The sequence below is a fragment of the Panthera pardus genome, unplaced genomic scaffold, assembly GCF_024362965.1.
Source record: "Panthera pardus isolate Hobbes unplaced genomic scaffold, ASM2436296v1 HiC_scaffold_1, whole genome shotgun sequence".
Lineage (NCBI taxonomy): Eukaryota > Metazoa > Chordata > Mammalia > Carnivora > Felidae > Panthera > Panthera pardus.
In genome coordinates, this window is record NW_026526654.1 from 22,581,899 (window position 1) to 22,870,256 (window position 288,358).

General features: G+C 42.0%; 1 protein-coding gene and 2 long non-coding RNA genes across 10 annotated transcripts; 1 reads left to right on the forward strand and 2 right to left on the reverse strand.

Annotated features, from left to right (window-relative positions):
- Window positions 1–41,244: 41,244 nt before the first annotated feature.
- Window positions 41,245–199,367, reverse strand: MBNL2 (muscleblind like splicing regulator 2). 8 transcript variants are annotated; one of them, XM_019444051.2, is made up of 10 exons: window positions 199,192–199,367; window positions 149,815–150,589; window positions 97,355–97,519; window positions 86,823–87,023; window positions 83,824–84,087; window positions 76,527–76,580; window positions 75,690–75,843; window positions 68,514–68,549; window positions 67,126–67,220; window positions 43,905–44,038 (listed from the first exon to the last, which is right to left on the reverse strand). In XM_019444051.2, the coding sequence occupies exons 2-10, from the start codon at window positions 149,986–149,988 to the stop codon at window positions 44,024–44,026; spliced, it is 1,158 nt and encodes a 385-aa protein (XP_019299596.1). In that variant the 5' UTR covers window positions 149,989–150,589; window positions 199,192–199,367; the 3' UTR covers window positions 43,905–44,023. The 8 variants fall into 8 exon arrangements, with proteins under 8 accessions (XP_019299594.2, XP_019299597.2, XP_019299600.2 ...); XM_019444049.2 differs by lacking the exon at window positions 67,126–67,220 and having other exon boundaries at window positions 41,245–44,038; XM_019444054.2 differs by lacking the exon at window positions 68,514–68,549 and having other exon boundaries at window positions 199,192–199,366.
- LOC109264144 (uncharacterized) lies at window positions 64,786–164,733 on the forward strand. The gene is made up of 4 exons (XR_002078604.2): window positions 64,786–64,914; window positions 153,956–154,049; window positions 163,814–163,957; window positions 164,422–164,733. It is a non-coding gene; the product is annotated as an uncharacterized LOC109264144 (long non-coding RNA).
- On the reverse strand, window positions 132,419–137,376 carry LOC109264143 (uncharacterized). The gene is made up of 2 exons (XR_008419090.1): window positions 134,663–137,376; window positions 132,419–134,424 (listed from the first exon to the last, which is right to left on the reverse strand). It is a non-coding gene; the product is annotated as an uncharacterized LOC109264143 (long non-coding RNA).
- Window positions 199,368–288,358: the final 88,991 nt, after the last annotated feature.

Here is a 288,358-nt window from a genome sequence, read left to right on the forward strand (position 1 = left end):
TCTTTCTCTTTCTTTTTCTTTCTTTCTTTCTTTCTTTCTTTCTTTCTTTCTTTCTTTCTCTTTCTTTCTCTCTCTCCTTCCTTCCTTCCTTCCTTCCTTCCTTCCTTCCTATTATTTTTTTAGAAATTTCCATTGGGATTGTGGATCAAGAATGTAATCTTAAGCAGTTTTTTCACTTCCCAGGTCACGAGAAGTTGAGAAGCTCTGGACTGTTGTGCATCTGATAGAAGTTGTCACACACAAAAAATAGTGAGTGGGCTCTCTAGCCACTCCACTTAGCATAATAAAGAATAGGAGAGCTTTTTGACATTTTTCAGGCTGTTTTCCCTGACCTTTCATTACTGCTGACTTTTCTTGATAAGGAGAGGTATACAGAATGCAGCCTCATTTATATTTCTCACGTTGATGTTCGATATTCATTCTTGATGAATCATATTCATTTGATATTCATTCTCGATATTTATTCTCAATGTTGCCTTAAAGGTGGGTTTTTGACCACTAAGAGGCAAAAGAAACATGATAAGTAGGGCATATTTCCTTTTCTATTCTGCCTTATATGTGGTGGTACTTACCTAATTTGAGGCCGTATGTGAAATACTAGCTGAAGGATTAGCTGCCATAGGAAAGGATGTCAGAACGTGTAGAGAATTTTGAAGATCTGGTTTGGAGATGGGTATCTGTCTCCTGATTCGTTAATCGTGTTCATTTTTATGCCAGCATGAACTATCCTGACAGTGATTTTGGAAATAAAAACTTATGTCTCCATTCATTTGTTTGTGGGAAAGACAAAATAGAAATGAGATACAATGAAATTGAATTTTCTCCAAGAGCTATAAATCTGTATGATCGTGAAAACACTGTATACTGACACTTTAGGGTCTCTTTAGCTTCAGAAGGACATTGCTGGGAGAGAAAAAAAAAAGGAAAGCTTCATTTCTCCCCACTAAATCTGAGAGTTATCTCACCTATGCCCAGATAGCCTCAACTGTCACACTTGTGTTACCATGGAAACCTAGCTCCTTCCTTGGCTTCTGTGAAAGATGTTGGAAAAGGTGGGATGAGGTGGGAAATACACCGTGTTCTGGGACTTTCTAACTAGAGCAAGAAGCAAGTATGCAAAGAATTTGATGTAAACAAGTTGGAAGAGGACGTTTGCAATAATAGCAGTGCTTACCCCGATGCTTATTGCTTCCTATTAAAGCCTGCATATATGTGATTAACCATAAAGGGGAAGGACAAGTCAAGTCTATTTTGCACCTATGAAATGCAGGCTGGCAGTTATAAAGAGAGCAGAAGACATTTTCATGGCCTCTGAGGCTCCTAATACAGTTGAGAAACAGAAATATATATATAAACAGTGGAAAGGAAGGAGCAAAAAAAAAATGTTTCTTTTTTAAAAATGTGATGTGTTTTAGTGGTTTTGAAAAGAAAGAACTGAAGGCAGAAATTAAATGAGGATGTAAACAAGTCAATGAAAAAACCTTCTGGTCGAGATAGTGTTGCTGAAGGAAATGGCTTAATGATTAAGATATAGGAAATAAAAAGAAAAAGCTCGGAGAATCCTAAAAGCTTGAATGTTTGGAGGAAAATAGAGCTTCAGTGTGGTGTACTTAACACGGCCAAAGAGGAAACATGGTGTTGCTTGCATCCCCAGCAGTTTCCCTTTCTTTTGGCTGAAAAACATGGGATGAAACAGGATTGATCGTTAATGGCAGTCCTTTCCTCTCTGCCCCATAGTTAGTCCACAAGTAGGCACATGACTTGGTTCTCATTAGAACGGGAAGAAGTCATTAGAATGGGAAGAGCTGGGGGATTCCTGGGATTCTGACAAGAATGAACAGACATCCCCATTGTTTTGATGTCACTCCCCCTTGCTTCCTGCCTTGTGCGTTGAAATAAGAGACTGTGGCCGCCGTCTTTGGGCAATGATGCCTTATGGCTGAGGTTGAAACCCAGCAAGCTTTGGATGGTGAGGAAGGTGGGGAAGAATCCAGGCCCTGGAAGACAACACTGAACTGTCATACCAATGCTGGAAATGCCCACCTTTGAACTTGTTAACTAAGTACACAGCCAGCATCCTTTGGTTTAAGTGTGTGTTAAAGTCTGTTATGTTTTCTCCATCTTGGAGTCAAATATGTCCCAACTCTTACAGAAAGTGTGAGAGTTTCGAGACAAAATGTATTTAAAAAAATCAGCAAGCACTTGTGAGCACTTTCATTCTATGTATATCCTGAATGGTATTTCAAAGACATTAGGGCATTAATTGAGCACTTACTATGTATATTTTGTAGGTTCTGGGAACACAAAAATAGACAATTATCCAAAAGAGCTCGTAGTTATAGACATCATAAACAGAAGAGACTGATGTTGAACAACTGATCGCACACTTACATTACATAATAAGAGCTTACAATTCATGCTAATAAGAAAAAATTAGAGATTGCAAGGATGCAATAATAATATAAATAATAAAATATCACAAAATATATAACCACATAACTGAATAAAATTATAAAAACATACACTTTCAAGGACATGATAATTATGTGTAGCTTATATATATGAATTCTTAGAGGCCAAGAGAAAGAGGAATCAACTGAAGTGGGTTTTAATTATGGAAATCTGTCTGAAGGAAATGAATTTGGAGCCAGGCTTTGATGGAACTAGCCACAGAATAGACAAGACTGGGCAGAAGGGAGCACTCTAGGTGCAAGGAGCCGTGAGGAAAGGAAGAAAGCAGAATGATGTAGGAGCAAAATAAGGTAAATACAGAATCACCGGATTCTTTAATTCTCTATAGCAATGCCATTCTAGGGACAACTATCAGGGGGGAAGAATCAGAAGCTAGAAGTCTCAAGGCAAGATTACAAAAGGTATAAAAATAATGCAGGAAAAAATAATGCAGAAGAAAAAGTAGAAAGTACAGAGGTAGGTTTCAAGAAGTTAAGGCATTATTCAAAATGATGAATAATTTATACTGTGGGCATCATGAAATAAATGTCATAAGAGTAATTACGGACTTGAGGGCATCAAAAAGGTGGAATTCAAACTTTCACAAATAGTAGAAGGAAAAATGAGGAGTAGCAAAAAATGAAGACAGCAACACAGTTTTTGCTTATGGGTATTTTTTCATGTAGCTGTTACTGGCGTGCTTTATGTAAAAATGAATGGAGTTTGATTGAAAAGAGAAATTTCAATGGGCCAGTAATATATAAAGATAGTCTTTTAGGTAAATAATGTAATTTAAAATGTTTTTCCTGGAGTGCCTTTTTGTACCTTACCATAGAAAAGTCTTTTCACTAAAGAAGCTGTAAGGAATAGGGGCGCCTGGGTGGCTCAGTCGGTTAACTGAGCCAACTTCAGCTCAGGTCATGATCTTGCCGTCCGTGAGTTCAAGCCCCGTGTTGGGCTCTGTGCTGACAGCTCGGAGCCTGGAGCCTGCTCCAGATTCCGTGTCTTGCTGTCTCTGCCCTTCCCCTGCTCGTTCTCTCTCTCTCTCTCTCTCTCTCTCTCTCTCTCTCTCTCTCTCTCAAAAATAAACATCAAAAAAAGAAAGAAGCTGTAAGGAATAATAAGTTACAGATTAGTGACGCATTTTGGAAATTAAAAAAAAAACACATTGATGTGCCAAATATAATACTATAGCAACAATAATAAATACTTGTAACAAAAATCAGAAGCTTGCCAGATTTTCTGTGGTTTCTGGTCAATATGGTTGTAGCAATTTTTCTAATGCTATTTTCTGTACAAATATAAGAATATTTCTTAAAAATTAGGCTACAATAGGTGTATGAACATTTCTCGATATTGTTTATAATAATGCAGTGAATAATTATTGTGCTTTGCCATTGCCAGAGCATGTCCTACATGTCCAAGAAGCTTTTCATTTTTTAATAAAGAGTGTAAAAATGATTAGGAGCCATCATACAAATTATGTGACTCCACGATGCTGAACTAACATTATTACTGCTCCTTCCTGCAAAGTCATGGAAGCAATATAGAGGGTACAAGACCCTCAAGTGAAGAAAACGAAGAGAAAAGCCTAGTGATGAGAGGATTTGAGGGAGCTGTTTGGTCAGGGGACTGGGAGAAGAGGGTGGTGGTTCAGGCCCCAGTAATGAGCAGCCAGCCACCCCACGGGAGAATCAAATAGGAAAAGAACCATTACACATGTGCTTGTGCTTCTCACTCACTGGGAAAATCAGTGCCTGCCCCAACACGTGTGGTGACCCAGAGCTCTGGCCCAAACGGACTCAAGGGGAAAATCAGGGCCACACAGAAGCCCTCTGCTTGTCAGGAGCCAAGAAACTCTTAGGTCCTAACCAACTTGGAGCATTTGCCGGCCCACACCTTGTGCTCTTCCTTCCCGGGACTTGTGAACTGTACCCTCAGGACTGTTCCCTCTCTCCTCTCAGGGGAAGCAGAAGATGATCTCTAGACCTAAAGAGCGATCGGCTGTGATTTGCTTGGACTTGGGGTTCTCTGCTCTAGAGTCCATTTATTAAGTGACTCAGAATGGGTTCTGGAAAGGTGATCAACCATTTGGTTTACCTGGGATGGTCCTAGTTTTAGTCCAGCAGCCTGCAAAACCTCCCTGAACCCTAGTGGGTCACCCTATGTCTGTCCTCATATGCTTTTGCAGAGGAAAATGAATGCCCATGACAAGGTATTTTGAGAAGTACAACTATTTCAAAAGAGAAAAAGATTATAGATGCCATCAGAAGCACAAACATTAAAATGGACTGTTTAGCACAAACATGCTAAAAAAGATAAGGGATAATGGGAGACTTATGAAAACAAAGACACATAAAAGGAACCAAGTGGACATACTACAAATGGAATATATAATCGTTGAAATAAAGAGCAAGAGAGAGAGGATAAGGTGGCAGAAGGGACACCATTAAGGAACACATGAATGAACTGGAAAACCAGATTGAGGTCATCTCACAGAAGGAGAAACAGAAGTTCAAAGAAATAGAAAAAAGAATAACCGAGAGATGGAAAACAGAAGTGGCAGCATACAGATAATAGGAATTCTCCCAAAAAATGACTTGTTAGAGAAATGATAATGTGAAATTTCCCATGAATGAATGGATGGATAAACAGATAAAACACCTCAGGTTGAAGTTTCAACCTGGAGTTTCAAAGGAAAGTGATCTGGAAAACCTACACCTACACATATTATAGTGAAATTTGGGATATCCAAGACAGAAAATGTGTAGAATTTTAACAGTATGAAAGATTAACATCAGATTAAACATCAGGCTTCTGAATAGCAGCATTAGAAGCAAGAAGAACAGTGGAGTAAGGTTTTTAAAATATTGAACAGAGAAGAGATTTAGAAACCGAAGTGTAATATTCAGCCAAAGTGACATTCAGGTGTGAGAATAAGGTACAAATGTTCATAGGCATAGAAGGCCTCAGAATCTCAGAATATTGCCACACAGAGGCCCATGTTGAAAACAGTGGATAAACCCCTCTTACAGTGCATCTTTCTCTCTCAATTACTGATAAGTCAAGCAGACAAAAACTACAGGGATACCAAAGGTTTGAATTAATAAAATTGAACTAGCAGACATATACAGAAAAATGTAATCTATGATTAGAGCATACATATTTGTTTCCAAGCACCTACAGAACATTTGCAAAAATTGATCATATGCTGGATCATAAGAAAATCTTAATACATTTATAAGAATAGATATCATTCAGAGGCACCTGGGTGGCACAGTCGGTTAAGCATCCGACTTTGGTGTAGGTCATGATCTCTCAGTTCGTGAGTCTGAGCCCCGCGTCGGGCTCTGTGCTGACAGCTCAGAGCCTGAAGCCTGCCTCAAATTCTCTCTGTCCCTCCCCCTGCTCTCACTCTCTCTCTCTCAAAAATAAATAAACATTAAAAAGGTATATTTTAAAAAAGGTATCATTCAGTCTCTGAATTCATAATTAAATTAGAACTTTAAAAATAAGACAGACGAAGAACCGTATATTCAGAAATTTAAAAACTCATAATCCTAAGTAACTCATGGGTTAAAAAAGAAATTTAAAAACACTTGGAACCTAGTGATAATGAAAATACCATCTATCAGAACTTGTGAGATACAACAAAGTGGTTCTTTGATGGAAATTTAGAGCTTTAATGTGTATACTAGAAAAGAAGATATAGGAAATTCCTGAACTTAACCACCTCTCATGGACATGCTGAGTCTATAGCGACATGCGGAAAAATCCTCTCTTAAAAAAACCTAAAGGCTGGCCGAGTGATGACTACAAATTGGGCAAATGAGAAGAAAACCACACTGAAATGAGTAGGAGAGGCTGGAACACAATCTCTCTAATAAGCCCCGTACCTGGCACAGTGTCCCACAAGTAGGAGGGAACTCAAAATCCAGAGCTTTTTCCTAAGTGGGGTTCAAACCCCACATCAGAAAATTAAAACACTAACTCAAAAAGATATCTGAATTCCCATGTTCATTGTAGCATTATTTATAGTAGCCAAGACATGGGTACAAGTGTCTATCAATGGATGAATGGATTAAAAAAAATGTAGCATATATCTGCAATGGAATATTATCCACCCATCAAAAAGGATAAAATCTGGCCTTTGTGACAACATGGATGGACTTTGAGGGTATTATGCTAAGTGAAATAAGTCCGAGAAAGACAAATACCATAGGATCTCTCCTATATGTGGAATTAAAACAAAACTTAAAAAAAAAAAAAACAAGCTCACAGATGCAAAGAACAGATTGGTGGGTGCCAGAAGTGGTGAGTTGGGAGGTAGGAGAACTGGGTGAACTGTTTTTGTTTTAGTTTAAATAAATTGAATTTTTTATTTCATTTATTTTATTATTTAAGTTTACTTATTTTGGGGGAGAGAGAGAGAGAGAGAGAGAGAGAGCAAGTGAGCACGTGCAAGTGGGAGGGAGAAGAAAGAGAGCATCCCAAGCAGGTTCCACACCACCAGCACAAGCCAGATGCAGGGCTCAAGCTAACAAACCATGACCTGATCTGAAATCAAGAGTTGAATGCCCAACTCACTGAGCCACCCAGATGCCCTGAAATAAACGGAATTTTTTAAAAAAGAGAGGCATCCTACAATTTAACTGACCAGTGCTTCTTAAAAATAAGAAAAGCCTGAAAAACTCTCACAGCCAAGATGAACCTAAAGAGACATGAAAACTAAATGTAACATAACATCCTGGATTGGGATTCTGGAACAAAACAAGGACTTTAGATAAAAACGAAGGTAATCTAAATAAATTATGAACTTTAATTATTGACATTGTATGACAAAAAAGAAAACCCTTGGGTTTTTAAAAATTAAATTCCAAAATAAAATACAACGGATAGCAAAAAAGTCAAAATAAAATTAATATTTAAAGTGTATTTTGCTTAATCCGATATATTATATTATTATTTCAATGTATAATCAGGACAAAATTATTAAGATACTTTACCTTTTTTTCATACAAAACCTTTAAAATCTGGTGTGTGTTTTAGGCCTACAGCATCCTTACTGGACACATTTTAGATGATCAATAGTCCTATGTTGCTACTACATTGGTGATAGATGGTGAATTGTTCAGGGCAGCAATGGAGATAAGATTTGAGAATCTGTTTTCTAGATATTGACAGGACTAGATGATGGTTTGGATGAAGAGGTAATGGGAAAGAAGAGAACTCAAGGAAAACTTTCAGATCTTTGGCCTGAACATACTAGTCTGTGTGTGGTCTCTGTGGTTGGGTCAGATTTTTAGAGGGGCTTTGCTTGGGATTCTCCAGACTTTTATTTCACTGGTTCCTTCCTATTTCCCAGGTTTCTCTTCAGATATCATCTCTTTGGAAAGACCTTCCTGAACCACACAATCTGGAGTAATCCCTATTTCAGGACACTGTGTTATATTACTGCTTTTTATACATTCATCATCACTCTCTGAAATTACCATTTAGATTATTTCTTCATCGTCTGTATACCCCACTAGAATGTAAAGTCTTGGTCTCTCTTGTTCCTTTTAATCCTCAGTACCTAGGTCAGTGCCTTGTACAAAGCAAATGCTTAATACATATCTCTTGAATGACTGAAAGGAATTTAGGTAAACAAATTACAATTCTTGCCAAAAACTTAGAAGATCAAATATTTGAATATCAATACTTCAAAAGTCAAAAGAGAATTAAAAAGATACCTGTGTTGGGGCACCTGGGTGGCTCAGTCAGTTAAGCATTGAACTCTTGATTTCAGCTCAGGTCATGATCTCATGGTCATGATCTCACAGTCGTGATATTGCACCCTGAGTCTGGCTCCATGCTGGGTGTGAAACCTGCTTAATATTCCCTTTACCCCTCCCCTTGTGCATCCGTGTTCTCTCTCCCTCTCTCTCTCTTTCTCTCTCTCTCTCTCTCTCTCTCTCTCTCAAAAAAAAAAAAAGATACTTCTTACAAAAATGTACATTCTTACAACTCACATTATGCTATTTAGTTTGTAACATTAGCATTCAAGGGATAATTCTAGACGACTAACTATGTGCAAGGCATTATGCTAGGAATAAAAGGTGATTTTCTCCTATCAGATAGATAGATGGATGGATGGATGGATGGATGGATGGATAGATAGGTAGGTAGATAGATAGATAACCAAGCATAATGTTAAAGACTAGATTTCACTTTGAAAAAGTGGCTTACAGAAGTGTAGGTGCAACATTATTTAGGATACATCTCTATGTATATATGGCCTATTCTCTAATTTTTTTTTCTGGTTTATGTTTAGGTTGTAAGTTTCACAATCCTTAGCATACTTTTGTGGTTAACCTAACAACTTTGATTGAGAACATAATTTTCCAAAAGTACTTTTCCCATTTGAAGTAAGGGCAAGTGCTAGTTTCTTGCGGGGTTTATACTCTTCTTTTTTACACAGTGGGAGTAATGTCTTCTTTTTAGCTCGTATAGTTGTGTATACTGGAGATAGAATTTACTGCTTATTTCTTGTGACCCCTGCTGTAACCCTGAGCCGACTTCTGTCTTAACATCAATGGCACATTGCCATGCTGTCTTCTCTACTCACTGAAGATAGGAACAGTATTCTGTTCATTTGGGTTTTAGCAGCACCTGGCACATTGTGTAAAACATTGTGGGAACTCATAAAATGTCTGTAAATAAATGAACGATTGAATGGACTTATAACTTTGCTTCTAAAGATCCTGTAACATCGAGGAGATGAAAACAAGGGAAGAGAATGGGGAGTTTCTCAATATCAAGGAGAAAGAGATATAAATATTTCTCTAAAACTGGCTTTATATCCCCCAAAGAAACTTCTAGCTCAGAAATATGTCTGCAGTAGGCAAGGTAGGTGGCCGTTTTTGGGCTTTAGAAGTGCCAGGAATGATTTGGAAAGTCAGCTTTTCTATTAACTGACTGCTGCCTGAATTTTTATACCTATGGTTTTGTTTTTTTGATGTGAAAGCTTTTTTTTTTTTCCAGCTAAAATGTAAGTGGGAGCTAGGCAGTTAAATTGTACTATCTTTCTATAAACTCTGGGGGCATTCAGCTGTGCTTACCGGTCAAGAAGAGAAAACAAGGAAAATAAAATAGAAGAAAAGTAGTTAAATGGCACAAGTGTGTGTCGAAAGTGACCATGAGCAGGTCGTGGGGACCCATTATATTTTGTGCCATATAGTAATTTTTTTTAATAAGATTAATCTCCTCGCACGGTATAACATGACCAGTAACAACCTTCTCAGTTACTGGATTCTTAGATGTGATTCAAATAGTATCTTTTTTCTAGTGATTACAAGAATTTTCCAGGCCTTGGAACTGTATCCCTCATCTGTTTCCATCCATTTCTTCTGCTTCTCACACTATTACATTCAACAGTGATTTGGGGAGCCCTGGGGAAGACAGAGCAGTCACAGCTGAAGGCCTATCTGATTGTTCTTCTCAGCAGCCAGCCAGCTATTTTGTCAAGGAGAGTTATCCATCCTTCTTTCCAGGGTGATCTCCTCAAAACTCAGCTTCTGGCTCTTAACAGAACAGTACCTCCTCTTTTATTATTGTCTAGTTAATGCTTCTCACACAGCTTCACAAAATATTAGCACTTAATGAGTAATTAACCACATGGAAATGGCGGCACTAGCGGAGAAGGAGAAATCTTGTTTACTTAATCAAAGCACTACCTCTGTGCAAATGGCACTGATGGCAAAATTGATTCCAGTTTACATCTGAATGAGAGAAGCTGAGGGAGACATTTCAGGGATACTTAGCCTTTTTATTTTCCTTGGCATGCCAGGTAGTTGAACAGGGTTAAACTATCCCATCATGCAAGTTGCCTTGACTTCATTCTGTGGGAGACTGGTCTCTGGGATTTTTTTTTTTTTTTTTTTTAATGAAGACTTTGGTTATTTCCCATGCAAACTACTGTTGTTTCCAGTGGAAAGATGCCACAACATATGTAAGTTATCTAAAAAAATATTAATCTGTGAACTTAATTAAGTTATATGAGCAGTCACCTCCAAGACTAAAACCGAACATGTCCGTTTTGCACCAGATACTGACAAAGGAGCGAAAATAGGCAGCTTGCGGTGTGCTAAGGTTATGGTCATGGCACTCAAAAAAAAGCAATCCAAGTAGAATTATTGAGAAAGGAGATCAATCAACAGCATATGTTACTGAGGTTTTACACGGAAAATGCAAAGCTCGAGGGGCTCAATGCTGCCTGTATTAGGGCTGTACATTGTCTGAAGCTGGAGCTGTTCTACCTGGATCTGTGACTAACGGAGTCAGGGAAGGGCTGAGACTCAGTAAGATGTTTAACTATGGCTGGGTGAATTACCTGTGCATAGGATTGGGCCTGTTTTCAGTATTCCTCAAATCCTGGCTCTCCAAAAGCAGAAATAAAGAGCACTAATTCATTCAGGTCACTAGCTATCCATCCAGATACCTATCATCAACTTATTTTTATTTATTTATGTATTTTTACTCTACAAGTTTCCAGAAAGGACTAAAGTACGTTTCATGAATACATCTAAGATAACCTTAAATAAAAATTAACTATAATGATACATTTTATAATTTTAAGAGTTAAATCAGATCTTTCCAAGAAACTTGAACAGTTATCTGTCCAAAAAAAGTATTTATAGAAACTATTTCACATTGAAGTTCATGTTAAAGCTTTCACCATGGCATTCACACTTTGTCTCACTTTGTGTGTGTGTGTGTGTGTGTGTGTGTGTGTGTGTGTGTGAGTGTGTGTGAGTCCCACTAGTTAAGAATATGGGGGACACAGGAGGGGGCTTATGTTTTTTGAGAATTGCATATTTGACAAAATACTAGATGATTCTGACACACCTCTGTGTTGAATATCAATGTGCCATACTAATTTTGTATTTTCTGGGGTAAAAATCATGCTTAGAGTAAGTGATGATCTTGAAAATTACTACTGAGGATATTGAATAACCAGATTACATACCTCAAGTCCAGAACCTAGTTAAAATTCCCTTTCCTCGTGTGTCCCTCAAATTAGAATTAATCTCTCTCTCTCTCTTCGCATTCCCCAAATACTTCATACTTCTCATATTTACTGCATTTTCTCTTGTATTTTGTTTATTTTACCTCCATCTGTTATGTGGACTCATGGATTTTGGGGCCAGTGGGGGAGAAGGATGGAGAAGGTACATTCCCCCCCCCCCACCCCATCTCTTAATCTCTGTAATGCTTTGGCCAGTCAATAGTATGTATTCAATACATGGTGACTGGATTAAACATGAAATGATATTAAAATTATGATCAAGTCCCAAATTACTGAATTATTGTATTGCCCTCTCTATTAAAAGGTGTTATTTCTACTTTCATAGTACTTAAAATCAGTGATGTTTTAAAAATGAGTGAAGCCAACTAAAATTATAACAGAATATGTCTTCAAAAAGAGTAACTTTGGCTTAATTCACAAGAACGACAACTAAGTCACATCCTTTAGGTAATTATTTGTTAATTTTCAAGCCAAATCTTACATTAAAACACAAACTCTGGATTTGACAAAATAGTGGAAAATACAGAAAAGCGCCCATTTGCTATCTCCCTGTATATACATTCATTCTTAAAAGGAATCAATCACATCATGCTCTACTTCAGTACAAATCACCAATAAGACAATTATAATCAGGTAAAAACACAATTATAAAACAAGTCACAAAGGCAAATGAGCTTTAAATGATATGAGTCTTCAAGTTTAAAAAATTAGGTAAATTTATAAAAACTCAAGCCTTTGGTATACTTTTTTGTCTGTGTCCCCTTAAAATTTCAGGAGCTTTTCATGTTGGTTGGAAATCGAGGATTTATGAATGGCAAGACTAGAAAAGCTGCCTAACAATATATCTATTATGTCTTAAACCCTTTATCAAAAAGGCCCTCTCTTCCCTTCCAGCCTAAGGTCTGGGGTAAACAGGATAGGAAAACTTGGAGATGGTGGGAGGCCCAGGAGTTTCATGGGGGCTCAGGCAAGAATAGCCAGATGACGACAGAGTAAGGAGTAATGAACACCACTGGCCTCCTCACTGTGAGTCCACAATGGGTGCCTTGGATGGCGTTCCTTGTATTGACTCTCACGAATTACATGATCTGATCTTCTGTACGGACGTTTCAGAGCATAGTTGAGTGTGCTAAAATGGCATTACTTTCTACTCAGAACCTGATGTTTTTCTGTGCCTGTTTATGGCCAACTTATTTCCAAATGCATTTTGGAAAAATAAAAAATAGGCTTCCTTGGGACTAGAGAAGTACAGTTAAAATGCACACAACCATTTTATACCCATTTGTAGGTTCCTTTGGGAATGTTTGCTCAAATCAGGCTCCTGAGGACCCATGTTTGTATTTATTTATTTAAGTTCTCTTTGGTCGTAGCTCACTGGTACATCATGCCCAGCTCATGGGCCAGTCAGATTTGCTTCCTCCTGGGAATTTAGAATTGTAATCTAAAGGCTGGGTGTTTGAACAAGGAAATGACAGAAAGCTACAATGAGGATGCCTTTTGGGGGGCTCTGTATACAAAGAAATCAGCAGAGAATGCTAATATACAGAAGAAAGCCATAGAATGAAGCAGATTTATGTAGAAAGGTAGAGAGAAGCAGTGGTGACCCACTTTATTCCAGAGGTCATAGCTCACTTAGTTACTGAGGGCTTTCTGCCTCATGAGGAGATCTGATCACATTTTCCACCATTGATGTGTCTGATGCCTCTCCCACTCCAACCCTATACTAAATTTTTCTTTAAGCTAACATCAGTGGATTTTTATTACAACCGGAATATTCCTGACAAAGACAAGCTTATTCCATTAGGATGTGTTCCGCTAAACCTCTGGTAGGCTTACGCTGGAAATGAACAGCATTCTGCTGTCAGTGTGTCAGCATGAATTATATGTAATAGCCCGAGCGTTGTTCAGAACCTAACTATGTTCATGACAGGGACTTTAGGAGCTGCTGCCTGATGGTTAGTTAGAGGGCCCTGCTATATTCTCTGGAGGATATCCTGCGTCCTTTCTGTAATGATGGAAATATTGTCCCTCACGTGTGTTACTATTTGCATTAATAACAAAATGCACCACAGAAGCTCCAGGCAAAAGCCAAGTCGTGCATTGTGAGGCCTGGGATGCGGCTTATCTCACAGACCCAGGCAGCCGGGCCTCCAAGAGTGGACAGTCCAGGAGGGTTTGAGTGTTTCCTGCAGCTATTCACATAGAAGGAGGTGTTTTGCTTCAACTTAGCATGTCTGTTGTTATGTAAGTAGTGTTTTGTCTTCTGGAAAGACTAAAAGTTCATCTGAAATCGTCTAGTTCCTCTGTAAGACAGCACATGGCTTACCCGGAACACAATTGGAGTTTTCTCCTGTGAACACAGGGAGCGCCTGCTGTCCTATCTGCAGGGCATGGAGGCTTCTAGATTGTAGCCTATATCGCATGTGTAAATTTGCCATCATCTCTAAAATAGCTTTATATTTAAATTTTTAATCAATTTTAAAATGAACTGCTTAGACCATACGTTCATCCATCCAAATTGGGACACTTTCGAGAGTAAAATGGATGGTATTGATAATAAAGCTACGTCACCAAGCGCAAATTGGGGCCACCCCAGGCAAACTGGATAGTATTGTCACCCTACCCTAGGCTTTTTTATTCACTTTCTGAGTACTCATGTATTGCGAAGCCCAAAGTTTCTTGGCATAATTTTTTTTTTAATTTATGAAACATTTCAATTATATGTTCATTCGAAACCAGACAAGAACTTATATAGTAGGTGAATACATGTGATTGTGCCTAGATAAATCATGTAGTGAGTGAAGAATGCTGTTGTTGTGCAGTGAACACAAAGACCACGTGTGTATGGATATAAGGTTGACCAATGTGGTGGGGCCATTAGATTCAGTCCCCTAATTTTAATATAGTCATGTTGTTAACAATGATAATAATAACCTAGCTAACATTATGCTACACATAGTGCTATTTGTTTTGTTTATTTTATCTTCACAATTGGTATGGCTTTTCACCAAATCACATTTTAGCTGTCATTTGGAAAACTGTTCACGATCTCACCACGAGTCAGTGGCCATATAAATTGGAACTTCTCTGGGGTATCACTTTCCTCATCATTAAGATTAAGTGGGTTGTGGGGCACCTGGGTGGCTCAGTTGGTTAAGCGTCCAACTTGGGCTCAGGTCATCATCTCACAGTTCGTGAGTTCCAGCCCCATTTTGGGCTCTGTGCTGACAGCTCAGAGCCTGGAACCTGCTTTGGGTTCTGTGCCTCCCTCTCTCTCTGCCCCTATTCTGCTTGTGCTCTGTTTCTCTCTCTCAAAAATAAACATTAAAAAAAATTTTTAAAAAGATTAAGTGGGTTGTACTCTATAAGCCCTAACGTCTCTTTCAGCTTTTAACTGTCTATATTCAGTGATAGATACTTTCAAGATTTTATTTTTTTGTGGGGGGGGGGGGAGTTTTGATTATTTTGATTCTTGTCCCTAATACAAAATAGAAAATATACATGTTGATGAAAGAATATATTATAAATATGTTTTGCACACAAATACTTAGTATGAAAGCAACCTTAATGATGCATTTATAAAGTCACACTGGCGGTATGGTATAGCATCAAGCACCTGGACTAGAATTCAACTACTTACTTTCTCTGTGATTTTGCTAAAGTTACCCAGCCATCCTAAGCCTGAATGACTTCAACTGTAAAATGAGAATAAGAATAGAATCTTCTCAGGGCGCCTGGGTAGCTCAGTCGGTTAAGCGGCCGACTTCACCCCAGGTCATGATCTCGCGGTCCGTGAGTTCGAGCCCCGCGTCGGGCTCTGTGCTGATGGCTCAGAGCCTGGAGCCTGCTTCCGATTCTGTGTCTCCCTCTCTCTGACCCTCCCCCATTCATGCTCTGTCTCTCTCTGTCTCAAAAATAAATAAACATTAAAAAAAAATTAAAAAAAAAGAATAGAATCTTCTCAGTGATATTATGTGGATTAAGCAGTATGTAGTATGTGAAGTGTCTGCTATATACCAGATAAATAGATGTATCCAATCAAGAAATACTTTTTTCCTATCGGAATGATAGCATCATTACCGAATATTTATATCATAAATGTATACTACATCTTCTTATAATTAAACTAAATATTGCCAATGGGCATCTCTATTGTCAATATTGACTTTTACTGTTAGAGGCAGTAATTACACTGGATACAAGCATATCCATGATAATATACATTATCAGGGTCCAACATACCTGGACCCAAATGCTTTTCTCACCTTCCCAAAATGACCTTGGGAAGGTTGCATAGTCTGTTTCCTCATTTGAAAGCAATGAATGAGTACTGTATATAAATTACATGTTGCAAGTCCTTGTTTACAGTCAATAATATGCACTATCATTACAGGTAAGATAAAATCGGGGGTGCCTGGGTGACGCAGTTGGTTAAGCATCTGATTCTTGATTTCAGCTCGGGTCATGATCTCATGGTTTGTGAGTTTGAGCCCTGTGTCAGTCTCTGCACTGACAGAGGGGAGCCTGCTTGGGATCCACTTTCTTCGTCTCTCTGCCCCTTCCCTGCTCTCTCTCTCTCTCTCTCTCAAAATAAGTAAATAAACATTAAAAAAAAATAGCGGAGAACAAAGTCAAGCTAAACAGAGATGTTTCCCTAAGAAGAGCTTTATATGGTGCATGTACACTACCAAAGTGTCTGTAAGTGAAGAATGGTGTTTGAGAGAAGGAACCCACGGGCACTCCATCAGCACTGTGTTGTTGCCACAGAGCAGAATCTCATTCCCGGTCATTGTTGAACCATCTGTCATGGACGGGCCGTGATGCTGCGACTCCGAAGAATCCCAGCCGCTTGAGATTTACAGTAGGGTTGAAGTTACGTTTCTCCACACAGGGCACCTGACAGTGAAATCAAAGGCCTGATCAATGAACTCTGTAAACAGTGCTAAGCTGCCCTTAATCATTTTATTGATGAAGCAGAACAATTTGATTAATAATAAGCCAATCTTGCCTGAGCCCTACTTGCTTCTCTTATGAATGTACTTTTGGGGGAATTCATTTCTATGGCTTGTTGATAAGAAATCTCTGTGCAGTTTTGATGATCATGTTTAGAGAATTATAACAGATATTAATTAGGACAGATAATGTGGATGATGATGGTGATTCATTTCATGTGCATAAGAAACAATTAACAAGTGTGCCTGGGTGGCTCAGTCGGTTAAGCATCTGACTCTTGATCTCAGCTCAGGTCATGATCTCACAGTTTGTGAGTTTGAGCCCCACGTCAGGCTCTGTGCTGACAGCTCAGAGCCTGGAGCCTGCTTTGGATTCTTTGTCTCCGTTTCTCTCTGCCCCTTTTCCGTGCATGGTCTCTCATTCTCTCCCTCAAAAATAAATAAGCATTTTTTAAAAATAAAAAAAAAAAACACAATTAACAACTTGAGTTTACCTGCACTGTCTCAATTAGTACTTATTTTTAAAAAAATGACTTCAACAAGGGTCAAATGTATCACTGTTTCATAAGGATCTTGAATTTTCTGGCCTTTTCCCCAGGCCTTTTCAACCGAGTCTTAAGTTTGCTGTCCAATTCTTCTTGAGGAGGAGGATCTAGACTTAGTATATTTTTGGTCAACTTCTGGTACCTACCTCATGAATTTGGCAGATGCCTTTGGGTTCTTCGCTGAGGTGGAAACTATGGAAACCAGATGGATGCTAAAAGCCCAACCTGGGGGCGCCTGGGTGGCTCAGTCGGTTAATCGTCCAACTCTTGATTTTGGCTCACACAGTTCAAGGATCGAGCCTTGTGTCAGGCTGTGCACCCTGACAGCAGGGAACCTGCATGGGATTCTCTCCATCCTTTTCTCTCTGTCCCTCCCCCACTCACACACTTGGTCTCTCCCTCTCAAAATAAGTAAATAAACTTTAAACCCCCAACCTGCTGGGGCACCTGGGTGGCTCAGTCGGCTAAGCATCCGACTTCAGCTCAGGTCATGATCACACAGCTCATGGGTTCAAGCCCCACACCGGGCTCTGTGCTGACAGCTCAGAGCCTGGAACCTGCTTCAGATTCTGTGTCTCCTTCTCTGCCCCTCCCTTGCTCATGTTCTGTCTCTCTCTCTTTCAAAAATAAATAAACATTAAAAAAATTTCAGACAAACAAACAAAAGCTCAACCTGCCCTCCATTCTCCAGGAGAACTTGTATCAGGCTGCCTGGTGGACAGGCTAAGCCTCAATTCCTCCTTTCCATGCTAGGTTTGAATTTCTTCTCTGTTTCTGTATCCAGTGGTTTCCTATTCCATTTTCTAGTTTGGACATTGACGTAATTATATTTTATGTATTTTATCCAACGTATATATGTTTGTAATGGGACCAGAGGCCCATCAGTTCCGTATTCAGTTTCAGCATAAGTGAGGATTTGACTTCTCCTCATCTTCACATCTCCCGGAATACTGTGTCTACCTTGTTGCCATGAACAGAATTGGCACAAAGAAACCAGAGCCAATACCTAAAATCACAGAGTCCATCACCACATGATAGGTTGTTTGGGAAGACAAAAGAAAGCAAAACAGTCTTCTTTCTACCCTAGAATATTTAATATCTGAAATAAAAGTCATAAACTTTAAACTTTGATGGCAGTGAGACTGCAAATTTTGACCTTTGGCAGGGAGTAACTGGGATTATTTGCTCTACTAGAGATAAGCACAAAAGGTCAGATAGTATTTGTGGAGTGTTCACTTTTGAGTAGGAGTCTCGTGGTCACCCCGGGAAGATACGCCAAAATCAATGCAGCGCTCTTGGAATGCAGAGTGCATTTGGGATAGAGATGTATGCCTAGCCTTGTAGCGTCAGGGTTCGTCAGGGTTCCTACCCACTGTCACACTGTTCTCCATTTCTCAAGTTCTGCAATCTTTACCCCTTTTTTGTTTGGTACCCTTAATTATACTACTTAGTACCTTAACTGCCTTCTAGAGAAATGTAAATCTCTGCAGAAGCCTCTTGTTTTCCTTAAACACTAGTGTTCACATGTACACAGGGTTTTCCTTGTGTGTGTTTTCCCCGCAGGTTGAGCTGGCCGGCTTTTCTAGGCTCGGTGACAGTACTGGGCAGTCTGAGCAGGGCTGAGCTCTGACAGGGACAGATGAGACCTGGAGCAACAGAGATGTGCACAGACTAACAATATTCCGTTCTTTTTTTCCTTTCTGGTGTTTAAAAAGCATCAGATTGCGTTCTGAGTAAATCCATAGTGGAAGGTTGTTAAAGTGAGTGGGCACCGCTTTGCCAACTACGTAAATTCACAGGCTTCCCAGAGGAAAGCTGGCCGAAGGTCGTTTCGGGATGCCGGCACCTGCCTCCCCAGAGTCGGGTCTGTCTGTGTTCTGGTGCCTCTGATAGAACTGAGAGAAGGACTAAGTGAGGTTTTCCTGCACTTCCACTGACCCCTCTCCTCTCCAGCCTCAGCACTCCCTTGTGAAAAAGGCAAGTTAGGAAACAACGGAAGTGTCCTTCAACAGACAGCAGTTGTGGCCTAGCCATACACTGGAATATTCCACAGCCATGAAAAGGAAGGAAATCCTGACATATGCTACAACATGGACAAGCTTTGAGAAGATCAAGCTCAGTAAAGTAAGCCAGACACAAAAGAAATGTTGTGATGCCACTTACACGAAATATCTAGAATTGGAAAATTCATAGACGTAGAAACTAGACCAGAGGTTCCACGGGCAGCGGCTGAGGGAAGGAGGGGCTGGGGAGTCATTGAGGTTCTGTTTGAGGCATGAAAACAGTTTGGAGACGGATACTGGCGGTGATCATACAACATTGTGAGTATCATCAGTGCCCCTGAAGTGTCATGTAGAAGTGATTAACTTGGCAAGTGTGATATACATTTTACATTTTAACACACACACACACACACACACACACACACCACACACACACACAGGGGCAAGTTAAGGGGACTATAACCTCTGGAAAGATGGAGTAGAATGCTTTTTCTATTTCTCCCACCAAGTACAGTAAAAACTCTAGGTAGGACATATCAAACTAAGAAGACTGAAAGGTAGAGAGAAGGCCAACCTGCCAGGGGCCTTGAGACCCAAGGAATGACCCAGTTGTGAGTTCTTGGGTTTTCTTTCTGCTTCCATATACCCCACAATGGATTCTGGAGAAGTCAGCAGCCTGTAAACACCAACAGTTGTGGGCAAAAATATTCTTTTTAAGCCCTAAGAAAAGTCAGGTTGGCTTTGAAGGTGCCAAATTTGATGGGGGCGGGGCAGGCTGGGGCTGACAACAGGATGACTGTCTGTAGGCCTAGAGAGCAGCCCCCTGGGTTGTTGTGGCTACAAAACCTGCCGAAAGAGTCTTCAGAGATACCTATTCACTCCCCCAACACCCCCTTTGACTCAGACAGTGCAAACCCTGTGCTTTTTTTTTTTTTAATTTTTTTTTCTTAATGTTTTTTATTTATTTTGAGACAGAGAGAGACAGAGCATGAACAGGGGAGGGGCAGAGAAAGAGAGGGAGACACAGAATCCGAAGCAGGCTCCAGGCTCTGAGCCATCAGCACAGAGCCCAATGCGGGGCTTGAAGCCACAGACTGTGAGATCATGACCTGAGCCGACGTTGGACGCTCAACCGAATGAGCCATTCAGGCGCCCCTGTGCTTTCATGTAAATTCTCACTCTTTTCTAATTGTCCCAGAAAATTTTCAAAGACCAGTTTAGTGCTATATGCAGTGAGGGACTTCTTGGTTATTATAGCTGAATACAATGCCTGTAGAGACCGAGCAATCTGCTATGTCCAAAGTAAGTAGAGTAAATGTGGTTACTGGGGAGAATTTATACCCAGAGACATCAGTATTGTGGCGCTTTTATTTATTTATTTTTTTTAATTTTTTTTTTTCAACCTTTTTTTATTTATTTTTGGGACAGAGAGAGACAGAGCATGAACGGGGGAGGGGCAGAGAGAGAGGGAGACACAGAATCGGAAATAGGCTCCAGGCTCCGAGCCATCAGCCCAGAGCCTGACGCGGGGCTCGAACTCACGGACCGCGAGATCGTGACCTGGCTGAAGTCGGACGCTTAACCGACTGCGCCACCCAGGCGCCCCAGTATTGTGGCGCTTTTAAACAAGAACCCAGGAATTCCTAAAATTCAAGCCATCATCTCTGGTAAAGATTAGTTAACTTTTAATCCTATGAGAAGAACAAAGTTTAACAACTTAAAGGACCCCCAGATGTAGTCTCTGCTTCTCCATAAAGAAATAGAATAGAGACTGAGGTAAAGGCTAGAGGTTGAATTTCATTGTCCCTCACCGTCTTTGCTGCATTGGACAAATCACTAAACTCTCCTCTCTGTGCTTTTGTTTTCTAATCTATAAAATGGGAATGATAGTCACAGTAAAGATTCTTCTAAAGGTGAAAAAAAGATAGGATTAGTTGCTTACAAGTCCATTATAAACAATTCTTCTAAATGCTTGGAAAGTAGAGACTCTCTTCATTTTTAGAATATTCCAGAAAAACCTAATCTTCTGCCTTGTAGACGCTCAGGGAGGACTTCACCAACCCAAACAGAGTCCAATGTTGTGCACTGAGTACCACCACTCAAGCACTCTCTGAACTGCTGAGGACCTCCCAGGACTCATCTGTTCATCCCTGGGGCCCAGAGGTCCACACTGCCTGGTCACAGATCCTGCTCTTGTTGTTTTAGCAGCCTAACCACTCTTTAATTTCAGGCTGGAATATTCCCGTGGCAGGGCCAATGGGCACAGTTCTTCACTAAAGGCCCTAGAAAACAATCACATCATCCTTTATTTATATATCTCCCTGGGAGGATCTCAGGATTATCCTGACTTCCTCAAATCCAAATAAACCATGAAACCACCCTATGGAATGGACTTCTTATCCCTATCTTGCAAATAATGAAAGCTGAGGGGTTAAGTGATTATGCTGATAAATTTCAAGCATGGGAGGGTATAAACCAAGTTCATCACTTACTCCCTATTTTATTCACTGGGTCCTACTCTCCTGGTTCCGAAGGAGAAGAATTTTTTTTTTTTTATTTTTTTTTACATTTATTTATTTTTGAGAAACAGAGTGAGACAAAGTGTGAGCGTGGGAGGGGCAGAAAGAGAAGGAGGCACAGAATCCGAAGCAGGCTCCAGGCTCTGAGCTGTCAGCACAGAGCCCAACGCGGGGCTCAAACTCACGAGCCATGAGATCATGACCGGAACCGAAGTCAGACACTCAACCAACTGAGCCACCCAGGCGCCCCAATAATTCTTTTTTTTTTTTTTTAAATGTTTTATTTATTTTTGAGACAGAGAGAGACAGAGCATGAACGGGGGAGGGTCAGAGAGAGGGAGACACAGAATCTGAAACAGGCTCCAGGCTCTGAGCTGTCAGCACAGAGCCCGACACGGGGCTCGAACTCACGGACCGTGAGATCATGACCTGAGCCGAAGTCGGCCACTTAACCGACTGAGCCACCCAGGCGCCCCGCCCCAATAATTCTTAACACATATCCTTTTGCTTGTTTTTTTTTTTTTCCTTCTCTAGTTATGAGAGACTTTTAACTCCTGAAATCACAAGGTAGTAGTTCGACTCCAGTGTAAAAACAACCGTAGTCACAGTGATTCCTTTCTGAGGGGTCTAGATACCAAGAAAACCTCTAGATAAGGACAGATAACAGAATTTCCTTGATCTCTACACCAGTTTCTATTAGACAGTGGTTCATTAAAATGTATTTATAGGACATCCTGAGTCAAGAGTTAATGAAATTTGTCATTTATTTCATCTGCTGTTGAAGGATAACCACACAACTTTATTCTTGGGTATCTTCTCTTGGTTATTTGCATGAATTATTTATCTTACGTCTGGAAATTTAATACATGTCATAGAGCTGCAAATTACGCAATCCATCTTAGGTTTTGTCGTTTGTTGTCTAAATGGGTCATCCATCTCCGCTATTAGTTTTATTTATTAAACCCAGCTCAAGAAGTAGAGGTCTGACCCCATTTTGCATTATGCTAAAAACATAGATATGGTTAGCTGAGATGTTGGCTGCAGTGAAGGTAAGAAAGCAAACCAATTTAAGTGAGAGGTGAATTAGTGCTGTGCCAATCCTGCACAGCAGGACTCAATATTTGTTGCAGGGCTGTGGGAAGAGATTAATGTTATTGCGGGTGCCAGGGCACGAATCAAAATACGCTGGCCAGGGGCACCTGGGTGGCGCAGTCGGTTAAGCGTCCGACTTCAGCCAGGTCACGATCTCGCGGTCCGTGAGTTCGAGCCCCGCGTCAGGCTCTGGGCTGATGGCTCGGAGCCTGGAGCCTATTTCCGATTCTGTGTCTCCCTCTCTCTCTGCCCCTCCCCCGTTCATGCTCTGTCTCTCTCTGTCCCAAAAATAAATAAAAAACGTTGAAAAAAAAAATTAAAAAAAAAAAAAAAAAAAAAAAAAAAAACACGCTGGCCAGTAGGTACAAACATTGGATGAAATAACAGTTTCAAGTCGTTCTGCATCAGTGAAACAAACTGGAAACGTCAAGAAATGTGCAGAATGGACCCGCTACTTTTTATCTGATTTTTTTTTTTTTTTTGGTCTGCTCTTTTCCATCACGGGATCTCCAGCAGAATGTACCAGAATACTACAATAGCCTCGCTGGTAGGTCCAGTGACAGACTGCCCAGAGAAACGAGTCATGAAATCCTTTCTGAGTTGGCTTGTGCATGGCTGCCTTTCATTTGAAAGAAAAAGTACAGAATAAAGGAAAGGAAGATTTTGACCCTGTGACTGTGCATCTGAGCTCAGGGAGGAAGTGGAGGAAGTGGGGAGGAGTTTCAGAAACAGAAACAGAATTTAAAAAATTCAGGACACACTCAGGTGTTGACATCTCTTTTTTTCCCTCCCTCCCTCCCTCCCTCCCTCATATTAGGACTTAGGTTTATCACTCAACTTCTTCAAACAGTCTGCAGTTTTAAGCTCTCCAAACTGCTAAGTAATTGACTTTTATTAAATAGAATAGTGTGAAGGATCCCAGGAACTTGGCCGCTGAAGATCTTGCAGACAGAGAAAGGAGAGGGTTCTGTGGTCACAATCATTGGCTTTTAAAGCTGTTTTTTCTTCAGTGTTCATAAATAGCTTTTCTCAAGGAGCGGAGCCTTTGTGTACATTACTTTCTCCAACATCCCTCTCCTCACCCTCCCTGCAGTCTGCTGGTTTAACTTGGAATCAACCTTCAAATGTCAGGGGATGTGTCTTTTCTCAGAAGGATTTCTAGTTCTCAGACTAACTCAAATTCCTTTGTTGCAGAGTCTCCTATACTTTCTTTCCATAAGACCTTCTTTCATAACCATTATATTTATGTGTGTCCAGGATTTTTTTTTTTTTTTTTTTTTTTTTTTTTGGTATCTGCCTCTCCCAACGTCAAGTAAACTCCATGCAGTCAGGGGCCACGCCTGCTTTTTCTCATCATTTTGTCTCCAGCTCTTAGCACCGTGCTTATAGGGTAACAAGAACTCAATATTTGTTAAATAAATGGCTGAAAAGCAAGAGCAATTTTGCTTTTGAATTTTGTGGGAAGAGGAATGTAAAACACAAACTTTTGTGCCTTTCATTACAGAAGCAGTGTTCTCGTGACCAACACAAGAGTTCTCCGTAGTGTTTCAGCTCTGGGATGACCATGTAAATGAGCAGCACCTTCATGATAAGAATATCTGGCTAGTTTGGAAATAACTAAGAAAGGTGTTTACATGGTTGTTTCATTATTGTGCAACAAATACATAACTGGCTTTAAAACTCATGGCAATTTTCTATCATTTGGTGGAAAGAAGAGGCAGGAGAAAATTGAAATGGACCCATTGGGCACCTTGGTTACTTATAATTGTATCATTCCTGCTTTTTCCACCGTCATAACATCTGCTGACCTCCCATGACATATTTTATTGCTCTACTGAACGGAAGAGGTCAGCAACTGGACTGTCTTGTGGAGATTACAGTATGAGACTTCCTTTGTTCCATGACCTCCCCCTCCATCCCCCCTGTGACCCCTAATTCCTCTTTCCTTTGTCAGGGAAGGTGTCGTCTATGCGTTTCTTCTTCCAAACTGCAAAGGAACTTCATAATTTTGTTCCTTTCCAGCTTGCTGCTTGGCTCAGTGACAAAACCCAGCTATTATTTTAAAGATAAATATAAAGTCGAATGGTAAAAGTTGAGAAGAGTAAGAGGCTCTTTCTGGTTCCTTTTCATCTTCAATTAAGTCAATACATGTTTGTTGTATGTCTTTGATACAGAAGGCACTACGGTATGTGTTGGCTAATAAAAAGACACATGCTAATGGAGACATACAGTGTAGCAATATAAGGCAGATGGTGATAAGTATTAAAATAGACAAAATATTATAGGAGCACAGGGGAAGGGAAGATTAATTCCAATTTAAGGATTTTGAAGGACTTTGTGAGGGGTTTGGACCTTGAATGTGGGTTTTTAATAATGGGGAAGATTTCAGTGAGCTTAAAAAGGAAGAGAGCCTTCTAGGCAGAAGGAACAAGAGAAACTTGGACAAGAAGATAGGAGAACACAGGAAATACTTTAGATATATATATAATAATACAGTGTAACCGGAGTTCCCAATGTTTGGAGATAAAATGAGAGACGAGAGGGGCGCCTGGATGGCTCAGTCGGTAAAGATCTAACTCCTGATTTGAGCTCAGGTCATGATCCCATGGTTTGTGACATCAAGCACCGCATTGGGCTCTGTGCTGACAGTGTGGAGCCTACTTGGGATTCTGTCTCTCCCTCTCTCTCTCTGCCCCCTCCCACCCTCTAAATAAATAAATATTAAAAAATTAAAAAATTGAAAAAACTTCTAAGATAAAGCAGAAACAATAAAAAAGCTATAAGAGGCAAGACACAGTATGTATAAAGGAACAAATCAAATCAGCAGTTGACTTCTCATGTGTGATCTCTGAGTTCATAGATAACAGCAGACAGTGAAATATCTTTAAAATGCTGTAGGACAATTATGTTGTGTATCCACGCATAGGTCATTCAAGAAAAAGCAAATATTCTCATACATTTCTAAGGAAGATTACCACTCACTGACTCTTCTAGTGGCTGCTAAGGGATTCACCTCAACTGAAAGGAAGCCGAAACTGAACCCAGAAGGATGGGTTAGGAAGCCAATATGTGTAGAAAATTGTTGATGTCTGAGCGGACCCTGCAGACCAGTGGGTAAAAGATACATGGCTCACGAAATAGTGTGGAGCAGTCCATTATTCTCAAGGGAAAAACAAAATGAAATTGGGTACCTGCTTTACTCTAAATACAAAAATCAGTTCTCAGTGGAATAATTTGAAAGGCAAAATTATTACCGATGAAAATGTAGGAAGATATCTTTATGATCTTAGAGTAAGGAAGAATTTATTAAACTGTAAAGAAAAGGCTTGATAAATCTGACGATATTAAAAACTCCCCCCTCAAAAAAAAAAAAGATTAGCATGTAGAATAATTTTCAGAAAACTCAAATGGCCAGGAACTTATAGGAAAGAGGCTTAATGGTACTAGTAATTGGAGAAATGCAAATTAAATCACAATGGGATAGCAGACTGGCAAAACATATACATTGGCAATATCAAAAGTTGGAGAGGATTTAGTTCAAAAACTGGAAACAACTAATGCCCATTCATAGTAGTAAATGAATACGGTATTTACTAATCAGGACATAAGTTATAATATATTCACACAGTGGAATGCTATACAGCAGTGAAAACTAATGAACATCAACTATACGTGCATGGGTAATTCTCATACATAATGCTGAGTGAGTAAAGCAAAAGGCGGGAGAATACATATTGTATGACATTTACATGAAGTTAAAAATTCAAAACAGTATTGCATGTGGTTTGAGGATACGTACATGATAAAATTATGATGAGGTGCATGGGGTTGGTGTAGTTCAAATTTGGGAGGAAGAGGTATGCAATCTACCAGCGTTCACAGGAGTTTCCCCTGCCTGTACATATGTACATATGTAACATGTGTACATATGTTCCCCTGCCTGTACTTATGTTATTTATTAGGCTGAGAGGTAGGTACATGGACATTTGTTGCTTTATTCTGTATACCTTTTTAAGTCTTCAATATCGCATAATGCTTTTCTAAAACAAAAAGTAAATCAGACATGAGGGAATGGAGGTGGCAAGTGAGGACTGTTTGTTCCACCGTTTTTTATACTGAGAAGGGAAGAAGAGAAGAGAATGTGTTTCTGTTTTTTGACATGAAATGATTTGGAAGGATTTGAAACTTTGTGCAGTTGTGTAGATAAATGGACACATGACGCTGCAAAATTATGAGCTCATACCCGATCTATTCAACTTTGTGAAGTACTTTTTGTTATTTGGATAGTGCTAGGTACAAGGTCTGAATTGTGAGACACTCAACTTGGAATTATGTTGAGTTGTTAGGAAACAGAGTTGTACATGATTTATTCCTTTTTATTCCTTCTTAATCTCTGAGTAACCTGGCTTTTTGAGAAGAACCAATAGGACACATATAGAAAGAGGACCAAAATTCAACATACTGAAAAAAAAAGTCAACATATTGAATCATTGAAGATGTTTATAAAATATATTCTTCCAAAGAAGCTGAAATTTGATGATAGGAAGGTCTTAAAATCTGTCATCCAAATGTAGATTGTTTGTGGTTGAATTGTTTTGTTTATTGTTTTCAATTCCATACACTGAACTGGGTATCTTTATACATTTTGTTTCATTTATTGGCCACAAAACTTTCAAAAATGAAAGAACTCACCAACAGCATCCATATCTCTTTGGTAGGTTTGGGGTAGATATTTTTAAATGTGTGTTGAAAATTATATGCTTTAATTGCCTCCCCTTTAAAACTAAATCATTTTCTGAGTAGGGTACAGTGTGTTCTGTACCAAAAGAAAACCCCTGCTTGGAACAAAGGTGTTGCTGAATAGCTCTGCCAGAGACCTCTATTTCAAAGGCAGAATTTTATTTCACAGGAAATGTGAATCTGAAAGTATTTTACTAGTAATTAGCTTTTAAAATAGCAGAGACTTCATATTCTTCATTTATGCTTGGAAGCTGCACATGGAAAATGTGGGGATTTTTCCTGACTTGCATAAAATTGTTAGGAACATGCTCTATTCTAGCTTGGAAACCAAAATATACCACACTTGGCCTTCACTTGAGACAGCAAATTGAGGGTGGTCTTGGGGAGGCAGCAAACCCAGAAGATAAGTAAGCTCTGGGTGTCCTCAGCAGGTGCTGTCCCAATCCAGGCCACCCCAAACCCCTTACACTTTCATCCTCATCTCCAGTGAAATTTTAAAAGAATTAGTAATCATAATAGCATTTATTAAATGTTCAGTCTTACTGTCCCCTTTTAGAGATGGTAAAACTGAGGCACAGAGAAGCTAAGGGTCTTGCAAAGGCCCACAGCTAGTAAGTGGCCAGAGTCAGGTTTAAACTCAGGCAGTATGATTTCAAAACCACTCACTTAACCACCAGGCTATGCCTCTTGCCATATTTGAAGACATTAAACCACAGCACTGGTGTGAGTTACTGGTATTAAGTAAGTTCTATAGCAGTTTCGTTATCACTCCTGGCTGCTGTTATCACAGGTAAATTGGGGCTTCGATCTTCACTCCCAGCCCTTGACCCAAGCGATATGCTACTAGGTAGTAATGCTAAATAGTTTTGTAGAACAATGATACCAGTTTAAAGTCTGAACAACACTGTACGAGAGTATGCCTTGTTCCACATTTAAAGTTTTTACTGATCTGATGGGTGTGAAATGTTATCTCATTGTGGTTTTAAATTGCATTTCCTTGATTACTGATGCAGTGGAAAATTTTTCACATGTTTTTGGCCCATGCATACTTCCTCTTCTATGAAATATCTGATCATGTCTTTTGCCCATTTTTACACTGAGTTGTTTTGTCTTTTTTCATATTGATGTGTAGGAGATTTTTACATATGCCAGATGCTAATCTTTTATCTTTACATATGTATCAAATATCTTTTCTTATTTGGGTCTTCTTGTCTTCCTTTAGATCGTCTTGATAAATAGAAGTTCTTAATTTTAAAGGCTTTAAATGTATCAGTCTTTTTCCTTTATGATTTAGAGCTTGAAAAAAAAATTTAATGTATCTTACCCTCCCCCCAAGATGGTGAAGATATTCTTATGTATTATCTTTTCAAAAATTTATGGTTCTGACCTCCCTTATTTAAGCCTTGAATCTAATTGGCACTGATGATTCTCATGTATGGTGAGGGGTAGGGATCCAATCAAAAAAATTTTTTTTATCCCTCATGGAGCCAAATATCCAAGTACCATTTATCACATCGTTTCCCTGTTTCCACTGATTTTCAGGGTCTCTGTCATTCCGTCATGACTGAATCTTTCTGATAAGGACAGATTATTTTTGGCCTTTTGTTCCATAGGTCTGCTTGTCTAACACCTTATCAGTTCCACATTGTCTTACTTACTATAGTTTTATAATTAGTTCAGCTGTGGGCTAAGGAAGTCCTTTACCATATTCTCCTGTGGGGGTTTTGGCATTCTTAGTGTTTTGCTTTTCCATATACATTTTGGAATTAGTTTGTCAGGTACCATAAACAACTTTGTTAGTATTTTTATTTGATTGCACGGAAGTTATCAGTTAATAAGGGAAGAGGTGATATCTTAATGACACTGTTTTATTTCTCATTTGTGCACATGGGGTATCCCTCTGTTTATTAAGGTTTTTCCAAAAAGTTGAAAACCTTTCTCAAAAAGGTCTTGTACATCTTTTGTTAGAGAAATTCCTAGGTACTTTATACTTTTGTTGCTATTATCACTGATAATCTTGTTGAAAAATTAATTTTTAAACTGCCTTTGGGTACACTTCTACAATTTTTATTTATTATGTGGCAGAAACAACCTTGCTTTTCACCCGAAGTGTTTCCCTTTCTTCAAGGACACACATTTTTTTCTCCCTGGCCATCCTTTCAATCAGGTTTGGTGTGGCCATATGACCTTGGCTGACCAATGGAATGTGGGCAGCTATGATGTATACTTAGTTGAGGTCTGAGCCATGAAAACCTCCTCTACAGGGGCTCCTGGGTGGCTCATCTGACTTGGGCTCAGGTCATGATCTTACGGTTCTTGAGTTCGAGCTTCGCATTGGGTTTGCTGCTGTCAGCGAGAGCCTGCTTCTGATCTTCTGTCCCCCCCTCACTCTCTGCCCCTCCCCCGTTCTCTCTCTCTCTCTCTCTCTCTCTGTATCTCTCTCAAAATTGAATAAACATTTAAAAAAATCTCTATAGCTCCCACTCCTTTTTGTATGTTGTTGGATGTTAATGCCAGGAAGGCTTTGGAAGCCACATATTGAATAGGGTGGCATCTCTATCAGCTGGGTCCCTAAGAGACTGGGTGGAGCAGAACACTATTTCTCATCTGCTCCCACCGAATTAGCTTTACATGATGAGAAATGCATTGTTATTTTGTGAAGCTGCTGAGGTATATCTATTACAACAGCAAGATTATCTTAATTAATGCATATTAATTTTAATCCCAACAATTCTATAAGCACACCTATTAATCTACATATCTGTTGATTCTTTGGTGTTTTCTGCAAAAAAAAAAAAATCACGCCATCTATAAGTAAGGAGTTTTGTTTGTTTTCTTTCTTAGTTTTTCAGGCTTTATTTTTTTTCTTGTGCTACAGTACTAGCTAAGACCTCCTGTACAGTGTTGGACAAAAGCAACAATGGTTTGCAAGTTACCTTGTTCCTGGTAGTAAAGGGCAACTTTGAACATTTTATCATTAATTGTTATTTCAGGTGTAATTTTATGTCCTTTATCAAGGTATTGAAATTCCCCCTTTTATTTTTAAGTTTATTTATTTTGAGGGAGAAGAAGAGAGAGAGAGAGAGAGAGAGAGAGAGAGAGAGAGAGTGAGTGCCCGCACGTGCACATATGAATAACTGGGGGAGGGGCAGAGAGAGAGGGAGAGAGAGAAACCCAAGCAGGCTCTTTACTGTGAGTGCAGAGCCCCTTGTGGGGATTGAACTCACGAACAGTAAGATCATGACCTAAGCTGAAATCAAGAGTCAGATACTTAACTGATTGAGCCACCCAGGTGCACCTGGAATCCCCTTTTTATTACTAATTTGTCAAGTGATTTTTCATCACAAATGGATGTTATCTTATTTAATGATACATTTGCATCTTTCAGAAAATCGTGGTTTTTTTCTCCATGAAACTGATAATGTGCTGATAGATCTGTTTTCAGGGGTGACATTCCCCATAATTTGAACTGTCTTTTACTGTCCTTTCCTGATTTTCTCATTGTTTTGGTATTAACATGAATTGGGGCATGCTTCTATTTTTCTCTCATTACAAAAAAATTTGTTTAACATTGGATCTTCGGTTTCCTGAATATTTGGTAAAAATTACATATAAAGTTGGCTGTGCCTAATGATGTGTGTGCATGGGTGTGTATGAGTAATTGGCTTTTTTTTTTTTTTAACACTGACTCAATTATTTTGATTGACCAGTAGATTATAGAATCTACTTTTATTTTCCATTTCTTTTTGGAGGAATTTTGGTAATTTGTGCTTTCCAGGGATTGTATTGGCATAAACTGTGTGTGTGATCTGTTTACTATCCTGTTAGCCTGCACTGTGATTTCATTTATGCCATTTCACCATTATATTCTTTATTTATGCCTTCTCTCTCTGTTTGCTTGACTAATAATTTCAAAGGTTTGTCTGTTGAATTATTCTTTTCTGGTAGCTGCATATTTGATTTCCTGATTCTCAATATTATAGCTTTTTTTTTCTATTTTAGAGAAAATTTGTCTTATATTTATTATTCTCTTCTTTATGTGTTTTAGGGACTTTCATTGCTTTTTTTTTCTAACTTCTTAATTCGGATGTTGATTTATAAACCTGGGGCCTTTCTTTCATAACATAACTATTTAAGGGTATACATTTTCCTTTATCATTTTATTTGTACCTTTAAAGTGTGTGTTTATTTCATTATTGTTCTGCTCAGTGTTTTCTAATTTCCATTTATGCTTTCGCTTAGAGGACTACTTTTATATTTCTAAGCAAATAGAATTTCTCATTATTTTATCATTAATTTCTAACAGCTGCATTTTTTTTATCAGAAAAAATGTGATTGGATGCACAACACTTGTGATTTATTACTGAGACCTGCATTAATAGCCTGGCACAGAGTGAGTTTCTGTAAATATTTCCTACGTGCAAGAAGATAATTCATATTACTTAATTTTTGAGTTCTGTGTTTATTAGAACAAGCATATTGATAGTGTTATTTAGATATTTCAGATATTTCCTCATGTACTTGATCTTGCTTGATCAGTTAATTACTAAGCAGATATATTAAATTTCCTACCATGATGAGATCTTTCATAGTTCTATCAATTTTTGCTTATATAGTTTGCATTCATGTTTTTATGTGCATACTGGTATAGAACCGATTTTTCTGGTGAATTGATCCTTTGATCATTAGAAAGTGACATTTTAAAATCTCTAGTATTGCTTTGGCTTTAAATTTTATTTTATCTGATATCGATGTAGTTATACCAGTGTTCTTTTGGTTCCTTTTTCCTAACACCTGCTCTTTCATTTTTTGATTTTCCAACTTTCTGTGTGTTTATGTTTTTGATATGTTTATTGTAAAAATCATACCTAGATTTAAAAATAATCCAGTCTGGCAATAATAATATATACTAATAACATATTAATAAGTTATATTTATTATCATTAATGACATATTTATTTCTATTATCATATTTTGTGACTTCTATGTATTTTCTTTTTATAGCTTCTCTCTTTTTATTTCTTTCTCACCTTCTTATGGATTGCTTAATTTTATTTTTCTCAACTTTTTTTTCCATTTGAAAGTTATACTTGCCATGGTTACTCTTAGTAGTTACCCTAGAATACTGTCTTTCAAACTGTGGGTGGTAAAATCAATTCCCACGGGTATTGATCAGGACTTTCAAAAAATTCTATAGAAGAAAATAGTAAACAGAGAACAGTAAATAGAATAGTAAATGTATAATAGGGAAAATCTTGTTTTCATGACAATGTTCCTTCTCTCTGTATCTTAGAACAGAACTTACTGCCTCCTAAGTCCATTGATTATATTTTCAATCATTCAAACAATCACTCAAACACAGCCAGATTGCAGTTCCCTGTAGAGCCCTTCTTGGAGCCTGAAGCAAAAGGAAGAATGTGTGCAATTTTCAAAATATCCTCTCATATTCTATATATATGCAATATATTTAATATATATATATGTATATTAAAATAGCCTCTCACATTGTGGACCAAGGGAAAAAAGTTAATGAAAGTTCAACAATCGAAAAACATGACTACATATAGAGCCCATGTGGCCCAATCTGATGTCAGGCCAGCGACTACCTTCACAAACCCACTTTGGGGTTGGGGGTTAGGGGACCGGCGCCGGGTTAGAAAGGGCAGTTTCCCCTGCACAGTGACACTGGGCAGCAAGTCAAACAAATAGCAACAGTCTTTGTTCATGGTTTTGCTATTTTGTTCATCATGGGCTTTTTCCATTGTTTGGATTTTTAAAGATATTACATTAACAATTTTATTTAAAACATTTTTTTAATGTTTTATTTATTTTTGAGAGAGAGAGAGAGAGAGAGAACACACACTGGGGGGGGGGGGAGGGGCAGAGAGAGGAAAGGAGACACAGAATTGGAAGCAGGTTCCAGGTTCTGAGCTGTCAGCACAGAGCCCAATGTGGGGCTCAAACCCATGAACTGAGAGATCATGACCTGAGCCAAAGTCAGATACTTAGCATACTGAGCCACTCGGTGCCCCTACATTAACAATATTCTTTACCTTGCTTACTGGTTTCTCTGGTGCCCGAGGCAGGTGAGAGAACATTAATCCAGCTCCAAAGGTAGGCCCTGGGGCTCTGGCTTCTGCCCACTCTCTGACAGAACAGGTCCAGCCTTGCTTTTGGTCTCCTGGGCCACGTGGAGATGCCAGTTCACTGGAGTTTGGGCACGTGCCACCAGGCAAAGGGTAGATTTGGTGCTAGCTCACAGGAAAGTCGTCCCTTTTTTTTTTTTTTATTTGCCTTTCAGCATTTCTTACTTTCTTGATAGCTCCATAGTGCAAAGAGATGTTTTTAATATTTTATTTCTCTGTCTTTGTTATTTTCCACCAGGGACTCATTCATTGTATTTATTCTGTTGTGCCCCCAGAAATGCAAGTCTCTGGAAGCTTCATTACTGTGAGATATAAAATAAGAGGAGCTGTCCACTGAGCTCAGCCAGTGTCCGATGACCGGCCACGCTGGTTTACCTCATTCCGCTGGGAGGCAACCGCGCTCTCCCAGTCAGTTTGCCAGGAGCACCAGGGAGAGACTGTCTTGCTGGAGAAATGCTACACATAGAGAGAGGCTCCTTTCAGTTGGCTGACTTTTTCAAGTTTGATTTGGTTTTCAAAGCTAACTAGTGCTTTTAGGTTCCAGGCGCACCTCTAGGAGTTTTGTGTATATTAACTCACCTGCTTCTCATTGTCCCCTTATGTGCTCGATACTCCTGTTATCAGCTCCTTTTCAAGGACAAGGAAGACAGAATGAGGAGTTCACGCCCTCACTGAGGGTCACACAGACGGAAAGTGGAGAGCCAGGATTTGAACACAGCTTGCTGGGCTACCAACGCCACGCTCTTACCCACAGTGCTATGCTGCCTTTTAATGTCACAGGATGAAGTGTGGTTAGTGTTAGTCCCGACCAATGCTCAGCAAAGGGCTACCACACTGACCCAATTTCCTGTCTCCCGCCATGGCTCCTGTGAGTAGAATATAGGAAAGTTAAAGTCCCCATGTTTTTAGCTAGTCAGGCACTAAATATATCAACTCATCTCTGTAAAGATATTTGCCAGAGCAAACCCACCAAATACGTGGTTTTTACTTGAAATGTGTTGATGACTTTTGGAGGAGTTGGGATAATCTCAATATTGATTATGTGTATATGCTTTCTTAATTACTCCTTGCTGTCTCAGTGGAGATTTTCATCATCAATAGTGCATATCAACTATTAATTCCCAAGTGTGACCCACTTCAACTTGCAAATGCTATGAATGATATAGAAGAGTCACTTCCATTAGCTTTGAAATGGCTTTGATGGGTTGAGCAGGCCACATTCTGGAGTTTTATGTTCTTTACGTTTTATAGCTGAATCTGGCTCTAGGATTGTAGTTGTCAAATGCAAACTTAGCACGCTTTGTTTTAACCTTATATGAAGATGCTTGGCTTTCATAAGAACTAATTGGATCATTTTTCTGGTTTCTTTTCAAACAAGAATTGACATATAAAAGGAATATAAAAGATTAAGAGTAAAAATTTGGACCAAGTTAAACCTGACTTTCACTGGTGTCTTTTTAATATAAAAGCTGTATTTCCCCTTACAGTATGTGAAATTTTATCGTGTTTTGGAATACATACTAGAAAATACTTCAGTTTTCACTTCTTTCTTATCATTCTCCTTTTTCTTCTATGATTAATTTGGTACTCTCTCAGGCAAGACACTTTTATAAGCAAATAATTTGTCAAAAATAATCAAATCGTGACTTTAGATATATTTCTGGCCTCAGTTTAAAAGGAAATCAAATGCTTGCATAATGGAACTAATCAATGGTAGATTTGTTTCAGTATCAAAGTTTGGGTTCCCTGAGAAGCAGACTATGAGGTGGAGAGTCCAACCCCATGTGGAGGGGAAGGGAGCAGGATTGAGCAGAGGAAGAAGTTGGGCTGTGAGACAGTCTCAACAAAGGCCTCAGCCCGCCCCATGGGCAGCAGGGGGTGAGCCTTCACTGCTGACTCAGTTGGGCAAAGTTGGGCCTGTGAACTCCATCAATAAACTGGACAAAGGCCATGCTGGGGAAGGGGGCAGATATTGGCCAAGGCAGCTCTTGTTAGTTCATGAAATTCCAGTTGGTCAATGATTCTGTCATGTCCAGAGGGAGAAGACAAACATTTCCGGCAAAGGAGCAGGAATTCAGGAGGCAGAAAGCTTCCAGAACTGGGAGAGAACACATTTCTGTTGTACGCGGCTCTCTGTGGTGTTTGTTTTGTTAGCCCTGGGAAACTAATCCAGTGTGCTGCATCCTTCCTCTGCTGCTCACAGGTTTATTTTTCCCCTTCCGCCACACGGGAAGCTTCTTGAGGGTAGGGATGGGACTTTGCTTATGTTCACATCCCTTGAACAGCTTAACAGTGCTTAGTCAGGGCTCAGTGAGCATTTGTTGAATGGAAGTAATTGTAGGCTTCCACAGAAATAATGCGGTTCATTATTTGTTATTATAAATTCTCTATAATTTGCCTGTCAGCTCTTGACATTAATTGTCATCGACGAAATAGCAGAGGTGCCTCTTAGTTGCCAAGAGTTGTTTGGATAGGGCGAGGAAATAAATATTTACGGGGAAACACAAGAGCCTATTTTAATATTATTTTAAGAACAGTCACTAACATTCACTGAAGAGTCCGCTACGTGACAGGCTCTGTTCTGCGGTCAGTGTGTATTCTTTTATTTAATCCTTACAATGTCCTGGTGAGGTAGACCCTATTGTCAGCCCCAGTGTACTGATGAAAAACACTGAAGCTTAGAGGATGTAAGGAAGCAGAGTTAAGAGTCCACCTTGGGCAACATGACTGGAAACTTTGCTCTTAACCTAAGAGTCTTAATTTCGACTCTTAGGAAGCACAGAGCCTGATCTTCCCTTTGTGCAGAACTGAAACATCCTCAACTTTGTGTTTATGGATAACAAGTGTTTAGTTTGTTCTCCATATAAATGTGTGTGTGTGTGTGTGTGTGTGTGTGTGAGAGAGAGAGAGAGAGAGAGAGAGAGAGAGAGAGAGAGAGTTGAATGTATATCTAATCTGTAGCGTGTTTGTTCTTTCTGTATATATCCTATCAGTTTGCTCAGACATCTTTAGAGCCTGGGAGGCAGGTCTCCTAAGCTGTCGTGCTGATGTACTTCTCTCCCTGTCTAAAACGACAGGTTTTCTAGTTAAGTGAGTGAGTCTCCAGCTCTGCACTGCCAAGTTGACCAGAAGCCGCAGCTCAGCAGGGGAGAGCCCCTCGCAATTAGAGCACGTCACTCCTGTCTTGCCCTAGAACTTCTGTGGGGGAACGTTTTGTTTGAAGGAAGGCTTCTCTAGCAAAGGAAGAGTTAGACTTCCCTAATTTAGATCATCTTAGTTTACACATGAGGCCTGGTAAATAAACTTCTTCCTCTGTTTATATAAACCAAAGTCCTGGGGAAACCCTAGTAAAGTTACCAGAGAGAGGAACACCACCAAAACCTAACTCCTCAGACTGTCTGGACTCAGGTTGGATTTTAGGGCTATGTGACCTCTGTGTGACCTTTGTCCAGAAATTCGTTCTTTCCAGGGGCTGCCCCATCATGATTTAATGACATGTCTTTTTTTTTTTTTTAACGTTTATTTATTTTTTTGAGACAGAGAGAGACAGAGCATGAATGGGGGAGGGGCAGAGAGAGAGGGAGACACAGAATTGGAAGCAGGCTCCAGGCTCTGAGCCATCAGCCCAGACCCCGATGCGGGGCTCGAACTCACAGACCGTGAGATCGTGACCTGAGCTGAAGTCAGATGCTAAACCGACTGAGCCACCCAGGCGCCCCTAATGACATGTCTTTATTGAGAAAATGAGCAATGGCTTTCATTATTTTTGATTTCAAGAGAAACGTATGGAAGCTTGATGAAAAAAGGAGGGGGGAGTGGGGAATAACACTGGAGAGGTGGTACAATGTAACATTCCTCCCAGGAGCCTCTGTTCCTAACATTGCCTTTTTTATGTTTATTTATTTTTGAGAGAGAGAGAGAGAGAGAGAGAGAGAGAGACAGAGCATGAGCGGGGGAGGGGCAGAGAGACAGGGAGACACAGAAGCCCAAGCAGGCTCCAGGCTCCAGGCTCCGAGCTGTCAGCACAGAGCCCAACATGGGGTTGGAACTCACGAACCATGAGATCATGACCTGAGCCGAAGTTGGACACTTAATCGACTGAGCCACCCAGGCACCTCTGTTCTTTTCTTTATTTATGTCTCTTAAAACAAAAAGGGGAAGAACGAAAAAAAGAAAACCCCATAACCTTCTATGCTTTTGCTGTTGTTTTTTTTTTAATTTTTTTAAACATTTATTTATTATTGAGAGAGAGAGGGACAGAGTGTGAGCGGGGGAGGGGCAGAGAGAGAGGGAGACACAGAATCAGAAGCAGGCTCCAGACTCTGAGCTGTCAGCAGGGAGCCCCACGTGGGGCTCGAACCCACGGACCGCTAGATCATGACCTGAGCCAAAGTCGGATGCTCAACCGACTGAGCCACCCAGGCGCCTCACCTCTGGTCCTAATCAAGAATGAGGCTCCATCCCAAATCTACAATAGTACTGTGCAGCCATCGCTTCAAAATATTTCATAAATCATATTCTTGTGACAGGAAAGAAAACTAGTTTATATAACCTAGTAAAGGGTTCTTATTATAGTTTTACCTTAAGCCTGGATGGAGGCTTTAGTCTGATTCTTTTATGAAATTTTGACCGGAAGGGTGCTCCAAATAAACCTCATGTCAACCTGACTGTGGAGTCAGGACGAGCCAGGGTTTCAGAGTTCTGCTGCTCTGAGTCACCTCAAAAGAGTTACTTAATTTTTATGAGTCTTGATTTCTTGTCTACTTGACGGGTATAATAGCTCCTTCCTAATGCTAAGGAGTGTGTAAAGCATATGTGAACAAGGCAGAGTTACTGCCTGGTTATACCTTATTTCATGAAAACGGTTAGATGGGTTTTCACCAAATGTGGAGGAGATACCTGAATGGTTTGATGAAACTACAGGCCCAGTAGCACATGTGACATTTACACTGGGGGAGGGGGTGGATAGCGGGGCGCCTCAAAAGGGGGGGGCAGTTACTTTTCAAAATAGCTGAATGAGAGGGAGACACCCAGGCCACACGCCATTGAAATGACCCAAGCCGAAGTTTTTGGCCGAGCTGTAGATCTAGTCAAACTAGATCGCACAGACGCCAAAAAGCAGTGTTGATCCAGAGTGAAGCTACTCTCACAGCAGAATCTTCTGTACACCTTGAGTAGGAATCTTTGTAAGTAGTCGGAATTTACATATCAGTTATTAGTAGTTCTGTTCAATGGCACAGGGTGGGCTTGTTAGAAACCTATATAGACCGCTTAGCTTAGGACTTAGCACATAAATAGGTCCCTAGTGAACGTTCTCAATTCCACCCATTCTCCATTCCTGCCACCCACCTCCTCCACCAGGAGCATGTAGGGAAGCTTTAATCATGTTCCGTTTTGTATAAATCGTACTTAGTCATAGTGACTCAGTCATTTCTGTGGAGACAGACTGGTCCAACAACAATAATAGCCTAATATGGCAGACACACTAGGATGTTTTGGGGGAAGAAGAAATCATTTTTTTTAGCAAGCTAGTATCTTTATTCCCACAAATATTAGAATATTGAACTACATTTTGGTTTGCCCGGCTGCCCCTAAAGTGTTGAAAGTGCTGTGAAAGAAGTTGAATTAATAACAAAAGAGCTGGGGCATCTGGGTGGCTCAGTCGGTTGAGCGGCCGACTTTGGCTCAGGTCATGAGCTCTTGGCTTGTTCGAGCCCCGTGTCGGGCTCTGTGCTGACAGCTCAGAGCCTGGAGCCCACTTCGGATTCTGTCTTCTTATCTCTCTGCCCCTCTCCCGCTCACACTCTGTCTCTCCCTCAAGAATAAATAAACATTAAAAAAAAAAAGACTTAAAAAAAATAAGAGAGTATATTTTTGTGTTTGAAGCATTATTTTTAATTTGCCCCCACCCCAAACTGAAATGACGCTTTTTCTATTGGCAGATAAGTATAGAATAACGGATATTTTTATATTGAAATATTTTCTATGCGGAGGAGATGAACTAGCCTTGCTCTCTCCCATTTAAGTTTCACTTTTGATTTTGATGCGGTACCATAAAAAGTCAGTCTACTGATGGAAATGACACTTTATAAACCCAGGTGTGAAAATTTTAAGTACAACTTGTCTTAGATCTTTCCTTTAAAATAACTTGTTCTCTAAAGTCGATACCTTGAACTTAACTGTTAACCGAGAATGTTTTCTTGTAATGCGTGACTGATATGATAGCAGCTTTTTTCTGCATTACAGTGAAAACATTGCTCGTCCAGACAGGTAGCCAGTTTTTCCAACATCCACAAAGGTGTGAAAGTATTTTTTACCCATGGAAATCCCGATGGCACAGTTTAAAAATACAGGTGATTTTATTTTGCATCTGCCTGATGTGCTGCTGATTGTTTCCTCCTCTTCCCTGTTAGGGCTTTCGTAACCACTCAGAGGGCTGAGGCTTCAAACCTGCTGTGGAGCAAACGTTCTTGTCTTCCCCCCGTTCCTGCCCTGGCACATAGAGGAGGTGATTTCTGCCAAACTCAGCGTGACAATGACTGTTTCAACCCAACAGCTAATACCCCCCTCCTTGAGAAATACTGTGGGCCCCAAAGGGCTGAGGAAGGAGAAATGGGAGAAGGTACCCACCACCTCTTGGGGGAACTCTCTTTGTTGAACACCTGCCCTCAGGTGTCATGCTAAGTTTCTGTCCTCTCCTTAGCCCACCTGGCCAGGATGTCCATATGGAACAGGACTCACCATTGTGCCTCTGCAGCCACGGGGCTGAGCCTGTTGTCCAGTCAGGCTCTCACCAGAAGCCTGTCTTGTGGATTAATGGGCACTTCCTTGTCTTAATGAAACTGATATTTTGTTCCCATTTGGTGGCTGCGCTTCTCTTCATTATCAGGCAGAATCCTGAAGAAGAGGGCTGAGTGGTGGGATTTATTGTTTATTTTATTATTTTTTAATTTTTTAATATGAAATGTATTGTCAAATTGGTTTCCACACAACACCCAGTGCTCCTCCCAACAGGTGCCCTCCTCAATACCCATCACCCACCCTCCCCACTCTCCCACCCCCCATCAGCCCTCAGTTTGTTCTCAGTTTTTAAGAGTCTCTTATGGTTTGACTCCCTCCCTCTCTAACTTTTTTCCCCCCTTCCCCTCCCCCATGGTCTTCTGTTAAGTTTCTCAGGATCCACATAAGAGTGAAAACATATGGTATCTGTCTTTCTCTGTATGACTTATTTCACTTAGCATAACACTCTCCAGTTCCATCCACGTTGCTACAAAAGGCCAGATTTCATTCTTTCTCATTGGCAAGTAGTATTCCATTGTGTATATAAACCACAACTTCTTTATCCATTTGTCAGTTCATGGACAGTTCGGCTCTTTCCATAATTTGGCTATTGTTGAAAGTGCTGCTCTAAACATTGGGGGTACAGGTGCCTGTATGCATCAGCACTCCTGTATCCCTTGGGTAAAATAAACAATAAATAGCACTGCTGGGAATTTACTGTTTATTTTAGTTTCAAGGAATACTAAAAGAGCTTCCAAAGTGATCCCTTTAAATTGCTTTCCTTACGGTTAAAAAACCAAAGTTAAAAGCAAAACCTGTCAGTCTCCCATCTGAAGACCAGAGCTTGCTCTTCTTTGAAGTCCCCAAATGTTTTCTGTGCGATTGTGGAGACTGTTTTGTTTGGCTAATTACCAGTCTGTCTCCACACAAAAAGGAGCAAGACTAGAAATGCTTTTAAATGCTTCTTTTATTTCATTGGTTGTACATTGGGTGAGTGAACTGAATATTACAACCAAAACATAGAGTTGATACAAATTAGACTCCTGTTTACACTGTAAGGTAATGAATGAGGGAATTCTTTAAGTGGTACAGAAAGATTTAGTAGAAATGTTACCAGTGGTATGGCTGAAAGAATATTTCGGTGAAGTGCTGTTATATCCTGAAAACCAAGAGTGAAATGTAGTTCCCATACAAGTGGTGAGTTCGTCTCTTAACTATAGTATTTGTTGAGTTGCTATCTTCGTGTCTTGGACATTGGTGATTTTATTTTTGTAATTAAACAAAGCATTTAAGATTTATTCATCATAGTCAGACTTCTGAATATAAACAAACTTTTGGCAAATAATATTTATACAGAAAAATAGTTTTAGATCCTCTCAAATCCCGGAATTATTCTATAAAATTACATTATAAATAAATAAAAAGCAAAATCTGTTGTACATATATTTGTACATCTATGCATTTGCCTTGCCTCCTCCTTATTGTAAATGGCATATTTATGACTCTTTGCATATTATAATCACAATTCTGGAAAATGGATATCATAGTAAAAATACAGTCTTCTATATTCATTTGGGGATACAGGTGATGTTTTTGATGCTGCATTATTAAAGGGCTGAAAATAGCTGTGTGCTAATAATTTTAAAAATCAAAATCATGAAACAAAAGAAAGAAAGACAATGTTACAACAATTAGTCTACAAAAATATTTCAGTGATTCCTGTAATTGACCTTTTAGTAACGCATACTATGCTTTCAATGAGTTTAAGTGAAGTAACAAAGAAAAAAAAAGAAATGAAAAATGAAACAAGTTTGAATGTTTCAGGCAAGTTGTAGCATAACTACATTGTTATAGTTGAGAAAATTACAAATATCGATAATACATAAAGATGAAACTACCAAAGAAATACAAGTTAGATACAATACTTTCCCACAAATTAAAACAAATGCAACGATACAAGCACTATGTAAGATTACACTTAGAATGTGATTTTCTTTTGATGGGGTTATCAAATCTACAATAGAAAGAGAGTCATTAGACTTTGACCAACATTAAGTAAAATGGCGGATTTCTTTTTGCTCAAATGAAAATGATATGGTTGGTGCATCCAGTTCTCAGAACAGGCAGTGATGCCAAAATTTAAAATATTTTACATTCAATCTCAAAAGTCAAAATACTTCAATCACTAATATGTTCACAAAGAAAATGGATGTTTTAAACAATTACACATAATATTCATTTATAACAGCTGTTTTGTTTTTTAAACAATAATTTAAAAACTATGTAGGTACTGTATAGGCTATGTGCAACATATAAAATGTGAAATATGAAATATTTGGTACGATAGTGCTTAAAATAAACTTTAAAACAAACTTTCTGAACAAAATTTAATTGTATCGCTATTACCTTGAAGATCAACCAAGTATTTAAAAAAGTAAACAACATTAAAATATGTTTCATCCATATATAGTATATATATGTATGTGTATATATAATATGTATGTACTTGTATTAAAGTTTTTTATACTTTTGAGACATAAAATATGCTTTAAGGTGAAAGAATTAAAAGAACTATTTTTTTTCCATGCTGTAGTCAGTTACAACCCTTTAATCCAACTTTTGAAATGCAAAACAGTAATGGATTTTTTAAAAAGTGAAACTATCTACTTTTTGTTTACATAGTAATTTAGATTAAAGTCACAGTCAAATTTTCAGTGACTAAACTCAAACTTACTTAAATTAGAATATTATACAGATCTCCTCACCTACAGCTTCGTTGTTTGACTAGGTGTTTAGTTTAGAAGTTATTCTGTAACAGGCAACTGGATGGTGAGTTTGAAAAACTAATCCCTTCGATTAGACTGTTGGCATGGGCCTCTCATTCTGGTCAAGCTGGATGAAGTCTGGCAAAATCTAGGCACTTCTACAAAGTCTCTCTTATAAAACAACTTTAAAAATATACTTGTAAAATAATACCTTCAAGACTTTGTTTGGTGGGGTATGAAGCTCATACCGTGCAAAGTTTCTTTTTTCAATCTAGTTAATGTTATTCTAGAATCACATGATTCAATGCGGCATCTCCAGGCAAACCAAACAACCACACTTTGATGTGTCCCCCGTACTTGTGCTTGAACTTCCATTCAAATTTTAGACCTGCGGGACAGGCGTCCGTTTTACTTCACTTCCCACCTTTGCTGCAGCATTCATGTTGTGAAGAAGCGAAACATACTCTTTGATCCAGCGGGTAAATGAAATGACAGTAATTGGCGTTAGAATCAAACCTGCCCTCGGAATAGATTTTTTTTTTTTTTTAACTAATGCTAATCGCTTATTGCTAACTTGGAAGTATTCTCAATCGAAATGAGTACATTGGTTGGACTTTCTGCATCAGCTATAGTTATGGAGATAAGACAATATTCCTAGGACAGAAACTATGTTTAGAAACCCTTGAAAAGTAAACTTTACTCTTTATGTCTTTAAACGTCACAGCTGGTCTCAGGTAGTTAACTATCTTAGGTTGGAATATACTAAGCATACCATATTTAATACTCATATATGATATAGCAGCACTAGCTTCTTACAGTTGTGGTCTGTCCAGAAGAACTAAATCTTTATTTAGCATGCAGTTTGTGGCAATTCTATTGAGGAGGAAACAGGATAGTATGTACAGTAACAATGTTTAGTTATTCTCAATGCGGATTCTTGGCATTCCATTCCGTTTCTGCTGATTATTTCAGAATTATCTGTTAAAGAAAAAGACAAGCATGCTTTAGACATCCTGCTGGGAGGGAACATAACGAGTTTCAGTTTTTTACTCTTTGAAAATAGGAATTTTCTTCAATTTCTCATTTTGATATATTGTGATCTTTTGATGCAATCGTCATCTTCAACGATCCCCACCCTCCATGCTGAAAATTTTTATACTTAGGCGCTGCTGCTATGTGACCGCTGTAAACAGCAGTGAGGCAAATGCACAGAATTTTATTTTCTGTAAAACTCTGATAGCGGATATGTGGGCATGCAGTGTGTTTAGACCCCGATCTCCTTTTTAGTCTTTGCCTCATATCTCTTTCTTGTATGTTCACATATTCATTCAATTAGTATTTGCTAAGGTGATCAGGGAGTCTAATCAGAGAATTCATTTGTACATGAAAAGTTGTGGGAAACGTTTAAATATAAACATTTTTAAATGTATAACAAATTAAGTTTATCTATTATTTGCGCGCGTGTAAAATTCAGAGGTGTGTTCCCATCCAAAGTAATTTCGTTCCCAAGATATAATAACCAGTAGAGAATGTATGAACGTCCCAAATGAAAGAGAAAAAGGGACAATGTTCTAATAAAGCAGTTAAAACATTCTTAATAAATCCAAAAGCACAGATAAAGCTAAACTATCAGATGCAAATCGTGGTCCCAGGAGTCTGATTTCCAAGCTCATTTCCAACTTCATACCTTTGCAAAAGACAGGGAGTTTGCCTTGGGTGACCCAGTCCTCTAAAGGTCAAGCATTTAAAAAGCCAAGCTTTTAACACGTTCTAACAAAAGTATTTATTCTTTGTGCAATACTTCAACCAAACTTTGTGCAATGAATGATTTATTTATCAAACTGCTAAGAGTGTTTAGGAAAAAGCCAGTAAAAATTCTTTATGGCCAAGCTAATATTCCTGCACACTGGGATGCAACTCCCAATTAAAGCCTTATTTCTACAAGCATAATTTCTTATCCTATTATGTTAGAATTCACACGTGGATATTTTTTCCTTTTAAGTGGGTGCTCCTGCAGTTTACATAAAACAGTTTTAGTATATACGCAAATAGTACAAACTCAAATTAATTCCTCCCATGAAATAAACCATATCCTTTAATTTACTGGAACATACAGATGTGTATGGAATTGATAAAAATAGAGGAAGAACTCATTTATATTAAATATTTATACTAAATGTAAACTCAAAACTTCTCAGATATGTTCATTCTTTGTTTGTTTTCTTTTAAGTTCCTAGGAATTTAAAATTAACTGGGAAAAATAGCATTCCTTGTCTTGTATACTTATATACTGATGTCCTGGCACACTGATACACAAATAAAAATGAGATGTAATGATTTTATATGTAAATATTATCACAGTATCCTTGAAGAGCCCGTTGCAAGTTGCTAATACCAAATTCAGCTGGTCGTATTGTAACTTCACTTTTGGATTTAGAGACTTGACTATTAAATAGAAATTATTCTATTTAATCCCTCAGCTTCAGTCCTGTCTATAAGGCTTCCAAATAAGAATGTGCCCCAGGACATCAAATCATGTCCTTTTTCTCTTTATTCTTTTACTTCAGCAAGTCTCCCTAAAATATTTATGGGACAAAATTTTGCAATTTCTTAAACTGATACATAAATAATACATATTTTAGAATATATTTACATTCTTGCTTACTGACACTATAGTGCCACATAGAGTGATATTCTGAACTGCCTGGAAAGGAAGGTATCCTACAGAAAGCCTAACAAAGGGGAAATTTGTATGGCAGAAATTAGTCGCAGCAACGCTTTGGACTTACATTTGACAAAGAGACATGTACAACCACTCGGGTTTAAAGGAATTGTAAATTAACCTTGAAGTTAACTGAGAGAGTTAACTGGACTCACCCAGCTTGCCTGGACCCTCCGCCTCAGTTTACATAGAATTCATTATATGGATAAAGACATAAACAAGAATGGCCGATGCTACTATCTGTCAGCTGTTACTGCCACCTGGCCTCTACACCGGGAAACTCTGGCCATGTCTTTGCCTAACTTGTGGACTATCGTATGTGGTATAAAAAAATGAATAACTCTCCTGGCAGCCATGAGCTTCAAGAAGTCCAAGAGATTTGATTTTAGAAGGTAAGAAAGCTTTGAGTGTTTCGTTTTTTTTGGATGGTAGCATTTTTCTTGAAAATGTAATTTGATTATTACTTTTTCTCCCCCCTGAGAAATACAGCTTGCTGGTACAATCTGAATTAAGTGTACTCTAGGGTGAAATACAGTCTGGGGATGCAGACAGGAGTCCAGATGAGGAACAGTTACCAATTGAGTGCCTCTGATACAGCTACCGCCCATTTGACTGCTACTTCTGATGGTATAGGATGTGGGACACGACAGGCCATGGGGCCCACGGAGGGGACAGAACAAATTCCAGCTGGAGGGAGACCCCTGGAGGGAAGAGAAGAGCCAAGTGTGTGTGGGCGGGGGGGGGGGGGGGGGGGGGGGGGGGGGCGGGTAGGTAGTATAGAGGGTAGGGTGTGGGGAAGCCATTTGGAAGTAGTAAAGAGGGCTCTTCTGTCTAGTTTTAAATCTGGTTTTTCTTTAGTCAGATTATATTTTTAATTCACAGCAAAGAAACATAATTTTAAAATAAAGACAAATAGGTACATTTTGTATGCTTCCCTGCTGCGTCTTCTCAGAGATTTTCTTTCTTACTAATTCTATATGGACATATAAAATTTGTTCTACACATAAAGACTTCTTCAATCTCCACTGTAATTTTAATGGCCAGCAGGATCAAAACCTTCCGTGGGTGTCTGAATATTTCAATTTAGGTACAAAATGTGCATTCTTAAAAGAACAGATTTATACGTGGCCCTGAAACATGGGCTATGAATCGGATTTTGACAAGTCCTAATCCTCAGCCTGTCCATTTTAAAGAACAGTTAATTAAATCACAGTGCACCAAAGTGACCTCGATAGACTGGCTGTCAGTGGCACCCTTCTTGTCCTGCACTTGCCCAAACTGAGACTGATCTCCAAAGTTCCTTCCTCAACCTCCTGTGTTTTCTTGGAAGGGGCAATCGAAAATTCCCCTGGCCCCTGGGTCTGCCAGAATATATATATATATATATATATATATATATATATATATATACACACACACACACACACACACACACACACACACACGTCAGAGAGCTGGCTACCACACTGGATTCCCCAGAAATCTCCTCTCTGAAACATCATTGTTGTTTTGGTGTAATTTGAATAGATGCCTCCTTGATTTTCTGGGAGGCTCTGAGCGATTTTTACCAGAGCCCTAAGAGCTAGGTCAGTATTGCCAGTCATATTTTGCAGACACACAGGAAAAGCAGCACAAATGGTTTTAACCGGCTTGCACGACGTACAAAGTGCTTGTGCAAACCAGCATGAGTTAGAGTTGTTAGCTCATTCTGTCTGCTGGCACGGGAGTCCCCTCCAGGGTATAGTGACAGTCTGCGATGACCGGGGAAAACAGTGATTCCAAAGGACGTGTCTATACCTCTCATGGGGCCAGTGGAGATCAGTGCTCAGAAGAAGCCCTGTGGGAGCCTGGGAACCAGGGAAAGGCGGGGCCGTGGGCTAGTGTCTAGAGCAAACAGCATGGAGCCCTGTGTTGGAGGCAGCAGTGACTGTCCGCAGGAGCCATGTGGGGAGAAATTGCTGAGGGACCCTGGGGCTGCTTGGTCCTTGCCCGGGGGTGGGGGTGGGGCAACCACATCCTACCCAGGGCTCCTCCCAGTGGCTGCTGCACACGTGTCTGCTCACAGCAGTGGAAGCCCCTCCTCCCAGTCACAGGTCCACTGCTTCAGCCTCAGGGGACCCCAGTATGGTATGTGATGGGAAAGAAATCAAATACACTGAACAGGATGTACTTCTGTTCATCTCTCTGATAGACCAGTCTCTCAAATTTAAGTCTTTTCTCATAGAAGGAGAACCATGATGAAGAAGGGTCTAAAATAAGATTTAAGCAATCTTGTATGGTAAATCAATATTTTGAACTTTTAAAAGTATTATTTTTAATTCCTTTTTCCACTAAAGGAGAACACACAAAAATGAGACTAGCTGATGTCCACAATATTGGGCAATTTAAAACATTTTAAAACTATTTTTAAAATAAAGACACACTCGATTTCAAATTATGAGCTCAGGGATAACTCTTTGGTGGACCCTCTAGTTGTAACAAGAGTATTGGTGATGCAAAAAATATTACTTGGCTGCAGTGGAGTCTACTTTTTAATTAGCATTTCCTTCAGGTGGTCAGATTTGAGAATCTGATGATTCTGCTTAATCCATAGCCTTAAATTATTCCCATATGAGCCCAGTATATACTTAGTCTAATACATATTTGCTGAAGACAAAGCATGAATGGCCCCAAAGAATATCAAATGGGTTGTTTTCCCCTCAAATGTGTTATGAGCAGCCATTTAATAATCTCTGCATCCTCCAGGAAGTGCGTATACCATTTGCTTCATAGTGCAACAGCAGTCAAATTTATTAAAAAGAAGACAGGGTCCCTGCATATTAAGCTGACTGACTACGGGGCCCAGGCAGGAAATGCACATGAGTGAGTGGGTCAGGTAAGGAGTGTGGCAGATGGGAGGGCCCGTGCCTGGAAGGAATGGCAGAGCAGCTAGTCAGCTCCAGCCAATGGCTACCTGCAGAAACCTGGGCTCCACATTGCTTGGCCTTTCTGTTTTCCAAAAGAGGATGGGAATTCAGCAACTACTTGACATTATAGAAGACAACTCTGTGGGTCAAATATATCTTTGGGCTGAATGCTGGTTTGTGCCTTACTTACTGGGAGGAGATATCCATTAAGCCTGGATTGCTAGCTTCCTGAGCCAGGTAACAGTCAATGCTGTAGGCAACACTGGGGAGTTAATCCTGCAACTTGCAGACATTTGACTTTCACCCAAAGGAATAGGGTACTTGACCAACAGGCACCCTCTAAGAAAAAAATACTGTCCCTCCCTTTACTGATTCACCAGATAGGAAATATCCACATTGCCTTCTCTCTTCCAAGATGATGTTAGATTTTGGCTGAGCCAACCATATGCTCTTACCCTTGGCGGACACTTGAAAACCAGCTGGCCAGAGTAAGAAATGCACTTGGTTGAAAGCAAAATAGTCCATGCAGAGGCTGAAACACTGAACTTGAGTGCATCGGCATCATCCACTCAACCACTGAACTAACTAGCCCTGGTTAGCTATTTAGCCAAAGAAGACAGATCAGCATAGGATTTCTCCAGGCTTCAGAGGCACCAAGTACTAACACTTTCTGAGTTTTCTGCCTCGTGGTGGCTAGCCAGGAACTGAACATATGAATACCCTAGGTTATGGTGAGCTTCCAGATGACTTCCAGAAATATTCATACTTGTTATATAAATGTGTTCATGACAAAGATTCACAGGATGCCAGATGAATTATCTTTCAAAATGTTAGCTCAATATTAAAGTCAGTAAGAACTCTTACTGCTTGGCTTAATTGATATGAAAAACATTTCAATGAAAAGACCAACTGTTCCTACAGATCCAAACCACAAAATAATTAGAAGAGAAGAACAATGTTTTACTTAAATCTTCCTGTGAATAGCCATCCAACAGTGTCTTTGGAGTGTTGAGTTTGATGATGTAGATAAAACATGCCTCATACTATGTTTGTATGGTTTTGCTGAAATCTGAAGGAATCTCAGTGCATCTGAATACTACTAGCATGGGATCTCTAATGCACATTTCTGAGTAAGGCTGTTGCATTAACTGGGTCCACAGCAAAGTTTTTAAGAATGAGGCCATGTTTCATTCATCTTTACATCTCTAGTGTCTAGGGAGGCACGTATTAACTGTTGGGTGCATGGAACGCTGAAAAAGTATTTACTGAGGACACGATCCCACAAAGCTGTCATCAGTAGCATACCAACAGACCACTCACAAGTGCGATATAGTAATGGGGGCAGGAAAAGAACCCTTTGTGCAATATATATCTCTGTAGTCTTTCAGGGAATTTCAGAATTAGGGAATATTTGAGAAAAATAAACCATTCCCCTACTCCCTGTTCTATATCGATAAGGGAAAAATATTCCAGGCTGGGGAAGAATCACTCACAAAGACGGAAACAAGGCGGATAAAAAAAAGAGCCACTTGAAGAAAACTTCTAGACTTGGTTGATTCCTTAGACACTCTGTTTCATGGTTACAAGGCCCTGTTTCCTTGGAAGGTAATTTTTAAAAGGATGTTTTGCTATCTTTTTAAACAGAACTTATTATTAATTAAAAAATTGAAAACCGAATGGCATTTCCTGCAACTATGGCCAAGCTAGGGAAGCTTGCTTGTTGCTCACCAGGCTAATATTTTTTGTATTTACAGGGTTTTTTTTTTCTTTCTATTCTGTCATGCATGTTTCTCTTCACTACTATCTACTGGCATCCCTCCCTCCTTCAGTCTGTCTACTGTTTAATATTCTCTCCGTCTTTTCTCTAGTACTTCTCATGTCAGTCACGACTGTCTGAAATTCCCTAATTTTGTCTGAGAGGCCAAACTTGTGAAGTATTTTGGTTGAGGCGAAATGTACAAAGGCAGAGGCCCATGGGTCCATTTTTGGCTGCAAACTCATTCTGTACTTAATCACAGAATGGATTACTAAAGTCAAAAGCAAATGTCTTTGGTCTCAGTGACCATAGCCTTATCAGAGCAGTTCTAATGATACGGGTTAATAAATGAACATTTGTAAGCACTCTGGCCTACTTCAAGACTATGTGTAAACTTGAACCACACAGACAAGTCAAAGATAATTAGTGGTATATGAAAACACACTTTGGAAAATAGTCTCAGTCATCATTTGGGGGAATACTGTTCTGAGAGAAGGCAACATCTTGTGCCACATTTGACTTGATTTCAAAATGGGCTTGCATGTATGTAGGAAGGCTAGGCACACGTGCGGGTTGTGGAAGAAAGTTCTCAAATATGGCAATGAGTTTCACACTCAAAAAGAGCAACCCAAGGCAGCCGGAATGCCCACAGTATTTAGCAGACCGTAAAGAGTAGTTTAGTCAGATGATTGTTTTGTCCTCTGTTCTTCACAGAAAGTTTACATCCAAAGTTCTAATTCCTTTGTTTTCAATGACATATCATTTTGCTGAGGACTCATTTCTAAAATTTTCTATCCTATAATATTTGAACAGAAAGATTCTTCAGATATACTTTCTAATACATAAAAATTGATCATTTAAAAATATTAATAATTGAGGTTTTGCATGAAAGTCAATAACCCTGGTCTCACTGAAGATTACTGACCAGGGTCCACACTGACAATTTGTATTATCTGGATTTATCTGGATAAAATACATACATGGAAGTTCTTGATTTGAGTAAGACTGCACTTCTCACATGATTCCATGTCACATGTGGAAAAATCTAGATTCTTGTAAGTATGGGGTGAGGCTCTGCTCATGATCCCCTTATCTATCCCACACCTAGCCTCAACCAATCCAAGTCCCTTGAGGGGATGCTGAGGATCATTTCTGTTGGTTTTACAGTGAGACAGGAATCTAGCCCTCGTGTCGCCTAAAAATCCATAGATCATCCAAGGATGACTCTTTCTCCTGTAGGATATAAATGAGAAAGAAGGAAAAGGCCTATGAGAGACTTTTTCGTTCCTCATGCTTCCCTGTAATACTACAGAAGTGTTCAGGGGTGTCGGGTGCTCGTTCTGGAACAGAGGAGCCATAACACCATGTTTGCTCTGCAAGTGCCAGAAGAAGTCAAGACAAAACGAAAATGAAACCAGACCCTAGACTGGAGGGGCCACACGAAAGCCAGGAAAAAAAAGAAGTGGGTGGATCAGGCCGTGGCAACCAAGGAAAATGGGAAGGAGGGTGGATGCATGCATCTGGTGGTCGGGTAGGGACAAGTCCCAGGTTTTCTCTTCCTATTCATGCCTGACACTTCTGTCTTCCCACACCGTGCATTGCATCCCTACCCCACCGACCTTCCCCAGCAAACATCCTAGCCAAGGAATTCACCGTGGGTGATGGTTCCTCTACTCCCAGCGGGTAGAGAAAGCGAAGGACTTTTCTATCACACAGCTGTCTGGGGCTTTGAGTTAGGCATATGCTCTTGGCATCTCTCTTGAGTCTCAAAGATACAGAAACGTCCATGCACATGGTATTTGGCCTGTCCCATGCTGTTAGTACAGTATTATCCTTGAGCAATGTCATGAGCTAAGTAAACTATGATAGGTCAACCTGGAGACCTTACCATCAAGTTCCTCACTGTCTCTATGGAAACATTATTTGAGTCTCAAACCAAGTGACAAAGGGAATTGTGAACAAACACTTTTAAAATTAAGGACTTTCTATATACGAAAGAAGGCTAAATTCCTCTACTATATCAGACACAGTATACAAGATTTGTACCACACTATTTGAGAAAATACTCTGGGGTGCCTGGGTGGCTCAGTTGGTTAAGCTTCCAACTCTTGATTTCGGCTCAGCTCATGATCTCACAGTTCGTGGGTTTGAGCCCCACGTCAGGCTCTGCCCTGACAGTGCAGAGCCTGCTTGGGATTCTCTCTCTCTCTCCCTCTCTCTCTCTCTCTCTGCCCCTCCCCCACTTGCACATGTGCGTGTTCTCTCTCTCTCTCAAAATAAATGAACTTAAAAAATATTCTAAAACATTATAGGGAAAAATTAGAAAATATTTTTCTAAATATGATATTTCATATTTAGAATATTTTCAGTGAGATGTATAGCAAGTGAGGCTACCAGGGATGAAATAGGCTGCCCACCTCGGAGGCTATTTCACGGAAGGTGACCCCTGGACATGAAGGTGGAATCCAAGAAAACTTTTTTTATGCCTTTAAAAATCAGTTTATGCAGCAATGGAAAAGAGATTTCCAGAGCAGTCATTTATACCTGCTCTTTTCAATATGGGGTTTTGCTTCCAGTAATAAATTGAAGATTTGGGCCAAGAAAAAATCACAGAAACAAGATCCTGTTGGATTCAACATAAAGTCCTCAATCCTGCTCAATACTCTGCTTTTATATCCACCTCCATTATGTTGGACTTAGAATCCTGAGCACATTTTGGCTGTGGTGTTCATTTTAACAGTGGAGCAGAATGTATAATCCAGCCTGCTAAGAACTGGCTTTTAGGACACTTAAAGGCAGAAAAGTAACCAAATGCTAAGATTCGGTAAAAGGAATGGTAAGATTAATGTTGCATGCAAGCCATGAAATGTGTCTCGTACTCATCTTGCACATTTCTGGAATTGGTGGGATGACCCTGCCATCTAACAAAATTTCCAGCAAAATTAGTATTTTTTTTTCCTATTTTAGTTCTTTGCCTGTGTGTCTGAATATGTGAGTCAGAGAGAGAGAGAGAGAGAAGGTGGTGAACAAAACTACTTAATTGTGTGTAAAATCATGGCGCAAAGGAAAAATCAGAGTCCTGGACTGGAATTTCAGGAGCCTTATCTGTGCCATCAGCAAGCTTCCTGACCTTCTGAGCCTGGCTTTCTCACTCTGCTTGCGCAATGTTGGTACCTCTGCAGGCTGGTGGGTAGCTAAACCAGGTTACCATCTGTCTTCCCTAATAACTCCCAGGGGGAGTCAAAATACCAAAAATGGAGACCGAAAAAAGAAAATATATAAAGAAAGCTCCTCTATATTCTCTTTTATTTCTTTATGGCTGTCCTCTGTCAAAACTCAGTGGCTAGGACCATTCTTTGAGCATTTCTACTTTTTGAGATGATCCTTATTATATGAGAAGTGCTTGGACTGTCACTGTTTGCATGTGGGTTTACTGCCTGGCACCCTCATTAGGTAAGATTCATGAGAACAGGGACTGTTTTGTTCAATACTGTATTCCCAGGAGTGCCTGGATGGCTCTGTCGGTTAAGCGGCTGACTCTTGATTTTGGCTCGGGGCCTGGTCTCATGGTTCGTGAGTCTGAGCCCCACATCGGGCTCTGCACTGACAGTGTGGAGCCTGCTTGGATTCTCTCTCTGCTCCTCCCTGCCTCTCTCTCTTTCAAAATAAATAAATGAACTTTGAAATTTTTTTGTAAATGCTGTATTCCCAGAAATGTCGATTTTACACGAAACATACTAGGTTCTTAGTAAATGTCTGTTGAGAAAAGGTATGAAGGTGCATTGCCACCGAGTGAACACTGGGCTGTTGTTACGGCCTCACATCTCAGCATAGACCCCGCTTCCAGCGAGGATGGCTCACTGAGGACAAATCTGCTTGTGTACGCAGCTGCCTGCTTTACGAAAACAGAACTCTTAAAAGACAACACAGCCACAAAAAATAATTTGTCATGTAAAAATAACTTTATGCGATGGACCTAATAAAAGTACAATCACATGTCTTCTTTCCAATCCTAATCCCTGCTTTGTTGGAGAAATGTCTTTTCAGATCCTTTTTCCAATTCAGAAAATTGTGGCAAATAGGCATAGCTTAAAATTTGCCATGTTGACCATTTTTAAAATGTACAGTTCAATGGCGTAAGTACACTCACTGCTGAGTAACCATCAGCACCATCCATCTTCGGGCCTCTTCATCATTCCAAAATGGAACTCTATGCCCATTAAAGAATAACTCCTTACACCCCCTTTCCCCCCAAATACTTATTTCCTTCTTCCTTTTTCCTTCTCTTCTCCCCATTTTTGGCTTTAAAATGGGATCCCTGGCTCTCTGTTTCATACCTGAATTGTCATCAGCTTCCTAGGCTCACTTTCTAATTCAGCTCCCTGGCTTGCTTACAACCAGACAGCCTCCTAGTGGCTCCTTTGAGTTGCCTCCTCCAAGCCACCCCAAACGTTTATTCCCAAGTAGTGATGTTCAATTCACCTGAGACAGGTGTGAAGGTAAGGTTCTATGGAGACTGGGAAGAAAAACAGTGTCTCTCCTTTTAAATTATCGTTGTTTAGGAGTGCCCGGGGGTTAAGCGTCCAACTCTTGATTTTGGCTCAGGTCATGATCTCATGGTTTGTGGGTTTCAGCTCCACGTTGGGTTCTGTGCTGATGGTGCCAAGCCTGCTTGGGATTCTCAACCCTGTCCCTCTCTCTCTCTCTCTGCCCCTCCCCTGCTTGTGCTCTTTCTCTTGCTCTCAAAATAAATAAACTTAAAAATTTTAAAATTATCATTGTTTGAAAAATTAAAAAAATGAAAAGCCCTGGATGAGAGGACTCCTCTTGGTAGACTCTTTCCAGCCAGAAGTTATTTGCCAGTTTACCATCCTGGGAAGGGTGAAATGGTGACCTTGTCCATCTGCTTTCTAGCTGTTGTTTTCTGGACTAAAATTTGAATTTCCTTATGGTTTCATCAACCAACAGTATTTTCAGACTATTTCTGATACTGAACTTGGATTTCAAGAGGTTTGTTTCTATTAGAACTTCCTTCTTAAATGGTTACAACTTTAAAAACTAATAGTTAAACTCAATAGTTAGACGTTTTAAAGGGAACCATATAAAGAGATTCATCCCAGTCCTACAGTGACCATAAACTCCAATCTCATTCTATGGTGGAGACCCAAGAGAACAGGATTTGGAGGCAGGTAAACCTGAATTCTAAAACTGTCCAGTCACTTCCTACCTGCTTGAATCTTAAACAATTTATTCTTTAATGTTTGCTCTCCTCTGGAAAATGTATAAGACACTTCACAGAGTTCTGTTGAATAGTAAATGAAACAATGTATAGTAAGTATCTGGTTTTGTTAAGTGTTGGTTCCCTTTTCTTAAAAGGGAAGGGAATAAATAAAATTTCGTTTCAGTTTCTATTTAAAATGGACATTCAAATAATAATATTGTGCATTTAAGTATTATATGATCTGTATTGCCCTCCATCTATGTTGTTAATAAATCTGATTTTGATGATATTAACATACTAAAAATGTCAAATATAGTTACTCTCCTTTCTATATTTGTGTATCCTGACCTGTCACTGACAACTAAATAAATATAAGCTGGATTTCTCTGTTTATTCATGAAAGTCTTGACTGTCACTCATACTGATCATTTTTCAAACTAAAATCTTTGATTATAAAAGCATCAAGAGTCATCAGTGTATGATGATCAGCGTCCACTGTAGTAGAAAGTTAATATCCAATGACAGGCAGGATTCTTTTGAGTTAGATCCTGTCCAAGCCTGTTCTAGGCCCATTGGATGTGTTATACGGGCAAGTGATTCAACACTTATCATTCTTAGTGTTCCTCATTTCTACAGTGTGGATCAAACATTGTCCCTAACTCATGAGTTGTGTGGATTAGATGATGTATTTAATGAGTGCCTAGTGGTAGGAAGCACGTGCGACCACTGTTATTTGGTAATATTTCACCTAAGTTAGCTTCCTAGGCCAGGCCACAAAACATGAATACTTTGACAAGGTATAGACAGCATTTACTAATAATGTGTGTATCGCTCTGCTTAGAGCAAACCACGATTTATGGACACTTCTGCACACCAGTCTCGTCTAACACACATCCATGCTTCTGTCTTCAAACCTTCACCTGTCCTGTCCTGGGGTCCCCTATATACCTGTCCTGTCCTAAGCTCCACATACACTTGTCTTTTCCTGGGCCTCACATACACCGCAGACAGGGGACTTATGTTATGACCTTATGTTAAAAAAAAAAAAAAAAAAGCAACACTTAAACACCTTTTTTTTTTCCAAGGCAAAGGAGTACAATGGGGTTTTCTTCTCATTCTTGACATATTCCTTAGCTTTCCCTTTTTAAACTTCTCTCCTTGTTCAAGGCCATCCTTCACATTGCAAGGGCCAGAGAAGAGCAAAGAAAAGGTGAACAATAGGAATAGATTCAAGTAATTCCTTTTCTCCCGAATTCTCATAACTAAGGTGGTTCTCTGGCCCTTTCAAACATTTCAGTGTAACAATGACAAATATTGAAAGAATGACTCATGCAAGAGCTATGAAATTATTATTGGAAAATATATTTGGAGAAAAAGAAGGAATCAAGTTTAACATCCCTGGGTATCTTTTTGATTCCTCAAAAACTTTTCTAAGTTCTAAGAAGGAAGCAAAGCTATTGATTGTTCAAAAACAAATGTGTAGCTCACATGTTCTTGCTGTGTTGTGGTTTGACAGTGGGGTAAGTGCAGTGTTAGGAGGCAAGTTTCGAACCCTCATGTAACCTTGAGCAAGTCACTTAACCATTCTAGGTCTTTCTCACTGTGCAATGGAAGGTTAGGGGCTTGGAAAAGTTCTGAATCTGGTTTTGCCACTTGACCGATGATCTCGGACAAGCCTCTCGGCTTCTTGAAACTAGTTTCCTCATTTGCATAATGGGGATAAGACTAGTCCCTTACCGGGCCATTTTGGGTTTTAATAATTCATATAAAAGGCTTATTAGCACAACGTCTGGTTCTTGGAAAGTCCTCCATAAAGGAGAACTGTTGAGTTGTCTGTGTGTTTTCTCTGCGCTCTCTACTTTGTGGCTGGGGGAATGATCAGTTAAAGCACGTTCTCAGGAGGGCAGTGTGGTGAAAGAGAAAAAGCAGTACTCTCAGAAGGACACAGATAATTGGGTTCCAGCCCTGGCTCTGTCAATATCTGTGTGACTTGGATAAGTTGTCCTGCTCACCTGGGCTCCTGTTCCAATTTGCAACTTGCATTTTAGTTTCCTTTTTTATATTACTGTGGGAGTATGGCAGGACTGCAGTAAATTTCTCTTATGGTGTACTGTCTTTCATGACTGTGAAGAGTTGATGCAGGTCTGCAGTCAGACCTGCAATGCCTGATATAACCATGACTATGGAAAAATGGGTGACATTTACAACGACCAGCTTAATGACGCTGCTTCCAGACTGTGGTGAACAGTGAAGAGTGTCTGCATTTGATGACAGGAAGCTCATCGACATAAGCTCTGAGGACCTTTGAAAACGCCAGAGCGAAGGCAATGATAGAAAGAATAATATGATTTGATCACTGAAAGTAAAACAGACCAAAAGCTCCAGCAGATTAGATTCTAAATGCCACACTTTTTCATGAACCAACGTCAGAGAATAGTGGTCAACAAACTGGTCCTTCATAGTACAAATACAAGTGAAGATGTGTCAACAAGAACTGTTCTTCTTATGTGAGTCATTGCAGAGATGTCTTAGAGAAGGCTGGTGTGGCAGGGAGGAGGAAGTTGGTGAAATCCAGATACGATAGAAGCGGGAGAAGACCCTTGGGAGGCCAAAGGATCAAAACGCGCCTTTGAACTTTCCTGATTCTTAATTATCTATCCCTCCCCATATTTCCTCTTTTCTCTCCATCCCAAGTTCATCTTTTCATTGATGAGGTAGCTTCCTCCTTAGTGAACCTTCCCTCAGCCTGTCCCAGCTAGTTCCCACCCACTCACTTGTGGTAGATTAGCGTTTCCTAGTCTCTGATTTAACTCGTCACTGCCCTGCTCCCATCCTGTCCTCCTAAGCCCTCAGTAACTAATCCCTTCTCACCTCCACAACTGAACTTTCCGGCCCTGCCCAAACGCACCCTCTCCTCTTTCTCCCACTCACTATGGCCTAGAGCTCTTTGTTTTGCCCATGTGAGCCAGGGTCCACCCGCCTCCTTTAGATCTGATAAAGTAATAGCTGTTCCATCTGCCTCTGTTGTGGGATAAAGTCCAGGACTGATTCTAAAACTCTTGTGTGAACCACATAGGCTACTGAGGAAGAATGCGGGGCAAGGGGGAGGCATAGACTTCAGGGTCAGATGGACTTGGGGTCAAATGCAGGCTCTACTACTGATGGCACATGTGGCCAATCTAAGCCTTGATTTCACCACATGTAATAGAAGAATAGGGCCCATCTGACAGGGTTAAATATGAGGACACACGTAAAGCAGAATGGTGGTACGTTCATATGGGTTGTCCCCTTTCCCCCTCACCCCATGCCCATCTCCGCCCCTTATGCTTCACAGTGGTCTTTATCTGTCAAATTCCTACATACCCCTCCAGACCTACTCCCCAGCCCTTTTAGGGATAAGGCCCTGCCACGGAGCTTACCGCCCACGTAGTAACGTTTGAGTATCCGACTATTTCGTTTGCTGGCATTCTCCCATTGCTCCGTGTTTCTCTGACTAGGCAGTAAACTCCCGGTATCTAGCCCCTGTCCACAGTGGCAGCCTCCAGAATGATCAGCAGACTCAGCCAGGTCTGACCTTGGAGTCGTCACCCCCAGCGATGTGGCCCAGAGGGAATGCTAGCAGGGGCTGAGAGGCCAGACCAACTGGCAACTGTCTGTGACACGTGGTGGCGTCAGATCCAGTAAGTGAAGGAACAGTCGGGTCAGCTGGCTGTCCCTCCCCCCTCATCAGGAAGCGGTGGGGATGTCTCCTCTCCATCTGCCCACACAGAAAGGCTGCCAACACCCCAATCATGCTGGTAAGAAGTGCAGGAAGGCGGGCGGCAGCGGTAGAACTTGGGGAGCTAAATGCCTATAAATCAAAATTGTACTCTGTTCCTAACAACTTTTATTAAGAATGAGACCCCATTCATCTTTCAGCCCTTGAAAATGGATTTGAATTCCTGCGTGGTAGCTAGTCTCTTTCCGTGCAGGTCTACAGCTGAAATAAACACACATACAGGATGAACAGTATATTCACTCTGCTCAAAAGCGGAAACCTCAAATTAGGAAAGTTGAGCATGATTTTATTACCATCAACAGAAGCCAAAATACTACTGGGAAAAGAACTTCTCAATCTAAAAAGATTCCCCCCAAATTCCATCAAAATGCAAAAGAGGATGGGATTTGAGTCATAATAAGTAGGACAATCCACCAGGCAGTAAAGTCCCACATAAGGACCCTTGACATTTTCTCTTCAGCTGCACAAAATTGGAGCTGATATGTCTTTAGGTGCTCCATAGAAAAGAATTCTACCCAAGTTTCTCACCATGAGGTGTAAATTATTCATGAAAAATGAAAATGCACTAGATTACGACACTTACATAACTTAGCCTTTCCTTTGAGAATCTGCAGACACATTTATGAACTGAACCTCAGGGTCGTTTGGCCTGCAAAGCAGCTGCCTCTGAGGCAGAAAGCTAAAAGATCTATTGTCTTCTTATTTTCTGATTTCTTGAAGAGCAAAAACAATCTGCTTCTGTACGGCTGTCCTAGATCCAAGACCCACCCCTCACCCAAAAGTGTTCTGACCCGGATGGTTCCCTCTGGATCCTGATGCCTGAGCTGCACTGCGCCATGGAATTTACACTTAAATTGCCAAGCAGCTTTAGCCAATAGCATTAACTGAATGCAAGTCCTGCAGTTTCAAAAACATTTAGCTTTTTTTTTTTTTTTTTTTTTTTTTTACTTAGAGCTATAGCAGGCTCCAATCTCACCCCCCCCCCCCACGCTTACTCACTGCTGCCTCTTTCCACAAAATATTTAATATGGCAGTTCTGCCTCATTTGAAGCAACCCGATCCATTACTGAAACGGAACCCCCTTCTATTGTTAGGACATGAGCAAAACGTGCAAGGTGGCTAAGGAGCTTTAGTGGTGGGAAGTCAAATGCTGAGATGGATGTTCTCCACCTGAGTACTATTCACAAGGGCTTGATTTTGACACTTGCCCTCTGGGCCTCTCTGGAGCACAACATAGTTGGGTCCCAGCTGCTTTCTACAGTCTGTTCCCAGGAATGAGCAAATGGTGAGAAAGGAATTCGAGCATCCGTACTTGGAGGCCAGTTACCACCGTGTGTTTTGGCAGAGGTGTCTCCCAGGAACCCACTTCCCCCACACCAATGCTTTACAGAACCAAGATTTTTCTTGTGGGGGAAAAAAAAAACAGGCTCCAAATGGGTCAAATGGTGAATAGTGGGGAGTGTTTAATGCCTCCTACATTTATCTGAATATAGTCCTGGCAGATGGCTTTGCATAATAGATGTTTTATAAAACTCTTTGAGATGAGAGTTTAAGTAAAACATGACCTTACCTTTCTAGATTTCTTCATTAGTACAGGCTAACTTACATATCCAAAAATCTTTATACAAATAGCTTTGAGGTTGTGTTCACATTTATTTGTGAGAAGTAAAATTTGATGCTTTTAATCTTTATTCTTCCCTCTCAAGTAATTTGTAGCAGGCCAGATAAAGCATACTATTATGAATCTGGTTGCGTGTAATTTTTTTTTGGTACGATATTATTGAAGTTGATTATCAGATACAGTAAATTTATAACTGGCATGTATAGAAAATGGGATTTTTCTGACTTAGATATGTTCTCATAAATAGAGAATTATATGTGTATATTACTAATTTTCAATAAACTCCTCCTAAGGTCAACTTTTTGTTAAATGGATTTAATCTTTGGAGAGTGTTTAGAAGATGTGACAAGACTTTGAGGTCATAATTTTAAACCTGAGTCATCACTTTTTGTAGATATGATTGAGAGATTTTTAACATATTGCCAGAAATATAATTTGTTTTCCCTAGCTTTAAAGGTACTGGTTGGGGGGTGGGCACCTGGGTGGCTCAGTCATGATCTCACTCTTGATTTTGGCTCAGGTCATGATCTCGCAGTTCAGTGGGTTTGAGCCCTGCATGGGGCTCTGTGCTGAAAGTGCAGAGCCTGCTTGGGATTCTCTCTCTCCCTCTCTCTGCCCTTTCCCCCTCCCTCTCTGAAAATAAGTAAATAAACTTAAAAAAAAAGTTACTGGTGGGGTGCTCTATAAAAAGCTTCCTAATATCCAAGTTCAAGAACTTTTTCTTCCTAGCACAGTCTCATTTCCCAGAATGAATTAGATGGATAATCGCCCTCACTGCCCACGTAGCTCTCACTGTGGAAACATGGGCGGTGTGTATTCATTCCAAATCTGGAGGGGCTCTTTCTTTCGAGCAAAGGCTTGGGAGGTCTTTGAGCTTCTGTGGTTCTGAAGTCTCATTTAGGAAGAAGCGGAAAGGCACATGTTAGGAGTAAGCACGCTGGAGACATGGGACCAGTGAGTCCACTCAACTGCTGTCCCTGAAGGGACTTAATTCAGGTCCTAGGGAGCGACTTCCTATGGCTAATCTTCCACCTCAGCCCAAATTTCTTTTTGTGCCATAGGACCTTAATATTTGGATGCGTTTGCCATGGGATGAGTTTTTATGTTTCTCTTTGGTTAAAAGTAACTCTCCCCATGTAAGTGGCAAAGGCAAGACAAAGTATGCCACTTGCCAGTGGCCACCGTCTCAGTTAAAACCTTTCAATGGTCTCCATAGACTCTCCAGCCTCAAATCTATCTGTTCACTCTCCCCAGACTTCTGTTCTGTCAACTATCCTGTTTAAAGACCTCTATTGGCCAAATCAGGCAAAACCCTTTGCCTTGGTCCTGTAAGGTCAGAATCAAACCCAACTGCAGTCACCACCACCCCTCCCACCGGAAACTAAGGCTCTGACCAATCAGATTGCCTCCTCCCCGGATGCCTGCCTGTGCGCATGTGCGCTTGCCATTCCTTCTTTCCAGCGATGCTCCGAGGAGCGTGCAGGTAGAGTCCTTTCAGAACTCAGAGGCTAGAAAAAGCACTTCTAGCTGCCGGGATGAAGGGAAAGACTCTCAGTATAAACTGTATTTTAACTGGGTCTTCAAGGATGTTATTAGGTAAACTGAATGAACTCTGTATATAAATGAAGAAACTAAAACTTGAAGTGTATTTGTTCGGAAACTATTTTCTCTCCTCTTGAAACAGAATGTAGGTTTGAAATAAAACATAACAAAGCAATGACAGCATAGAGTCCTATAATAATTCAAGTTATAAGAATTTCAATCTGTACTCTTGTTAAATGAAATTTCTTGCATATGAAAAAAACTAGGCAATCCATATACTAAGCTGTATACCTCTACGTCTTTTAATGTGTACTCTGAGATCAAATATTTCCCAATATAGGCATCTATAGATTGATACATTCTATCTGTTGGGCTGAAACAGACCGCTTTATATGGTATTTTCATTTTCATGTCTGACCTTCCTTGTTACCAGGCCATTTGTTAGTTGATGGGCAGAAGTAAGAGTCAAGTCTGGGCAAGGGTTTCACCCAAAAGAAGCCCGTGAGCCTGCTTCACTAGGACTAAGGACGAATTCTTTTTGACTTTTTATCTTCTTACTTCTTATCTTACTTGTATAAATCCTGTTTGTAATTTTCACTCGACTCACTGTTATAATATTATGCAGAATATTCATATGTGGTTATATATTGCAATAGTGTGTATCAGCTATATGGTTTCCAAACACGACCTGGCAATTACATAACTAGCTCAAAGCTCAAGTTCAGGCCATCTCCCACCCCCCACCCCCACCCCCCTTAGGATTCACCATAGTTTGAGCTGCACGAGCAAGGCTTCTTCATTTCCTCCTGTAGCAACAGAGTGTGTTGCTATTGGGTCTCACTTGAAAGATAGTTTTATTTGGGGAGGGAACTGACTTTTGTGTATTTATAATTATGAGAAAGGTGGTGTAGCACGGTGGTTAAGAGCAAGGCTTCTAGAGTCAGATTGCCCGGGATTCAGTTCCAGCAAGACCCTTCATTCGCTGTTGAACTTTGGCTAAGGTAGTTAGTTAACCTCTGTTTCAGTCTTACCATCTGTGAAACAGAGATGCCCAAAGCTGTGCTCATAAGACTGTGATTAAGGCTTACATGAGTATATCTATACATACGTTCCCTTTCTCATATAATATAAAATATATGGCATGATATATAATGTAACATATATGAGAGAGAAACCATTTAGAATAGTATCTTGTGCAAAATAAGTAGTTGGTAAATAATAATCTTATTAGGTAATGATTATGTAATGTAATTTCTATAGTAAGGCCCAAAGACCTTAGCTGAAAGAGGAAATAGCTGCTAATAAATTTGTTCATTGCATCTTTGTTTATAAAGCTATGCCCAGAGTCAAACAACCAAAAGGATTATTTTATATTTCCCTCCAAATATTTGGATTTTGTCTTCACTGCATTTCAAACTACAAGTCTAAGTTCATTGAAAACTTTCATTGCTGGCCCCTTGATTCAGCCCTGAGAACATAATTTCGAGGTTTGTACCTGTTCATCTTGGCTCACCACGGGCTCACGTGTAAAGGAAGCCTGGACCAGAGGGTCTGTCATGGGATGTTTTGGTCTATCTTCTTTCTTCTATGAATGACTTGTCTCTAATTACAAATGCCTGTGAGGTTTGAACTGTTTGAACTGCCGGTATAAATTGATCAAATGCACTGAAAGACTGTCAAAACCCTAGCGCATTTTTTGTTAAAGACAGATCACTCCATGAAGGAAAAAGAAGGCAAGATGCTTATTGTGCCCTGAACTCTGAAATCGTTAGCACTATTTGCCATTCCGCTAGTGTCTAGCTTCATACATCTGATACTTTGGGTCCAGCATAGCAGCGAAGGGACCACAGGTTTTCTGGATCTTAGGGCTGGAAGGGACTTTGGGGTGATCTAATGCTGGGCTCCCTCTCCCAAATGAGGAAACTGAGACTTACTATGTTTAAAGGACACATCATTCACATGGATATGATTCCATTTGAGTTTAAAGGGTGAGATTAACAAGACAATGACTTGTCATTTAAAGGCCATCAGCATCCTCTGAATTCTGGATTCTGGGGCACTGGAAGACATTCCAAGTTCTTGTTTGGCTGCTTCGCTCTTTGAAACTTGTTGAAAATACATAAAAAATATTCTATCTGAAAAATTTATATTTACGACTGTTTCTTTTTCTGTGGTTTTCTTGAGCAAGCTGACCTTCCTGAAGAGCTGCTAAAGGATTTCTCTTCTTCATCACTGAAGTGGAGCCCAGCAACTAGTATATCTGATAAACTGCAAGACACAGATTTAGGATTCTCGAAGCTACTGTCAGGTACTCCTTTAATAATATCTCTTTAAATGTAGCTGGAGTTAAACTTGTCAGTTCCCTTGCCAATCACAGTCTGGTGTAAAATGATATATCTTAGCCTTTGCATATCCCATGCTTCCTACCCCTGCCACCCTCCCACGTACAGAAACCCACACACGGGTGTGCAGTCTCTCAAAGTTTTTCCCAGGAAAGGGAGCCAAAAAAAAAAAAAAAAAAAATCACCAGGCTGGAAAAAATATTTATGATATGTGATTAAGTATTTACCATATGAATGGAATTTATGCCCGAACTCCACAGTGTTTCTTTATCTTGACTTCCTTTCCATTCTTAGGAAAGATCTCTCAGCATTAAAAGCACTTAGCTTGGGTGCCCGAGTGGCTCAGTCGGTTGGTTAAGCGTCCGACTTCAGGTCATGATCTCACTGTTGGTGGGTTCAAGCCCTGCGTCTGGCTCTGTGCTGACAGCTCCAACGGAGCCTGGATCCTGCTTCGGATTCTGTGTCTCCCTCTGTCTCTGCCCCTCCCCAACTTGCTCTACGTCTCTCAAAAATAAGTAAAATGTTAAAAAAAATTAAAAAAAAAAAAGTGCTTAACTTGCCATAAAGTATAGTAAAATTCCATCATAATGAATGCCAGTATATGATACTTCAAACTTGTTTTTTTAGGAGAGGACTTTCTCACAAAAATTCTGTCAACAACCACAAAAACATGGTTCAAGAAGGCAGGACTCAGACCTAAATATCCAAACATCCAGCTTCCTTATTACGAACGAGCAAATGAAAGGGAACCTAGTTATAGCAGGGATGAAAATTGTCTCTCCCTCTTCCAGCCCATCCTTTCTTTTGAATCTTCTTCCCAGCTAAGAAACTTACTTGCTATTCTTTATCATATCTGTCTGGAAGCTGAGTTGGCTTTCCTTAGAGGTAATGTGGCATTTTTGAGGTGGTGAGGGAGAGCTGAAGCGTTATCGCTAGTTTATATCTGCCTCTGAGAGCACGTGTGCCCCCCCCCCCCCCATCCCTGTCCCGCTTCATCACCTTTCAGAGGACACAGTCGGACCTATCACGGGATTTTACTTTTATTCCTTCATTCAAGTGCACTCACACTTGTCGCTTCCGTGATGGGACGCATAGCACTGGAATCACTTACGCACTTGAACATAGAAAGAAAGTGTGAATCGGCCCTTCTCACCTGCAAAATGCAGTCTGGAATCTGCATTTATGACCTGACGTGATTTCTCCCAGTTTCTCCCATTAGCTCAGACCTTCCTTCCGGCCTACTCCTATATCTATTTTTATCTTTTATCAGTACGGTCGATTTTACTTTAAAAAAAAAAATTAAGCTAAAAAGCAGAACCAAAACCATTGCTCTTCTATGAAGGGAGGGCATGCGCAGTAACGTGTTTTTCTAGGCAAGGTTAAGAGTTTACGCTCACCAGTCCTCATGTGCCTCTCCCGTGCGGGAGCACATGTTTGCAAGTCGGTTGGCTGGGGTTAGGGTGACGGTCAGCCTGTGATTACAGAGTGGGAAACAGCCAACTGGTTCTCACTGAGAAATAGGACATCCATGGTCTTTCCGGCACATGCGTTAAACCAACAGAGTTAAACACCCCTAATTAGTTATATCCAGCCTTTGTGAACTCAGTGCCTAGTATTTCTCTTCCACTACGCTCTGGTTCTTAGGCCAATATCTACACAAATTGTGAAGTGGGGACCAGTGAGTTTGGGAGCACATACGACCAAGGCGAGATGTGGACAAGAATCATTCAGACCTCAAATTTGACATGAAGGAAAAAGGGGAGACTTTTCTCAGAGGAGAACTTTTTTCCTCCCCGGCGGGTGATAGGGTCTGAATGAACCGAATCGAAATATAGCCAGTTTTCCGGCTCAGCTTTTACAGTTTCTCTGTGGCAATTCACAAACCACTGGATACGTAATGCTGTACTAAAAGGAATTTAAGCCTGTCAGGTTAATTACACAATATTAGGTACGAAAACAAACAGTGCAACACAAAACATAGCTACATCATTATTTGCAGTAAATGTTAACTCTAAATAAGTGCAACCTGTCCATAAATGCTGGCTATAAACTAATTAAAAAAATAAAATTTGATGGATAAACATGAAAAAAAAATTCTCACTGAGAATTTTTTTTTTAAATATCAGCACTCATTTAGAGTTTGGGATTTGTGAAAGAAAGCTTTAAAAGGAGCAAACCTGATTGGCTGTGGCTGTTGCTGCGAAGGGGACACTTGTTGCAGGAGTTGTTGCTGCAGAGACAGTGGCTGACGTAGCGCTGTGCATCATGGGTACTTTCAGGAGGGGTACCATGGGAGCAATGAACAGGAGGGTGTAGCATTATGGTAATAGAAGTGGTATTTTGGCATGGTGAATATCAGAGCAGCAAGCCATCATGGGTTAAACCAGCAGATGGCATGCAATCACAATGCAAAGCAAGGAAGCATGGGAGAGAAATAAAAAAGGGAAAATAGCTTATTACAAGTACAATTAAAGGAAGTTTTAAAACATAATCAGTGATTCCCAGAAAGGCCAAAGCGGATCACTTTGGTTGATGTATTCATAAACATTTTACTTCTAACAATAGATCATTCCCAATCCGGCGTCTGCGGTTGTTACGTACTAACGGTCTCCTCTAAAAAAGTGACATGTAACGTCCAATGAAGTAAGGGTATACGATATTCATGTTTGTCATTCTAAAACATCCAAGGCTCAACGTGTAGGCCCAGTTTGGGGTAGGACCTCCTTTGGAGCTCATTGTGGTGGGACGGAAAATTTTTGTCAATTTGGGGCTGCTTTTTTGAACTGAAATTGCTGGAGGCTGTGGGGTTTTTTGGGTTAATAAATGGTAGAGCAAAAACTCGAGGCCTTGGTGTTAATTCTAACACAGTTACTGTGAAACAGCCCAGCAAATTTGGCCAATGTTTATTTCTCTTTATTCTAAATGGGACGAATCCGCGTGTCCTAAAGACGGACTTTTGTACCAAGGCACAGGATGTGTAGGGATAACGATGGATTATTAAAATTTAACATCTAAGGGAGTGCTAAGGTACAAATCATCATCACAAATAAGTCAACACTTAAAATTAAAAAACCGATCATAAAGCAAAGCAGTTCAGACATTGGTTTTCAAAATACATCCATTCATAATTTTTAAAAATAAATACTTCTGGGAAACTCTGATAACTCTAACACACAGCAAAGAGGAGATAAAGGCACACCACTATGAAACTTTAAAACACTGATGAAATTAGCCTGCCTTTCTGATAAAGTAAGCTTTTCTTTTTCTTATGCTAAACCATATAAACTATAAAGAGAAACAGAATACAGATCATTAAAAAAGCAATACTTGTGGTTTTATGTTTTGTAAGTGGTTGCTCTGCTGTTCTGGTCACATTGAAATGGTCATTTTCTTCAAGTTACAAGTACATTTAAAAAAAAAAAACCCTATACATTAACTCTAAAGCCAAATAAGCCTTCAGATCTACCATTTCCTCAAGCATTTCTACCATCTTGGAAATAAATTTCAAGCAAGTGAAGGTACTGTACACAATATAAAAGACACATAAAAAAAGGTTGAAACCTACCAATACTGGTAGCGGGTGTCATGCACAAAACTGACCCTGCATGTCATGCAATGGCAGGTGGAAAAAGTGAATAAAGGGAAAGAAACAGGTTAGCGGTTTAGAGTTAACATTCAAAGTGAGATTGAAGCACAACCAGAAATCAGTAGGGTTAGTTAACACAGTCTCTTAGAGTTACTCACATTTTTAGTACAGACACAAATATATCTGACTTATTGGAAGCCAATATTACTCAAAGCTCACTCTTTACTTTTCACACTTCTTATTCACATCCATCGAAATGATTCTTATAAGAATGACATGTGACAACGCTACAGTGTCCTTCCTCTAAGACCTCAAGGTATTTTACAGACAGTATCAAGGTCATCCTCTAAGGTAGGAAGTAGGTATTTTACAGATGAAAAATCTGAGGCATAGTAACTACTCCAAGGTCATGCATAGTGTGAGTCAAGGGTAAGGCTCAAAATAGAATTCTATTCCTAAATCCAGGTCAGGTTTTGTATTTACTAGATTACGCTGACCTTACTGCATTAAAACTGTGCTTGTTTCGTGTCAAAAACAATGTGAAAATACAAGCAGTAATTAAGATTCCATATCCTCCAAATCAAATGCTCGCAGGTCATGTGAACTTGGGATTATTGCTCCTAAGCCCTACAGTTTAGGAAGGCTGACATTCTTGTGACAGAATGACCTCGATGCATATGTGATCTGTTTTCTGCTACGAGATTCATCATTATAAAGAAGTGGTGCTGGCAACAAAGCTTGAATATCTTAGAGGCAAAATAGTGCAGAACTGGGGCTGCGTTAGGACCAGGGCTAGCGATTTTGTCATGGCTACTAGTCAGTGATCTCTGAGGGAGACCTTTGGCAAAACTAGGAAATCAGGTTGGCCTCCAGGTGGAGGGAGGGAGGGAAGATTTCATTCCTTCCAGGGGAATAGCTGCCTTCTCTGGGGGTTGTCTTATTAATGTGCTTGAATCAGAAAACTCTGACCATGAAGAGAAATGTGTGTTGTAGAGTACTGAAAAAAATGAATGACCTACTTCCGGTTCAGTTCCTTAGACTAAAAATCAAGGTAATATAATATAAGATACCTGAAGGTTGGGGTCATGTAGGTGACAGAACATTTGTTTGTAATGAATAAAGGAAAACTCTTTTTAACGAATGGATGTACACACTTAGGGTTTTAGAACTGTTTTCTGAGATACTAGGCGAAGAATCTGAGATGTGAAGGCCTTTATTCTCTCTGCCAAACTGTTCACACCTGACGGGTACTTTCTGCGTGATGTACATTTTGGTCAGGCTAACATTAACTAGTCAGGAAAAGAAGCTATTTAACTGGGCTTTTAATGGAGTCTTCAGCAAACACGTGCTAATATGTCTGATTTAGCACACACACATACACACACACGCACATCTCAAAATCCTGTTGACGACAGGATTCTTTCTCCTTCTCTTTCTCTCACCCTATCTCTCTAATCTTCATAACCGAACTTCTGAAAAGTTACCTGCACAATAATTTTCACTTCCTCGACCCCACATATTCTTCAATCTTTTCCACTTTGGCTTTCATTTTCACGTCTTCCCTCCAACTGCTAATGTCACCAAGAACTCCGTATTTGTGCAATCAGTAGGAACTCTTCCACTTTCATCTAACTTCCTGAGTCTTGGTAACATTTGGCACTCAGCCCCTCCCTCCGTAATAAACTAGTCTTTTCCCTTGGATTTTCTGATAACCCAGACACACACGTGCACGCACACACACACACACATACTCCATATCTCTATATGCTGGAGTTTTTCAGGACTCACTTCTGGCTCCTTCTCACCTACTCTGTGCTTTTTCCGGGCATCATTCAATTCATGATACCATTCAACCCAGGATTTAAATACTATCTATGAGCTCAAGGCTTCCACATTTATGCATCCGCCTTCCCTCTTGAAATTCCCTGCTCCGGCTCACCCAAAAGCCAAAGCAATCCTGCTTCTAAAATGCATCTTGCATTTGTCCGTCTGTGCGTCTCTCCTGCCACTTCTCCGGTCCTGATCGCCATTGTCTCCAGGCTTGGCCCTGTAATAATGTCCTAACTGGTCTTCCTGCTTGCCTTCCTGTCTCCTGCCTAATCCAGTCTCCACTCTGCTGTCAGAGTAAACCTTTCTAAATACAGGTCTGTTCGCTTCTCCGCTGGAAACAATTCACTGCCTTCTCATTGCTTTTAGGATAAAGGTCCCCTAGGGTCCAGTGTCTATCTCCCTGGCTTGTTCTATACCCCTCTCTGGAGGCTGGCACTGTGACCCGGGCAGATTAGTCTATCATTTCTTTGAACCGAACACATCGCACTTTTGTCCTACTTTTGGGCTTCCCACAAGCTGTCCCCTCTGCCTGGAATTATCTTCGCCCTACTCTTTTCATCTTCCGGGTCTCAAGGCACATATCACTTCTTTAGAAAACTGTTCAATTGCTCTTTTACCTACCTCCACATGCCATTTAAATCAGTTTTCTATTTTCAAGCGTATTGAACTCTACTTTTTCATTCATAGGATTTATAAAACATTTAAGTTACATATTTATATGGGCATTTCTTGAACATCCATCTCTCCTCTTCTGCTGTTAACTCTGGGAGGGCAGCGTTCATTGTCTGTCTAGGTCTTTGGGGCACACAGTAGGTGGACAGTCGGTTGAATGGGTGTTCTCTGCCATTAGTGAGTGCAGTGGGATCAATCTTTTCCTAAAATTTATGTACCCACTTTGTAAATGATTTCATTTCAGAGTGAACCATGGCTGGATTCAAAGTTAGGCCCATAAAAATTCTGTTGCATTCCCATGTGGAGGGGTTTTCTTGGAGGGCTTTCTTGTGTCACGGATGCGAATGTCACTGGGTTGAAAACCATCTACAGCAGCTCCAGCAGCCACACTGAGCCGGGATCGAATGTGTCACTTCAGCTTCAGTTCAGGATGTGGTTGAAATGTTCAACCAAATTAATTTCATGAGCCTCTCTTTCTCTCTGTGTGCTCTACAAACGATACGAATATTGGAAACAAATAGCTTATGCTCTGCGTGGCTGTCTTACTCAGTGCCAGATTCTGGTTCTCATCTTCTTTTCCGCCCTTGCGCCCTCCTCCTGCCCCTTAAATACTTTATGCTGCAGCTAAAACGGATAACTTGCTCTTCCTCGAATATGCTCTCCCCAACCTAGGCTGTCTCCCCTGCCTGGGATGCTCTTCCTCCGCTGGGAAAACGTTCCTTTCAAAGTCCTAAGCAAATTTCTTCTCCTTTGGAGAGTTCTTTCCTTCTCAGGATCCTTTGTCACCACCACCCACTGCACATGCTGATGGCCCTAAATGCATTGCCTCTTGCTGCCCTCTCAAATAGCTTTGCTCATGCCCCAAGGGGCCCTTAACGCTCTGCATTGTATTGATTTTTGCCTCTTCCTGGTATTCTCATTACTGGATCTGGAACCCAGAAGTTACTATGTGTTCAAGAACTGTTTGCTGAATTAAGTGGGACAAATAGATTCTGCTGTGGTGGTACAGATACAGTTTCCACTGAATGCTGACAAATCTTTCACCAAGGTGTGTGATAACCTTACATAACATTATGGTTTCTGATCATTAGACAATGTTTGTGCTAACACTTTTCCTTGTTCTGGTTATTCTGTACATCCAGTACAATGAAATATATCAAGGAAAGAGTCGGTGGGTCATTTTGTTCTGACCGGCTGAGACATTTCACTAAGGCACTAACTCTCTCAACAAAGACTTCTCAACTATTCTCTGCTTTGGTTGCAGAAATATTCCAACTCTAGAATCTGTGAGTTAGGGTTCTCTGGATATTTCCATTAATTATATTTTCCACTTTGCAGCATAGACACAGCCTCGGTTTTTCCATCTGCAAAATGCCAATAATTACGCCTGCCGCTGCCAGAATGATCTTGAAGAATAATGAGAAAATGCCTATAAGAACACTTAGAGTAACTCAGAATAAACCTGTCAGAGAAATGCCAAGAATTATTACCCTGCTATTTTTGTAAGTGTGTGTGGTTTTTGCTGCTTTCCTAACATAGCAAAGAAAAAGTATAACTCCTAGATTAAAATAATCCCTATCAAAAAAAAAAAAAAAAGGGAGAAAAGGAAAAGTCCTACCCACCACAAACGTGCTAGGGCACCAACCAAGGTGATAATTATGTTAGCATGGTTTGGGAGAGGAATCCCATATTTTGCATGATATTTTACATTACTATCTCCACAGTCTGGAGGCAGAATTCCTAAAATCCAAATTCATACTGTGTCATTGGGAGAGTTCTAGTAACATATCAAAAACTTCACTATGGGTGACAGATGGTAGGTAGACATACTGTGGTGATCATTTCACAGTGTATACAAATATCAGATCATTATGTTGTACACCTGAAACTGATATAGTGTTCCATGTCAATGACACCTCAGTGGGGGGAAAAAAAAGAAATAAAAGTTAGGGATCTTAAAAAAAACAACCCCCAAAATTCCACTATGAATGACTTTTCGGTAAAGGGTGGCCTCCAGGAGAACACGAAATGCTTTTTGTTTCATATAGGATAGATATTAATATAAAGTATTTATAGAAAAATCAAAATCTGTCATGTTAAAAATAATGGGCCCACCCATCTGCCAAGTTACAAAACTTATTTTTGAACATCATCACTTAATTTGCAGACGTTTAAGACAACAGTGATTAACAATGATCATTATCATTACCATTTTAAAATTAAGTTGAAAATGTGGTTTATGAGAAAGAAAGCCTGAAATAAAAGCTAGAGCCAAGATAAACACTAAAATTTCTGTTCTGGGTTTAAGTGGGGGAAAGATTACACTAACTGCCTTTTGAGAAAATTATTTTCTCTTTCATCATTTAAGAAAAACATGTGAAAACTTCTTAGAAGTTGATATACCATTTCAGAGCACGAGAGCCACATGGTTGTTCACTATGATATTGATATCATGTTACAGATGGAAACACTTGTAATTCACAGAATTAAGTGGGCTAGGACCCACTTTTCGGCTCCCAAAGTGCACACAATTGAGGGTTGCCGGACACACGGACAGTTTTTAAACAATCCAGCAGGGGGCAGAAGTACTCAAGCACAGCAACCAGTACAGCCTATCGCTCCTCGATACAATCATTCCATCAGCAATAATCAGGTCACTGCATCAAGGATGTTATCCATTCTTGCTTTGGAAGTCTTTAAATGGTTTCCAGGTGAAACATTTTTAAGTGAGGGTTCTTTCAGTGATTTAATAGAGCAGTCATTATTGGATTGAAGTGTTAAATACGAGTTAAGAGGCCTTCACATTTTTACACGACTAAGTTCCAGGGTTTCAAAGGCATTCTCAGGAAATTGTTCTGAAATTATTACCCAGTCTCCAGAAACAGACTTGTCCTTTTATGTTTTACCCCTCTGTACATTCTTCCCTGATTTTTTTCTCTTCAAATATCTAGTGACGAGGTCTATAAAATAAGACGCTTCTAGAAATCCTACGAGACCTCGAGGTAAGTTTACCTACTAGTTATTATTTTACAAACATGTTATATCTAGTGGCTTACAATGACAAGTCCTGCTGTGCTATCCCTGCACTGAAATGTCACTAGTTAAGGTTGTGATAGAACCTTAAGTACAATAAGTCCCAGTAAGTACTGATATAGAAACTCACTCCACAGGTCTATGAATCTACTTAAGAGAAAAGCGGAAGTAAAATAGGAAAACTAAACACTAAGAACGATTTTCCTCACATAACTTATATCTTTACTGTAATAAATATTGTTAAAAGGTTGACAATTCATTTCAAAGTATAACTTTTACACAAAGAATACCACAGAAATAGCGATTCTACTCCCTCCCACGTTAATTCCTGATATGCTACAGGATTTAAAGAAATGGAAAAGAAACCCAAAAAGTCCAATCATGTGGATTAGGACCAACAAGCTCTTTTGGACAAAACTGTTGTTCATCGATATTTGCCTTCCAGTCACTATCATGGGATGCAAATTTTGACTTCCGAACTAAGAACTCAGTGGACCGTCTTCTCACAAAAGCCTGTTCCTCTCTGATTCTTCTTCTTCGCTTTTTTTTTAAACAGTGGGAGGAGACTTTATTTATTTTGAGGACATTATCCCTGCTTCTAACACAGACTAAAAAGTCAATACCATGGTCAATATATGATGACTTTGTGTTCGTATATGGTGTGTGTAGGTCTGGGGTCAGGGAGGTGGGTACAAAAAGGAGGAGGGTTGGCATGCTTTGCACTTCTGCTTCTTCGCTTTTATCTGATGTTTTATGACTGCCGAGCTGTAAGGGAGAACTCTGTGACTCCACATACGGAAGCCGCGTGGTGTCATGTCCCGGTACGTCGGACCGGTCACGGGGAAACTAGGTGCTGGGTCCTTGTCTCATTAGCTGTGCCACCTTGGGAAGTCACCTCACATTTAGGGGGCCTCAGTTTTCTCATCTGTAAAACGATCGACTGGATGAGGAGATCACTAAGAATCCTTTAAACTTCGAGATTCTGTGATTAATAGAATTCATCTTTTAGTGGAATGATACAGTTAATGGACCTGAGCAGCTAACACTATCAGGCATTGGCTCAGAAACTGCGAGTAAGAGCCCTATCTATTTGTGCACTTGGTGAAGCTGAGAATGATGGAGAAAGAGAGAGAATGGATGTAAAACATGAGAAGAAGATCGCTTTAATTTGAACAGCCTTGGTTTTTTGTTTAGTGCTCTGAATAGGAATAGGGAAAAAAAAGGTTAGTATTTACTGGAATTGCTATTTTTAGGTCATTCAGGGTTAATGACAAATCTGAACTGTCACACATAAAAAGGCCCTACTGACATAAACAATTTTACACAGCATGTGCAGATACAAGAAACCAAGAGGCCTAACTGACCACTCTTTGCGTCTCACGGGTTCAGTCTGTCACTCAACTCTCTAAAATATTTGGCTTTAGAAACCTGACAGTCTTTCGCTATCATCCAAGCAAAGTAAATGTATCTAGCTAGCTAGGACAATGATGAGTTTCAGGCTGTATTGACTGTACCTTTACAAGCAAACTAGATGCCACCGAACAGCTTTGAGGGATGAGGAGAAAGCACATGACCGGAAGGGCACACGGACACGGGACTTGGAGCTGTCAGGGCACGTACCTGTTGGAATAAATGCCGTGTGTTGCTGCAGCTGGGCGCTGGTGAGAGCCTGCTGGTAGTGCAGCACGCTGGGATTGAACACCGTGCTGGCACCGTTGTTTTTTTCAAGTGCTTGTCTCTTTGGTAAAGGATGAAGAGCACCGGGGGGAAAGGCCTATGAGGAAAGAATCGGATAGGACATGTATAACTCAAAGTAACCACACCTTCCGTGTCCACAGAGATCATCAAGTCCAACATTCTCTTTCAAAATGACAGCTAAGGAGATGCCTCTGCCATGCACCTTAATTTAAACAGCGGCAATGTCGAATGAGTGAGAATTTGTTATTGAGAGCGGAAGCATGATTTCTGTAACCCAAAACGGTAGCATCTCAACTAAGGAAAAGAAAAACTATCAAGCAACACCAAAATAAATAAATAAATAAATAAATAAATAAATAAATAAATAAAAATAATAAAAAAATAAAAAATGACTTCAGCTTTTAAAATGAGTTAAACTATTCTAAGGGGGGAAAGAAGCATTTGTGTTATTATTAATACCTATTCTCTTCATTAACTAAACGGCAATTTCTTGGATTTAAAGGTTAATAAGAATTATAATGCGCATTTTTCCGAGGCAAGTAATTTAAATTTGCTTCACTCTTTTGGAAAACGTATTAAAATTGGTTAGGATTAATTTATTTCACATATTACGTATGAAAATGAGATGGCTAAACACCTTATTTTTTTCCCATTAATTAATAATAATGATCATTTGCAACCAATTTTTACAAGTAATACAAATCTCAGATGGTTCTCTGAAAAGCTACATGCAAAGCGAAAGGTGAAAGGTCAAAGTACCAGGTCTACAGATGCTTCGAGAGGTCGCTTCATTGCTTTGGCAGTCGACTGAGTCTTTTAATAACAGGCAGCGAGCACATGATGGCAGTGGGCCAATGGGATTCAAGCGAATTAACATACAGGTAAACAGCAAGCAGAGGTGCATCATGGGAACGGCATTGCATTGTGGATAGGTGAGAAGGAAAAAAATATTCTGAATGCAATATACAACGTACAAAACACTAGGCATGCACAACAACAAAAATGTTCTCTAAAGAAATGAATATTACACCTTAAATTAGTATTGAAGCAAAAATGCATCTACTATACCTTAGTTAAAAGCATATAAGAGAGTAAAATATAGATGTTTGAAATTCAGGAAAGTTAATTAAAACAGCAGCTTGCATACACACCATAAGCATTTTTTATATTGCTTCAGAAAAAAAATGCAAAACTTTCAAGGGCCATAGGATTGATGAACTTCTGATAAGTTAGTTTTCAAACGTAAAATAACGAATGTACTAAGTGGAAGATCCAAGTGAAAAAAAGATATTATCTTTAACGTTCAGAAAAATAATTGTTAATGAAGATCTAGCCTAACAAAATGAAGTGGCAAACTGAGACAAAAAATTCAGGCAAAAAAATATTCAAACACAAGATTATTTGGGCAAAACTGTTTGGGTTTGGATCTTAATTTTTTGTCTGAATCATGTGGATAATTGTCTCAATTCTTCTCTTCACTCTGCTAGCATGGATCTGGCAACACGGAATAAGGTTCCAAACTTAACAAGTTTTGAATTTGAATAGTAAGTTTCTCAAATTTCCCACTCTCATCCCGTTGTACTGTTTCTAATGACTAACTTATCATCCATTCTGTGTTTTCCACTACATTTGAAATTATAATTCAATTTATCTCAAACAACTTACCGGATTATGCTAAGAAAATACCCTTTAAAAAGGTATTTAGTGTTCTCAGGTATCAGAATAATCTCTATTTAATAATTCTATTTGTAATTTCAGCTATAATCAGTGACCAACCCAGTTAATGAGAAGTGGAACTCGTGGCTAGAACAAGTTACAACAGCTAAAAAGAGCAAACAGCTAAAAAAAATAGCCAAGGACTGCTTGAAATATTAGATGTAAAATAATATTTTTAGCTTATAACCATATTTGGGGGCAGACTGTCTCATTTAAGCAGCTGAAATAATAACAAATATCGATTTAGACCACGGTGAAAAAATGTTCCTATTCCTGGATCATTGCTGTAAAAAATGGAAAATTCTATGATGGAATTCTGTGAAAATAAAAATAAAAGGAGTAGCTCCAATGCAAATAAAAAATGAAATACCCCTTTTTCAATGGGTAGCACAATAGGTAAATCCCTAAGGTTTGTGTAACCAATACAAAACGTGATATTCTAAAGTTCTGAGCTGGAACCATGGCATTTGCAATAATATGAGGTACTACTAAACTCTCAAAATGGGAAACAGTTAATGATATTTTCCTCTGCAGACAGAGCTCTTTTCATCATCATTTGATGATTCGAGATCAAAAGTATAGAGGTGCCAGGAGGTAAAGACGGGCAAGGTAGGCAGAAAGAAAGTGGGTGAGGAAAGGATTGAAGGCAGAGAAGAGATTTAGAATGTCCAACAGAGAAATGTTTGGGAAGGCAGTCTTAATAGAGGCCATCAAATAATATAAAATGAGTGTTCTGGAAGTAGAATTACAACATTTTTAAAACCCAGAGAGCCTCACAATAAGAAAGCTTCTTTGTACTGGATATTCTTTCTTCAGACGTAAGTTCCCCATTATGTAACTTCCATGACACCACATTATTTAAGATCTTCGGTTGCTGCAGAGTCTCGACACTGCTTGATAATGCGTTTCTTTAAGCTTAAATTCGTCTGTGCTAACTGTATAAGGCTGCACAGCCCGTTCTCACAAAGTGCACCGAGAACACAAACTCAGAATCAGTTTGGTCTCAACGTTCTGGACTCAGTTCTTCTCTTCCCTTTTCCAGTCCTTGGGAGTTCCAAAGCAGGTCTACTGTTGGGTTGATTTTGTCTGCTATGCTAACTGGAAGAGTGATTATGTCTCCAAAGGATGGCATTTATGAATGAAATTTTGATTGAACAAAGCATCATTCAATGACGTCTCCAAGTAGAAGAAGAAATAGCAAACATGTCTCCCTAGGATCCTCACCTGGAAGGTTAATGCTCTTTTTTTTCTGATCTTAGATTGATGAAAGTTCATGTCCACAGAAATCAGAAGAACCTAGCAATGTGAGGACACTGAGAGCTCTAAACTGAGCTGGTCAGCATCTCCTTTTCTCCCACTGCATACTGTGAGTTATCTTTCCTAGACACAAATATCTTAGAAAAATATCCTAGAAAAAAATCTTTTCCTTTTTTTTTAAGTTTATATTTATTTATAAATAAATAAAACATCTCCCAGGCAGGCTCTACACTGTCAGCGCAGAGCCCGATGTGGGGTTCCAACTCACGAACCGTGAGACCGTGACCTGAGCCAAAGTCAAAAGTCGGAAACTTAACCGACTGAGCCACCCGGCGCCCCATATCATGTCTTGTCAAGGAAACAGTAAGTTTTCAAAGGTTGGGCATACATATTAGTATCTTGCACACCTCATGCTTTGAAGCACATGCGTAGAATAAAGCTTAAAAAATCTGTATGGATTAATAACCACGTTATAGTATGGCTTTGTAACACAGAGATACTCTGTGGTAGAAGAATGACTTGACTGCTGTCATATGTTTACCTACATTGAAAGGTCTTCAGGCTTAGACTAGACTTTAGAGATCACCAAGCATGGCTGGTCTTAGAAGCTTCGTTAGGTACCTAAGCAGAGAAAGAAGTTCTTTATTTGGGCCTCGACTATGTGCCGGACACTTGGCATCCATTCCTGCTGGCCTCAACAACGTTTTGGACCCTCTGCCCTTTCTGGACCACCTGCAGGTTTGTGTACATCCAGCCAGATATTTCCTTCTCTGGCTCAAAGAACAACTCAACCGCGAGTCAAGGCACGCAAACCAAGGGCCCGTGCCAGGCATTGTGGGCGAAGACCAACTCTGAGGAGTCAGAAAACCCCGGTGACAATAATCAGAGCTGCTGCCTTCTTGTGGAAGAAAGGGATGTAGACAAATAGGATGGAATTCAAAGTTCCTGTACATGTTTTCTTGAATGGTTGAAGCTTATCTAGCTGACGGCAGCTGGCCCCGTTTCCTTTCACAAAACAGGACTCTCCCATGTAGCCCCATGTTGTAGGATTGTGAAGAAAGACGGCTTGCTTAAAGATCACATACCCTTTGTGTGAAAATTACCAGAGAGACGCTCTGTCTGCCTTGTTTTCACATTTAAAAAAATTCTGGTGAGGATGAGGCCCACGTTTTAAGACGTATTATGAAAGAATAAGGCTCTAAAGGAAATAAATGTCTCCTTTTCTGGAATCAAAGCTTTAAATGTGTTTCAGGGTCCAATTAATCAAAAGAAGGGGAAATCCCTGGACAATAATACAAATTGCATTACAGAAATTCTTTGTGTTCAGACATGGAGCCCAGGTGAATGGAATATTAAGATCTTCTGACTGCAATCATCACTCTCATTTGTTCTTTTAAGTAAGGAAATAAAATAAGAGGGTTTTTTTTCCGTGTGTTGGGCAATCTTGCTCCTAGAGTAAGAATACTTTGACTTTACCCAACTGCATCTCAGTGGGTTCACATGAGCCTCTCACTTCAACTAAAAAGACATGACAGACTCAATAATTTTCATGTCATTGTCAGAAAGAAGCTGGCTTTTCTCCTGAAACTACATTCCTTTGGCTTGTCTTTGACGATGTTGCAAGATCCCCTGAAATATCAGAACTCCAAATTTGGGTACAGTATAACTATCTGGGAAAATACGGTAACTACATCCACTGACATCCACTGCAATACCTCTATGCATCTTGGTAAGTGTGATGTGAAAATGCGCAGAAGGGCACGCAGAAGCACACACAGAGAAGGAGTCTTGACTTTAAAATACCAAGCTGAGGAAGGACGTGTTTGTGTAAATGCCTATGTCTTCTCTTATCCCCACCAACCCAAGTCACCTACCATTGACATAGAGGGGCTGCATTGTTCCTTCAGTGACTGAAGGATAGATAGATAGATAGATAGATAGTGGACATTACAATTGCTACTTCTAATAAACAGCCAGATACAATCAAGGCTCAGATAAATTCAGGGCTTAGCCCTAAGGTCACTATTACTACCAGTGGCTTGTTGTATCAACAGGTATTTGAGATAGAGGGACTAATTTTTTCATATTCCCAGAACCTCGTCGCCTACCCCAGTGGCCAGAGACGGCTGTCGTGACCCAGGCTGAGCCAATCATAGCACGCTCGTACTCTGACCATGAAGACAGCCCCCAAAATGACCTTTAATTGCTTTTTTAGTTTTTCTAATTAGAACTGCTGTAGTAGATACTGTTTTCTCTCTTGTCGAAAGACATAAGAATGTATCCCTATAGGGGTCTGGAGCCGTGGTCAATGTTGCATTGGAGAACTTGGTCTTAGAAAACAGAGTTGATATACCAAGAGAGGCAGAAAAGAGAAAAAAAGAGAGACCTACTGGTTTTCTAGTTTCTGGATGCAGGCATCCTGATCTCTGTTTTACTTCTACTCCCTTTGGAGGGCACCGCACGAAGTCCAAAGTTTTTATTTCAGCTACTTCGGTTGGGTTTTTGTCTCCTGCAACCGCAGTCCTCAGAGGAAAAAATGTGTTCTTTGGGCCTAACTGTCAATACACCAGTTAGGATAAATTGGGGCTGGCCTAAAACAATGATTGCAATGAAAAAACAGTTTTACTTCGTTTTTGTTTTTTTTTAAGTTTTTTAAATTTATTTTTGAGAGACAGGAGGGGGCAGAAAGAGAGAGATTGGGAGAGAGAGAATCCCAGGCAGGCTCCACACTGCCATCCCAAGCCCGAAGTGGGGCTTGATCCCACAAACCATGAGGTCATGACCTGAGCTGAAATCAAGAGTCAGATGCTTAACCGTCTGAGCCACCCAGGCTTTCACTTCTATAGGATGAGATCTTCACTAAGAGGATGGGAAGACAGATTCCACATAGGAGAAAGGTAGAAAAGACCTCACTTGCTCACTAGAAGAGTTCCTTTTCCATCAGCATTAAGTAACCAATTTACTCTCCTCCCCACGCCCACCCCCGTTCGGTTCCCAATTACAATCAGTTTTGCAAACTGCTCTTTTACTAGAACAAAAGAGAGGGAGAATTTCTCTATATTGTACGACAGACTCTCTCTCTTGTGGTTGCGTACACCTGTGCATGTATATAGAAACTCACACATTCAGAAAAATCACTGTTCTGTCCGGGGACATAAGACTAAGAAGATGTGAGGCAACAGCACCAAAGCCTCAGAGACTCTGAGGAGAAACCATGGGAGACGGAGGGCCAGTGCTCAAGCCTCTTGGGAACAGGATCCGATCGGAAGGGTGTGTGTGACCACATACCGCTCCCAACGCGGTCATCACGTGAGGGCAGGCTCTGTGCTCTTCTCTCTGTATCCCCGGCACTCACAGGGCCAGGCCTTTAAAAACATTTGTGGGAAGAATGTTGAATAATAGGAGCTTTTTACGTGTAACAGCTACGCTTGCATTTTGATCAGTTATCCAAGTGTGGGGTGGCAGTCGCTAGTTAGAATACTGTTTTATTAAAGTACACCTTTCATCTCTGAAGCCCCGTCTGTCTCTTCCGAGGGAGCATTGGCCACCGAGTCTTTCGTTCCCCGCTGGGACCCATTATGCATTTCCATCATCCCTGAGCAGCAGTGTTGCTCTCACTAAACTCCAAGCTCCTTGAGGGTAAGGAAGCCCTCTTAATGTGTGTATGTTCCCAGCAAGTGTCTGCTGCATGGCAGGTCTCATTAAATGTTTTGGGGGCGCCTGGGTGGCTCAGTTGGTTAAGCGTCGGACTTTGGCTCAGGTCACGATCTCGCGGTTCATGGACCTCGGGCTCTGTCTGTGCTGACAGCTCAGAGCCTGGAGCCTGCTTCTGTGTCTCCCTCTCTCTTTCTCTGTCCCTCCTCTGCCTGTGCTCTGTCTCTCTCTCTCAAAAATAAATAAACATTAAAAAAAACTTAAATGTTTTCAATGAATGAGTGAATGCGCAGTGTCTATCATATATTAAAGTGAGCTTCTGATAAGCCAGAGACCTCATGTTAAAACAAATTAACTAGAAATTTCTACAGCCTAGTGTGATGGTTCTCATGCTGCACGGGAGAATCCCATGAGAGTTTCCAAAAAAACGGCCACCGCCCAGGCCACACCCAGACAAATTAAATAAGAAACTTTGGGGGAAAGGACCGGTGTTGAAATCTTTTAAGACCCCTCAGGTAATTCGAAAACATAGCCACGTTTGAGAACCAGTGTTCCAGGCAGGTGCTTGTCAACTGTTAATGTGGATACAACCCCTCCTGAGCATATTTTAGAATTAGAATTCTGATCCCAAAGGTCTGGGGTGGGGCCTGAGAGTCTGGCGCTGTAACAGCTCCCCAGCCATGATGATGATGATGATGATGATGATGGTGAGGAGGAAGAGTGGAGAGGAGGAGCAGGAGGAGGTGGCAGAGACAGCTGGTCTCTAAGGGACAGTACAGTGACTCAGGGACTCCAGGCTGTGTTACCCGCCCCCCCCCCCTCCCCCTTTTAAAGCACCAGTCAGTGCAGCTCCATTTTCATCTGTTTCGTGACTGGATGTTCTGCAGACAATTGCATTTACGGGGGGGGGGGGGGGGGGGGATAGTTTGAAGGACGGGGTGGGGCGGGGGGAGCAGGAGTAGGAAGAGCCCGTCACTGGTCACCTGTTGCTAGCCTCCCCGCCCCCAGGGCCGCGCAGCGCTCAGCCGCATTTCCCTCCGCTAAGCTCTGGAGCCCACCTTCCCGCCGGCGCCGGCCACGGAGCCCGCTCCCAGGAGGAGTCCAGGCCAGCGCAGGCCCGACTCACAGCAGGACGGGCCCCGGGGCGGGGCGCTGACGCCTCGCCGGGGTTCCCTGCGCCCGAGGGATTTACTTATTGTGCTGAAGGAGGGAAGGAGGGGGAAACAAAACAAAACAAAACAAAACAAAACAAAACAAAACAAAACGGGGGGGAAACAACAACAGAACTTAGGCAGCGGAGCAGCAGGAATAGCAGCCTTCCCTAGGTCCCGATCGTTTGGGAGAGCGTCTGAATCCCGCGGGGAAAGCGCCGCCCGGCGCCCAGGGCTCCCGGGCGGAGGAAGGTGCGCGGCGGGCGCGCCTCACTTACCATGACTGTGGCCGCGGCCGCGGCTGCCTGGGCGGCCACCGCCGCTTGGTTGGCTTGGTGCTGCGCAGCTTTGATTTTGGCCTGCAAGTGTGCAGGAGGGTGAAAATATTTGCATTTCTCCCTCATGCAACGCCCCTTTATGTAATCCATACAAACGGTTACGGTGTTGTCGTTTGTGTCGATCATGGTGCTGTCTGCGGGGTGTGCAAAGCGGCAGTCGGTCTCTCCCCGGGCACAGTTTCCTCGCTGGAACTCCCTGCATACCTAGGACACAGGGGGGAGAAGCAGACGATGCAGAAGAGAGGCTGATGGCCGCCGGGAACTACCTCTGCGAGCGCAGCCATTTAGGTTGAAAAAAACAAAAAAGGAATAAATGCTTTTCCTTTCTTTTAATGGGGGCTTTCGTGCCGTTTCACTAGAAATTTGCTGTGCAGAGCTCAAGTAACCAGAGTCCCTGACAAACTAATTTGACTTTTGCTTGGCCCTCTTTGCTGGGGTGGGACTCTGTTGAGAAAATAAGTCAAAACGCGCAGTTTTCGCTAAAATAACAAAAATCAACAAAGCCTCCATTTGTCCCTGGGCTAGTGTATATACATCTCTAATAATTAGGACATAATATATGTATTTAACGACATATAGTATATAATTTGGACACCTGTAAGCACATCCAAATCTTTTCCTACTCTGACAACCCTGGGATGCCATAGTTTTTTGGTTGTTTGTTTGTTTGTTTGTTTGTTTTGCACGGAGGGATAGTTTCCTCACAGGTCAAGCCACCAGGTCACAGCTGTACAACTCCAGAAGGGATTGGGGGAAACAAGCTTGTTCCTTCTCCGAGGATGGCAAGTGGGTGGGGTGAATCTGAATACTCCTGTTTTCCCCTAGGACTCCCGGGCTCTAAAAAGATAACTTACGCTTATAATCATAAGTCAGAACAATCGAGGCTGAGACGTTGAAACTTGCATTTAAGATCACTCTATTATTATTTTTGATGGCACCGGAAGAAGATAAAAAAACAAAGAAAAGACAAAAAGGAGAGAAATATGGGAAGAAGGGGAAAGAAATAAGTGGAGGGAAGGAGGAATAGAGTTCCAAGTACTCATGTGTTGTTGCTATTGCTTTTTTAGTCCTTAATCCTTAGTTACCCTAAATGCTCCATCACCTAAGAATTCCGATGCATCAAGAGTTTATTGTATAAAGAAAATTTTCTTTAGAATTTAAAGCGCATTCTTGATTCTGCCCTGAATATCGATAATATAAGATGACATGACTGACCTATAGACATAACACTTAGGTTTATAAATATCATTAGCAGGACAGAACTATGAGTAAAACTGTAAGTTATTTTCCTTTTAGGCTCTAATTCCAAAGCCAGTAAGCGGTGGTTGGCATCTCGGCCATCAGTGACGTTATATGAAGGGTCACTGATGTGACAGTCAAGCTTTGTGACAGTCAAACTTACTTGGGAAACACAGTTTCACCGACCAGTGGCCAAGAGGGTTTGAAGGGTAACACAGAAGTCGCAAGATTGCTCATCATTTCCTCCTGCTTTGGATATAAGCCAATATTCCGATCTTTAGTTCATAAAATGTACAAATAAAAACAACTAAGATGTTCCCATCAATTCCGAGTAAGCCTTCCTCTCTAAATGGAATCCTCCAGTCTGAGACCACATCAGAGGTACAGACCAGCTGTCAAGCATTTACCAAGGGTCGCCGTGTGCAGGACAAGCCGGCTTCATTCCTGGCTTGAAATGAACTGCATGAAGGCCTGCTAAAGTCATTGTAAATTATTTTTCTATGTTTTTGTCTACCAGTCCTGTTGGGGAGGACAATTTGTTCCCAACTCGGCTGATTTAATTTGTTTTCTAAACCACACAGTCACGAACTGAACACTCCATGGGTCCAGCAGGTGGAGCCCCAAACACTTTTCTAGACCATGAAAGGTCTGTTCTATATTCACAGGGGCAGGCTAGATCAAAACAGCAGTGTTAGGGTCTTTAGTCTTTTCGTTTTGGGATTCATATGCTCCAGACTGAAGCTGATACCAGGCAGCAACACTGTATTGCCCTCAAGATTTATTGGGTAAATATTTAAGCAAATGCACATTGAAAGAACATCTTCCAATGATCCAATGTAAAGCACCGTGTACATCCTAACCATACACATATCACCTAACAACTTAAATAGGTAATGGAATTAAAGGAGCTCTTTAAAAAATCTATCAGAATCTCTACACTACTGCATAAAGTGCTCTATTAAATATCACAGGATATAGTAGCTAAGATAAATCCTCTTACTCTGATTAAAGAGAAAGTTTACCCAGTAACGGTTGGCTTGACTTATGACTTAAGAATCATCTTCTATAATTATACGAACGTGTTTTCTTGACTTTTACCGAACACTTGAACTTAAAGAAAATATCTCAATGAATACTTAATACGCCCAGCTTCCAGTTCCCCTGTTTACCAACAGTACAACCAGGGCTGATATTCTGGAACGTTCCAATATAACCATATTAGCTCTTAAAATATTGAAATGTGATCATACCAAATGGTCAATAGTCATAGTTCCACTTACCCCTACCCCTGTCCCCAGGTGTTTCAAATTCTTCTGATTTGGCCATTCTCAGACCTTTCCAGGAGCCATGAAAGGTTAATGCCAGCACAGCTGGAGGCCTTCAGGAGCCATCTCTATGGCCTACACAGTGATTGATTCAGTGTTCCACTGGTTGTTAAATATTTTGCCCCTGAACACACATTCCAAACAGCTGAATTTTGTTTGTGCTAAACTAATTCTTTCCCTACAGACTAATTTCCTTTATAACTCTGCCTTAAATTGAAACCACAGAATTACGAATGCATGGCTTTTAGATGAATGTGTGTGTGTGCGTGCGCATGGCTGTTTTGCAAGACTGAATTAATATCTTATAAGCATTCACTTACACAGAAGTACACCTCTACCCCAGATGCATCTCAAACCACAAATATAATGAAGTACCTCCAGTTTGTCAGTCCTGAGAAGTTTCTGAGTTGCAGTTGAGCCCGGGACAGTGACGGGTGGACTTCCGGGAACAATAACGGGTGTGGTGGGTAGAATTTCCGTTGGGACTAACCCAACTCCAGGGGTTACAGGTGCTAAGTAAGGAGCAAAGCTAATCGCCGTATTTGTCCCTATTGCGGGACCTACAGGAAAAGTGGGCTGTTAAAGGAAGACAACACAGGACAAAGATTTCTTTAGAATAAAACTTTAAAAAATCACCAGTAAGTGTCATTTGAGCAGAACTTACTCACCATACACAAGACCCTTTGTGTTACTTGCGTAAATCGATGCTGGCCTGTGAAAGTTCATTAGATTGCCTGTTTTGTTTTGCTTAAAAAAAATAATATCCACGTATATCCTCTCTTCCTAAAACCATACAAAAACATGCGAGCACATTATAGAAACCTAATTACAGGGAACGGATTAAATTTTTATTCCTATGAAAGTTTTCTCAAGAAAAAACAATAATTCTCACTGTCATTGCTCATCATTCCAAACAGTGAATGTTATAACAGGAAGGGGGTAAACGTATGGAAAACTGACTCCTAATCTTTGATTTCTCCTCCTTGCATCTCAAAAAAGGACAGGAGGAAAGAAAAACCTTGATTAGAGCCTGATTTTCAAGTTGATCGAGTACATACATTCTCAAAAATTGGGGATTATCTGGGACTGTATTTGCTCTGATTCAGCAGCATGTTCCCACGTTCCGTCACTAGCCTGTATGTAGTGTTCATATGGACCTGCTGTTTCTCGGTCCAGTTCAACTGTGTCTAGATCTAACCTTCCCTGCCTAAAAGGTTGGATGAGAGAACATGAACTTTTTAATTGGCCAATTTTTCAACTGGCCACTAAAAGTTGGTTTGGTTTCCTAGGTTAAAATCAATGCAGCAGTGATAAAGGCATACCGTACTTCATTTAAACTTCTCGATCGCTACACTCCTTGTCCAGAGATAAGAAAGAACTGCGCTAGGGGGTTGATGGGATAATAATTTTTAAAAGCCCCACCTAAAAATATGCTTTCCAGAAAGGAAATAATGTAAGAGAACAATAAAGTTTGCTTCACTTTTCTAGAACCAATGTTAAAAGTGTAAGACGCTAAAGATTTTTCTTAGAATGAATTTTACACTAAATTGTACCTGTATGGTTTTATTGGTTGGTTGGCTTTTTAGCTAGTTGGTGACTTTTACCCTCTTTATTTTTAGGAGCAGTTTGCAGATATTTGCAATCACGTGTTAATGCAATTTTCTAATAACCAAACCGTGCTCTCGGCCATGTCACGCTACCCCTCTATTTATATATTGTGAGTAACATTCTTGTTTTCTATTTACGGCTCTGAATGAGTTGTTGAACATATGGGAAAAATAACAATCTATGTTTATTATTAAACAAATTTTTTGTTGACAGCAATAACGGAAAAATACCTCTTATGGATGCTCATGTTAGAAAACAGTGAATTACTGATAGTTTGTTCAAGGAGTTCTCAGAGGTTCTGGAGGTCTTTAGCGAAGTGGCTGGGGGCTGTGAGAGGTGATTCTAATGGCCTGCGAGCGCTGTTATAGCCCTCCCACGAGGAGCTCTTAGATCTTTATGGCTCAGACATCAAATTCACTTTGGGACAGGGTTGCAACATGAGGTCTCAACATGGGAAATAGATGGCAGTTAGGATTTTTTTTCTCCCAAATTTTATATGTGTATGTTTTCCATTTTCAACCCATTGAGCCATAATTACAGAAAGTTGCGGTTTTCAGTAACTATAGTTTTTATGAGTTAGCGCCATTGAAAAAAAGCCAAGTGATTTAAATAGTATGACTATCTAATGTTAGAATTAAAAAAAAATCAACTCTGAAAGGTCATAAATCACAACAGATCAGGGATTCAAAGAACCAGCTAAATCAGAAATGCCTGAGGGGAATTTCATAAATAGAAATATCGCCAGACTCGATAGGTCTAGGCAGGGACCTTGAAATTTGCATTTAAAAAAACTTACTATGTGATCTGATGTGTGGCCCAGTTTGGGGACCACTGTCATAGATGGAGAGTGAAAATAGGTATTAAAACACTTGTACTGAATGTGTAATTTAACACAGAGACCAATTATCAAAGTAAACATTTAAAGAAAACAGCTCTCCCCCACAGGCCCGTTTTTGATTTTCTGCAGCAGCAAATTCCCAACCCTCCCTCTTGTGGATCATTTGAAGCCAGGGTCAGTGTGGTGACATAAATACAGGTTGTACCTTGACTGTCGGTGGGATGTCAGAACCTCAAAACTCATTTCCTGAAACCTTTTTTGGATATCAATAAATCTATTAAAATCAGAAAAATTTTGCTTTCCAAAATGTAAATTACTTGTTCATCTAATTTAATGATCTAAAATGAACATTGCAGGGGAGCCTGGGTGGCAGTCGGTTAAGCATCCGACTTCGGCTCAGGTCGTGATCTCACAGTTTGTGGGTTCAGGCCCTGCGTCGGGCTCTGTACTAACAGCTCAGGCCTGGAGCCTGCTTCAGATTCTGTGTCTCCCTCTCTCTCTGCCCCTCCCCTGCTCATGCTCTGTCTGTCTCTCTCTCTCTCTCTGTCTCAAAAATAAACATTAAAAAAAAAAAAAACACCTTAAAATGAATGTTGCAGTTTACTGATGATAGCTGTCACATAGCTCAGAGAGAGTATTATTTCAAAAGAAAAACACAAATTTTAGACCGAGAGTGATCTGGATTCAAATCCCGAGCTCTGCCAGTGAACTGTTATCCTAGGCAGTGAATTAACCTCTCTGAGCTTTAGTTCTCAAGGAAGTAAAACCAGTTGACTTGAAAAGTTGGGCTGAACAAAGTGCTACCTCTTCCCCACTTCCCATGGTCAGAACTCAGCGAATTGCAGGTGTCACGGGTAGTGTAAAAATTGGTATTAATAAAGTTTTCCCCCCAAAATCATCCACTGATTCTATAACAGGCATATAATCAGCATGGTGATATAATAATAGAGGTATAAACTCTTATTTAATGATAGCAAATGTTTTCTCCTTTTTGAAATATGGGCTGGGGAAAATACCTATTTTCTTTCATGTGAAGCTGACAGTTAAAAGTTGATAGGCCTCATGAAGACAGATTCAATGAGATATTTTCTCTTTTTTTAATACAGTGTTTTTGATTGAAGGCGATTAGTAAAAAAAAAAAATAGTTATAGTCATTCTCAGAGACGGGCACTCCATTATTATTGTTGACAGTGCTGCCTTACGCGTACATAGGAGCCGCTGTTTCCAAAGCACTGTCACACACACTGTCTTCTTTAACCTTCTCGTTATCCGTGAGGAGCAAGTGTGGCATCACAGTAGGTGGAAGCAGGTCGGACTATAGACTCAATAGATCACCCAAGGTCAATGCTGCTGAGGCAAAGCACTCAGGACTCCTGACTCCCAGGCTGGGGCTATTTCCATTCCTCTGCACTCCCTAGATTTTTGTTTGTTTGTTTGTTTGTAATTTCTTAAAACAGAAAAGGGGAGAAAAAAACCCCAGCCGCCCTGATGTGTTTGAGTGTAGAGCCAGAGCCTTGGCAGGGAGCCCTGTCCCACAGTCAGCGGGTGCCTTCTCCAGACGGGAGGGTGAGGCTGCTCTGAACAGCAGTGCCGCTGCCCTGGAAGAGTGGATCTCAGATCCCGGATTCAAATGAAAACTCCCCAGGTAGAGTCCGGGCTGACACCGCGTCCTCGCGTCTGAATTCAGTGCTTCGCTGCAGCTGAGAAAAGAGAGAGGTGGCATCTCCAGATGATTCCGTTCTGCACACCACCAGCTAGAGCCCCGGGGAAGTCGGCCCCGTGCTCTGTGCAGAACAGCTGCTGCCAGGCTGTCTGAGATGGGATCCATTTGGTCCCCGGCATTGCTCAGAACGAACGGCCGCCAGAGAGGCCAGAAGACCAGAGCTACAGAGTCTCGTGGGAGAAAATGGCTTCTGAAATGCTGGCCTTGCTGTTTCTAACCTCTGTTCTTTACTTCATGCTCCTGTGTTTCTCTCTCCTTAGCGTTTCACACGCTGGTCTTCTTGTTCAGTGCACTCTACCAGTAGATCCAGGTTCCAAGATCCTCTCTCTCTCTCTCTCTCTCTCTCTCTCTCCCACACACACACACACACACACACACACACACACACACATTCAGCACGCGTTCTTTGATATTTTGTAGTGGCAAGGAAGGATCAGTGCTGAGCAGTAATGACTAAGTGGCCTGGGGTGTTTTACGGTTCTAAAATTTAGTCAATTGACTTTTTAAAACAGGAGCGTGAGAGTTCATACATTTAGAAAGCTTTCACTTCAAAGGTAGGTATTTGGCACTCGAACTGAAAGGCTTAAAACATGGCATCCCTTAAGCCTCCTCTCTTTACTTCCAGAAGCATCTCTGGAGGGCAGAATACTCAATGCAAGACCTTGTCCCCAAGGACTGGGTTGTATAGGCTTTTAAATCTCTATCCTCCCCCACCCCCACTTCTTTTTCTTTTCTTTTTTTTTTAAATTGAGGTAATACCGACATACAACATTCTATTAGTTTAGGGTACACAACACAATGATTTGATATTTGTATATATTGTGAAATGATCGCCACAGTAAGTCATTAATATCCATCGCCATATGTAGCTGCAGAATTTTTTTCTTGTGATGCGAACGTTTAAGATTTGTTCTCTTAGCAACTTTCAACTATGTCTACATAGTTGAATACTACAGTATTCTTAGCTGTAGTCCCCGTGCTGAATAGCACGTCCTCACGAATTTCTTTCTTTTCTAATAACTGGAAGTTTGTACTTTTGACCCCCTTTACCCATTTTGCCAGTTCCTCTCCTCTGCCTCTGGCAACCAGCAATCTATCTGTATCTATGAGCTTGTTTTTTGTTTTGTTTTGTTTTGTTTTTTAGATTCTATGTACAAGTGAAGTCATATAGTATTTCTTTTCTCCGTCTGACTTATTTTGCTTAACATAATATAGTGCCCTTGTGGTCCACTCATGTTGTTGCAAATGGCAAGATTTCATTCTTTCTTATGCCTGAATAATATTTCATTGTTTATATATATCACATTTCCATTATCCATTCATCTGTTGATGGACACTTGAGTTGCTTCCATATCTTGGCTGCAATGAACATAGGCGTGCAGATATCTTTCCAAGTTAGTGTTTTCATTTTCTCTGGATAAATACCCAGAAGTGGAATTGATGGACCATGTGGTAATTCTATTTTTTAAATTTATGAGGAACCTCCATACTGTTTTCCATAGTGACTGTGCCATTTCACATTCCCAATGCAATGGATTTCCTTTTCTCCACATCCTGGCCAAACTTGGTACCTCTTATCTTTTTGATAATACCAGTTTAATAGATGTGAGGTAATATAGTGTTTTTCATTTGTAAGTCTCTGATGATTAGTGATATTGAGCACCTTTTCATGTACCTGTTGGCCACCTGCATATCTTCTTTGGAAAAATGTCTATTCAGATCTTCTGCCCATTTCTTAAATGGGCATAGGATTTTGTGTGCTTGTTTGATATCGTGTTGTATGAGTTCTCTATATAGTTTGGATATTAACCCTTTATTGGATCTATGATTTGCAAATTGTTTTTCCAATTCCATTGATGCCTTTTCATTCTGTGGCTGGTTTCTTTTACAGTGCAGAAGCTTTTTAGTTTGAAGTAGTCCCACTTGTTTATTTTTGCTTTTGTTGTCTTTGCTTTCGTTATCAAGTCCAGAAAATCATCACCAAGACTGATGTCACCACTTATATTTTCTTTTAGGAAAGGAGCTTAATGGTTTCAGACTTTACACTCAGGTCTTTAATCCATTTTCAGTTAATTTTTGTGTGTGGTGTAAGAAAGCGGTCCAGTTTCATTCTTTTCCATGTGGCTGTCCAGTTTTCCCAACACCATTTATTGAAGAGACTTTTCCCATTGTATATTCTTGGCTCCTTTATTGCAAATTAGTTGACCCTATGTGAGTGAGTTTGTTTCTGGGCTCTCTATTCTGTTATATTGATCTATGTATCTGTTTTTATGCCAATACTATACAGTTTTGATTACTATAGCTTTGTGACGTAGTTTGAAGTCAGAGAGCATGATACCTCCAGCTTTGTTCTTCTTTCCCAAGATGTCTTTGGCTATTCAGTCTCTTTGACTCTATATAAATTTTAGGAATATTTGTTCTAGTTCTGTGAAAAATGCCATTGGAATTTTGATAGGGACTATTTGAATCGGTAGATCCCTTTGGGTAGAATGGACATTTTAACAATACCAATTCTTCCAATCCATGAGCATGGGCTATCTTCCTACTTATTTGTGCCTTCTTCAATTTCTTTCATCAATCTTGCGTTGGTGGTATAGTGGTTAGCATAGCTGCCTTCCAATTTCTTTCATCAATCTCATATAGTTTTCAGTGTACAGGTCTCTTATCTTCTGGGTTAAATTTATTCCTAGGTATCTTATTCTTTTTGATGCAGTTGGAAAGGAGACATTTTTCTTATTTTTTCTGAGAGTTCATTATTAGTGCATAGAAAGATGACAGATTTCTGTGTATTGATTTTGTATCCTACAATATTAGTGAACTCATTTTTTAGTTCCAACCACCAACTTCTTTATCTTGAGTGTACATATGAAGGTTGTGTGTTGGGGGAGGTGCAGCGTGTGAGGAAGGAAAGGAAAAGAATTACTCCCATTAGGAACTGGGGAGAGAAAAACTGCCAGGAGGAAAAATTTAAGGGGACTTTCAAAATACAGTGAATTGGAGACATAAAAGGAAAGAATGGTTTGTGTTTTCATTCGGTAAGTATTTAATGGTTTAAACATTGTACAAGGACACTGTGTGCACATTTACTGAACTTAAACCCTAATGGGAAAGAACAAACAAATAAAATTACAATTTATTTTTATGGATAAGCAGAAATGAGAAGGCCTTACTCATAGTGATGGAGATTGGTGGTAGGTCACAGGGGATAGATTTGGAGTCCTTATGCATAAGATGAAGTTAACATGTGAAGAGCAGTAGGATAGATACTTCCAGCAAGATCAAAGGCCATGAGGCAAGCAAGAGCTTTGTGTATGTGTGGAGCTGAAAGTTCGGTTTTAGTGAACACAGAAAGAGTGGCCCATGATGAGTTGGTGAGCTGATGGGACCAGACCACAGATGACATTATAGATCATAGTCATGGTTACATATTTGGCTTCGTCTCTAATGAAATGGGAAGGCACTGCAGGGTTTTAAGTAAGGGAGTGGTATGATGCATTTATGTGTTAAAAATATTCCTCTGGTTACCATATGCAGAATACACTGGAATAAAGCAAGAATGGAAATTGAGAGATTAGAAAGGAAATGCTTCCAAGGTATTTTGAATGAAAGATTGATGGTGGCTCAGATGGGAGTTTGGGGAGTTCGAGAAGGGAATAGACTTGAAAGCAGATATGACAGGACTTGCTGATGAACTCGATGTGAGAGAATCTGCTTAATTTTGGTTTTGAAGCTGCTGGTTGCATTTACTGAAACGGGAACTTAGTCAAATAAAGAATTTGGAATTAACCATGTCAAGTTCCAGGGAGAAATTTAAAGGTGAGTCCAGTAGGAAGTTAGATATGCGAGCCTGGGGCTCAGAGGAGAGGTCTGGAAACATATTTGGGAGTTCTCAGCCTGCAGATGATTTACAGCCATAGGAATGGATGCAACCATGAAGGAGAGGGTCAATAAAAGAAATGTCCAGTGCTGGGAACCTCAATGTAGAGCAAAGGAACATAATGGGCAACATCTCCAGCCTTTTCCAGAAGAGGAATACAGATTAAAGAAGAAGGAGCATTCCACAAAGGAGAGGTTGATTACATATGTTGCATATGGCTAAGCGGTCAAATGAACACAATGAAGGCAAAAGTGACCACTGGTTTAGTAATATGGCGGGCGGTGGTGAGATAGTCAATGGATTAGGTCTAGGGTGGACGGAAGTCAGAGGGAGTGGAAAAAATATCCACCGTTTGTTTTTTTTTTTAAGAGAAATTTAGCTTAGAAGGAAACCTAAAAATGGCGTGGTTCTTCTACTCCATGTTTATCAGTTTATTTGTCTTAAGCAATTCCTGCATGTATTAGTTTCTTGTAGCTGGTCTGAGAAATTTCCACAAACTTGGCAACTTAAAACAACACAAAATTATCCTTTGATTGTTCTGAGGGCCAGAAGTCTGAAGTCAGTTTCACTGGGCCCAAATCAAGGTATTGGCATTTCATGCTCCCTCTGGAGACTCCAGGGAAGAATCTATTCCTTGTCTCTTCTATCTTCAGGTGGCAGCTGGCATTCTTTGGTTTGTGGCCTCGACACTTGTCTCTGCCTCTATGGGCACATTGCTGTTCTCCTCTTCTCTATGTGTCAACTCTCCTTCTGCCTCTTTCTCATAAGGATACTTGTGATTGCATTTATTTCAAGAGGATTGCCCCATCTCAAGATGCCTAACTTAATCATATCTGCAAAGACGACTTGGTTTCCTTAGGGGTGACATGTACAGGTTCCACGTACCTTTCAGGGCCATTATTTGGCTTACTATACTGTATGATGTCACTAACGCATTCCTGAGATTCTGAAGTCATTTGTAGAGTTGATGATTTTTAAGTTTATCACACTTTTTATTCTGAGATTTCTTGTGATTTAGAAGCCTCTGCTAAAATATTTAAATGTAATATGAAATGTAATATAAATATTAAATGTAATATTAAATGTCTTTTTCATAGACAAATCATGATTATTAACTTCTAATTAATACTTGAGACAATACATAAACATAACTTTCAAAAATGATTTCAACTAACAGCTAACAACGGGAATGGGCTTTTCTTATTAACATTGCCACTGTTGGGGGGGTCAATCTTTATGAATTCTAAATAAATAAGAAGTGAATGATTAAAGTGAGTGAGACAGACACAAAATACCGTGTGACTGTGTTGATCTCGTTGGTTCCAAATTTATTCCTACAGACATTATTCAAGACGAAAAACTAAATTATTTTAGCTTTAGGTAATTTAATAAATAATTTATGTGCGAACATCAATAGAGAACCATAAATTATACATGTGTGTGTGGTTTTAAACAGATCCACTTAAATGCCTATATTTGGTGTTAAATGTATGCAGAACTCTATGTTGTCCTTACATTTAGGCTCCCAACTACTCATCCTTTGGGATACAGTTATTTGGGATTTTCTCCAAGCAGTATTTCTTGCCTCATTCAAAATCATAATTCCCTGTGCCTGAATCTTACCTCGCCCTTCTCATGACTCTGTCTACCCCCCCAAAGACTGTATCTTATTATTGCTGGATCCCCATGCACCTGGACTCCCCCCCCCCCCCCCCCCCCCCACTCCGGGCAGAGCTGGGTCCTGGCTACTTTGTCCTGTCCACCATTCTTGAGCAGAAGCACCAGCAGAGCTAAGGATCTGCCCAGATTCTCCCTTCACCAGGGCCTTCCCACCCTCCCCACCTCATTCCGCAGACACTCAAGAAAGTACATCTCAGCTGCAGTGTCCTTTTTAATTTGGCAGCCTTTAATCACACGGACTTTTCACACAATAAAGACTAATTTTTAAACAATAGTCTTTTGTGTATGTACTGCTTTAAAAAAGCAAGTATCTCTCACTTTACTGGCTTTGTTGTGTGTGTGTTTTTTTTTAAATTAGCTTGTTTTTGACAAATAATTCACAGATGTAAATGAATTCCACTGAAGCCCAATGCGCTCCTTTCCCCCAGGGCCTCATTCCTAAAACAATTTCCAGACCTTTAAGGAAATACTTTCAAACACTGAAATCAGGGAGAAAATATGGCACAATACATATTCTAAGCCTGAACTCCCTTGAGCATTTACTCTTGGGGCCCTGGCCACAGCGCCACACCCTTCCCAGGCCTCTGAGAGGCAGCGGAGTGTGGGTGGCTAAGGCAGCCTCCTCTCTGGCTGCTGTGGGGCTTCAGGCCTAGCACACTGCAGACAGCGCCCTGCTCCCAATGTCTGAGCCCCAGTGCCCGACCCACAGCGTATTAGCTGCGAGACATCGGGTAAATGGTTCAGCCTCTCGGGTTTCTCCCTTGGCTCATCCTTAAAACGACGCCATTGAACGGAAGAGTCCACCTGCTAGATTGCTAACAACGTGCTAGGCATCGAAACCTGCTCTTCACATAGATCATCACTTCGTACTCTAAATGAAAACGTCGAACTCTTTCTGTTCTAAGATGGTTCAAAGGTGGAGTTTACCGGTGAGCCCGAGTTGGGAGGGACACAGATTTCCCAGACACTGCTTAGAAACTGTCTTTGCCTACTGTTTCCACACACACTTTTTCCATTTAAATAATTTCAAAAACCCTATTTTCAGAAACCATTTAGCTTCAAAGCTATTTGCTTTAATTGTAGCCAGAGACAAAGTAGAGCGAGGCCGTTTTAGGTCAATGTGGCGCTGCCCGTACCAACACTTTAATCATCAAGCCCATCATTAGATGAGATGTACTCACCACTGGATGGAGTGGGGTTCCTGGAAACATAAATTGCATCTGCTGGGCAAGCATCGCTGCAGCAGTTTTTTGCTGGATCAAATTGTTCCTCCCATTAATTTCTAGTTGAGTTTTTAAATGTGTTGGAGGATGAAGATACTTGCAGTTTTCTCGTGAACAACGGCCCTGTAAAACGAATGTTTTGGTTTTAGGACTGTTAGGAGTAGTTTTCATCTACTGTCAACCATTTCACAATCGCTCCATGTATACAAAGGCAAGGAACCCGTGTGTGAGTGTGGGTGTGTGCGCGTGTGCGCATGCACGCACCCTCCCGTTGGAACATACAACAGACTTGGAACATACGAGGAGTGAATCAGGCATTAGGTGATTATCAATGTTGCTGAAACCTGTTCAGCAGAGAAGCTTCCTGAGATTTTTTTTTCTGTTGTTCTTTCTAGCGGATTCCCACTCTGACAACAGACTCTAAAGGAATGTGAGGGCTAGGAGGAAAGGCAGACCCTTAGCCTAGGCAGTGTGGAAGGCAAACAGAGGAACATATTTATCAGGACTTACCAAAAGGAGTCTTTGAACTTGCTCTGCATTGGTTTGTGCATGACCAAATATGAATAATCATGTACTGAGTGTGTGCAGTGGGGACAGTAATACTAATTCCTTGAAATGTGTGTTCCACATTGGCTGAAGATATCCCTAATTCAAATCATTAAAGGAGACGCAATGGAAGTATAGGAGTGGACATTTCTTAGGAATCGATGCATTAATGAAATCTCCAGGCATAAACTCAGATCATTACCTGCGGCTAATTCGTTTGGTACACAAAAGTGGTTACCCCATGGCCCTGCCCTGCTCCCATGACGACTGTATCAAATGTAGTGTCCGAAGAGTGGTTATGGCTAAAGTAACATTTGGATGTTAAAGTTGGCCCAACAACAACAACAAAAAATAATAATTGGGTGGCAGGTGTGCATAAAACCCGTCTTGGAGAGTAATCGCTGATGCAGGGTTCATACTGAGTTCCCAAGTTTCCAGAAGTACCGATCGAGACAATCATGTTAACGTGTGACTCATGCAATTTCTGGAGAAAGAAGGGCAAATACTCTTTTCTTCTTTACAAGAGCCACCTGGTATGAGTATTATCATTCCCTAAAGAATTAGTCTATTTGCAACCAAGAGAATATGGCTTTGTTTACCAGATATAAAAATAATTTTAAACAGCAAGCTTGGTGGATCTGGAGAAACAAATTTGTTTATAGTCATCCTAATTCTAAACATCTGGAGTTCTCACTCTGTCTCCCACTAATTCCGGCTGCACTTTTGGCTGTGTTGGCTCCCTCTCCAGTCTGAGCCTTTCCCCACCGCAGTGGAGAGGGGGCAGATGTCGGTCGTGGGCTCAGTCCTAGTGGTCTGTGGTCATCAACCAATGCTGTCCTCAGGCTCTACTATTAGCAGCATTAAAGGTCGTGTCACCCACTGAGTGTAGGACATAGTCAGGTACTGGGGACATCAGAGGGAATTGGTCACATTTCTGCCAATAAAATTCTATAACAATGGTTATATGTCAGTGTGTCCCTTTGGTCTCAGGCTCATATTGTGAATGTTGTCATGCAGCTTCCTATGTGTGAAATTGCCATCCCCGGTCAACTATTGGAAGGTCTATTGTGAAGACAGATAGACTGAAACCACAATGAAAGAGAATGTAAATCAAAGTGGTCTAGGAATCCCTTTCTTTCTCTCTCCATCTCCTTTTGTTTGCAATTCTGGGGGATAGTTTTTATCCTCACTTCACTCCACTTTTTGTTTTGTGATGTCCCAGGGTCCCTCCAGCCCTACCAACTTGCTTTAGGTTTCTCTTTGTTTATTTCCCTTTCTGTCCTCCTTGACAACTGCCTGCAAGTTTCTGTTTGCTAAAATCCAGTCCCGAAGAGGCATTCGTATCGGGCCAGCTCCTACAACACAGACGTGTGGCCAGTCTCTGGATTGGCTGCCTCTCTGCCAAGTGCCCACATACACTCCTATCATCTGTGATGGGAGGTGGTTCATGGGATACAGGACGTAGCTGCTGCCCATCGGCAGGGGTGGAGGCGGATTAAACAGAATGATATTTCTCGTACAGAAGATAACGCACCTCAGGCTCCTCTGCGACAACCTCAATCCACACTCTTTCAGCACAATCATTTGACCTGGAGGCTGACCCCAGCAAGGCTCAGGTATACAGAGTACCTTTACAGCCCTGTGTGCACAGACATACGGCTGGGCCCAATGCGGGGGATTCGGGAAAGTAGAGTTCCATGGAATGGTGAAAGAATTTGTGACATGTCTACACTTCTACCAATTTGGCTCTTCGGTGTTGCTCATTCATCTAATTGTCCATTTGATCCACTGGTCTTCTAATGTAATCCTTTGTAGCTACATGTAAAAATTTCGATTAGGCTAGAAAAATATGGTTTTCTTGTAAATGCTATTATCTTTTGATACAGCCGGGACACTTAATGAATGGTATAAACCATTTTCAGCCAAGAGAACATGATTTACAACATCAAATTAGTAATTTATTGATGGGACCTTCTTTTTCATGAGAATTAATGTAATTTCCTAGTGTTCTCATTTACACATTCGGAATAAGGCGTATTATTGATCACCCACGTGCCAGGCAATTTATACACGGTTATCTCATTTTCCCCTTACAACAGCTATCATGATCCCCATCTTACAAAATAACAAAGGGGTTCAGAAATAATTAAGGAACTTTCCCAAGGTCATCTAATGGATAAGTGGTAGAGCTGGATTCTAAATTCAGGTCTTCCTGACTCAATTACATCACTATACCAAGCTAGTTATTGGCAATAGTTAAAATCTAGGAAAGATTAAAATCTAGTGTTATCCTTGATAAAATAACATGGGCACATATATATAATATAACAGTAAGAATGCATAACACAATTTAACATATAGTAAAATATACATGAGAATTTGGGAATAGAAAAGATTATTTGCCTTGGTCTATTCCTTGATAGTGGTCTGTCCTTCGGTAGGGGGATAAAGAAATGGTTAAGCTCACAGGCTCTGGAGGCAGACTCCTGGGCACATAACTTGGTTCTGTCCCTCCTCACTGCGTAACTTTGAGCAAATTACTTGAATTTCTTGTGCATCAGTTTTTTTTAAGCTGTACAATAAAAACTATTGTGTTTTCCTCTAAGGGCTGTTGTGGGATTAAATAAATTAATATATGCACAAGGTTTAGAGGTACATCTTCCTAGTACATGGTAAGCGTTGAGTAAATGTTGTTAATATTACCAAAAAAGAGAAAATATTTACATATGGCATTTTATTTACAATAAGTAAATAAGTACATTTAATTGTACTGGCTTTTTGGTTCTTCCGTAGAATAGAGTTTTACTTAAAAACTTGATGAAAGCTACTTAATTATGCTTATTCAAGTATTTTATATTTAAAATTATTTTCAGTTCTACAGGGTATTTCTGCAAGTACCCATACTTAAAGACACACCCCTGCACTGTAGTTCAATCTAGCGTAAATATTTTGAAGCGTGTTGCACCATGGATGTTTGGGGCATACTAACTCAAGAACTGGGAAAATCCAGGCAGAATCTTAGTAAAGGATCCTACAGGACTCTAAAATCCTAAAGGAAAAGCTACTGTCAAAACATAACGAGCTATTTGACACAGTAAACAATTTGTAAGGAAGTTTTTGTTAAGGCATACGATTCGTGGGATACGCATCATCGCACAAAAACTGTTGATTATCACAGCAAGTTGTCATAACCGAATGGGAGAGGGCAGCGTGCAGAAATGTAAAGTGTCTTTGTTTGTCATTGTGAAACACAACAGAAGTGTCAAAAGTAATGTCTCCTGATTTTAATCCAAGAAATAAAGATAAAAATGTCTTGGAAAAGTCTTCCTGTGGCCGCTAGGATGTTTTTTTTGTTTGTTTTGTTTTATTTCAACTCTTCCTCCTTTTTAGTTCTTGGTTAAACACTGTTTCTGGGGAAATGAGAGAGGTAGGGTGCAGCCTCTAGAGAAGGGGGACCGTTTGGCTTCTGTGGGATGGAGATCCGAGGATGCCATTGCAGAGTCTGTGTGAAGAGTCTTAGGGAAATAAACCGCAGGAGCCCAGGCAAAGGCAGGCAGATGGGCCCATAGGAGGGGCTGATGTGGGGATCAAAGCTCCTGAGACATTAGCTTCAGGTCGTATGGAAACCATAAGTGGTCTGGATCACATTCACCATTGTTCTTTGTGTACTTTCAAGCTTGGGTCTCATTCATTCATTCAACAAATATTCATTGAGATCCTACTATGGGTGTGCCAGACATTGTGGTAAGCACAAAACCCTGCCTACCTTCCTAACGCCTGCAGTCTAGGGGTGAACAGGGGTACTAACCAAATAACGACACCCATAAATGTATAACTACAGATTGTGATACGTGTTCTGAGGAGAACGCTGAGACAGGATAGTGGGAGATGGTCAAAATTGAGACAGGTGGGTAAGGGAAGGACGCTGAAGAAGTGACATTTACACTGAGACCCAAAGGATTTGAGAAGGAATGAGGCAAAGGAGTGAGTGGTGCCTGGTGTGTGTGCGTGCGTGTGCGTATGTGTGTGTGTGTGTGTGTGTGTGTGTGTGTGTGTGTGTGTTGAGGGGAGAGAATACAAAAGGAGAACCAGAGGAAGAGAATGTGCGAGATGAATGCACATGGGGTGGGTGGGTGGGGGGAAGGGCTTGCGTGGTTTCCCGAGGCTGGAGTACAGGAGCGGGTGTGGGTTGGAGCAGGAGTGAGAACCTTTACAAAACAGGCAGCAAATGGAGCCACGTTAAGGGGTCTGAACTTCATTGCCCCGGAGTTTTTAAGCAGAAGAGTAGCACGGTTTTATACTAGCTACATGCAGAATCTCACCGTGATTATTGCATTTTATACTTTTTGTTTACTACTTTCTTTAATTTTATTATAGTTTGCATTGTCTGGAGACAGCTTATTTTAAAAGAATAGCAGATTCTGACAGAGTCTACGTAGGGTTTGTGCAGTTTATTTTACCTTCACAATAATCTCTATTCCAGGAATATTTAGATTAGGGAGTCGCGAGTAAAAATTTCAAGCCGAATTAAGTTTATTAAAGTAAGTGACCGTGGAAGATTCTAATACAGAGTATCTGTGTTGATTCTCAGCAAAATGGGGAAAGATGCTAAATAACTATAATCTGTAATTTGGCAGAACAACAGATTGGAGCCATCAGAATTACACGGCCATTACATTACATGGCGTGGGATCGAATAAATGCAGGCTTGGCTAAGAAAAGATTTCAGAATCAGGTCGTTGTGGGGGGGGGGGAGAATGTGTAACTGGAAAATGAGATTTTCTAAATGCTTATTTTAAAACAAGTAATTTTTAGAATCTTTTTCTAATATGCTCCTAATTGAAAAAGTCAATTAAAATATGGAAGCCAAAAAGAAAACAGATTAATTAGGAGATTGTTAAAGGGATTAACAATAGGAGTTTTTGCCCACAGGAATAGCTCACAGAACATGTCCCATTAGTTTTCCATGGGAAAGCTATGGATTTTATATATAACAATTCAAACAGTTACTAGGTTCCCTACTGTACATATCACTTGGGGATAACTGGAATCGTGTCTTGGTGTGGGCTGAGCCACGGATCCGCAGACTCTAAAAAGATCCTTTTCGGGGGGAATCATTCCAGGGGAGGTTCAGGAAACACAGTCTGACCCTACTGAATTCTGCCTCTTCCAGTTGGGTCCTGGCCACGCCCTGCTTTCAGCACATGGTGGTATTTTCCAGTGAGCGGCCAGCTGTAGAATGGCAAGGGCTGACTCTAACCATCGAGGGGAGACGGCATGTGCTCTGAGACTGGCCTGCGGGGATACTCTGAGTCCAGGGGTCTGCCTTGGACCCCAAGGCTGGCCGTGAGAGAGGCTCTCGGATTCCCTTGCATTCCACACGCGTGAGGCTAGCTTAACGGAACCCTGATGTGACGACAGATGCTCGTCCTGGAGTGACACTCCTGAGACCCGTTCTGTCTCGGAACCCTTTTGGAGGAGCCGTTTGAACCAGTGGTAAAGGGAACAGACTCTTTCCTGAACTACTTTGGCCCCAAATCCAGCTTTGCTCTTCTTGCCACGGGGCTTGGTGGCCTCCAGTCGCCACATCCGCAAAACAGACATAACAATAGTTCTACCTCTAGACTTTCAGTAAAGATTATGAGTTGATGCCTGTAAAGTGTGTGAACAGTTTCTGGCACCTAGTAAGCCCTCCATAAGTTTTTGATATGATTACTCTTATTATTTTCAGCCTCATCCTCACCCTTATCATTACTATTACTGTTAACACCGTCATTGCACAGTAGATAAAGATAAATGGAATTAAAAACAACTTCGCTAATCCTACTTTCGTCTCTCCATCCCTTGCTTCTCTCTGGCCTGTCTCCCAAGCTCTTTAACCCTTTGTTATTCTTGTTGTCACAGAACAATGGCCAGCACAGGCCATTTCTGTCTTCAGAAGAGCCTCAGATCTGTTTTTCTTTGGTATTTTTCCTGCTGAAACTTGCCAGGGCTGATTGACATGGCATGACTAATCTAGAATCAAAAGCAAATATGCATTATAGTGGGAAAATCCTGACATTCTGGTTGTGGCTTCATCCCCAAATGGCTATACTAACTTTTACAAATCATCATAATGGTCTGTGTCTCCATTTTTTCATCTGTTCAAATGGGGGCCATCATATTCCCATATCTCAACCCCTTCTGATGGTTGTGACAGCTGGAGAGATAGCAGAAGTTGCTCTGGAAACATCGTACTTTTCTATGCATTGTCTATTCCACATCTATTTCCTCGCAAATGTCCCTAATCTAGTGAAAGGGGAAAACTACGTACAGCAACAGTTACAGTAAAGAGTGACACCAGGGACTTCTGTTGGCAACAGCTCCAACGTGTTCGAGAATAGTTGAGAAGTCTATGTGACAGACAAGGCATGAGATGCGCCAACAGAAGTGGCAAATTAAGTCAAGCTGATTAAGTCTAGGAGGATTTATTAAGTACCTACAGTGGTACACAGCTTGAAAGTGAGAAATTCAGTCAGACCACTGTTTGGTTCTTGTGCATAGAAGATGTCCAGCAGACGTTTCCAAGTGACTGAACTGGCCTGACGACCCACCCGCCACCTCCGTTTCCCTACAATTTCAGACCCTCTCAAGGTTTTTTTCAAAGTGGGGAAAAATAAAGGTCTTCATTGATATTTATATTGGGCCATCATTTTTATGGGTCTCTGTCAGGTGGCAAGAGGCTGAGTTTAACATTTGGCCTAAACCTTTTCTTCCTTCTGCAGCACATTTCCGGAAGGATATGGGCAAGTAAAAGTGTAGGGGAATAAAACGGTTATTCACATCAGGGCCTAATTTATAACGTTAACTATGCGGCTGAAATAGCTGTACTCTAAGGCAAGTGACAGATTAGGCTTTTAAGCTTCTTTTGAATTTAAATAAACTAATTGAACCACATGAGCTCCTTGTATTATTAGTTCCAACTACATAATAGAGCAAATAAAATACAACCACATAAGTACTTTGGAATTAGAGGAAACTGAATTCAGGGAATCGCTACAAGCAAATGATAACCAGAACTTCCATCAAAATGAGCAGTTGCCCAGATCATCAATATTATGAATGAATTTAAAATAAGTACTTTCTGTTTATTAGTGATTTATTTCAATTTGTATTACAATCTACCTTTTATGGTCCATATATGCAATTCTCTTTTGGTAAAGAGCATAAAACATTGCCCTTATTAAAGACAGATTAAAAAGGGAATATTTATGATCTGATCTTCTCTTTTCTAGGGAGTGTTCCTTTATCTCTCGCTCCCACAGTATGGAGGAAACGTGTGGGAAGATAGAAGGAAGGCTGGAGAAAGTAGCCAGATGGGGAAACGAGGGAAAATCACAAATGCTGATAGGCAGCTACCAACACCTCCAATTTTACCCGCCTTTGCACAGCTACGAGCTGGGAGGAGGAGGGGGAATGAGGAAGCCTGAATCTCACTGGGTAGATGGCTGGCCCAAGTAAAGGTGGTGATGGTAGCATTTTCTTTCCAGAAACTGGCATTGCCTGTCATTCCACTGCTGCACCCGTGGGGTGATATTCAGAGCTCTCCCCCAGTGCTAATGCTTTTTACCTTCCTTAGAGAGTGCTTCAAATGCTTCTGAGTCTTCCCATCTTTAGATATGCATTTAGGACCTTTTATTATGAATAGAGGGCTGGGAAGACCTTAGGGCCATCCCCAGTGTCTCGTAAATAGATTTGTGACTCAGGCTCCATTATGCCAGTGCAACTGCCCTGTTCTTTGTTTGCATTTTTAATTTTTCAATGGAAGTATAATTAACATACAGTGTTATATTACTTTCAGGTGGACACTGTAGTGATTCAACAATTTGATACATACTTAGTGCTCTTAATCCCCCTTATCTATTTCACCCATCACCCCACTCACCTCCCCTCTGGCAATCACCAGTCTGTTCTCTGTATTCAAGAATCTGTTTTTTGTTTGTCGCTTTTTTTCTTTCTGCCTTTGTTTTGTTTCTTGACTTCCACATATCGGTGAAATCATACCCTATTTGTTTTCCTCTGACTTATTTTACATGGCATTTTTCCCTCTCAGTACATCCATGTTGTTGCAAATGGCAAGATGTCATTCTTTTTTTACGGCTCAGTAATATTCCATTACACATAGACACATCTTCTTCAGCCATTCATCTATGGATGGACACTTGGGCTGCTTCCGTATCTTGGCTACTATAAATAATGCTGCAACGAACACAGGGGTGCATTTATCTTTTTGAATTCATGTATTTGCTTCCTTTGGGCAAAAACCCAGTAGTAGAATTATTGGATCATATGGTAATTCTATTTTTAATTTTGGGGGGGAACCTCCATACAGTTTTCCACAGTGGCTGTTCCAGTTTGCATTCTCACCAACAGTATAAGAGGGTTCCTTTTCTCCACATCCTAACCGACACCTGTTGTTTCTTGTGCTTTTGATTTTAGCTATTCTGACAGGTGTGAGGTGATAGTTCATTGTTGTTTTGATTTGTACTTCCCTGATGATGACTGATGTTGAGCATCTTTTCGTGTCTGTTGGCCATCTGGATGTCTTCTACAGAAAAAATACCTATTCAGGTCCTCTGCTCATTTCTTAAATTGGATGATGATGATGATGATGATAATGATTATTATTATTTTGGTGTTGAGTTCTGTAAGTTCCTTATATATTTTGGATATTAACTCCTTATTGGATGTATCATTATTTACAAATATCTTGTCCCATTAAGTAGGTTGCTTTTTTTGTTTTGTTGATGGTTTCCTTCATTGTGACAACTGCCTTATTCCTTCAAGCACTATTGGTAAGTGCCATTAAAGCCTAATTTTGTGGGGCACCTGGGTGGCTCGGTCAGTTAAGCATCCGACTTCAGCTCAGGTCATGATCTCATGGCCCATGAGTTCCAGCCCTGCTTTGGGCTCTGTGCTGACAGCTCAGAGCCTGGAGCCTACTTCGGATTCTATGTCTCCCTCTTTCTCTGCCCTTCCCCTGCTTGCTCTCTCTCTATCTCTCTTTCTCTCTCAGATAAACAAACATTAAAAAAAAAAGTCAGAAAAGACCTAATTTTGTAACCATTTTAAGTAGGCAAAACATAAAAAGTGATGAACGAGGAAGAGAGACAAAGAGGGTTATTTGTTTGTAGCTTGCCATTTCAAAGCACGTTGAAATTTTTATTTTCTTAAATGGATTGTAGTTGCCTGTGCAGCTTTAGTTTTCTGGTACCATTTTTGTCATGTATTTGGAAACAGCTGTTTGTCAGTTTTAATTAAGGAGCCACACCCTGTTTTTACTGGTCTTTTCAGTTCATGTGCTAACTGAAAATGTGCCAATTAAGAGACATCAATGAGACTAAAAACTGCCCCCGTGTTCTTGAGAGATTTAAGGAAACTAATATCTGGGCATCAGATGCCTTATTTGAAAATTATTTTGTTTAATTGGAAGATAACTGTCTTTTGTCACAGAGGTACATTGGTTAGTGTGAACTGTGATAAAATAACATAACACAAAACCAGTCTAGTGGTTGTTTAATTCCATGGTGTTTAGATAGGCTAACGTGTATTACCATGGCCATGGGTGAAACAGAAGCTGTATGAAATATTAATATCACAGCAGTAGCATTTTTCCTGTGGGGAAGGGCACACCTTTCTAGTCTATTTATTATACCTCTCCTGCAAATATCTGCAGTACAGGGACTCTTAGAGAGAGTGCACGTTGTCCAATGATTGCCCTTTCTTCTTTTTGATAAATCTTCTCGAGCCCCTTCTATGTGCCAAGCCCTGTGATACGAAATGGGCGACTAACACAAGAGTGACCCATGCCCTGACAGAAGGAATTCAGGGGTGCTGTGTGGACATACTGTAGGGAGCCCCAACTAGTTTAGGGCCCAGGGATCGCTCTAAAGGAAGGGACATTTCACATCTAAACTAAGATCTTTATCAGATTCTCTAGTTGGATGTATGTGGAAGGGGCAAATTAAAACAAGCCAGACTAATTCACAACCACTCTGTGGGAGTTACATTCCTGAGGCCTTAGAAAGGCCTTCGAGCAGCACCTGGAGCAAAGTAAATGCTCAGTAAACACTGGCTGCCATTTTTATCAGCAATTCCAGAAGCTGGCCATTTTTTAAAAATAAGTGACATCTATCCAAAGGCATAAAACGTTATTATACATCTTCATTTTCCTACAGACTTTTCCAGTCTGATTTGTAAAGTGAGTAGTGAATCACCTACCCCCTCGGAGGCCTTCCTGGAATTCAGACACAAAGAGACCATCAGCCCTAATGGCTGATGTTTAGGGGGTATGCTCCTGTATAGCTGTGCTATTTATCAAAATGCTGGAAGTACTTCTGTCCCAGTTTAAAAACCAGCTGCTGTCCCACTGCTGTTCACTCCTCTGGTCACTCCAGCCACCCCCCGCCCCAATCCTAGCACCTCCCCCCACCACCCCCGCCCCCCATCCCAGCAATGGAAGTGTTAAATCCTGCACAGCAGGGGGCCTCCCTGAGCCAGCTCTGGTGCCACTGACTGGTGGCTACCCACCTGGGAGGTATTTATTTTAAAATATCGCGCATATCACACCTGATTATAAATATACTTGTGACAAAGCTGGAGTGCCCTGGTTGCTGGTATTCGGGCCGGGAGGGCTGCCAGGAGGAGGTGGGGGCGGGGTGGGTCTGAGCCTAGGGAAGCGGTGGGCAGCAAGGGAAGATGAGAAAAGACAGCAGGGGAAAGAGGAAGACTGGGGGAAGAAGCCGTGGAAGAAGATGGGAAAGCTAGGGGGCCCTTTCAAGAGTGCGTTCGTTTTTAGCAACACAAGCAGAGAACACTTCTCTCGGGCTGGTCTGCGTTACTTGGTGGCGGGGGACTGGCCTGCGAGCCAAACTGCAGCAGAAGGAAGCGGCACTTTGTTCAGAAAAAAAAAAAACAAAACCGCCTGGGCAGGTGTAGGCATAGCGGCTTGTCCACAGGTGTGGGGCTTATCCAGGCTGTGCCCTGCGGGCAGAGCCACATGCCTCCGTTCCTTTATTCACTCGACAAACATTTTGTAGAGCATCTGCTCTATGCCAGAAGCTGGGCTGGAATTACACACAGGGTACTAAGACGTGGTCCCACCCTCCATAAAAATAGCTGAGGCTTATATAACAGCGCGCGCGCGTATCATACACTAGGCAGCTTTTCATAGATTACATTCTAATCTTCAATACAAGATCTGAACAGAGGTGCTGTTCATGTTCTTGTCTTCTGGGATGAAAGGGAGGTCCAGAGGGGTAAATAACTTCCCAAGGTCACACTGGGAGTAATGGCAGAGCTGGGTGACCAAGGCCGCTCTCTGCAGAGCCACTATTAGGAAACTTGAAGTCCAATAGAAACATTTGTATCACACCTTCAAAAAGCATTCTTGAGACCCAGTAGCTTCTTACAGCTTCATAACATTCTTGTGATCTGGCCCCCTAATTTAAAGGTAAGGAAAATAAAGGAGGCTCAGAAGGTTTGAAGGTGCTATCCAACGCCGGGTCAGAGTCAGCCAGGACTAAATTCTGGTCCCAAGTTACTAAAAAGTGTGCCCTCTCCACTGTCCCTGGAGGTCAGTGGAAGAACTACGGTTAACAGTTTTTTGGCCCAACATACGAGAGCTGTGTTTAGGACAGAATTAGCAGCCTCGTGTGGCAACGGACATCAGGGAGGTGACACTGGATGATCAATGTTACAGGGTGCATTGTGTCATCCCAGAAGGGTACATTGGTGTCTTAAGCCCCTGTACCTAGAATGTGACTTTATTTGCAGATAGGGTCTTTACAGAGGTAATTAGGTTACGATGAGGTCATCAGGGTGGGCTGTACCCCACTTAGACTAGCGTCCTTATGAGAAGGAGGAATTCAGACACAGAGAGACACATGTACAGGGGGAAGATGATGCAGACACAGGGAGAAGCCGGCCATCTCTAAGCCAAGGAGCATCTGAAATGACCAGAAGCTGGGAGAGAGACCTGGAATAGATCCTTCCCTAGTTCTTCAGAGGAAGCATGGCCCTGCCACGCATCAAGGACATGCTCCTCGATTTCAGACTTGTAGCCTCCAAAACTGTGACAGAATACATCTCTGTTATTCTAAGCCACCTATTTGGGGTACTTGGTTGAGCGGTCTGAGCAAACTAATACAGTCACCCCTAAGAAATGCTAGATTATGTAGTGTGTCATGAGACCGGAGCCTTTACCAGCAAAACACCCTGCTATCTCCTAACACAAAGATTTGGGTCTGTGAATGTGTCTTCTAACTTTTTTTCATGAACTCGGCTAACAAGATCCCCTTGCCTGATCAAAAACAAACTGTAACAACTCCTAAATCCTTCCCAAGCACAATGATTTTCTACAAGTCAACCTAGCCAGCTTAAATGCTATCAGATTTTTCACATGGAAGATTTAATAGGAGAGATTTATTTTAGTAAAAGACAAAATGTTTCACTAAAGAACTCATTAGTAATGCATAAAGGCCTACTGAGTCTCTGAAGATCCATTTTCAAAGAGAAATGTTGGGATAATTTTTATATCCTGATTACAGAGAAAGACTTGATAAAAATTGTCCTTGATATTAAAATTGCATGGAGTGGGGGTGGTGGGGGGAGAGTCATTCAGTGAAGCAGGAGGGAAGTCAAAGAAAATGTGTAAATTTGGCCGGCATTTTGAAGTTGCTTTTACAAAGGTCGATATGCATTTCTGTGGTCTCAGGAGGTGAGGCCACCTTCACAGGCAGTTTGATGCACCGAGGATAGATGGTAGAGAAGAGGGTACAAAGGAGAGGCCTGCTGTGTTCAGCTCAGGTTTCCTGTTATTCCCGCCCTTCTGAGCTCCTGACCTGTTCATTCTTTCCCAGGTTCCTAAAACAAATCCTGAACTGAGACTAGGTCTTTGCCCTGGCTGATAACGACTCAGCCTTCCCAGTTTTGATGGCAGCATGGCTGTTCTGGCCCAAGTTCCAACTTTCTGCCTTCCTTTCGACCTGGTTCACTCACTGGGCGACCTCGCTCTCTCATGCTAGATAGGGTAACACAGGCTTTCTCCCTTCACCTCCCGGTTCCAGGCCTGAGAACCTGCCTCCATTCAGGCTCCTTCCCTGACCGGAGCTTTGCTTGGCCTCTGCATCTGGAAAACTCTGCTCCCAGTTTGGGGCCTGTGGTCCACTAGGGACAGCGGCTCCCCATCCACAGACCCACCAAGGATCATTTTCCTGATTTACCCTCACTGTAACCCAGCCTCAGTAGACAGACACCCTGCTAATTTTTCTCAAGCTCCCTGCTGCTCAATGTTTCTCCAAAATGTACGGAGGAGGGTAGAATCTTTGAGACAGAACTCTTGGGTTCATGGGAAGCATCTCTTCGATCCAATGGGCAGAACTGTCTTCAGAGCCTGGGATCCCTTCCGGTCAGATCTAGCCAAACATTGAGATACGACATTACTCCCTCTCCCTCCTGGGTCCTCCCCATACCCAGTTTATGGAAGAAGTATTTTCTCTCAGCAAACCCCAAATGTTCCCCGTCTTTTGCTACTGGTTGGATACTTAAGCTTCTGATAGTCCAGAAACTGCTGGTCAGATTTATGTATAAACTGAATCAATTTATTATTTGAGAGCCTAATGTTTTTTTTTTTTTTAAAAGATAAATACTTTCATGATAATAATACTTGGAAACATTTAGTGAATGTAGATATATACTATTATTATCATTATTATTATTACTATAATAGTTATCATAATATAAATGTACATAATAAAGTTATTATATCCATGCTAGGCACTGTGCTAAGTGCTTACACGCATTGTCTCAGACAGATCTATGAGACATGGAAGTACTGGTAATACCTCCTTGTGACAGATGGGACAACTGAGTCCTGGGGAGATTAATGACCTTGTCATGGGCCGTCTAAGTAGCAAGAGGTAGAACCAGGAGTTCAACCCAGGCAGCGTGACCCTTGAGCCACTGCTCTCAATCACTGAGCTAATCTCACATGTTCATATAATCATGAAAATTATGTTTAGCGGATGTTTATGACATGCCAAGCATGGTGTTAAGCGCTCTGTATGAATGATCTTGTTCATGCTCATAGTAAGCCTCTGCAGTAGGTCTCATTTTTATCCCCATTTTGCAAGTGCGGAAACTAAGGCTCGGAAAGGTTAAGTTATTTGCCCCAGGTCACACAGTTGGGGAAGATCCAAGATTTGAATCTACTTAGCCTGATGCCAAAACTGCCATGCCCTAGGAATATAAATTATTGATTTCTACCATATGCCTGGTATGATGATGCTAGGTCCAAGTGAATACAGAGATGAAAAATGAATTGTTCCTATCTTTGAGAAACTCTAGACATAGAGATTTGCAATGCATATACATATGAAGCGAAGAAAGGAAAGAAATCACAGTAATAAGTAATAGTTAAGCCCAGTATTAGCCGGAAGGATCTATGTGATGTTTCATAAATCATACATTCTCACAAATCCAATTAAAGTGACTGAGTACATTTTATAAATATGGTTGAATTTTAATACATCAAACTAATAATTGAAGGGAATAACCAAAGTAGGCCACTCTCAGCACCTCTCCATGTATTAGAACAGCATGATGACCACTCCCAGCCCCAGGAGCTATCCTGTTAGGAGGAGATTGCAAGCTTTCAAAATCAGTAGGTGAGGCCCTTGGATTTCAGGGAGATAAATGGATGATACATGTATCAAGCTATAGTTTAAGAATTATGGAAGGGGGCACCTGGGTGGCTCAGTTGGTTGGGCATCCGACTCTTTATTTCGGCTCAGTTCATGATCTCCTGGTTCGTGACTTCGAGTCCTGCATGGACTCCTGCCTACAGCTCGGTTCCTGCTTGGGATTCTCTCTCTCTGCCCATGCCCTGCTGGTGGTCTCTCTCAAAATAAATAAATAAACTTAAAAAAAAGAATTATGCACGTATGTTTTAGGCACATATCTATGCTTTGCTTATAGGAAAGGCCGAAAGCCCCAGGGGAGGGCAGTTTCCCCAGGAAGTTTCTACCTCCCTTGGATGACCCCAGTATGATACTTCTGCCAGTACAGGGCACAGAGCTGTTTTTATAGGGCCAGTATTTTCTTCATTTTCATCTACTCAGTTTCACCTAGTTGCTTCCGTGATCAATAAATAAGGACAGTTTCTGGCTCTAGAGCACAGTGAATTTTACAGGACTGTGTGGCATGGATCCTGTGACTGGTTCTTCATCTACTACAAAGCCCCACGTCTCCCACATGGGGTTATCTGGCCCTGGATACATGGCCACTAGGTCTCCTGCATCATGGCTCACTTTTCATTCCCACTGTCACCTTCAGGCTGGTGCAAGCCATTGAATGTGGCCCGATGCTGACAACAGACCCTCATCCACCTCCCCTCCAGCAGTGCTCTTTCACCCAAAACTCACAAATACCCCCGTCTTCATGGAACGTGGCTTCTATTTGGGACAGACAGGCAATAAGCAGTGAGTATTAGAAGTAAGTACATTATAGAGTAGAATATGCCAAGTTCTGAGGTTTGGGGGGGGGGGCGGGGAAGTGAGGTCAGCGGTGGGCATGCTGTAGTGGGGTGGGAAGCCTTTTTTAAGTTCTTTTTAAATGAGAAAGTAATTTTGCAGCAAATACCCAAAGGGAGTGGACAGCTGGGCATGGCCTGTGTCTGGGAGAGGCACGTTCTAGGCAGAGAACAACCAGTACCAATGCCCCAAGGAGGAAGCATGTTTGGCATGTCTATGGCCAGGGAACCTGGAAGTGTACCAGTACCTGGAGTACGCTGAACCAGGGCACAGCCAAAAAAGACGTTGGAGAAGTAACAGAGGTTTGGTCACGGAGGGCCTTGTAGGCCACTGGAAAGACTTTGCTGACTTTGAAGGGATGGAGATTTTGAGCAGAGGAGTGACATGATCTAAGTGACATTTTTGGGAATAGACAGGGGAGCCAGAGTAGTCACAGAGACCAGCTATGCTGTGGCAGTCATTCTGAAGAGGGACCATGATGGTCTAGACTAGGCTGGTGGCAGTGGTGTGAGAAGTGGTGGGTTTCGGTGATGTCTCGAAGGAAGACCCAACAGGATTTCCAACACGCTGGATACGGAGCGTGAAAGAGATCAGTGAGAGGACAGTGAGGGTTTGGTCCTGAGCCACTGGAAGGGTAGAACTGACATCGACTGAGATGCAAAAGGCATTGTTCAAGCAGGTTTGGAGAAACTGCAGGAGTCGTGTTTTGGAGATGTTGAGGTTGGGATGCCCGTAGCTTACTGAAGTCGGGGTTTCAAGCAAGCAGGAATCTCAAGTTCAAGAGAGAGGTGTGGTCTGGAGATGCACGTTTGGAAGGCCAGGGCATGTGAAAGGTACTGACCGCCATGAATGAACCTCCTGAGTTATGACCCTGGGCGCATTTTCCTCCCCCTCAGAACCTCACAGAAACTCCATTCCTTCCTGAATCGTGTCCAGATGTCCTTATCTGTGGTCAAGGCCTCCACACTGTCAGACAGCAAGCTTCCTTTCCAGGCTCACATCTGCTAGATCCACACATCCTAGACCCAACCCCAGTTGAAGCTGGGAAACCTAAGGCCTGATGACTTCCTGCCTCCTCTATGGCCATGTTCAAGCTGTTTCCATTCCTAAGTCTCCTTCCCCATGTCAAACTGTCCAATTCTACTTCCCTTCCAAGGCCCAGTCTAACCGGCCTTCCTCCATGTGAACCATTCTCCAGCCTCTCCCCAGCCACCCTTGAGAAAGTATTTTTGCCTTCCCTGCACTTCTGGAACAATCTGCACTTCTTGGGCAGCACCTAACACCCAATGCCTGCTCTTATCATTAGGACTCAGTCTCAGGGCTTTATTGCTAGTTGTTCCTGAGGGGAAGCTCTCCCACTTGCCTCAGAAAAGTCAGTCACGGAGAGCACAGTGCCTGGTGGAGAACGTGTATGCCATCAATGTTTAACAAATGAATCTTTGGAACACACGGATTTTGCAAGTCCAGACCCTTGTAAACCTTGTGAGATGACATTTGGAGGTGGGGGAACTGATATAACTGGAAGATAATCTTCACTGCTTAAGGGACCATTTCTTCCTATTTAAGGATCCTTAAGTAGTACCAATCCACACTGGAATGAAATACAAGTGTATATAGGAGACTTTTTTTTCCTATAAGGACAAAAATACTATTGCAAGGAGTTTTAAAATAGACTCAATGTATTCCCTAAAATGAAAATGCCAACAAGCATGTGAATTTCTACTTTTACCAATAATGCAAACAGCTACAGATTAATACAAATGATGGACATGTATGAGAATAGCTTTCACTTTCATGAAGGCTTGCTATACACCTGCTGTCTTAAGGACATTGGCCCTGATTCTCACAACAACCCTGGACTTTTGAATCATCATCTTTCTTTCACATATTGATTAAATTGAGAGAAACCAGTCACCTATGTCAAACAGCTTGCTAGTGGTCACAGAGCTAGTGGGAGGTAGAGTTAGGATTCTAACAAGTCTCTTGACAGCCAAGGGCAAAGCTTCTTGCACCTTGTCCCCTGGCCTCCCCCCCTCCACTTGGAAGCCTCCACACCTAGTGTTGTTGACCTCGGTGCCTAAGCTGCTGATTTTCTCAGTAGAGGAGAGCTGTCATAGCAAGATGCTTCCAATCGTTATGTCCCCGGACTACCATCTCCAGTCATTCATTCACTCAGTGCATATTTCAAACTTCCTTTGTAGCAGGCAAGCCTCTCAGCATTTGAGAAAGAGTGATGAGCAAAAGAGGCAAAAGTCCCTAAGCTCAGGGAGCTTCCATTTTAATGGGACAGGACAGACCTTGAACAAAGTCAGCAAGTGAATTACAGAGTGGGTATGATGCTGATAAGTGCTAGAAAAAAAAATATATCTAAGGGGGAGAGGAAGTGGGTGGGTGGGTAACTTTGCAGTTTTTGTTAGGCTGTCTGAAGGAGGTCTTGAGGAGGACTTTTCAGGTAAGGGAATAAGCCTGGTAAGAGGAGACAGGAAGTACAATGATCCTGAGGTGGGACTTTGCCTAGAGTATTCTAGAATGGCAACCAGAACAGTGTGGCTGGAGCAGAGCAAGGGAAAGAGTGGTAACCAAGACTGGAGAGGTGAGGGGAGGGAGGTGCAGACAGGGCGGGGGGTGGGGGGGTGGGGGGAGAACCTCACGGGTCATCAGAAGTACTTTGGCTTTTACTCTGATTGAGATGCAAAATCAATGGAGGGTTAATGCACTGGACGATATTACCCCGAGGTTTCCATGTTCTTCACAGATTTTTCAAATGTATTGCAACTTTAATAAATTATGAGAAAGTGCATTATGTCAGCCTCCCAATCACTAAATATTGCTGATCTCATACAGATCTCCATTTAGCACTGCTCTTGTGATCAGGCAGCAGGCTGGAGGCCAGGAGAGCACGAAGAGCTTAAATACCAGAAACGGGGGCCACCATATGCCCGGCCAGCCCCCAGACCCTTCCCGCTCTCCTCCTTGAAAGGACGTGGGTGGCTCTTCTGCAGCCTCCACCTGGGCCTTAAGACCCAAACAGCCTATCAGGCCATCGGCACCATCCATCACGGGCTGCTTAAGCAACAGGCTGCAGGCACTCCTCTAACAACAGCAAGAGGAGAAAAGATCTTTTCAACAGAGCACGGAAAAGTCCCGGTCAAACTCTGCCAACCCCATTTACACCTTACAATGTAAAAGAATCCTCAAACCTCATTGCCCCCAGTTTTTCCTTCTGTTCAAGAGGATCCTTCTCTTTTGGAATTTGATGAGTATCCCACAAAGAGAACATTGACTCTTTAGAACATGGGTTTCTCCGTTTGTGCAGGGGCCTGACACGGTGTGGTGAGAGGGCAGGCATGGAGCTGGATGTGTGGAAAAGAAGGAAAAAGCAGAGAAAAGCACCGAAAATTTGCCTCAGAATAATCAACTTGACAGCTCAGTTTCCATTTTCAGGATTTAAAGTGAACATATTGGACCTACCTTTAGCTTGGCAAATGTTAGGATGCTGAGAGACATTAGACCTTTAGAACTTAGGGTGTACCACTGAGAGCCTCCATTTGCAAGTTCATAGCCCTGAGGTAGTGGGTCATTGACTTCTTTTCAATATAGGTACATGCAATTCCTTCTAAGAATTTTTTGGAACTCACTTGACTTTGAAATGATCAGTGGAGGGGAGTTTTTGTCAGGGGAACACGGATGCATGTATCACCAAACACTGCTGGAGAGTGAATAAAGAGTGTCCTGCGAATACTATGTATTAACAGCCTCGGAGGTTATAAAATGCTGTTTTGGGGGATAAAATGAAGATTCAAACACACGGTAGTTTGTATTCACAGCAACCTTCGTAAGGTGTGTTCTCAACATACAGATAATAAAAACATAATTGGGAGTATAGGGACTCTGAGAAAAATGTTCAGTGTTAGAAAAGGAGTTTGAATTCTTCAAAAATGTGTACGTCATAAGTGATAAATAATAAATGAATGTAAGTTGGGGGCTACTGACATTTCAATTCTAAACTCAGTGGCTGTTGCTGGAGTAAACTAGGAGTTAGTAAGACAATGGAAAGAAGCAACATTCTGCTTTCCTGGGTCTGAGCCTCACCATGATAGACTCATTTCTGGGGGTATCTCCCACTCTTTTTGGTCCAGGCCTTTTAATGAAAATGACACTGAAATTATTAAAACTTCAGTGTGAAGTAATTTCATAATCACTTTGCTCAGGTAAAGGAGAATAATAGACATTGTGGGAAAAAAAAACGTGAAATTGGGAAAAGAATCTAGAAAAGAGAGATGAGGAGGGAAAAATACTACTCACAGAAGAGGAGCTTACCTCTTTTTATCACGAGAGGTGCTGGATTTTTTCAAGTGCTTTTTCTGCATCAATTGAAATAATGTAGATCCCCCCTCCTTCATTCTATTCATGTGGTTTATTACATCGATTGTTTTTTGTGCGTTTGAAGGCGCTTTGCCAGAGGCCTGGCGGGTCTGCGATACATGCACCTATACTCTTCTTCTAACCAACATTCCAAGTTATCGCCTAGGCTGGCTCATTTCTAGACTGTTCTCACATGCCACGGGGATTTGAAAATTAAAACATTTTCAATGTTCCAACTCAACGTGAAGAAATAGTCCTTGGTCATAATTCGTTGGTTTCAGTCAGACGAATACCAGGGGTAGAAGCTCTTTCCCTTTCTTCAAAGAAATAACAAGAGGGAGAGGAGGGGTACAGAGGATTAGTATCTGTCATGAGCAATGGAGCAGACTAAGCAGAAGGAGGAATAATGGCGGCTGGGTCACTAGAAGTGATTTAACCAAGGGGTGGAGGCCTGGAGGGTGCCGCGCACAGACGACCAATAGACCTAACCCATCACCAGCCCCTGACTAGGGGACGTGAGCTTCGTTCAGCCGGCTGCAGTCACCTGGAAGCAAACAAGGAAGGCTTCTGCATGACTGTCAGGGCCCACTCACGTTTAAAAAAAAATCATTTCTGAAAACCAAAAGCTAGTTCAAGAAATTAACAACTTTTTCCAAATAATACAATTTCAGTTTGTTGTGTTCGCGTTTTTGAAATCTTTTCCTTTCCTTTTAGCTGCGCAACAACAAATGTAATCCCATAAAGCACAACATATGTGAGTGGCTCGTTCTTTTCAATTTAATTGTAAACATTATTAAAAATTTGGGATATATGAAGGGGTGATCACTCTTCAGAGTTAGTATTATTGCTGTGTTTGAGGACTCCCTTTGATGTTTTCCATATCTTTATGTAGTTATAATCTTGGTGAAGAAATCATTTTATCTCTTGATTATTCTCATGGAGGCTATCATCAGCCAGTTCCACTCAACAGCTGGGGAGTCTTGTTTACGATGCCTATATTATACCGCCTGCTTGGATGCATCACAATTAAGTTAAACTATTTCTCCTGTTTTGGTGTTTTACAGTTTTACACATTCACAAATAATTTTGTGACAAGCGTTTTCTCCCACATGGCCCCTCCCTCCTTTTATTTCCTCAGTGTAAGTGGAATTATTGGATTAAGAAGTATAGATTTTTTTTTCCGTGATGCTTAATGTATCTTGAATCGGTGTATTTTTAAATGTAATCTTATCTGAGCACTCAGCATGTTTTTCTCAAGAACTAATCAAATTACATGGGTTTTTATCAGACAATGAGCACATGCTTTTTCTTTGCCTTCACTGCCAGGAAACTCAGAGTTAAAGTTCAAATACAATACTGTAGTGAGTTCACCTTAGATGACCGTAATAAGTTTCTCATTTCCTTCGGATTGATTTTCTACTTTGTTGTCCGTTTTAAAAACAATGATGCTGAATTCTGAAAGTTCCCTCAAATTGCTCCTAGAAACACGTTGGAGCTCACTCTCCCTCACACACACTCACACTCATACACACACACACACACGCACGCGTATTTATCGTATCTAACATAAAACTCATGTAATTAGCATTGTAAAATCAAGACGTTCTTGCATGTGGAGTTTACGATGATCTGGTGCAATCCCCTCCCTCTACGATGGGCACACTGGGCCAGAGAGAGGGTGGGACCAGCTTGGGATCAGAGCCTGGACCAACTAGGACCCTGGCCTTTTCATGCCTAGTCTGAATGGTGAACAAAGAACCAGGAGCCCATTATTTGCTGTACCTGACACCTTGACATTTCTGCCAGCAGCCTGATCAGGAAGCGCCTCTCTCTGCGACACTGTCATGGCTCTTTCGCCTCTGATTTCCCATCACCACCATCCTGTGAGGCCACATCTTTCATTCCTAGAGCACACATTCTCTAGCCCACGTCACAGACAGTCGCTGCATGAGTCTGCTGGGGCTGCCTAACACAGTACCGCAGCCTGAGTGGCTTTAACAACAGAACGTGTTATCCCACAGTTTGGGAGGCTTGAAGTTCAAGACCAAGGTGTTGGCAGGACCACCCTCCCTCTGAAGGCTCTGGGGAAGTGTCTGTTCCAGGCCTGTCTCTGGCTTGTAGATGGCCATCTTCTTCTTGTGTCTCTTTGCATTTTCTTCTCTCTGTCCGTATCTCTGTGTCCACATTTCCCTTTTTAGGGAGAACACCAGTCCCACTGGATCAGGGCCCACCCTAATGACTTTGCTTTAACGTGATCACCTCTGTGAGGGCCTATCTCCAAATAAGGCCATTTTCTGAGATATCCAGAGTTTGGACTTCAACATAAGAATCTGGTGAGGTGATGGAATTCAACCTCTAACAGTCACGAAGGTCATTTCTCTAAGTTTTCATCTCCCTGTTCAAAATCTTTCATTGTCCTGTCTTACCAGCTTAAGTCCAAATTCCTCACTTTGGTGTTCAGGCTCCCCCACAACCCTGTTTCAACATATCATTATTATTTTATCTCCCTACATGCCCTATATTCTTCTATGCTGCAGTCCACCTGGACTGCTCTCAAATTCCAAACATCCCACACTTTCCTGTCTCCACCCCCACGCTCATGAGGCCCTTTCTGCCTAAAATGCCCTCTTCCTCCACATCTACTGGCCCATCTCAGGCACCCTCTCCTCCACTACACCTTCCTTGTCCCACTCAGGCATGTCTTCCCCTCCCACAGGGCATTTTCTTGTGTACCTGGCTGACAGGGAAGGAATTGATCAGTGTATTACAACCAGTTTGTGTCCCCTCCAGCTGGCCTCTATCCTCCGTAAGAGTCAGGACTTACCCACCATCTCATCCCTCCCAGTACCTTTTCTTTTCTAACTTAGTTAGAAAACATACAACATAGTTGCTGCTGCCTTTCATGAACACACGGGAAGTAAAAGAGATATTCTGCTATAGAGATCAAGAATATCACATAAAGGGTCATCAGAGGCAACTCTCGTCATAGTAGTATGCCGATTAAGCATCATGTATGTTAACAGTGGAATAAATAAGGATCGGATGTATCATTTAAGATTGTTGGTTTGTGGGCATGGCCAGTGTTGAATGGGTGACAGATATTTTTACTAAGAGATTCCCTTTGTCCTCACCATTTTCCCCTCTTGACAGAAAATTCCATGAAGTTCATTTATAAAGAAAAGTAAATATCCAGATGGCCAGAGGAATGACCTTTCTCTAATGGAGGGGATGAATTTGTTATCCAGCCAAATGTTTGAAATTCTTCTACCAGCATGCATAATTGAGAGAGATGTGTTAATTACCCTTAAGTGACAGCTGGTAGGACTTCCTAGACAACTCGGAAAGGTATTGATCTGGAATCATTGTAAGTGACTGTCCTGTGGTGATATACAGGTAAGGCCCTCGCAACAATTTTTGCATGGGCAGGTCAATGCACAGTTCTCTGTGAACCGGGGCCTGCAGGCACTATGGCAGCTGGCCAATGCTGGTCCGGCAACAAAAGCACCAGTGTAGCTCTTTGTATGACATTTTGATGAGTGACATAGGGAAAACCCCAAAGATGTAATCCCTATTGTTATAAGAGCTCTTCTCTGGGTCAAAATGGGCTGATACCAAAGAGAAAGGCAATTCCAGAAAGTGAGGCTGAAATCTTCTTTCTGCCCCCCTATAGCCGTGACTGTAGCAATGATCCACATCATTGATTATTACTTAAAGGAACTGAGTGCACATCTCTTGACTCAGCACTGTGGACATTTTGAAGAGGAAGCAAAAAATACAATCCTTGTCCTAAAGGAGTCACCATCTTGGCATTGGGTGGAAAATAATTTAGCTCTCTAAGGTCTTTTCCAGATCCAAGATTTCATGACTCTATGATCATGACAGGAGAACTGTTTTGTCTTTAAACAGCAAAAATGTCACGATTATTCTTTTGTCTTCAAAGTAACATACTCCTTGACTAATATAATTTGCCATATTGCTTCTACATTAAATTGTTCAGTTTTTATATCACAAATCTGAACAAGAGAGCTTGTGGATTTACTTTTCCTTTTCCTGTTGCTGACTAAATATCTTTTCTTTCACCTGGAGTCATATGAAATATGAAAGTACCTGACCTCTCTGAAATCCAATATAATGGCATGTCAGCTGCTAAAGTAACCACTTTGTTGTTTATTCATACATTTCTGGAGAAACTATCTGGTTTTGGTTTAGTCTAGGGAAAACACATTCAAGTTTTTCCCCCTTAAAATGTGTAGAAGAAAAATATACATCTCTTTTAAACAACTGGAATCAATTTAAGGCTTTGGCACGCACAATGGAAAAATCAATGGAAGTTAAAAGTTGAAAGGTAAAGCTTGCTTCTACAAGTGTCACTAAATTTGGGCCCACTAAGAAAAATAAAAGGAAGGTCTTTGACGACAAAGTAGAAAGGTAGATCAGATAATCAATCAATCAATTAATATGGTTTTATTGACGATATGCTGAATGCTGGGAGGTAGGACTCAGAAGACTTAGGCATCCTTTCTGTCCCTCAAAAGAGTTTTCAATTTAACTAGGACAGAACAGGAACATGCACAAAACAATACTGAATAAGACACTATGTCGACAACAAGAATCAAGATTCTGAAGGGCTAGGCATGCTAGAGAACTCATGAACACTGAGTGATCTAAACCAAGGTTGAGCCTCCCTATAAATTTCAGAAATCTCGTTTGAGAACCCATCCAAATATGCTTCCCAGCTAGAAGGGAACTTAAAGTCCTTGAGCCTTGTTCTTGTTGCTTGGCAACCAACATCAGTCTATACTGAGTCCCAGGAGACCAATGTCCAAAGGCTCCCTACTTCCCATGAATGTTTTTTCCATATGGAAAATGAACTAATAAGTAGGACACCTATTTTTCTCCCTCCCTTTCTGGTATTGGGAATCCCTTCAGGTTTTTCTAAAAGCATTTGCTGCTTTGTCCCTTGCTCAGAGGGGGCAAGTTAAATGAGGATCACCACAGGGTGAGCTTTCCATTTGTGTCCCAGGCATTTACACTGGTGGCCCAAGGCCAGCTTCCCAATAGTGCCAACAAATCATTGCAGTACCGTGTAATATGTGTCATATAAGTTACAGTGATGGCAAGAAGAAGCCATCACCAGTTTGGTCTCAGATGGTAATTAAAGGCTCCACAAATAGAATTCTTGAAGGAAAGGAAAACAAAGAGAGGGTAAGGCGTGGACAAACTGGTACCGGGTAAGAAAGTGAAAGTGCCCAACACTGTCAAATACTGCTGAGAGGTCAAGTAAAATTAAAAGTTGCAAAAGTGATCACCGGATATGGCGTTTAAATAGTTGTCAGTGATCTCATCAAGGTTAATTCTGGTGGAACGCTGGGAACAAAAATCAGGTTGCGGTGCAGTAAAGAAGGGTTGGGGAGTGGCTATAGAAATGTTCTCTGTTACTCTCCCTTCCTCTGTGTAAGGAGACAAATGGAATATGTGCACACCAGCAGTGGGAGCCGCTCAGCCGGCTGCCCCCACGCTTGAGGCAGAGAGAGCCCCATTGGAATTCTGCTCTGTTGTGTTTTCCCTTAAGCAGTGTATGTGTGCATGCGTGTGTGGGTGCACGCATGCCTGAGAGCATGCGCGCGTGTGTGCGTGTGTATGTGTATGTGTGGGAGAGAGAAAGCGGGAATGAATGCATTCATTCTATTCCTTTCCTGTGCCTTCTTCACCTCCTCCTCTGCTTAGTCCCTCTTAGGAATGTTAATGACTGATGGAGGAACTTTGTGTCAAATGTCTTGAACTCTTCATGAGAAACCTACTATAAGAATCTGAGAAAAAATAGAGATGGCTTGCAGATACATGATTTGAAATTTTGAAGTAACAATTTAGGCTTTTAAGCAGTTAATCTAAGATCATATCAACCCAATATTAGCTGAGCACTGGGGACTGATCAGTTTCATGATTTGCTCATTTTGTCTGATATATGTGTAAGTCTAAGATTTCACTCTTATTTCCAAGTAATAGATTGTAATTAGCTACAAAGGAATTCTCTTATTATAATAATTTCTTAATTATGCATAGGGATCGAAAGAAAATTAGAGAATAATAGTAATTCATCTAAAAACACACTTTAACCATTAGTTTTAAATTCACCCCAGGAATTTAACTAGAATTCCTGATAAGAAGTCAAGGAAGGAAACTAACTGGAATTTTACCTTTTTAGAATTTCTATAAAGGTGATAATGAGCAGTTACTTGTTTAAGGTTGGGCTGGCAATTAAAGAAAGAAGAATGTGGGCAGCAAGCCAAATAGAACACAGAAGAGTGATTTTCAACCTCTTTTCTCTTCTTTTCTTTTCTTCTTTTCTTTCCTTTCCTTTTCTTTCACTTTTTTTTTTTTAGCAGCAACTTTCCAATGAAGCCTTAAGCAGAAAACCAACATATAAATCATATAGAAAGTAGAAAAGTCAAACAGAGCTCTGTCTATATTAAGCAGAGTTAGAATCCCTCTCACTTCTCCCCTTGGGGACTGTTCTAGAGGAAACAACATAGAGCTTCTTATTTTAATTCTATATGTAATGCATTTATTTGTAAGCACTTAATAGTTCTCAAAGCACTATCATTTTCAACACATCATTTGATGCTTCCGAAATTTCTATGAGCTAACAAGCAGACTAGATATTAGCATTGTTATCATTTGTTTGCAAATAACCTGCTTAACGTCAGCTATCTTATTAATGATAGATATGGGATCCAAACAAAGCCAGGTCTTCAAAGATCTTATATTTTTAATACTATAAAATCCTTCATTTGTCTTATCATTACACTCCCGGTCCAGGATACATGAGAGAATTTGGACAACATACCAAAGGACAATAGCAAATATCATTACATCAAAAATTAAAGGTAAACAAATCTGTGTTTATATGTTTGCCCAATGTAAAAAGGTACACAAAAATTTTAATATAAAATTTTGACTTATCATTGGTATAAGCAATGATCAAATAAACACCTCTCTACTTAGCCCAACTAGGTCAATCCCTACAAAGTTTAGGTAGATAAAATATGTGACAAAGCTTTCCTCTCTGAAAAACATAGAACAGTGTTTTCTAAATTTGACTTTCCAAGAGAATGAATCGGAGAACTTTTTAAAAATGCAAATCCTTGCCCCCACAATTGAAAATATAAATCAATAGGTCTAAATTGGAGCCATTTTTCAGATGTAGGGATTAGGATGGCAAAACACATATAAAATCATAGAGTAGACTCAATTTCCCCAGTTACTGGCAGAGAGTGAGCTAGAAGTTTTGGGAGAGAGCTTTTCAGGCCACAACAGTATCATTTATTCAATTATAGCATTAAATTTATCCCAGTGACCCGAAAGAATCGGTGCATATCCAATTATGCCTAATTTATACCCTGGGATGTGCTGGTCTGGCTCAATGTAAAATCCTGGTAGAATCGCAATTTAACAAGCTTGACAGGACATCAAATTGCTATGTTGTTTCCAAACCTCATTCAATGGGAGCCTACACTTTCCTATAATGTTCAGAGGGAATATACACTATTATTATTTTTCTATTTGTTTATGTAAGGCAAATGTTCAGCAAATACTTTATTGGAAAACCAGTTAGAGGCATATTTTCTGAAAACGGCATTTAGCACCCAAAGTAGTGGGTGCCCAAGAAAGTAAATACTTCATTGTCCTTTGTGATTACAGCGTGTAACGGAATGTAATATATTCTTTATGAATTTGACATGATTCAAAACATCACAGTAGCAGCCTGGGCTGGCTGGAGTGAACTGACAGCTGGCTGGCTGAGACACGCTTGGATTCAGAACTTTTTGGACATAGCCTCCGTGTTGGGAGTCTCTGATCATGGCACCCTCGTATTTTCCCCTCTGGTGCTATCTCCATCTCTTTTGCTGGTGCCTATGGGTTTTCCTGGCCTCTACTTGTGGGCAACCTTGCTGCCCACCCCCAAGTGCCCTCCTCTTCTGACTCTACTTGTTTTTCCCTGAGGGGCTGGTGTCGACCTCATGACTTCTGCTGTCAAATTGCAACTCCAGTCCCCAGATACCGAAGACATTTCTACCCAGACTCCTGCCACCTCACCCTCAAAAACGTTATCGTGCCCATGCCTACTCACATGTTTTTCTCCCTGAGGATTTCCCCACTTCTGGGAATAGTATTGTGATTCCCAGCCCCCCCAACCCCCATCCCCAGGGCTCGAGCTGGAAGCCATACTGGAAGCAGCGCAGTAAGGCGCCACAGACACCAGATTGGGAGGCACACAGGGCACAATTCAAGTCCCTGCTCTGCTACTCGGGAGACGTAGAGTTATCTCAAATCTCTAAACCCATCTCCTCAACCACAAAACGGGCAAATAAGATCTTTTCCACAAAGTTATTGTGGAGATTGAGGACGTGACCACGACATGTGTCTGGGTGCTCACTAAGTGTCTTCTCCCTCTGTTCCTTGTCTTCCTTTTTGCTCTCAGTCTGCCAGTCTTTCCTGTGAATTCCCCCTCCCTTCCTTTCTGTTCTGTTCCTGGAGCCAACAGAATCTGGAGTCTCATACGTATGGACTTCACACCAGTCTCCTGGGAGTTTCTGTGTCTTCACTCTACGGACATATTTGTGCCTGTTGCATTTGTATTGAAATCCTTGAAATCCTTGTGTGGGTCTGCCATAGGAAAATCGAAGTTCTCTAAGCTTCAGTTGCTATAGGCACAAAATGGGCACAAACTTCATAAGGTTGGTGGTGAGGATTCGGTGAAATAATGTTTTTCAAGAGCCTGGCATAGTGCTGGGCATATATTAATACTGGTAATCGTGGTGAGACACAGTCTCTTTTTCACTTGAAATTAATCCTACATGCTGTTACCAGCCTGCACATTGTAAACTTCAATTTTATCCCTTTGTCGTCCTTCTCAGGGACCCCTAAGGTTTCTCCAAGACCCCGGTAACACCCCAAACTAAAATAGCTTTAGGAAAAAGTGTGAACTATGCTATTTAGCATTCTGGTCTTCCGTAATACAGGATACTCCTGCCATGTCTTTCTAATTTTTTAAATAATTTTTTAAAAGTTGATTTAATTTTGAGAGAGACAGAGACAGTGTGAGTGGGGGCGGGGCAGAGAGGAGGAGAGAGGGAATCCCAAGCAAGCTCTGAGCTGCCAGCACAGAGCCCGATGCAGGGCTTGAACTTACAAACCCGTGAGATCATGAGTTGAGCCAAAACCAGGAGTTGGATGCCACCCTGGCACCCCCATATCTTTCTAATTTATTGGGATTCTTTTCTCCCATTTGACCAATCAGAATAGTGAGACTAGTTCTAGAGAAAAGCTCTTCAAACAGCATTTGGGACTTGTTTATGTATGGTGTGGGTCAGAGAATGAAAGAAAGGGACATAGCGAAGGAAGAGAACTTTTGCTTAGGCTTTCCGGATGAGAGGGGCTTCATGACGAAGAGGCAAGTGAAGATGTCTGCAGTACCAGGGAGAGACAGACGAGCAATCTCCAAGGCCGAGGATGTGCTAAAGAATGGCTACAGAAATCCGGAGGTGTTTCAGAGGGGATATTCTCTGGGAAGACACTGCAATACTGTCACCGTATGAAGAACTGAGAAAGAGTCCAACCGGAAGAAATGGGACAGGAGTAAGTGGAGCTTGCTCTCGATCCCACATAGGTCTGGGACACGAAGACCCTGCCTGCTCTCGTTTCTGGTGACCACAAGTAACCTGGTGCAATGCAGGGCTCTCATCACCATTTGCTATTGGTGAGCTAATATAGGGGGTGTTTTCTGTAAACTAAACCCCTTTTCTAAACTGATTAAACTGTTCAATTGGGCCAGTGGAGCTGGACTGACTCGTAGGGCTTCTTCTTCCCAGGGCTGGGGGAGAATTCAATGGCAAGCAAAGGATGAGACAGCATTTCCTTCAAGTAACTCAATCTTCTTGTACCTGAGCATGCAGACAGCAGGGTGACCTCAGCCCCAAAGCATATGTAATGACATTCTGCTGCTCAGCGAGGTCTCTTACCTGTGCCTCAACAGACCAGGCTCAGCTCCTTCCCATCACATTGCCCCAGCTTTTCCTCATGCCTGAAAGGCTCTGAGACACAAAGAGGTCATCAGAAAAAAGACAAGTCTAGATCTATCCAGAAAATATTACTGTAACATGTATGGTATAGCATGTTATATAATATATAATATTTACATGTGATTTATTTTACATAATCATATGTAATATTGATAAATAATATATTATTTAAATATATAACATGTATTTATATGTTATATATGTATTACATATATAATATATGATATATATATTACATGATATATATTACATATATTATATGTATTACATATATAATATATATTACATATATAATATATATTGCACATATATATTACATATATAATAGGTACATTATATATGTACCTATAGAAATCTATCTTTTGGAATGTAAAGTTTTTAAATGTTTTATTTTTGAGAGAACACAAGTAGGAAAGGGGCAGAGAGAGGGGGACAGGGGATCTAAAGCGGGCACTGACAGCAGTGAGCTGGACGCAGGGCTCGAACTCGCAAACCTCAGTATCACAACCTGAGCCGAAGTGAGATGCTCAACTGACTGAGCCACCCAGGTGCCCCTGGAATGTATTTTAAATGCAAACAGCTAATAGTGAACAGAATACTGCAACTAGCTCTTTTTTGCTACTAAATAATATGCTTTGGAGCTTTTGCCAAGTCAGATGTGGATGTGTTTGATATAGATGTTAGAGTAATTCCCCTCAGTTTTTAAGTGTCACGTGTATTTCAGAGTATCAGTTATCCAAAGCTTATTTAACCCGTCCTGGATGACCTCAGTGATTAGTTTTGTGATCGTTTTTCACTCTTATTAATACTGCTGACATGAACACACTAGTACATGCCTTTTTATATGCATATGTAAGTATTTCTTTAGCATAAATATCTAGAAATGGAATTGCTGACTTGAATGCTATCAACATTTAAGAATATAATTTATATTTCCACATTGTCCTCCAATAAGTGTAAGCTGTTTTAGACTTCCATAGCATATGAGAGTGCATAATTCTCTATAACACTGCCAGTATTAGGGACCTTTAATTTTGTCCAACTGATGGGGAAAAATAGAAAAGAATATTAGAAAAAGAACCAGAAAAATCTAGGTCTAGAGAGATGAAGGTAGCTGCAATCTAGTTTGATAAACTCCCCAAAGCCTCAGTGATCACACTTTGTAAAACTGAGTCACTTAGACTCTTCTGATGATCACAGCAGACTGCTGCCTTTCTCCCAAAGCAGCCAGGCTCATGACAAGTTAGGCACCTCGTTTCACTCTTGTGCTCGAAGATCAGTCTGCCCACACGTGCCAGGTCACCATAATGATCTTAATGATGAGGATGAGTCGTGACACACCAGTGAGTCTTTACATTTTAATAATGCAAATAAGTCCTGATGAGGAGACTAAGCTGCATTGTCCCAATAGTCCAAGGCTCGCTGTGGCTGTAGGGGACAGGCAGCCCATTCTGTGTATTCCCCCGTTCTTCCAGCACAAGCAGGAGGAATAAAACTTCCCATTTCTGGGGCGCTTGGGTGGCTCAGTCGGTTAGGTGTCCAACTTCAGCTCAGGTCATGATCTTGTGGTCCATGAGTTCGAGGCTCCCTGTCGGGTTCTGTGCTGACAGCTCGGAGCCTGGAGCCTACTTGGATCCTGTGTCTCCCTCTCTCTCTACCCCTCCCCCACTCATACTCTGTCTCTCTCTCTCAAAAGTAAATAAACATTAAAAAATTAAAAAAATTAAAAAAAAACCCTTTCCCATTCATGTTCCCCTCACCCCCCATATTATTTTTTGGGAAAGTTGATAATTGCCATTACTAATAGGTATGTGCTAAATATTCACCAATATATGCTATTGTGCTAAGTCTTTTCAACGAAACTATCCTAGTGAATTATAGAGAGCCGAGTATCTCTGAAACTTGAGCAGGCCTGAGATAATGAGAGTATGTACAGAAGGAAAGGCTTGACTGGTGTGATGTAAAGGGAGGAAGAACACAGGTTGAGCTGGGATCAAGTCCTACATGGTCTCGGTTTATGTGTGATTTTGCATAAAATACTGAATTGTGCTGAGTCTCTGTTTCCTTGTCTTTTAGAGGCGGCACAGCATTGAGTGCCTGCCATGTGCCAGCCTCATTCTACGTGCTTGGCATATGGAAGAAAGCAAAATGAAGTGCTTGCCCTCAAGGAATTTTATTTTCTAGGGGGTGAAGCAGGTGAGAGACAGCCAACAAGCACACAGAAGCATTTATATCTTCATTCATTCAGGAAATAGTTACTGAGCTCATAGTTTGTGCCCAAGACCGTTCGAGGACTTGTTTTAAGAATCCTGTGGGGCGCCTGGGTGGCTCAATCGGTTGGGCGTCCGACTTCGGCTCAGGTCACGATCTCGCAGTCTGTGGGTTTGAGCCCCGCGTCGGGCTCTGGGCTGATGGCTCAGACCCTGGAGCCTGCTTCCGGTTCTGTGTCTCCCTTTCTCTCTGCCCCTCCCCCGTTCATGCTCTGTCTCTCTCTGTCCCAAAAATAAAATAAACGTTAAATAAATAAATAAATAAATAAATAAAAAAGAATCCCGCCTTCCAGGATTGTTTTCAGAATTACATGCAATACCCGAACAATGGCTGGTACAGTTGACAATGTGTAGATATGCTTACTAAATGGTGGCCATGATGGTGATGATTATTTTCTTTCATTTCTCTCTTCTCCTTTCAAGAAACATTTTGTTTATCCACTTTAAAAAACTTCTTGAATGTGTGCATATATTTATTGCTGCTCTCTCTATAAGTTAGCCTTTTGTCTTTAATTCTTGTTTTAGGCAGTTATTTCTTCTTTGGAGAGGTGAGCGGAGCCACAGTTAGGATTTCACGTGTACTTGTGTACAGACCTCTTGGAATCACTGGGAGAAGGAAGAGTCAGACTCCTTTCTCAACCTGCAGCCTCCTTCCACCTGCAGCAAGGCCTTTACACAGAGCTTATTCGTCATTGTCCTGTAATAGTTTGACGGATGGCCCTCAGAGGGGCTGCTCTAAAACAAATAATGGTCCAGTAGGGAGACACGGAAGATGGGAGTCGTGTGAAACCAGGCAAAAGGACCGAGATGGGGTGACTAAGAACACAGGTGGCCTCATGGAGTCAGAGAAGGAAGACAGAGACGGCGTGTTCTACCCTCTTACCCACTAACGCCACCTCCATTTTCCTACTTAAGTCCGATGAGAAGTTTCCCTCACCTCCTTAAGCCCCAGTCTGAATTGGCTAGCCCCTAGTATGCTTCCAGAGTACATACCCCGGAACTTCCCATGCTCTAGGGCACACAGATACCCTCCTAGTACTTATTATACTGCATTCTAGATGCCCGATACTCATTTCTGACCCCACCTCACCCCAACCCCCAACCATTAAACTATCACCGACTTGAAGTCACGATGATGTCTTCACTGCTGTATTCTCTGTACCAAAGACAGAACCTGGGATATATCAGGCTTCGGTAAATTTTCTGATGAATGAATTAGGCAAAGACAGAGAGAGAAAGTAGAAAAGTTAACAGGTCGGGGCACCTGGGTGGCTCGGTCAGTTAAGAATCCGACTTCAGCTCAGGTCATGGTCTCGTGGTTTGTGAGTTCGAGCCCCGCATCGGGCTCTGGGCTGACAGCTCAGAGCCTGGAGCCTGCTTCGGATTCTGTCTCCCTCACTCTTTTCCCCTCCCCCGCTCATGCTCTGTCTCTCTCTCTCTTAAAAATAAACATGAAAAAAAAAAAACAACAATTAAAAACAAGAAAAGTTCACAGGTCAAAGGCTTAGAGGGAAGGCCCAGGTACTAACTGAATCTTCACAATGAGTAAAAAGTAACACAGGCCTTCAAATAGTGACTCTTATCCCACAGTTCTGGATAGACAGAAAAAGCCGAGAGAAGCTCAGAAAAAGGGCTACAGAGAAGACCTCCAGGGTGGGAAGACTTCCCATCAGAGAAGGTGAAATTGGACTCTTGCCTTCTGAAATCCACTTATCTGTGTTTGCATCCAGTCTGTGTTCAGCCATTTAAATGGCCCTGCTGTTTAAATAGCAGTGATGAAGGTTCACACCATGCTTTATCTATAAAGCCTTTTTGAGTTACATGGAGTCAGACTGGATATTTGGGGCCAAAGATCTAGAGATCTTCTGCGGGTCGTGCCCTCTTCATTTTCTTGTACGTATAGTGAGATAAATAGACCTTCTCACCTAATAATAGCCTTTTTCCCTCTTTTCAGTACTGTTTGCAACTACCTGCAAATTTAAGTGCTAAAGAAAAATGGACGGCATCCTCTTTGCTATCTTATTAAACCATACTTCTATGTTCACTAAGGTGACAAGAATAGATACACTGAAAACTTCTATAGCATATTAATGTGTTAAGCATCATACCATACTTAGTTCCTGATATAATTTTGAGTTTCCTCTGGGGGAAAAAAACAGTTCCTCTGGATTCTTTTTATAAAAAAAAAAAAAAAAAAAAAAAAAAACACCTTGAAAAAGCTTTCAGATACTCAAAGACATGAATCTTGCTCTATTCCCTTGTGTATATCTGATTTAAAGGTTAATAAGTAATTAGGAAGAACACTCATCCAAAAATTACCAATTAATATACCATCATTTTCATTAAAAATGCTATTAATTATATTGTTTTACAAATGTCCTAGACTGGCTAATAAAAAGTTACCTAAAGCAATTCTAAGCCTTTTGTGGGGGGTGGGGTGGGGAAGAGAAATGAATCAAAATCAATCACTTTTTAAAATTATGATTTGGGTTTAAGAGGTCAAACAAAAGAGGGTGTTAAAATAAAAAAAATCAGAGGCCAGCCTTGAAAATTTCCTGAGCATACACAACCAGTTTAGCCATACAGACAAAGCTTAATTTATCTTATTTTGCAAGGTTAACTTGACCTGGATCACTTCTGGCTTATGACTCTGAACATCGTAAGCAAAACTGGGAACTATTTCCCGAGGTTGATATGAGGTCACCACTGACCAGTTCCCTATCCTTTGAGAAAATTCTAGTATTGTGTCCAGTCACTGTGAAGAATAAACTCTCTCACTATATAAGCTGCTTTACAACAATGCACCCTGGAGCCTCATTCCCTGTTTTGGGCTGAGTGCTCCCAGTTTGCAAAGTGTCTTCTTGGTTGTGCGCACAGTAAACTTATACTGATTACTCCTTCAGCGATTGGCCGGTTTTACTTCTGTTATTTATGATCTTTTGACAAGGGGAAGCGAATGTCTCCGGTATTTAGTATGGATAGAATCTGATGGGGTTCCATGATTTATTTTATGTACCCAGTCATTATCACTAAGAAAACCTGCCTAAGAAGATATCCTGGCAGATGTTTAATGTGGAAGCTTGACAAACAGCTGTTCTTTGGTTCTTATAATGTAAAGCAGTCCTTTATAAATGAGACCAAACTTTTAACCCATCCACATATGTTTTTGTCAGTTTTCTAGGAGACTGTGATTAGAAAGTTATGATTGCAGTATCTTACACATTTTGTTCTACACCTTAAACTTTGCTCTATACCATAAATGCTATTAGTCATTTGTTAGAAATGCACACAAGTCCGAGGTTGGAGAGTTCATGATTAAACCTGTACCGTGACACTTAGGGTTCCACCAGATTTCATTTGAACCGTTGTACATATCTCCAAAAGTATTGTGCTCTCACCGTCTTATCCTGTCGCCTCCTGTATGGACCAAACATCTATTACTGTTGTGTGCCTTTGGGCTCGGCGAGGCAGCTGGCTAGTGTTCGGCAAAGATCGAAACTGTGTAAAGCTGCAGCTCAGCACCATTTTGATATGTAACAGACTATAACAGGAATACTTATCATCAATGAAATGAACCAAGTGTGGTATTAGGAACTATACAATCAACCCAGACGCAAACTAAGGATTTTCCATTGCATCATAGATATTTACGGGTTGCTAGGCAACTAAATATTCCACCACTGACACTAGGGAAAATTTCTCTTGCTAAGCTAGGATTGGCCGTTTTAGTAATTAGTTCTGCATGAGACTGCCTCTTAATATCCCCGGCATAGAACATTTTAAAGGACACAATACAAATCCCAAGCTTGCATTATTTGAGCAGTTCCCTAGATGGAAACTCTTATCCCTCCGGGCATGTTCAGATATTTTTTTACTCATATTGAACAAATACCTGTCTTCATCCTTTCCACAGAGCAACTTTACCTCTTCTTCGCCATTCCAACTCTGAGTATTTGGCAATAGCTGCCATGTTTTCTCTGAATCTGTCTTTCTTCAGAGTAAACATACCCAGATCATTTGCTGATTCATTCCCATTGCTTCCCATCCTGGTTGCTCTCCCCTCCCGGTGGCACCAATGGCAATGACTGGGATTGGCGGCTGTTGTTTTATGGTGCACGGTTACGGGTAATGACTTGTAGTCTGTTGTGTTGTTGGATATTTCAACTAAAGTGGACACAGGAATAAGAAGTCAAAGGCTATGGAACAGGGGGCTGACTTTTTTTTTTTTCAACGTTTTTTTTTTTTTTTTTATTTATTTTTGGGACAGAGAGAGACAGAGCATGAACGGGGGAGGGGCAGAGAGAGAGGGAGACACAGAATCGGAAACAGGCTCCAGGCTCCGAGCCATCAGCCCAGAGCCTGACGCGGGGCTCGAACTCACAGACCGCGAGATCGTGACCTGGCTGAAGTCGGACGCTTAACCGACTGCGCCACCCAGGCGCCCCGGGGCTGACCTTTTTTATCCTGACTTGGAAAATGCTACCTGTGAGACACCATACTTTTGTGCCGTCTTGGAACCTGGGGAGACAAGTGGAAACTTTAAGTAAGACTTTCAGGGATGCTTACTAGGTTTATGCGGTGTTGAGAACAAGCAGTTTCAGTGCATGATGAGATCGTTTGGAGCAAAATTTCGAAAATGGGCATATGAATCACTGGACAGCTTCTAAAAATACAGATTCCTGGGATCCATGTACTCAGTCTTACTGAATAGGTGCCTCCAGAAGTCCCCAAGGGAAAAACGGGTAGAAGCCACAGTTATAGGGTATCCAACGTGAAGGTCAGCCATTTCTTTCAGCTGACGTCTACATAGCCTGTGAGGCTCTTTTCCATGACATGCTCTGGCTCCCTTTTGCAGTCCATCCTTCTCTTTTCTCAAAAGGTCTTTTTCCAATAACTAGTACCAAACAGTTTAGGATTTAGTTGTTAATTTTGCATGGCTCTTTGTCTCCTCGGCTATTTTAGAAACCCCGTCAGAGCATGAACTCCGTCTGATACGTCCATGTCTCTCAAGGAATATGGCACAATATTGAACAGCCATTGATGGATGGCGAGGGGTTTTGGAGGCTGTGGAAAAAGAAGTTAAAAGACAAAAGGGAGCAAGATGCAGGAGGCCAGCTAGAAAAGTTTAAGATTACAGAGATTAAAGAAGTCTTTCTTGTGAAAGAAGTTTCTTTTTTTTTTAATTTTGTTTTAATGTTTATTTATTTTTGAGAAAGAGAGAGAAAGATAGCATGAGTGGGAAAGGGGCAGAGAGAGAGGGAGACACAGAATCTGAAACAGACTCCAGGCTCCAAGCTGTTAGCACAGAGACCGACTTGGGGCTCAAACTCATGAAATGTGAGATCATGACCTGAGCCAAAGTGGGACCCTCAGCCAACTGAGCCACCCAGGCACCCCTGAAAGAAGTTTCTTCTGAATTGCACTTGTGGCCTGTTATTAAGTGATAGGGTTCATGCAGGGTATTGGTCTCTCCCCATCAAACCTGATCTTTGGAGACATCAGGCAGTAATTCACAAGACTATGTTATATAAATCTGGCCAGGAGATCTAGAATTTCCTGCATTCCTTGCCCATCTGAAACACCAGAGGTAAATGAATTATCTCTCTTCTGGTGCAATTCCATCATCTGACAAAGCCTACAGCAAGGATACCGTGGGCCACTGATAAAAGTTCCAAAATAAGCATAAAGGGGTCCCTTAGGCAGTTACGTAGGCTTTTTAAAAAATATCAAAGACACATAAGATTTCAAAATTGCTTCAGTCTGGACGATGGAAAGACTCTCCAATGATGTCATGGCCTGGCCTCCTTCTGCAATTCCTTCTCCAGGCAGAGTGGCCTTCTCCTGAGGCAAACGGGAACGTGTCAACCTCTTGTGGAAATCTTAGTATTGAGCATAAAACTCAGACTCTTACATGGTTTCTCTCTTATTCATGGTCTCAGGCTTCTGTCCCCCTGACCAATGGATTGTGCTGTAGTTGCCCTGCCTCGTTTCTAGAAAGAGGGAAGTACTTTTATCCCAAGGCTTTGGAGCTCCCTTTCCCCCACGCCTGGGGAAGGTCTTCTCTCCATCTGGCTGCCTCCTCCTCCGTGTCCTTCAGATCTCTGCTCAGAAAGTAACTCCTTGAAGACAGCATCCCAGGTCACATTTTCTATTTAAATTCTTCCTCGATCACATTGGCTTCTATCCAAGTTTATTTCCTATTTAGCATTTCTCACAACTTGAAAATAACTAATTTTTTTAGGATGGGGGGGGTGCTGTTTCTAGCCATTTGATTTCTGTCTACTCTCATTAGAACAAAAGCCCCATGAGGTCGAGAAACCGGGCTGCTTTTAGAACAGGCTGTATTACCTGTGCCTAGCCCGGTGCCTAGCCCGGTGCCTGTCACTCTGTGGGCGCTCGGTATTTCCTGAATGAAGAGCGGTCTTGATAAGTTGTGATTATTTGATTAGTTTGTTTACTTTTCTCTTGTTTCCTTCACTCGACTGCGAGTTCCATGGGAACAAGGTGTCTCTCTTTTTAGATATCAAACATAGTGCTCAGCACTTGGTGGTGGCCCAATGACTGTAGAAGAAGTAAATGAGCAAAGACATTGAAATTCTCTAGGAAACGAAACTTCTTCCTCTGCGGCTTTATATACCACTCAGAACATCTGGAGCTACTAGAATTCTTCATTAAGAATTCTGCTATCCCAATATTTTCCCGCGATCACAGTTCCTGTTAACAACCAAGTGCCCGACGGGAGCAGAAGGGAAGCGATATGAATTAAATTTCGCAAATGAGGTTGCTGATGATTAATTTTACATCCTGAGCATCTGGGTCAGGGCTTCGTTTCATGGCAGGTGTGGAAATAATATCTTTGGTGTCATTATTCATGATTTTACTAAGGGCTGGGAGCACTTGAAATGTTCTTCTGAATGAGATTTGAGATGTGGACCAGATGTGTAATTTTAAGTTTTTTTTTTTAATGTTTTTTATTTATTTTGAGAGAGAGAGAGAGAGGAGAGAGGGAGAGAGAATCCCAAGCAGGCTCTGCGTTGTCAGGACAGAGCCTGACAAGGGGCTCGATCTCACAAACCGGGAAATCATGACATGAGCCTGAAATCAAGAGTAGGATGCTTAACTCACTGAGCCACCCAGGCACCCCAACCAGATGCTTATTTTTAAAAAACCTGTATGTACTGTATTCTCCTTTTCGAGAAACAAATTTTCATATTAAGATGGCTCATTAATGTACTTTGGTGTCCATGGCACTTATTCAGTTGAAAACTACAAGTGATTAATTTTTTAAAAATACCAAGTGTCACTTAGATGACAGCAGACTGAGTGAAATGTAAACATGCCTAAAATTGAAGCCAATCATTTCGTTTTGCTTGAACTGGGTAAAAACCTCCGAGTCATTTTCCCTTCCTCCTTCTCCTGGCATCATCTCATTTTCCAAGGGGCCTGCCATTCATTGTGGACACACGAACTCAGTCCTAAGAAAATGGTCTCATCAGACATATCCCCCTAATGCTGGTTGGTCAGGCAGGACAGCCAGGTACGGCTGATCACAAATAAATATGTCAACATCCACTCCCTTCCTGAATCCCAGAAGTGGTGCTCTGGGGGCGGATTCGTCCTCTTATCAGTTTTATTCTTCTTGGTCTTGACAGTGCTGAGAAAGGGTAATAGAAACTAGGCTATAATCTTTGAGCCAGAGGAAATTGAACCAAACCAAGTGGAAAGAATATGCTACTTAGCATTAGCAGGTCAATTCACGAGGAAATTGTAAAACAGGTGCAGCCTGTCACTGGTAAAGCTCTGCCAGAAGAGGCCTGGTCTCCGTAGCCCCAGGGGTGAGCCCCCCTGCTGTAGTTTAGACCTTAGTGTTGGATGCCGGCTACCCTGGGCTTCTGGGGGACCCGCTCTCATACACTGAAACGGGTATGTTCTAGGTCTGTTCTATGTCTCTGTCTCCGCTCAGGCTCATTTCCCACCCCCAACCGCCGCCAGTGAAAATCCACTCATTTGATGGATCAAGCTGTCCTTGTTTGCTAAGAGAAAAAGGCTTGCAGAACTTCCAGGCTTCTTTCAGGGAACGTGTGGACTTATCAGTGACTTTGTGATGACAAAGCCTTCTCTGTGTGCAGGGTCCAAACGAGTGAAATGGGGATTTCAGGCCAGATAGTATGAGCCGGAATGTCCCTACCTTTCAATTGTATGGAGTTAATATTTCCAAGAAGAACGGGAAACTGACATAGAATTGCTCGCTTTTTCTTTTGCTGAGTAAGGCCATTAAGGGAAAAAGAACAAAACTCATCTGCTAAGAAAACCTCTTTTAGAGACAAAAGGAACATTATGATAATCAATTAAAAAAAAAAAAAAGAAGGTACAGAGACGCCTGTGCAGTCAGTTAAGTGTCCGAATGCAGCTCAGTTCATGATCTCGCCGCTCGTGGGTTCTAGCCCCGTGTTAGACCCTGTGCTGACAGCTCAGAGCTTGGAGCTTGCTTTGGATTCTGTGTCTCCCTGTCTCCCTGCCCCTTCCCTGCTTGTGCTCCCTCTCTCTCTCTCTTTCAAAAACAAATAAACATTTAAAAAAAATTTAAAAAGAAGGTATAATCTCTGAATAAAAAAGAAACTTTGAATTGAAAGAATTCGGCTTTATTTAAAAAAAAACCTTTTTGTACAGTTTCAGTTGTTTCAGACGGACACATCCTAGAGTATTACAATAGACCACTATGCCTGTAGATAACAATACGGTGTCGTGCCTTTAAAAATTTGTTACACGGGTGAGGTCATAGCTCATGTTATGTGTCCTTACCACCATAAAAATGAAACAAAACTAAGAAAGAAAGTATTTCAGTGCCCTTATTTTATAGACTAGTGAAAATGTCGTCCAATGCCAGCGTAAGTGTATAGCCAGGCTTTTGGGATCTGCTGAGTTGCCCACGGTGGTCCAACAAGCCACTCCATGAATTTTAACAGCTCTTCGCTGACACTTGTGGGCAAATCTCCATGTGATCTGTCATTCCAGAAACATGAGCATGACCCAGAAACACCTTTTGGGTTGTAAAGCAAAGAGCTTATTTGTACAGAACCTTTAACTTTGAGGTTTTATCTGTCTGTGGGTTGACAGAAAAAAATTAAGCAGTGGGTAGCCAGAAAAGTGATTTGAATGTTGTTGGAACAGTGGCATTTAAAAGCGTAAGAATTAAGGATACATTTATGCATTTGCAAATCTGATTGAGCACTCTGCACGTGCTGGGTGCAGGGACAGAGCAACGAGATCCCTGCCTTACAGCCTCACCTCCTCGTGGTAGAGACAGACGCAGAGGAGACACAGAGATAGATCACATCCCTTAAGGATAATTTCTGAGGTTGCTTTTGTGGGTAGATGTGGGCCATGTAAGTAAAGTCCGATGAAAGTGGAGAACTGAGGCTTGCAGCTACATGGGGGAAGAGCATTCCACGTAGAGGGAACAGCTGGTGCAGAGGCCCTGAGGAACAAAGAGGCCACTGTGATAGGAACACAGTTGTGAGGGGGAGCGTGGTCGACTTATGGGGCCAGAAGTGCAGCAGGGAGCCAGAGCACAGGGGGCCTTAAGGGCTGTGATTGCATAAGTGACACGGACAGCTACTGGAAGGTTCTGAGCTAAAGAATGACGTGACCTGACTTCCAGGTCACGCTGTTCAAGGAGGGAGTCGCAAAAGTGTGAGCTACCGTAGGCTGTTACAATAGTCCATAGGAGACATATGGTGGCTTGGGCCAGGGTGGTCATGACAGAAGTGCCAGAAAGTGCTTGGATTTAGGATGTCTTCAGAAGGTGGAGAAAGCGGGGCTTCCTGATGGACTGGATGTGGTGGTGATGGTAAGAGAAGATTGAAGCTGGGTTTTAAGATGTTTTACTTGATCAAGCCAATAAACAGCACCATCTACTGAGAACAGGGACAATGGGAACAGGAGGTTGTAGGGGAAACCAAAACCTTAGCGGTCCTATTAAATGTGAGACGTCACTTAAATATCCAGGTAAAAATGTCAGGTGGGCAATTGAATACATGAGTCTAGAGCTTAGGGGAGAAATCGGGGCCAGAGACAGAAATTATGAAACGTTCAGCATACGAAAGATGTCTACAGCCACTGGGTTGGATGAGGTCATCTAGGGAGTCCAGCTCTCTGGATTATGGGCCAGAAAGTACAAAGGTTCTGAGGCAAGATCATGCTTGGTGAGTTATAAGGGTAAGGGGGGTCATTGTAGGTGTGAGGAAACGTAGAGACATTCAAAGTCTGGAATGATGCCAGTGTTCAGAAGGAGGAGGATTCAGGAAGGCAGACAGAGCAGGAGTGGCCAGTGAGGTAAGGGGAAACCAGAGAGTGAATCACCCACACTACGCACGTAGGGTCTTTCAAGCTTAGGTCCTTCAGAGCAGTTTATAATTTTGCTCTGCCCTCTGTGATCTCCGCTGATGGAAGGAGGGGTGTATGCTGTTCCACTCCCAGTGTTCACCAGCACCTGTCCCATGATCAATTATTGTTCATTTGTTTTGAGCAGAGGTTGAATGCGGCAGTCTACAGATGGAATCCAGCCTGTAGATGTGTTTTGCTTGAACTTCAGGGTCTAAAAAATATTTTCGTTGGTTGCCAAGGTTAGGGATTGGGAAACTTCACACCAAAATATGTACCTCTGGTTCTTTTTTAAAAAATCCCCAGGAGTCTCAGAAGGCAGGCAACAGCTGTGTGCGGCTGAATGGTGGCCGCCACGGTCGGGGGGGTCACATGCTTTTCAGTTACTTTCCTGCAGTCTGTAGTCTTCCTTGCATTTCCCCTACAGCCAGTGCTGAGTGCCTCACTCCCGTTTCTTGCTGAGTCCTGCGGATTTTGGTTTGTACCTCTTGTTCAGTGAAAGAGGGAATGAATGAATGAATGAATGAGCGGACTAAATGAATGAGTATTTACCAATGAGGCACCTGGAGCCCGCTCAGCGAGGTGAAATGAAATAAGATTATGTGCAGGAAAGCCAGGGCGCAGATATAGACTCCCAGGCCAGGGCTTTTTAAATCTTTGCTTCCTAGTTTGCATTGTATTAAAAACATTCTGGGGCGCCTGGATGGCTCAGTCAGTTAAGCATCAGACTCTTGATTTCGGCTCAGGTCATGATCTCGTGGTTCATGAGTTCGAGCCCTGTGTTGGGCTCTGCGCTGACAGCAGGGAGACTGCTTCAGATTCTCTCTCTCCCTCTTCCTCTGCCCCTTCCTTGTGCTCCCTCTCTAAATACATACATACATACATACATACATAAACAAAACCACATTCTAAAATAAAAGCAAAAGTTTGAACGAAGGAAGGAGGGTGCTGACAAGATGCTATTTCCATTTTCAGAAAAAAACTAGAATCTTAAACAAATCATGATAAATGTTTCTTTCTCCTTAAGCTTTGGTGAGAAACTGTTTCATAAGAAGCTGTTACACAGACTAGCAAAAGTTAGCATCCCTGCCCAAGGCTAAGTGAATAATAAACAAATGTAATTATTCAAGAACGTAATTAAGGTTAAAAGTGATATTTTGCTCCGTTTGATTTTTGGAGAAAATAAGTTTTGCCAGTTTTCTCTGCGAATTATTTTAATCTATTTTTACATGTTTCAAACACAAATTATTGTAATCACAGAATGTCAGCTTATCATCTTTCTTTCATCTACTCAGTACCCAACACTGGAGTTTTTTAAGCCTCATCTCTCTTGCCAACTCCAATGATGGCCAGCGGCTGTTCCGAGCAGTGTGCACAGGTAGACTTTGAAAGTAGTCTGGGCTCAGGAGTTAGACTACAGTGTTTGGTTTCTGACATTCTCTAGGTTTGGATACGATTCTTACGGTTGAACGGTGTCCCCCTCCACCCAAAAGATGAATTAAAGAATTAACCTCTGTCCTCCAGACTGTGACTTGATTTGGAAGTAGGGTCGTTGCAGACATCACTAGTTAAGATGAGGTCATACCAGGAAACATGGGCCCCTAACCTAAAGTAACTGGCGTCCTTGTGAGATGGGGAAATTTAGACACAGACTCCAAGGGAAGACCATGTGAAGAAACACACGCAGGAAGACAGACATCAGAAGCTGGATCCAGAGAAGACACTGAGTCACCAGAAAAGAGAAGAGGCAGGGAAGCGTTCTCCCATGGAAGCTTCAGAGGGAGCATGGTCGTACCAACGCTTGTCTGGACTTGCAGCCGCCCCGAACTGGGGGACAGTACATTTCTGTTGTTTTAAGCTGCCCAGTCTTTGGTAGTTTGTTATGACTGCCACAGGAAACTAACGTAGAGATTATTTTGTCTACCTCTTAATTTTAGACTGGGTTAGAATGCAGGTGTCTTGAGGGTAGAAGCCGTGTCCCTAGGAAGGTGGCATCACCCACAAATGCCATAGATGTGCTATCCCTGATAGGACGTTTAGGGAGATGCCACCTTGAGAATCCTCATTCCTTTGCTCACTAAAGGCACCGAAACTGATTCCACCTGCACTGTCCTCCTCTTGGCCCTCCTCTTGTCCTGGAAGCTACAAGTATATTCTTTCTTCACATAGAAATATCTTGAGTAACAGGAAGAATCTGGTGCTAATTTTGACCCTAGGCAAATTTGAGAAACAGCCAAAAAGTATCTTTAATGACCCTCTGGTCTTCTTGTGCCCACTTTAATGTGTCAGACTTCTCTGTAGATGAGACTTTCTTAACTTGCAGTCCATAGATAGTTTTTAGAAGCCAACATGAAACCCTTGAGATCTTAAGATTTGTTGCAATAGTCTGTATCTGGGTAAACATTTCACAGTTTAATAATTTATTAATTCTTAAAGTTTATGTATTTCCCTACAACCAGAACAAGAAAGAAAAAGAAAGACTAAGGATCCTCGGCATGGTGGTCAGTGTCAAGCTAAGGTTTTGTGCCTGGGGAACAAGGCACATGGAGTGGGATGATGACTGGGGGTGGATGAAGAGTTTGGATCTAGGAATGTTCAACTACAGGTGAGTATGGAGCCTGCCTACAGGGTGTTTGGTGGGCATTTTGGCCACGGACTTGGCCAGGAAAGGGCATGCACCCAGAACCTGGATTGATTGACACAGAGGTGGGAATTGAATGCTGAGCGCAGACACCCTTTTAGAACTCGTCACCGACCTGATCTAGGAAAGACCAATGCTGAGTCTTGGCAAGTATCCACAGTGAGGAGCAAAGAGAGGAGAGGTGGCATTAGAGGCGAGATAGGAAGGAAGGTTGCAGTGGTAGAAGAAGTAGGAGTGGGGGGAAAGAGGAGGAAAGAAGTCCAAGGAGGGGCTGGCCAGGCTTGCAGAACAAAACGGAGAAATTAAAGAAAATGGTGAACAGCCACGCAGAGCAGTTTGGTGTCTGAGGTTCACTGGCAATCATCAATAAGTTCGTTTTGAAAAGTCGTGGGGATTCCTTCGTTAATTTATGCACTCTTGGAATGGTTATTGTTGCACCTCCTCCACGCATCAGTGCCACGCTAGGTGCTTGGGCACAGAGATGACTAAGACACCATCCTGTCCTTGGGAAGCTTACGGGCTTGTACGGCGACACATACTTAGAGGAGTGAACTGTTACATGGAGGTCTTCATAGTATCACGAAGGGGCAAGTGGTTGATTTGTCCCGGAGGGCAGCAGTCAGATGATGGATACATGGATCTCTTACACAAGGAGTAGAATTGGTGGTCCGGGCACCGTTAAAGTAGAACATGTCCTTCACTTTATCGTGATATCTGAAATCCTATGTGTCAGAATCGCACGGGCACACACACACACACCAACACCTTGGACCAAAACTACTTTTGCTACTGAGACCTAGTAAGTGATGTATAATATCTCTAGACAAATACAGACAAAAAGAAATACATGTGCCTCACTGTCTCTCCTTTTCAAATATGTAACTTTTTAGTACCTAGATCAGTTTATTCCTGGGGGCTTCTATTTTAGAATGTTTTTGACACTTCCATATGCTAAATTTGTGAAACATGGATATTGTTAAGATATTAGGAGTTTTAGAATTCATTAGACCAATGAGTTATTCTATAAGAGGAATTAGGAGGAGGGAAGGGATGGGGCGGCTTTGGAGTGACACTTACCTTGGATCATGTCTCTTCCCCACCATTTGTAAGTTATTTGTTGTTTCCAACCTGTATCCCACAACTGTAATGGTTGACTGAATATTTACCTTACAGAGCCGTTGGAAGGAACTGATAATTCATGAAAAATACCTGGCAGAAAGTAGCCTCTATGTGACTACAGAGATTTCTATAGATAACAAAATAATTGTCTGAGATTATATCTTCAAATCAGGCCAGAATTGAGCACATAACTTAAAAAATCCTCAAGCAATTTCTGCAAAGAATTAGCTTCTATTTGAAAGCAATTCAAGAACATGAAGTTAAGGCCAAGGCCAATGACATACATTTTTTAGTATGTTTTGAAGAACTGTCCCAAACGATCACATATCTACTACCATATTCAATTTTAAAATTTTCACCCATACACATGAAGACTAAAATTTTATTTGTCATCAGCCAACTTATAGCCAGCATCCCACAAATAAGTGAGTAGGATCTATTTTTATACATTTTCAAACTTAGAAAGAATGGGAGAGTAATAGTAAGTAGTTTCTGCAACACTTCAGAGAAACTGAAGTAATTTACTTGTCAATTACTTGTCAGTTTTCTTGTCAATTTTCTCATGTTGTATTACACTTCTATGCTGTATTATACTGGGGCCTCTAATTCCTGCACAGAGCCCCCTGATTTTGAAATCTATTGGACTATTGAGAACAGGGCCATAGCACATTGCCGTACAGGTTGTGCACTGCACAACTCCAGGGGGTGCCGGTCACACAGACCATATTGAGAAATGCACCCACACAAGCCATATGCAGCAGCCCTACCTGAGAGCCTTGAATCCTTTCCTAAGGAACATGCTCTACCGTGCAACAAATACTTATTGAGCATCTAATACGTAGGAGACACTGTTCTAGGCTCTGAGGACACGACAGTGATCAGAAAAGATACCATCCCCATCTACATGGACCTTCCATTCTAGCAGAAGGGAGGGGGACAGATAATGAACCCAAACCAAGTATGTGTTCAGTTTACCAGAAGGCGGTGTTAGGGAGAAGAAGAAAGCAAGATGGTGAGCAAATGGAATCACAGCCACGGGGAAATTACTATTTGAAATAAGGTTGGCAGAAAGGCTTCACTGTTGGCAGTTTGGATCAGAATCCAGAAGGGAATGAGGGATAAGCTGTTCGTACAATTGAGGCAGGAATATTCCAGGCAGAGCAAAGAGCAAGTGTAAACACTCTAAGGAGGAAGCCTACTTGGCACAGCCAGGGGCCAGGATAGAGGCGGGGTGGCTACAGGGGACTGGATGGGGGGACAGTGGTAGGACAGAAGTCGGGGGGTTGGGGTGAGAGTCAGATCTCCAGGGCCCAAACAGTTTTGTAAGGATCGGTCTTTACCCATGTACCCAGGCAAGCTGGGAAGCCACTGGGAGGCTTCCAATGGAAGAGTGACATCATCTCACTCAGGTGCTCAAAGAATCAGAGGGTCTTTGAACTAATTTTTATTATGTAAAGCCAAAACAATTTCCCCAAAGACTGTAGGAGTGCTTTGTGTTTTTCTTTGGACAAAATTAGCAACATGATTTTTTAAAAAATTATTTCCTATTTTAATTTCAGTTTGAATTAAAACGTCTAAGCAAAGACATTAAATACTTGATGAAAGTGGTAAATGCCAAAACCTTTAGTGCCAATAAGCATGAAAGCTAATTCATTTATTCTCTTCCGGATGTTTCCGTCTGCAAAACAATCCAGACTAGTTCCTATTGGTTACAGGGAAAAGAACCTGAAAAGAAAAATCTCAAACATCTCAACTGTGAGGGAGACTGTTTTATGGATTATAAAGGAACAGAGATGGGGCCAACATGGTCAAGGATATGGGGAGGTTAGCTGCTCACGAAGCAATTTGCATTTTGTCAAGTTAACCTATCTTGTGGAACACCATGTTCCAGGCCTTCCAGAAAAATTTAAGCAACTGCACTGTTAAAAAAAATATCACAAATGCCTTTTCTGCCCAGTGGTTTCATTTAAAATGCAACAAGGTAACAGTTGTGAATAAAGTACAGTTGTCATTGTAAGAACTGTGCTCTATTTTCTGAAATATTTCTACAAAAGTATTTATAGATGTACAACTCTCTTTCCAAAGACCTCAGCAAATCTCCTTTGTAACCACCCACTCATTTGTTTAGTATGCTTTTATGGATGTTTCCTCATGGTTGCAAATAGTCCATAACAAAAACTAAAAAACAAAAAAGAATATGTCAGGCTTATAGTCGACTGGTCTCTATATTGGTATGCCAACACAGATTCCTCTTCCCTATTTTTCTGAACAAAAATAGTCCACAGTCCTTGAGAAAATACAAGAAATACAAACCACAAACATAATGTCGGCGTCAAACTTGACTTGCTTTAATGTCATGACTAATTTGTATCACTGAGCTGTTATCACTCACACAGTAGATTCTTAAGAGTTTGGACACATTAAGAGTTGAACGCTTTATGAGTTGGACACATCCTGTCTGTAAAGCCAGTCATCAAAATCAGCGTCTATGCTGTGATACTTTATTATGAAGGGAAAATAACAGGAGCTGGCTCTACTATGTCCCGCCCTCTGCTAGGCATCTGGCATATCTTAGGCCAGGTAGTCTTTGCAGTAACCTTATCAAGTTGGAATTATAATATGAATATTGAATAAGAGGAAACTGAAGTCAAGGAGGTAAAATAATTTGTCTCAAATGCTATAGCTCACTTCTAACCAGCCAGAACTCATTCAAGCCCTGGCCTGACAGTAAAGCCCTTGCATTTCTGTCTGTCATAGGCTGGTTCCGCGGAGCAACACTGTCTTATTTATTATATTAAATGAAATTAAAATTAAATAGCTTAATTATTGTTGTCATCATAATTTTTCTCTTTAGCTACCACTGTTGAGTGACTTTTTTTTGAGAGAGAGAGAAAGAGACAGAGACAATGTGAGTGGAGGAGGGGCACAGAGAGAAGGAGACAGAGTCCCAAGCAGCCTCCACACTGTCAGCACTGAGCCTGATGGGGGCTCGAACTCACAAAACCATGAGATCATGACCTGAGCCGAAACCAAGAGAGCGTGATGCTTAACCAACTGAGCCACCCAGGTGCCCCTGAGTGCCTTTTTAATTTACTTGTCCTTATTGTAAGAACTCGTCATTCTTACATCCACCTTGCAAGGTGAATATGCCCGCATGGTGCCGGGCAGTGTGCATACATTAGCCAATGTCACTGGCAAATGTTCTCATTTCACTGATGAGACAACAAAGCTAAGAAGTGACAAGGGACCCACCCAAGTCGAGGAAGTGGTTGAGCAGGTATTTATAGACTCGGGTATGTCTTACTCCTATGTTATGGGCTCTTTTCACATTCTTCACAGTTTGACAACTTTAAAAGTAAGTGACACCACGCTCAAATTAAATAATCTGAAAATGTACAATTCTAAAAGGGAACTGATAACTTAAGGCAATCTGTAACCATGCTTCAACAATGCAAATGATTCCACTAGACACTTCTGAAAATGGTCCTTAAAACTCAACATCTTCATGCTTGGTTCATGCTTTTATGTTAAACTTAACTGTTCTTCACCCTTTCTCCATGGGTTGGAATTCCTCCAACAACTGTGGTCCCGGAGAATCCACATTGAGGTAATAAATTGTAAGGACCTGGAAGTTGCTGTCCTCTTGATATTCAAGAAGTACTTAGCCTTAATGTGTTGTATATATCTCCCTCATATTTCCTTAACTAGCTGAAAGAATTAAGTTTTAAGACACTTCCTAAGACGTTGGTTTCCTAGTCAATATCCAACCAGTGAAGGCTTGGATCAATAAAACAAAGGAAGTAGGATGACCTGGGAAATGAATTTCTCACCTCTGACCTGTTTCCATATCTTGAAGCTCTTAAAATCTAGTTTTTAATCTAAACTGCTTTTTATAGTGAATGTTTCCATGGGTGATGACCGTAGAAGCAAATACGTACTTAGGTTACTTGTTTGACTAAAAGCAAAATAAATACTATTATAAAAATATGCTTATAATGTTATACTTTATATAACTGTGGTTTATCCATTTATTTCTGTGTAGACAAAACAATTCATATTTTTAAAGTCTAATCTAATAAACTTTTCATGATAAAGAGGAATAAAATAGGGAAAGTTATGGGGATAAATGGCATATCTAATTTTTCAAACTTTAACCCTTAAAAGACTTCTCTTGGGCTACAAATGTATCCTTCTGCTTTTTAGTGTGTAGACAAATTTTTCCTTTAAGATATACTTAAATATACAAAGTCTTATATTTCAACTTCGACTAATAAATATCATAAGACATAACTTTTCACCTTAAGATGAAATTCTCCCTCAAAACATACCCAATCCTTCAATATCCAAGAATAGGCTAAGGTCACTATTTCGTAAACTCACAGCACTAAGATTTCCCAAGAGCATGGACCACCTTTTTTTTTTTTCTTTTTTAACTCTTCGGTAAGCTTATTTATACAAAGTTTTGCAGAGATGTAAACATTAAGCTCTTATCTCCATTGAAAACTATATCATGATGATGTTAGGACTGTCCTAGACAGTCTGGGATTCATAGAATCCATATTTTAGGGCAAAATAAGCCTCAAAGAATTATGGGCTAAGTCACACCTACTTCCTTCAATTAGATATTTCATCATAATTCCCCCAATTTCTGCAAGTCCAAACCCCACCTGACTTAGTATACACCTCAGGTGGCAACAACCTTCTAGAACATGTCTTGAAACAGTCAGCTGGAAGCCAGCTCTCCCTTCTATGGACCCACATAGAAGCCTGTTTCTCTCTTAAGGCATGTGTCCCTTCTGTCTTGCATTATAGTTGCTTGCTGACATGCTGTATTTTCCCTCCTAGACAGTGAGCTCAAGGAAACCATCTTGAATCACATTCAATTCTTCCGTGATGCTAAGTGTTAACTAACACATAGTGGGTTCTCAAGGAGTACTAAGGATGTACTCAATGATTTCTGTTAGCCATGGCAAATCGCCAGAAAGAATGAAAAACCTATTAAGAAGTATTTTAGGAAGCCCTTGGTCAAGAAAGAAAAGCATAAGAGCAGAAAATTCTTCGAGAGGCGAATCAGAATAACTGGCACATAAAAGTGACACATTCAATTTCTTCACCTTTATATAACCTCCAGAAGATCAAACGTTAATAAAATATTTATCTTCAGTTGTCACAAGCCAGACTTTGATTTAAAACTCTTGGGTACATGAATGTCATGCCAGACCCAAAATATACCGTCATGTATTTTTAATTTAAACATGGCTCTGTAAAAAATTTATGTATGCCTGGTATGAAAAAACGTGGGTGAAGATCTCCCAACAGTCACCACAAACAAGAAAACAGAACCTAAAAATGACTGTTGAACTTCTGTGAACCTACATGGGAAAGCATTCCATCCGAGAGTCCACTGTGCCATCAACACGACACAGGAAACGCATCCCCTTACCTTCAGGGAGTCAAAGCAGGCAATCACTCTTCCGTTCTCCACCTGGCAGCTCTTGGGGGGGTGAGCAAATTTGCACTCCTCGTCGGAGCGCGAGCACGTGCCCCTCTGGAACTGCCTGCAGACCTCCAACGTCAGCCATTTTGTGTCTCTGACGGGGGCCACGTTCAAAGCCATGATGCTCGAGCTACTGGGATTCTGTTTGTTTGTGTCAAATGATGAAATCAATCCAGGTCCCAGTGATTCCGAGACTACTGTTGTGAAAAACCCCACATGTGAGTCTGAAGGTAAGTGATCAATTGCTTAGGGAGGCCCAATCCAGGAAGCAGTGAGGAGAGAATTTATCGGCAAGCAGTCACTCATCAATCAATATGCCCCACTTGAAGACAGTGGGCCGCAACAGAAGCACACTCAGTGTCATCTCTGGCGGTAAACGTCCGAGTCTCTCGACCGATCTGCAGACACAACTGTTTTTAATAAAGTGACTTCAATATCATGGCACTCCTTGGGAGGATATTCACTTCTGACACTCGCAGCTATTGACGGTGCTGGAGAATAAGCCACCTAGACGTTCAGATCTTGGCAAGATTTCTCTTTCTTTCCACCCTTCTAAATCCTGAAATCGAGCAATTGGCAAAGTCAGACAGTTGAGGTATCTTCATCCACCGTAAGGTCAGGGCTACGTGCATTTGACGGAAGAACAATTTGAACACAACAAGAGCTCAGGCTGCAGTTTCCAGCGAAAGTGACTTCACACAGGCACTTTGAAATCATGAACCTGCAGAACACAAAGAAAACATCAACTTACACCCAGACTCAATGGAATCAACACTTTGCTAAACTGTTTTAGGTCTTCTATAGAATTTGCAAAAGTGCAGTTCAGAACTTTGAGGTTTAAGGCTAGTGAGGAAAGTTATGCATTAAAGAGGGAGAGAGAGAGAGAGAGAGAGAGAACAAAACTGCAGCCGTATTGCAGAAATCTAGGCAGCAGTCCAGAAGTTAGGAATGACTCAAACACATGAGTGTGGCAGACACAATAATTAAGCATTCTGAAACAATCCCATCTAATGTGCTTCATCGCCAAAACAGTGTATTAGAACCATAGCTTCAGATTAATTTCACATTTAGGCCATTGATCTTATTGTTGGAAATGCTATGAACAATTATTCGGGATGTGTCTTCCTATGTAATAAGGGTACTGTCATTTTGGGTGCAGTGTGGGCTCCTTATTCTTTATATTTTTTCTAGTTTACAGAGATTTGAACTTAGAAATGGATAGGGAGAAGCTTCCCAATATTTTTTAGGTCTCTTATACTTTCTCTCTACTGTTATTACTTGCTTAATGTTAGTATTCCCCTCTCTGCAGTAAGCACTCAGATGGTAAGGACTATTTATATTTGTCATTTCTGTGTCCCTAGTGCCTTAGTTCATGGCTATTAGTTCCTGAAAAAATATTTACTGACCGATTTAACTGGTGACTGGCTCACTGACCAGAGGAATGAATGCAAGTTCGTTTTAGTTTTAGTTCAGTTTAGTTTTTAATGGACTCACAATCTCCATTCTGTGGAATGCTGGAGTTAAATCATACACCTACAACAAAAATATAACTAGAAAATTCATATTTCTAAAATTATATTTCATTTCTTTTAATGTTTTCAAGGATTATGAAGTAGTTAAAATGTTAAAAATTTAACATCGTTGGGTCCAGGAGGAATAAAGGACTATATACTAGAAGCTGATCATTTTCAGATATTGTATATGCTGCCAGCTACCTTAGACACATGGCCTTGATGTCCTTTTAAAAATTTCTTTAAGTAAGAACTTAATGGAAACTGGACGTAGAGTATTTAAAATCAGCATGTATGAGTAAGTTCAGACAGCAGTAACTTTTGAGTGATTCATAAATGTCCCCTGAGGAAAGTAGGTCCCATGATAATTAAGTTTAGTTAACTCCAGGTAAACCAGGCTGAACACGCTTCCTTGCAATAGGGCTTTTTTCGGTCTTGAACGAGTCTCCAATAGAGTAAGAGAAACAATGGTGTCTCTCAAGCTTATCTGATCGTGGAAGGTTTATTTAGCAGGACGTCTCTTGGGATGGTAGGCAATGCTGCTTCATCCCAGGACTTCATTTACTTGCTAGCAGAAGTGTGTAAATGGGTAATAACTGTATGTGCATGTAAGGAAATTGGCCACCTTGACGGCCATGACACATGCCTGACTCCAGCTGTAAAATACTTGAGGGGACAGGCAGGCTACTGCTTGTCTGTTTGGCAGCATTGTGTTCCCAGCAGCTAACATCAACTTGCTTAACTAGGCAGTTTAAGAAGATGAGTTTAATAACCAAATTTACTCTGGGTCAGGTTTCACAGACCAGCCTGAACCTGCACCTCCATTGCCTCAACCCCCATCTCTAACCCCCACGGAGAACAAAGGATGAGGGCAGCAGGGGACAAGAAAACATTCCTGCCTGTGTATTCAGTGGAGCTGAGGCACTAATAATGAGGTTTAAAATGATAGGTTGGACACATCTAGTTTATATTTGTACGATATTTGATAGAGTCCCTGAGTCCTATAGACCAGGGTCTCATGGGATTACAGGATGACAAAGATCCAGGAGAAGCTCATCCCTAAAGACAGCATGGCTTTGGTCACGGCTTTTCACGTGCAGGAAAAGAAACGGGCAAACTTGTATTTAGGCACAGATGGCAAAAGAATAATTACTCAAGTATTCCTAAGAAAACACATAGAAACAATGCTCTCAGCCCAGTCCAGTGAATGGGGTAGACTTTCGCGTGTATTTTCAGGTAAGAAATAATTGTTTTCCTGGGAGAAACAGATTGCCATTTGTAGTCACTATGAAAATCCAACCAGAATTTAGATAGACTCGAAGGAGATGAACTTGCTTTATTTTTATTTTTATTTTTATTTTTATTTTTATTTTTTTTATGTTTATTTATTTTTGAAGGAGAGAGAGACAGAGCACGAGCCGGGGAGGGGCAGATAGAGAGGGAGCGACAGAATCCAAAGCAGCCTCCAGGCTCTGAGCTGTCAGCACAGAGCCCAACGTGGGGCTCCAACTCATGCGCCATGAGATCACGACCTGAGCCGAAGTTGGATGTTCAACCGACTGAGCCACCCCAGGTGCCCCTGAACTTGCTTTTAAAAGCAGAGGAGCCACGCTTTCTGCTGGCCAGAGTCCTGTGTAAGTCAATGATGTTCCAGAAGGAAACGAAGGCACATCATACTATACATAAGTATATTGCTATCCTCTCACAAATCCCCTCTTCCTTCCTGCTTGTGCTTGGTTTCTATCCTAAAAGTTACAGAGCTAATGTTATCAAAGACACTGCCTCCCTTGGCCCATCACAACCTCCATCTTCTGAGATGGATATAAGCAGGCAGTTGTGGGAACAAGGAAGAGAGCACAGACTTGAGTTAGGTTAAGGAAGGCCACCAAAGAAGATGGCCGATGAGGGGTAAGGATGGAGAAAACCAACTTTTGACACGGTTATCAAGGGACAAGACTAACCTCTGCTAGCACACAGACCAAAGCACATATTGGATCTGCCAGACTAGATTTCTTGGGAGGAAGGGTTGTGTTAGGGCTTCATTCTCCTGTATAGGAGCCGCTAGCTACATGTGCCTACTGACCACTTGAAATGTAGCTAGTGCCACTGAGGAACTAAATTTGAAATTTGTATTTATTCTTAACGAATGTAAATTTAACTAAAACGTTGATCCTCACTTTAGTTCCTGGAAACCTTTCAGGTGGGCTTGGACTGACCCGAGTACATAAATCTACTTTTCAGTTGTAAATTCTATGAAATCTAAATACAGATCAAGAATGTCCAATGAGTTCAGCTCCTAATTGAGTTGTGCTTTGAGTATAAAATACATACCGATCTCAAACACTTCGTATGAAAAAAGAATGTGAAAGTATCTCATTAATATTGTTTCACATGTACTACATGGTGAGTTGATAATATTTTAAGTAACTGGTTTAAATATTATTATTTAGCTTATATTAAGATTAAGCTCACTTGCTTCTTTTTAGCCCCTCCAAAATTCAGAGCTACATGTACCTCTCATTATATTTCTACTGATGGCAATGTCTTACTGGCTTTTGCATTTTGTTTTCTTTCAGCCAACACAGAACATTCTGGAATGGTGGAAAGTACCTTGTCCTAAGAGCCAGCGTCAAGCCTTTGTTTTGCCAAGGTTCCTTCATGTGACCTTGAGTAAGTCAATTTCTCTAAAATGTTGATAATAGTTCCTACCTACATTACATGATTGATGCCATGAAGGACAGATTATAGAGGGAACAAAGAATACTTTGTAAGCAGTAAAGTGCTGTCCCAATGCAAGGCAATGAAAGGAGGAGCTACTCTATAAATATTTATTGAATAAATCCACTTTCAGGCTTCCTCTCTCTCTTCAGTCATTCTACATCAATGGCCAGGCTTATGCCTTGTGCGGATCTGCTCCAGCTACAGAAGCTGAGAGCAGGGCGGTGCCTTAGAGATCAAAGGGACCGACAGAACTGTGTACTCAGGCCACTTATCCGGAGCATCCCTCGGTTCTCAAACTGATTTATTTTGCAGCCGGAAGGAACCCACAGAGAAGTTGCCCCAAGTACAAATCCCACAGCGTTCTTCTTACAAAGGCCTGACGCTTGCTTTCTTCCCTCAGTTGCTACTAAACCCAGAAGTGAATCAAACACTTTTAGGGCCCAGGCATTGACCCTGGGTGTGATGCCTAGTCCAAATATGTGGGGAGCACTGCTGGGGTGCCTACTACATTCGAGGGCTTGCTGGAAATGCAGCGACAGATGCCATTCTCCAGTGCTCTGGGTGAGCGGGGAGGAACCTGTGGCATTTTCTAGTTCATCTACCCAGAGGGGCCCCTGGGAAAATGTGTCTGAGTGGAGAGGGCACCCTTTTCTCATTCTCAGAAAGGTCCTATATATGCTGCCATTGGCCCTGCTTATATGCAAGACGTTTCTGGGTTGCCCTAAGAAGCTGGGGCTCCTGCCTACAATATTTTCCGGTTTCTCCCAATGCTTCGCTTATGCTTCTATTTTTCCACCTTTTTTTGTTTGTTTGTTTGTTTTTTGACTTGTGCTTCAGTTTTATTTCCAACATCACAATCCATGCCATCCCAGTTAGCTCCTTCCGGTGCAGAACCCAGGCAGAATTCAAAAATAATTGTTCCCAGTTCTTTCTCTGGCCTTGTTCCTTCTTTGGCGTTCCTTTCCTTGTCCTCCTCAGGCATTCAGCGGCCTCGTGTTCTCTCCCCCTTCTGGCTTTCTAAGCCCCTCACAGAGGAGGAGATAGATGCCCTTGCCCTTGAAGGCTCAGCTGAGCACTGATCTGGCAGGCCCTCACTGCCCTGTACCCTGAAGTGCTGTTCCTGCTGACCTGCTTCACCCCCTCTGGTGACCTCTGGGTAGCCCACTTTCTGATAGTGCCTGGTGATGATTGTTAAGTATCACCTCCTAATTCTCCAGAACTTACACGTTGACTTCTCCACCCGCCTGCCCCCAGCTCAAGGTTTCGCCCTGTGTATGTAATAGACTTTGCCTATTATTTTCAAATCCTCAGTGCTCAGTTACGTGCCTGGTATCAAGAATACACTCAACAAATGTTTGCCAAATGAACTCCTGATCCTCCTCCAAGGAACTTTTGCGTTTTAATGTGAACCGAAGGCTAACCTAAAGGAATAAGGCTCTGAATAGGGAATTTCAGTATTATCCTGGAGGAAAATTCCAGCAGGTGCCACTGGCTTACCTCGTTGCTGCCAAGAAGGCCCTGGTGACAGGGAGGATCTGCCCCCAGGGCAAATTATTTGATCTTCAAACCCCAGCATCATTAGCCCAGCGATTTGCAGATTTGCAAAGTGTAATACCTGGGCCAGCATGGCAGCAGCCTCTGGGAGCCTGTTAGGATGCAGATTCTCAGGCCCTGCCCAGAGGTACTGAATCAGAAAGTCCTGGGGTGGGGCCCAGCAAGCTCTCGGGGTAACTCTGGGGCACGCTCAAGTTTGGGAACTGCTGTAGTACGCATTTCTTGTTGCCCCCCCACCCCATGTGCTGCGGGAACAAAGATGTCTGCCCTGAGTTGATCACAGGGTCTCGGGGTCACTGATTCCCCCAGAAATAATTTCAGGAAGGCTGGCTGGGGGCTTCTTCCAGTGGCTGTTTCTGATCGATGAAAACAAAACACAACTACACAGAAAACATCTGAGAGATCTGTTCTCGACAAGACTTCATTCTATGAGAATTACAAGAATAAATGAACTCGTAGCCTGTAGGTTTGGTTCAGGATGAAGCAGGCCTTTGGTCCAGGTGAGTGGGGCTTTGTTGCTAGGACCCTTGCCTGAGGGAGGACTGCCTCAGAGGGCTGGTGGCCCTTAGTGACCAGCAGCTCAGTCCTTTGCCCCTTCCTGCTAGAGCTCTTTACAGAAGGGCTGATGTGTAGCACCCGGGTATAACGAGGGTGGAGGTTCACCACTGGACGCATCTTCAAAGGAAAAGCAAGATTGAAGTTCAAGGGTAAAGAAACGCTGTAGTATTTCCTGAAACACCAAAGGACTCGCTGTGCAACTCTACAAAACAATCTCAGGCTATTTTTAGGGGTTTCACTTACATGACACTTCATTTTTCAAAATATATTTAAAACCCTCCTAGGTGTTGGATTTTCAGAAAGCTGTGACTTCTGACTATAGAACACTGAGCCGCGCAAGTTCCCTTGCAGCTGTTCAATGATGCGGCAGGCCAGTCTGGAAAGCGCAGCCTCCAAGCCAGGCCACCTCCCTTCGTTCCACACCTCTCAGCAGCCAGACAAGCCCGGGCCGGGGACCCCAGGTGTCCTCGCCCTGCTGACGCTTTGTAGCCAGTTTGTACATTTCTGAAGGGAAAAACATCAGTCATGTCGGATCGTGAGGCTGAGACTGATCAAAATGTAAGACCGCCTCAAGGAAAATAGTTGTGCGGCACGCGGCTCCCTCGCTCACTTTTTGGTCAGCTGTGGCATTTAGCCGTCTGCCAGACACCGGCCTCCTAGCGAGCTGATCAAAGGGTCCTTGCAAAACAAACCGATTTCTGAGTCAGACAGTCAAGGACTCATTATCCATTAAGTAATTTATGGGATGCCTTTAATTTTATTTTCCATAAGTCTAATTACAATAAAGAAACGATGCCTCCTTGAGTTTCCTAATTTCTCATTTTGAGATTCTCTGGGTTTCCTCTTTTCAATTTTTAAATTCTCCGAATATATTTTTAAAGAATGATTTCTCCTCCCTGCGAGTCGCTTGATGTCTGAGCATCCCTACTTCTATTTCTGGAGCCTGATTTAAAATAGCTCTCAGTATGCTCTCGCCCCTGATCAATGGCTGGCCTCAGCCCGCACCTATCAGATGCAGATGCCTGGGCAGGAGAGGAATCTCGAGATGCTGCTGGCTGGCGTGCTGGGCTGAGAGCCACTTGACCTCCGGGAGAGGGTGTAATCCTGCCCTGTAATCACAGCCACTGAGAAGAGGTCCCTCACTGGGGCCTTCCCACAGGAAGCCCTATGCACCAATAAAAATACAGAAACTAGAGAGGCCCCACTGCCAAACGAATAAAGGACCTAGTTGACTTTGTGAAGAAAAGGTTTGTAAAGGGAGCAGCAGAAGTGACAGTCCTTAAGAACATGTTTCTTTATAGAACCTTGAAACTGGTTTCTTTATAATTTACTGGAAACTTAAGTTAAATGGCATTTTGAGACTTCTGCGTGGTTTCGGATGGAGAATCAGTTTTTCTACACGGGGTTCTAGTTGCCCCTCTCTCCTGAATAGCTGCGTAACGTCTTGAGTTACGCTCTCTGAGTGTCAGTTTCCTGTTTGGAATCAAGGGGTTGAAAATACCAAAGCCATAAATATATGTCCTGCAACCAACATAGACGTAGTAGTATATTGTAAGTCCTCTCTATACAGCATTATCAACATTAGATACAACATCTATATGCTTTACATCTATGTGCATGTACACACACACACACACACACACACACACACACACAACAGGTGGAGATAAACTTCCACTCACTAAAAGTTATACATTTCTGTAAAGTAAATGAAGTTTGAGTAACAGAAACTAGAAAGGTCCTTGCTATGAAGTTGGTACACACTATGAAATCCTTCCCAGAAATTAGTGAGACAAACTTTTGACGGATGCTCTTCTAAGACGAATTCCAAACACACATTCATTCTAAGCAGAGAAAGAACCGAGGCTAACAATGATGCCTCCATTTTATATGGTACTTTGTTCTTTTGAACACACTTTTAAATACACTTCAATAAGAAAAACAAAACACTGGCCACCCAAGGTCACAAGGGCGGGTCTGCTGAGCCAGTGTTCATGACAACAGTAATAAAAGGAGAAATTCCCAGCTACAATTTTTCTATTGTATCTTAAAATACAAGCGAAAGATTCATAAAATCCAGGTCGCATTTTAACACATGAAAATTTCCAGTCCATTTTCACTGCAGTTTCCAGGAATGGGCAGAGAAAGAAATCTCATCTTTAATTAGAAGAGGAGAAATTTCTAAATATAATCCTGAAACTACAGTCAGATGTAATATATTCAACACACATTTGTATTCAAATTATGTTTTTTTCACTGTGTCTGTGTTTTCTATCTAAACATTTATAATTCAGTTAGGAGACGCTCTTATTAGAATAAACGCAATTGTATTAGATACCATTTAAGGCTGACCACACTTACCGGTTTCCTGGACCCAGTGGCTGCTGTCAGAAAAAAATGATTACTGAGCGGCAGGCTGCAATCTAGCCCCTGAATTCCCAGAGAAGTCTTTGCCAGAACCTTCCATTTCCTTCCCTGGCCACCGCCCCTGGTGGACAGGACTGCTTTTCAGCTGACCTTTTTCCTTTTCTCTCTCTCTCTCTCTCTCTCTCTCTCTCTCTCCATTATCACCAGCCAACTGGCTATTTCATCTGCCCGCACGCTTACAAATGCCTAGACCCCCTTTTGCGACAAAAGTTTTGCAGCATAACTTTCATTATCACCGAACAAAAATAATCAATAGTGCGGCCAACAAGCATATGTTACCATACTGGAGTAGAAGCTTTCAAAGGAAGTAATTGTTAATAAAATGAATAATGTGTGTTTTGAAATTTCAGTGCTTAGGTACATACATATATGCTACCAGATAGAATGAGGAGGTCAGAGGCTCACACCTGTATGCATGTAGCATTATTTTCAGTGTGACAGGCACAAATGCAGACTGACAGAGGTATGACAAGTGATGTGTCTTTTCAAAATGTCAAAAAATTCCCGTTACAGCTCCTAACAAGTTAAAGAACAATGTTGCCTCAATTTACACAGGTGTTATGTTCTTAACAAATTCAGCTGTATTAAGATGGTCTAAAAGTAAAAAATAAATCAATTAAAACCACACTTTGTACAAAAAAATACACTTAAGATCTTGACCAAGATCACTATGAACAGGATTTTTATCTATGTGAATGTTCAGCAGGACACTCAAAGGTCATGAGCTACAGGCCGGTTCTTCGCTCTGAGGGAGTCACAGATAGACATCACAAGATGGCAAAATCCTTCACTCCTGCCCACTACATTTTTAAAAATATTTTTTTAATATTTATTTATTGTGGGGAGAGTGCAAGCAGGGGAGGGGCAGAAGAGGGAGACAGAGGACCCGAAGCCAGCTCTATGCTGACAGCAGCGAGCCCGATGTGGGGCTCAAACCCACAAACTGCAAGATCATGATCTGAGCCAAAATCGGACGCTCAACCGACGGGGCCACCCAGGCGCCCCAGATTTTAGAGATGCTCCCTAGTCTTTTGGACAATGGGAAAAAATGTTCCCTTAAATCTCCAAAGAAATGTTTCCTTTCTTTACAGCGTGGTCCTATCCGCACTGAGAATGGTGTGGTAGGGTCTTAAGCTGTATAAATCTGACGAAGGTGACTCAGGTATAAAATATGAGGGTCACCAGTATGGTAGATTTGGGGGGGCACTGGAGGAACCCAGCTAAGACCCCAGCTAGAGGAAGCGCTCTCTGATAGCATCACCCAGGATGCATTAGAATGAGAAGGTCTCACAGGTGGTAACACTGGATGTTGATTATAGCAATGGTCCAGAGAAAAGGGATAATTGAGGCCCCAAATTACATTGCAGTAGTGAGAAGGAAGAGGAGGAGGGTGTGGCTGGGGTGAATTCACTAGAAGTGGACCAGCTTTGGGAATATAGACAGCAAGGGAGAGATCAAAGAGGACTTCAAAAGTTGGATCCTGTGTGGACACTGACGCTCTGCCCAGGAGGAAGGATGTCGGGAAGTGGAAGCCAATTGGAAATAGGGGCATTGAAGTTGAAGAGAGGGGACAGAGAGAGAGAGTGAGTGAGAGAGAGAGAGAAAGAGAGAGAGATTCATACCTGTATCTACATCTGTGTCTATATCCAGGGGAGAAATGAGAAAGCCTTGAACAGAGTCAAGGACAGTCTGTTCAGTTACTTAGAGGTGATGGAAAGAAGAGGAACAAGCGAAACCATAGACCAAGAATGACGAGAGACACGAGATCCTCTGAATAGTGCAGGGTCAAGGGTGTGTGGGGAGAGTTTCAGAGCTCCAAGATGGAGGGAGTAGCCAGAAGAGTCCACTGCCTCCAGGAGACCATGGGCATGTGGATGGTTTGGGGTGGCCAGACATCCTAACAAGGCTGTCACTGCTGACTTTCCAGATGGCAGTTTCCCTGGCTCACAGCTGTGGGGGGAGGGGTCAGGACAGCTGGAAAATGAAGCCCTCGGTGCCTGGAGCTCTTCGGAGTATTTGGTGCTGCAAGAACACCATGTAGCAACAGGGGAGGCTTTGAACTGTCTTTGCTTTGCAGTCAGCTGGGCGCTGATTACCTGCGTGCTCCCAGGGCAGGTGACCCTTTGTGAGCCTGGAATGTGTTCGCAGAAGCGGAAGGAGGGACCAAGTGAAGCACCCAGGAGAGCGGGAGAGAGCCTTCTTCTCCTGTCTCACTTCCAGCCTCTCGTTTCTTTCCTGAGCGGAAGGAGGGAAACACAACAGCAGCTTGGGAAAAGATGGCAGACTGAGGTGCGGGCTCGAGAGCCGGAACTGTGGCCCAAAGGAGGGGGAGGGATGAGGCCACCAGCTTCAGTGGAGGCCCAGCCTTGGCGAGAGAGAAGATGCTCCTTTCTCAGACGCAGGGCTGAAAGAAGGTGGGGAGTGAAAGAGACAGCCGGGTTTTCGGTTGGAGAGCAGGAAAGTGACACCGGGCAGCTTCTGTGTTGTGGCCCCTGCCCTCTGGGTCAGTAAGAGATGTTCGACCTGCTGGGACAGGCAGGTGTGGGGCTGGGCCCCCACCAAGAGCTCCTGAAGCTTCCGAAGGCCCTTGCGGGCAGCTGCAGCAGGGACAAGAGATAAAGCCAGAGAACGTCAAGTGGCCCAGAAGGCACAACCTCCACGCGATAGCATGAGCTTGCTCTGAGCTGAAAGTTTGGTTTCGTCGCTTTCTCCATCTGCCCTTGGCATTTGAGAGCAGGGGCGGCGAAGGGATGCTGTCAATTTCAAAAGTCAAGGCCTCAGAGACAGGGCAGTTTAAAGCAACAAAAAGACCTGGGTTATAACAAGAGCACACACGAATGTGATGGGAGTTGAGGACGTGGGGGACCAGGCTGTTCTCTCCCTGTGGAAACTGGATACGCCATCAGGAGAGCGTATCATAAAGTATCTCGGTGTGTGTGTGTGGGGGGGGGGGGGGGGGGGGTGGGTGTGAGTGATGTCAGAAGCCGGCGTGGCCGGTACCCCCACCATGAGGGGCCGGATCAGATCACATGTGCTCTGGAAATGAAGAGCCAGTGGCTTCCCTTAGATCAGCACAGAAGGGGCCATGAGCAGCACGTGTCTCAAAGAGAAGAAAAAGGCAGGGGCTGGAGCCAGTCTGCGTGCAGGGCAGACAGATAAATTCCTGGGACATCTTTAGTGGCAAGATAAGACCCAGGTACTGGCTTAAAACAAACATTTGTTGAGAACCTTTTGCCAGCATGTTTTTGAGGTGAAAGGTTAATAAAGAGGAGGGAGATCAAAGCGTTTATGCCTGGTGGCCAGTGTTAGCTGGAGGAGGAGGGGGGAGAAGGAGGAGGGGAGGAGGGGAGAGGCTAGCATACCTGCGGCTGGTGAATGTGGAGGGGGTGGGGAACAGACTAGAACTGCAATGCAGGCAAAATCCACCAGGCCTCTGTTTGGCCGTCCTTTCCCCGGGGTGACGGCTCTAAGCCCACCAGACAGGGACGACTCCCCAGAGTTGTGCCCTTTCTCTGTCTCTGCCACCGCTTCCTACCCCCTCCTCCCTCTCTCTGAAGGCAGCCCACATCTGACCCATTAGGAAGTTCCCCTGGCTCCGACTTTACGACAGATCCCGAATCCAGCCCCTTCTCACCACCCATGTGGCTGCCATCATCTGGATTAATGTCACAGGTCCAACCAGTGTCCTCTGCGGCTCCCCATGCCCCGCTGCAGCCCCTCCAACACATAATTCTGGGAAAGCCTTTGAAAATGGAACCAGATCATGTCATTTCTCTGCTCAGGAACTTCCAGTGGCTCCCCACCTCGAGTGTCAAAGCCAAGAGACTTATAATAGCCCGTCATGACCAGCCCCACACCTTCCCTGACCTTCCCTTCACTCCCCCTCAGCCACCCTTGCCTTTGGCCGGTCCTTGAGCTGTCAACTGTCGGCCTGCCTCGGGACTCTGGCCTCGCTGTTCCTTCTGCTGAGAATGCGCCTCTCCCAGAGAGTCATACGGCCCAGGTGTCAGCCTATGGGGAGGGGAGGTCTTTCCTGATGTAATATTGTATCAGTCTTCCTTCCTCACTCGGGGTCACCCTGCTTTATTTCCCTCCAAAGTCCTCATCATGATTGGAAACTCACACACGTAGTTACTGATGTTTTCGTTTTTCTCCGCCAACCAGAATATAACATCTATAAGGACAGGGTCTGTCTTATCCCTGACAGCTAACGCGACACGGAAACTTTTAAGACATAGTAAGCACTCAGTGGATGTTTGCTGAATGAGTGTGCGGATGAATGGACACATAAATCAATGAATATACTACACAGCTCATAGCTTGTGCCTTAAGGCTTGTTTGGTTCCATCCTCATGATGTGATTTGAAATATTTCTCGTCCATTGTTGTTCTTGCCACTATGTCGGTTCTCTGGGGCTCCAACTTCTTTCTTAGTGTCAAACTGGAGAGGGTGCAACAATATTTTAAGGCCACTTCTGCCCTGAAAGTTCTGTGATTGTACAGTGATTGGCAAGGCTGAGTTAAGGAGAAATGTATTTTTAGGAACTCTTCTGGAAATCTTATCAGCTCGGCTGGGTTTGGCCTAGATTTGTTAGCAGGCTGTTTGAGCTGTGAGATCTAACAGGAGCAACTGTACCGGGGAGGGGGGAGCATTTGGGGAGTCCATTGTGTTCCTGCTCCAGAGTCCAGATCCAAGGGGGCACCCAGGGAGGGTGCAGAGGTGACAGGGTTTTGCATTCAGCACGAGGACAGAGCAGGTGTTGAAAACTTAGGCTCCAGTCTGCAAAAAGGACACAGATCTAGGGGCGCCTGGGTGCTTCAGTGGGTTGAGCGTCCGACTTCAGCTCAGGTCATGATCTCGCAGTTTGTGAGTTGGAGCCCCAGGTCAGCCTCGCTGCTGTCAGTGCAGAGCCCACGTCAGATCCTCTGTCCTCCTCTCTCTCTGCCCCTCCCCTGCTCTCTCTCTCTCTCTCAAAAACAAATAAACACTAAAAGAAAAAAAGAACACATATCTAGGGGCTGTTCCCTCTGCAGAGAATGCGCCTCTCCCAGAGAGTCATGTGGCCCAGGTGTCAGCCTATGGGGAGGAGAGGTCTTTCCTGATGTAATATTGTATCAGTCCTCCCGGGGGGGGGGGGGGGGGGTAATACTTCTTTACATTTTCTCTTCTACTAGAACAGCACATAAAATGCTACTGTGCACCAAGAAGTCACCGACACCCCCAGCCCAGTCGTCACGGTATGGTGGTCTCGGGCTTTCCGGATGGGAGCAAAACTGGCTCCTGAAGGCTGTCAGCAGAAAAGTTTGCTGAAGCTGGCTGTAAGTTCTTTGATAAGACTGGGCCCCAAGCGGCCCCATCCCTGGCCCTGGTATTCTTAGCAAGTGAATGCCCAAGTTTTGAGCCACATGGACCTTCAACACAGTGGACTGGGGGTTTGACCTATCTCTGGAGGTGGACCAGAGAAACCAAGTCTTCCTCTGCCCTTGTCCCCTGAGGCCATAGCCAGGTCCCCTTCTTCTGGAGGTTTGTAATCCAGCTGTGAAATACACCCCAGAGAGGTTCTGATAGGAAGAACCTTCTAGTTCTGCAACCTCTGTTGACGTCCAACCCCACTCCACTGACTTCGTAGAATACAATCATTCTGGCATGGAACCAGATATGGGGGATGTGGATTGAACAGCCCAAAGGTTCAGAAGACCCCAGAAGGAAAGATACCCCCAGGGTCAGACATCCAGGTGATGGTATTTCATTAATATTTAACAAAATAAAAATTTCTCTACAGAGCACCATTTGACTTAAGCAGAAAAGTACAGAACCCAGAAATGCAGCATCAGGAAGAAGTCAATCTATGAAAGGAGGATTTTTATTTTGATGTCATTTCACTCACCCTAGAAGTTAAAAAAAAAAAAATCAATTTCCTGCCATAGTTTTTAGAATGGCTGTGGACAAGGAGTGACTCAAGCCCCAAGTATAAAGCAGGCTACACAAATGAGTCTGAGTCAAAGATTCCTCTTATCTTTCAGGAAATTGAACTAACTGCTAGAATTGAAATCAACAACAAATATTTACTGCACTTGAAACCCGGAGCTCTAATAAAAAAAAAAAAAAAAAAAAAAAAAAAAAAAAGGACAAACCTGGCAACAAAGTGCATATTCTATCAAAACTTAGCGCGCTCTGATGTAACCCAGGCGGGCATTATTAGGTCACACGATGCTAATCGCTGGAGGCTGGTAGCACCACAGGACCTGTCAGACCCAGGTCCCCTCCTCCACAACCCCCTCCCCAAGCAGCGTCTTTTGTGGCCTCTCCGCCCAGATGGGGCACTCCTCCCAGGCTAATCACTGCTCGCTCAGCCTCCCGGCTGCCACCGGTTGTGGTTATTTCTAAGCGACGTCACCCGGTGCTGTGTCACCATGGCAACAGCGGGCCACCGCTCTGAGAAGTGCAACAGGGAAACTGGGGGAAAGGAAAAATAAGTCACAGGGCTGCACTGCCCCTGGTCACGGGCAACTTCTGAAGTGGCGAACGTGCTTCCCATTTTATGGAAGGGGAAACTGAGGCGCCAGTGCTCTCCCCAATTCCTGTGAAAGGAGGATCAAAATGTAAAGCCTGATGATCACAGCCTACCCATGGGGCTCTGCTCCCTTGTGACTTGGAGTTCACTGGGTCATTTCAACAAGCACCAAATGTGAAGGAAACAAACGAACGAACGGGGGTGGGGGTGCTTTGGGATTATGTAGATGAATCATGAAATCTTCAGGCATCTATTTTAATGTACTAAACACGGCTCTCTCAACTACATATTCTGCGTATTTTTCCAAATACACAATTCTTATTTAAATGTACGTAGTTTTGCTTTCCCGGGTGACTGACCCGTGGACTTCAGTCAGTTCCTTAATCTCCTCCAACAACTGCATTTCTTTCACAAACGTATCCCTTTTCCTTTAAGTGTTTTTTAAGAGGCATACTGCTGAGCTGGAAAATTAATAACCTGGCATAACCTGTGATACCACCCTCACGACAAGCTCTCAAGTTACCTGTTCATTATTTTCCAAAATGATTTTATCACCTGCGTTCCCATGTGCATACTTCGATTGCTCTCCTAATGCTGCTTTTTTCTCAAACTGGTCTGACCTCCTTCTCTAAGAGAACCAATAGCTTTGAGTCAAACCAAATCTGACAAGATAAAATGAGAGAGAGAGAGAGAGAGAGGCAAAAAGAGAGAGTCTGAACAATACCTTTTCTGGCATGTGGATCATCACATGGCTACCTCCTTATACTCTGTATACACCCCCCCCCCCCCCCCCCGCCAAAGTTTTGTCATTAACAGTATGCTATGATCAGGCAACTCCCCTATGCAGCACTGCTTCTACATTTAAAGCATTATTTTGCTCATGAAGCCTCTTTTAAACTTGGGGTAAAATGAGAAATAATTTTTATGATTACAATAAAGCCCTGTGTGCAGATGTAAATGATGTTTTGCTCGTTGAAATAGAATCAAAAGGACTTCTTAGGGTTTAACAAAAGTGTGTGTCTGGATGAGAAACGTATGACTCACTTACATCCGCAACTGCTAAGAATCAAGAGATACGGTTTGTACAACCACATGCCATTGAGCCGACCACTGAACTTGAAACTTCATCGCCCCAGCTACACTGTTGTTGCCGAGCCTCAAGCGGTGGACTGTCTGTGCAGGAGTCTGGACGACTGGAAGCAGAGCACCACTACAAGGCATCTCATCCCTGGGTTCTTCATGGAGCCGGGGCAGGGAGGTTGCAACATCGCTGGTGGAAATTTTGGTTAAGGCCACACAGATAACCCCTGCAGCACTTGGCAGAGATGATCCTGTCTGCACTACTTTTTCCAGTAAGAATGACTCAGCAGCAGAAAATATTTATTATGCCTGGCTACGACTTCTGCACGGTGCAAGGCACTTTCTCTAACTCCCTGTCAGCTCTGCGAACAGGCCTCCCGAGGTTCATCCAGCTTCTCAAATGGTACCTGCAATATTTTCAGACAGCCGCTAAGGATGGAGATCCCGTCCCTAAGCCAGCAGTTTTAAAGGTTCCCACTTATCTGTCTTAGGCCAATGCTTTAGGCTTTCCCAAGGTTTCCTTAGAAGGAGAAGCACTTTGGTTTTCAAGACTCAGGAAGACGATGGAGAGCTTGAAAACACATAGGTAACTGGCTCCGTCACCACACCTCCTACTAAAAAACGCACTTAGCTCACTAGATCCCAGGAAGTTTCTAGAAAGAAAGGACCATCTGCACTTCTTTTTTCCAAAGTGGAAAAGTGTAAAAAGGAAAGGCCCTCCGTCTGAAATACACTTTCCTACCCTTGGGGAGTAGCCCGATTGCCTAACTATCAGCAAACGGGCAGGGCTGGCAGTTAGGAAAGCTGAGTTAGTTTTCACACGGTCACAAGGTAGGCAGGAGACTTGGGGTGAGTCACAGCCCCTCTCCAGGCCTTGGCTTACCCAGCCATGAAAAGGAGACGCTGGACCAAGCAGTGGTTGTGAGACCTGGGGGTGAGTAGCTACACAACCACAGGTAAATATATACTGTAGTATACGGAAGGATCAGTTTTACTAAAATAAAATAAACTTAAAAAGTTGGGACAAAAAGGAAAGTCAAATAACTTCAGGGGTAAGTAATTTTAAATTTTTTGTATTAGAGCAGACATACATAATGGAGTAGAAGATACCATTTAGAGACTTCAGATAAATAAGAAGCCTTCTTCTGTCAGTCCTCCTAAACCTCAGGAGACCATCTCGTCTCTCCTCTGTTTTGAGGAGGTCTCAGTGGAAACACTTGAGGGCCTCCAGGGCCCCTTTGGCCTTGGACACGCTAGGAGTCCTGTTTCTTGCCTAGTAGTGACAGGGATCTTTAGGGAGACACCTGTGGTCCGGTGGGGTTTGCCTGGTTACCCTGCAGCAGAAACACAAAGTTCATTTAAGCTAAAGGTTTCATCTGAATCACTAACCCTCCTCGGGGAAGAAAAGAGTGCTTCTCCAGATCATTCACATGCCTGAAATGATCATGGGGGTACATGGATTTAGTGTCACCTTTGGGGCTGGGAAATCTAATGTTCTCACTTCTTCACTACAACATCAGAGACAGCCAAGGGCACCTGGGATGTTCATGCCACTGAAAAGTACATCCATTTGGTTTCAATCGTGTTTGCTCTCACTTATTAAGATCAATCTTGATTTAGTAAATCCATCAAATTAACTAGTTTTCCTAGGAGTTTGCACTATGACTGAGGATAATATGTATTTGGAATTGTAGATCATTTTATGTTCCTACAAGTATAAGAATTAAATATTAAAGGGGGGGACTAGATTTAGGGTCAAAAGAAGTTAAAACGCAATTTTTCAATCCATTTTTCAATCAAATAGATTGAAAAATAATTTTTTTAATGTTTATTTATTTTGAGAGAGAGGGTGTGCATGCATGCACGTGAGCTGAGGAGGGGCAGAGAGAGAGAGAGAGAGAGAGAGAGAGAGAGAGAGAATCCCAAGCAGGCTTCATGCTGTCAGCACAGAATCCAACAGTGGGGCTCGAACTCACGAGCCACAGGATCATGACCTGAGCTGAAATCAAGAGTCGGATGCTTAACTGACCGAGCCACTCAGGTGCCCCAAATATATTTTCAAAATAGAGACAAATGCTTTGCAGAAAGCATTTTAGAGATGAATTAGAGTAAATGCATTAGAGTAAGTTAATGACATTGGTTTTTGCTTTAAACTTTTACAACCAAAATTGTCATGAGCCCTTCCTAGAACATTGCTTACTGCCTTCCTCTTTATCATAATGTAACAAAATCTTCCATCATGCTTCAGAAATCAGTATATGTTATATTTTATTTTATTTTTAGGTGTGATCACAGTTTGTTTTTCAAAAAGAAATCATATATATTAACAAACTTGAAGATTCAGTGTTATAATATGTTAATATAAGTATCTAAATGCTTTTTACTCAACATTTGTCCATCAAAATTTTATTTGCTTGAAAAATTTTATTGGAAAACATTTCGAGAATGTAAGCTTCCAAAAAAAACTATATGATAATTTCTATAGTATTAAAATCAGTATGGTGGTGGGGCACCTGGGTGGCTCAGTTAATTAAGCATCTGACTTCGGCTCAGGTCATGATCTCGCAGTTTGTGAGTTCGAGCCTGCCGTTGGGCTCTGTGCTGACAACTCAGAGCCTGGAGCCTGCTTCGGATTCTGTGTCTCCCTCTCTCTGCCCTTCCCCTGCTCACGCTCTGTCTCTGTCTCTGTGTCTCTCAAAAATAAAAACACTTAACAAATTTTTAAAAATAAAATGAAATCAGTATGGTGTTATTATAAAAAGAAAATTTTGTGCATCACTATTTTACAAAGGGAGGATTATTAATGATTTTTTATTGTGTTTTTTTGTTTTGTTTTTGTTTTTGTTTTGTTTTTTAATGACACAGAATCCGAAGCAGGCTCCAGGCTCTGAGCTGTCAGCACAGAGCCCAACACGGGGCTCAAACCCACGAACTGTGTGATCTTGACCTGAGCTGAAGTCAGACACTTAACAAACTGAGCCACTCAGGTGCCCCTCAAAGATTTTTTTTTTTTTTTTTTTTTTTTTTGATGCATGTGCAAACCAGTAAACTTGAAACACGTTTACTTTTCCCACATTCCCCCGTATAGCTGCAGACTTTCCTCAAGTGAGAAAATAAAAGAACGGGACAGACAGGCAAAAAGAGAAGCCTTTTGATAATGAATGAACAGGATCCACAAGTGATATTTGGTTTTACTCACATGTCACAAGTGTTTGTTTTTCGGAGAATCAAGTTTTAACTCCGAAGCATATAATTAGTGTGATAAGAACTTAAGTATATAAGTATTCACTCAATATTATTTAATCAAGCCATGAACATTTTTGGGTGCAGTTATGTGAGCAGAACTATGCATCCCTAGTAAGTGTCAGCTGAGAGTCTCTAGGGTTGGGACTAGACTTTTTCATTCTTTTGCTTTGAGCACAAGGTTCAATAAATATTTGTTGAGTAGATAAATGGATGGATGGATGGATGGGACAAAGCAAAAGAAAATAGCTGGCTCTCTTTATTTTAAATTTATATACCAGAGTGATATTTTCTATGAGGCAGGAAACTTATGTGCAATCAGTCTAAATGGACTACCCTGCATTTTTTAATATCATAAAACTAATATTTATGAGATACTTAAGTGTCTTAGATTTCAGTTAGCAAGATGAAATATCTGGTGCTGGTTGCTATAATTAGTTTAAAATTCCCTAGGGAACTTGCATTCATAGCAGGATATAAAATATAGAGAAACCTCTGTCACTAACCATTTATTTTTGAAAATTTTCAGAAAATCAGCTCTTCAAAAAAAATTTTTTTAAGTCAAGACATAGTGCAGGTCAATACGTTAATATGTAACAGAAATATATGGTATAACTGTTAAGAAAGAGGAGAAAATGTTGTCATTATCTTGATTTGATATGATTATATAGCCAGAAAACTCAAGAGAATTAAATTTGAGTCTCACAAGGAAAAAGCGAATTCCGTAAGCTGCCAGAAATGAGGAAAATAAATAAAATTAAATGGAACCAAGTTTTCTTGCTTTCTAGCAATAATCAGGTAGAATACATAGTAGAAAACGTATCATTCATAATAGCTACATAAAACATAAAACAGTTGGGAATAATGCTAACTGAAAATGTTTTGGACAGACAAAAAATTAACAAATTTTACTTGGAGACACAAAGTATTATTTTTTTAATTGAGAGATATTTCTGGATTAGCATTCTTACCATTTAAAGATGTTAGTTCTTACCAAATTAATTTATAGATTCAAGACAGTTTTTTTTAATGTTTATTTATTATTGAGAGAAAGAGAGAGAGAGCACAAGTGGGGGGAAGGGCAGAGAAAGAGGGAGACACAGAATCCGAAGCAGGCTCCAGGCTCTGAGTTGTCAGCACAGAGCCCGATACGGGGCTCGAATCCACGGGCCATGAGATCATGACCTGAACCTAAGTCGGACGCTCAACTGACTAAGCCAACCAGGGGCCCCAGGTTCAAGACAGTTCTACTAAAGTCTCAAAAAGAACTTTTTTTTGTTCTTGTTGGAGAACGTTTTTATAAATATGGAAAGAACTTAATGATTTTGAGATTTTTCTAGAAAAAGAAATAGATGAAGACAGAATCATAATATATGGGATATATGGGATAATAGATGGATGCATGTAGTGTCAATAAAAAACAATTAAAACAGTTTGTTACTGCTGAAGAATAGATAGACGAATCAATGCAATTGACTAAACGCATCTTGAAAGGGATGTTAGTGTACCCAAGAATTCAGGATCCAAGATAATAAGTACCACAGGTGGAGAAAGCATGTCTCATTCAGGAGGTACTATTTAGGAAAATTGGGGAAAAAAGAGAGGATACATTGAGTTTATTAACTCAACTTGTACTATTCACCAAAATAAATTGCATGTTGATTTGATTAAAAAGATAATCCACAAAAGGGCAAAAGAATATATAGGTCAATCTTTGATAACAGGCATCTAAGTCTTTCTGAGAATAAAAAACAATGCAAACAACAAAAGGTCAATCTATTTTTAATGGCTTTGATACATTTTAACTAAAAACTTCTGACTTCTTGGTACACTGTCAACTTGAGCACATGTAGCTATTTAATTACCCCCCTGCCAAATCCCCAGTGCAATAACTGAAGGTTGATCAACATACAGAAAAAGGAAACTTGAAGAGTGTTAGAAATAGGGAAATTGTATCAGTTACATGGTTTGAAGTCTCTACTGCTCCTAGTTTACAGAAAAATCCAACATTTTGCTGAGAAGCCACACTAACTTGAAATCCTGCAGCTCAGTGGGTTTGTCTCCCTTGTACCATGGGAATAACAACAGTAAGGAGGCTTGGCTGAGGCGGAAACTTGGCATGAAGGCCAAGCAGAGGAAGAGTGGGTAGAGAGTAGTAATCCCTAGGGCAAGAAACCGAAGCCAAGATGACACATCCCTGCTGGGTACCCCACGGCCCGAACTCCCTCCTCGCTACACCCCTGTATACCATACCACTGAACTCAATCTACACCCAAGAACCCTCTGCCTGCCATCTGAGAAGACGGTTCTACTGACAGTCAGGTGGCAAGTGGGGAGCTATAAAAAGGTTTCTGTTCCCTGTCTTGAATAAAAAGAACCAGGCCTGGACAGACCTCTTTCCATTCAAGATGGATGAATGAGTAAAAAGACCAACAAAAACTTAAATATGCAACAAAGATCCAATATGACACCAGTCATACTACAGAAAGAGTTTGCAAATCAAAAAAAAAAAAATGTCAAGATGGAGAGCTTAAGGTCTATCATAAAAGAAAAAGAAGAAAATGTTAAGATAGCATCTTGCTTTATGTTTTCAATAAAACCCAGGGAAGCCCATCCTTTCTTCATAAACTGAAACAGGGAAGGGAAAAATGGTAACTGAACTGAAATGGGACTGAAACAGCCACAGATAAAAATGGCGGTTGGATGGCACAAGAAAGGAATGTGAGGAAACCAACATTTCAGTAGCAAAATTAAAACCTTAATGTTATACAATAAAGAGCACTGTCAGTGTACAAAATGGAATCAGTGAGGTGAAGAATACACTTGAGACATATTTCTAAAACGAAGAGAAAAAGGAAAAAGATTGAAATCATCAGAGAGCTGCTTACAGATCTGGAGGCCAGAAAACAAAAATCTAAACTAAGAATGATTCATGTCACTGGAGAGATAAAAATAAAGGAACAAATGAAACAGCATAATTAAAAAATATGGACTAGAAAATTTTTGGAGTTCAAAGGGAGCCTAGAAAGAAGAGATTTCCGTGTCCTAGGCAAAGCCAATGAAAAGCTCTGTGAACTTAGAATATTCTAGTAATCACCAAGACAAGGGGAAGTTTCTAAAATGATTTAGCCCCTCTGTCCCAAAAAGAGTTAACTACAAATAAATCGATCAGCTTCTCTTCTGCAGTACAAAACATTAAAAGCCAATAGAAAAATGTCTATAGAATTTTGAGGGAAATTATTACTCTAAATAATATACTCTATATATTTATATTTATATATATATATATATATATTATATATATATTTCCTACATGAAAGTGAAAAGTATTCTCCAACATTCAAAGGGTGAAAACATATATAGTTCATAGAGATCCCATTTTGAGGGATTTATCCTAAAGGAATCAGTCATGGGATTAAATATTTACATATCAGGATGTTAACCACAGTATAATTTATAAAAATAAAAAAATTAGAACCAATGTAAAGTGACAGGAAATGCTAAAACAAATTATTGTACATTCATATTATTAGATATTAAGTAGCTCTTCTAACAATGTAGAATGTCAGATTCAAATGCTTACCATGTGATATTGAATATTGTATATCCTTTCTTCAGGAAGCAACTATCATCAGAAAATAAAACAAAAAAATTGCAAAAAATTCTAAAAATGCCTTGTGGGCTTTTATGCTTGCAAACATGTCATTGTCTCGTTTAAAACTGAACAACAGGTCAAATGCTATGAAGATCAAGAGACATTTATAAAGTGGATATAATTTCCAGACTGAACATCCTAGAAGGCAAGAAAGTAACCAACTAGAGAAATCACATTATTTTGCTGAGTCTGGACACACTTTCATTGACATGACCCTTGCCCACTTAGTTGATACAATAAGCAGATTGCGTATCATAGTCTGTTGTCCAAACTGCTCAGCAGAAATTATAATAATGTTGCTGAAAAGTAAGTCACAAGTAAAATGCAGTTTAATATTTAAACAACTTGATGTTAATTTGAATAATTCAAGCTCACAGTGAGTAGGTTGTGGTAGGGGGCTGGCCAACTTTTAAGGAAAGAGATTAAATAAAAGAATGAACAGAGTGACAATGGCTTGCAAATTGTAGCTTCCTAATATAGTAAAATTTGCATAACACTTTACATAGAACTTGGCATAAAAACGTTAAATTATAACTCCTTATTATTACATCTAATAATAAAACATAACTAGTGTAAAATTAACCACTAAGGCACCAAATGAGACAGTTTTAACATTACATTTCGGATACAGCTCCACCTTCTCTTCCCCTCCTTTGATTTTATAGGGTTTCAGAATAAAAGGGGAGATTCTCAGGAAAAAAAAATCCATTATCTGGATTTTATTATTCTTAACAGTAATAGTGAACATGGAATTTCTTTTTGTACGTCACGTGGTTGAAGATATCATGGTATGGTTTGACCCCCTTGGGGACTCAGAGCACATATTTCTAGAAGGGTTGGCTAAGGTCTGGAATGGAGCATAAGTCCATGGTATCAGCAACCCATAATCATGGTCTCTTGCTTTAATCAACTAAGCTATTCAACCATGTAGAAGAGCTTCAAACATGTCTGTGAAATACTACGAAAAGTAAATTGTTACGCAATATGAAAATAATTACATGTTAAATCCAGGACTACTAATAAATGGCGGGGAGGATATTTGCCAAGAAACACTGTTTCCAGTGCAACATCAAACGCTGAACTAGAATGAGATTGTCTGATGACAAATCATTTTAGGCTTAAAAAGTATAATGAAGGCGGGGCACCTGAAGGTAGGTCAGTTGGTTAAGTGTCTGACTCCTGATTTTGGCCCTGGTCACGATCTCATGGTTGTGAGATCGAGCCCCGTCCGTCTCTGCACTGAGTGTGGAGGCTGCTTAAGACTCTCTCTCTCTCTCCCTCTGCCCCTCCCCAACTAGTGCGTGCGTGAGCTCTCTCTCTCTCTCTCAAATAAATAAATAAATAAATATTAAAATTTAAATTTAAAAAGTAAAAGTTACAAAAAAAAACTTTTAAAAAGTATAGTGAAGGATTTGCCTTATCTGCTTTGATGCGGACTAAATGTTTTCAAAATTTGGGCACACGTATGTTTTGGGGTAGAAATCACAGGTAGAGCAATTGGTCTGCAGATTCAAATATTAACTGCTTATGAACTGACTAAAATAAAAACAATACCACCGAACCAAAATGTGATTAAAATAGAGTAAGTGACATTATTAATCTTCCAACCACTCTGCTTTTCTTTTTTAGCTGTCTGACTAATCAATGAACTAAAAGCATCTAGAGTTCTAAACAGTTTTCACGTAACCAAGAATACCACTGCCTCAATAGCCTCGACGCTTTCCATCTGAATCCACACAGTAGTGTCCCAGATCATATCGTTAACTTCAGCCAAGAGGCAAGAGAGACAGGAGAGAAACGATGCTTGCCCAAAGAGCTCTGAGAAGAACTACAGTGACATTCTTCTAGAATTAAAAAGCTCTGCTAGACCTTAGGAAATACCTCTTTCGCCTGTCCCTCTTTCAAAGGGAATCAAAAGACAATTCAGAATTTTAAAACTCAGGGTACCATACCATTTTAAAGACAAAAAAGTCTCAGCCTGTTCTCTGATGGCTTTTAGTGATTCACATACAGCCAGGATTCTGGTGCTGTTCCTCCAAATATCCTGGACCATAAAGAAACAAATAAAGCACACTGCAGTTTTTAATGAATTCTCTTTTTCAAGAAATATGGTGGGCAATCTTAGAGCTCTCTTCATGTCTTAATTAAAATTTTAATACAGTTATTATCATTAATATTATCAGCTGGCATTTATGGAGCATCTTACATAGTGGATAAAGTGCTTCCCGCACGCAGTGTCTCAGTGAATTTCAGAGGAAGACAACAGGCACTCAAAGGATTAGTTTGGAGACTAACAGCCCGCACAATTAGAAAGAATTCCAATTACTAGTTTCATTACTGAGTCTACTTAACACTTCTCCCCAAGATTACCAGAATCTGTCTCATTTGGACCCCATAAGTGATTCAGATTCATGATTGTCCCTGTGCTATTTACAGAACAGCAATAAGTATATTAAGAAAATCTACTGGCTTTGCGATAAAGCTGACTGTAACCAGCTCATAAAGCTGCTATCTGTGTCCTTCAGCAGGAAGGAAAACTCCCTTCTGGGGGAGCCTGTCCTGTTGTGTGGTTTGGTACAATAGCTCTCTTTTTCTTTACAGGGTCAAAAATTCAGGAAAAGAAATTAATAAAAAGCCTTCTCAGAGAAAAAGGAAAAAAAAATAAAAGAAGTTTCTCTCTAGCGCCAACCCCATACTGCCCCCTCCCACCAAAAGAGAGATGGAGAATTTTAGAAACAGGGGTTTATTCACAGCGTTTAACTAAAAGCAGACTTCCTCTGGATTAGAACTACAATTTAGAAACTGTATGAAATGTCGGATGATAATCTAGTTTCTTACACACACTGCTGATTTTATTGCATACTTTGTAGTCTTTATCCTCCTATAAAAAGTTACCCTTTCTAGGTTTAGATAATTCTCAAACATAAAAAGTAGCCATTCACTTTTTCTTGAAATAAAAAGGCAAAGTGGTTTGCAATAAACATTTGAAGTTCCACAGACATTCACTACACACACACACACACACACACACCTATGTATGTATATGTGCACACGAGAGAAGAGGGGGAGAGAGAGAGGGAGAGAAATAGTAGTAGCCAATACTTACTGAGGACTCTCAAAATGCTAAAGTTCTAGAATTACTTGTCAATATTTAAAGTGTCACCGCAAAAGTCCTGTTTAAAAGTTGGCACAAGTGGCTTATGTTTAAATTCTGAACTTCACACAGACATTTCAGCCTGCTTTAGAAGCGGGTTCCAATTTAAGCTCCATATTGACCTAACAGCTAACCTTCCTAAACCTCATTTTTCTGATCTCAAAAATGGGACAATATTCTGTATCTCTCAGGGAAGCTGGGAGCATTAAATACATATATTTTTTAACATTTTGAAAACGGTTGTCAAGGTGCCTAGAACACAGTGGGTGCTTTAAGAGAGCTGGTTCCCTTCCTGTGTCCTGTGTGTTATTTGTTATTAAACTTAGAAATTAAAGAAAATCAGCCTGTCCTGTGGATCTGGCCCTGAGTTTCAGATTTGTTTTAATGAAGGGAAATAAGCACCTGTTCACCTTATTTCCAAAAAATGCAACGACTACGCTTGAAATATCAAAATGCCAGGGCGCCTGGGTGGCTCAGTCGGTTAAGCGGCCGACTTCAGCTCAGGTCATGATCTCGCGGTCCATGAGCTCAAGCCCCGCATGGGGCTCTGTGCTGACCACTCAGAGCCTGGAGCCTGTTTCAGATTCTGTGTCTCCCTCTCTCTCTGATCCTCCCCCATTCATGCTCTGTCTCTCTCTGTCTCAAAAATAAATAAACGTTAAAAAAAATTAAAAAAAAAAAGAAATATCAAAATGCCATTTCGAAGGGCTCATCCCCGTGGAACAGCCCCCCTACTCCCTTCCCCAAATATCACACCCAGAAAGAAGGGTTGTAAATAATTCTGTTCTTCAAACTTAGGAAGAGTAAAAATGCATTTCTATAGCTATACTCGTAAATTCAACTTACTTTTCTTACTCAGGGTTCAAGCGGATTAAGATACTTCAATGGCTACCATTCTCGTAGGAAGAACCTTCAACTGTGGATTTTGAAGGTACCTACCAACTGCGTTGGCAGTAGCTGAAGTTACGATCAGTTTGCAGTGCGTTCTGGGGGTGGCTTTGTGACAATGCCAACTGGGCAGCACTTTTGAAGGCTCCAGCCAAGGGTAGCAAATGGATAGCCCTCAGTTCCCCTCTTCCCACCTTGCCCGTCCACAGCAGGCATGACTAATCAATCCTAGCACTTTCTCCCTATGAATCTAGACTTGGCACTGGAAGACTTCTCAAAACAAGGTTCCAGGCAGGCAGCCACCACCAACTGATCAGAGTTCCCTTGTGAGTTGAAACCACCCCCAGACTAGGCTAAAGGTTACCTTTGAATTACTTACGAAAAAAGGGGGGCAGAAGGGGTGTGCGCTTGCTGAAAAAATTAATAGTCTTAGCGTCATTCTAATGGGATTATTTACCCTACTTATGAGACCAAACTTCCCAGGCATTTCATTACCATTCATTTAGATATAAATACCTGTAAAACTACTTATAAATCATTCTTATCTCTTCATTAATAAGAACTTCTTAAGAGCCATTATGAGAAATACTCTTGGCCGGTACAAATTGCTGTATGTTGGTATAATTAATAAAAGTGTACATCTTTATGCATAGCCTATAATTCAGGCTCTTTAGTAATTACATTGAAATGAAGTTTTATTTTATTTCAATTTCATTTTCTATAGTAGTGGATACATGGACGCCCACCCCAGTGCAGACCTGGGGTATCTTTCACGCAGATGAGCCTCTGTTTTTATAGGCAGTGTAAAGATGTACCCAGAACTGATTTCTTCAAAACAAGCACCCGTGAAACAAATGTCTGATTCTTTGGCCAGTGTGCATCAGCAGCAAAACAAACAGGCCATTATATTCGTGGCAAAGAATGAGATCGCAAAGTCAATGAGGAACAAGGCACATTATCAGCTGGTCTACATTGTAAAACAATGGCACAAAAGGGCTGTTAATACACGAAAAAGCCAGAGTTTCATGGTTCTCAGCGAACTTCAAGGGTTCGTGGGACCATCCTGAATATAAGTTGACTTGTCTCTATTAGTTTCCAGATTTTTCTTAGCTTTTCTGATCATGTTCAGTTTGGCAGTATTATTGGGCACTGGTGCCCTTTTCCCTGTGTATCCCTCAATTTGTTGCTTTCGAAATTACAGCCGTGTTTACTCAGGAGAGCTGAAAAAAAAAGTCACGCAGGCAAACTTCAATTCATTACAAAGATCTTCACAAGTGGGGTTTTCCTTGGGGCGTGTGGTAATATTTGAAACAAACTGAACAGAACTAAATAATCACATTGGAATTTTACAGGCATTTCTATGACCTAATCCTGTAAATCAGCCTTTAAACTATGAGGAATTTTGAAACCGCCATGATCCGATGTCATGTGAGATGAATTGTAGTTTTATTTCGTCATTTTAGCCAGCGGGGAGGGCAAAATACTATCCACGCTGTGGCCAAGAGAAGGGTGTGGTTCTCTTTCTTGCCTTTTTGATGCTGTGGGAGACAGAGATGTAAAGAGAACAGGCAGGGATCTTCAGAGAAGTTTGCACTCTACCTCCCCCCCCCCTTTTTTTTCCTTGCTGCTTCTGATGAATGATAACAAAACAAGATCTATGCCGGAGGATAAAAAATCTCCCTAAATATCCAGCCGTAGCCATGCTGAATAACACAGTTTTGCTTCCGTGCGTACATATTATGCTGTTTGCTGGCAAATTAAATCTTAATTCATGTGTTTTTCCCTTGAAGGGTAGGGAGGAAAAAAGCAAAAAAAAACCCCAAAAAACAAAAAAAAAAAAAAACACAAAAACACGCAAAAAAAACCAAGAAAACAAAAAAAGCCCTAACTGCCTATTAGTTTTAGTTTACAGATGAGACTTGATAAGCCTCAAAAGCCACTAATTAGAAGGCACATGCTAATTAGAAGGAGATTGTGACACCCTTCGCCCCTTTCTTTGCTTGCTGTTGTCTGGAGCATCTCCACTGCCTTGAGAGCCGCTCACCCTCCCGGCCCATGGTGCCCCCTCTACTCTAGTCCTCATGTCCTTGGAGTTGATCTTGTTGCTGTTGTGCCTCACCAGAACATGATTTAAGGACCCCAATTTTTCATCCTCCAGAGTCAACTGAAAATCCGTCTACCTAAACCGCAGTGGAACCTGAGATGTTCAAGAAGCACAGTGCGCTTTCTGGAGGGCTTTCTTTCCTACATTCACCGCGCACGCCCGCCACTGGCCACTGCCCCAGACGGTCACCTGGGGGAGGATGGAGGGAGGACGCCTGAAGCATACCATAGCTCTGGGGGTTGAGGCAGAGGCGGGGGAGAGAGCACGATGGACGCTCCTTCACGGGAGCACATCGCTGGACCCCATGTCCAGCGTGGAGCCCTACTTGGGCCTGCGCTTTGCCTTCTGTGGGCACTGCTTTCAGAGATGACGTCAATAGAAAGGACTCCATGATACATGCCACTTACAGTAGCATCCCCACAAATCCAAGCTCAACTGTACTCAAACTGTCAATCAGGCAACACAAAGGAGGAAAAAAAAAAAACCAAACCCACAAGTCCCGATCATTCCAAGCTTTTAAACAATGCATAGGTGCCCCCCCCGCCCCCACCCCAGGGGCTCAGTGGTGCCAGGGAAATTTCCATTTCTTATGATGTTTACTGAAATGAATGCTCTTCTTCTAGATCCTAAAGTCTTTGGGGGCTGGGAACGTCATGCCTGTTTCTGTGTTCCCCATGAGGCACCAGGCCGCACCAGGCTGTACCCTAGAGAATCGAAAGCTCATGGTCAGGATTGTATTTTGGATAGAAGCTGGCAGGTAGCAAGACTGTTGATGCCACCATTGTCTAGCTGAGACGCCTGCATGTAAAACCCGTCTGAGCCCAGCAAGAAGCCTTGTCCCAGTTGGCCTGGCCCACCCCAGGAAGCCAAAAAGGGCCCCAGAGAGGAGTGGCTCTGCCAGGCTGAGCCTCAGCTGCCTGATGGAGCCTGAAGAATGAATGAGCTTTACCCAAAAAAGTACCCGAACATTTGAGCCAAGTGCCTGCTCCCCACCTTCTCCTAGATCCATATACCTTAAAGCACAAGCAAGAGCATAAGGAATCGCCCTTTGGGTCCCCAAGGACACATCTTGTGATAGAAGTTTCTAGAAGTCTAAGAATGTGGGTAGTTTTGCTAAAATCCTACCGGTTTCACTGCAGCCAACCCTGGCTTGAGAAAGACACTCTCCAGGTTGTGGGAACACAGGCCCGGCCTTGCCTTGTAGCTTCAGGAGGCATCGGACGTGTCCTGAATCAGGCAATTTCCTTTCTGTGGAACCCCATGTGTGCACACAATACGAGCTCATTTCCTCCTATTGGCTTTTGTTTGAACAGTTTCCTCTGATACGGGATGTCTTCCGCTCTCCTTGGCTGTTACCTAAATCCAGGCATCCTTCTCAGTTCAAGACCCACTCCAATGGGAATTCGGCCCGACCGGCCACATTCTGATGGCCTCTCCCTCCCTCCTGCCTTAGATTAATTGTTAAGTGTCTGGGGCCCCCAACCCAAACAGGGCTAGTCTCAGGGGTCCCCCACTGGCTTTCTCAGTGAGTGCCTGTGTGCGTGCACACGTGTGTCCTAACTCCTCACGGCGATCGCTGGCTACCCATCAACTTTGTTTTGCTTGCTTTACGGAGCATCAGTGCACCAGCAGACGGCTGGATTTTAATCAATGCTTTCTGAGCGGAGGGAATGAGCATTTTGAAAATGATTCATAATGGATTTGAAGATTTGCAGATATCCCTTGATTTGGAAGCATTTAGAAATCTTCCCCAACTGCAAGCTGAAACGGAGACTTTTCCATCCCAGAGTACCATACATTTCTCTTTGTACTCCCTCCTCTATTTTTGAATTTCTTTTTCACTCTTCTGTCCTTAGGTTTTCCCGTGGGCCGATCAAATCAACAGACTCCACACCACCCTTCTTTCCTCTGTGTTTGTGTGTGACCCAAATCTCATGACCCGGGGCACCAGCAAGCACCTAACTTGTGAAAGCATCTCTGCTGTCGAAGGGTTCTCGTGGGGGGAAAACAGGACATGCCACATCGAGTCTTCCAGCACAGGCAACTGGGTCACTAGGGCCAGGAAGGAAGGAACGCACGGTTGCAGGAAACACCTTGCAGCAAATCCTTGCTTATTTGTTCTCTGAGCAACAAAGGGCCAACCTTTCTCCGGGGACCAGAAGGCCAGGACAGACTGGCAGATGTCAGGAGTGTTTCTTGGCCCCCGAGGAAATCCATTCATTTATTCATTCACTTCCAAAAGTTTAAGTTCAGGAGTTTGGTCCCAATGTGAGCCAGTTACCATCTGCTCGAATGACCTAAAAACGGCCCGAGTGGGGACAGAATCAATTTTATCTGCCGAAACAGCTCAAGGCATGGGCTGTCACAGGGTCGGGTCAAGTGCTCCATTTTCACACATGCACTGTATGAAGCTTTCTGAATGTGGCCTGGTCCTCCTGTTGTCAAAAGCAACCGCACTCCTCTGGTTTAGGGAAATATGCCTCACTGTCTTACCACCCCTACCAAACGTAAGTGTGCCCAGAAGTCCGGCCTAAAATTATTTTGAGGAACAGCCTTCTTGCATTTTGTGGCAAAACCGGGAATGTCTTTGTGAGCGATACAAGACTGTAAGAAACTGCAGAAACAGTCATGATGGAGTCGCTGCTCCTTCTGGAATTGTCTAGAAGGTCCGCGGCATTCCTTGGGGACCATTCCCCAGTAGCTTCGTGTTGGGTCAAAGAAATATAGCCAAAACTATGTGTTCTTTATTCTGTGCAGGATAGAAAGTTCTTGGCATGGGTGATCCCCTTTAAGCCTAATCGTCACCCAGAGAAGTATTATTAAGTGCATTTTTTCAAAAAGTTGAGATTCAGGTACAAGTTAAACTTTGCCTGAAATGGAGCCTGTAGTCTGTGAAACAGCCGGGATCTGAGTGCAGGGTTTAAATGGTCTCTTTAACCCCTGGGCCCAGAGGTCTATTAGTCATTTGTGTTCACATCACTCTGTTTCTGTAATAAATGTAGATTCCTGGGCCCTGTCCCACACATCTCAAGTGAGCATCTCAGGGGCCACGGCCTAGGAATCTGTCACCTGCTTTTTAAACAAGCTTCCTGAGAATTTGTGCAGCCAATGAAACCGGCGTTTGGAGTAACTGGTAAGGGCTTTGAAATGGGTTGGGAAGGAAACCACACTTCTTTCTTCTCTAGGAGCTGGAGGTGGGTGGGGCAGCGAACGCAGAAGAGAAATAGGACCTTGTCCTATGGCTGTAGGAGCTCATTCTGGCCTCGACTGGGGGCATGCTTGTCCTTCACTTAGTTTTCAGGTGGCCCTCAAGGGTAAATAAATAGGCCAATCCATCCTGTGAGATGTGCTGGATACAGCGTGCAACTGAACGTCAGCAGAGGTATGTGTCCTACAGCAATTAAGCAACTAAAATGTCCTGTGAAAGTTAAGGGGCTCCAAATCCCTCCTCCATGTGTGTGTTTTGTTCTAAGTCTCTGACCGCCCATTGCCTTCATCAACTAACTACTCTGAGGCTTAAATGCAAAAAAACAACCCTTGGCCGAAGGGGCTGGGGCTTAGCTGGCCTCTCTTTCAGTACTAAAGTACAGCTACACAGACGTGTGTGCAGTCTCCTGGGGGCAGAACACATACCCTCTTCATCCGGGATAGAAACTTCTGGGTGCATTTGGGTGGAGGATGGACTGTGAGTTTCTGTAAGTATGACTCACAGCTAATAATCATCTATACAAATGCCTGTCTCACTAATAAAACACTTCAATCATTCCACTGCATTCCATGCACATTTAGTGAACATCTACTACCTACCAGGTTCAAGTTGAAAATGCATGGGGGAGTGGGATGATAAGGAAGCTTTACAAGTGGCATCTATATTGGCAGGTTGTTATTTAGGGGAAGAGTGCCAGGCCCGTGATTATCCTTTTGCTGACCCGAAGCAAAATGAGGGGAAAAGCTAAGGAAAATGATAAAAAGACAGAAGAACAACAAAAAGCTTCGATGTAACACTTTGGAAAGAAGCCACAGTCGAGCAGGTGCCATGTCATAGAGAAGCCTGCAATGAGGTAAAGCCTATCTCTCACTAATAACTGGGGATCGATGCCGTATATCGGTAACCCCACTACAGTTACTTTGAATAGAGCAGGATACATTTCAAGGCAAAGGCTTCTGGGACTCTCCCTGGAGAAGCATTTGGTCCTCAACTTACTCCTTCCTTCCAATTTATCAGATGCTTTTCACCTTTCCTGTTAGAGCAGAATCAGACCTGTTCCCACAAATTTTCAAAAACCGGGTGGTTTCATCCTATCCATCACTCTGCCAGCCTAGTCAACCTCCCCTCAGTCCCACACGGTCTCACCTTAGCCCTGATTTCTCTCCGGCTTCCCTCCGTCATCCCTTCGACTGCTTTAAATATCCCACTCCCTCTGAATGATTTCACCTCCACTGTCCTGGCACCTTGCCTTTCAGCCTCCCAGTCGCCACCCTCCAGCTGTCTCCCAAAGGTCAGGGTGCCGTCTTAACTTCCGCACGTCAAGGTACCAGACTGAGTCCTCATTGTCACTGAACTTTCTTTCTTTCCCATTAGCACTTGGTTTTAGAAGAACCGAATACTCATCCATATTACATCACCCGCCCACGTTATTTCTAGGACATAGTGAACAGCATGATGGCTTCTCACAGATCCAAGGGCATTGAGAGACGCCCTGAGGCCCACACACCTGTCCCAAGAACACCTGCTGTCTCTGCAAATCTCTTTGCTTTCAGATTCCCTGCCACCGGGAGTGTGCCTAGGAGATCGCCTCAAATGTAAGTGCTCCCCAAGGCTGTGCCATCAACCATTTTCTAGTTCTCCGAGGGAACCCCTTAGCTATCTCAAACTCCTTTATGATTTCAAATTCCACTCCTCTGTGGATGAGTCCCCAATGGACTCCCAGCTCTGCACTCTATGGAAGCCCAGACCTATACTTCCATGAGAACATTCCAACTTCAAACTTCCAGTGACCAGAACCAATCTCATATCTTTCCCCATCCTTCCTGCATGTGTCTGTCTCCGGTGTCATGAATGTTTCTGTCACTGAAGTTCATGGTCTCCGGGTCATCCCGGACTTCCCTCCCTTTCCCTTGGCTTCCAAGGGTCCTGCCCCAGCAGCTGGGAAGCCACTCCTGTATGAGTGCATGACCCCTGCCGGATCCTTGTCACCTGCTCTCTCCTCCATGACTTCCTGGGTGCCCACAGCTCTCAGCTCTAAGCTGTACTCACAGAATTATCTCCCCAAGCAGTGTCTGACGTCTCCCCCCGCTCCCCCACTCACCTGTTCACAAACATTTGGTGGCTCTCCGCCGTACTTGGAATAAAGTTCAAAATTCAAAGTTTGGCATTCAGGGTCCTCCACAATTGAGGCATAATCATGCCAAACATTTTAGCTGTGCTCCCATGAATATTCTCTGGATTCTGCCCTATTCTCCAGAGAAACCTGCATGGGTGCTTTCCTTCACAGGCCGTGTCAGAGGCTGCCTCCTCCAAGAAGACTTCCCTGCTTCACCTGCACAGCAGGAGTCTACTGACAAGGAACCTTATACCGCCCTTGTGGCACGAATTACCTTCACCGTTGCGGTTTATTTATACATCTTATCTGTCGCACCAGAGAACAAATTCCATGACAGGAAAAGAAATGAGGAAAATTTAAGACATATTTCCTCAACCTTTCACACGGTACTTTTTTTTTTTTCTGCAAATTTTTCTTTTGCCAAGAAAACTTCACTAAATAGAATGTGTTTGCCCCGGCAGAACAAGTAAAGATTAAGTGAATGATGATCAGCCTGTTGACACAGGGCTTTCACTGTGTGCAGGGCACTTCTGGTATCTTGTGGCCCCAAATCTAAACAAAAATCCTGAAACACGGAATGATCACCTTGATTGACTGGGCCAATCAGGAGATCAAAGTTCCAAGTGACTTGTGACTTTTGTTCATCCTAAGTAGGGGAAGCCAGGATTCAAATCCCTGTGGATGGCCCGCAAGCTGTACATTCTTGCCATCCTTAGTCACTCTTATTTATTTTTTGAGACCTGCACTCCCTTGACTTATACGCACTCCCACAAATCTAGGGTTACACGGGAAGAAAGGGCAAACGGTGCGGCCATCTGCGGTCCTCACACAGTTCCTTCCCTCCACTGGTCTTGTTTGCCAAATAGGATTAAAAAAAAGAACCCCAAAACACTTTAAGCACGACTTGCACGTGTTTGTAAGACATAAAACATAAGCACAGGAGGAGAAAAGGACATGCTTTGTAAACCATACCAAAGTGGCACTATTATTATGGTTATTATTTGATGTGGATGATGATGATCTCCTTTTCAAGTCTGAATGTGAAGCATGAACTTCCCCCTGGCCCGGGGGTAGGATGCGATGGTGCTTCAGGGACCTCACTAGTCGTGGGAACAGAGCCCACTGCTAGAGCCCAGAAAGAGGGGAGAACAGATAAAGAGGGGGCGGGGCCGCAGTGAGAAAAGGATATGGGGTGCCGTCCCACCCACTTCCCTTTATCTTACAATAGACAGTGCCGGGTAGCCAGCTACACTTTTAAACATTTTATTAAAAACAGAAAGATCACACATCCTAAGTGTCCAGTCACTGGATTTTCACAAAGTGAACACATCTGTGTGACCCACCCTCAGACCGAGGAATAACGTATTAGCAGGACCCTGAGAACCCCTGTCGCCAAAGGGTGACCCCTCTCTTGAACTAGCTACTACATCTCACTAGCTGGCTACATCTTAAATTAACCCTTTGACTGTTGTGGAGAGGACGGCAGTGGGTTCTTGGAGAAGCCCTGTCTGGCAGCAATTGCCATTTCAAAGCAGGGGGTAAAAAAAGTGTGTGTGTGTGTGTGTGTGTGTGTGAGAGAGAGAGAGAGAGAGAGAGAGAGAGAGAGAGAAATTTTGCATGTAGGAGAAAAGTGTTTCTAATTTTCAATCCTGAAAATGTGAAGGGAAGAAGGAAGATGGGAAGAAGGGAAATAAGTCAGTAAATGCAGTCTCTTTCTGCGTCCCCCACTAGAAGCTGAAAGGCTCCAGCGATGTGCCATTTTGAGAAAGGAAGCAAACAGAATGGCCCTTCTCTACCTGCCTCAGCCTCCAGCCAGAGCAGATCAGCTCCTGTGCCTGTAGCCTTCAAATATAGGGCTAGGTCGGCGGTGATTATTTGATAGCACAGTGTTCACTAGAAGCCTGATATTCTGTGGAACATATGGTTTTGATTTTGGTGGGTTTTTTTTTTTTTCTTCTGTTTTTAGCCAGTGAGCAAGATGGAGAGTGTCACAAACCTAACTCCAGAAGGTGCTGGGATTTGCCAAACTGTAAAGGGAAACTAACGCCCGAGCCCATGTCCCTCCCGCTTTCGCAGCTGGGGGGGGGGGGGGGGCCTCGGGGGAGACACAGAGGGCCGGGATGGAACTGCACTGACCGGATCTACGACAGAGACTCCCTACCGTTGACAAAGCACAGAGCCCAAGTCGTGACTCTCTGCACTAATTGTCAGCCTGGAAGGAAGAGATCAGAACATCAAATAAAAATCCACAGGCACACAACCATTAACTCAAGACCCAACATGTATCTGGCTAAGAAGACTAATGCTGACTCCGGTTTCCACCATGTTTTAAACAGCAACGTTCTCCAACTTCCCATCTTGGGTTATCGGCTGCCAACATTTCCCAAAATAAGCACTCCTCTCAATTACTTTTTCTGATCAATTATTTAGCACGGTCTGGGCCATACGACATCAATCTTACCCCGAGTGGGAAGAAATTTATGCTCCCTCGTGGTCAGCTAGAAAACTTGTAGTTTTAATTAAAAAGGCACATTTTCAGCATGGACGAGAGTGCTGGCTGGGTTTATGGACATTAGTAAAACTAGTAGTAAAGAGAGAGAAAAAAAAAAGGTAGAGTCGAGGCCTGGGGATCTTTAGGTTAAATATCAACCTGGGAATTTTCCTAAGAGAATCTGGAAGGCTTTTCTCAACTCATGTTTGAGAGCCCTTGAACGGGCTTTTCTCTAGATGAAAACCTGGCCAGCTAGTCGGGAAACAGTTGACCAGCCCTTCCTTTGTTTGCACAGGGTGTCCCTGAGTAGGCCCCGGGCGGAACTGAAGGAGAAAATCCTTCCTGGTTTCTCCCTCTCTAAGGAAGGAGGACAGGTTAGTGCAGCTCGCTGTCGACTGGAGCTGGGATTAATTAGTTCCTTCGGTGACCTTGGCATCTGCTGATGGCGGAATATGTCTCCAAGCTGTGGAGGGGCTGTGCTCAGCCACGGAGGGACTCAGGAGGACCAAGAGCCACGGCGACAACGATCACCATTTTGTTGAGTCCCAAACCAGAAACAACACAACAAAAGAACACCCCGAACAAGTGCTTTAGGTCTAAAAGCCGCTTTAGTGTGGTATTCAAATTGTGTGGATTATCTGTCTGTGTCTGTATACACACTAATCTAGATCTGTTGTTGTGTGTGTACATATCAATGTATATATCTGTGTGCATATATCTATCTGTGTATGTATATTAATCTAAATACATAATATATATTAACCTAAATCTCTACCTAACTTTATCTGTATATACAAATATTTATCTGTAACTATCTACATATATTAATCTAAATCTGGGTCTACGGCTCTATATGTGTTTATGTATATATTAATGTCTTTCTCTACCTGTCTACATACATATATATCCATCTAAATCAATCTGTCTATCCATCATCCTATGGGTGGTTTTGCAAGTCAATGCCCAGCATCTTGCCAGGTATTTCCAAAGGCGTCTATAGCCTCTTGTTGGGATTGACAAAAATTTTTAAGCATCCCACGCCATTGGGGAAGATGTCTGACCTTCCTCACTTCACCTGCACAGAGCTGAGGGAACACGGCGTGCCCCACCCCTTTCTCTAACACAGCTGGTTCAAGGTTCAAGTAGGATAGCGATGTGGGTCAACGTGAGAAACTCAGAGCGACCCAAGAGAAACTCAGAGCGGGCTAAGTTGCATAAATAAATGTATTACATCCTAAATAAGGGAGCTGCCAGCTGCTCCTATGAGAGGCAGCCTGATTGCCATCTTTCAATATATGAAGAGACTCACCCACTGAAGAAGCATCTGGGTCACTCCAAAGGCCCAGACGAGGGCCGGAGAGTGAAGGTCACTGGAGTCACATTTCGTCTCAGCACAAGGCTGAATTTTACAACAGAATGTTATAGTTCGTAAGCACTCTGGGGCAGTGATTGTCCAGTCAACAGAGGGGAAAGAAGCCATGAGAACCTGGGTAGCAGGGCTGTGGTGGGGGGTAGACATGAGCTGTGCTAGACAATCCCTCCAATTCCTCCCAATTTGGGATTGCCTCTGATCTTCACCTTATGTTTGTGGGTTTTTTAAGTCGGGAGGAGGGGCTATTAGGGTCTCGAGTGTGTGAGGAGCCCCTCCTGAGGCCCTGAGGCATCTCCCCAAGCTCCCGCAGCCCCAACACCTGAGCACCAGCAGAACAGAGAGGTGCAGGTGAGCAGATCACAGGGAGTAAGGAGTTAAGGAGACCAAAGTTCTTGGTGGGTCCCTGCAGCCCCAGAGGCAGCTAGTTCCCTTTGATCCTGACTCTTAATTGCAGCCTACTAGCAAACAGGGAACTTGAAAGAAAAGAAACAGGGAAACTCTGGAGATAGGGTTTGTTTTGTTTCCTGAGGGGATGGTCTTTGTGGTGGCTGCCAGGAAGCTGATACTTTAGGGCTGGAAGGATGGGCTTCCTAAGGGGGCAAATAAATAGACCTTTCTATCAGCTAAGAGCCAGGTGTGAGTGGAACCCCAGGAGCAGTGGGCAACTATGTGTGCCCGTTAGCAGGGGTGCCCGGGAGAGATGCCTCGGCAGAGAGAAGAGCAAGAGAAAAGAGACGATGGGCTGGCTCAGGAGCAGGCCAAGCAAGAAACAGGATGGTGGGTACACGCACTAGAAACAAGCAGCACGGGCCTCGGCAGAGGATGGGAGACACGCATGTGAGAGAAGAGGGAAGGCGGGGGACAAGAAAAGCGGTTTCTAAGAACTTTCACAGAGCACAGCAAAGCCACAACACAACACATCTCCCTCTTGTACATGCCCCACAGCCGATAATGGGCTTTTACATATGTTATCTATTTAAGGTATCAATAAGTTGACATCTTTAGGTCTTTAAGCTTCTTACACACACACACACACACACACACACACACACACACACACACGAGATTCAAGCGTAAAGAAAAGGCCAACGAATGACAACAAATAACGGAGAGAAGGCTCTGGCCACCCCTGGCGATTTATCAGGTCCCTTTGGGAAGGGGAGCTCCTGGCTGAAACTGAACTCATGCCCGAACAGTATGCCACTAATTGCTTGTTTGTGTTCTGTCTTACACACAAGTGTAAGTGGAGTGAATTCGGCTAGCAGTATGTGCAAATGTAAGACAAGTTTTTCTAAAGCAAACCCCCAAGGAAGCACCTTTGGAAAAGGTCGGGCCTTTGGAGACCACCGACTGGGGTTTCACCGCTTGCTCTGTCACTTGTTAGTGTGTGACCCTCGCAAGTAACTCAGCTCCCGGGACTTTATTTTCTTCATAAAAATTCTTCATGGGTCAATGTCCACAAAGCTCCCAGCAGAGGGCTTGGCATATAGCAGGCACTCAATATACTCAACTGACACTCGTTTCCCTTCATTCTTGAAAGGCTATTGGTTAAATTAAAAAATGCAAGAAAACACCAGCCATCTGTGTGTGAACTGAACCAGCATCTGGGCAGGGAAGACTTCCCCCAAATCAGTTTAGCTAGACTCGGCCCAGGAAAGAGGGGCCACGTGCAGATGGACAGGAAAATGAAGCATTCAAGGAAGGAAAGAGAGATGGACACAAAAGAAGGTGTAAGACTTGTGACAAGATACAAAGCTGTCCACAATCAGGCCTGGACATTTCCCTTGAGCCACCACCTTAGACAGCTATCATTTCTAAAACTGTCTTCACTTCTACTGCAAAACATTAAAAGTAGCATTTTTAAACAGATGCGATCTTCATCACCTTTAACACGTCCTCTCTATTCTTCATATTCTTTGGAGAGAATAAGGGAAGAATGACATTCCCTGCACCATGAAGGGAGATGATGAGTTGGTCAGAGTTCCACTACGAGCACGGGGAGACATCCACAGACCAGCTGTCTAAAGCACAGAACTCCTGGAAACAGCCCAAGGCCCTGCCTTTCACCCTTGACTACAGAGGCTTTGGGGCAAGGCCCACGGCATAAGTCAGTTCATCCTCACCCCACTCTGAGCCTGAGCAGTTTGGAAAGGCTTACTGTGTCAAGGAGGTAGGTCCTGGCTCCCAGCCCCAGAGAGCACTCCTTGAAAACCACGCCAGATGCAGTGGTCTGCCGCCATCTACATTTATGTTAGCAAAACTGCCATTGTGCTCTAGAGCTTTGCTGATGAGCAGCGTGTTCATCGTCCGGGAGCTTGTTAGAAATGCAGACTCTCAGGCCCCACTCCAAATCTGTTGAATCAGAATCTCATTTTTAATAAGATTCCCGGCTGATTCCCTATGCACGTGGAAGTCTGAGAAGTGGTGCTATGGTTTACGTACTGCGGGGGTCTGCTATGAGGACGGCAACCGTTTACCCACTTTGAGTGCTTTTCTCATTTTCTCGAGCTCCTAATGGCTGGGTTCGGCAGAGACCTGCTGGATTCAAGAATAAACAGACCTCTGGGTCTGTGAGAATAGGATGACCGGTGTCCAGAGAAATCTCCAATCGCCCTGGAAGTAACATTCTAACCAATGACACCACCCCAAAAGGTGTATTTCAAGATACAGACGCTGAAGTCTTGATAGTTGCTGGTTTTAAGTGTTTTCTTCTGGTTATTACTGAAAATCTATTTTTTAAAAAAAGGCTACCGTATATATGAAAAATGCAGCAGGAAGATCTCCCTATCCATCCAGTATCCTGAGACTCTCACCATTACAGCGAACCAATATTTGCCTTCAAGAGGGCCCTGGCTTGAGCACTCATGCCAAAGAGGGTCAACCATGCGCAGCGGGATAATGCAGTGTGGGAAGCCGCACTGTCATCCCGTGGAACCACGGAGACTGCGGTACGGTGCTTAAGAGTCTTGGAACTCACTTTTTGGTTGACAATTTTGCTCCTTTGGGGCTGTTTATTTTCCCGATTCTTTGCTAGCATTTCTGCTCTTCTAGGCCTCTGGCAGTCCTCCCCCAAGGCCCATCCTTGGTCATCTGCCTGCCTCCATTTATGGTCCCTTTGCCTTGGAGGTTGTCAGCATCCTTGGCTTGGATTATGACTGCAACACAGGTATGTCTCAATTGACATTTGAAGCCCTGCATCTAAGCTGTTCTCCGTTCCCACACTGTCAGATGTCTATGGAATAGCCCACTTGGATGACCCACCATTAGCTAAAACACCACGACCAGAACGCGCCATTCATCATCTTCTTCCGTTCCACCACCCCGCTCCTACTGATTGGTTCCTTTTCCCATCTGCCCCTGTTTTCTGTTAGGGTTCCACTGACATTTTTCCTGATAACTCCAGTGCCATTTTGGCTCTTATAAGCTCTCACTAGTTTCCATTATTTTCTCTTCAAGGACCTTTTGGATTTGCCCTTTCTCTTCTATCCCCACAATGCTATTCTAAGCCCACTTTTTCCCACATCATACCTAGAATATGGCAAAAGATTTTTTTTCCCCCAGTGGCATCATATGTTACAAATTTTCAGATCTCCAGCCCTCTCTTACAAGTTGTAATTGAACACTTTTAAAACACTAGATATGATGTTGTAAGTAACAAAATTAAGCTCGACATAGCTCCTCAGGTCTTCCATATTCGGACTTCCCCCACGTTCTATTTCCCCACTACCCCTATTTCCTACTGCTCCCCAACATCTAATCCCTGCTCTCCAGAGACAAGTTTAAGCTTCCGCACTGCCCCCTACATCACGTCATGCTGTTTCCTCCTCTGAAGATGACTTTCTTTTCTCTAATTCTGACTCCTGTCCTCTCCGAACTTTATTGAACAAATACCCCTACCTGAAAAATATCTTTGAGCAGGCACAACTGTCATGAGGTTGTTACTTATTTATAAATGTTACACTTGCATAACAATGCTAATATGTTACATATATTATCCAACATATGTGAAAATCGACATTTTAAAAGGATGAGCTAAATAATGTATAAGACACAAGTTCAGCTATTCCTTACCTAGTGAATCATCTTGCCCTAGGTCGGGTGTAGACTTCCCACTTTAGGACCACTGATCTGGACAAAATATATCCATTCAGAGCTACAGGATAGAGCTTCCTTCTATAAAGTTATCTACTACTCCAGCCCGAACAAAGTTCTGCTTGCTTGAACAACCAGAGCATTTAAAATTACAACTAGTAAATCACTAATATAATGTATGCTTCACCAATACTTTTTAGTTGATTAATTGAAGTTTGCATCTAGGATGCCAGAAATTTATAGATTTTTAAAATAATTCAATATCTTAATTAAAAATATTACTGTCTTTCCAAAATTGCTTGGGTTGGGCTCTATCCACTGTGCAACATCCATTACAAGAAAACTCCAAGTCAGACTGCAGTGTGACTTCATTTAAAGACTTTTATCTCATTGAATATCATGTGCACAGATTCCCATAGCTTTGAGGACTAGCTTTTCTGCTTTTTTTGGCTACTGAAAAAAAAAAAAAATCTTTGAACACATTGTTTAACCTCACTCAAGTTCAGTTTTTGTTTAAATTATAAAACAGGAACAAGAAGGAAATGTTGGGACCATTAAAGAAGTGATAAAAACTGAAGGGATACGTACCTGTAAGACATCACTGTTATTATCACACCTAGCACTTTGGCGTCATAATATGAACTGTATCAGTCATATCTGGGATCTCTAAAAACAATTGCCCTCCTACCTCCACCTATTTCTTTCTGAAAATGAATGATTTTTATTTTCTCCTTTTCATTTGCTCAGCTGAAAACACGGTGCTGCCTACCCTGTCAGGGTCTGAGCTTACATACTGGCTCTAGCAAGTATTAGCGATGGGCTCACGGGTGTGTTACTGAACCTTTGTGAACTTCTCTCGTTCTATGGACCATCATTAACTTTGCGGGGAGAGCATTAACGTTGTGATATTCTTCAAAGGCTCAAATTAAATGAGATATGTTGTAAAATATTAATTTCTCCCCCACCCCATTAGCAGGCCTAAGAGGACTCAATGAGAAGCTCTCATAGGCAAAAGGAATACTTTGAATTTTGGTTTTTCCCACATGTGCGGGCAATTTACAACCATTAATGAACTTTATGTTCTAGAAGCACCTCCCTGCCATCCATAGCCAAACTTACCTGGCTACTATGTGGCTAGGCTGGTGCACGAACCCAGTATAGGTTTTGTCCCCTGGCGCCTTCTGAACAGTCAGAGCTGAGAAAGCAAAGCCATCAGCCTCTCTTCTTGTTCTGCCTTGGGAACTAGGCTGTCTGCAGTACTGGTTACAAGGAATTGTCCAAGAAAGCTTGTGGGGACAGGAGATAGTGACATGTGTACATGCACCAAGGATACTTAGAAGTTTTTCCTGCTTTTCAAAATTCAAGTCACTAACCACGGGCAAAAATAAATGAATAAAAGTTTTTTGTTTTTTGTTTTTAATCCAGTTTATAACTCATCTGTTCCAGGAGCTTTACCCAGTGCTCTAATTTTAGGCTTCTGGATTTTTTAAACCCTCTTTTTTGAACTGTTAATTGAGATAAGGTCTGTGAAAGCCCTTTGTAAAGTGTAAGAAACTATACATATGTTAATTATTCTTCTGAAGACATTTGTGTGCTGACCTATTCTTATCTTGTTTGTAAGTATCTTGTTCCCCAGCGATCGTGGATTGCAAATGCTTAAGACCCAGGACCTGCAGTGCTGGGTGTTCCTTGCCTCCTCCCTCTGTCCTCTGAGGGGGGCTCACCCGCCCCCCACCCCCACAAGCTCGTACAGCAGCCAGCTGCCTGGATGCTCCTAAACCTTAGAACAGCCCATCTGCCTGCCAAGACTCGTAACTAAAAAGACTTCTTTAGGCTCGTTTACGTCCCTCAGTCTCCCACTCAGTTCTCCACAAAGTGAGTCCTTAACCTTGCAGTTTGTCTGCACCCAGAAAATACAGAGAGATGTTAGAGTAAAGAAAAAAAAAAGTTAGAGTAAAAAGAAAGAAAAAAAGAAAGAAAGAAAGAAAGAAAGAAAGAAAGAAAGAAAGAAAGAAAACAACAAATAAGCAAAGGAAAGCAAAAACTTTGTGTTTAAAAGGGGAAACCGTTTTTTTTTTTTTTTTTTTTTTTAAGTAACTCTGTTTTTAAGGGAAAAAGCGGGGGTAGTTTAATGCTCCAGGGTGGGGAATCAGGTTTCCTTACTGGGACGGGGATGGCGAGATAATTACATCAGGGGCTCCCAGGTACCCCGAGGCTCTGGAGTATGGGAGAGGATCTAGGATTTCCTTTTGGTGACTGGTGTTTAAGGCTTTTTAGATGCGTCCATATTCCCCAGTCACTTTGGGGCTGAATCTCAGCTTGCTGAGACTGGGTGATTGCTCTCAGTGGCCTCTTATTTGGGACTTTCCAGCACATTCTCATAGGTCTATTGCCCATCTTACATCTTTATATGTTATTTAAACAGCACTTATGCTGAGGAAAGTAACAGAGGTGAGGAAAGTGCATATAGACATTTAAAACTCAAAATTCCTTCCCTTATTCTCCCCCCACCAAACACCAAGAACGATCTGAAACCTACAATTAATGCCTGATAGTCAAGGTGAAATTAACATTAACCAATACATTTATTAAAGTCTTTAAAACTTACAATTTTGCATCATTTCTTTCTGCCGCTGATTTTGCACATACACTAAGTCAGGTATTAGGTAATTGACTCGTTTTAACTGAATAGCAAAAGCCAGAGAACCCAAGAGGTGTTTAATAAACACTTGTTGACTGATTGATGGAATATACTGACCTAGCATCTTCTAGACAATGCGTTCTTTGTCAGAGCGCTAAGGTAAGTCGTTGGGTCCACTTTTATTACCAAGCGTTTCTCCCGCGTCAAGGGGAGTGGGCCAGCTGAAAGTTTGTCCACTGGCCTGTGGCTCAGGTTCACAAAAGAAACCCTGGGGCTTTACCTTTCACACCTGTTTTCACTCTCACAACAGAAGCGGGACTAGCCTCGGCTGCCGAGCCTTCAGAGGCACCGACCTGATGCAGACCCAGCCTTGACGCCACCCTGGACTGCTTACTATGAATGTTATCACAGCTGCAACCCCCAGTTTGCACACAAAACCTAAGAAACAACTGAGCTGAGTAAAAAAACCAGGAGAAAAACACTGTATTGTAACTAATTTAAAAGCCCAGCTACGTCTTCCTGCCTCGTTCTTCCGAGAGAAACCAACGCGTGAAATATCAAGTCCCTGGCTCCACGCGGCCAAGCGCAACTCCGCCCATCTGGTTCGGTGGACCATTCCAGAAAGGACGCCTGGGCGCATGACCCCTTTGCTTCTCTCTGAAGCCCCTTCCTCTCTTTCCTTGCCAGGCCTTCGGGCAGACTTTGTGAAAGGAGCGAAGTCCTTTACCCTGTTCCTCTCTGTCCCTGGGGTTCCGTGCTCACCTGGCCTGACTCTGGACCTACAGCTTTGCCTTGACTTTGCTACTGGCTGATGGTTTACACCCCCACCTTTCTCTAATGCCCCTCGCCTCCACTGCCCCCGCTCTCTCGAGCTGCCAGATTTCTCTGCCTGATATGACACAGTAACTGTTTCTGACCCTGTCAGCTTTCAGCTGCAGCTGTACCCAGAGATATTCAAGGCCCCCAAACTATGTTTTCAACAAACATGCCCCACAGTTTTATCACCTTTCATCAGTCAGAATCCTTTACCCCTTGCAACGTTACCAACCTGCTTCTATGCTGACGGTACGTTTTGTCATTTTGGAAAATGTAAACAAATCAATATGCCTTCTTCCCCCCATCTTCTCTCATTATCAGTAAGAAAGTGCAGGAGGAAAGGGAGAGGAAGGGCATGAGAGACTGAGCCTGGTCAGTCTATCGTCAGGAATTCTCTCAAACTCAAATCTAAATGCTTTTCTCCCAATTCTCGCTCGGAATCTTGAGTGCCTGATCTTGAATTTCGATGGCGCTCCCCGAGCGCGGGACTGGCTGGTGGCCATGTGATATTGATTTGTTTTCGCCATAGCAACAGCAAATTAAAACAACTAGCAGAGAGGAGGCAGGCCGGTAACCAGTAAAGCTACATAACCAGTATATTTTGCAAGCGTATTTTCCTCTTTTCCTCATATTCTCTCTCTTATTCAATCTACTCTCACAAATTTAATGCAAAGTCAAAGCAAAAATAGCACTAAATGCTTTGGGCACTACAAGGCCTACGTCTGAAATAGTCTGGTTGGCACAGCTTCTGGTATATTGCATGAGATGGATGGAGAAAATGCAAACAGCAATGCTCTGAATTCCTTGGAAATTTTGTTTGTTGGTTTAAGGATAAATATCCCTAGAAAATTGACCTGAGCACACAGTAGAGTGAAGGGTTCTGGAAATATGACTATTTATCTTAATACCCTAAGGCATTTGCCAACTGTTTCATTAATACGGAGGTTTTATCCCTTTGTACTTTAAATAGCTCATTGTAGCAAGAGACAGATGACTTCTTTTTTTTTTATTTTATTTTATTTTATTTTATTTTATTTTATTTTATTTTATTTATTTTTTTGGTACAAGGTCAAGGCCTCTCAAAATGAATGCTGGAATTATGAGAGAAAAGTGTAGCAAGTATTACTCAGTTCTATTAAGAGAGAGAAGAACGAAGGAGGGTGCCTGCTTAGGGCTACACAAGCAGCTGGAAAGGGAATGTAAACTAGAACCGGGAACTCCCCAGAACTCCGGTCTGTTCGTCTGGAAATTCTCCCTTCAGAGGCCCCATATTAAATGCTACCTTCCCCTGATCTCTCCGACCCAGGTTACCACCTGTGACACAGATTAACAGCCTGCAGTACTGGACTTCCCTTCCTTCAGCCCATCTGCACCAGGCATGGTGCTCTTTATGTAAAAGCAGCTGTTCCCACCATCACGGCCAGCCACGAACTTGGTGGCATAACCTTGGTCCTACACAGTGGCTCCGGGGGAACTGGGAATGAGGCCACAGGCACTATCCACCCAGGTGGCAGTACTGGGCTGTGCCAGGCGAAGTTGGGCCAGAAGCAAAGCCCGTGCTCCGCTCCCCACTGCTCTTCGCCAGGACGGCCAGAACCCTGCAGAGAAACTGCTCGGACCCGCCCGACGTGAGGCAGGTAGGAGATGCCCTATTTACGCTGGAGATGGGTTTAGGGTTTAGAAAGGACAGGCTAAAATATGAAGACATAACTCAAGACCTGCCAAGTGAGAGTCAGAATGTTCCTGGCCAGGACGTAAAGCAATATTCCTCTCCACGAGCCTGAATAAAAGAACACCCAGCAGAAATAGTTGGGGGATGACGTCAGAAGTTCTGGGCTAGTGTCCTGCACTTCTCCTTGAAAGTAAAAACAGTGGGTCTGGAAGAATCTACGTGGCATTGCCCTTATTTAAATGAATATTTGAACTGCTCCTCAGAAAACAGGCAGGATAGCTGAAGAAACTTCATCTTATTTAAAGATTATAAGCATGCCCTCCTTTTTTCCCCCACTTTATTTAGCTCCCCAATGCACATATTACCAAATTAACAAATTGTCTTTCCACTTAACCTTTGTCTTTTAAAAGGACAGTAATGTTTCTCGAAGAGCATTCACGGTAGTAGTGGTTAGGCAAGTCAGATTTTTTTCTTCGCTTCAGTGCTTGCTAACTATTCTAAAAATGTTACACATTTATTGTAAACACATGCTTCCGAGGCCTAACAAAAAAGCACAGTTTCCTCATGCCTGGCAGAAATTTAAAACGGAAAAGGGCAGAAAGAATTCTTTAACAAATATATCATTTCCTTCTCTTGGGCCAAGTGTGTTAAAAATAAATCTCCATCATTTCTCCCTGCTGCTTCTCGGCAAGAAAGTTGATATGGTTCGGCATAGTGAAGACACAGCTTTAAAAGCTAGCCTGCCCTCATTAAATTATTCTGCTGGCTGTGTGTTCTCATTAAAAATGCATAAAGATCAGATAATTGCAGTAAGCATTATTAACCCAGCTTTACTTTTGAATATAATGGTTCCACTTTTAAGCTGGAAACAAAGGCTCAGAAAAAGAAATGTAAACATTGAACTACAGTATCGAAAACTTGTCAGAAAGCTACCTCTTGCTGGCTTGTTAAAAAATGTGCTTTTGAAACTCAAAGCCGTGGCATTATAGGGCTAGGTGGGTCCCTAATTTCTAACACATAGACGTATTTTTGGTTAAACATTCAACCGATGGTTATTTACTATGAAGTTTTCCTTTTCTTCTTCATTACCAGTCCGTTTTCAAATAGCAGGATCAACGTAAACTTTATTTATTCGGGAGCGAACTGGGGCAGTAATGAAAATTTTCTAGAACAAGAACATAAGAACGCTCCCAGGAATTCACAGTTTTTGTTGAGTAATAAAATGGATCTCTTCTTTGAAATAAACACTCGTTTCATGCCTCACCCCAGTCAGGCGGCACAGATTCAAGCTTTTGCCGTTTCTTTCTTTCTTCCTTTTTTTTTTTTTCCCCTCAAATCAAAATGTTACGTAAAACTCCAGGGTCCCCGGCAAGTGTTACATTTGAATTAGTGGAATCCGGTTTCCCTGGCTTCCCTAAGCAACACACATGGAATGCACCATATACTGCAGCAAACTCTTTAAACATTCAAAAAAAAAAAAAAAGGGGGGGGGGGTGATTCTCTTACCTTGTTTAGCTCTGCCTCTTTTTCCCTTTTACAGTAACCCCGGGAACATCTGGCAGAATCCAGCGGCCGAGGCTTCTCCGCTGCATCATGAGGCAGAAATTTCCATGTAAATAGTCCTCATTCCCTGTGTATTGTACTCTGGGAGCCGTCTGCCGTATCTGGAAAATTTTGCCTTCAGATGATGAAGCAAAGACAGTCTAAACTCTGTTGCTGTAAAGCTGCAGCCCTTCCTCCCCACAAATCCCTCCCAGCCGGGGGCAGCCAATCCCCGGGCAGCTCGTCAGCCCTCCTCGTCTGAAACTGGCTCTTATAGGATGAGTGACACAGCAGCACAGCACTTGCGGTGTGTGAAAACAGTGCGTCCATACTGATGAAAGAGGAATTTCCCTCTCCGAAGAAAGCAATCATAGCACCAAGACAAAGTGGCACATAATTGGCAGAGCCGGGAGAGGGGTAGCTGGAGAAAACACCCTCCAAGACAGCCAGCCCAGAGCCTGGGACTGCGCTGTAAAGACTTTCGACGATACCAACTCCGCAGATTCAAAAAAGAAACCCAGGTTGTGCAGGAGAAGCTGAAGTCCTTCTCCCATCTGACAAAGCATGGGTTTGGTTTTTGGGTTTTGGTTTTTGAAAAGGGAGAAACAATTCAGCGTCTGCCGTGGAAATTAATACCTTACAGGGAGGGCATTTACAGCTGATTCCTATTAGTGAGGGAGAATGTGTGAGCCCAAGTGCATATTCAAAATCAAAACATGCTTAACCCCCTTGCACACAGTTTTCCTGGAGAACATCTGTTACTGCAGCGGTTAATTACTGTGGCTCGTACAGCTTTCATCTAAGTTTTCCAGCCACTGGGGTCTTCAATTAGGGAATTCTGAACAATAAAATTGATATCTACACATTACCCTTTTGTCCTGCTGGCAGGCCACGGCGAGACGACTAGGTGTGCCTTCACCTAATCCTAATGTACCTCAGGTACCATTTGATAAATACGGTGCCTTGGCCCATATCGTCATCAGTGAAGCAGTGATTACAGGAGGATATTCACCGCTGAACACACACGGCACATGATCCAAGGGGCACCATCGGGTGCCATTCCCCAAAGGTTGTCTAGACGTGCCGAAGTTCCCTGAGATAAAGCAGGAAAAGAGAAACGGAAAGGTTAGTATGGGTTATTTATTTTTTCCCCCCAGTCAACAGTGCTCCTGCAAGCTCTGAAAAAACTCATATGGCATTTGGAAAACACAAAAAGAAGCATACATTTTCCTTCCACTTAAACACAACATTCTGAATTTAAAAAATGAAGTGTCATGATTCCAAGACCAGACCAAAGCAGGAACAAAGACCCATTCATCCGGAAGGTTGAACCAACGCACTATTGTTTATAAGCAACTGTTCAGTGCATCTGTAATGAAGTACCATTTGGGGTGGGATGTAATGGTTTCCCTTGATTTTGCTAACTGCAGTTTAAAAACACAGCATTTCTTGGGGCGCCTGGGTGGCGCAGTCGGTTAAGCGTCCGACTTCAGCCAGGTCACGATCTCGCGGTCCGTGAGTTCGAGCCCCGCGTCGGGCTCTGGGCTGATGGCTCGGAGCCTGGAGCCTGTTTCCGATTCTGTGTCTCCCTCTCTCTCTGCCCCTCCCCCGTTCATGCTCTGTCTCTCTCTGTCCCAAAAATAAAAAAATAAATAAAAAATAAAAACACAGCATTTCCTGGGATTTCTAGGCTATTTCTTCAATAGAATATCACACGTTATTCCCCTCTGATTTCATGCTTACAATAATAATTACAACAGTTTTCATCCCAGTGTAAATCCGTCACGTATAACTTTTAGGTTTCTGTCTACTACGATCTTTTTCTGAAAATTTAAATAATCTCTACGGTCAAACTGGTAGAAAATTATTTTTAGCTAGCGATACACTCAGTATTATACTGCACGCAAATGGACAACCATAGGTTGTCTCCTCTTTCCCATCTCTCTGGTTCTGCCTATGAAATTACCATTCCCTTCATTTCGTTCCTGAAATTCGAGTCATCTTTGACTCGTTCTCCTACTCTCATTCAATGAAATGAGGTCTTGTTGATTTTTCCTCCTGGCTAGTGAAGAACTCTGATCTGATACCTGGATAATATAAATGCCAGTAAGTTGGCCTCTGGGATCAAGCCTCCCCACGTTCAAGAAGATTCCCTGTTGCCAGACAGGTTTTCCCATCATGCAAAGTCATGCTCCTCTCATATTCAATGCCTCCTTTCTTAAAATCCAAATCACAGACTCTCAACGTTCTTCATAACCTGCCCCCCCCCTTCTAACTCAACTTTTTCTACACTGTTTTCCTAAGTGAACCTCCTGATGGAGGCATGCTCATTTCTCTGGGACCTGGCTCCCACAGTCCATCCCCAGACCTGACTCCCAAGGGCTTCACTTAACAAAATCTTATCCAACCTTTAGACCTCAGCTTGCATCCTCATTTGTCTGTTATGGCTTCTCTGTTCACATTGTCTTCTCTGACGTTCTTCTCCTCTGAAAGCGTTCTGCACTGTTCGTTTTACCAGGCCATTAAACCCCTAATGGTGAGCTTATCGCCCCACCTCGGAAGGCAAGGTTTGCATAGTATATCAAGATAATGTACTTAAAACATCTATACGGTGGCTGACACATGACAAATGTCCACTAAATAATGGCCACTCTTACTGTTCTTTCTACATTTTCGTCGTATCTAGTGAGGTGCCATGAGTAAACTTGCTGATTTCATGATTCCTATCTCGAGAATTGCTATCATATCCATCCAATTGCACAAGCCAAAAACCTGGTGGTCATTCTTGATGCTCTCTCCCCAACCACCATACGAAAGCCATTATCAAAGCCTGTTAGGTTCAGTACTAAATGTTTAGAAATGTTTCACTTCATTCCATCTCTGCCAATGCAGTTTTGTCCAAGATATCTGTGTCTTTCACCACGACTATTGAAACAGGCTCTTAGCTGGCCTCCTGCATGTTTTCTTGATCCCTTCAGTCCCTTTTCCACACATCAGTCAAAATAAGAATTCACTTGAAAGTAGAATTCTGATGATTCTACATTCTTCTCTCTGCTCAAAATCTTTGCTATGGACTGAACTGCGTCTCCCCCAAATTCCTGTGTTGAATCCCTCAGCCCCAACGTGACGGTATTTGGAGATGAGGTCTTTGGGAGACAATTAGGTCATGAGGGTGGAACTCTCATGATGGAATTAGTGCCCTTAAAAGAGAAGACATCAGGGAGAGAGATCGTTTCTCTCTCACCCAAGTGACAACACAGACAGAAGCAGGCCATCACCAGAACCTGACACACTGCAAGCTGATTTCAGACTTCTGGCCTCCAGAACCCCAAGAAAGCGCATTTATGTGGTTTAAGCCACTCAGTCTACGTAGCATTTTGTTATGGCGGTTTGGGATTGGGAACAAGACAAGAGTCCTCAACATGGCCTACAAGGTCCCATGATATCCAGCCCTAACCTACCTCTCTAGCCTAATCAGAAGCCTTTTCTTCAGGGAACTCTTCCCTGACCCCCAAGATGAGTTTAGGTCCCACCTGTTGTTTTTCTCTCACGGCCTGTGCACTCCAGAGCAGTGCTTCTCAAATTTAACGTGCGTGCAAATCCCCCAGGGATCTTGTTAAAATTCTCTCTCAGTAGTTCTTGGGTGAATACTGAGATTCTGCTTTGCTAACAAGGTCCCAGGTGATGCTGATGCTTCTGGTCCATGGACTACTCTTTGAGTAGCAAGATTTTATAGATGTTGTTTACTTTATAGCACTTTTTATAGGGTATGGAGATACATTTGTTTGGTAAATTACTGAAGATCTACTCAACCAGCTTATCAGCATTAGAAGTCACTATTGTTTCTCCAGCCTCTCATCTAGTATGTGCCTGGCACCTGACAGGAAGTGCCCAGTAATAAATATGTGTTTTGAATTAATGAATTGATCAATACAACATACTGCAGATCCAAGCTGGACTTTTCTTTCTTTTTCTTTTTCTCCCCTCACCCTTCCTCTTCTCTTCCTCCTTCCATCTGTAACTCAATATTGGAAGCCGTGAAACTCTGCAAAGAAAATTAATGTTTATTGAAGTCATGATATACTAAATAGAAGGGAGAATGATTGAGAAACCAAATAGAACAAGTGCCAAGAAAGTGTGACCTATGTCAAAGTAAAGAAGGTGGACACAGGACTCAAAACCAAAGACATTTGTCCAATAGAAGTTGTCAGTTATCTCCTTCAGGTTGATGTATTCAAGATCTATAACTCCGTCCCTTTCTCTTAACCTCTAGGCCCAATTTGTCACTTGAATGGACCAGAGATAACTCATTTTCACCTTGTCTGTAACTAAAATCATTGTTTATTTTATTGAAGTACATTTCTCTTACATTTCCCACTTGAGTGAATGGAGCCACAACCGCCTTTGATGCCCACCTCTGTCTCAACATCAATATCCAAACACTCCCACATTCTATAAATTCCTATCTCTTGAATTCGCCCGTGTCTCCCCATCTTCACTGCTGTGTCCCTAATTTAAGTCCTCATCCTCTTCTGTCCACTCTTCACCTCTCTGCTTCCAATCTTGGCCCTCACTTATCATGCCATTATCTACATAAAGTCACTGAGGGGTGCCTCTTATCTTCATGATGAATCCCTTGCCTATTTCTTGAATATATGCTCTCACCACTCCTCTTGAACTCACTTCCCTCCTACTTAATACCCAACACTAATTACTAAACTAGTTTTATCCCTAAAATGTGTTATGCCCTTTCTAATTTACAGCCTGGATTTCTTCTGCATGAACATCTCTGAATCCTTTCATACCCATCTATCATCTTTCTGTCCATCAATACCCAAAATACACATCATCTCTTCCAGGAAGCCTTCCCTGACCACCATGGCTTCCTTGGCCCCTTGACATTATATTCATCATAGCAATCATCAAGATCTGTTGTAAATATGGTTTGCTTGTTTATGTACCCCACTAGTCTCTGTGAGAGAAGAACTCACGTCTTTCTTGTTCATCAGTTTATCTCCAGGACCTAGAACATGCAGTGATATAATAGCAGACACATACTAAATTGTTGATGAATGGTTAAATGGATAAACTTAAAAATAACATTAGTAATAAAATGGCAAAGAGAAATGCAGGGCTCAAACAAAAAATTGATAGTGAAGGCACAGGAACAATGGACATTATATATATATATATATATATATATATATATATATGGACATTATACTTATACACACACACACACACACACACACACACACACACATACATATATTTAAAAAAGAAAGTTAGGCTAGAGAAGAGAAAGGAGAAATAATATAAAAACCAAAAGGCACAGTGCAGTTATGAGATCACTTCCTTTGTTGAAGTTACCAAAGTTAGCAAGCTCATAGGCAAGAGGAAAATTATCTCTGATGATGTTCAAAATGGAGGTGATTTCCATAGAAACAAAATCTTCCTTCGAGTGGAAAAAGATAGGTGTTCTGGAACAGATGGAAGTGTTGACTCTCCAGGAGAGATGGCTAGAAAGGAGGAGAAGGTTGTTTACTGCAAGAAGTGAGACAAGAATCACAGTGCAGATGGGCCTGGTCTGTGACAATTTGGTCTCAGGGCTCATTTCTCTCCCTGTATAATCTCTCAGTATACTCCTTCTAGCCTACACATGTCTACTTTAGTATAGTAGTCCTTTAGTCCTTTAGTATATACGGTTTTTTTTATTTTCCTCTAGTTGTTTTGTGTATAAACCTTACCACAAGTCCCTTGAGGGCAGAGACGATGCATTAAAGTCTTTTCGTAACCTCCACGGTGCCTCATATGGATCAGTGCTGACTTAATTTTGGTTGATGGATTTTTACTGGTGAAAATGTGCATACTTTAGAAAACATAGGTGGTTTTTGTTTGGTTGATTTGTTTGTTTGTTTTTAATGTGCGAATTGTTGAAAAATGCAGCAAGGAATAGAAACATTGGTTTTATAATTGTCAGAAAAAAGTTATAGTGTTTTCCACTGAATTTATCACAAGAAAGATCAACTAGTTCTTAAATTTTCTCCATCGGTCCAGAGCAGAAGACTCTGAGAAAAGTCAGGACTATCATTTCTGGGTTAAGGAAAATAGAAAATAATTGCGAAAGCATGTAAATGAAATGATGTGAGAAAACTTTTGCATAAAACATGGCACATAATAAATTCTTAATATATGTTCGCTATTACTATTGCTGTTTTTATCATCATCATTCTTAGGTTCTAGAATTCTGCTGAGATTTCACTGAAGAGTGATGTCAAAAAAATAATCACTAGAGGGGCGCCTGGGTGGCTCAGTTGGTTGAGCATTCGACTTCAGCTCAGGTCATGTTCTCCCAGTTTGTGAGTTTGGGCCCCGTGTAGGGCTCTGTGCTGACAGCTCAGAGCCTGAAGCTTGCTTTGTATTCTGTGTCTCCCTCTCTCTCCCCCAACCCCCGCTCACATTCTATCTGTCTCTCTCTCAAAAATAAATAGGGGTGCCTAGGTGATTTAGTCCGTTAAGCATCTGACTTCGGCTCAGATCATGATCTCGTGGTCTGTGGGTTTGAGGCCCGCATTGGGCTCTGTGCTGACAGCTGGAGCCTGGAGCCTGCTTGGGATTCTGTGTCTCCTTCTCTCTCTCTCTCTCTCTTTCTTTCTACCCCTCCCCATTCCCACTCTGTCCCTCAAAAATGAATAAATGTTAAAAAAATTTTTAAATTAACATTAAAAAAATAATCACTAGAGTAGAGATTTCCAAACTTTCTTGATTTGTAGCACTTTTGATGTTCTGTATCTTTTTTTCACCGTGCTCCTAGGCTAAAAGAAACACCTAATTGTTTTATTTATTAAGTAATTAGATCCTAACAACTTAGTGTTTATGTTTTAACAACTTTGTAGCTGTTTAAAAAGTTAACACAAAAAATTTGAAAGAAAAAAAAACTGTTTTGATTTCATTCTTAAATAACCCTAATTAGTTATTAATGGATTGTGAGTGCCTGTTGGGCACTGCATACAATTCTCAAAGCTTGAAATCAGACTGGAACCACTACTCCCATTTCTCGGTCCACATTGATCTTTGTGCGGCACTTGCTTTTTGCCTTAGCCACTGCTAAAAATCCAACTTTGCAAAGACAGAGGGTATCATCGAAAGGAAAATGTAATATGAGTCTCATACTGAAGCTGAATTACCTTGAATTAGTATTTTGCACACTGTCTGACAAATGTTGAGCATGGCTGTGTTTTCCCTGGGAACAAAATGTCCCACGGAACCCCTGTGAGTTCACTGCATTTTCTCAGCACATGTTTCATAGCACAGTTTGGGAACCATGCACTAAGGCAAGGGGCCCAGTAGGCTGGTCAATGTCAGCCAATGTCAAGGGTCCCATTGTCTTTTTTTTTTTTTTTTCTTTTCCTGGTGTGATACTTGCATCAGGCCTACTGTCCTGAGGCCTAAGAGCATTTGAAGTTGCAGAAAGAAGGTCAGGTCAGAGGTTGCAGGACATGCCCCGCCTTGAAACTGAGGTCATTTGAAAACAAGCTTCTGAAATGTGGGTGAGGCTAATAGTCCTCCAGAATTTCAGATGCTTGTGGGGCCAAGAGAAAAGAACATGAAACAAAGAGGACGCTGATGCTGCCAGCTATTCATGGGGAAAGGCACTTGCTCATAACCGTTGCCTTTCAAAATCCTGAATTCTGGAAATAAGTGCAAAGAGGAAGGAATAATGAGTCTGTATACATACCTTTCGCTGCTTATCCCCACCGTTCTCCTAGGCTGGCGGGAACGACCATGCTTCCTTCATATGTACTGCGGTGTCCACGATAATTTGATCTTTTACCTATGATAAAGGATGAATATTCTTAGGCCCGTCTCCCCCTCCTTGTATTAAAGCGGTGTTTCTGACAGAGAAGAGAATCCCCCAAACCGGAAATGCTCTAGGCGGCTGGCACGCTCTCCCTCCCGTGGGCTGACTTCGAAGATTTGTCCATCCATTACCTCCTACCCAGCTCCTGAATGAGAGGTCACGCTGGCCAGGGGTCCAGTAGCCCCTGGATGGGAGGAGAGCAACTCGCTCTACTTTCCCTTCCTCTCCCACAGCTCCGGCTCCCGTGCGTCCGGACGCGCATCGTGGCTCCCGTCCATCAAACGTGTCATTGATGTTTACTGTTTGTCGTTCCTTCTCTCCACTGGAGTATAAGCCCCTCACGGGCAGGGGGCTTTTTCTGTTTTGTTTACTGGTATATTCCAAGTGCTGAGTACAGAACCTGACACATGGGATTGATGATGAATATTCGTTAAATAAATAAATAAAACGTGGGGGGGACGGAAATATGGTACAGGATGAGTAAGAAACTGTGTTTGAGGCGGAGCATCCAAGCTGAAGTAACATCTCCTAAGGTGCTTCCCAGGGTCGTTAGAGTCACGTGTGTGAAGACCAGGGAAGAGTCACAACCCCCGATGGAGAACCACTTTGATGCCGACTTTGGCGTGAGCTGTTGCAGAGTTGGGATTTCATGCTTCACTGATGTCCCATGAGCAGCCCAGATCCCTAGGAGGGCTCTTTGATGGAACGGGAGTGACCTCTTTTCCAGAAGGTGGAGAAGTGGGTGGGATTGAGGAAAAAGGCGATGTTGGAGAGGTCACCATGAGCCTCTGTGACAAGCGGGGGTATGGGAGCTCACTGCCTAGGAGGAGACACCGTTATCCCCGAGTGAAGGGACGGACTAGCTTCAGGAAGTAGAGTCAGGTGTGTGTATAAGTGCAGCTTTGATTACCAGCTAGCATTTAAAAAAATAAATGGAACTGGTTTTGATTTTCTACCGTCTAATGTTCCTTAATGAAACTCTTTCCAATGCTCTGTCCCAACTCTGCCTCGTTGTGCTTCTCCCAGGATTTCTGCCCTACCTGGATCCACTCCTTCACTCATCTGATTTAGGATTTATCAAATACTTGCCATATATCGGTCCCAATCGAAACATGGACGATCTAAAGTGAGCAAGACACAGCAGTGACCCCGAGGAGCTTGAAGAATTACACAGTGATCCCCAAAGCAAGACAGTCTCAAAAAGTTCCCAAAGGAAACAGCCAAACAGGCTCGGGAAATGTTGGAATCACCAATAAACGTGTACTTTCACGAAAGGACTTCTCAGAGCTTTTATTCTGGGAATGTACTTTGTGAGTCTCCAAAAAAGGTTGATATAGTTAGCTCTGTTTGAGAATTTATTTTATCACAGACCCTTTTATTTTAAAAACATCTAACTAGTATGATATTCTGGGGGATGCATTTTGGGAAACACTAGTCCAGACAAATCTTTTTTTTTTTTCTTCTGTTCTTTGGGCCTATATATGCTCACCTCATTCAACTCAACATCTTCTTTTTGATGTTCAATCTTCCTACTTTATAAGGGTCCTGAACTCTGTCAACAACTCATGAGGCAGCTACCATAATGACTCAATGCTACTTTCTATTCATTTCTTAGAACCACAGTTACCTGGAAGTTCCCATGGCTCCAGAATATCTTGGCTGGACCAGACTTTCTTCCCTAGTCAAATGTCGCAGACCATTTGCCCAGGCATTCCTGGCCAGCAGAGGGCCTATGGTGGCGGTAAAGTGACCTGGGGGCATAACCACCCTTTTAAATCTTAATCTCATCTAAACTCTACATTCTAAAAGAAACACCCATTTATAGAAAACATGTTACTTCCTTTGCTCCATCAAATGCCATTTGTGGCAAATGCTCCTGGGGAATTTCTACAGTCTTGGAGGTTGGAGGTGGGTAGAGACAATTTATTTCTTACACATGTACATGGCGATTACTATGTGTTGAGTACAACACTATGAAGTACATGCTATTATTATCCCAATCTTACAGACCGTCTCGTTCACCTTTCTGGGGCCACAAAGCCAGCCAGTGGTGGAGCCCATTTGCCTCAGGGTTAAGGAAAGAAGAAGAAGAAGGAGAAGAAGGAGAAGAAGAAGAAGAAGGAGAAGGAGAAGGAGAAGAAGGAGAAGAAGGAGGAGGAGGAGGAGGAGGAGGAGAAGGAGAAACAGTAGGATACGATCAGGGGGATCAGACGATCTGAGCGAGAGTCAGGGGTGACAGATTGCATAGACAGGACAGGCCACCTCGAGAAAGATTTTGCCGAGGTGAGGAAGCGTGTCATGGGCCCTCGGGAGAAGCATGTTCCAAGCAGAAGATGCAAACTCCAGGGTCCGGGGAGAATTCTGGAAGGCATTCGTGTGGAAGGGGCTTCTGTGTTCAACTGTTCTGGCTGCCAGTTCGTCACTTAAGTTCTACCCCTTGTTTCTTAATAGTACTTCCTGGCTATGCCCTGCTCTCTCTCTCTGTTAACGGCACAATCCACCATTCAGTATGGATCAGCCATCAGCCACAAAACTGAATTCCGTCTTTCTTCTTTAACACCCAGGACTCAGCTCACCACCTTCCCTCTATCAGCCAGATCTTTCTTTCCCCCTCTAGACGGTTCCCTAGCTTCCCTTTCTAAATTCAAAATATGGCTACCTCTTTTCAGTTTGACTTATCAAATGATCCCATTCCAATACCCATTCAGATCTCGGTATATATTCTTGATAAATGAAAACTCCAAACTTCCATACAATGTTCCGAATTTTCTTCCAAGAACATGTGTTGTGTTTTATAATAAAATTTTAATCTTTATTTTAAAAATAATTTGTGCAAAGAGAAAGCATCTGGCTTTGTTTTATCTGCTACAGAAAAGGGATCATGTCATGGATATATTCTTTACCAGAAATGGGCAATTATCGAGCCTTCCATCTGGATTAGAGAGAAAAACAGCTTCACCTTAGCAACAGCATTCTGATGCTGATGTCATCACCTTACATCATTTGGTCTCCTGTCACTGTGTTCTTTCTCTAACATCTCAAACCTTAAAAACCTCGGAGCTTTATAGATCTCTGCATTTAAAAGGCTTAATGAAAAAGGAAGAAATAACCGCATTTAAATATGCACTGAGTCATTATAATGTTGAACTCTGTTAGCAGGTCTCTTTGCTGGAGCAAAACAAAATGAGAATTGTTCTTTTTCAACTCACTCCAATTTTTGCCACTGTTTTGCCTGCACCCTTGTGTCTCCCGAGCTGATGCCCACAAGCTCCCCCTTGCACCCCCAACCTGTTGGACGGCCAGCCTCCCCAACAAGCTGGTCACTTACAAATGTAATTATTTTATTTGGCAAAGCAGTCCAGTCCTGAAGGGATTGCGGTGAGATTACGATCATGGATCCCAGGGCTGGAAGAAATCTGACTATTCATCTAGATTCCAGTCCCTTATTTGAAGGCGGGGAAACAAACACAATGGTTGGCTTTTGTTAAACACAGAAAAGATCCTAACCCTCTGGAAGTTTGTGGTTCCTTAAGATTTCAGTGAGGATTCTCACAACGTGTCAGACCATTCCGCACCCCCCACCCTCCATCAGATGTCCTCCCCCCACCTCCCGTGGCTCCCTCCCTTGCCCCTGCCTCCCCCCTCCCCCCACGGTCCCCTCCATAGACAAAAATTCATGTGGCTCTGAATCAGTGCCAGGAATCTGTCCTGCGCCAGAAATTGGGCTGAAAGACTCCTCTGCTTGGAAGTTGAAATACAGGCTCTGGTCTCAAAATAAATAACATTTGAAAACTCACAGTTGTGTGGAATCATTTAAGTTAGGGTTACTTACAGTAATAAACATTTGTATATATTGGCAGGAACGATTCGCTGTCGATGAACAGAACACTATGCACATACAGATGACACTTTGGCAAAATCAGGCTCTCCGTTTTGGAAACCTCAGGCCGTGCCCCAAAGACAGAGACTTCCTTCAAGAGCCCTCTTCACACGTAAACCACCAGGCTCCAAGAGTACTTTTACGAGTTCTCGATTTGCTGGATCCCTGACTAAGAAGCACACAGATGATATTTTTAATCTATTTTAATCTTAAAGTTATTTTTAACATAATTAAGCATTTATAACTTTGCTTTATATATACTTTGAGTTATATAACATCGCTGAGCTAATAATTTGGACTGCACTTTAAAAAATTCTCTATTCTCAAGATTTTTCACATTGAAGTATAATGAGGGAAACTGCCTTTTGGTTAGAAATCAATATCTCCCTTGTAAAGGCCCTTTTAATGTTGAAAATAGCAACACAAAAGATCCCCAAACTTTTCAAAAAATGTGTATTTTACCGAATGGGCAATTAGAACACATTTTTCATCCTGAATCAACTAGTAAGTACTCACTGCCCCAATTACACTAACTGACACCTAAATACAGATTCTGCCATTGTCCTCAGAGGAGACAAAAGGGCTGCCTAATTTGTCTTCATGTCTTCAATATTGGAAAGATTATTACTAAGCGTTCATTGCACACTTTCTTTTGGAAAGCACTTTACGATAATTTATCACTTCATACTCACATTCGATCTGGGAGGTCACTGCCTTTATCTTCATTTTATAAGCAGAGACCCTGAGGCACAGAAGGTCCAGGACTTTATCCTGGGTCTCTGAAGGACCTACCTCTTTTATTACTGGGTGACGGACCCACACTCTGTGTAAAATTTAGGTCCCTCAGTGGCACAAATACCCAAGACTCGGTTTAATTTGAAACTTTGAGCAAGGGTTTGGACTCAGCGGACACGTTTTAGCAGGGAGTTGGCAAGCAAAACTTTGGTGGGTTCTCGCATTCACGTGGAAGAAAATAAGAAGGGAAGAGATTATCTTGGAAATATGGAAATATAGAGAACTTCCAGAAACATTCTAAAGGAAATTCAGAGGTTTAATTTAAAAAATCATAATTAAGTTACCCAGATCATATATGCATAATATTTTTAATTCATTTCTTGTGTTTTTAGCTGTGTGGGTGGCCTGTTTGATTTTTCTGCTCCTACCTTTAAGAACTCTGCTAAACAGACAAACTAGCCACAGACTGACAGACCATAATGACACCTTGCAAAAACACATTTTCAGTTAGTTTACTTACTTGCTGAGGTTAATGTCCAGGGCCACTGTGTACAATCAGGAAGGTTATGTTTGGCAAATCTCCAGTCCATAATTCAGGTTACAATCAATATTCTAGAGTCACCATTCTTGAAATATGTGCACATATTTGTGCAGTACACAACCTACTCAGCCATACATGTCTGCCCAGTTAACATCTTCAGACCAAGCGTGAGTGGGTAGATAATAATAGGGCTGGTCACAGACTTACTACTTTTAGATAATCTTTGTGTTTCTCCACTGACTCTTTTCCAGTCTTTTGTAAATCTTGTCATTTTTCCCTCAACTCTTTCTCAAGCCCCTGACCCATATACATCTACAACTGAGATTTCACTACACTGTCCCTAATAGCCTAAGGACTAGGAACTAGAGTTTCTGTATCCCAGGAGATTAATAAGATAAATCCATGAATCAGCTTTTACTTCTAGAGTTCTAAGAACAATCTAGTTCTGTTGTACAATCTGGGCCAAGCTGCAGCTTCCTCAAAAGGCTCGAGTTCCAGCTCTACAATGCAATCAGAGGTATGGTGCTAGTCTCACTGCCCTGCTCCCTAAGTCACAGAAACAATTCCAAGCACTGAGTCCTACATTTAATACTTGGTGCCACTGGAGTCCAAAACATTCCCAAGTATTTTCCTGGTAAATACTAGTCCTACAAGATGACCTGGCGGGGGGGGGGGGGGGGGGGGGGGCGGGGGGAAGGATTCTCTTACAAATTTGTTTGGAAAAAAAAAAAAAAAGAATTCTCTTACAAATTTGTTTGGGAAACCTTGCATACTGTGTCCTCTACTTGGAGATACATATAGTTCATTAGCATATTAAAGGCTCTGATAAGTCCTGCAAGAAATAAATCTGTTTAATTTTGTTTATCCCGAAACTTATTTATTTACTTTTGGCAACTCCTTTTAATATCAATAATGCACTTTGGGAAATGCAAATCTACAGAGAAACAAGTTCTCTAAACAATGCTCCTTTACATGACTGAAGACTCTTCCCCTGATCTCACCCTCATTGATTAGCTAGTTTTTAGCATCCATGATAGTGTGCTGTGCACCATTTACATGTTTTCCTGAGCACTTTGCAGGTTTTCGCTGTACGATGAGTTGAGCTTTGCAACAATTTGCATGCAGGAAAGAGGAGGAGGGATACAAGTGCTAGGGAGACAGGTGAATAGAGGGAAAGGAGCCAGGTAGGTGACAAAGAGAACTCAGGGAAGGTTCCCTGAGTTTACCTGGCCACCCAGGTAAGATGAATGTAAATTCATCTTACATAAGAGGAAACTGAGGCTTAGGTAAGTTACATAACTTACTCTAGTTCACTCTACTAGTTTGATGCACAGCTTTAACAGGAACCCATGTGACTAACCCCGAATCCTCTATGCCCTCTCACTTCATTACATTTTGCACAATATCACATTATTACGAATGCTGCCGCTATTGGAGAGGCATCATGGTGCAGCGGCCGAGGACAGGCTGTAATGCTTCCTCAAGTCCCACCTCTCCTGATGAGGAGCACATGACAGCGGTCCCCTCTGCCTGGGATTCCTCGTCTCTGTAACAGGGACAGTCATCCTCGCGGGGTCGAAGAGAGAAAGAAAGGAGTTAGTGCTCAGAGAAGACTTTGAATAATTCCCATCAATATTCAAGTAAACACTGGAGTCATTGCCAATTGTTTTTGTTATTACTATTCATAGCTTAATTCCCACATTTTACAGGTTTCACAGCCAAGGCCTAGTTGTCAACTATCAGGAACAACTGGAACCGAATGTGAGGTATCATCTCCACCCCCGCACCCCCCCCCCCCCCTCGTCCTGACTTTCCCATAGAACTGAGAGGGGGCTGGGAGGTCTTCAGGTGTGAAACGTCACATACTTACTGAGTGGGCTGTATGAGGTCCTCAGTCCCTATGTAGTGAATGAAGAGTGAAAGAGCTGAGCATGGAAACAGAAAACAAAATACCCCCAGAGCCTTGGGCTCTGAGGCTCAGAATTGTATGAGTCACAACTCAGACACAGGGGTGAATTCTGCTGGGTCAAATGCTTTCTTGCTGATTCATTACTGTGAATATAGCTGATAGAGACCTGGGATGTTTACTGAGGGCTACAGCCCTGCTCGAAATACTCTCTGGCTTTCACATTGATTGATCTAATAGCCTGGATCTATAATCTCAAAAATAACTCCGAGTTGGGTGGTGTTTTTCCCCATTTCCAGTGAAAGGCTGTTAATACTCTCTCCTGATGAGGCAGACGGAGCACTTTACATGGATTAAAAACAAAGGAAAGTAAATATAAACTCTTTCCTACTATTTTTAACATCTCTCCCTTTGACCTTAGCAAGTGTGATTAAATTTAGAATTAAAATTTAACATTGGTAGTGCATTCAATGCATCGATATATTTTGATGACACATTACTGCAGCAGAGATGAATTTCGCCTTCTATTTAGGTCAGCTATGTAAATCAACCACATTAATGAGCTTTATTAAATCATCTTAGTAAAAGCTCCACTGTCTTTAATGTTTACTTAAATCCATGCCCAACAAAAAAACAGCTGTCACCTCCTGACACATCTTACTCTGAGTGAGAGTTTCCTTCTTACAAGAGGAAAACTGATATACATTGTAGTCCAACAGAAATGTCATATTTAGACTCTTTTAAGAGGATACTTAGTTACAAAATGCAGGACTTACTGTTAAGGAGGAACATTGGTGAAGGGAGGAACCCAGGGGAAACACGGTTCGGCTGTCACATACTTTATATGCAGAACACAACTCTGCTGAAACCACTGAGTTACTTTACAGACAATCGCATTGACTTGAGGACGCAACGTCTAGAAGGTTTGGGGAGACTGGATGAACGAGATTATGATGCAACTTCCTTACAACTTTCAGAAGAAAAGGCATTCGACTGCTACATGGTTTCATTTTTTTTCAACATTCTTAAGAAAGTATAGGATATTTCTTCCTTGAGCCGTAAATTTAAACAGTCAAAAATAACATAAACAGTCTACGCAAGGTGATGTTCCCCCAGGAAATGAAGTGTATGTGTTCAAGGAAACAGAGCTAGGAGTTCCTCATATTGGTAATACTTGGTTAACAGCTTGCATTGATTCTGTGTACTTAAATGAACAAGACTGCCTTCTTTTGAACGTATTTTGTAAAATGTTGAAAGTTGATGTTGCGTTATTTCAGACAAGGCTTTTCCTAAGACATTTAATGACTGACCAAGGCACTAAATCGTAGTGCTGGCTTTAAAACTGTCTACAGGCAAGCTCGGGGACCCTATAACAAACAAAGCGCAGCCTCCACTCCGTGTGTGTGTGTCTCTCATGTGAGAGTAGGGTTTGCCGCATGGAGATGCTCTCACCTTGTAGGCCATGGGAGAAGTTCAGGTACCGGTGCTCCCAACAAGGAGACATCCATCACTGCTGTGAAAGTCTGGAGTAAATCAGGTCCTCAGACAGATAGTGGAAACTCCGAAGACAGACCCTAGGTAGGCAGGGGAGGGAATTGGCCTTTGTCGGTTAAAAATGAATGCACCACAGCTTGTAATGGCAAGTTTTACACTTTTTAAAAAAAAATTTATTTTTATTTATTTTTGAGAGAGAGAGAGGGCATGAGTGAGCGAGGGGCAGAGAGAAAGGGAGAGAGAGAATCCCAGGTGGACCCTCTGCATTGTCAGCGTGGAGCCCAAAGCAAGGCTGGAGCTCACCCAATGCAGGGCTGGAGCTCAGCAACCATGATATCATGACCCAGGCCGAAGCCAGATGCTTAACCAACTGAGCCACCCAGGTGCCCGGACAAGTTTTACATTTATTTCCGTACTTATTTCCCTTGTTCATTCGTTCATTATCATTCATTCCATGAAATGGGTATTTGTTTAATAACTCTGTGCCAGGTAGCATTCTAGGCACTGGGGGTGTGTCCATTGAAGAAGTTATAAATACATGCCTGCGTGGGGTGGGGGAGATTCATAATTAACTGAGTAAATTACATAGTGTGTTAGAAGGTGATAAATGCTATGTAGCATAGTAAAATGAGGAAAAGGCTGGCAAACGCAGGTCTAGGTGGGGATCTACAGTATTTATAGGTTGTCGGGGAGGCCACACCAAGAAGGCTGTATTTGATCAAACACCAAGAAAGGGGCCACGGAGATACCGGAGAGGTCAGTTTTTGAGGTGGAGGCAAAGAAGACACAAAGACCTTGAAGCAGGGGCATACTTGCCTGGAGCTCGCTGGGGTGGTTGGTTAGAGGCCAGACCACGTAGGGCGGGGGGGTGGGTGTGTGTGTGTGCGGGGGGGCGGGTGAGAGTTATGCAGATGGTGCTCCGCACTGTGAGCAGATTCACATAATATTCCAAAGACTTGGGTCTCTAGTCTTAGCGTTTTTAATCTGTTTTGCATCTATCAACGCATACATGAATTAACAATACCAGGTTTTTGTTTCCAAATGCATACACTTAACAGTGTCTAAAGTGATGACGCTTGCATCCCCCCCCCCCGCCCCAAAGTCCTCTGCAAAGCAAGCACTTTATTAAAAGTGGCCTGTATTGTGCATAAAGTGCTGTTCCTTAATTCCGCTCAAAGGCATCCTTTCCTACAGCTGTCCCATCTCCAGCACAGCCTTTGCAGACAAATCACCACTCTACCATGGCTTTTCTCCGTAAAGAAAGGACAAGAAGGTCAGCGGTGAAAGGGGGACCGAGGAAGAAAGCAACACACGGAAGAGGACGAGAGGGGTAGCCGAAGGGAGTCCACATTGAACAATTCCTTTGGCAATGAACAAAATCTGCTGGCCGTGACCGGCAACACATGGTCCAGCCCCAAGCCAAAGCCACCTGTGGTGCTCACTGCTCAGCCGAGGAGAAGATATCAGGTTGCTGTGATTTTGGTACAGGTTCATCTTTACGATCAAGAGGATTTCTTCCTTCCTTCCTTCCTTCCTTCCTTCCTTCCTTCCTTCCTTCCTTCCTTTCTTTTTTTCTCAGAAATCAATAGAACAATTTAATTAAAAACCGATAGAGTATAAAAGAACAATCCTATCAATCAACTTGATCATATTTAAATTTCTAGAATATTTTACCATCAGCAGAATACATAATGTTTTCAAATGCATATGGAACATTTACTGAAATAGACCATAGTCTGGACCACAGAGCGAATCTAAACAAATGTAAAAAATTCAAACCATACAAGAATAGGCAAATTCATAAAGACTTAGAAAGCAGGATCGAGTTGCGAGGGGCTGGGGGGAAGGAAGTTTTTGTTTACTAGGTGCAGAGTTTCTACCTGAAATAATTAGAAAGTTCTGGATAGACAGTGGTGATAGTTACACGGCATTGTGCATGTGTGTAAAGCCACTGAATTACACACTTAAAAATGATATAAAATGGTAAATTTTATCCTATGTACCACAATACATAAAAATCAGTTGGAGAAACAATTCACATACACAGTGTGTTATCTGACCAGAACAAAATTAAGCAAGAAAACAATACAAAGGTATCAGAGAGTCCTCAAATATTTGGAAATGAAACAACACTTCTGCATCCTGTGATCTAACCTTTTGTCTTCCTCACTGCATGACCTGAACAGCTGAGCAAGCCCGCTTTCTATCTCAAATCCTGGGATAATAGTATTCACATCTTTTACTTACTTAACTTTTTTTTTTTTTTTTTTTTTTTTTACCATTGCCGTAGCTGTGGAGGGGAAACAGAAAACCATAGCGATAAGGCATCCTTTCAAATAATGACAATAGCAGTAATAATATATTAAGTAAAATCTGATGGATTACTATTGTGCCAGGGGCTGTTTTAAGGGTTTTACTATGATCCCATTTAACTTCGACAACCCTGTGAGGGAGTTGCTTTACACCCATTGTATAGGTGGAGGAAGAGGATGGCAGTAAGTGACAGGCAGATCTGGAAGGGAAATCTCCCTTGTTTTGACTCCAGAGATGCTTCTCACCTTAATGCTCCAAGTCGCGCAGTGTTTTGTTGTTTTGTTTTGTTTTGTTTTGTTTTGTTTTGTTTTGTTTTTAACTAACTTTCTGTTCCGGAAAAACTCAAATGTTAACAGAAGTAGAGGGAGCAGCACAGTCAACTCCTCTGTACGCATCACCCGGTTTCGGTAATTACCAAATAAGGCTAGTCTGGTTTCATCTGTTTTTTTCTCCAAAACTATTTTATTCTGAAGCAAATCCAAGACATCAGATCATTTCATCTATAAACAACTCGGTATGTATTTCTAAAAGAGAACTGTTAAAAAGTATAACTGCAATACCATTTTCACATCTAAAGATACTAAAATAATTCATTAACATCATAACATATCCTGTCTCAAGCTGTGGTTTAACTACAAGGCCGTAATCTTATAGGTGTAAAATGATTCGGTAAAGATACAGAAGTAAATCTACCAGCCCCCTAATAGTATCCTTCGCTTTCAGGCACTAAAAAGCAAAGGGTATCTGATCAAATGAGATGTTGTACATGCACGTTGCTGAGGCCATACACTGCTCCGAGTGGTAGGGTAGAAAACAAGAGGATGTAGGAAATCTAGGTTCAAGTCTGGCTCCTAAGCATGAGTTTATTACTTACTGTTTTAGGGTCTCAGTTTGCTGTGTAGAAAATGAGAGGTTTCACAGTGATTTGTAGTTCCAAATTCTCAAATTCTAGAACTTTCTGAAGATTACGGTTTATCAATAGATAGATAGAGCCCAAAAGGATCTTATTTCATAAAAAAGATTTTCTTAGTAGACAAATCTTTCTTAACCTGAAAATGTAGAATCATTGGTATTAAAAGGGAATACTAGATAAATAATTTCAAACAGCCCCTTCCTCTCTGACACTCAATATATTTATCTATCCTATCCATCCACCCATCCACCCATCCATCTTTTATCCATCCTTCAATCTATGTGCCTACCTATATATCTAGCAAGACATATGTCGAAAAGTAGTTTTTAAAATACTATGTGAAAGGGAACTATTATTTTTCACAGAACCCAAAACATAGTCATGCATGTGAATTATACCATTGTAAGTCTGATTGCTTTGTTATGTAATATGGAGAAAGAAAGAATTAATTGCAAATTCAGATGAGAATCAGACAGGAGGGCTTATGTGTTTCTAAAGATAAGATGCTCTTTGAAGTTCCACTTTTCTTCTTATGGGCAGATGACTATGACCCCCAGCCCTGTTTTACCAAGAAGAAAGTGATAGATCATTAAAAGCTCATCACTCAAGGGCTTCAAGGAAGAAGTGGCTTTGAAAGAACTTTTTTTTCTCTCTCTCTTTCTAGTCTATCAGCTTAATGAGCAAGACAGAGGAAATAATCTGAGAGAGAGGAGAGTCTGAGGTCAACAGTAGGGAAAAAGGACAAAAATGGGTAATGAATAATGAACTTTCATAAACAAAGGTAGAGTTTAAAAAGGAAATAAGTAAGAGCATAGTATGGCAGGGCCTTGGGCAGAAGGTCAGGTAGCCAGGCTCTGTAAGGAGCCGCGTAGCCTCCCTCCCTAATGCATCTGGAACCTGTCTCCAGGAATAAAGGGCAGAGCAGTAAGTCTAGTTAGTTTAAAATGTTCCATAATTGCCTTGTTCATCTTTTAGTGCTGTCTGTAGGTGGGAGAATATTAAATAAGACACTCAAATACAAGGAATTTTGGAGGGATTAAGTAAGTTGCAAATTTGAAAGAGTACGTGGCCAAAATTTATGTAAAGCCATTGATAGTCGAAATCATGAAAGATGTAATCCACAAGAATTTTTTGTTATTGTCATCCAACGTCTACCGATATTTTATTATGCCCATTCTATAGATGCGAGAGAGATAACTTATAAGATACAAATATTGTGAGGAGCAGCTCTTACAACTGTGCTGTGTTGACTTATCTAAGCTGGAACTGCTCCCCTAGATTCCTTCCCTTGAAGGGTTCTGGGTTAGTACTGGCCACAAGAGACATTTGATGGGAATGTGGAAGGGAAGCAACAGCCATGTTTCCTTCCAGAGCTGAAGGGTGGTGCCAGGATCCGGGTACTGTGGTGGATCTGCTAGCTGGCCTGATGGGTATGGCACCTCGCCCAACTCATCACACCTCTAGCTCCTGGAAGATCTGCCTTCCAGATTTTCCAAGCCTTGGTACAGGTGCATGTGCACCTCTGTGCTGAAAGACACCAGGTTCTCCCCACTGTAGTAGCATCATGGGAGAAGGTGGTGAGATACAGACAGGCTCCAAGTTATCTTGCAGGTTCCAATTAACTTTGTGGGAGTACCAGTTTATCAATGTGGGGTGCCATTTGTCCTTGCTGTCACCCATAGTCAGCTTTCTTCTCGATTTACCCATCTGGTAAAGGCTCTACATGTGAGGTTCAACAGTAAGTGCACAGACACAGCCCACAGAGACCGTGCCACCAGCCCTGCACCTGCACACAGGTCTAACCCCTATAAGGCTCCCTTATGTTTTATCACACATGGCAATTCCTCTTGATCCAATATTGGCTGATACAGCAACCTTATGAGGTAGGAGAACTATTCAGAGACTAAAATTCATTCAGTGCTTGAAGCAAAAAACATCCTCCAAAATTCACAGAGGCCCCCAAATTGGCAAACAATGTGAATATTGTGTATAAAATTGACACCAACATATTTATTAATCAGTATTCTGTTCAAACCTACAAGATCAAAATTAAATAATTCTAAAAATTAAATAATTCTAACAATTATTATTTAGTTAATTTAACAAAAAATGAATTGTAAAATTTAATAATTTTAGATTACATATTATGTCAAATATTAAACAATTCTAATGAAAAATTAAATAATTGGGTTAAGTTTATTTATTTTGAGGGACAAAAAGAGAGAGCATGTGCAGGAGAGGGAAAGAGAGAGAGGAAGAGAGAGAATTCCAAGCAGGTTCCATACTGTCGGCGTGGAACCCAACGAAGGGCTTGAACTCACAGACCGTACGTAGAACCACGACCTGAGCCGAAACCAAGAATTCGAATGCTTAACCCACTGAGCCACCCATGGGCCCTAAATCATTGTTTTTTTAATAAAATAGTTCATTATTTTAAATGAATTATTTAATTTTTGAAGTAAATATTTGACCATTACAGAGCTTCTAGGAAAATAAATTTCCCATGTAACGAAATCCAACATCACAGATTTTTTTTTTTTTTAGCTTCATTGTGTATTTTTTACTTCACCAACTATCAATACATTCTCAAAATTAAAGAAACAAAATCAAGGAGAAATGTCCTAAGACCACAAATCAAGAGTGTAGCAAAGGATTTCACGTACTTGCTTTGCTTCAGCAATCTCCACCTTTGGATGACCGTCCCCATAATGCCATTCTGAACTCCGGATCCGCATGCAGACGTCACTAAGTGTATTCCACTAAATAACGCCACTGGAATTCAACTCCAGACTCAGCTTTTCATTATCTCCGCACCTCCAACCTCTTTCTCCTGATTCCTACTTTCTGTTAGTGGCAGAGATTGGTGTTTGTCATAAATGCGGCCTCCAATCCTTTTTTAAATACACCTTTTTCCTGTCCTTCCTTGCTGCTCTGGGGAAGGCGCCTGATGGAGGCCACCACCCCACCTGTATGCAGGCAAGACTTCCACTTAGAAGGACCAATGGGACAGACTAAGCACTATTTCAAATTCATTTTTTGGTTGGGGCGCCCGGGTGGCTCAGTAGGGTAAGCATTGGATTCTTGGTTTCCGCTCAGGTCATGATTTCATGGTTTGTGGGACTGAGCCCCGTGTCAGGTTCCACGCTGACAGCGCAGAGCCTGCTTGGTATTCTCTCTCTCTCTCTGACTCTCTCTCTCACTCTGCCCCTCCCTCCTCTCTCTCTCAAAAATAAATAAATAAACTTTAAAAAAAACCCAGAATTCTCTAAAAATAAATTAAATTCCCTTTTTTGGCAAAGGTGGCAGTTCGCTGCTTTTGGACATAAGGGTAGAGGCTCTGACTTCTGTTGCCCAGTTCCGAAGCGTGAACCATGGTGTCTGCTCCCAATGGGCACAGTGTGGTCTTTGCAATATGCTCTGTGCATGGTTCCTGCTAAACAGTCTCTGGGCCTGATTCTTTGTACTTTCTGAAGATCTTATGAGCTACGTAGGCAGGATCAAACGCTTAATCCAATGAGGGCAGATTCTCTTACTTGTAATGAAGAATATTGGCTGATGCAGGTGCCTGAGAGCAAGCCAGAATGCTCTTCAATTCTAAGTGGTTGAAAGACCTGGGTCCTTCTGCAAAATGTCTTCAGAATTTGTCCTCTTCTTTCTCACCCAATGCCCAATGTCACTACCCTAGTGAAGCTCTGAAAATAGCTAAGAGAGTGCTTTCCACATACCAGAACAATCTAAGCTTTTTATACATATTAACTCAATTAATCTTCCTATCAACTCTATGATGTAGGCACCTTTAGTGCTTCCAGGAAGCAGATGAGCAGACTGGCTCTTGGAGAGATTAAGTAACTTGCAAGTATCTTGCAGAGCTGGGGCTGAAGGCCAGGTTTGTCTCCTAGATTCCATGCTTCACTGGTAACTTGCACACAGATATATCTCTGTCGTTCCTCCACACTGACTGGAATCATGTCATTCTAGCCATGGCCCTGTGCGATGCCTTCCATGACTCCCTGGTGCCACGGTGTTAAGTTCACACCCGTGGCTGCCATCCGAGGTCTTTAGGGGTCAGGCCACGACCATCTCCTCTTCGTCTTTATCTCAAGTTCCTCATGCATGTCCAGAAAGACCAGACACTCTGCTTGGCACAGGCCACGGGCTGTGTTTTCCCTGGTCTCCACACCCAGGGGACTTGTCTAGCAAGACCAACCATCCATCGAAGTGTGCCTTTCATGCCAGGCCCCAGTGACCTGTGACATATACGAACCCCTTCAGTCTTCACATGAACTCTAGGACACAGGCATTATACTGCATTTCCAGTTAAGAAAATGGAGGCGCAGAGAAAGATGAGGTGACCTACTGAAAGTCACGTAACTTGTAAGTGGCAAGGTCAGGATTTGAATCCAGGCCTGTCTGACAGAAAGCTCCAGCTTTCAACCACCGTGCTGCCGGCCTTCCATTCTATCGAAAAGTGGATCAAAGTGCCTGGGTGGCTCAGTCGGTTAAGCGTCTGACTCTTGATTTCGGCTCAGATCATGAGCTCATGGTTGGTGAGTTTGAGCCCCAAATCGGGCTCTGCACTGACAGTGTGGAGCCTGCTTGGGATTCTCTCTCCCCCCACCTTCTCTGCTCCTCACCCGCTCATGCAGGAGCCCTCTCTCTCTGAAAATAAATAAATAGACATTTTAAAAAAGTGGATCAAAGGTCCCTCAGGTGTGACCTGCCCTTGGTCTTTGTAGCCAGAAGTGATGTCTGTGTCCACACACACAACGCTTGTCTCAGCCGGCTTGGGTAGGAATCATACACTCAACATTTAGCAATGGTCGTTCATGCCTATGCTTATTCATTCATTCAACAACCGTACTTTATATCCTGTGACTTATTTCGTTTATAACTGAAATCTTATACCTCTTAATCCCCTTCACCTCTTTCACCACCCCCCACCCCTCCCCTCTGCCAGCCACCAGCTTGTTCAAGTCTCTTTCTGTTTTGTTCATTCATCTGTTTTGCTTTTTAGATTCTACATATAAGAGACATAATATGGTATTTGTCTCTGTCCCTGACTTACTTCACTTAGCATGACATACTCTAGGTCAATCCATGTTGTTGCAAATGGCAAGATCTCATTCATTTTTATGGCTAAGTAGTATTTCATTATATATATCAATCACATTATGCCACGTTATACCACATTATACACACACACACACACACACACACACACACACACACACTTTCATCCATTCATCTATCCTTGGATACATTCACTGCTTCCATACCTTGGCTCTTGTAAATAATGCTGCAATAAACATTGGGGTGCATATATCTTTTCAAGTTAGTGGTTTCATTTCCTTTGGGTAAATACCCCGAGGTGGAATTATGATATTTCTATTTTTAATGTAACTAATGAATTTTAAACTGTGTCTTAGGTGCCTATTCTGTACCAGGCACTGACCTTCATGTAGTGATACAGCAAGGAGGACAACAGGCAAACTCCTTGCCCTCATGGAGCTTGCACTCTAGCGGGAAGACATCGTATTAAAGAGTGCATAAATAATACGTAAGGTGCTGACAGCTGCTACAGAGAAAAGGAAGATCAATAGGAACTGTCAAAAAAGATAGGAATTGTTGATTTTCAATAGGGTGGGAAGGGAAGGGTTTTCTGACAAGGTGGTACTTAAGAGGTGAAAGAAGTAAGGGACCAGCTACTGGGTCTCTGGTGGACAAATATTCTAGGAAGAGAGAACAGCACTCTGCAAAGACCCGAAGCAGAAGCAGGCTTGGTGCATTCTAGAAACAGCCAGGAGACCAGTATGCTCAACACACATGGGAAGAGGGAAAGTGGAAGTGAACAGGCCAGAGAAGTAGCAAAGGCAAATCATGTTGGACCTTATGCAAGCAATTTGTGAGGTCCTTTGCTTTTACTTTGAGTCACACATAAGGCCCCTGGAGCATTTTGAGCAGAGAAGTGTCATGCTCTGATTCATGCACTGAGGGCAGGCAATAGGGGGGCAACGGTGGGAGCAGGAGGCCAATTAGAAGCCTACTGATTATTAGACAAGAGACAGTGGTGGCTTGGAATAGAATGGGAATCTGGAGATAGAACCAATGGCTCTCTCTGGAAGATTGTTGTGGAATGGGATAGAATAAGATGGCTCCAAGGATTCTGGCCTGAGTTCTTAGAAGGATGGAATTGCCATTCACTGAGAAAGGGAGAACTGAGGTTAGAAGCAGATTAGTGGAGGGAAGTGAAAAGTTTGCTCAGTCTGAGATACCCACTGGACACTCAATAGAAGGCAGCTAAATGTGGGTCTAATTTCGGTGCAGAGGTTTGGGCAGGTGATACAATTTGCGTAGTCTTGTTTATACTAAAATCTTCATGACACAGCAGGATCTGTTCTGGCTTAACCTTTGCATCCAGCATAGAACTAGGGGCTCAACACATAACCACAGTGGAAAAAACAAAACAAAACAAAACACCAAAAAAAAAAAAAAAAACAACTAAGGGTAAAAATCAGGCAAATGTTTAAGGAGTTAACAACCTTGGCTACTTTAATTGGGCCCTAATATCATCCAAATACCCATTAATATTATTCTCTAAGGAAACATTACATTAGTGAAATCAAAATTAGGGGACTCATAAATACTTCAAATAAAGTAACGGTACATCTGTAGATAAAAGAACACAAATATTTTGTTCAAATGATTTTTATCAAGAGAGTTAAAAGTACAAGAAGAGAGCATAGAGAATGAGCACAACTGACTGGAAAAAAAATGGTTAATCGAAAAAAATGTTTGAACAAATCAAAAACGATCTCGATGGCAAACGAAAAGAAAACCGGGTTACGGCAGCATACTTTCGAGAGATTATCAATACTATTCCGGGAAAATGAATAAACAGAAAGCTGAGTTTGACACACTAATGGAATAAACGTAGAAACTCAATAACTAGGAATTGCAGAAATCCTCTTTTTAGCCACGGATGTGTAATGGCTAATTTCACGTACAAAAATGTGAATCTACCGCAGAGATCATGAATTCATTCTGCAGTTTGTTGTGATTTAGCAAAAGGGGGAGGATGTGATTCAGAATGCGCGGGCAAAGAACAGTAACTTTTTAAACAAAACTAGAAGCATGGTCTCCAGGCAGTGTATCTCCATGAGAAATGCAGTGTTATTTGTTATTCGAACTAGAGAAAAACGTTTCGCTGAGTTTACAGGTACCAGAGTGTAGGTGGGAGCTGTCTGACCTCCCTCAGTCAAGTAGCAGGCTGGGTAATCAATGTCTTTTGAGGTTCTGTGACTCTGCTTTTTAATTTGCAGTATCACTGAAAGCAATTTCCTGGCATTCCACAATCTAGCTCGAGGGGCAAAGTAATTGGTGACCCTTGATCTATGTAAACAATCTGAATAACAAAGATCACAAAAGGGACATTAGAGAGACATTCAATTTAAACTGCAGGTTTCTAGGCTGGGGGTGGCAAAGAATATGCTGGAAATGAGGAAGTTTTAAAAAAAAAAAACTGTGAGGGGATCAGGGAGCGGGGATCCTGGTAATTAGAATTGTGGAATTTAACTTTTTTTTCTCCTTTTGCTTCTCCTTCAGCCTCACCTTTCTGGGCCCTGGAGTTGATCCTCTGTGGACTGCATCACTTGGACACCTGGAAGGAGGTATTTTCCTTCATCATTTTGAAGCTCATTTCTGGAAGTGACTGTGAGCCTTCATAGCTCCAGGGCTGGCTGAGCCCCTCTTCCTTGCCCTCAGCCAGGAGAGAGATTGGTTTCCCACTCTGCCTCACATCTCCTATAGGCTGTCTTTACCCTGACTTCACCTTTGTAGTCAGTACCTTCTTTAAAGCCTTCTGAACTATTTAAATTGGATTCTGCTTCCTTAGGTAACTGGAGTGCTAAGCAATTTCTAAGTGGCAGCAAAAACTCAAAGGGTAGCACACACGAGGCTCTCCTCATGAGAGTGTAGGACCCAATCCTGGGGGGGCAGGGCATTCTGCCCGGACCTTCCAGTGCCAGCCAGGGAAGGACGTTCTCTGTCAGGCCCTGAGACAGGAGCCCTGGGCATCAGGGGGCAGCCTAGAGAAGCAGTATGGTGCAGTGGCTAACAGAGTGGATTTGTAAAACTGAACAGATTTGTGCCAAAACCCCAGGTCTGCCATGGAGCAAATTCCATTGCAAATCTTGGAACTACAATCTCCTAATATATAAACTGGGAAGCTAAAACCAACCTCGTGTAATTTACAAATTTTAAATAAACTAATACAAGAAAAAAAAAATTAAAGGGTAGGGACTCTGTAGTCTGATGCCCCCTAACACCATCTAAGGTAATTCACACGCAGTGCAATCTTCATATTTCTGTGTAAAAATGGCTGCTGGATTATAGCTGTATGCAACGCCGTTCACTCCCTGTATCAGCTGGATCCACCTCCCTCTAGACAGTCATTTCTCCATCTTTGAGGTTTCTATCATGCCCACGGAGCCTGCTGGAGGAACAGAGCTCCAACCATGCAAGGCACAAAAAGGTAGTTTATATTTGTGACTGTTTATGGGATTAATATAGGACACAGCGTGGGAAAGATTAAGGTCAAAATTGTTTGAAAATTAATGTTCTCTAGGCTGAGACAAACGTAGTCACTTATACGCATTTGTCTTGCCAAGACGATGGAAACCCTTTGAGATTATGTTCTGGTTACCTTTGACTGATGCTGTCCAGTGAAATGAATGTGTACAGCAACATTTGCTGTACCGTTAGAGAGAAAAACAACGTGCTATAGAATATGAGTCTCCATAACTAAAATGGATTATCACCAAGTAACATGTCAATTGGCAATATTAAAAATGCCCAAGATTACAAAGAATCAACCCTTAGTGAAAATGCACCTAAAACCTTTTAAAGTCACTTATCACATCTAATTGTCTGATACCAGGCACGATTACGCTATTATATATAATTTTAGTACCATGGCTTACATCATGCTAATTCACCCTATACGCCATATTGAATTTCTAGTCTAAAATTGTCAACATATTGACTTCAGTAAGACTCATATACGAGCAGTCTAATATAGTTGTTCTAAGAAGCTCCCAGAGAGGGATATTTATCGGACAAAATTTTCTGAGCACCCATTATGTGCTATGTAAGGAGTTAGATTCTGATAATATGGTGACAAATAATACGTCCTTGAAGCACACGCAGTGCAAAGGAGAGCGGGATTGGGGAGAGACAAACAGCTCCAAATAGACAGCTGTGCCATAGTGGAGGAATATGGGGGGTTATGAGGGTGTCAGCTGGCATCTTTGGGGGAAGGGGGAAGTGGTTGAAATCATAGAGGAGATAATGCCTGAGTTCTCAAGGAGGACAAGGACACAGGCAAAATATTCCAGGAGTAGTGTCCTGAGACAGGATGTTCCATTTAGAGGTCTGCTAGGGATTGCTATGGCCACAACACCAAGCTTAGGGGTGTCAGTATAAGGGCCTGGGTGGGTGGACAGGACTTTGTGTGTCAAGGGCTCTGATCTGCACTGTGTAATTTCTGGAGACCACTGCAGGTTTTAATCAGGTTAATTCATCTGGTCATGTAACAAGTATTTAAGGAGCCTACCCATGGGTGGGGTGTGTGCTAGGCACTGAGGTTACAAAGGTGAGCCAAGTAGGAAAGGTCTCTATCCTCGTGGAACTTAGATTCTAAAGGAAGCGGGGTGTGGACTGAAAGAAAAACAGTTTTTTGGGGGTTTTTTGTGTGTTTTTTTGTTTAAAAAATTTTTTTAATGTTTATTTATTTTTGAGAGAGACAGAGATAGAATGCGAGTGGGTTAGGGGCAGAGAGAGAGAGGGAGACACAGAATCCAAAGCAGGCTCCAGGCTCTGAGCTGTCAGCACAGAGCCCGATGCGGGGCTCGAACTCATGAGCTGTGAGATCATGACCTGAGCCGAAGTTGGACGCTCAACTGACTGAGCCACCCAGGTGCCCCAGAAAAACAGTTTTAATGAGTAAAGTCAGTACAAATTACGATTAATGTTATAAAAGAAATAAAGTACTGGCATGGAAAGTAATGGGTCAGGAGAATGAATTTTGGGTGAGGTGTTCAGAGAAAGACACGTTTAAGGAGGCGTCACTGAAGGAAAGGCCTGAAAGCTGAGAAAGATTCAGTTATACACAGAATGGAGGAAAGAATGTTCCAGAAGGATGTTCCAGGTAACATTATGCCTGGAGACAGGTAAGGAGCTATACTTGCTCCAGAAACTAAAAGATCAGTGAGCCTGGAGCATAGCAAGAGGGAGGAGAGGGACCAAAGATGTTTTGGAAAAGTCATCAGGAGTCAGATCAGGGGAGGCTGTGAAGTCCAGGATAAAAAGCTTTAAAGTCCATTAAAGATGCTAAATGAAGGCATTTCAAGGCAGTGAGCAGTGAGCTGACATGACATGACCCTGGCTACTAGGTAAAGAAGGGACTGCAGGTAGGCAAGAATGGAAGCAGGAAGAGCAAGCATATGGCAGTTGTCCAGGAAGGAAGTCAATGTGGCTTGGATGATGGCAGCAGAGATGGTAAGACGTGGATATACCTTGGAGGCAGCACTGTTTTGTCTTCTGTCAGCATTGCTGTGGGATGTGGAGAAAGCATTTGATCCCAGATGACTCCTAACTATATGGGCCGGAACCATGTTCGTGAAGCCATTTACTGCAATGTGGATACGTGTGGGTTGCATGGGACAGGAGACATAATAAATTTATACTTTAAAAATAAAATCCTGCCTGTAGTTTGATGGATCTATTAAGCTTTGTGGGGTGTGTGGGAGGCAGGGAAAGGTAGAAAGACTTCCAGACAGAGGAAGATTCTACATTCTAAGGGTAAGAAGGCTGCACTAACACACTGAGGAAATGACCACAATAGAGATGGACCCGGGTGAGAAACACAGAGCCCCTGGCGAGGCCAGTGGGACAGTGGCACAGTGGACAGGAGAGATGGCTTCATGGTGTGGAGAAAGTATGACATGCTCATGAAATGGATGAGCCGGCAAGGAGGGAGAGACGCCCATAGAGGAAGGGGGTGGCCAGCGCCAGGGGTGATGACGTCCTGCAAAGTGCCCACAGATTTGGCAATTAGATGGTCAGAGGCCCTGGAAAGAACAGCGGGAGGGAGGGGGTTGAGGCACAGGTGAATGGTTGGTGAGGAAACGACAGAGTAGAGATGAACCTTGGAAACAGCTTCATTTTAAAGCAAGTTTGGGTTAGAGCGTCAAAGCACAGAGCAGATCACAGCGTGGGTACAGGCTACAAGGAGTGAGTCAGGGAGTGTTTGAAAAGGAAGGTGGATTGACAGAGAAAGGCCTGAGAAGTCGAATAACTTCATAATGCAACAACATCCGCTCTAAGGAATGTCTATGCAAAAACTTCCCGCCGCGTGACCCTGATGGTGGCGTTGAGTCACCACAGGTAGAAACTGTAATCATCTGCATTTGACTGATAACATTATAAAGATTCAAGTGTTTTGCCCATGGTTTCTCAAGCCAAGAAGCACCACCACCAAGATCCAAACTCAGTTTGGCTGTGGAAGGTGTCTCTTCACCCCTGTGCTGTGCTTCCTCCCCATTCCACCAGCTTTAATCCCAGAAGCCAGCCAGTTTGTGTCCCTATCAATTCAGTGTCCATCACTCATAGTTTTCAGCATCCTGCCTGTCTAGGGTTGCCACATATTGCCTTCAACTATCCTAAGGGCCCTCAGGATGTGACTACTGGCTGAGTACAATCGAAGCCAGCGGATGGCATGCGTCTTCCCCGAGGGCTGGCTTCTTTAAGGAAGACGGTACTTGGGGGAACGTGCCCATCCTCTGAACAGTGACACTGCTGTTACTTTTTCCATTTCCGACCCCCTCTTGATCATCTCCATGTGGCCCAGCCCTCCACACCAGGTCCCTGCTGCAACCCTCTCTCAAAACAGTTCCTGTCCTCTATGTAACCACCCAGCTAAAATCATGTCAGGGTTCTTCAGACTTGGTGGGGCAGGGATGGGCAGCAGCTTGGGGCAGAGTTATTACATCAAAACACTCATTGAGTCTGTCTTGATTAAATGGTCTTGGGACCAAAGTCCAGAATGGTTCTAGTTTTTATTCTTTCTCTGTTGGCTTCCTTGGTGGCTTCAACCAGCATGGGAAGCTGCTGATTGATACTGGACATCTGTACACTCTTCGACTTCACCTCCCCATGATCTTAACTTACTCCCTTGTTGGTGTCACAGCTGACCCACTTGTTCGTGGGTGAGATCTAGAACTATCTCTTAGTACGGTGTTTTTCAGAGAGTGGCCCACAGGTTCCTGGGCCTGCCATAAATCGATCGAATCAGAATCTCTGCAGGTGGAGTAAGTCTAACCTCTGGTGAATAAAAGCTCTTTCTGGCCTCTTCTCTGGATCCTGGTTTCCTGACTGCCAAGCCATTGATGGTAAACAGGGCAGCTTACCTGGGCACCTCTGAGATCATTCAGATTCAACAACTCATGGGCACCTTTGTCTACACTGAGAGACTCAATCTCTTCTGCTTTCCCAGTGGCCTAACCCTTGAAGTATTAACTATTTTCTTAAGCTCTGGGATTAGCCCGGCTTTCAATTCTAAATTATTCAGTCTCACTTCTGCTTCTGATTGTTTGCACTTGATTCCTGCCTGGTGGATCAGGTCTGGTCTTATCTTCTCTAGTGACAGCCCAGGGTCCTATCCATCCTAGTAGCAAAAATAACGTTGGAAAGGTAGGGGCAGGGTCAGATAAAAGCTAAATTGAATAACTGCTTCTTTTTCGTGAAAGCACGAACAATGAAGTTTTCTCTCTTTTTTTTCCCCCTGAATAAATATCCTTCAATCTCATGTCTGCCTTCATTTCCGAAGATGTTAGTCTCTAGATGTTAGGTTTTCTTCCGTTTGAGGATTTGAATGTTAAACTTGAAATGTCCAACCAAGCTGCCATGGTAACAAGGCTGACCATCCTAGGACCAGGTTATTTCTGTTTTGTTTTTGTTTTTGTTTTTGTTGTTAGATCTTACAGTTAAAGACTGCCTGTCTCATATGTCTATAACAGGGAACAGAAATTAGGAAATACATCAGAGTCACTCCCTGACCTATAAACACCTAAATTATGAATGTCCTATAAATAGAAATGTCCTGTACTGAGCCTCAAAGCATAGGTGCAGCATTTTCTTCTTTTCCTTTGAGAGGCCACGCAGATGCAGAGTGAAACATCCCTTCCCATCCTGGGTGCCACGTACCTGGAACAGCTACAGAGGGAATCTCCTTCCCCAGGGGACGCCTCTCACTGCGGGGTGGGGTGTGTGTCTTCCCGAATGCTTGTGAAAATGGGAATGTGTACTCAACAGCCATCTTGAGTTGCCACTCGTGAGAACACTTTCCCACAGTGAATAGATAACCGTGCTGGTCCACCAAACTCCTTTTAATCCCAAACACAGCAGAATTATTACTCTTATACCCTGCCCACACTACGAGTGCCCAGGCATTGGTTGGGTTGGCCTGACACGGATAGCATGTTTTTCAGTGTAACTTGCGTTCTAAATCTCAAACAAACCAACTCCAAAGGGCACTTTCGGAACACCATCTTCAGGTAAATTAAAAATACGCATACATATGGTTCAGGTGACAGCTCTTTTCTCAGAACTACTCGTTCCATTGTTTTAACACAACAGCATGACTTCATTACAGGCACGAATTTCCAAGTAAATGATAAAATTTTCCGTTTCATGTGACAATTTTTAATGAAAGTGCCCATCTCTTATGAAAACTTTGTGTTATCACCAGAAATCAAAACAGTAGGAGCTATTTTAGCCAACAGATGATAAGTTACAATAAAACAGCAAGCCAGTTCGTGATGTATGAATGTGTAGTATGTTCCCCTTTGCATACGGGTGTTCAGAGCTGAAGTATTCTACTGACACCGTAAATTCCGACTCCGGCTTCAAACTCTGTCACACTGGCCTCTGAAGAACAAACATCACAGCACACTACAGCCATTCACCATGGTGGCAGACAGCTCCTATCAGAGCACTTCAGGGACGCCTGGGTGGCTCAGTCGGTTAAGGGTCCAACTTCAGCTCAGGTCATGATCTTTTGGTTCATGGGTTCAAGCCCCGCATCGAGCTCTGTGTTGGCAGCTCAGAGCCTGGAGCCTGCTTCCGATTCTGTGTCTCCCTCTCTCTCTGCCCCTCCCCTGCTCACACTCTTGTCTCTTACTCTCTCAACAATAAACTAATAAACATTATAAGAATTAAAAAAAAAAGAGCACTTGAGAACTGACAATTTTCTTTCATATGCACCACCTCCTTGGACATACAAGGGGAAGATATTTCTTTTTTAGCAATGAGAATATTAAGCCCAAGAAAGCAAATGACTTGTCCAGGTCCTATCAATGTCTGTGGACAAACTTAAAATACCTTCTGTCTCTAAGCCCATTGTTTTTCTACTGTATTGCCCCTCTGTTTTGGAATAAATACCTGATCCAAAATAAATATTTTTTCAGGCTTATCACGAGTAATTTGGGAAATCAAATTTACCTCTCTATTCTTGTTTTCTTCATTTTTTTTAAGTTTACTTCTGAGAGAGAGCAAGTGTGAGCAGAGGGGGCAAAGAGAGAGGGAGAGAGAGAATCAGAAGCAGGCTCTGTGTACTGTCAGCTTGGAGCCCACCACAGAGCTCGATCCCATGAACCACAAGATTGTGACCTGAGCTGAAAGCCAAGAGTCTTCCATTTAACCAACTGAGCCACTCAGGGGGCCCCTGGGTTTTGTTTTTGTTTTTTATTAAAAAAATTTAATGTTTATTTATTTCTCAGAGAGAGAGAGAGAGAGAGAACAAGGTGGGGAGGGCTAGAGATAAAGAGGGAGACACAGAATCCGAAGCAGGCTCCAGGCTGAGCTGTCAGCACAGAGCCTGACTCGGGGCTCAAACCCACGAGATGTGAGATCCTGACCTGAACCAAGTCGGATGCTTAACCAGCTAAGCCACCAGGAGCCCTTGGTTTTTTTTGTTGTTTTTTTTTTAAACACATTTTGATTTCCTTCCTCTACTATTGTGGAGAGCAAACAAAAATAATGTGTGTGAAACACTGAATAAACTGTGAAGTGCCATCCAAAGGAAAAGGAATTATTCTGGTCTTCATAAACCATTTTTCTATCACTGTTGATGATGGTTTCTTTTTAAAATTTATTTACACAGGACAAGCGAACTGGAAAATTTCCTCAGAACGTTGTCAGCAGCAGCAAGGCCATGGGCTGGGTTCAAGAAGGGCTGAGCCTCAGCTCCTGTCACCTACTGTGGCCAGTTGGACTTGCTTTCTGTCATGCTAACACAGCACATGGAAACTAAGCAAGGGATCCGCTGAGGCAGGTGGCCAGAGCCCCATGCCACCTTACATGCCGCGGACACGCATGGTTTGAACTCCTTTGCCCAAACACAGATGAAGTGGTAAATTACATATGAGGCTGGGATATCTGCTATTTTCCTCCCTCATCTTTGTAACCAGGTATTATTGGAGAAGCACCAGGCAGAGCGTGGCCCATGCAGAATCGCTGGCTGCACATGCAGTGTGTGTGGTTTCAAAAGTAAACATCCATAGCCATTTGCTGAAAATTGGTTAGAAGGCCTTACGTGTCCCATAGCTGTGATCCTATTAGTTTCATTTGTGTGCACTGTGGGTTGTATAGACATGTTGATAGATGATCTAGGAAAAGGAGAATATTTATGTATGTGTGTATACATATATACATGCATAGAGACCCAGTATATACATATAAGCCTATACACACACACATGCAGATATGTACATAGGCATGTATGTGTACATAAACATATACATGTGTATGTTTCCTTCCCCACAGAAACAAAGAACTATTGTGGTTCTTCTCCTATTAAAACATTTAGTTTCATCTTAAAAAAGCAAAATGTACTACTTCCATCTTGAACCTTCCTTCCTTCCTTCCTTCCTTCCTTCCTTCCTTCCTTCCTTCTTTCCTTCCTTCCTTCCTTCCTCTTTGTAATAGGCATTTACCGAGTTCTAGCGTGTGCCAGGTCCCTATAGAACAAAGATGGAAAGTACAGTCCTCTACTCCCAACAGTGAGGGACCCAGCAACTAAACTGACTTCTAGAACTCAGTGGGTGGGTGTTCTGATGAGGTAAATACGAGCAGCATGGACCACACTGCCCACTTTGGAGTGATAGCATATGGCCTCATAGGTCAAGGTGTGCACGAGCTGTTTGAAAGGATAAGGTGGTATTAGCAGATGGGGACAGGAGAGTCCCACAGCGGGAGATGAGCATGTGTGGATAATGGTGTGGAGGCCTGCGAGAGTAGGGCTCTTCCAGGAATTTTAGGTAGTGTTGACCGGGAGTGAAGAAGTTGGCCGAGAGTGCGGCCTGGGTTGGGGGAACGGAGTTGGGGGTGGAACAGTGAATGATGGGCCAGGAGAGACTGAGCAGGAATTGAGTAATGAAGACCATGAGATGTCACAACAAGGAACTTAGAATGCATGCTCAAGGAAGCCCTGGCCTATGGCCCAAAGGACATCAGGGTGGGTTTAGTGAAAAATAAGTCTTCAAAGATATGTATTATCTTTGCCTCTCCTCCTTTTGTCTGGGCTTTTACGTGGATCAGTATTCCAGGGCAATTATATGTGCATCAGCTGTATGCAGATGCGTGGTTCCCACAGCCAGTTGACGGAGAAAGCCATAAGGAGTGGCAGGTCAGGTTAAGGAAGAGGCCCCATGTATTTCATTATGTGTGTGGCAGATGTGGATTCTCTGATCGAAACAGAAACGCGGGCGGAGAAGCAACTGTGTGTGTCCCACAAACTTTCACTGCTCTGAGATGATGGGTGTGATTGTGGCCCCAGGAGGGATGATAATTCCTGATATGCATGACTGTGGTCATCGCGGAGTGCCCTCATGCCCACTTACAGGATGCTACCAGGGGAAGCATCCCGTGCGGGGTCTGGAACGTGGATTTCTAGCCCTACTCTGCAGAGCAGGAAGCCCAGATCTGGACAGGTGACGGAATTACCCTGTCTTTTTGATAATGGCTGCAGTGGAGCCATTTGTCAGTTGGAGTGTCTCCTAAGGACCTTCTCACCTTTTGTAGCTTCATTTTAAGGACAATTATGCTGTGGGTGAATTTAGGGAAAATATTCCCTCTGCAATCGACAGCAGCCTTGCTCCAAGCATGAATCTGTCAGTGATGGCGATGAGAAACACAATGTTCCCCCGCAGATTTTTCTAGTAAATCAAGGGCTACATCAATTCTCTGTGGGTTAGGGGCTAATATCTCAGTCCTCAGTGCATTTAAGGAAAGATATTGTGTTAGTTTCATTTTCATTTTTTTTTTTTTTTAGCCACGTACTGCACAATTTGAGGGTTCCCAATGGCAGAAGGAAACAGATAGGTTTGGCTTCCTAATTACATTAGGGAATATTATGTGTGGCTCTGGGCTCTGACTCCTTATGTTTGCTGCCACAGCACAAATAGAAGATTGCTTCTCCTATTTTTGAACCTTTTAGCTTCTCTGTTTCATGTTTTGCCCTCTGGCACAGACAAGAGCCTTTGAGTTACTTGCTACTTAGACAAAATCCTGGAAGAATATGAACCACATGTAAACAGTGACTAAATCTTAGTGGTGGATTTAAGATGGGATTTATTTTCTATCTCTTAGATTATACTTACTTTCATTTCCTTGTTGTGAGAATATATATATATATATATATATATATATATATATATATATATTCTTTCTGTTGATAATATATTATCAACAGAAAGACAATAAGGCTGGAACTCCCTTGGAAAAATAAAAGTTACTTACTCTCTGGTCTGTGCTTCGAAAAGTACATGGTTTGTCTCTCTCCATACTGCCCACACTTTCTAAGTAGTCATCTGTTAGTAAAAATCAGGTAAGATCTTTAAGAATCTCATTGCCAATAGGACAAAATGCCCAAAACAGGGAACCCGGTGGAGACAGACTTCTTACTATTCTAACTGAGGGTCAAAATAAGGCAGTGGAAGTCAATGGGACTCAAGCCCAAACAAAGTCATTGGTCACTAGGTGAGCCCCTGGGATCCAATTTCAATACATCATCTCAAGCCAATAACACTTTTTGAGCACTGGAGGTGACAAGTGTGGAATGCTACCCTTTCTTTTACTGCATATGGTCAAGATATTAATGCTTTATAACATGATTCACAATGATCATTTTTACTGTTATTATCAGAGTAACCTGGAAAGAGGAATAACCTCTGTAATACCAGACTGATATTACTATTACTATTATTATTATTTTTAATGATATTTATTTCTGAGAGAGACAGAGCAGGTGCATGGTGGTGCGAGAGGGAGACAGAGGATCTGAAGCAGGCTCTGTGCTGACAGCAGAGAGCCCGATGCAAGGCTCAAACTCAGAAACCATGAGATCATGACCTGGGCTGAAGTCAGATGCTTAACCGACTAAGCCACCCAGGCACCCCATACCAGATTGATATTAAAAGGAGGATTTGCTGTGACTTCCAGAAGAATCTGAAAGTATTCACACTCGGAGGGAAAAAAGTCTGTGATTAGACTGATAAGGTCCATAGAAGTCTTCTAGTTAGTAGGAGGAACTGCATTGTGAATTTAAGAACTCATGCGTTGAATATAGTTAGATTGTCACACTGGGCTGTTCTATTAATTGACAAACAATGTTAATGTTACATTTATTTATATATGTACATTATGTTAATTTTATTAACAGCTAATGACAGCTACATTATACTAAAATAAGAGCTATACTCTACTATAACCACGGTCCTTGATGGATTGTAAATTACAAATATCCCAAGGTAAACAACTGAGCAGCTGTCCATACCTGAGCATGAGAATAGTATGGACCGAGGGATCTAAAAATAAGTCCGAGGTTTGAGGAGGCGATGACTGGATGTTGCCAATGACCCGGATTGAGAATGCAAGGGAAGGGGAAGGATGTGGGGGAAACAGAGTTCAGTTTCAGGAATGTTGAGTTTAAGTACCTACGGGCACCTTCAAATAGACATGCCCAATAAGTTACTGGACACATGCACCTAGAGCTCAGGGAAGTTTGAGGATAGTAATAAATTGCTCATGTCTGATGGATCTGGAAAGAGGAGGATCTACTCTCTTCTTCTGGACAAGTGTTACACTCGGTGCTGTTAGTGGCCCAGGATTCTAGGTAAGGCCAGACAGTGAAAAGACAAAGGCTGAGTTAGCAAGAGAGAGGATCAGGGAAGTCAACCTGGCTTACAAAATATAACTGAAAGGGTAAGGTAAAGAGAAAAAACACAAGGCATGGGGGTAAGCAGCAAAATGAGGAGAAGCAGTAAAATGACTGGTGGGAGGTAGAGTTCTGAAGGACACCCTGAGTCCCCAGAGCAATGTTTTGTATGGTGCCTCTAGAATTTTGGCCCTGAGTGTGGAAGGGGATTGTGCTAGTTTTCTGTGGCTGCTGCAACAAATTGCCACAAACTTAGTGGCTTAAAACAACACACATTTATTATCTTACAGTTCCGTAGGCTGGAACCTAACGTGTAGATGGGTTCTACATGTTAAAACCAAGGTGCTGGAAGACCTGCATTTCTTGAGGAGGTGACAGACGAGAATCCCTCTCCTTGCCTTTTCCAGCTTCCAGTGGCTGTTTGCATACTTGGCCAATGGCTCCTTCCATCTTCAAAGTACATCACCCCAACCTCTGCTTTCATGGCCAGATTGCCTTCTCTCACGCTCTCACCTCCCTCCTAGGACCCTTGTGATGACACTGAGCCCAACACGGATAAGCCAAAATAATTCCCTGGTCTCAAGACCCTACACTTACATCTGCCAAGTTCCTTCTGCCATGTACGGTAACATATTCACAAGTTCTAGGGATCAGGACTTAGACATCTTTGGAGGAGAGATTCTTCAGCCTACTGTAGGGATGTAGAGATTCTGGAAAAACCTGATTCCCATTCAGAGGCACTCCAGATACAAGAAATCTTTCTTCTGAAAAATTATTATCTATGCATTGGACAATACTGCATGTTAACTGCAGGCCACACACTTTGTACTTAGCTCCCATTTTGGAAATTTTCTTAGAGTAATTCAGCCTATCATGGATATGAATTCTGTTCTTTATTGTGGATACCAAATATCACTGTAAATTAAGGTCTGAACACTCTACTGAATACTATACAACAATTAAAAGCTTGAAAAATACAAGGAAACACAAAAAAATAGTTGAGATAATATATGCAAAATATGAAAACGGACCAGAAGGAAATATATCAGTTGAATAATTGTTGTTCCATTAGAAATACGGGAATATAGTCACACGTTGGTCCTTTTCTCTCTCACGTATTCTATAATTTGAAACTGTTTTTAAAAAGTGTCATACATAAGAACTCATGTGTGTCTGACTCAGAGAAGAGACGGCGAGTAAGTCACTAATGCCAAATGCAAAAAAGGAAGTAAAGCGATGTCGAGGGAGGAGTCATCACAGGATTTGGGAATGAGACGGTCCCTGGAGATTGGTGGTGCAGGAGAGGTGCAGCGGGAATGCAGACAAGTAGCGGGACAGTGTTTGTGTCCACAGGGCAGCAGCAGCCAGAGGGCACCGGTTAGGGAGGGAAAGATAAGAGCAAAACATCACGGAAGTCAGGGAGCAGTACAGTCAAGTCGTTGTTTTAAGGAGAAGAGAGGGACCCTCCCGTCCTACCAAAGCAGCAGGCAGAGCTGTGTAACAAGGGCTAGACTACACTGACTGTACACTTGAGATTTTCCTGAGATGATGCTCTCCTTACCCTGCAGCAAAGAGAAGCAGTGCTAGGGAGTGGAACGAATGTGAGAATAGTCTTTTCTCTCCCTCACGGTGGGAAGGTACTTCCATTTGATGGGCCTCAGTTTCCTCTTTTTTTAAAAAAAGTTTTTATTTACATTTATTTATTTTTGAGAGACAGAATGAGACAGAGCATGAGTGGAGGAGGGGCAGAGAGAGGAGACACAGAATCAAAAGCAGGCTCCAGGGTCTGAGCCATCAGCACAGAGCCCGATGTGGGGCTCGAACCCATGAACCGTGAGATCATGACCTGAGCCGAAGTCGGATGCTTAACCGATGAAGCCACCCAGGCACCCCTCAGTTTCCTCATTTTTAACATGTGTGTTTTGGATCAGATGGCCTCTAAAAAGCACTGAAGCTATAATATTTCACACCCATCTCTGAAAACTCCTGCTGCATTTAGGAAGCCTTAGTTTCACCCTCTCAGAGTGATTAGACCAAAGCATAATGGCTGAAGACAGACTGCAGATCTTGTTTCATATCCAATTGTCTGCTTCCCATGCAGGCCAAACAATCAGCCTCCTCCCCCAGAAGCACTTTTATGCAAACAACTCACCAACTGAAAAAAAAAAATGGCAATGGCCCAGGAGGTAGGATGATAAATCCTCCCTCTTAATGAAGACAGAAGGCAGGCAAGCACCATCTATCTAGGCAAGGGTCAGAAATTACCATTAAGAGGAACCATTACGGGAGAAAGTGAGGGTGTTCACTGGAGGACGCATAGTCTACCTTGGGTCCGGGAAGGCCATGGGGCTTTCGGAGGTATACCCAACTGTGGGTGTGCAATTCTCAAACACCAGGTGTTTGCCACTATGCATTTAGGAGAAATACAAATGCGTATCTGGGCAGAGAGGGCAGAGATCCTGTTGCGTACTAGACAGAGTATGATGGCAGACTGAGGAGGGCTGAGAGAAAAGAAATGGGACTATGGGAAGACATTGGCCAGACTGCATCTCCCAAAGAGAAAAACCCTAGTATTGTGCAATAAATGAAGGGAAGCAATTTTATGGGTACACTAGACACAGATGGAATCCTCTTTTGTGTACCTAAGAATAGAGGTAATTAGGGTTCAAGAAACATAGCTGCTGAATTTTGAGTAATTACTCTGAGAGACAGAATTTGCCACAATTTCCATAACAGAAAGAGGGAATAGTTGGGACAGACACACACACAGTGATCACTGGTACTGAACAATCAAAGCAGAAGAGAAAGCCAAATTAGAGACACATCCTATAGCCACAGTTCAATTCAACTTTCTTCAAATTCTTGTGGAAAAGACGTTATAATTTATGAGAGAGATCTCCTCTGTAATGTTTGATTTTGATACTCTTGCATTCAGATAGTAACTGTATCATAAACTGCATAGACTTCCATTCTGTAGTGGTGAAATCAGACACTTATACTGACACTATAAAAATCTGGAGTTTAATTATTCTCCAAATATGGCAATAGCCACATGTATAGTTGGTGGAACCTGCTATGGACATTTGTCCTTTTTAATTTTGTTTTGTTTTTGGGTGCCAGCATGCATTCCCCTTCCCAAGATTAACTCTATTTCCTTGCCAAGATGAAATACACAATGGAGGGGAGTAATTCCACAGAAGGAATTCAGCACACTTTCGGAAAGGTGACAGTTCTGTGCAGGCAGCAAAAAAAACAAAAAGAAAAACAACAACAACAACAACAAAACTGATGTACACTTAATAGAGTCCACTTGCTTGCCTAAAATCCACCATATCTTTTTTTTTTTTTTTTTTTTTTTTTTTAGAGAGGGCAAGAGCACGAGAACGGGAGGAGCAGGGACCGAGGAAGGGAGAGAAAAAGAATCCCAAGCAGGCTCCACACCCAGCGGGGTAGATCCCATGACCATGAGATCATGACCTGAGCTGAGATCAAGAGTTGGGAGCTCAACCAACTGAGCCATCTAGGCACCCTTATTCCCATCTTGACAGTTCAAAAAAATGCCCAAACGAACGTAAGTTAACTCTCTTGACACATCAAAAGTGCACTGAAAGGAAGAGAACCCAGCGTCTTGCCAGTGTCTCCATCCATCTCTAGGTTGACGTTATCCGATGATGCCCACCCCTTCTCTGCTTCCACCGTGTTCCATGTTCTTCTCAACAGTCTCCCACCTACGAGCTAAGTAGCATCGATGCCACTTACAGGTAGTATATGCGATAACGTGGCTCAGGAAGAGGAGAGAGAAGGGAACCCAGGTAAAACGTTGAATATAAGCATAGCACAGCAAGGAAGCAAATGTGAGTTCATGGTTGCAGTTGTTACTTCTGTGACTTTCCACTGGGTGAGAACCGAGGACTCATGCCTTCCTTCTTCCACTTCTTCATCCCTTTGGCCGGAGTCTTCTGCGATGCACATGTTTCTGAGTCCCAGGTGGGTTTCTCTGTTTAGATTGCATGAGTCATGCAATGACAGTACCACAAGGCAGCACCCATGGGACTCCCTGGGTTCTGTCCACACATTTTCCTTCCACCTATTGTCCCCTGATGGTCAGGGTCAACATTACCAGCCTACATGTTAACCCTTCTTTTGCTTGTTTGTCCAGTGGCATGTTGAAATAACCAGATTAAAAGGAAGTGGCTACTTCCTTGTCTCAAACAGCACATCTCAGAGTTACAGGGGCATGAGTACCTCACTGGGCATAATCACAAAAGAGGTAACCTTCATGGTGGCTATGTACTCTGTGTACTGCAACTATGGCAAAGAAAGTCAAGGTGTCAGTACTTAGAGTGCACAGACCAGGAAAAGCTGTCCTCTTACCAAAGGGTGTCTTTACAAAACTTGATACGCCACATACTACCACTCATGGAACTCTAGAATGCCTCCATAAAAAAGCTGAACAAATTCTCAAGATGCCAAGGTTCAGATATCATTTATTATTCATACACATGTTCAAAAGCGGCAATTTCTTTAGGGTCGAAAACACCTAAAACTTATTGGGTAAAAATAACTTGGATTCTGTGGTATTGTAAATTCCATCATTTTCCCTAGCTCATCCATTGTACTTCTCTATCTCTCTGAGTTTGATTCTGTCACATTAGAGGAAAAAACATGTCATTTAAAATACTTCATTTGTGGGGCACCTGGGTGGCTCAGTTGGTTGAATGACTGACTTCAGCTCAGGTCATGATCTCACAGTCCATGAGTTCAAGCCTCACGTCGGGCTCTGTGCTGACAGCTTGGAGCCTGGAGGCTGCTTCTGATTCTGTGTCTCCCTCTCTCTCTGCCCCTCCCCAGCTCATGTTCTGTCTGTCTGTCTGTCTCTCTCTCAAAGAATAAATAAACATTTAAAAAAGTTTTTTTAAACACTTCATTTGTTTTCTTTTAGTCACCTATTCAAAACATTTGCAGAGTTGTACCTCTGTGGCGGGCAGAATGATAGTCCCCCAGAGATGTCCACATCCTAATCCAGAAAACTGTGAACATGTTACCTTACATGACAAAAGGGATTTTTTTCAGACATGATTAAATTAAAAATCTTAAGGTGAGGAGATTATCCAGGATTATCTGGATGGGCTCAATGAAACCATGAGGGTCCTTATGAGAGGGAAGCCAGAGGGTGAGAGTCATACAGGGAGAAATGACACTAGTAGCAGAGATCAGAGAGAGAATGAGTGGGGAGTGGGGACAGAAAGACACACGGATTTGAAATGTTAAACTGCAGGACTTCAAGATGGAGGAAAGAGCTACAAGCCAAGGGATGCAGAGTGCAGGTGACCTCTAGAAGCTGGGAAGGCAATAAATGTCCATCAACTGATGAATGGATAAAGAAATTGTGGTTTATACACACAATGGAGTACTACGTGGCAATGAGAAAGAATGAAATATAGCCCTTTGTAGTAACGTGGATGGAACTGGAGAGTGTTATGCTAAGTGAAATAAGCCATGCAGAGAAAGACAGATACCATATGTTTTCACTCTTATGTGGATCCTGAGAAACTTAACAGAAACCCATGGGGGAGGGGAAGGAAAAAAGAAAAAGAGGTTAGAGTGGGAGAGAGTCAAAGCATAAGAGACTCTTAAAAACTAAGAACAAGCTGAGGGCTGATGGGAGGTGGGAGGGAGGGGAAGGTGGGTGATGGGTATTGAGGAGGACACCTTTTGGGATGAGCACTGGGTGTTGTATGGAAACCAATCTGACAATAAATTTCATATACTGGAAAAAAAAAAAAAGCTGCGAAGGCAAGGGAACCCATCTGCCAACACCATGATTTCACCTAAGGGAAACCCATTTTGAACTTCTGACCTCCATTTTGGACTTCTGACCTCCATTTTGGACTTCTGACCTCCATGTTGAACTTTTGACCTCCATTTTGGACTTCTGACCTCCATGTTGAACTTTTGACCTCCATTTTGGACTTCTGACCTCCATGTTGAACTTCTGACCTCCATTTTGGGCTTCTGACCTCCATGTTGAACTTCTGACCTCCATGTTGAACTTTGACTTCCATTTTGGACTTCTGACCTCCATGTTGAACTTTGGACCTCCATTTTGGACTTCTGACCTCCGTGTTGAACTTTTGACCTCCATTTTGGACTTCTGACCTCCATTTTGGGCTTCTGACCTCCATTTTGAACTTCTGACCTCCATTTTGAACTTCTGATCTCCAGAACTGTAAGATAACAGATCTGCACATTTTAAGCCAGTAAAGAGATAGAGACAATTTGGTCCTTATCTAGCATCCTCTAGCTTTGACTGCCCCCACGGCTACTCAGTGTTCAAACAGGAAGTACGGGGGTCACACGGGAGATGCCTTTCTCTTTTCACTCCTAACCAGGTATTACACAGGCTTGTTAATTTTACCTCCTAAACCCCTCTCTGTTTCAATTAACATCTCTCCATCTCTACCATCACCACCCTAATCCAACTACTGTTACTGTTGGATGGTGTTACTACACCATTCTTTTTTTTTTTTTTTTAATTTTTTTCAATCTTTATTTATTTTTGAGAGAGAGAGAGAGAGTGGGGGAGGAACAGAGAGAGAAGGAGACACAGAATCTGAAGCAGGCTCCAGGCTCTGAGCTGTCAGCACAGAACCCCACGCAGGGCCCAAACTCACGAACCGTGAGATCATGACCTGAGCCGAAGTCGGCGGCTCAACCGACTGAGCCCCCTAGGCGCCCCTGTTACTGCACCATTCTTAACCGTTTTTCTCTTAGCCACACCTTACACATTCTCTGCACTTCACTCAAACTTATCTTTTTTGGAAATACAATCAAAACCATTTCATGCTCCAAACAATTGCACTCGTCTTAAATAAAAACACTAATCCTCAAGCTGAATCAAAGGACTTGTGTCATGCAGCTTCAACACCGTGCTCCAGCCTCATCCGTTGCTGTCTTCTCTAACTTCTGAAGTTCTTCTCCGGACCTTTTTTCTGTCTCTCTGACGTGCATTCCTTCTTTCCTTGGGCCCATTGTGCCTGCTGCTCATTTGTCTGGACAAGTAGAAACTAGATTCTCCGGTCCAGGAAGCAGTCTCAGGAGTTGGAGCTGGGCAGAGGAGTGAGCAAAAAGCCCAGCAAGTCAGGACATAGTTCAAGGGAAGCTGGTGACCTCATGTTAGATGAGGGCAGGTGAGGAGCCAAGCACGTCTGGAATTTAAGTCCAAGGAAGCAGAGAGAAGATATTCTGCAGAAGGGTCAGCTGCAGAACAGGGTCCAGAGAGAGACCTGGGAGATGACATAGGAACTTAGTTACAGGTCCGTGGAGAGCTCTTTGGAGCACATTTGCATGCCAAATAGAAAAAGCAGCTTTGGAAGGAATGAGGAGATGGGGAGTGAACAGAGAAGCACAGAGAGTAGGAGAAATTGTTGTAGGTAAGCCCCAAGAGAAGGCTGTGAAACGCTGTGAAACGCGGAAAGGGAAGTCTTGGGGTTGGTCAATGTAGAGGTCAGTAAGCATGGTGGATGGATAAGAGGAGACAGACAGTGAGGACAACTGCCATTGAAGAAGCTAGTCTGTGAAGAGACCAAAATGGAGCAGCAGGCTGAAAAAGCCCAAATGTCAAGGAAGGTTTGTGGTGTTCTTTGTTTTAAGACAGGACAGACTGGTACATGCTTCAATGTCTGTGAATTACTCATTGCTCTTTCTTATTGTGAAAATGACTGATTTTTTAAAAAAAATTTACTTATTTAAGTAATTTCCACACCCAATGTGGGGCTGGAATTCACAACCCCAAGATCAAGAGTTGCGTGCTCCCCTTGACTGAGCCAGCTGGGCGCCCCCAGAAAATACTAGGTCCTTAATTTTGTGTATATGTATATATATACATACATACATGTACACAGTTTTAAAAAATCAAATGACATAAAGGTTAGTAAAAATAAATGTTAATTCCCTTGTCTCAAGCTTCCACCTCCAAGACTTACTCCCTGGAAACACATTCAATGATTTTAGCTGCTTACTTTGATATTTGCCATTGTATGTCTAAGTAATGTTCATTTTGGACATTTCTATTGACTCCTTTTTATGAATGATGAGGTGTAAGCACTCAGAGAAATTCCATGTACCCACCCCCCACACATTTCTCTACCTCTATTTTCCCCAAAAGGTTATAGATCAATTTTTTTTATTTAAATAAATATTCAGCATCTACTATGTAACTAATATTCATGGTAAGCCACAAAGTACACTGTTATTTATTTTTGTTGTACAGCTTTGTTTTTTCACAAAATTTCTCTGGGCTTGTCATTCATTTTTTCCCAGCCTCTCCAATAGAAGTGTATATTCCTCTCAATATAGTAAACACATAAATAAATCCATTCTGGTCTTGTAGTTGTTAGTGGCATTGAAGTCTTCCTTACTGCTCATCTGTCTGCTCCAATTCAGCCCAGCTACTCTCTCCTCATGTCCAAGGGCTATACATTTTACCAGAATCCTGTGGATTAATTCTCACAGACCATTTGTATATCGGAGCTCCTGTTTCCTGAACTTTACGTCTTTTTCTTTTTTGCTTTACTCTGTCATTTTGGTAGTGCCACTTCCCTAGTAGCTTTCTAAGAACACAGACATAGGAGGTGAATTTATGAAATCTCAAATGTCTGAACATGTAAGTCATTTATACTCATATTTAATTAATAGTTTATCTTGGAGAATTCTAGGTCCAAAGTCATTTTCCACCAGAATTTGAGACATTGTTCCATTTTCTTCTAGCCCTTAATATAGTAATTGAGAATTCTGGTGCCATTCTGATTCTTGACCCTTTACAGGTGACATGTTTTATCTTAATGGGAGTTTTTGTGATTATCTTTTTATCCTTAGTAATCTTAAGTTCAATGACAATGAATCTTATTTGTATTTTCAGTAATTCATCTTCAGGCATTTTCTTTTTTTTTTTTAATTTTTATTTTATGTACTTAAAATTTTTTTCATGTTTATTTTTGAGACAGAGAGAAACAAAGCATGAGTGGGGGAGGGGCAGAGAGAGAGGGAGACACAGAATCTGAAACAGGCTCCAGGCTCTGAGCTGTCAGCACAGAGCCTGGCGCGGGGCTCGAACTCACGAGTTGCAAGATCATGACCTAAGCTGAAGTCGGACGCTTAACCGACTGAGCCACCCAGACACCCTTCAGGCATTTTCTAAAAAGACATATCTTTTAATTTTGGAAAAATATTACTGCTCTTAATAATTTTCTTCTCTCCTTTTTCTCTATTTCTGAAATATTGGACCTAATTAACTGGTCCCCTATGTTTTTTCTCTCCTATTTGCCTTTTTGTTCTATTTTATCCTGAACTTTATCTTCCTAAGCTTCTACAGAGTTATTGATTTGTACTATAATAATTTCTAAATATCAAAAGCTTCTACTTATTCTTCAGATGTTCCATTTCAATGAAATCCTATGGTTCCTTCATGGCTGTGGTAGCTTCTCTTATTTCTCTGGGAAGCATAACCATGTTTTTATTCTTTTGCTCCCTGCTTCATATCCATTTCTGTTTTCCTTTACTGTTTGTTTTGTCTCTGTGTTCTCAAGGTAATCAATTTTCTCAACTGTCTGTGGAGCCTTGACTATTGATTCCGATTCATTATTTATTGACTATTGCTTTTTATTCATAATTTACTGATTCGTATTCATATTTAGGTACTAAAGAGTGCTGTCTGGAGGGACATCACTTCTATGAAGAATAAGTAGATCATTGAAGACTAATCTTCTACTCAGTATAAGTGAAAAAAAAATGACAATATACATAGCACATCTGCTGGGTTGTATCGGAAGGCTACTAAGGCGTCGAGGACTTGAGGGACCAAGGTCTCTGAGAGAAGAGAAACATTTAGAGGTAAACCTTGCATTCTTTGCAACTTCTCCCCTCGAAGCACTTGCAAATTCTTACACAGCGCAAGTTGCACTTCTTGGTGACACCATTTACCCTCCTGAAAGTGCATTCCTGATGGCTTAGGTGACTGTTGCCATCCTCTGAGCCCTCTAGAGGAGAAGAAACCTCAAGAGAGACTTTGGGCCTACACTCCAGTCTTCTATGCCTTCCTCTGACATCTGCCAGGGAAACCCAACACATGCTCAGGCTTATCTAACACCGAGTTTACCCCAACCCCTGGGATCCTGGACAGAGTATTTAATCCTGTGTTGCAAGAATGTACCCCCAAATGAATGTAATCTTGCTTACCCAGATTTACTCTAGCCTCCTTGATCAATCACCCTCAAATTCTAATCCCAAGCATCCATGTTGGGCTAGCTCCTTCCAGTACACACTAGCTAATTCTTTCAGCTCTTTGGTGAGAAACTTCTTCCCTCCCTTTTTAGACCCAGTGTGTCTCCAGCCAGGTTATGCTGGGATTTAACTGGAGGTATCCACCCTGCAGGCAGGAAATGGAAAAGCCTCTGCAGTGTCCTCAACATGGCAGAAGTAATAGCTTTTACTAGAAATGGGAGGGTTCAGAAGGTTCTGGGAGTTCAAGGGTATCAGCAGAGCCAAAACCTTTGGGGTGATCTATCCAGATAGCCCCATCCCATGTTTCAAAGTTTCAGATTTCCCTAACCATAGCCCTGAACTTAGCATAACCAGCACGGCTTGGGTTGCATTTAAGCATCTCTGGAGGTTGGCAACTCTTGAGTTTGCTCCTTAGCTGTGTCCACTCTTCAACTGCAGCAAGATAAGGGCCTCTTTATAAGCTGCCAGAGTCTCTCCACCTCTCACACTTAGCCTTTACCTATGTGGTTATAATCTTCAGTTTCTCACCATCCCTCTATGAGGTGCCAATACAAATCAGTGCTTATTAGCCAACTCTGCTGTGTTTGTGGGCATTGGTTCCTCTTAGCTTTTAAATACCTGATTATCTTGAATCATTGCAAAGGGCACTCACTTCTACTGAGACATTTTTATGGGTCACCACCAGTGAAATCTTCAGCACAGGGGCCACCACCTCATGCAGGGACTACACATGCTCCACTCAAGGTGGGGTTCTCCTTGCCAGCCAGGTGGTGAATGCGCTGGTCTCCAAACCCCACTGTAGCACCTGTTCTCTGAGACCGCCCTGAGTACCCCTTTTCCGGTACAGATCCTCTGAGAAGAGACCTCAGGACAGGATTAGATGTGCGACGGATGTAATGGGGTGGGGGTGGGGGGAAGCACCTTTGAAGGATGGAGGACAGGGTGGGATAGGCACGAAGAGCCATCAGACCACAGTGCAGTTCTGGTGGCTGGTGGGAGGAGACAGGAAAGGAATGAGTGGATAAGAAGAGTCCAAGATCACAGTACAGTTGTAGGAACATCTTGGCCAGGCTGTTGGAAGTCCCTGAGCAAGCTTGCCTGTTGGAAGAGTCCCCTGGCAGGCTCATACCCCTGAAATCTTCCGTCATTGGCTGGATGTAGTCCGTGACAGTGATAAGTATGTGGCCGCAGAGGTGGGATTTGAAGCCTCCTTTCTGAGCACTCTCCTGTTTCCTCTTGTAAGCCTGACTTCTCTCACATCCCCCAACCACCCACCTGTATCATTCCAGAAGCAGCTTATGATGACATTTCTACTCTACTAAAAAAAAATTCCCTTTTCTATTGTTTTACACAGCAATTTAAAAAATTCACTTTATTACAGCACTGCACACAAAGCTCTGTGGATAAAAAAATGCGTCACATGTGGCCCTTGCCTTTAAGGAATTTAAAAGTAGTGAGATAGATGATATAAGAAGACTATTTTAACATAATGTGGCAAGTTTTTATGGCACAGGAATTTAGAGTGTGGAAACATAATGGAAGGTCCCTAAATCAGCGTGAGAATTGGTCAAGATTCCTGCGGGAACTGAGGCCTCAGCTAAGTGCTGAATGATTCTAAGCCAGACAGAGATGGGGGGGTGAAATTCCAGAAATGGGTGACAGAATAGCCAGGGCATGGTGGTGAGAAATATCCTGCTGCATGTGGGGAGCTATAAGGCGGAGAGGGCAAGTGGGAGGTTGGGGAGCGGCCTTAGAGGAGGACAGGAAGTGCAAGGGCCCGATCTTGGGGTTTTCTGGTGTCACTTCAAGTAATTAAGGAAGAGTGACACAGTCTGACCTGGATGTTGATATGGTCTGGCTTACACCATAAGGAGTAAAGAGAGAGCAGGGCAGACTGGCAAGTGGCAGTGCGGGCCTGAGCCTGGTAGGTAAGATTCAAGGGTAGCAACTGCAGCCAAAGACCAGGATGGAGTCATTACCCTGCCAGCCATCGTGCACGAGGTCATTCAGCCTCATTCCACACTGCCTGCCCTGTGCTGGCTAATTCTGCACATTGGAGAGGACGATCCCAGGAAGAGCCTAACGTAGTGCTTGGCATATAAACAGTAATTTCATTCCGTTTCCTCACTCCATGTATCTAAGTAACTTCCAGTTTTCCCTCTTGTCGTGCCTTTGATAGTTATTTTAGGATGACAGGAATGGTAAGTAAACATGCTCAGTGGATCATCTTGCTTTAGATTAGTATGCTCCAGAGCCCATCTACCCATCGTTACATTACTTCTAAAGACAAGAGCACGCGTGCACGCACGCACACACACACACACACACACACACACATCCTTTTTCTTCCCGAGTGCATCCATCCTTTTTCTTCCCGAGTTTCCTACTGTGGTCACCATTGCTCATTGCTCCCTTCCTCCACTTGCTGGGCCAAGAGTCCCAAAAAGTCTTGAGGATACCCAGAAATTCAAGATGTATCAAAGATTTCATGCAATTCATGTACTCATTTGACTTTACTTTTTTGAGCACTCACTCTATGACATCAAACAAGAGAACTCTTTGCGCTCCTGGAGCTTTGGAAGAGCTGAGAGGGTTGGAAGCCTTCTGGTCACACACTGACTTTCTCAGTCATTTGGAGGCAACATGTTCCAGGGCTCTTAACTGATGGCAGTGAGGTAACCAATGGGTGTGGGGTGTGCTGTTTCATTTGGCCAGCAGGATAGCATGGTGATTTCCTTCTTCAATCTCGTGGTACTACCCTAGGAACAACTGACAATGAATTCTCACTTAGCCACACTGTCTTCACATATGTAAGCTTCTCTGATATCTAAAAAGCCTGAGACCCTGAGCCAACTCCAGTGGAAAATTTGCTATCATGTCTAGATTAGATGCAGACCCAAGAATCCATCTTCCTACTGTGGAACAAGGCTTGTCACAAATAGCTTGAATTTATGGGTGCTCTTCTGCAGCAGAAACCGTTTCACCTTTTGAGGTAACCTTTACAGAATCATAAAATCAATCAGTTTTATTTGACATCCAAATCAGAGTGCTGCCCTAAATAGATCGCTAGCATTTTACGTGGAGAACAAAACAGAAGAGAGGAATGTGCCCAGGGGTCGGTGGAAGACGACACTGGAACGAGAGCAGGACCATTCAGAGGTCACACGGTCGACTGTCAGACGGTACCTGGGGAGCATCGTGCCTTGGGTTCCTGTCTGTGATTCTGGATCTCCCCCCGCTCATCCTGGAATGGACCGATGAAAACGAGGTGGCAGGCTAAAAATGAATTGCACACAGGTTGATTCTCCTTTTAATCTTGTTTGGCTCAGTGCCCACAGGAATCTGTGTAGATTTGTCTGGTGGGAAAGGGGGCACAATTCTAGATGTAGTCTCTGTAGACAGATGGGATATATTCAGCTTAGTGAGTTTCAAACCTTAAATGAGTCATATGGTGAAGACTTCAAGAAAGGGGTGTGAAGTATGCAAACATCTGTGTGTGTGTGAGTGTGTGTGTGTGTGTGTGTGTGTGCATGTGTGTACGTGTGTGTGTGTGTGTGTGTGTGTGTGTGTGTGGTGTACTGTGGATACACATGAATCACATTTTGGTAGTTTCAAAGAAAAATTTTACAGTTCTAATGCTTTTGCAGAACTATCTTCAAAGGTATTTGTTCAACTGAAAAGCCAATATAACATAGTGGTTATCAGCCAGCCTCTGGCAATAGGTTTTCTGATCGCAAATTTCAGTTCTATAACTTACAAGCTGTGTGACTTTCGGCAAGATCCTTAACCACTCTACGTTTCAATTTCCTCAGTTATAATAATGGCACCTATCCCACTTATGAGTATTAAATGACATAAAATAAAGCACGAACAGTACCTGGCTCATGATAAGTGCCAGGTGCTACTTATTAACTGTTATTATAAGTAAAGGGGCATGGTTGAACTCTGGAGAAAATCCTGCAGTTGGAATAGAGAGACAGTCTTATGTAGGCCTTGAGATCAGACAAACCAACATTTGGATCTAGCACTTCCACTTGCAACCTCAGGCAAGAGACTTATCTATTTTGGGGATAAGTATGTCCCATAATTATTACTGGGAGTTTTTAATGAGATAGCACATGTAAAGTACCAAGCATAATGGCTAGCTCATAGTTGGCACTCAATAAATGGGAGTGATATTTACTAGTATCGTTCACACACACACCCTTGAAATAACATCACAAACTCATAACTCGTAACTATATGGTAGCCCTTAGAATTTAGGATGAACTCAGGCAAGTGAGATATCGATGTCCTATCGATATCCTAAAATGAAAGGAGTCAGGATAAGCCTATAACGTGTAGTGTCAGAATGACCAGAACAGCCACTGTTAGCACGGTGAGCACTTCAGCCTTGGAGTTCTAATATTGTAGGTGGCTGTTGCAAAGATGTGGTGGCAACGTGAATAAAAATGACCAGAAGCTTCTTTAGTAGCACTTGCATTTCTTTTCCAAAATGTGCTAAGTGAAAGCCATCTTATTAGGATTAAAGTTGTAAAACTGAACGCACCTTTTGAGTTTCATGCTGAAAGGTGACATCAAACAATATGGCAGCATTTTAGGGAAATAACCTCCCAGAACACCAGCCCGTCAGCAGCCCAGTAAAACAGGGCAGGTCTTGTTACTCATATTCACCAGGAAAGGCTTGGGAAGGGCGGCCTTAGTCATAAATGGGACGTAAGAGCAGGATAAAAAGAAGACTGTTGGTCCTGTTATTAGACCCTCTACCTTGATCTTTTCACATACAAACCATAAACACCAAAAAGATGGAGAACTTTAAACACAAAAGACAATATATGGGGCGCCTGGATGGCTCTGTCGGTTAAGCGTCCGACTTCAACTCAGGTCATGATCTTGTAGTTCGTGGGTTCGAGCCCCGTGTCAAAGCTCAGAGCCTGTAGTCTGCTTCGGGTTCTGTGTCTCCGTCTCTGCCCCTCCCCTGCTCATGCCCTGTCTGTCTCTCTCAAAAATAAATAAACACTAAAAAAAAGACAATATATGGTCATTTTGTATTCGTGATGCTATTTGGGGACACGAAAAACTTTCAAAATACAGTAAAATGTTTGGTTTCAGCCACCTCGAGTTTTCTCAGAAAACTATGAAAGCAGAGAAATTTTGTTTCTGCAAAATTTCTAACCTGATTTATCCCTGACTGAGAACATTTGGGGAAATGCCCAAACACGGATAGGTAGAATTGAAACCATCATATTGTAGGTGCGTGCGTGTGTGTGTGTGTGTGTGTGTGTGTGTGTGTTAAGACTTTATTTTTTTTAGAGCAGTTTTAGGTCCACAGCAAAACTGAAGAGCAGGCATAGAGTTTTCCCACATACTCCTTACCCACACACATTTATAGCCTCCACTATCAGTACCCTCCATGGAGTGGTACAGTTGTCTTAATTAATGAACTCACAATGACATATCATTATCCCCATAGTTTACATTAGGGTTCACTGTTGATATTGTATATTCTATGGGTTTGGATAAATATGTAATGGCATGTGTTGTCCACCATTATAGTATCATCCAGAGCAGTTTCGCTGCCCTAAAAAAATCCTCTGCCCTTGGAATATTTATCTTTCCCTTTCTCTGTCAACCCTTGGCAATAACTGATCTTTTTTACTGTCTCCATAGTTTTGCCTTTCCAGAATGTCATATAATTGGAATCATACACTACACATGATTGGCTTCTTTTACTTAGTAACACGCTTTTAAGGTTACTTCAGGTCTTTTTGTGGCTTGATAGCTCGTTTCTTTTTAGAGCAGAATGATATTCCATCATCTGGATACACCACAGTTTATATATTCATTCACTTATTGAAGGACACTTGGTTGCTTACAAGTTTTGGCAGTCATGAATAAAGCTGCTGTAAATACCTATACGCAGGTTTTTGTGTGGATTTAAGTTTTCAGGTCCTTTGGATACATACCAAGGAGCACGACTGCCGGAGCACATGGTGGGAGTTGGTTTAGTTTTATAAGAAAATACCAAACTGTTTTCCAAAGTGACTGTACCGTTTTGCATTCCCGCAACTAATGTGTTAGAGTTCCTGTTTGCTCCTCGTCCTCATCAGCATTTGGTGTTGTCAGTGGTCTCGATTTTGGACATTCTAGCAAGTGTACAGTTGTATCTCATTGTGTTTTAAGTTACATTTCCCTGATGACATATGTGATGACATACGGGGAGCATATTTTCATGTATTTACTTGCCATCTGTATGTCTGTTAAGGCCTTTGGCCCATTTTTTAATTGGGCCAAAGAATTTGAGTTTTCTTATTTTTGAGTTTTAAGACTTTTTTTTTTGCATATTTTGGATGACAGTCCTTTATCAGATATGTCTTTTGCAAATACCTTCTCTCAGTGTGTGGCCCGTCTCCTCATTCTCTTGATATGGTCTTTCTCAGAGCAGAAGTTTTCAATTTTAATGAAGCCCAACTTATAAGTTCTTTCTTTCATGGATTGTATCTTTGGTTTTGTATCTAAAAAGTCATTACTGTGCCTAAGTTCATCTAGGCTTTCTCCTATGTTATTATTTAGGAGTTTTATAGTTTTGCATTTTACTTCTAGATCTGTGATCCATTGTGAGTTAATATTTTTGAAGGGTGTAAAGTCTGTGTCTAGATTCTTTTTGTTTTTGCATGCATGTGGATAGCTCGTTATTTCAGCATCATTTGTTGACAACTATCTTTGCTCTGTCGTATTGCTTTTGTTTCTTTGTCAAAGATCAGTTGACCAGATTCATGGAGATCTGTTTCTGGGCTCTCTATTCATGTATTTATTTGTTCTTTCACCGGTACCGTACTGTCTTGATTGCCTTAGCTTTCTGGCAGGTCTTCATGTCATGTGGTGTCAGTTCTCCAACTTTGTTCTTCCCCTTCAGTATTGTATTGGCTGCCTGCTCGGGGTCTTTCGCCTCTCCACATAGAGTCATTTTGTTGATATTCAAAAATAACTTGCTGACATTATCACGGGATTGCACTGAATCTACAGACAAAATAGAGAAGAAATGACATCTTGACAATACCGAGTCTTCTCATCTATAAACAGGGACTATCTATTATTTTAGTTCTTTGATTTCATTTGTCGGAGCTTTTTAGTGTTCTTCATATAGATCTTGTACTTATTTTGTCAGAGTTGTACCAAAGGATTTCATTTTGGGGTTTGCTAATATAAATGGTGTTGCGTTTTTAGCTTTCAACCTCATTTGTTCATTGCCGGTATATAGGAAAGTGATGGACTTTTGTACATTAACTGTGTATCCTGCAACCTTGTTACAATTGCTTATTAGTTCCAAGAGTTTTCTTTTTTGTTGATCCTTTCAGATTTTCTACAGAGATAGTCCCGTCATCTCTGAACAGCCATTCAATTTCTTCCTTCCCAATGAGTATGCCTTTATTTCCTTTTACTGTCTTACTGCATGAGCTAGAACTTCCTGCACAATGTTAAATGGTGGGTGAGAGGGGGCATCCTTGCCTTGTTTCTTATCTTAGTGGGAAAGCTGCCAGTTTCTCATCATTAAGTAGGATATTAGCTACATGTTTTTTTGTAGATGTTCCTTCTCACGTTGAGATTTCTCTCTATGCCTAGTTTACCAAGAGTTTTTATCATGGAAACCATCGATTTTTAAAAGCCTTTCTGGTTAGGGGCACCTGGGTGTCTCAGTTGGTTAAGCATCCGCTTCTTGATTTTGGCTCAAATTATGATCTCACAGTTTGTGAGATGGAGCCCCATGTCGGGCTCTGTGCTTACAGCATGGAGCCTGCTTGGGACTCTCTCTCTCTCAAAATAAATAAATAAACTTTAGAAAATAAATAAAAGGTTTTCTTGTTCATCATGGTTCTTAGTGTCTAGCAGAGTGTCTGACACACTGCTATATACTATGCTTTTGGTTGCTTGTTATGGGCGATGAATGAAAGAAAATGAAACCACCTGAAATAATTATCCCCCCTATTTGATTTGATAGAGTAGTTAGTGCCCAATAAGAACTACAAGAACATGGCTGTCAAGTAAGAATTACCCGAAGTTATGAAGCATTCACCAATCTGACCTAGACATACTTATGATAAAAAGTCATTGGTCACAGAAATGGCCATTTACAGGGATGCTGCAGAGAGGGCAGCTTGGGTGCAGCCTGCACATGCCAGAGAGGAATCCAGAAAGGAGATAATCTTTGCCCTCAAAGGGCACAGCTTCCCATCTGGGTTTTAGCACTTTCTGTCTTTGATGTTTTGGGACAAATCCTTTAACCTGTCTGAGACTCAGTAACCTCCTTTGTACATAGTGAGAATAGAAGAGAGCCCCCTAAGAGGCTTCTGGGAAACCAAATAAGACGATGCATAAGAAAGCACTTTGTAAATTGCGTAAGTGCCATAGAAATGTTATTCAGTTTATTGCTTCCATAAAGCATGACCTAACAGTCCTTGAGAAAACACCGCACCACATTCTGTTCTAACTAAACACTGACAGAAAATCGGGGCTCTGAGCTGTTACGTGTTTGCAGGATAGCTGAGATCCTTCATTAATTCAACAAGTACTTATGATATGTTTACTATGTGCCAGGGACTGTGTGAGCACTGAAGATGCATCAGAAAATAAAACATGCAAAAATCCATGCTCTCATGAAGCTTACTTTCAAGCAGGGGACAAGACATTAAACAAAATTTAAAATTACATAGAATGTTAGAAGACAGCAAGTTCAATAGGAGAAAACAAAGTAGGGAAGGGAGGTAGGGATAGTGAGTGCAATATTTGTGCAATATTTCTAGTCTCTTTTGTTGACATACTATCTGTTCTTTCTTCGTTGCTCTCCATTGTTGACAATTCTGGGGAACCACAAGGGAAATAAAAGTTAATTTAGGAATTAGTTGTGTTTGATGAGGTTTGAAGCTGATCTTTTTAAACTTCTAGACCACTTATTTTTTTATTTTTAGTTAAAGCACACACCAGCAAAAATTGTAAAGCTTCCCCCTTTTCCCCTTGCCACAGTATACATGAATATGGCAAGAAATTAATCAATTTCATTGACGAATATATAGGTTAAGGGAAAAATGATACACACATTTTCTAAAATGTGGTAGAATGCCCTCATTACTCAAATTTCATTTTCTGTTTTCAAAATGATCTCTACTCACTGGGACACAAGATGGGGAAAACGTGACTTCTAATACCATGTCTCTGATCCATACAGAATGAAACCCTTTACTTAAAACCCAACTTTATAATTAAAATAAAATGCAGCTATAACCTGTTTCAAATGTGCTAGATAAGCTGGTTGATAAAAATATAAAATACAATATGTGAGTCCAATTTGAGATTAATTTTACTTTTTGAAAACAACGAAATACCCATATATAAACAAAAGGAGTTAATTCCCTATAATTTTTGTCTTTAATGCTTTATTCCCTTTACCTTTTAGGTTTTCCTATAAGAATTCCTACTTTATGGTTCCTGTTTCTCAGATCTACTTAAAAAATAGACGGTTAATTCATCTCCCTGTTTGGACAATGACAATGGCACCTTTATGGAGCACGTGGGTGAATATTACAATTAAGAGATTCGATTTAGTTACCTCTTTAAACAAAAGGTACTCTCCTATATATGTTCTGCTTGATTTGTTATTTTGGTTCCTGGCCGTAATTCCTGAGATTTCAAATTGAATGATTGTTATTTTGTTCTTTAATTACTGTTCTTAATATAGGCAGGTATCTACCTGATATGTTAATATTCACTTATGAATCCAAAAAAATGTGATTAGTCACTTACTCTGTGTTGGGTGAATTCAAGGCATTCTCTTAACTTTGTAACAGGTGGCAGAGCCCAATGTGGAGAAGTGGGGTAGAAGAGACCTTCAGGCTAGTACATCCTTCAAGTTTCTGGGGTTCTCATTCAAGTAATGCAGTCAGAATTACTCAGAGGAGGAAAGAACTGACACAGCATATGGATGTCCCGTGCTTTACTACCTGTCTCATCCAGACTTGAAACTGAGGCAGAGTGAAAGCCATCCTCTATGGTAAGACCATGGCCACGTTAGAACCAGACTCTCGAAAAGAGTCTGTTGGAATTCCTATGATTTATATGCTCCCTGATAATTCATTTATTTTGGGAGAAAATGTCCTGAACAATACATCACCTAAGCTAAAAATCACCGTGTCTGCCCCTACTAATATCTTTAATCAACATGGAATACAGTTTTCATATTCCAAAGAGACTCATGCAGTGTTTTCTCCTCTCCTGTTAAAACTCTAACACAATGTTACTTCGGGTTTACATAGCAATTATCCCCTGTGATTAGAAAGGGCTTCTAATGATTTGTCTTAAAACATTGATAAGCAGTAGCTATAAGGGCCACACACAATTTCAATGATGGAGGAAGTCTATCCAAAGTAATAGGCTCTCAGGTGTGGGAACAGATTTCAAGGCTCTTGACATCCACAGGTGGATCCTATATGTCACAGATAGTGTGATTTATACAAAGAGAAAATGAGAATATTAGACATGGTGGTAACCTTTTTAAAGTACATGCCTCTTTTCAACAAGCATAAATATATTACATGGTGCTCAAGTTCAAAACTGATAAATAGCATCCCTCCTTGGGGAATATCCCTACTGCAGGTGAGTTGCTGGTACTCAGATGTCTATCTTTTGTATGTCCCTACTGGTGAGGATTTGTCACTCTTTGCTTTCTTTCTATAATTTGTAGTATTAAAATATTAATTTTTTTCTAGGAGTAAATCTGTATTACAATGTTGAATATGCTTTTCAAACCACTCATGCCCCAAGCCTTCCAACCAAAATTCTGATTTACTCTGCTTTCCTCTGAATAATTAATTCAGAACCAAAGGACTCACAAAAGACATTGGAAAATGATGTCAGGAAGGGTTTTTTTTTTTTTTTTTTTTAAGAAAAAGTAGCTCATCTTGGGTCAGTGCTTTAGATAATAGACTTTAACTGTGTCACAGATAGAAGAAATGTAATAGCAAAGCCCCAATTAAATTAAGGTGACATTTCCCCCTTTAAGGGATTATTTTAAAATCCTTCATTTCTCCTCATTTCCCTCAGGCTACGTTTTTGCATTGCTCCTTAGAGTTTGTTTTGGAAATAGAGCTTGTTTTCTTTTTCTAAGTGTGGGAACAAGGGAGAACTGCCTGATTTTGCCCCCAGGAGGCCCACACCGGACCTTCATAGTGGTCTGGGAGACCTGAGCATTGATGGGATCACATCAGGACAAAATCAGGTTTCCTAGAACTTAGAGCCATACTTCCCCCTGGCATTATTAGGAACTGGGAAAATTAATCACCATTGTAATTGTAAAAATTTGTCCAACTTGGGATCCCTCCTTTAGGGAAGATATAAAAATTAATGCAATACTTGGAAAAAGTTTCTGTTAGGCTACAGCACAGTGGAAATACCTGCACTGTTGCCATTTCTACCCCTCCCTTTGTGCTACGGCTGCTGCCTCACCCAGACTCGTCATTAAGTATTTAATTGTTTTTGCCTTTTGCATTAACCTCAATTGCTCATTCATTGGCTCATTCTGTATTTATTAAGTACCTCTATACGCCAGGCACTGTGCTAGGAGAAACCAGTTAATATGGCACAGTAGCAACACTTAACAAAATCACAGGTTAATTAGTTGTACAGATAGGAATGTAAATTCTAACAATCCCAATGGTTAGTGTCTCAGTAAAGTGCATTCCCATGGAGAAAGCATGAACAAACCGTGCTTGGAAGTTCTGAGAATGGTCGCTGCATGAGTTTCCTAAGGTTGTCATAACGAGTACCACAAACTGGGTGGCTTAGAACAACAGCAATGTTCTGCCACAGTTCTGGGGCCTGGAAGTCCAAGATCAAGGTGTTGGCAGGGCCATGCTGTCTCTGAAGGCTCTGCAGGAGAATCTGTTCCGAATTTCTCTTGGCTTCTGGAATTATCAGTGTTCTTTGGCATTATTTGCATTGTAGATGTATAACTTTGGTCTCTGCTTCTGTGGTCACAAGGCTACCTTCCTTCCTTTAAAATGATTTGTTTTTGTGTTTATTTATTTTTGAGAGACAGAGAGAGATAGAGCATGAGCAGGGGAGGGGCAGAGAGAGGGAGACACACAATCCGAAGCAGGTTCCAGGCTCTGAGCCGTCAGCACAGAGCCCGATGCAGGGCTCAAACCCACAAACCGTGAGACATGACCTGAGCTGAAGTCGGATGCTTAACCGACTGCACCACCCAGGTGCCCCAAAGCCATCTTCCTTCTGTCCATCTGTGTGTTCACAAGGATGCTCCTTTCTATGTTTGTGTCTCTCTCCTCCCATATGATGACAGTCATACTGGATTAGGGGCCCGCTCTACTGCAGTATGACCTCATCGTACTTAACTACATCTGCAGTGACCCAGTTTCTAAATAAGGGCACATACTGAGGTACTGGGGGTTAGGGTTTCAGTAGTTACTTCCTGTATAGAGGGTAAAAACTGATCTGTGTCCTGACTGATGAGCAGGAATTGCCGAAAAGGAAGAAATGGTCTGTGCAAGGGGTGTGTGTGTGTGTGTGTGTGTGTGATGATAGACACTCCAGGCAAAGGAAGCACCATTAGCAAACAGTAATTTGTTGTTCACAATGGCACCAATGAGACTAGAATGCCACCTTAAACCTGGGCACAGACCAGACCGAGTAGCACTGGGTCTCACATTTCAGTGTCCTTGTGTATCTGAAACACCTCAGCACAAAGCATTTTCCTTCCCTTCAGTCTAAAATAAAGTTTTCTGCAAGTCATTGACCAGTGGAGCAAATAGGAATTACCTGGGGAAGATGCAGGGAGCAAACTGGGCCCCCAGGCCAGAGGACATGGGAGCAGTTGCTGGGAGTGTGCAAGTGTGTGCGGAGGGAGGAGACAATCCCAGCCTCTGCTCTTCGGAATCAGAGGAAGCGTGGGGAGTTTCCTTCTGAAGTTGGCCACCTAAGTCACCCAGGCAACATTTAGGCAAACTGAGATCCTCTTATAATTGCAGCCCTCTTTCCCCTGCTCAGGTGGCAAAGTTCTGAAAGGTGCTTAGAACTGCCTGATTTGGAAACTGAGTTGGAAACATGAGGTGTGGACAAGAGGCTCCTGCCTGGCCTGGCACTTCGCAGAGCTGTGCAGGGCGGCCCCCTCCCAGAGTTTTTCTCTGCCCAGACCAGCTCCCACCCTGTCCCACCCCACTGATGTACTCTAGGTCCCTCTCAGGGTCCCTCATGGCAAGGCTGCCCTGGGGAGACAGGGCTCCATTAGCCACTCGACTGGGTTTCATAATTTATAGATTTAAATGCCTGGCATCAGACTTCATCTGTCCTCTTTCCCCAGCCCACAACTGTTATAGCCCAGAAGGGAAAAGGGAAGGTGGGGCCAGGTCCTGTAAGGTGAGGCACTTGCCCTTGTTGTGAGAGGTTCTTTGTGCTAATTGCTTTGTTCTTCTCCTTTAACTCTTAAGTATGGAGCACACGTTCTTTGTTGTGACTTTGTTGTCATTTTGGGTCATGACGGTGGCAGTGCACCTGTAGACCTGATCAGTCTGCAGCTGAAGGTAGGCCCATGTTCTGGTTAGCTCGGAAATGATCTTCTGTGGTGTCCCCTCCTCTTCCTCTAAATTTCCGCCCCACCCCCACCCCACAGGAAGCTGGAGCTTCTCAAGTCCTTTGTTTCTTACCATCCTCCAGTGCTCCAGACTGGCTTTCCAGTCTCCCCCATCCTGCCTGTAGTCTTCTCTAGTCACCCAGATCTTAGCTAGGTATTAAGAATAAACCTGTTTTATGTTAGATCTTGAAAGTAGATTACTAAAAAATATAATTTTGCACAGGTCTGCACTCTTGGAAGCCATAGGCAAAGATGAGTATATTCACTCCAACCAGTCTGAGTCAGTGGAGAGAGGCTGAGCTACACAATGTCCTTATGCTTCTTAATGGCTGTCCTGACTTCCTCCTGAGGGCTGTGAATGAACGGTGAGGAGCACAAGGTGCCTATATTTTCCAGGGTCTTAGGACCTATGCTTAGAGTTTCATAGTTTCCCTAAGCCATAAGCAGTAGGAACTATAGTCATAAATACAAAGAAACCTATGTGTACGGATGTGCGTATTAAAATTAACAGGTGTTACATAGAAAATACACCCAATACTGCACATAGGAGCCCTCTCTGCAAGAATTCATTTCTATCAGTCACTGCTTACATACTGAACGTTTCCACTTATCCAAGGTTAGAGGCCAGGAACCAGTGCGTTTCCTATTCCCCCACCAGACTTTTCATTCTTAGAGTTGGTTTGATGTAGATCTCAGCTGGATGTCCTCCTCACACCCTGTGTCCCTGTGTTAAAATATAGGGCTTTTATCTTTAAGAAAAATCACTCACTGCATTCAAAAAACAGACCCCAAACACCATTCAAGTGTGTCTACCAATTCCAAGTAATTTTCAAAGCTTGGGGCAACTGAAGCCATGGCAAGCTTTCATTTGTCAATTGCTGGTAAGTCCCCAGTTCCATCAGGAAGGTTTATGGTCTATCAGCATAAAGACAGAATTCATGGTCATCTAGAATAAGCTATTCTATTCTATATGCATATTAGACCTTTTCAACATGATGCTTAACTTGTTCATTCATAAAAATATTACAGCCATAGTATTAATTATAATGAAAGCTCATAACATTCTGTGCAAGATTTGTCCAACACTATTATAATCCAGTAAAAGAAGTAAAAGTTACTAAAAAAACCTGAAAGTTCCAACATGCTCTGGAAATTTCAGACCTTAAAGTCCAAACACTTTCAAGGAAGCTGTTCTAAAGATTATCTTTACCCACTATTGCAAGGTACAACTCAGCTGTAAAGGGAGTTGATGGCGGTTGTAATGAACAAGCAATGAGAACCAAGCCAAATACTTGAAAGTCTCTAGAGGCGTGTGGGCAAAAAAAGATGCTGCATGCTTGAAAAACAGAGTATGGGGGCGCCTGGGTGGCGCAGTCGGTTAAGCGTCCGACTTCAGCCAGGTCACGATCTCGCGGTCCGTGAGTTCGAGCCCTGCGTCAGGCTCTGGGCTGATGGCTCGGAGCCTGGAGCCTGTTTCCGATTCTGTGTCTCCCTCTCTCTCTGCCCCTCCCCCGTTCATGCTCTGTCTCTCTCTGTCCCAAAAATAAAAAAAAAAAAAAAAGAAAAAAAAAAAGAAAAACAGAGTATGATGTCCAACTGGATTAATTTTCCTTTCAATGCCAAATGCCATTGGAATTAATCTGCACTGGTTTCCGTGAAAGACAACATCCTAACTAGTGCTTCTCCAACTTTACTATATGAATTACCTAGCATTTTGTTAAAAAGAACATGAAGGGCTTGAGATTCTCTTTTTCTAAAACCTGTCAGGTGATGCCGAAGCTGTTGCAGGTAGACCACAATGTGAACAGCAAGGACCAACAGACATCCTCCAACAAAACACCGAAATTCCCATCTTCAGTATCACAACAAAACCTTGCATGACATTCTCCATCTCCACTAAAAAATGAAGTGAGAACTGCCCCTTTTCACTTTTACCCAAACTATGGGGCCAGAAAAAAAAGGGTTTTAACAAGTAAACAGTTTTGAGTGAAATAAAATAAAGCCCTCTTCACCAGGCTGTAAAGCCAACCTCTGGCTGCAAGCATGCTAAGAAGAGCATGTTTGGAAAGCTGAGATTGCTGATTTCCATTCCCAGGTGTTTATCCTTGAGAATGAAAAGCCGGTGCCAACAACTATGGTTAGCTTGGCTCTAATGAGGCAGAGGGGTAACCACCCAGGCTGTGCTAACAGTGTGAGTGCTGCAGGCAGATGGACATTGGCCAGCCAGGGCTCCATGGCTTAGCAACACCCATCGGATGCCCTGAGAGTAAGTAGAAAGGTATGTCCATGCTCAGAGAATAAATGGGGGCTGAGAACTGGCTTAAATGGTTTGTTATTGCCTCATAAATTACATCCCATATATACAATGGTCCAAACGCTGCCTTGACTTACTCACCTACAAAGCTAAGAGAGTTAAGTGCTGAGATCCAAAAGAGAATTGATGGATCCAATATTTTTAATTTTCAAAAGATACCTTTATGGTTGGCCATATACCTTTTAAGCATATTTATGGGCTCACCTGTCTAATTCTTTCAGCGTGTGTGCGTATGTGGGTGTTTCAGTGCCTCGCAATGAAGCTACTGAAGTAAGTGCTACGTTTTCCACACTGTTTTCAAAGAATTAAAGGCAAACTAAATGCAATTAGACAGAAACGAAGAAATGTCTTCTCTTTATTTCTAGTAAGCAGAAGTCCTCCTGTTTTGGCGGCCCTACATTTATTCTTTCCTTGAAGCAATGGTTCCTTTCAATGAAAGCAATTTGAGACTTATTAGGGGGTTTCTTCTTCTGCAGTGAGTGGGGAAGCAGCCAGCTAGCTCAGCAAGGTGAGCTAAATACAGTCTGGATTTTCCTTACAACTCAACTGAAATCACTCAGCTGCCTTGAGAGACAATTGTCTGATTCCAGAAGGCTCTTTCTCTCCAGAGTTAACATTATAATAGACATCTGTCTCTTAACAGCTATACTGTCTTTTAAACATGAGAAAATAACTTCCTTCCCAATACATATAATGACTTTGGATTTAGACAAGGGTGAGAATGAGCAGAGCAGAATTATATTTTGGATGGAAAAGTTATTTAAAACCTGGATTATATATATGTATATATACACACACATACATAATTATGTGTAATTTATATTAAATATATATTAAAGAAATACACGCACACACGTGCACACACACACACACACACACACACACACACACCTCGGTAAAGAGAAAAAGAGAACAAGAGAACAACCTGAAATGAGAGCATGGAAAATGTGTTTCTAACTCAAATAAAAATAGCTAAAAAAAAGTCTTAAAGTCCGTGTGTGTAACTAGTCTGGTGGTTCCCTGAAATCTAAGCCAAGGAAACAAAGAGCTCCAAAAATGAGCAGTTTTAAAAACATGAGGCCCCTGGGAGTCTAGGCCCATCTCAAAATTGTACTTATGAAAGCTGAAGGCACTGGAATACTCATGTCCTGATGAATAGAAGAAGCCTTAGAATCAGATCCTTCCAAAGATTTCTCTTTTGGAATCAACCCAAGTTATTGGCACTCTCCAGTGTATGGTTCTTCTACTCTTAGAATCACTTTCTTAATAAGCCAAGGTGAATTGCATATGAATTAGCCTATCTATCCATCCATCCATCCATCCACCCTTCTTTCCACCATTTATTCATTCAAGAAACATTTAGGTCATACAAATCTTGTGCCAAGTACTCTGGTTAGGCATTAGGGAGAACAGCAGAACAAGACGCTTCTATCCCGTGTTGCCTTCTCTGCTTCTTCCTGATGGATTTAATCACTCCCTCTCTGCACTGCTGATGTGAATCCATATTCTTCAAAACTCAACCAGGTGAAAAATAGGGTTAACATCCTCTTGTGAAAACTAAAAGCCTTATACAAAATTCTTATGAGAATTAGAAGATTGGTTCATCTCCAGTCTAATTTTTGTACGCATCTAGTTTCCTTTTATGACTATGGGTTCTGAGAGGAAGAAATTGTTTCCCCAGCTTCTACGCATATTAGACACACATAGGGAGGGAGGGCATGGAGGGAAGAGAGAGTGGAAGGAAGGAAGGAAGGAAGGAAGGAAGGAAGGAAGGAAGGGGAGATGTGAGGGAAGGAAGGGAAGGAAGGAGGAAGGGAGGGAAGGAGGGAGGGAAGGAAGGCCGATCTTTGGTTCTTGAGCACACTTGAGTACATGGTCTGGAACAGACTATTTGTCCTTTAGAAATATTTACTACTTGAAATTGAATTCACAGAGTCAATCAACATCTAATGAATGAGATACACATAGAACTTGGTCATTAGAGTTTGGTTAAGTTCCTTCTACATAGAAGTATGTCAAAGGGTAGTGGTAGCATATGGGAGAAATTTATGGGCATACTTTATCTGGAAGCAAGAACATTGGTAAGTTCCACATATCAGAAAATCTCATGATACTGTGGACATGGTCAAATTGTTGGCCACTTTTCTGCCACCCCTTTGTGAATGGGCGCCAGACCTGTGGGGTTGGACATGACCTTTTATGGTTTGCTTCTGCCTGGAGTCCACACTATCCTTTGTTCCAATCATTTAGGGAATAGTCAGGTATTCACAGATAGTTCTATAAAGGTTTTCCATTTTCTCTAAATATAATCATTTTCTTTCTTGCTTTATGTTTAATATTTAATCAAAATTACATGTGTTCATGGCATTAAAATGAAATTTTTTTCTGCAAGTCTTACTTAAAAAATCTCAGTAGCCTCTTCTCCCCTGTCCCCCAACTACTTTAACTGTTAACTACTTCTATTTGCTGACTTCTATTGATTATGTCTTTTGATTATACTCACATTTATATAAATAATGTGCTCATAGTGTTCCAGTTATTGTTTTTGGTTCTCCATAGAAGACTAGAATTTAGAACTTAAGTTTTTTGGTTTTTTTAGCCCCTCCCCCTCCCTGTAGGCAGTCTCTCTCTCTCTCTCTCTCTCTCTCTCTCTCTCTCTCTCTCTCCCCCTCATATTCTTCCTATACAATTATAATGTTGGTTTGCATCAACATATGGTCTTTTACATTGCTATGAAGTTGGAAAATGCTATTTCCGGCTGAGCCATATAGTGAACTATTGTTACACTTCCTTTCTTACACTCATGTTTATGTCCTTGGAGTTAGTGATTTTCCCTTCCCTTCCCTTCCTTTCCCTTCCCTTCCCTTCTCTCCCCTCCCCTCCCCCCCCTCCCCTCCCTTCTCTTTCCCTCCCCTTTTCTTTCCATTGAGGGAGTTGCCTAGTTTTCTATATACCTATTACTAATTAATCCCCAAATGCTTTACCACATATGTAAATCATATATGTAAATCTCCTCTTAATAGGCACACACATTCACGATGCTATTGATTCTTCTGTTTTGAGAATTCCTCGAAGCCCTGTGCCTCCCTGGCAGGATCTGGTGTTAATATTCTCTAGATTTACTGCTGAGATGCCCTTCTGGGATCTCTCTTCACCATTGCCCTTGGAGATTCCTTTGGCTACTCTGTGTTTCATTACTTGGTTCCGGAACCCACTGTCCTTTTTAAATTTATATACTCCTTTGTTTTAAAATTTTTCTTCCTTTAGTTGCTTCCTGAAAAAAGGTGCAAGGAAAGAAAATTTTGGTTTTTTAAGGTTTTTTTTTAAGGGAGGAAAATATGAGGACCTAGAATATCGGACCATGTCTTTATTTTATACTCTCAGTTGATGATGTGGCTGAAAACAGAGTACTAGATTGCAAATAATACCCCCCTCCACATTTTGAAGCCATGCATTGACATGTATCTCTACTTCCCAGCATGAAATTGAGAAGTGCAATGCTATTCTGAATCTTGATCATTTGTTTTGTTTAAAAAATTTTTAAATGTTTATTTATTTCTGAGACAGAGAGAGACAGAGCATGAGTGGGGTAGGGGCAGAGAGAGAGGGAGACAGAATCTGAAGCAGGCTCCAGGCTCTGAGCAGTCAGCACAGAGTCCGACGAGGGGCTCAAACCCACAGACCGCGAGATCATGACCTGAGCCGAAGTCGGTGCTCAACCGACTGAGCCACCCAGGCGCCCCTTGATCATTTGTTTTTACTTTCTGAAAGTTTTATGAAAGGTTTTGTCTCTAGTGTTCTGAAATTTAGCAGTGATGTGCCTGGGCTTGGGCCTTTTCTATCCAGTTTTCTGACACTTGGTAGTCCCTTTAATTTGGAAACTCATGTATTTACATTCTGGAAACTTCATTTATAGCATTTCTTGGATAGTTTTCTCCTGTTTCTTCTTTTTGTATGAAACTCCTATCATTTGATTTTGCACCTCTTGGGTTAATAATCTATTTTAAAATATTTTTCTATCATTGTTCACTTATTTGCCTTTCCCCCTTTCAAGAGACTTTCCTGAGCTTTACCTTTCAACTCATTCATTGAGATTTTCCTGCTTTCCTACAGTACTTTTTTTAATTTTTAAGATTCCTTTCTGCTTTCTGAATGTTCCTTTATAAAGACTTCCTTTTCTTGTTTCATGAATGTAATAATCCATCCCAGTATTTTTGAAATGTTTTTCTACCACACTTTTTCTCTTTTTATTCCAAATTCCTTTTTGTTCTTTTTTCACTTCTGACTTTCAAGTTGGCATATTTCCTAAAATTACATCATCTTTGGATGTTTATAGGTCTGTAAAGCACCACTGAAAGCTCTCTGTAGGGAGGGCTTGTTGTCAGATGCACATTATAGAAGAATCTGGTTGGTCATTTCAGGGGGGTGCTCATGATTATAAGTATTTCCAAGTCTCCTTATCTCTTACCAACGTGTCAAATCCTCCAAGGGAAAAAAAAACCTTCCGATCTACTACCTATAAGGTATCATCCAGGCTGTGTGAATATGGGAATTGATAGAAAAGGAAATGGGGGCACCTGGGAAGCTCAGTTAAGCATCTGACTCTTGGCTTTGATTCAGGTCATGATCTCACGGTTTGTGGGTTCAAGCCCAGTGTGGGGCTCTGTGCTGACAGCTGCAGAGCCTCCTTGGGATTCTCTCTCTCTCTCCCTCTCTTTCTGCCCCTCCCCTGATGGCTCTCTGTCTCTCAAAATAAATAAATAAACATTAAAAAAAAAGAAAAGGAAATGAAGGTGGAGGTTATCTCACAGTTTGGTGCATAAACTTCCACTCAATACCTCTGTTTGTAGCATTGTTGGTGGTCCTGGAGCTAGTGTGTCCAGTTCAGAGAAGCTAATTATGTGTATCTCTTTCCAACTCCATGATCAGAGACTTTGTGTTGTTCACTGAAAATTAGCTTTGGTGGGAATATTTACCCCTTTGAAGTTGGCAGTGACTACAAATGGTCTTCCCCTTGCCCAGCCCAAGCGGATTGTTACCAGAACCAGTGCTTTGTGGAACACACTACCCTGAGCTGTGCCCTGAGCTGTGTCTGGGTCTTCCCTGTGCCAGAACCCTGCTGGCTTACCCTCCAAAAACACACTTCTAGTCTCCTGCCCGGGATGGGGGAAGGGAGCGTGCTCGTGGGGCTATGCAGAATGGAGAGGGGGAGCCTAGCACCTACCCGCCTCTCAGACTTTCAACCCGCTCTCCCATCTCCAGCCCTCTCTTCACCCCCACTTTGAAAGCACCTGGCACCATCACTGCTGGTTTTCTGATGCACAGTCAGGTTGCTTCTTGTCTGTACCTGCTGCTGGCTTGGGTTTCAGCTCCCAGGGATCTGCCAAGTCAGTGGCCATTCATCCATCTGTCTTGCGACATGCAAAATTAGGTTTCTGTGGTTTCCTCTCTGTTGAGTGTTTTTTAATGTTTTTTTAAAACCCTTTACACTCCTTTTAGAGGTTTGAGGGAGGAGCTCAATCTGCCCTTTTATTTTTATTTTTTATTTTTAACTAAAACATAGTTGACATACAATATTATATTCATCTCAGGTGTACAACATAGTGATGTGAGAATTATATATATTATGCCCACACCCAATAAGTTTAGTTGTCCTCTGTCACCATTCAATGTTATTACAAGGTTATTGACTGTAATCCATAGACTATACTTCTTATCCCCACGAGAGGATCTGTTTATTTATTTTACAGCTAGAAGTTTGTTCCTCTTAATACTCTTCACCTGTTTCTCCCATCCCCCCACCTCCCTCCCCTTTGCCAACTGCCAATATATTCTTTGTATTTAGGAGTCTGTTTCTTCTGTTGTCATTGTTGTTCTTTCGTTTGTTCATTTGTTATGTTTTGTAGATTCCACATATGAGTGAAGTCATATGGTACTTGTCTTTCTCTGTCTTAGCTCACTTAGCATAACACACTCTAGGTCCATTCACGTTGTCATAAAAGGCAAGATTTCATTCTTTTCTATGGATTAGTAATATTCCTCTGTGTGTGTACATTATATATATATACTGTACATTATATATACTGTATATATACTGTATATATACTGTATATATACTGTATATATATATACTGTGTATATATACTGTACATTATATATATAATACATATATTATATATATATAATACATATATTATATATATATATATACCTTGGCTATTGTAAATAATGCTGCAATAAACATAGGGGTGCATATGTCTTTCTGAATTAGTGTTTTCCTTTTCATCAGATAAATAACCATAAGTGGAATTGCCAGGTTGTATGGTATTTCTACTTTCCTGTCTTTTTAATATGAAAATCCAACTGAAGGCTGTATGGTATATTAGGGGCTGGCCAAGAATCTGAGGGGTCTGGACCACTGAGGCACTCCTCCTATCCTGGGCCCACCCAGAAGTGCCTCTCAAGACCCCGGGAGGCCCCACAGCCAAGGTGGGCTTTCTTGTGCTACAGTTAATAGTATGCAGGTCAGCACTGCCTTTGGGGGCAGGAGCAGAACCACATTAGTGAGGATGGAGTTACCACGGATATTTGCTAAGTATTCGCCTGATGCTATTCAGGGCTTGGCCAATAGCTACAAACTTGGTAACTCTGACTTCCTGAAACTCCATCTTATTGGCCTTTGTAAAAGACATACATATTTCCTCTTGGAAAAGTTTCCAAGTACCAGAGCACCTGAAGTGATCCTGTGGATTTGAGCCATTACCTGTTGGTCCATAAATTGGTTAGAATTTATTTGGCAATTGAGAAATAACTAATCTTGCTCCTGTTCCATGCAGCCTCAAGGTTCACACCATTCATCTTGTTAAATTCAGTTTTTCAGCTCCAAGAGGTAAGAAGGCATCTCAGCATGAATAACTCTGATGAACAAATGGCATTTCTGGGCTGATCACTTAACAAAAATGTGTGCTGGGCAAGGAAAAAGCCATGCTGATTCCTTTCGTTCTGTGCCCAGTGGCCCTACCACTGGTGAGTGTAGGACGGCTGATTATTGAAGACTAGAAAACTTTTCCACTTTTCCTTATGAGATTGGCAACAATTTCTGAGACAAAGAACACTCTTGGCCCTGCAGGCAACCATGCAGCACCAATGTATAATCGGAAAACATGCTCTAAATGGTTGGCCTGGACTCTCAGGAGACCTTGTTCTCGGTGTGCTGGTGTGTGACATGGTGGGGCACCAACTTCACTTCTGGGAGCACAACTCCCCTGCTGGGACCAGAGGGAAAGGCTTCCATCCCCTTCAGAAACATCTGTAAGTGTGGGAACCCAGGAGATCAATGATTTCTGGATAAAAGTGGTGCTTCGCAGGGATAGGAGAGTAAGGTGTCCATCATATAAATGTGTGTGCTTGCAGTTAGATACTTGTGGGTCCCAGCCTCGGCTCACCAGTTCCTAGCCATTTGCCTTTGGGCAACTGACCCTCTCTAAGCTTCATTCTCTTTGAGAAAATGGAAGTAATCATAAGAATTACCTGGGGAAGCTGCCGGGAATAGGGAAAAGCAGAGGGCCCACTAAGAGTTTGTTATTGTGGGCTGTTACTGTGGGTGACATGGCTGCCTCCAGTCGGCTCAGAGCTATAGCAAGGTGGCTTCTTTGGAAGGGATAGATCAAGGTGCAGGGTCTACTCTCTGAGCACGTGCCAGGGCGGCTCCCTCAGAAAGCAGAGAAGGACTTCGTGAACCTGAGGAAGATGCGGAGTCAACATTAAATATTTACTAAGCATCCAGAGCACATGAGAAAGGAGATGAATTTATCTCCAGGAACATTTCACTTAACTTAAGGCATTAAACATCCATCGGAAGCACGAACACGTCCTCATTGAATCACTAATGAGAAGGTACCTTAGGAAGCATAATATTACATTCTTTAATGCCCGCCAGAGCTGAATCTTGCCCTATCACTTTCTCTCCTCTATTTTACACCCACACAGTTCACTGGCAAAGCCCTGCATCTCTAAGACACACAGCCACAGTGACAGTGTATTTTGGCTTGAGCTCAGGCATGTTTCATCAAATACACACACACACACATGCACACACACAGCAAACATATTGTGGGGAAAGTTCCCAAGTTCAAAGCTGGGTGTGAGTCTTTGCTCCTCTTTAGGCATTTTATTTATTTATTTATTTATTTATTTATTTATTTATTTAAAAAATTTTAAACGTTTATTCATTTTTTTGGAGAGACACAGACAGCGTGAGGGGGGGAGGTGCAGAGAAAGAGGGAAACACAGAATCTGAAGCAGCCTCCAGGCTCTGAGCTGTCAACACAGAGCCCGACGCGGGGCTCAAACTCATGTAACCGTGAGATCATGACCTGAGTTGAAGTTGGCCGCTTAACCGAATGAGCCACCCAGGTGCTCTTTTAGGCATTTTAAATACATTTTGAATGGTGGGACTATGTGTGTGTGTGTGTGTGTGTGTGTGTGTGTGTGCGCGCGCGCAAGTGTATGTGTGCTAGTGCGTATGAGTGCATATGGATTTATACTAAGAATGGACCTATTTACCCCACTTCTACTTTTAAGAGCAGACATTGTTACCCCAAACATCTCTTTGGATCCCATTACATCCTATGCAAGATGTTCACTAACTCTGAAAATATACACCTTGGCATAAAAATCTTGAAATTTTCCATGGAAGATAGTAAATAAGTAGCACTGATCCATATCTTATATGATACCGTCTCTTTGCTTCTTCACCTGTACAGTCATGGATTTTTTTTTCTTTTGAAAATAGACTTTACTTTTAGAGCTATTTTAGGTCTACAGCAAAATTGAGCTAGTGGCACAGAGATTTCCCATATACCCTCTGCCCCCACACACCCATAACCTCCCCCATTATCAATGTCCCCCACCAGTATGGGACGTATGTCCCAACTTATGAACCTACATGGACACATCACAATCACCCAAAGTCCGAGTTTACCTTGGGTTCACTCTTGTACATACTGTACGTTTTGACAACTGTATAATGACATGTGTCTGTCGATTATGTTAATGGTTCTTTGGCCTTACTGAATTGAAAGGACACCAATACAGATTTTTCTCCCCAGGCTCCACAGGCAGGAACTGCCTCAGCTAAGAAACACAGAGCTACCCTTCTACCCAGAACATGGTCTAATGATATAACAAGGCTCCAACTTAAAAAAAAAAAAAAAGTCTTCACAGAAGCCTCAAGTGAACATTGTCAGTAAATGAGTGTGTTTTCTAGGATTGAGCCTGTGCTGTTATGCTTTTCCCTGGAACCAATCGTTCAGCTTCCCTGTTTCTCAGCCATTTATCCTCAACCATGCAACTCCAGTTTTTCCCATGGTCAAGCTCGCACACTGGCCGGTTAGGCTGAATGGAGCCCTGACCATTCAGGGCTGACTCTGGTGTTATTTCTTTCTATCTTCTAGTTGCCTCCAGCATTGCTGGGAGCCAGGGGGTCCTTGGCATTTCTTGTGCCTCTCCCCGCCTGCTCCATGAAGCTAAGTGTTTCTGGTTTTTGCCCCTTAGTTCTGGAGCATGCTTACTCCCCTCACTCCCTCTCAGGCACCTCTCTTTCCTCAAACCATGAATTTCTTCTTTTTCCTCAAGGAAAACATACTCTGGACATGAGACAAAGTAATCTCTACCTTCTTTCCTTTCCTATCTTCTTTCCTCTCCCCAGTCTTTCCTTCCTACCCGAACGGATGCTGGTTTTAATGCTATTTCTTTCCTCTCCAGGTATTAAGGGCAGAGAAAGCTCTGGTTTTCATTGGCTCCATTACATTATTATAGTGCCAAGTATCTCCTAAACTATAACCAATGTGAGGAATGGACTATTTCATTTGCAAGCTGAAAAATCAGGTAAATATGAGCATTTCTTTATTTAGTTAGTAGGAAAAAATCATTCTAGATTGTCCATGTGGGACCATTCCTAGCCACGGGTGGGCTATTGCTTTACACTCGGCTGAAGTTACAGCACCGGGTGGGGAGGCATGATTATAGAAACAGAGTTAGGGACAAATGCCAACATGAACATGGATTATATAAACAGAGCTCAAACTACCTCCATACACTCTGAATTTAGAAATGTTACCAATCCACAGATGAAAAACATTCTTGCAAGTATCTAAGTCTGGGATAACATAAAGTGAATGGACGGTGCATTGAGTGCTAGAAGCACTGTTAGGAATTTCTCATGCCTTGTGCTACTTGCCGGCTTCACAAGCAACCGAAGGAACGGGACAGCCAATCAAAGTAGTTCATTTAACCTTTCAAATTTCCAGATGCTGGTCTTGTCTCTGCTCCTGTTTGGGTAACTGCCATCATGTTCCCTTTCCAATAAAACCTGGTGTGCAACACTCCTGGGTGCTGCTGCTTTTACCTTGTTTCTCCTAAATTATCCAAAACTAACAGGGGTCTGTTGTGGTCCAAACTACAGCTGGAGCCTCCCCAGTCCAGCTGCAGACCCATGAGTTGCTTTTCCCATGAAGAGATGGCCAGTGTGGCTTTTCCTGAGGAAAAAATATACCCAAACCAGAAGTAGCCTGTAAGGCTTCATTTTAGTCTTACCCACCTCATCCTCAGAAGTCAATAACCCCTACTGTTGTTGGGTGACGCGTCATGGTCCCCTGGGAACAGACCCATCCTAGGGATTGCTGCCCCTGGCTTTGGGTAGGAGGGGAGATTAGCCATGCATTCTAATGAAAATGCCAGAACATAGCTTTAGGTTTTGAACAGGGAAAAGGCTTTCTGTAAAATTAGACCTCTAGGAAACCTTCCTGTGCCAGTCATCCCTGCAACATATAGGGTCCTCCCTCGACAGGACCACCACACAGATTTTTCATTCCCCACTGACCATTCTCAAGGCCCCTCGACCAAGTGAGATCCCTGGCCGACAGCAACCTTCCCTTAATAAGTCATATTTTTAAATTGCAAATGTCACTTCATTCTGAATGAAGAGCGCATTTCATACATGATGCTTGGAAGGAATATTAGAGAAGTTTTTTAGTATTTTGTCCATGATGGACTGGATCTGCTGCTAGAACGATTTTTTTTTCTTTGAAAATGAGGAACGCTTTATTCAAATAAAATCTTATGTGGAAGCCTGCTATACACATCACATCAAAGTGTAACTGCCCTGGGGGAAACCAAGGTAGATCAAGTGTTGGGTCCACCTAGCCCCTGAGACAGCCATGTGGGAGCCTTACCTTGGGGCATGGTCTGAAGAACTTGGAATCAGATGATATGTCAGGCTTTTTCCTTCAACAAACTGTTATTTGGTAATGTACCTGCACTGTCCAATCTCAAAGACCATCTTGTGCCCATATGTTTTAGTTGGTTGGTTTGCATGTAAAAATAATACCAAGTCTTAAATTTACAGATTGGGGGCAAAACTATGAAGATATTAGCTAGCAACCATTTACAAAGTAAAGGAAAATACACGGTTATCTCAAGACCCATACCCTCACTTTACATGGTGAGTTATCACCCCAGATATACCAGACAGCGTGCCCTCAATCATCTTGGTTCTTTTTCCTTTGTCACTTTCCCCTTTCACTTTCTTCTTGCCATCCTCTGCTCTTTCTCTTCTTTCTTACACTCTTTTTTTTTTCTGCTCTCTCCTTTTTCCCATGTCTTCCTCGATCTTTTTTTCTCCTTTTCTTCATCTTTAACTCTTTTACTTTCTTTCTTATTATGTTTTCGTTTGGCATTTTCTCAGCTTCTGTCTGCTCCTTCAGTATCAGTCAGGCTAGACTAGGTTACATCACAGTAACAAAAATCCCTCAAATCTCAGGTGCTTAAAGCAAAAGGTTGATTTCTCAGTCATTCCACACAACCATCATAGTTTGATGGGGGCTCTGCTCGTTGTAGTCATCCAGGGATCCAGGCCAATGGAATACCAATTTTCTCAAATGCTGCTAGAACAAAAAGAGGATGGGGACAAAATGCTGCTAGAACAAAAAGAGCTTCAGAAGCTTCCACCTAGGCACGAAATATATATCATCTGCCTCCTCTTTCATTGTCAAAGCAAGTTACACAGACATAGTTCAGGTTGGTGGGCGGGGTGCACCTCTACCAGGTGCCTGTGAGGTTAGAAAGTCCAAGCATATGGAAATGCCCCGGATGAGAACCACACTCGTTATGTAAACTCTGCAGATCTAGTCCAGATTCCTTCTGCTCCTCAGCTGCTAATTGTCTTTCCCTCCAGCCCTGTCCCTTACCCTCCTCATTTGTTGCCGATTGAAGCCCCTCCCAATTCCCTCCTCTTCCTTAGCCCATCATGTGGTGGCAGCACCAAGGATAGTCACAGGAAGTATTACTTAACACGCAGGGAGAGAAGCATCGTGGCTTTATGTACAATCCCTAGTGAAACATGATGACAGTCCTCGAAGCAGAAGAGAAGGCTGTGCCAGGTCCTTGTCTGGGCCCCTCCCTCAATGAGGTACAGCCCTGACAGACACTGGTCTTTTCCACTGTTGGTGCTAAAGTCGCGTTGCTTAAGACTCGTGTGGAACAGACTCTCCCTTTTCCCATTCTACATGGCTTCATATTAATAACATTTAGACTCTTTCTCCATAACCACCATTTAGCTGCCCTAAAATAAGTCAGGGCAAAACCATTCTATTATTGCCATTGCCATTATATATGGCAAAACCATATATAAACTATACTTTATAAACATATAGTAAGGGCACAAAGCAGAAACGTTAAGAGGGGTCACTTAGGATCGATTATAGTTATAATGGATCCGAAGAAATAGCTGCGTTGTAAAATTATAAGGAAGTCTCTAAGGTAAAACCCAAACCTTAGCTATCAATAAAACAGTGCCTGAGAGTTGAAGAAAAGCAAGTACATTTTATTTGAATATAAATGTGATTCACTTCATCTGCTTAGTCAGATAGCACTGGAGGCCAGTAAACCAGAAGCTAAAACGCCTACGATACCTGCTCCTTTTCCCCAACTTGCTGAAAGTCATGTGCAGTTTTGAATCTTACACTGCTTTCCTGGATAGCATTCAATGGCATAGGGCTATTGAGGAACTTGTGAGGTATTGATAGCAGGAAGATTCTTCAGAAATTATTTTGTGTTACCTGGAGTGCCGTGGCTCACATCAGCTAAGGGCTATGTGGTATGATCAGAGACAAATTGGGCTGATGTCAGGAGAGGTCACATGTAAATGGCTGCTTCTACAAGATGATAAAAGCCAAAGAAAACTTCTCAAACATCTCCCTCAATGTTCACCACGTTGACACAATTTTATAACTAGACAATTACTCCTTTGAGAACTAATTTTTTTTCGAGTTTTCAGAAAAACCAATAAAAATGTACCTGGGAGGTGCAATAATTAATTTTTTAAGCCATCACTGACTACCATGGTATTTTGGGGTTACTTGATATCATAAATCTGGACGTGGTAGTATGTGAGAAGGGAAGAGTAAGAGGAGGTAGTTGGTAATTCTTGGGAAACCAGAACCAAAACCAAAATTTACCACCTTCTCATTTTTTCCCAAAAAACAGCTCTGATTTTTCTTAAGGCAAACTAGAAAATTTTGTGACACAGAAACAAAACTAAATGTTCCAAAGCTGCATGTTAGTCCTATTCCTTGGGCCACTAGATATATCCCAGATTTCCCCCTTAGGGTAAGTAAACATGTTTCAATTCCCTGGCAAGTGTCCCTTCAAGTCGTTGCTTCCAAGATGGGGGACAGGAAGCTGACGTGTGGAGGTTGGGCTGGGAGGAGATGATCACAGGAAAGCTGAGGATACACAGCAATGCAGATGTGGGCATGTATGACCCATGCTGGGCTGGCCCATGACTATTTCAAATTCATGGGCAGTGTGTAGGGAGGCGTGTCTGGCTTGTTCATCTCCAGGTTTTGAGGAACTGAGACCTAACAATGATTGGGTTTTCATAGCAATTCCAAACACTTTCAAAGACACAGCTGGGGTGGGAATTGTTTCTAAAAGGCTACAGACGAGACCCCTGCATTCAGGACTTCATGATTCTATTCACAATTGAGAAACCAAAGGCAAATATATGGTTTCAGTAAGACAAGCCAAGTTCCATTCTTTGTAGGAAATCAAGTCTTATTGATTAGTAAATGAAAACATGCAGAATTATTAATATCTTATCTTTACTAAAGTTTCTTACTAAAGCAGCCACTCTCTATTGTTTTGTATACCATTTAAATGAATAGTACAGTAACCACATGCATTAATTCTCGTTACACGAGAAAGCTACCATCCCTGGGGCTTCCCCTTCCTTTTCTTTGCTTCCTGTTTACCCTCTCTAAGTAAAGTGGTTCCTTAATTTTTTCTCTTTCGTTTTGCAAGTCAACCTTCTCTTCGGCTTAGTTCTTTAGGTGACCAGTATTGGCTGCGCCTTATTTTAGGGCATGAAATACATGGAGATGCAAAACCCAAGGAAAAATGGTGACCGGGCTTTGGCTGCCTCTGTCGGAGGGAGTGCTCCGTTGTTCCTGGGTCACAGCTCTCTGGGCTCTGCAGAAGCCTGCTCTCCATCTGCCTCCAGAGTAAACAAACAGCCTCCAGCCAGGTAGAGCTAATAACTCCATTTTTCTGCATGGGAGGGACTCATGACATAGAGAGTGTGAGTCATCCTAGGAGTTCACACTCCCCACCCCCCAAGCTTGAGGACTCCGAACTATAGTAAACCATCTATAGAATGTAAGGGAGGAGTGACAGTGTGTGTAGACTATAGTGGGCACAGATGCTTCAACCAAATTGTAGGCATAATATATTTACATTTCAAGACAGGAGAAAAAAATACGTGTGCTACTTTTAAATAAAGAATATTCAGCATACACAACAACTGAAAGAATTCTAACACGCATTACTGCCTCTAAATAAATACTATTTTCGCAAAGGAGCTGACACATTGGATTTGGGGCATTTTCCTACTCTTATGGAGATGGTTTAAAATAGATTTGCATTTCAGATTTTTTTTTTAATCACTGAACATACATATGTCATCAGACCCATCCTATTGAATGCCATCCTAGGAGCAAGCTCATGAGACTCTGTTGCTAGAGCTGTGTCTAAATATCAGATGTAGGACAGGTATGAAGAATGATTTTTCTCACAACGTAGGGTCAAAATGATTATCTTTGGGTTCCTTTCCTATAATAGTCTTTCCAGAGAGCTCATGGTTTAACTGTTTGTTCCTAAATAAAGCATATTATTTTTCTTTTTTTCTTTAAATTTTCTTAATGTTTATTTTGAGAGAGAGAGAGAGAGAGAAAGAGAGAAAGTGGGGGAGGGGCAGAGAGAGAGAAAGGGAGAGAGAGAATCCCAAGCCGGGTCCACGCTGTCAGTACAGAGCCCGACGTGGGGCTTGATTTTACAAACTGTGACATCATGACCTGAGCCGATATCAAGAGCTGGGCGCTTAACCATCTGGGCCACCCAGGCGCCCTAAGCATATTATTTTTCATAAGAGAAAATATAGAGTTTTTATGATCTAAAGATGGAAAAGTATAGCCAATATATTGTCAGAAGCAAATATATTTTCTTTATAAAAGACAATGCCAAGGACTTTCTGGACATTATTTTTACCAGAATCTGCCAAAGCAAGACAGAGAATGGGATGGGCACACAGAGTGATTCTCAGAAGCCAAACCGAAAAGAAAAAAATTTAAGACAGATAAACATTATGTCATGTTTCTGAAACTTCCTGATCATCCTTAAAGTAGACCATCTGTCCCTGATGACGAAACTCACTGGATGAGACCTTGAGGAATGTAACTCTTTGTAAAATTTCTGAAACACTGAATTTGTTCCCCAGTATTCCAACTCTGTAGCAAATCTGTTACCCAGATGTAAATTTAGAAGCATCAGAGCTCTTGGCTCCCTGAAGGAAGAATTTCAATTTAGAAAAGGCATTATAGACTAACAAGAGAAGAATGCTCAAAACCTAAATTACCCAAAACAAACCAGGATGCGACATAAGGGAAGCAACTAGAGAATTCAGCAATAGGCCAAGGTGAGTTCCAGCCACTCTTATCACTGGGGGGAAAATACTCTGGCATCAAACAAAAATGAAACTCAGCAACATGATCCAAATGTTGAGCATATAGTCCGGTTTTGATGAAAAATTCACCTTTTGCTGAGTATTTTTCTAAGTGTCACTTAGCACATGAACAATTTCAAAGTTGACATTCTCCGAAGGGGTGGGTGTGTGTGTGTGTGTGTGTGTGTGTGACTATCCATCACCAGCCCTCTACAACAGGGCAGATGGTACTGAGAAAAACAAAGTTGTCATAATAGAATCCATAAACAGAGTAACAGTGGGAGAGGTCATAAAGGTTCAACAAGAAAAAGCGTGGAGGAGGCACAGGTGAAATGGTGGAAGATATCAGGCAGTGGTGCTGACCTGGAAAACTTCTGCAGGGACAGTGCCAAGGAATATACTGCACGTAACCCTAAGAGGAGTGGGAGAATGGGTCCAGCCTCAAAGTAAGGAAGCAGATGAATGTAGCACGACTGAAAACAGGAGAGGTGAGGGGCCAGAGGAGGGGATTCGGGAGGGGCAGAAGGAGACCAACGGCTGACCAGCTAATGCGCTGGGCAGCCTCCCGCTCACACAGCTGCCCTGTAGAAGAGCATGTGCCCTCTGGCTCTGGGCGTCCTCAGAGCCTCAGACAAGGTTCCCTCTGCGTGCTTCTTAAGCTGGAATGCACCACACGAGAAGGTGATGGGCACTGAGGAGGGCACTTGTTGGGATGAGCACTAGGTGTTGTATGTAAGAGGTGAATCATGGGAATCTACTCCCGAAGCCACACTGTATGTTAGCTAACTTGACAATAAATTAGATTAAAAAAACGTAAAAAAAAAAAAAAAGAATAAGAAAGTTCTTTCCACTGAACGTACAATGGCTGTCAAAGTGCACTTGAGCACAGTGGTTTGAAAATCAAAAAGACTCACCAAAATGAATCTGACATATTCACAATATGCCTAATAGCCATTGTACATGTGACAATTAGGTCTTATAAATCACTACATTGCTTTGGCACCACTAAATGAAGGTGGTAATTTTCCATTCCATTAGATTTATCAATCACCACAGTATATAGTATAATGAACACCATATACCCATTACCAAGAATAAACAGTTATTAACGCTTTGCCACATTTACTCTAATATTTTTTGATATAGCATATAAAGTAAGTTTCATGACATTTTACTCCTGAAGACTCCAGTAGCACCTCTAAAAACTAAGGACATTGTTCTATGTAATCATCACCCACTTCTGCATCTACCAAAATTAACAATAGCACCTACCGATCATATAGTCCTTGTTCCATATTCAACTTTCCCACATTGTCCCCCAAATGTGTTTTATGGCTCATTTATTCAAAGCAGGGTCCAATCAACGTTCACAAACTGCATTTGGTTGTTACATTTCTTTATTCTCTTTGAATCTTGCAGGCCTCCTCCACATTCCCTACCTCTGCACTGTTATTTCATGTTATTGAAGCAGGTAGCAGAAGAGGTTAGCAGGGGGCCTGGGGAATGGCCACCTTTTGGATTTGTCTAATTAACTTGCTCCTTGAGTCATTTCCCTTGGTTCCTAAACCCTCTGTTTCCTGTAAGCCGGAAGTTAGATCAAACCCTGTTCAAACAGTTTTGGTGAAAAGACTTCATCGATGATGCTGCATGCTCCAGAGCAACTTCCAGCAGGATCCACGTGTCCCACGGATCGTGAGGCGAAGGTGGATCGCTAGGTTAGGTGTGGTCATCGGAGCTTCATAGTTCTGGCAATCCCCCACTCCTTAACACCCACTTCTGCTGAATGCACTGCCCCCCAGCAAGCTTTCACGTCCTTACCAGAAATAAGTCCACATGACTGGCAGCATAGCATTGAAAGCTGTAAGTATTCATAGACTTCCAGCACCTTGGACGCCAAGGCACAGTTTCATTTAAGAATAAACTAACTTCCTATCAGCTGCTCTTTGGTTTGACAGGAGGAAGGAGGGCAGTGAGCGGCAAAGAGAACACAAAGGAGTAGAAATTTCATGAGAAATGAAGAGATGAAGAGACCAAATGAAAATAGGAATTTGGGGAAACTTTTTCTTTAAACGCAGAGAGCGATCTATTGTGGGACCTGATGGCTTAGACTCCAAAGTCAGGACACAGGGATTCACCAGCTCTCATTGTCTGACTCTACTCTTGGGTATGTAACTTAACATCGCTGGACCGTCCTTCCCCATCAGAACCTCTCAATAATAAGGGCACTTCCCTAGTAGGGTTTCTGGGCAGCTCAGTGTGAGAACAATACTTAGCACATTGCCAGACACACAGTAAGAGTATGGTGGATGCAGGTTGCTACTATTGCTTAATCCTGCACTGAACTAAGGAGCCATTTTCTTGTCCTGTATTTTTCCACTAACCATTCACAGGAAACTTCTTGAGAAAGTGGAGGATGAGGGAAAGCTCTCAGAAGCAGGGGTTATATGGGGGTCAAGAACACTGGTCCCAAATTCCCCAAGGATAAGTCAGGGATGGATGGGGAGAGCAGCTAAAATGAAAACCATCTTTCTCCTCAATGCCACAGGGCCAAATTCTTCTCAGGCACAGAATTTCCTTGGTACTCCTCTTCACATGTGGCCCCGGTGTTGACAGGACTCAGTGGGCCCAGAGCTCTCTCTCTACCTCCAAGCTCCCTAGGGGACACGACCTGAACTCGGCAGGTCTGAGGGCAACACAGCTTAATGGGCAGCTGGGTACAAACTGACATCGATGGACCTAGTAATCAGCCTGGACAAGGGAAGTGAAACAGAACCTCATGAAATGCCATGGAGAAACATCGGTACCTCTACCATGGGTGCTCAGAGGGTCAGGCCCATGATGGAATGCTTTCCCTTTCCTCTGAAACACTGCTTTCCCTTCTGCCACAACCGGCTCAGTGGGTGCCTCTCAGACAGGAAATCTCGTGCTCCTCTGGGGCATTCATAATGCGGTATTTCATTTCAATAATCAAGGCACTCTGCATTCTGTAAAAGGGAAAACCAATGAATTCTACCACTTGCAATTTTGCTCTGACAGGAATTAATGTGGAAGGTTTCTTATTTTATTGAGCCACCCACAAAAGGGAGCGGAGAAAGCCTCAAATTCCTCTAAAAGCTCTTATTCCAGCAAAATAACCCAGATAAACATTTACGCTTCAGCTTTGAGATAATTTTCCCAAGCTCCATTTTTAACTTTTAGCGCAGCATAATCTTATCAGGATGGTTGATGCCCTTCAATTGAAGCATCAGCTCCTAGAAGAAGGGGTTACTAGACACTCACCCCGCTACCGACCTCAGTAGCCATCCTGAGATGGGGACTCCCAGGAGCTTTAGAAGGTGACCCCAGTGAGAGACATTGCCCTATGCCCTCTGAGGAGGAGCACCTGTGTGGAAGGGGGCAAGCTGCCGGGGAGAGAGGGGAGGAGGCTGCCAGTGAGCAACTCTGCCTCCCGTCTCCACCCACAGTAGAATGGGAAGATGCCTATCTTTCATCTCAAGACTCGTCAAACCAGTGCCATCTGGTTACCTGTTCTTCAGGGCCAGCCTCCATTTCTACCGCATTAACAGGCCCTGCATGCAGCAGGAGAAGGTCAAAAACAGCCCTCAGCAGGAAGCCCTGGGCCACTCTCATCGTGGATGCTAATGGGTATACACTACACACTGAAAAGAATTTTTTTTTTAATGACACCATGATGAGGGGATTCTCATCAATTCTAAAAAAATATTTATGATCTATTTTGGTCTCTTCTAGGGCTTTGGGTCAGTCCACAGACTCCCGGAAGCCTTCAGAGCCTCTACAGTATATAAGAGCATGGTCATTTGACCTGTTGAAATCCCTCCATCATCTAAGCACGGTAATGAGCTTGTGGAAGGTGCTCAAATATTTCTTTCTGGGTTGAACAGAAATGGCCATTCATGTGCTGTTAAGTATTACATAATAATTTTCATTAGCTGAATCTTACTATGTGCCAGGCGCATATACATATATATACTAGTTTCTTCACATATGCTTTTTACTGACTTCATTTAAACACGAGAAAATACCACAGAGGTTTCACACAGGTAGAAAGTGCTGGAGCTGCCATTTAAATGCAGGTCCATCTAGATCCATACCCCAAAGTCTAAACACTAGGAAAAGGAAAGACAGAGAAAGTGGGAAAATGCCAATCTTGCCCTCAAGAGACTGATAATCTCACCAGAAAACAAGATACACTCCCATGAAATAATTGTAACGTGGAACAGAATAAAATGCCTAAAGTAGGCACTATGTTCAGTTAGCAAGTGCTTCCAGAAGTCAAAGCTGGTGTTGATTAATGCACACAGGATGGTCGGGGAAGGCAATGAGGTTTAAGGCGGGGTTTAGAAGACCACCATATTTTTGATTGATGTCAGTATAAGGAGGGGGCTTTGAATGAGAGGGGAGGAGGATGGCAGAACCACACTAGCAGACAAGGCACCTAGCATTGTTCAGGTGTAATCCATCCTGGGTGTTGAGTAGTGTGGGAAATCACGGGATGTAAGGGAAAGAAGTGGCGAATGAAGGAGTGACGATGCTCAGTGGATCTTAAAGGAAAAGATAAAGTATGCAGATTTAGGCAGGAGAGCTATAGCATGGTGAAAACAGGGTTCCAGGATGAACTATCAGGTGGTGGTGGGCAGGGCTCATTCCAGGCAGGGGAGGAGAGATGGAGAAAGCACCTTTCAGATTTCCAGTCATCAGAAGGATTGAGGACAAACAGAATATCTTCCTTAGCCATGCCAAGTGGACAGCTCCACGGAGAAGGTACGGACATTTGCCATGGGTAGGACCAGAGCGAGATATGGGTAAATATTTGCTTTGCCTCAGCTGGAGAAGATGGATTTTTAATAAAGAGACAGTGTGACTCATGTCACAGAGTGTACCAACAACTCAGGAAAAAGCCACTTCAGAAAATGCCAGAATGGCAGGCAGTCTCTTTTGATGTGCTCTCAGGAAGGGTTTGCACACACACACGTGCACACACACACATACTTCCTCCTCCCAATGGCACTGGCACCATTCTATCCTACGGTGTCACTATGGGCCTGATGGTGTCTCCTGGGGACATTTTGGGTCTGGTTTCCACAGTCATTCCAGAGCCCTTGTAGATCCAGCTCCCGTGAAAGCTGTGCGATGTGGTGGTTGTGATTAGAGAATGCTGAGGGCCAACCAGACCGTGCTCTATGACACCCTCAAAACAAAACCCACCATGGTATCCACAGAGAGCAGAATTCTAAGAGGGCCCTATGATCTCCATCCCTCGGTGTCATGTCTCGTGTAATACCCTCCCCTCAGGTGTGAGCAGGACCTGGACTTGCTTCGAACCAATGGAATATGGCAAAGTGATAGGCTGTAGAGACTTCCCTGCTGGCTTCGAAGTAAGATGCTATGCTGTGAGAGGGCCAGATGGCAGCAACCATGAGTGGTCTCTAGTTCCTAAGAGCGGTCCCCAGCTGACAATCAGCAAGCAAACGGGCACCTCACTCTCACAACAATAAGGAGATGAGTTCTGCCAGCAACCCAAGTGAGCTTACAAGTGAATTCTTCCCTGCTTGAGCCTCCAGATAAGGACGAGCCTGGCCATCATATTGATTGTAGCCTATTGAGAACTTGAGCGAAGGACCCTGCTGCACTGTGTGGGGAGTTCTGACCTGTAGAAATTGTGAAATAACAGAAATGCATTGTTTTAAGCCATTATGTTCATGGTAATTTGTTATGCAGTGAAAGAAAGCTAGTATAGCCTTCATTTTCCTGTCTTCCCATAGGAAGCCCAAGAAAGCTCCGGTAATACAGGGAGTCTGAGACTCTTTCAAAACAAGCTGGAAGAAAGGAGCACGACCTGGAGTTAAAGCTGAGGGCATGGAGTCCACAGCAGTCAAAGACTGCTGGCTACATAACCTTGGTCAAGGTGGGAGTCCAGTTCTACCTCTCTCTAGATGAGAGAGTTCTTCCAACTCCGATAGATTCTGATTTAAAAAACTGATGAATGAACGCATTTAATGTCAGTTGAACACCTACTGATGTGGCATGCTAAACATTACTGCATTCTGTCTCATTTAAACTTCAGAAAACATCGTGCCCACGTGATTATTACAGTCACTTGCAGAGATAAGTAAACTGAGGTTCAGAGAAGTTTAATAATTTGCACAAGACCACATGGCTTGAAAGCGGTAGAGCCTGGAATCAGTCTTAGGACCTTTTCGCTGCATAATGCTGGACCGGCGCCCAGGAGAAAGTCTACTCAACTATTTAACTAGAAGCAATCAGGGAAACAGAGGAGCAGAGAAACCTCAGGAAGGGACCTGGAGTTGTAATAATCAAGTGGAGAGCCATGTAAGTGGTAATTCAATCTGACAGCTAAGACTGAATAGATTCCAAGTGATGGCTTTGAAAAAGTTAAATCACCAGGAAAGTTCATCAGAGTTCATTTTAGAGTGGAGAGAAGGGAGAAATTAGGATTTCAGGAGAATATTTCCCACCACACACTAAACACTGATGGTTCTAAATGGCTTTCTGTGGCCCAGACACGTCTCCTCAACTTTGGATCTATCTCTGCAGCCCTCCTGGTGGTCCCAACTTCAACTCAACATGTCCCCAAACCAAAGTCACCTTCACTGGAGGCCCCCTGCCCTAGTTAAACAACTTATGATTTCCTCATCTGGCTTTCATATCAGCAACTCCCTTTGCTTATCCCCTCACTTCTTAGTGGTCACCTAGACCTCTAACCTATGGATTTCCTCCTCTTAAATGCTTTGAATTATTGTGCATGTTATCACGAACTCAGAGTTTCATTACCTCTCTGCTGGGCTATTTCAGTAGTCCCCTAACTTATTTCCCTATCCTCCAGCCCACCCCCACCCCCTTTCCTTACACAAATCCATCTTCCACATTAATTCCAAGGTGAACTTTCAAAAATGCAACTCACCGCCACATCTGAAGCATTTTAAAGACGCTCCAGCACTAACTGGATGCATTTCAAACTCCTTGATAAGGCATGCAAGACACTTCCTTCCAGGCCTCCGTCTCCTCGTTCAACCTCATCCCCTCCCAGATCTCATCTTGTCCGGTTAACTCTATTTGAACCATATCCATATTTTACTCCATCGCCTGGGAGATTCCCTGCAACACCTTTCTATATTTTGTCTACCTACTCATCATTTCAAGGCTCAACTCAGGTGTCCCGTCCCCTATGAAGCCTGTTTGTGACTCTTCCCTGAGCGTCATGTTGCACATCTCCAGGATATCACTCACATTTTACCCTGAGGGCTGCCATTTGCATAGAAAATCATGCCCACGATCCCCCATGTACAACAGAGTGGCATGACACACTACCCTAAATGAACTCGGTGACTCTCCCACTATGACTACAATCTGATAACTGCCTCCTCTTCGAGACATTAAGCTAAGCTCTTTAACTGTAAAGGCCATGTCTTATTCATCTTTGAATTCTTAATGCCCATCTCAGTGCCCTACATACCGTAAGCCCTTAATAAGTCTCTGCTGAGTAACTGAGTGAACAGTTGGATGAAGTCATCAAAAGTCAGCCTGTGCAAGGGCAAGTACCTGAACTCTACATCCAGATTTAGAATCCAGAAAAAAGGACAAGTTTCTTGAGCCAGCTTACATTGGGCCTTCTGACCATACACCCCCCAAAGAATAATGCCAACTAGTTGACTGCAATGCTATTAGTCTGAAGATATTGGTAGAGAAAAATATTGCCGGTTCTTTCCATTTTTGGCACATATACAAAGTATTTTGTAAAAATCTTAGGGAGCCTGGTTCCAGCTGCATGGAATGGACTTTTTCTTTCCTTTCCCTTTTCTTTCTCTTTCCTTCCTTCCTTCCTTCCTTCCTTCCTTCCTTCCTTTCTTTCTTGATCAATGTAGGAGAAATTTGGCTATTCCAGCATGAT

Coding starts and splice junctions, on each gene's coding strand:
- MBNL2 (XM_019444049.2), bottom strand. CDS start 149,988: ATGGCTTTGAACGTGGCCCCCGTCAGAGACACAAAATGGCTGACGTTG. Junction 97,520..149,814: donor CCTGCTTTGACTCCCTGAAG/GTAAGGGGATGC, acceptor TTCGTTTTACAG/GGCCGTTGTTCACGAGAAAA. Junction 87,024..97,354: donor GAACCCCACTCCATCCAGTG/GTGAGTACATCT, acceptor TTCCTTTAACAG/CCCACTTTTCCTGTAGGTCC.